The sequence below is a fragment of the Sabethes cyaneus genome, chromosome 3 (assembly GCF_943734655.1).
Source record: "Sabethes cyaneus chromosome 3, idSabCyanKW18_F2, whole genome shotgun sequence".
Classification (NCBI taxonomy): domain Eukaryota; kingdom Metazoa; phylum Arthropoda; class Insecta; order Diptera; family Culicidae; genus Sabethes; species Sabethes cyaneus.
Genome location: NC_071355.1, coordinates 224,898,143 through 225,172,526, shown reverse-complemented (window position 1 = coordinate 225,172,526; position 274,384 = coordinate 224,898,143). Strand labels below are relative to the sequence as shown.

At 39.9% G+C, this 274,384-nt stretch overlaps 2 protein-coding genes across 2 annotated transcripts; one reads left to right on the top strand and one right to left on the bottom strand.

The window, feature by feature from the left end:
• Positions 1-17,323: 17,323 nt before the first annotated feature.
• LOC128742639 (geranylgeranyl transferase type-2 subunit alpha) lies at positions 17,324-19,283 on the bottom strand. Its single transcript, XM_053839060.1, has 4 exons — positions 19,195-19,283; positions 18,897-19,135; positions 18,660-18,838; positions 17,324-18,607 (listed from the first exon to the last, which is right to left on the bottom strand). The coding sequence occupies exons 1-4, from the start codon at positions 19,195-19,197 to the stop codon at positions 17,478-17,480; spliced, it is 1,551 nt and encodes a 516-aa protein (XP_053695035.1). The 5' UTR covers positions 19,198-19,283; the 3' UTR covers positions 17,324-17,477.
• Positions 19,284-129,319: 110,036 nt separating this feature from the next.
• On the top strand, positions 129,320-256,156 carry LOC128740794 (neural-cadherin-like). The gene is given in 15 exon segments (XM_053836360.1): positions 129,320-130,907; positions 199,145-199,156; positions 199,234-199,672; positions 199,755-199,971; positions 206,847-207,632; positions 207,697-207,930; positions 207,995-208,186; positions 212,773-212,963; positions 231,052-231,080; positions 231,083-231,241; positions 232,861-233,027; positions 251,767-251,949; positions 253,697-253,886; positions 255,925-256,013; positions 256,067-256,156. Coding segments are annotated over 15 exon segments (4,566 nt in total).
• Positions 256,157-274,384: the final 18,228 nt, after the last annotated feature.

Here is a 274,384-nt window from a genome sequence, read left to right as displayed (position 1 = left end):
ATGCCATAAATTTACTTGTACATTATCTGACAACAGCGCCAGCGCAAGCAAGTGGCGTTCCCGCGCAGCGCCTGTTGTTTGAGCCTTGGCTCAAGTGAACACTAGAAATGATTGTTTTTTTTTTTGGCGATGAAATGAGGCTTCAGTGTTACGTCTGTTAGTCTGTGGTTACACCATCGGACAGCATCGTGAAGAGTGTTGGGGGCTGCCTCCCAACTGCCTTAATCCAAACCTACAACTGCCCTTACTTGGATGGAATTTGGGAGCGCTTAGTCAAATCGGTTAAGCAATTGGTGGACACACTTAACGCCGGAAAACGGTTGACAGCTAAAATTTTGCACACATGAATGAATAGTCCATAGTCCATTTCATAGGAGGTATTGGAAACAGACGCACTTTACACAAACCATCTATTGCGTAGCGTCTCACCGAACGATGCGCAAATAGTTTCACCCCCACTGCATTCAGCGGAGACTCTGCTGGATGCATACAAACCTTCACAGGAGTTGGTTCAAATGCTCTAAAGACGACGGGCCGTTTGTTATTTACTATACGCATACATACCCATACCCAATCATGCTCGGCTACTGCCCTCCAGGATAAAAACCAGGGCTATTCATGTTTGTTTGTCGTAGTCTACGAACCACATCAACATTAACAATCAAATCTAAGGTGGTTTGAGGCCAGGGGGGATCTATTGCTGTCAAATTCCATAGATGTGTGCGTTACCGCAGATGGTGTTTGGTCCATGACGTTTGTACTGTCATGGACCAAACGACGTGTGATTGATTTCGAGCCAGGGGACTCGCAACTCTATTTTTGTCTGCTGCAGTTGACAGAAAGTCAAACCCAAACACGCAGCGCAATTGTCGTTTGTATTGTTTTGATCCCGATAATGCATTTATCTGATTTTTAGCGTAAATAAAACAAACTAAGAAACTTTTCGGAAGCTACATATGCAGGCAAGAGCAGCAAATCGGTGAGAAAAAAAGTAGCAAAAGCGGCATTGAAAATTATGGTCACCTGCCTGCCCCTTCACATGTGAGTTTCACAATTCCTTACCGATAGATCCCCCCTGTTTGAGGCTTTATAACGCAAAGATAAATAGTAAATGATAAACGATAAAGATGAAAATAAATGATCGGCCCTACTCCTGTAAAGGCTTATATGCATCTAGTAGAGTCTCTTTCGAATGCAGTGAAAGCGCAAAAAATGGTTTAAGTTAAATGCTTCTGTTTCCGCTACCTCCTGTGAAACGTAAATGAATGGCCTTGGCTAGTCACCGACGTGTTTTGCCAACCGCTTTCCATCGTTGAGTGCATCCAACGCTTCCTTAACTGATTTGACTAAGCGCTCCCAAATTCCACCCTTGCTCGCTCCTTTCTAATTGGTCGCATTATCGGGAAAGAATCTATGGGATGACAAACCGCCTAATAAACGTGGAGGCACGATGCTGGTCTAACAAAGCAGGCATCTTATGTTCCGACTCACGGCTGGGCGGTGCTGCTTGATCCTGTAGGATTGTTCCACTAGCTTGTCGAAGTCAGAAGTCTGTTGATAAACATGGGTCAAATCATTAAGAAGTTTATACCCAAGGCTCTACGATGCTGAACCGATGAATAACCATCTAATAAGAAGATCTCGAGGTTTAAAGCAAAAATCATAACTTCGAGTTAAAGAAAAAGTTTGAGATTCTGCTAAGACGTTCAACGTAATAACTTTTAATTAGTTATAATTTCGATCAATATTTCCAAATTTTGTTTTGCTCAAACCAAACTTATTATCTAAAGTATGACACTCTAGATACTCTCTACTCTACTAATTACACTACGAAACGAATGTTGCTTACACAGCAGTATCTAATGGCAGGAAATTGAAAAACTCGAATTAATCGCTCAACCTCGGTACGTCTGCAGCATAATCTGCATGACAAACTTGAACTTTTACGAGAGTCAAAGCAAATTGCTCCTGGCAAAATAGTTGCTGCCTCTGTGAGCGGCCCGTCAATTGTTCAAAACTTTGTTGAATACTTTAACTTTCCTGTATAGCTGTGTCTAAACATCACGAAAGTTCCTACGGAAGCGAGATTGTCAGCCTTGCTACGACGAAAGGAGGACCGAAGCTTCGAAACGGAATGGAGCGTTCATAACGGCCTTGAATAAATTATCCATTCGAACAGTAAACAATCGCGCAATTCAAACGCCGAGGGTGCTTTCTACCACTTTGCCTTCCTATTAGAGTGAAAGCAAACATTTCACTCATTCCTCTAGACGAATGAATTGCAGCACGTTTCGCAAGGAGACAGAGAAAAAACCAATGTGATGCGATGCGATGCGGAGATGCTGTTGCCCGTCCGTCCGTCCTTGTGCTGTCCCCCATCGCCATCCTAGGCTCTAGGTCCAGAGTGTCTGTGTCAGTCTAGCCTAGCCAGCAAGGTCAACCGCACGATCCATCAATCAATTTCCGTTCCACGGCAGCCGATCGTTTGTCTTTGCGATTAGCCGTTACAAAAACCGCAAACCAGCCTGGATTTGATTGTTAATGTGGATGCGGTTCGAAGGTTACAAAAAAGAAACATGAATAGTCCAGGTTTTTATCCTAGACGGTAGTGGCCGGGCGTAAGTGTGGGTATGTGCGCATGCAGTGAATAAAAAAAGCCCATCGGCTTTGGAGCATCAACCGAAAGCTACTGGATGTGCTACATGTGTTTTTCTAGTCTTTTTTTATTTCCTACAGCATCATCATCAACATCAGGACCAGCAGTAGCATCGCCACCATGGCGGAGACAGCAGTCTAGTACAGCATACCGACGGCAACAGCTGACACCGGATGCAGTGTTCTAGCAAGGCTCCTTTAGGGTATTCCGTTTCCCGATGCAACGCTCTGTAGCTCTTCTGGCTGGCAGGACAGACTCTGGAAGAACAGAATGTGAGGACATCACACCACGCACAAACACATGTACACAAGCGGCAAGTGCACATACATACAGGCGCACACACACACGTCCAATGAAGATCCAATGCTTCGAAATTCGCAGCGAACCTTACGTAGAGACATATCTTTTCAATTAATCTGATTTATTCCTCTTCTGCTTCTTTTCTTCTAGTTTAGTAGGGTTCGAAAAGAAGAAGTGAATCCGATTTCCGTTGTTTGTTTCCGCGTAGGTACGAATCATGTTCCGTGTGCACAATGCATTGTCGATTCCTTCTAAACGCTTGTATAGTGGTTGTCTCTTGTGCTGCAGCAGGAAAACGGAATCGGATTAGAGAAGTTTTCTCCTAATTAGGTTTAAGTAACTCCATCAGTTGTACCGGACACTCCAATGCAATACTACTTGCGCTCGACCTGTCTTGTTCATAGACAAAATTAGGATTACCCTGAGTTGAAGGAACATATTGTATTTTTTTTACAGCATACGAGCTCCACGAGTTTTCATTTTCTACTGCAAATCCTCAACTACCCACTGCTAGTGGGCCGCCAGCAATGATGCTCAGTGCATTACTGCATTTCTGAGGCTCACTTGAAATCGGATAAATCATCGCTGCTTGATAAGCCGTGTATGAAGCTGAAATAATACAATTTGTGTCATTTAGAATATGAAATATTGCTCTCGCTAGCAATTGCTGTCAACTGCAGTCAGCAACTCTGCACGGACTCTCGGAGTGCCAGCGGCGGAACGATCGTTCGAAGCAATGCTTGGGATTCCGGCATACATACGGCTTTAAATCGCTGCTTCAAAGTAGGAGCACTTTATTTTGCCTGTTCTTCCCTGGTAGCATAGCAACGCAACGTAGCCTTCGGGTGTCTCGCATTCCCACTTATACCATGCTAAATTTATTGTTGCAGTTTTTTTTCGATAGAATTTCCCAACTCATGCTGGGCGAAGCTGGTAATGAACGTGCATCCGGGGAAAAACTGGAACCCTTCCTGTATGAATAAAGTCCATTTGGCTGAGGAAGCTGGCCCACTAAGCGGCACGAACAACGTGCAACAGACTTGAGTTTTCCGGTATAGTTTATTATTAACACATTCATCTGCGGGGTAGCGACCACTGCCTGGTGAGCGAGCAGCTAGTATAAATGCAAGCAATTTACCAAGCTTGATTGGCGTGTATTTAAGCAGGCGAATGGAAACAACTCACACTGTGTTTTGGGGTGCGTTCACTGAGGGTAAACAAACAAGCCGGAGATCCTTGGTTGTTTGAAATTCATTTAGCACTGCATTTAGGGTGCATATTTTACACAAGTAGGTACCAATATATGTCGGAGGCGTCGACTGCAGCTTCCCCGTTGGTTTTGATGTAACCATGTACTACTCGAGAAGAAAGCACAAGTGCGCGTAGTTTGCACTGATTTGAAAGCTGCATTTGACCATATCGACCACCACATCCTTCTACGTAAAATAAAGACGTGTAGTTTAATGGTATATGAATGAATATATGGTACTACCACCTGCCTTAGCAGAACACCCGTTCATAGCAATGAGCCTATCATGTCAAAAAGAGTTGAACATATTCAACGATTGGTCATGCTTCCCAACTCTTGTATGAAGGGCCAAAAGGGAATTGGTCGATAAGCAACATCACTTACACGTACCGGGGATTTAGAGAATCTCCTTCCAAGGGCTAAGTCACCTGAGTCAATCGTTGAATAAACCGTCTTAATGCAGAATGACTCCAGCAGGTGGGGAGAAGAGCTCGCTCATTATCCACGATGTGTTGTTAATCGGGCCAAGATTAACCCTAGAAAGTTGACTGTTTCACTCTTCCTAGGCCCACCGCTTCAAACAAGTGCTCTGATGGTCCCTCCCTCTTCCCGATTCTAGTTTATTTATGAAATGTGGTATACATGGGTAACAATAGAACAATCTCACCAGCAGTCTTTCGGATGGAATAGAGTTGCGTCCTTTTAGTTTCCATAAATGCTTCTAATAATTAATTTAATTTTTCTTCTGGTATCCAATATCCATGTGCAGTGTTAACACTCGTATTGGCCAAAGTTTTCACTATAAAGCAGTAAATGCTTCATAAGCTAAAACGAAAAAAATAATTAAAATAACTTATATTATGCTTACCAGATCATGTGGCTCCACCGTCTGCCCAAAACCTCGATTATGAGATCAGGCAGCCGGGAACCATACAGTATCGCACCTCCTAGCTTGGCTACTCAATAGAGCATTACCGGGTATGGCCACGTGGAGGCGCTAGGTAGGGGCTTGGGATAGCTAGAGCTATATTGGACGCTCCTCATTTGCCTTCCCCATTTCATACCCATAACGACGTGTAGTTTAATGGTTGCCTAAAACTACATTTGTAAGGTTAGGAACTGAATACCGCACGACCCCGCACCTCCCAGCTTGGCTACTCAATTATACAAATTGAAGTATTTCCAGGTATGGCCACGTGGAGGCGCTAGGTAGGGGCTTGGGATGGCTAGAGCTATGTTGGGCGCTTTTTCCCACTTGCTTTCCTCATTTCATACCCAAGTTCAATTTCATATCTCCTAGTGACAAAAATTCTCGATAGCGTTAGCACCAAAACCCTGAGGACCGGTTATCTGCTATAGCTAATTATTCGATTTTCGGTCATAGCTTATAAGTTTCGGCTTACTCAAATTTGAAAATATTGTTTATTTGTTCATTTGATTGTAAAATTCAACTGACACTGTCAGTTGTCTTGTTGAATATTATTCATAGTCATGCTTATAAAAAACTACTATTAGATATTTTCTGTGCAAACTTATGTGAAGGTTCACCGAACTCAAAGAGGGTTTCGACTGCAGAGAACGTTCGAATGCCGGCAGTTATTGGTTCGTTGCATCCAAAAGTTGTTCGATGAAATCTCGGCTGCAGTAATCCGGTTGATCGGAGAGAGCGTTGCGACGCACGGAAGCTCAAAGCAGATAGAATTGTTGGTGAATCGATTTCGCCATTTGGGATCTTTCCTACACATACAGCTTGCTGGACCTTCCTACGCCGCTCGAGTGTTTGAAGACCCAGAAGACAACAACGTTCGGGATATGGTGGTAGATTTGCTGGATCACGCCTCAGGTAAGTCTCGTAGCGCAAGCCGGACAAAACGTTTTTGCACCCGTTCCATACGCAGAATCCATGCCAGCTGAAAAGACCACCACCCTATGGACGCATTTTCAATCAGTGGACGTACCAGGGAACAGTATACCGCCTTCAGACTGCGAGGATCACTGAAATCACGAGCAATCTTAGCGTTGAAGCCAAGTTTTCGGGAAGCCTTCGATATTGCAGTGGTGCAATGTACATTGAACGTCAGCTTGGCATCAAGCAGTACTCCGAGGTCATTGACTTGGTCGACTCTCGAAATTAGCTGTTCATTTATTTCGTAGTGGAAGAAGATTGGTCAAGCGATGCGATGGAAAGTCATCGCTTGGCACTTCGGGATGCTGATGACCAGCCAGTTTTTCCTGCATCAGTCAGCGAACATATCCAAAAGCCTCAGAAGCCGCATACAATCATCTATAGAAAGAACTGGTAAATACAATTTCAAATATCCGCGTACATTAGCTTGCATCCAACTCCAAGCAGCGTACTATGGGCAAAAACGAGCGAAAAAACGGAGGCAATTAAAATACGGCCTGCAGGCTGTTCAAAGATAAGTCATTTTATGTAAAATTTTCCGGAGAAATGTGTGGTGCCAACCCCTTTCCTGTTTGCCATCGAGAAGTGACCCATTTTGCTCATTTTGCCCTATTTTTAACATTTTTATACACTTATTGGACTATACCAAGCTAGACCTCGTGAAACTAAACCTTAAAAATCTTATAATTTTGTGTAAATAAGTCCGCAAAATCGAATAGGGCTTATCCCATTTAGTTTAGAGCACAATAATTTTGACGTAGGACTACGTCTTTGTTTACTATACTGGGACTGGGTAGCACTTTGTAAAAACGAGAAATAGAAGTGTAACGTTTGAATGAAATATTTCAAACGCTAATAACTACTATACTACTGAACGAAACATAACAGTTAATATGTCGTTGGATAGATAAAATGTCCAGCAATTTTATAGTAATATACTAATAATAATTTTTTATACGCTAAATAGTGAAAATGTGTGTAAAGATTCAAGGTCGAATTTTTCCATACATTTCCCTTGTTATCGCCTAGCTTCACAGGCACGGACGACAATTAGATACACCAAAGGATTTGGATCCAAATGATAACCTTGAGACCACTTTGTAAGCCACACCCCTTTTCCAATCCAATCGGCAACATCGATGGCTATTGACGGCAACACCGGTCCCAAAGACAAGCGGAATCAGAGGGCAATGGCCAACGTGAATCCCACACGATGCACTTAACATTACATTTTGCATTATCCCCATCGCAGACATGCGAAATTGTTCGATAGCTTGCTCAATCAGTGTCGGACAATCATTTAAGCAGCAGCAGCCGATATGGTTTCCCCCACCACCTACACTAGCTTACAAGCAGCAGCGGCAGTGCCAGTGACTATAAAATGGTACTCTTGGTTCGCCGTCTGCTCATTCATCGCACAATCGCACTGACGGACGGTCAGTATTTACCATCGACGGCTATTGGTGGCGAAAGCAACGGCATTTGGCGGCAAACACCAGCGATCGGAGCCAACAACGATAGCAATCGGGAGGTAACGATAGCATTTTTGGCGGCTATTGGAGGCAAATCCAAGGACCTTTGCGGCATCTAATGTCATTTTCAATGACAATTCGAGGCACCGAATGGCATTTTGGCGGTTATATTCGCAAACCAACAGCAAATGGAAGCAAATCGACTGACGGGCAGCAAATTCAGCAGTAGGCCGTTGTGGTCTTAAACAGTTCTTATAAGAACTATAGTAATTGAAGAATGAAAAGATTTTTCTTCACTTTTCTAAATGGTTAACGTTTCAACGTTCCATGGAAAATGCTTGCTCATTCAGCGTCGGATAATCATTCGAGCAGCAGCAGCAATTGATCTGGTTTCCCCCACCACCTCACTAGCTTACAAGCAGCAGCGGTAGTGCCAGTGACTATAAAATGGTACTCTTGGTTCGCCGTCTGCTCATTCATCGCACAATCGCACTGACGGACGGTCAGCATTTACCATCGACAGCTATTGGTGGCGAAACCAACGGCATTTAGCGGCAAGACCGGTTATTGGTGGCAACACCGATTGTTGACTGCACTGAAGAGGTTGATGTTACTTGTAACCAATGGCCCTTTTAAGGGCCGCAAACTAAGTAAATGAAGCATAATCAGAATTTATCTCAAATGTGCAAAATGGTTTTGATTATTATTTGTAACCAACGGCCAGAAACTATTTGAAGGAAGTTGGTTCAAATATCAAACTACGCATAACATATTTATTACAATGATCTGTGGGCTGGCCATTCATTGCTATTTCAACCTTTGTGAAATACAGTAGTGATTTGTTAAAGAATTCGCTATGTCTAAATGGTTGCAGGCGTTATATTTACGTAACCACCGTAAACGTATTCGTGAACAAGTGGCTGGTGTAGTAACTGAACCAAGGATATCCTTAACAGGAGCAGAGCGTACTAGATTATCACGCAAACGAAAGCGTGAGAGTGCTTCTAGTTCGGCAGGTGAAGTTGCAAGTTTGTCGCACGAAGAGGCATCGCCCGCAGATATCAATCCATCGCATACCGTTATAATTCCGTCACATGAAATGACAGGTAAGCATATTTATAGAAAATTATCGCATGCTATTTGAGCTGTTTAGAAAGAAGTTCATAATAAATTTCGTAGCGAAATTACAAAAATACACTACAACTCAGTGCATTGATGGCAACAAATGTTTGTTTATTCGTGAACCTAAAATTGAATCTAAAATTTAAACTAAATTAGTTGTGAAAATCTGGTGAATACTTAAATTACATAGTGGATCGTGAAACAATGTTCAAACTATCTCTGCTCTATTTACTCTATTTACTGCTAAATTGCTAGGGAATAGTAGGGAAGTGAACTGCTTGTATCCTCATGACTCAAGAAATGCACCGATTTTATTGTCCAGTCCCAGATACACCTGGCTGAGCTTCTATCAAGCAATTATTAATAATTGTGTAAGACAGATTATCTAGTTTGACATATTATTTAATGAGTATTATATGACACAGTCCTACGTCACCCTTTCGTACAACCCTTAGGGCTGTATACCTTGTAGTTTTTTTGGTTGAACTCGCGTTAAAATAGGGTAAACCCTATTTGATTCTGCGGACTTTTTTACACAAAAATATCAGGTTTTTAAGGTTTAGTTTCACGAGGTCTAGCTTGATATAGTCCAATAAGTGTGAAAAATGTTAAAAATAGGGGAAAACGAGCAAAATGGGACACTTCCCGATGACAAACAGGTAAGGGGTTGGCACCACGCGATTCTCCAGTAAATTAGACATAAGATCACCTATATTTTAGTAGCCAGTAGGCCGTATCTTAATTGCGTCCGTTTTTTTGCTCGTTTTTGCCCATCGTGCAGTGGGGCTATATCGTTGAAAAACAGCACAAACAGTAGAGGTCCCATGTTGCTGCCTTGGGGCACACCCGACAAATTAATAAACCGGGAAGAGAAACATGAGTTAAGCTGTACACACAGAACTCTGCCGCATAAATTTCAAGTCCGCTGAACCATTCAGTGAAATTCCGAGACGCGCCAAGTCGAGAGAGTTTCTGCAGTAGTATTTTATGGTCCAGGCGTAAATCCGTATTAGTCGGTGGAAATGTGGATGTTTCGTTTAGTTTAGATGAAAATAAATTTAGATTAGAGAAATATCCATGATTATTGTTTATGTCAATATGGCATCAGGCATCATTGGGCTGATTCGGGTTAATCGGTTTAGTACTTTTTAATAGTCATTATATCCGTTACATTACATAAGGATAAAATAAGGATTACATGTATCGAATCCTTATGAGTGATTCCACGGAGTTTCACAAATCGATTTTAATTTATCATTTTTGATTTAGCTGAAACTTTGCATAGCTGTTATGTTTAAGAAAATATGTTTTGACGTAGGACTACGTCTTTGTTTACTATACTGGGACTGGGTAGCACTTTGTAAAAACGGAAAATAGAAGTGTAACGTTTGAATGAAATAATTCAAACGCTAATAGCTACTATACTACTGAACGAAACATAACAGTTAATATGTCGTTGGATAGATAAAATGTCCAGCAATTTTATAGTAACATATTAATAATAATTTTTTATACTCTAAATAGTGAAAATGTGTGTAAAGTTTTAAGGCCGAATTTTCCCATACATTTCCCTTGTGATCGCCTAGCTTCACAGGCACGGACGACAATTAGATACACCAAAGGATTTGGATCCAAATGATAACCTCTGAGACCACTTTGTAAGCCACATCCCTTTTCCAATCCAATTGGCAACATCGATGGCTATTGACGGCAACACCGACCCCGAAGACAAGCGGAATCAGCGGGCAATGGCCAACGTGAATCCCACACGATGCACTTTACGTTACATTTTGCATTATCCCCATCGCAGACATGCGAAATTGTTCGATAGCTTACTCAATCAGTGTCGGACAATCATTTAAGCAGCAGCAGCCGATATGGTTTCCTCCACCACCTACACTAGCTTACAAGTAGCAGCGGCAGTGCCAGTGACTATAAAATGGTACACTTGGTTCGCCGCCTGCTCATTTATCGCACTATCGCACTGACGGACGGTCAGTATTTTATTTATCATCGACGGCTATTGGACACTGAAGGCAAATGGAAACGGACATTTTGGCGGTAATTTTCGCAAACCAACACTGAAGGCAAATGGAAATGGATCGACTGACGGGCAGCAAATTCAGCAGTAGGCCGTTGTGGTCTTAAACAGTTCTTATAAGAACTATAGTAATTGAAGAATGGAAAGATTTTTCTACACTTTCTAAATGATTAACGTTCCATTCGGATAATTATTTGAGCAGCAGCAGCAGCCGATCTGGTTTCTCCCACACCTACACTAGCTTACAAGTAGCAACGGCAGTGCCAGTGACTATAAAATCGCACACTAGGTTCGCCGTCTGCTCATTTACCGCACGATCGCACTGACGGATGGTCAGTATTTTGATAAAACTAATCCATTTCTACTTTACAGTGATTTGGTATTTCCTATCACTCCTGTATTAGCGGGCAACCATCATCCTAGAGTCTAAAGGACCGAATAGCGACATCCATCTATATATTGGCAACAGTAATTATAGTACTGATTTTTAAGAGGTGCTATCAGCTCAAACATAGTTCTTTTCAGGGCCACCAAACAATTTCGAACGGTTTTTTTCAAAACCACCATTGATTCAATGAAGAATTAAATCAGAATATTTCGCTCTTCTTTTACAAATAAACACTCAAACAATGATACTCACAAATACTCAAATATGCATATGCCAGAAATGCAGTTTACATTAGTCTTTGATTTAATTATCAGACATAAAGTTATACTTCATCGATTAAAACATGTTATCAATATAATGAGTATTATATGACACAGTCCTACGTCACCCTTTCGTACAACCCTTAGGGCTGTATACCTTGTAGTTTTTTATCATATTTTTAAGGAACTAGACTGTTTTTTTTATTTTCATAAAAAATAATTTTTTACAGTGTATAACTTTTTCTAAAGATGAGAATTATAATACTTATTAGTTCGAAAACAGACACTGAGGAAGCCTGCAAGCCGCAGGCGAAATACGTATCTGTCAAGAATAAAATATACATATTAGAATTAAATTGGATAAGTTTTCGTTTTATTTAATTTCCAGGTTTTGTATTCTACTAAGTCGCTTCAAAAACTTCAGACCTTTACCATGTTAAAAAATAAAATTTAAAAAAAAATGCACTTTTTTAGATATTTAACGTTTTGCTTTTATTTTATTTTTTCACAAAAAAAAATTCAGCGTATTTTTTTTAGAGAGGCAATTTCATTATCTACAACTTTGCTGAAGACATTATTTCGATCAAATAAACCTTTTTTCCAACATAAAATATTTAATGGATTAGCACCATTTTTGGTTAGGCTCTTTTGAAAAAGCAGTCTAGATTTCCAAAAATACCTGATATGATAAAATGACATATTTTCTTAAACATAACAGCTATGCAAAGTTTCAGTTAAATTAAAAATGACAAACTAAAATCGATTTGTGAAACTCCGTGGAACCACTCTGTAGGGAAGCTACGATTATAACATTGAAAACATGGTGTCCTGTCAAGGATTTAGTTTTAGTTAGAGACCGAAAAAGGCTCCTATAAGACAAAAATTTTAACTTTACAGTCTAAAAACATTGATAATTGAGAAGCTTAGTAAGGTAAATAACCAAAAATAATTTTATACGAAATGTGGAAATGCCATCGATTGCTTTAGGATCTTACTCCAAAAAGCTGATCATCATCGTGAAATATGAATAGATGGTTTTCATTATCTGAAAATATTCTTCGGTTAAAGTTGTCCTTGACCACTAGTGTCTCAGCATACCTCGACAAATGTTTCCATGTTCAGCATATACAATCCTCCGATTGTCATCTCTACGGGATTCTGAGCTCGGTGCAACATTATTATCAATCTTCGTTTATCAGATAGCGCCAATAAATGCCACTTGCAGTTGTAAATAGCGTCGATTGCATGATCGTTCTGTGAAGAAAATTTGATGGTTTAAATATCATCTAACATAATAGCTAGTATTGTACCTTCAATCTGAGAGCTGTGCCAAGCAAACAAAATTCCAACAACTGGAAAAAGGTAGCAAATACAAACAGGACTCTAGCCCAACGCTTAGTCATATAGACCACAAAAAGCGTCAGGCTAAGGCACGACACCGACGTAATGACCTGGATGAAAACCACGAAGAAATAGCATTCATCCAAATCTTCCTCATACCTACGAATTAGTATACAATTAAGATTTATAATACAGTAATGTTCCGATTTTGTCAGCCCCATGCTGAATTTTGGGCTGACAAAATGAGGAAACTGGCAAAATCAGGAAATGTTTTTTCGAAATTTTTTAAGACTTGAGAGCTTGTAATATCGAAGACTTCTACTAAAAATTAAATTTTAGCCCTCCATCGATCAACTGAAAGCTCAACGCAATCTAATCAACCGGGCGCAGCACACTGGTCTAGAATCTTTTTTGGTGCGCATTAGAGTTTTGAGCGGGAAAACTTGGTTTTAGGTTTCAAAGGTTCCATTTTGGAAGAGTTACTTAAAATTCAAAATTAGCTTTTTTTGTAGTTGTATGACTTTTTCATGTTTTACAAAGTTGTACAAATAGTGAACGTAGACAACATTTCTGAAAATAGTATACCTCTATCTTTGCTTGTTTAGGAATTGTAGAACTTTTAATATAAAAATACTCTAATTTTGACCCCAAATGACGCGCAAAAAAGGCATCAATTCATTCAAAAACTCTCCCCAGGGAATCAGAATAGCTTCAAGCAGACTGAAACGTTTTATTAATCATGTTTAAAAGCATAAAAGTTAAATAAAATTTATAGGCAGACAAAATCGGGATAAAAAGCTGATAAAATCGGGGGTAGACAAAATCGGGACAAATTCTTGAATTAAAGCTAACAACGCTAACCTTATAATTTCTCTGTGCATAACACAAATTTCAGTAAATTTTTGCTGCTTCGCTGTCTCGCTTGTATCGACCTGCACCAGCATTTCATCCAGTTCATCTAGGTTATTGATGAACACATCGACAATTCCAAGAATCTGAAGTACGTAAATCATGATTGTCATATCGGCTGCGAGCATTCCTGGTACACCCATAGCTAATAGTACTCCATGACAAACTGTCAATATAACATATCCAGTATCTGAAAACGCATCCACGAAAGGTAATTCCAAAGGAAAGATCAAAGACCTCTCCTGTTTTATGACAAACATATAAAAGGGTGGTGCAAAAAATGCCACCCCTGCTAGACAGTAGATCAGGAGAAAGAATCTAAACACATATAAAATAATCAAAGCACATTTTACCATCGCTAGATTATTGTGCGGATTTTCCGAAGATCGTTGATGCAGTGTTTTAAGGTCAAGATATTTTTCTTTAAAGTACGATGTTTTCACCAGCCCTACGTATAACTTGATTATGCTCTGGAGACCTATACTGCTGATTGAAAGCGAATCCATGACGGCATACCAATCGGTCCAGTGAGTGTACGATGTGTACACTACGGATAGTTGGATCAAACCCGCGATTGCCAGACAGAGATACGTTCGAAAATTCCAGCGAAATTTTTCCATCAGGACATCCACTCCAACAAACTGGAGCAAGGATCGTTGAAAACCGATTATCTCATCAAACACGTCGCTCGACCGCAGCAACTGGAGCTGGCGTTTGTTAAATAGTCGAAAGTGGGCTTCCAGGTATTTCTCCATTCCACCGGTGAATATTACACTATCGTCGTTAGCCAACTAACAAATGAACTCTTTATTTAAAATATGTACCCGATGTATTTAACAAGAACGGTTAGGGCTATAACAAAGTATCACTACTGAATTAAACAATCGATATCAACTATTAAAAATTCATGTATTGTTTCAATTACGAATTCCGGGTAGCAAATAAAAAACTAGCATACTGTATGAAGGTGTGAATTGCGACTTTCTGTTATAATAATTAGCTGCACTGTCTGACTCCGGAACAGGTTTTTTGTTTATAGGGATTATCAAGAAAAGCATTGGTCAGCAAAGCATTTTCGATGTTTTATATCCATAACTATAGTATACCTCCCAAATAACAATTTGAGTTTTATTGCGCGTCTATAAAGGTATTTATGAGTTATGACCAATTTTGGCCATATAAACCATCATAAGTGTGTAATAAAACCGTCAATGTTATTTGAGCGGACGAGACGTGCACCAATTCGTGAATGGTGACCGACTCGACATCCATCCCTTCACAGCCACCCTCGTAGATACCGTTTTACGAGAACGAATGCTACGACGTTTAATTCTGCCACAATCCACTCAAGTATAGTCGCCGGCGATGGATATACACTATACCAACGGAGAATTCCCCGGCGATGGAAGTTCTCCCGACACCGATTTTTGAGCCATTGTAGCTTTTGCAGAATCGTGGACAGTCAAAGACAACGTCAACACATTCCGGACGGTGAGGGGACTCCGCGTGTCCGAAAATCTATTGAGGTACTTTCTGTAACAACCATGGTCTGACTGGAATTGTGTCAGGTGGAAGTTACTTCCTCCATCCTTCGTGTTCCATGTCCTCGTAGTCCGTTTCTATTAGACTGCGCTTCTTATCACGAAAAAATAGGTTTGCTTCTTCATTTTATGTCTTCGGTTCTCTTTTTAACGTTTCAACGAGTCCCTTGCCCTTGATTCGTTCCAGATTGTGTCGTGGGGACTGGAACGAAGATGGCTAACATCGTGCTTTTAGTCTTTGACCTTGAAATGCGGTCACGAGTTTGGTCAATTTCATAGGAACGGAGCCTTTCTCCGAAAACCCGCGCTGAGAATCGCAGCCTAATACGCTGACAGACGAACAACGTCACACGCAGTACCTTGCAAGTCGTAAGGGCCTGCATAGTGTCGTCCTGAAAGTAAAAACCTGAAGTGATTTTCTCTCCTTGTGCCATTTTTCCTTGTTTTGCTGCTTTGTCTGGAGAGCAGCAGAAAACGGGTCTCAGCCGCACTGGTTCACGCTCGCCAAGTTCCGACTTTCGCCTCTCTCCGCTTGTCGATCGTCCTCCAGGTTTCATTCGAAATCCACTCCCTCCGCCCGCTGCGCAATCTACCGAGGGTTTCGTCACTGATCGTAATGAACGCATTCTTAATATCGGTCCATGACTCTTGGACAGTTCCAACAGGTGGCAACTTCAAGGCTCGCGGTATTCAAATTGTACGACAAAGACTCTTTCCACCTCAGGATTCTCCAACCGGTGGGCGTCGTAACAGAACCTGATTTTCTCTTACCGTGGTCACTGGATGCGTGTGACGAGCAAGCGAATCTAAGCGATAACAAGGTGATGGTCAGATGCAATATCGGCGCCACCAAGAAGGCTCCTTCGCCACTTTCAGCTAATGCAGATATAGTCAATTTGGTTTTCTATTCGGCCGTCGCGGGAAACCCACGTGATTTTATGAGCTGGTCTATGGGTTCAGCGCGATCCACCAATACCGTGATGTTATTACAACATAATTACCGTTTTCGCTCCATTCTCCTAGGGCATGGCGCGTCCCATGTCGCGTCCAAGGTCTGCGATGTTTGAGTCAATCTTCACGTTGAAATCACCGAAGCGGATTTGATTTTCCCCATTCGAGATTTTCTCAAGCACTCTCTTCAGCAGGCTGTAGAGACTCTCTCTCTCTCACTCTCTTTCTCTCGAGTACGGACCTCGCTCAGCCTCAAGAGTTCGAGCGTCCTTTGCAAGTTCAGCCAGCTTTCACCGCAGGGGGCAATGGTCACTATACTCCGTGTTACGATTCGTGTCCGCATTTTCATACTAAAATTCGTCGACCAGATAATCCAGATCGATTTATTCTTTATTTTCCGTAACATGTTTTGTTTTCAGGTACAGTAGGTTGTTGGCTTCAACCTATCCCTATCCCGCTGATGAGGTCACCATTGGTGAGAGCTGTTCCCTCTTTCCTGTCAGCGTATGGCAATCAAGTTTATGTACCCTAGCCGGCACCTTTCACGGTCACGGTCAACTCCCTGCTTCCGTTTCTCTATTCATCTGGAACCCACTGCTTTCTGCATGTTTTGGCTTTCAAATCATAAATGATTGGCCAAACATTTGAATTCAAATTCAAATCATGAATCTTAGGCCATTGGTTACCCGGGTTGTACAAGAATCTGGCTGACTTTTTCACTAAATCATTTTATCATGATTTCGATTTCGAGACGATCAGGAAGTGTTTGAAAAATATGTGAAAAAAATTGCTTGTAGTAATTTAGAGTCATTGTGACTCTTTACTATTATCCAAGGCAGAATGAATGAGACGACTTTCACATGAACATAGTTATAAACCGTTACCTTTTGGATTGTAAAAGAACAAACGGATGAGTAATGAATGTCGGTAGTGGATGAGGATGTATATGACGTGTGTCTTTGCTAATTAATGAATGTTTCGGAATGATGTTTCTAGTCGACAGTAGGTGGCAGTTATCAAGAAACACCATCGCTAAAATCTTTTATGGAATGGTTAGATAATCGATTCCTTTATACCGGTATTAAGCAGGTATCTCTTCATGATATAAATTAAAAAACCGAAATTATTTTAAATTTAGGATTGGACGCTCACATACTTTTTTAAAAGACATACTCTAATGTATCGAAGCCAGTAAGGCAGCAAGCTGATTTATTGAATAATAATTGATTATGATGCATCCAACAGTCATTATTTCATCCTTATACTGAAATATTTCTAGCAATCGCAGGCATGCAAAGCTCGGCAAGCACGAATAGACCATCTGAACAGGAATGCATTAAACTAAACGGCAACTGTCACGTCCTTTAGACCACAGCAAAGTTGCTTAACTACTGACTCAGCTTTTTCACCATTCTCAAAACAATTCTCCAGCGAGAGACGCTTGCAGAACACAAAGTGAGCAAATTTACAGAAACTAGACTCCGACAGTTGATTAACCGAAAGATCTATTTCGTCGGCGACCGCCAAATATTGTTCGTAGCACAGTCGTTCCAATTTCAACCCGGAAAGATCTACCTTCCCGTCGGATTCGACCTGATCGAACCATGCTTCCAAACGATGCTCGATGTTCCAACGACTTTTTAGATCGCGGTAGTAACCCTTTCTCATGGGATCAACGGTTTGTAACTTATCAAGATACTCCAATATCTCCGAATGATGTGCGCTCCGATCAATGGCTTTCATAAGCAACGCCGCCGTGAGTAACGTCCATTTACTCTCCGGCTCGTACTCCAATAGCTGCTGGCAAGAATCCAGCTGATTCTTCAAAACATCCAGTACAGCAGCACCAAACTCATGCCCAAATTTAGGCTTGTTAATGCCTAGAATCGAACAAATTGATATCTTTTTTGCTTGCAGAGTAAACGTTTTTCCATTTTCATCGACAAACGAAACTATTGCTGATGGCTGGTCCGATAGTTTGATTTCAAAATTTCGCAAAGTCCACGTTACGCAGTAGTTATCGTCCGTTGCTGGTGTCCAGTCAGAATTTTGATCGATTTCGGTGGTAAAATCAATGGACAGTCGCACATTCTTAAGCTTAAGATTAACCGGCCGCGTAAATGTCACGACTGCTACGCGGTGCTCGGTGTCTAACCGGAATGCAGCCAGATCTAGCTCCGGCTGGGAGTACCCGAGCAGCCAACGCTGGTAGAACCAAGCGCTGCTATCACTCGGATCGGTAAAAGCCGCTGTAAGAACCAGTTCTAGTTCTTCACGTAGCTTCTCTTCACTAATAGGAAGTGAAGGATCCTTAACGTTCGGGTATAAAGCTGGCAATAACTTGCTTCGATAATGCCACGACGAATAGTTGGAAAAGTTCTTCTGGATTTTCTCCGTACAGAAGTCCAGCTCTTTTTGTGGGGGAACATTTGCTTTACCCACCACGTACCGTCGATAATCCCAGCAGTGAACTGAAAAAATATTGTAAGATTGGGGAAAACCAGTTAGATGATTGAAGCTTACAGTTTCTTTCGTCCAATTTAAGATATTTGGTGCATAAATCGACTTCCTTTAGCCAGTTCGGAGACGGTCCATTTTCCAAAATCCAACAGCGATGGTGCCAAGCGCAGTAAGATTTTGGATTCACTTGCAGACACATCTCGGTAAAATTTAAATCTTTGTCAAAAAGTGCTTGATTATCTCTGAAAAGATAAAATAGTATTTATTTCACCATTACCGACTGGTGTTTCAACATCGTACGTATCTTCCAGGGCGAATTTTTGAATGCACCGTCTCCGCAGATTCCACAAAGTGGCAATGTCCGGATTGGCGGCCAGAATCCGTCCCGTCAGTTCCATCATCTCGTCGTCCAGTTCATCGGAAACTTTCTTCAGCAGGATTCGACCCATTCCTGAGCGAAACTTTTGTGCCTTCAGTTCCTGTTCTTTTCGCTTACGTGCAGCCTCCTCGGCGCTGCTACGAACCTTTAGCCGGCCGTGCTAAAATGGAGTAATAACACATCACTATTCTACGACACGTTTGTAATTTACGTTATTACCATTTTTAGATTATTTGTGCTACTTTCACCGTTAGTATTGATTACAGATGTTAGTCATCCAATGAAAAACTATCACCCAATCCTCCTTCAACAGATAAGTTCAAGCAAAAACAAACTGTGCTATAAAAATCTTTAAACGTCATCGCTTCTTGAAATGAATTCTTTTCCAAACAGGCGTAGGCGAATAAGTAAACGAAAACAGAATGAACAGGGTTGGCAGTAATATTTTCTGATACTCGAGAGTATTTTGCATCCCTAGTGCCAAACTTTTGTACAGCAAAGTTTCGTTAATTGGTGGTTCGTTAATTGGGCGGTTCGTTAATTGGGTGTTCGCTAATTGGGCTGTGTGACAACTTGAATGTCAAAATTGTATGGAATTTTTGAGTTTAGAAATTTCTAACAACTGTCAGTCGGCCCAATTAGCGAATCAGCAGGAGTGCAGTCATGGCCCAAATAACGAATTCAGGCTGTATATTAACAATCTTAATGCTTATAAAATGTATATTAATATTGTTGATTCATAGAATCATTAACGTAAAACAGCAATAAAGAAAGCAATATATGCGCATATAACGTAACAATATAATGTATTTAGTCAATTACATTAAAACGATCCGTAAGTGTTGAAAAACGGCTTGTACTTGACTTCTTATTTTGCTATTCTTCGGCTACTATTCGTGTCTTTTTCTACCCTATTGGTAATGCAGGACAAGTAGAAGCAGGGGCTTGCGATGGGTGCCATGTTTTTGTTGCCAACATCCTCAGCACATCTCAACAAGGTTGGCAGCAAATTTACCTGTCAGACGGGCGCTATTTCATGCATTTCCTGCAAATAGCGCCCTTCGTTAAGTCGACTGTCAAACACCGTTCGTTAAGATAAGGATAGCACCCCGCTGAGTAGAAGTAGCTATGATATGAGAGGGAATATCACCAAGATTGGAATATGACTAATTTCAACTCACTCAATCACGTCTGCTATAGTTTAGGGAGCAAAGGTGCAAGGAAACGAGGGGCAAGACACTGTTGAAAATATATTACTTTTCCCTATGGAAATATTTTTCCAACCTTAATATATTGACCTTTCCCACCCATAATATAACCTAAAGCCCTATAAAGTTACATTTATTTATACATTTATAGGGTTTTAATAGGGCCTAATATATTAATATTATGATAATATTATGAAGTGTCTTACCCCTCGCAAGGAAACGAATGAAGTTGCATGACTAACTCCCGATTCGAGCCCCTGTCTAGGTAGGTGGTAATAATGTTCAGCATTTCAAAAATGGTTCTGTTTATCCATAGGTTTATCCGCTGCTCCCCTTGAGATATTCTGCTTGCTTTTTTAGTTTTTAAAATCCCGACCGAATCTTTTTTTATTTTCCATAACAAGCAAACGATATGCCGTCGATACCCAGTAAATCATTTGGTTTGTATATTTCGATTGCAAATGAGATATACGAAATCATATCTGAACGAAAAAATTATATTTCATGCCATATAAGAACATATACAGCCCGGACTCGATTATCCGGGTGTTGATTTTTATTTTCAGCCCGGATAATCGAATCATTATTTTTGGAACAAATTTTTTTTGGTATGTCAAGTTTTTTGACTTTTAGGTATCATGAATGTTTTATTTATTATCGATCTATCTTCCCAAAAGTCAGAAAATTCCTTTCTTACGATTTTTCCCACTGATGATTATTTTTGTACAAAATTATTTTTTGTGTGTTATGATTTTCAATATTTAGGTGTTATAAATGATTTTTTTTTATATTGATCAATCTCCCCTAAAGCCATAAGATACCTTTTTTGCAATATTTTTTTATTAATGATTACGATAATGATGATGATGATGAGCATGATAATGATGATGATTTTTAAGTAAAAATATTAATTTCATTAACCCAGGATTAATTTTTTGTTTTGTTCGCCGATAAAAGGGATATAAGAAAGGATTTTTGTAGCTTTAGGGAGGTGAATCAATACTTGTCAAGTAAGAATCATCATGTAGCATCAAAACTATAACATTAAGGTTTAAAATAAATCATCGAAAAAAAATATTTTTTTTTTCACCCGAATAATCGAGTCTATAAACCCGGATAATCGAATCCCCGGATAATCGAATCCCCGGTTAATCGAATCCCCGGATAATCGAGTCCGGCCTGTATCTACCAAAGTGAAAGCGATATACGTGCGAAAATTTTGACAACTATTTGTAATTCTTTTTTGCGTAGTTTTTATAACACGCAACTAAATACTCCTGAATATATAATTAAGATATAATTTAATATTGCAATCGTCTTTACTGCTTTATAATTCACAGTCATGAATTGTATATGAAGACACGCACGGCTGCAAAACAACTTATTGTACACTTCGGTTTGACATACTCTAATCATTATACAATTCCAATGTGAAATTGACATGATAACTATTTAATGTGAACTTTCTATTACGATTTTGTGCTATCTGGGTACTTTTTCGATACGTCGATATTGTAGACAAAAGACATTTCGATTAAGCCTTAAACAAACACTAATAATGTTTATTGAATGCTTGTGGCGTAGCATTTTAATAGCCCGTTATTTCGCCTTTTTGGCATTATGTGAGTTCTACAGAAGTATATAAAGAAAAATAAGCTTTTAATCATAGTTCTGTATGCTTATACAATGTTGTAAAAGGACTAGTGTTTAGTGCTTACTGGTTACTTGGGTATGGGTGATAGCACGCCAAGACTAGGAGATCATAAGAGGTCAAATGGAGTCCCAAAAGAAACTCTAAAAGAGGTTAAAAATTAACCAAAAAAGCCAGCCAATAAACATCTTTGTTGAATAGTAGCTTGCTCAACCATTGTACAGCTAATTACCGAGTAACAAGCGCCTGATAAGCTGTTATTCCACAAAAAATGAGACCAAAAGAAGATCTAACGGTAACCAAAAAGGCAAAAAAGGCTCTCGTAAAAAGGCTAAAGAAGGTCTAAAATTAAAAAAGAAGAAAACTTATCCAATTTAATTCTACTATGTATATTTTATTCATGACAGATACGTATTTTGCTTACGAGTTGCAGGCTTCCTCAGTGTCTTTTTGAACCTGTCTGTGCTCGTCTGTGTTCGAAAACAGACACTGAGGAAGCCTGCAAGTCGCAGGCGAAATACGTATCTGTCGTGAATAAAATATACATAGTAGAATTAAATTGGATAAGTTTTCTACTTTTTTAATTTTAGGTTTCGTATTCTATTAAGACGCTCCAAAAACTTTAGGCTATATAATGGCCAACAATAGATAAAAACGAGGCCTAAGGTCGAAAATAGTTCAATGGAGGCAAAAAAATGGAGGCGAAAATAGTTCAATGGAGGCAATGACCAAAAACGAACATGAAGTGGATATGAAAACAAAAAGACAAAACAGGTCAAAAAAGGAAACCAAAAAGAGAGGCAAATTAGAAACCGAAAAAACTACAAGGTATACAGCCCCAAGGGTTGTACGAAAGGGTGACGTAGGACTATATCAGATCATTAGATCAAATACTAATGTAAACTGCATTTCTGGCACATGTATGTTTATAAGAATCTGTGAGTGTCATTATGCAAGCGAATGTTTAAAAGTGAAGAGCGAAATATTCAGATTCAATTCTTCATTGAATGCAATGGTGTCTTTGAAAATCCGTGAACGGGGGTTAATAAGTACAACGCCTGCAACCATTAAGATTTAAAAATTCCTTTTAAAAATCACTTGTGTGCATCATAAAGATTGAAATAGTAATGAATAACCAGCCCACAGATTACTGTATTAAATATGATTATACTTAGCTTGATCTATTTCAAAAATCTTACTTTAACCTTTAAAAGCGCCTTTGCTTACAAATAACATTAAAGCCAAAGCACGTTCATCGCAAATATGACGTGCCATTCGAATGTCTTACTCTTTTGTCATGAATGGCAACAGGCACGTAAGTTAGCGGCGTCGATCGCTCCGAGAAGGTTTTACTAGTTTATGTCGTAAACCAATTTCAGACGATCTCCAAAACACGTCTCGTCGCCTCAAAATCGTTCACAGAATGAATCTTCCGTTCTATTTCCTGCTTCTTCGCAAACCTAAACATATTTGCGGTTAACGCAACACTGCTTTACCTTTCAAACGCACCTGCACGCTTTTGAATTTTTAATCGTTTGAGATAAAATCGCAACCTATTTGTGTTCTCTTGAACTACTTTACCCTTTTGAACGCAGATACACGCTTTCGAATTTTATATCTGCGTTTCGTTTACACCGTTATTATTGTGCTTTGCAGCTGTAGCTGGATTAATCCAGATTATTTTCTCTAATGCCAATGTATATGACAAAACAAAACAGCAACATTGCAGTTGTCAGTCTTTCTCTTTCTTACTCACAGCATTCGCATTATCGCACTTTTTGTGCCAGTCGCACTTTTAGACTGCGGTGTCCAGTAAGGTGCAAAATGCGGGATATTTATATCAATAATCGATAGCGTGTAGCTATTTATCACCGAAAGTGTATTCAAGCTTATTTACAGTGTAGCTATATTTTGCTGTTACAGGGTTCCACGAAAATGCGCTTTGGATGATTTCGACTTAGCTGTCAAATCTTATTTTATATACTATATCTCATTTATATACTACAGTTTACTTTCACAGCTTACCGCTTGTTGCATAGCAGAAAATTTGGCATATACGCAAAAATTTCTGTTTTATTTGTATGAGGTTCCTTATCCTCCTACCACAGGGATGTGGGGTCTCAAACCATCATGAAATAAATTCATGCCTCCAAAAGCACCCACATGTTAAATTTGGTTCCATTTGCTTAATTAGTTCTCGAGTTATGAGCAAATTTGTATATTATTTGTATGGGAGGCCCCTCCTAAAGAGAGGAGGGGTCACAATTAACCATAGAAAAAATTCTTGCCTTCTGAAACCCCCACATGCCAAATTTGATTCCATTTGCTTGATTAATTCTCGAGTTTTGAGGAAATTTGTGTTTCATTTCTATATAGAAGCCCCCCTCTTACGCTCACCATAAAATTGCTCTCTCACCCCTTCCATAAAATTGCTGATCATTATATCTATCCAACGACATATAAATTGTTTAATTTCGTTCAGTAGTTCAGTAGATATTAGCATTTGAAAATTTTCATTCAAACGTTACACTTCTATTTTCGTTTTCACAAAGTGCTACCCAGTCCCAGTATAGTGAACAAAGACGTAGTCCTACGCCAAAATAATGGTAATGAAAATATCTGATTTTTAAAACAAAAATTACGAAAATTATGCAGACATTATGTGAACATTATCAAATATCTGAAAATGGACAACAACCTACTTGTTTGCAGCAGGAATATCCGAACAAAATTTAATCTATAAAGCTGGCATCGCTGCAATTTATGCCACACGCACACAACGATAACGCGGCACCCCTGCACTCTGCACAGTTTCATGCTGCCTCCCCCTCGCAAGCGCACTTCTAGTGTATCGTCTATCGTGCCATTTATGCTGCAGCAGCGTTTGTTTTGTTGTTCTCTCAAGCGTTCTTTCTCTCTCTTTTACATTTTCATCCCAGCAACGACGTCCGCTGCGCTGCTGCTGCGAGTGATTCCCGTGCCCGTCCCGGTCAGACTCCGGTATTCGTTGTGCCGGCGCAAAGAGATTGCGTGTTGTGCACGTTTCCGTCAGCAGGGCGCGCACCGGCTGGCCCCTCTCTGTGATCGACCGTCCCGGCACGGCGACGGCGACAGCGAAGGCAGTCTTATTCGAACGTTTGTCGGGCAGAGTTCGTACCGGTTTTACTACATTCTGTTGCGAGGCGAGCGTTAGATCTGTTTTAGTGTGGATCAGTAGAAGGAGTACGCGCGCGCGCATAGTTTTTCATCCCGTGTGTGATCGTCGTCGTAGTCGCGTCGCCGGCTTGTCGTTTCGATTGACGAAGGAATACCAAACAACTTGCAGCGAAGAACTGTCGAGACGCCGGCCCACGAAACGTGTGATCGCTCCGTGTTTTGTAAATAAGTTTTGAAAACTTAGATGGTTTTTTGATTGTGATTCGAAACTTATGTGGCTGAGCAAATTTCCTCACAGAAAATTTGAATAAAACAGAATAAAATCTCCGAAAGAAGAATAAATCGTGTGGCATATCTACATTATATGCAAGAAGGGTTCAATTGGATAATCGTTTCAGCGTCGTGTGTGGTGTAGTGGATACAGAATCGTGATCGAGAATCACTTACAGTGCACAGTGTTCTTTCACCGAAGCATTTTGGCGGTATCAGTAAGTGCAGTCCTATAAGAAAAATCGAATGTTTGAATGTTTGTGAATTGCAAATGTGATTGCTTTCGCGTGATAACAAACCGGTCCGTGTTTACAGTGCAAAAGAAAAGCCAAAAGTTCAAGAGCCAGGTTTGCAAAGCCGTAGAACAAAATCACCGTTTCTGGTGAAGTGCAAAACAGCAATAAGAAAGGTTTAGTGTATAAAAAAAACAACAACAACGGTCGACCTTTGACTGGGAGTGTTGAAATCTGAGCTCTAAAGTGTACATAAGAGTTTCTCGAGATTTTCCACTCCAGTGACGATCGTCGGCAGATTTTTGTCCAGCAGAAGCTGTGTGTTATAAATACATCTTGTTTACCGGCGTGTTTCGGAGCGTGATCCAAAGGAGGAGAAGAGCATATTTCAAAGACGGTAAGAAAAGCGGATGATCGTTTGGTTGGCCAATGCAAATGGCATACGAAAATAACACGTGCGCGCACGCTTCGGAAGCATAAACGGGGGGAAACTGGGGAAAAGTTGACTATATGCTGGATTTTGGTAATTTCATTCTGTTCTATCACTGTCGAGTTTTTCAGTTCATCATTTCTGGTTCACATGGATGTAAAAAAAATGAAAAATCAAATGTGGACTTTCGAAAATCGAAATGATCTGTTAACTGATCAATAGTTTCCAATGTATTATTCCTTATTCCTCAGACAGCGATGACAATCAGACACACCTTACCTTCCCATTTCGACAATCCCTATTGAAATAAAAAAGTGAAAGACTTTCTCCGCCAGAACGGATATTTTTTTTTCGTTTCTTGTGAATATAACTGGTTGCGAAATATAATGATGTGTTTAAAAAGAGCACTTAACAATACATTATGCTTAATAACTTTGCACACGATTTTTGTATTGCTTTCAAATGTTCCGCAAAGTTATTCAGTATGTTAAAATACACATTTTCGATGAAGACTGTTTCTCACTAAGATGCATATTTAATGAATTATGTAATATTTTATCAAAAAGTACCACATTTTTCAATTATTTTGTTCCGAGTATGATTTAAAGTCATCTTGACGGATTTTTTTTTGCAGGCAAAGTAGTTCTTATGAAAGTTGTTGGTTTGTCAGATGTTTTTTTCCTTTCCTGTAGAGCCATATCACAACTACGTCCATTGATAAGGACTATTGTTCTATGACCCATATTTGATTTGGTGCTAGTCAAACATCCTGTCACAATTAAGGTGTGAAGAACAATGGTTGACATAGCATACGATCCCAGTTAGGCTCGACTCGTTTTATAAAGCTTAGTACCCTGCCAGGATCGCTTTGCCAAATTTCGTTGGGCTCTAATAAACCCTTTCCAAATATTGACATTCTTTGATTTATTGATGCTCCACAGTAGCAGAGTATATTCAGCAGTTTACATTTCAAATTAGCAAAAACGACATTGAGCAGTGTCATTTTTCCCAATTTTATTAAGGTGATATCTGCTCGGGCAGTGACCATTTAACAGACCAGTAATTACCCGAAGGTCTTTTTTACTAAGATTTAATAAGATCCGGGCTTTTGCTGCACTTGGTCTTATGAATCTTTTTGCCTGTCTGGATTTATCTGTGTAATTCTACCATGGACGTTTCCCATGTTCTTATTTCGGTCCTTAGAGCACACTCCGGGACTTCACAAAATGATTCCGGACCAATAAAATTTGATGCAGAACCTTCTCTACTGTCGGCTTTTTCGTTTCGTTCAATACCACAATGGCCGGACACTCATTATAAAGTTAATCCGTTCCTACTGGCCAATTTTCTAAGAGAAAGAATGCATTCCCACACTAGCTTCGATTTACATGTAAAAGCTTTGTCAGAAGTTGCCCGGAATTAAATTTTTTTTTGAACACAGTAATGTTCCGATTTTGTCTACCCCCGATTTTGTCAGCTTTTTTCCCGATTTTATCAGCTTTTCATCCCGATTTTGTCACCCTAAAAATTTTGTTTAACTTTTGTGCTTATAAACATGATTTATAAAACTTTTTAGCCTGCTTGAAACTATTCTGATTGTCTGGAGAGAGTTTTTGAATAAAATGATGCCTACTTGCGAGTAATTCGGGGTCAAAATTAAGGTATTTTTATAGTAAAAGTTCTATACTTCCTAAACAAGCAAAGATAGAGGTATACTATGTTCAGCAATCTTGTGTATTTTCACTATTTGTGCAACTTTGTGAAATAGCAAAAAGTTATACAAACACTACAAAAACAGCTAAAATAGAAAAACTGATTTTAACGATTTTTCATTAATGAGAACTAGGATTTTTCTATCTTTGCTGAAGAGATAGAAGGTTACAGTCTTCAGCCAAATTTCTTGTAATAATATGCTGTAAAACTTTGCAGAACACATCAATGTGCTATATTGAAACTGAAGAAATAAAAATAAAAATAATTTTTTTTTGCACTTTTTGGATTTTTTAAAATTTGAATTCCACTGGACGATAGAACTTTTAATTTTAAGAAAGTCTTCCAAAGGTTCCCAGAAACCTAAAACCAAGTTTTCTCGCTCAAAGCTAATGCGCACCGAAAAAGGTTCTGGACCAGTGTGCTGTGCCCGGTTGATTGAGCTTTCGGTTGACAAATTGACGGTTAAAATTTAATTTTTAGTAGTAGTCTTTGATATTGCAAGGTTTTAAATCTTGAATTTTGAAAAAAATTTCGAAAAAAATTTTCCCAATTCTGTCAGTTTCCCCATGTTGTCAGCCCAAAATTCAACATGGGGCTGACAAAATCGGAACATTACTGTATTGAAAACTTTTACTCTAAAATATTAAATAACTCATTAAATATGCGTCCTAGCGACAAGCAGTCCTTGGAAAAAATATGTATTTTAACATACTGAATAACTTTGCAGAACATTTGACAGCAATAAAAAATTGTGAGCAAAGTTATTGAGCATTCTCTTTTTAAACACATTATTATATTTCGCAACCAGTAAGACAAAGATAGTTATACTATATTCAGGAAAAGTTTTTTTTTTCGAAATTAGGCCATTGCAAATTATTTTTAAAGTTTTTGTAAATACGGAGGGAATGAGGAATGAATAAAATGAGGGAACGAGTTGAGTAGCACGAAACAAAAAAATGGAAATTCGAACAATGGAATTTCCGAAAATCGTTCATAAAATTTTGCTCTCGTTTTTGACATTTTTTCGTAGATTTTTGCATGGAATAGTAAAATATATATTAAAAACACGAAAAGATTTGGTTTTCACGTTTAAACTTTAAGTAAAAATGCTTTAAATACATATATTTTTTGCTCGATTGAAAAAATCTCTTTGTTTTTATTCGACCCCCCCCCCTCTTCAGTGGTCACACACCGGAAGGACAAAAACTGTATAAAATATAAATTAACTGTGTTGTACATAAATCGTAAATATCGGATGACCTTTGTCACAATCTCGAGTTTTGCCAGTTTCTGAGGAGCCCCCAAATACTAAATTTGGTTCCATTTGCTTGATCAGTTCTCGAGTTGTGGGGAACTTTGTATTTTATTTGTATGGGAGACAACCCTCCCCCCCCCCGTTTTAAAGTGGGAGTCCTATTACACTATAGAAAAAATTCTTGCCTTTAAAATTCCTCACATGCCAAATTTGGTTCCATTTGCATCAGTTCTCGAGTTATGAGTATATTTGTATTTCCTTTATATGGAAGCCCCTCTCCTCTCCAAGGGAGGAGGGGTCATAATTCACCATAGAAAAAAATCCTGCCTCCTAAAACCCCTACATGCCAAATTTGGTTCCAGTTGCTTGATTACTTCTCGAGTTATGCAGAAATAATTTGTGTTTCATTTGTATGGGTGCCTCCTCTTAGTGTGGGGAGGGTCTCTAACCATCATAAGAACCTTCCCCAGCCCCAAAAACCACTACATGCAAATTTTCACGTCGATCGGTTCAGTAGTTTTCGATTCTATAAGGAACATACGAACAGACAGACAGATAGAAATTCATATTTATTGGTATAGATTGGCCTTATTTAAAAACAAAAGTTTGTATCACCCTAATATGTAGATTCACGGTCACCCTAATAGTGCAGAAAGATGCACTGTATTTTACTAATAAACTTAATATTTTTTTGAAACGATGATTCTACAATTGATGAAGGGACGGTAAGGGAAAGTAATGAAGAAGGATTTTTTCGGGAACGAAGGGGAAGGGTGGAAAGGAAGGGGGGGGGGTAATAGGTAGCTATGCTTAACAAGTTGTCGTTGTGACTCCTATCTTTTGTCCAATGCTGGAAGGTGCATGGGTCGAACCAAGCTGTAATCATGAATCAACGAATTTGAACATTGATGTCCGCTGAAAGTGCACATCAGTATTATAATGTTGTACACGTACACGTACAAATTTCAGGTTGTCGACGATTATTAATTTCGGAGACATCGATTTTGCACAAGGATCGTTAATGAACAAAACGAATAACAAAGATCCCAAGATACTGCCTTGATGTACATGTGACTGAATTTGAAATAGTCGTGTCAGCCACCTTGGAAATTCAATCTTCTTCAACTTTACAACCGCAAGAATGTGTGGAACCTTGACAAGAATTTGGCAAAATCAAACCAAGTTTTACATGAAATTTGATTTTAGAGCAGCTTAAGCAAATAAAAAAGCATTTCACCTGAACGATCCGTACCCGGTCCTCCCGTAGTCCTAAACGATGGCACTCGACGATGGGGACGCCTTCTGGACTATAGCGAGCGGCATGATAATCCCAATAGCGCGCGGAGCGGAGTTTATTTTTAATTCAGCAATAAGTTCTGTGCTTCTGATGGTATGGTTTTCGACCGACCGTATGATGAAGTATAGTGCATTCCATATGCGCTTGCTCTGTGGAGCATTTTGCTGCTGCTGCTGCTGCTACTCCTGCCCGTCGCGCAATTTCCAGTCTAGTGTGGAACATTAATTTTAAACGCGCGGAGCTAGTTCTGGAAACGATTGAACTTTGGTCGAACGAACGGACGGACCGATGCTGCTTGGTTAAATTATGACCCATTAGTCTCTCAATACTACGGTCGGTGGCGGCTAATAGTTCGGAAACTGCACATCATCGTTCGGGGGAAAAATCTGTCGCACTAGCATACATATGCTTCATCGCTAACAGTAAACAGATTTGAAGTTTATTTTTTCTGTGCATGACTAGTGACATGTCATTCACTATGTTTTTAGCAGCTTGCTTTCAGGGTACTAATCTTTATGTTCTGTTTTCTTTTATTATTCATAATTGCTCCCCAACTATTTTAGTGATTCCAACTGTTCCCCCCATAAGATTCCACTTTCGTTGGAAAAAAAATGCAGTCAACATTTCCCAAAGGTCTCCACAGGATTCCTGACGTTTCTCATTGACATCCCACCGAGCGAATGAAGATGTTTCAGTACAACCAGCACAGTCCATCCATAGTCACAGTCATTCGTTCCAACAACGAGAGGTCAGGAAGGAAAATATTTCACCTTTCGCTTGATAATTGGTACTTGACGTCGTTGTGGTCAGAAACTGAGATCACAACACCACCGGGTGGAAGGTAAAACAAAAGTGGAATAAGGCGTTGGATATTTTTGTTTTGTTTTATTTTACGCACCACACCCGCGATCCAACCCAGCAGATGTTTTCTTTCCCTTTTTGGCTTCCACCTACAATCTTTTGATCCGGCGCGGCGCCTGGAAATAGAACCGATCTCGAGGTTTAAAGCCGCAGTGCACAGCCGACCGGTAGTAATTAGAAAGTCAATGAACTGTGAGAACGCCCTTTTTGCATCGAAAAGAGATGATAGAAAGATGAGTCAGGTTCAGGCCAGACAAGTGTTCAGTTGACCGAACACGAGAGGGCGCTCCAATCGGAATCCCATCCGTCGGTCACCACAGGTAGAAACCGGTGGCTTGATTAATGATGGTACTCTGTTGGTCGATGGGTGGTTATGCTTTTAATTGCATTGCAGTAAATTAAATTTAAAGATTTTCAGTTTTTTCCTTGATTCAATTTTAGGTCAGTATGGCTCGGAGAAATTCACACAGATACAACAGTGGGAACGAGTGGAAAATATCTTTTTTCGTCTACTGTCGTGTTGTCGTTGTGATTTAATTTAACAAAAGTGAATTATGATTCAAGCTTTTTTTTAAACAAGTCTGTCTCATCAACTGCTATTGCTGCTGTTACTGTTTGTCTCATATTGACGAGAATGCAAGCAAACTGGGGTAACAAATTGAATCATAGGGCCCAGATTGCTACCACATGTTCTATTTTAAACTGGCTGAGCGATATTGTTGTTCAACCGGCAATTACTTTTTTTTGTTTCTTTATGCTTGCTAATCGTCTGTTCTTTATATACTTTCTGACTTCCCAAATAGTTTGTTATTTCACATTACTATGCAGCAAATTTTTAATGCTTTTGGTTATAAGAGACCCACTGATTCGAACTATCGTGAAAGTTTTTAACTCTGATGTTATGTGACTCATTTCTAGAACGATTTCTAAGATCAGAAACTCATTTATTGCAAAATTAAAATGAATCAACAGATTGACTAAAGTATTGTCCTTCGCTTACTATTACTTATAGCTATCAGGAAATTTACGAATTCCTTCTAGAAAACATGTTTCGTCTCTTAAGGCTATTCAAATTTCGAGCAAATTATCGATCTTTTTTATAGAAGTGAACCTGTGACAGCTGCTAACTAGTGCTGCATTCTTCGAAATAACCAGTAAGGCCATTACAAACATTTTATACAGTTTTTGTCCTTCCGGTGTTGAGTAACTGAAGGGGGTGGAGGGGGCGAAAAAAAAACAAAGAGATTTTTTTATTCTACCAAAAAAAATGCGTTTAAAGCATTTTACTTAAAGTTTAAATGTGAAAACCTGTGAATCTATTCTTATTTTTCATATACCTAGACGTTATTATTTTTTTTTTTTGCAGAAACCTACGAAAATAAAGACACGAAATGAAAGAATTTTTTTTGCCGATTTTCAGAAATTCCATTGTTCGAATTTCCATTTCTGGTTTTGTGTTAGAAACGTCAACTCCACTCGTACACTTATTTTCACTTATTTTTCGAGTTTTTGAGGCTGCAGAGTTTACAGGCAATTGATTTTGTAAAAAAATTTAACGTATATGTACAAATTTTTTTTTGCTCCTTGGTTTTTCGAGCAAATTTCCAAGGGGGGGGGGGGGGTGTGACAGCAACTTTAAAAATAATTTGCTATGGCCTAATCAGAAGCAGCAATTCCCGGAGATACGGTGGCCGGGTACGGTAAAACATCCTATTGTTTTTCAGTATTTTCAACTATTTTCTTACGATTTTTGCGACATGAGGCCGAGCATTGTCATGCAGCGGAATAATTTTATCGCGTCTTTTTTATTTTTATCTGACAGTTTCTGTCGTTACTCACTAAAGTGAACCTGTTCGGATCGCCCGTAATTAAACCGCCAAGTATTAGCCGCTTATAATACAGAATACCTGTTTGATCCAGCCAAATATATTAGGGCCACCCAATTGGTATAATGCTGTCTGGCATGACGATATTCCAAATTTCGTCATGCCAAGCCATTGCCGTCAAGCCATATGCCAAATGACTTTATTCCATACAGCGCACAGTGGGACCATTTTGGAAAAAGACGGTCAAAAGTCTTTTCTCGCTTTTCCTGACGTTTTCGAGCGAGACACCTAGTCTTAGGAGAAGTTTCATAAAAAAGTATTCTGCATCTAATGACGTTTTCATATAATTATATATTAAGGGGATAACAAATTTGAAAAAATTAATTTTTTATAGAAACTAGATAGCATGGTTATGTGTTCCGCAAAGTTGTAGAACTTTGAATTTCATTAAACTTTGCCGAAGATACTATGTATCTGCATCATATGGTTTGCAAGATATAATTGACTTTCTGTCGTGACCCCCCTGAAATCAGTTTTTTAAACTTCTTGTACACAAAACCTCATCTAACTGGTTCGACATGTTCTACAAACTTCTGGATACTATCAAAATACGTAACTTTCTAGAAGGTGTATATATCATATGTTGCTTTATTTGCTCTAAAAATGGATTTGAAGCATAAATTTTACCGTTTTTACAACTAATTTTTTCCGTAAATAGGCAGCTACTGGCAGCTAAAGTTAGCATCGCTTGAACCGCCATAGAATGTAGTATAAGTGTGCCAAAAAATTTTGGCCTGGTCTGGCCGGGCATTTTGGTTATTTCAATGATGAATTACATACATATATGCTGGTTTTAGTAAGTTATCAGGGTTTTTTATTCGTACATATTCATAATAATTTCACAGGACCTCGCCCACGTTTGTTTCGCTATCTGTTGCAGAATTATTTTCGTTCTGGGATTTTTGTAAAAGTTTGTATGCTGCTGGTAACAACCGCAATGATTTTTTTTACTGTTGGTCTTCTTAAAGTTGAAATCAATGGATCCGACGTCATGCTGTCGAACCTGTTAGATGAGGTTTTGTGTACAGGAAGTTTAAAAAACTGATTTTAGGAGGGTCACGACAGAAAGTCAATTATATCTCGCAAACCATATGATGCAGATACTTAGTATCTACGGCAAAGTTTAATGAAATTTAAAGTTCTACAACTTTGCCGAACACATGACCATGCTATCTAGTTTCTATAAAAAAATATTTTTTTCAAATTTGTTATCCCTTTAATATCCAATTATATGAAAATGTCATTAGATACAGAATACTTTTTTATGAAACTTCTCCTAAGACACTCGAAAACGTCAGGAAAAGCGAGAAAAAACTTTTGACCGCCTTTTTCCAGAATGGTCCCACTGTGCAGCGTAGCCCTTCGTCATCGAACTTTTTTTTCGATGTTCAGATCGAGGCTGGTCTTCATTTTGATATGTATAGTTTTTGCATCATTTTTTTGTAAAGTGAAGAAATTTTTGGTATGAAGAATGATAAACTGGATGAAACTGGGAAAATTTCGATATGAGGTTAAACATATAGTTGTCGTTCAACTCCAACCCATACTCTCTCGGTTGGTACCCAAGTGTTTTTACAATTAAACTACAGCCGCACCCTTATGAGATAGTCTCATGTGTAAAATCATATTTTTGTAATTTTTGACTCATTTCTACCTATTTTCGTACTTGCAATGAGAAATCGATAAAAATCATTACTTAAAAAGTATGTCTCCCAGTCATAAAGAAATCATAAAATAAACCAATTCAGGGATTATAGCTCTAAAAAACACACGTCAAAGTGTTTAAAATCTCTTATTGCTTGCATACTTGCGGACTAAAGACGATTTAAAAATTGCTTTGAATAAAAATCAGCAGTTTTTATGTACTACATCAAAGCTCTTCTGTTTTCTTCGAAAAATAGATCATCAACTGGTTTCCTTGTTTTTTCATATTTAAGATAATCGATTCAGTATAAGTGATGTTTTCTTTCTTCTCAATACCCTTTTTTGCAAGATCTTAATTTCATTCAAGATTTGACTGAACCAAGCAAAGCATTTTGCTGTCCGGTACTGGGTGACGGGAATCACTGAGTACAATTTATATTTTTTAACGAGTTGAATAACTTTGTGGAAAAATGAGCTATGGAGCTTGGAAAATATTTAATGAAAGATATTTTGTACATGAAAAACGAAATTTTATGCGACCGAATAATACTGTAATGCTGATCCAAAAATTAGCCTAAACATAACAGTTCGATCGGCAGTAGATAAAAACAAACAAATCTCTGTTTTCATTAATGATTCTAACCTATAAAATCACACATGTTAATTTTTTGTTCTCTTTATTGATTTTATCATATTAGCTACTACCCAACTAGCATTATCATATGTATAAAAAAGGTAAAAATCAGCATTATGTACAGATATACATGCTAAATAAATCGTATTTCATGCGCAAAATTGGCATATCCGTACTATTTTGGAGGCGATATACGTGATTACGAATAATTTTGAGCGTTACGACTATATAAGTATTTATATACGATAATATCTGATTAAGCGCGAGTCGCTCCGTACAACTCTACGATTTTGTGCTGAAAATCGTATTATGTCAGTCATTATCATTATATACGACAAAAATTAACTTGATCCCACTTTATCCAGCTTTAGTTACGATTTCGAGTTTGTTAGGAGATATTTACGATAGTTTTCGTACATGGATATACGAGTTGGTGTTAGCTGGATAAGGTGCACCATTTGAACTATGAAAGGCAGAAGTGTCCGGTATTGGGAGCTGTCCGGCGCTGGAGGACTTCCCCTTATGTTCTACCATCATAACTCCGGAACGCTTGAACAGTTCTTCAACAAACTTGTCATACATGTTGCTTCATATAAGAAAATCAGTATAGGGAGGTTGACAAAAAAAGGTGGGGGGTAAATAACAGCGGGAACAGTCCAAATAAGTTAAATGGGCTGCGTGACTCTTACAGTTAAACCGATAGCAGTTGTACAAGTGGCTGGGAAATAAGAGTGTTGGTCACCACTAAATAGGAAGGTCGACATAAGGAAAAAAGGCTTTGTTTCTCTCATCATAGGAATTTTCTAAGCTAACACAGATGTATGAATGGTTGTGAGACTGAGCAGGCGAAGCTGACCGTAAGGGGGAAGCTAACAAGAAGAGGAGGTACATAACTAAATATCTAAATATATAACTAAAGGATCTAAATAAGGGGTTTAATTTCTTGCATTATGGGCAGTTCTGCAAGCAGCTGGGAGACGAAAGGTCCTTAATAAGAATCGGGCACTTAGATATCATCATTTCTTTTTGACATTTTTATCATTTGTTGTTGTTCTTGTTTCATTTTTTATCGTTTTTATGTCCTTTTTGTATATTTTCTGTATTATGTTTGCATCATTTTTGTTTTATTTTTTGTCATTTTTATTAATTAAGTAGCTGATTCGACAAACTTCGTATTGCCACAAATTAAACTGTGTTGTACATAAATCGTGAATCTCGGATGACCTTTGTCACAATCTCGAGTTTTGCAAGTTTCTGGGGAGTTCATGGGTGTTTTAACATACAAATTTTCCTCACAGTAAAGTAGAAAACAACTCCCCCCATTATTTAACTTGATAAAATAAAGCGGACAGCATTTAAGTATTCGCCATCATTACAAACCATTTCGCCGAATACCACTTTGCGAAACACCAATTCTCGGTTGACCATAACGCGGAATATAGAGTTTCGCAGAATACTATTTCGCGAAAAACCTTACGCGGGATGTACCATTTCACGGAAAATCTTTTCGTAGAAAGTACCATTTCGCAGGGGTGACCCAACTGAAGGAAAGTAATAGAGGTCAGTAGATCTAGGAAAATAAATAAACCTAGATAGAGGTGATCTCTACGGGGGGCTGCCCCCTCCCCCCCGCAGTAGCCGGCAACACTCGCGGCCCGTGACCGCCTCGCACTGAATTATCTAATGTTACTATTGATAGTTTTTGGTGGTCTAGTTATTGATTAATGTTTTATGAAAGAGTCAAAAATTTCTCGAGTTCGATTAGTTTTTGAGTTACGCAAAAATTTCTGTTTTATTTGTATGAGAGTCCTTAGCCTCCTACCACAGGGGTGAGGGGTCTCAAATCATCATAAAATAAATAAATTCATGCCTCCAGAAACCCCTACATGCCAAAATTGGTGCCATTAGCTTGATTAGTTCTCGAGTTATGAAGAAATTTGTATTTCATTTGTATGGGAGCCCCCCCTCCTAAAGAGGGGAGGGGTCTCAATTTACCATAGAAAAAAATCTTGCCTTCTGAAACCCCTACATTGCAAATTTGGTTCCATTTGCTTGATTAGTTCTCAAGTTATGAGGAAATTTGTATTTAATTTGTATAGGAGCCCGAGCAAGGATTGACAACAAAAGTATACCAAAATTATTACATATTCTGCTGTTGATATTAAATAGAAAACATGTTTTGTTACCAACTCAAAATGGCACTTATGATGTATCAGACTTTGCTATCATTTTGCTTTCATTTTTATTGAAAGAAAATGTGTTGGTAGATTCTATATATGATGTAAATAAACCCTAAATATTTAAATCAATCTATTCTCACTTAAATTTTTTTCTAGTAAAATGGTTGTTTCAAATTATATGATGATAGCAAAATGATGATGATATGATAGTAAAATGATAACTAATTCTGTTTTCCTATTAATATTGTGTAACAGCAAGATTAGCATTCCGTTTGATATTTTTGATAGCAAAAGTAGTATTCAATTTAATTTCACGGCGTGGAATTTTTGCAATCAATTTTGATATTTTAACCGCTAAGTCGACCAAAATGAAATCACACCGAGTATTCAAAATCCGTTACATCAAGATATCAAATTTTATTTTCAATTTGCTCTAAGACCCTGCTCGGGAGCCCCCCTTCTTAACCCGTCTGAGGTCTACATCATTTTTAGCACCGCAAAATTCAGAAAAATGGTCGTAACTTTTTCATCTTCCAATATTTTTTCACCAAATTTGGGGGATTTCCCGAAAATCTTTTCTATTTTCATAATATCTATAGATAATGGCCATATGTCTTATGGCCCCGGAGTTATTCCGGAGTTCCTTGGGGGACCGCGACATGGTTTTTTAGATAAAGCTGCCATATATTTTAAATTTGTTTGAAATCTGTTGATTTTTGTAAATATATCATCGACTGTGGACATATAAGTTACTTTGCCGCAGTTATGAGCCATGGCGCGCACGATCCGGATCCGAGCGGATACTATGAATCCGGAACCGGTTCCCATAAAGGGACATTTTAGCATCAGTAAAGTATGTCGTGTCGCATATCAAAAAACATCAGCATTCGACAAAATAGCGATTGGCGATTAGCTCATGTCTCTCAGAGGCCATATGACCGATTCCGGCTCCGGGGAGAATTTCTTTTCTGATTCAAGCACGGAACGGATTTCGAAGGAACCTGTACGGGACTTGGAATCGACCATATGGCCTCTGATAGACATGAGATGATCGCTAATACATGCAAATTTTCACGCCGATCGGTTCAGCAGTTTTCGATTCTATAAAGAACATAGGGACAGACAGACAGAAATCCATTTTTATAGGTATAAATATATGTATAGATAGATTTATATCATTTGTCAGTCATCATTTGTTATCAGTGCTAATATGTTGGTGTTATACACCTTTTTAGTGCCGTTTCTGTGTCTTTACGTAGAATTTTCATTGCTGTAAAATGTTTAGATTTTCAGCTAAAATAATCTTCCATGCATATTTTTCGCCATTTTTGATCATTTTTCATTTTTATATCAGTATTTTGTCATTTATGTGCTTTCTTAGGTTTCTTTCTTTTTTAAAATTCTGGATCCCTTTGGTACATTTTGTGCGATAATTTAGAGAAATGTTCAAAACAAAACGCAAGACGGATGAAAAACTGAAATTGAAAAAAAATAAAGGAAGTTAAAAAGAATTTTATTAATTAATTAAAAACTAAAATTAAAAACAGGAAGAGAAATGAAAAAGGAAAATATTACAGCGAAACGAAGGCAATTAATAGAAAAAGAAAAATACAAGAAATAAGGAAAAATCGAAGAACATGTAAAGGAAATGAAAGCAAATTTAAAAGAAACCGTGAAGATCATGAAAAGAACTTGAAAGGAAAATGAAACAAATGGAGAACGGTAATAAAAACATAATAAATTAAAGAATTTAAGAAAAAACTGAGGGTAAAGTAGAATTATAGCAATAATGAAAGTAAACGAATAGAATACAGAAGAAAATGTAATGAAAACAAGAGCAAAACATGAAAAGAAAATAAGTAAGATTTCGTTTTCGGTATGGTTCGATTTTGGTACGGGAAAAAAATATTCGTTCTTAGCGATACATAATATAATTCATTTCTAAAAACACAATAAAACGTCAATCATTTTTGTCACACATGTTCTAAATAACAATGAAAGGCTCACGATTTTATTATTCTTGATTTTGGCAACATAAATGACACGTCTTTATTGTCAAATTCGCCTATCGTATCGTAAAACGAAACGAATGAAAAGTTCAATGGAATTCAAATTTTTGTTAAAGTTATTTCTGGTAAATAATTTTAAGTTGCATTTTGCACATTTGATTCTGATATGCTTTTTACCACTTTGAGTAGAAAATGTGTTTTTCTTTATGATATATATTAATGTCTATTTTATTGCTCATTTCTGCAAAAAAAAAGTTTCATATCATTGGCTTAAAGGTTCCCAGTTAGCTTCGGGGTACGATGCTGGCCTAACATGCCAGTCGTCGTATGTTCGACTGGGTCTCGCCTGGGAGCTGATGCTATAAAATCAGTAGAATCATTGTGCTAGCCCCGTAATTGTCCTGTACTCTAATAGCCGGTTATGCAATCTGTCGATAAAGAAGAGTCAAGTTCTGAACAGGACGTTTATACCCCTGGCTTTGCTTTTTTGCATTGGTTTAAAGCAGTACTTCAGTACTTTATAAGATTCTAAAAGAGCCTTCGGGGAATAAATTGATAATATTTTGGTTTTGTGATTGGCCAAGAAGTCAACCTATGAAATAATGCATCGTCCACAAATGATTGTGGACTAAATTGAACCGTAAACAGAAAATGGAGCGCGTGCCCAAGTGTGAGATCTTAGAACGCATCAATTGGGCCAATTGATTGAAAATTAACACTACCTATATTAAAGCACCCAATTTCTGAACTTCGTCTTCTAGAGTGTATAATCATCACCAAAAGTTGGATTTCACATAAAAAATTCTAGCGATGACTCTAACGATGTTTCGTCAAGCCTGAATAATTTACAATCATACTGTCTCCAGGATCCAGTTGGGTCGCTGGCGCTGATCGTTAGCATACGACGGCACTAGCAAAGATGTAAGATATTAACATAAAATCGAACAATCGATTATGGAAATTGGAATCGGAATCTGATACCGTAGTATAACGCTCTGTATAAACTGTGTAGTGAGCTATCGAGTGCCTGCCACCACGAACTGCGAAGTATTTTGTAGAGATACATACTGGGCAGCTGCGAGTGAAGTGGTTCGGTGGGGCAGCAGAAGAGGGCCTGCCCCACCGGGAGAATATATGTACATGCCGAATCTTCTTTCCACTCGTGGAGCTACTGAAATGATCAATATTCCATGGACCAGCAACGATGATGTTTGGCATCTGGCGGCTATTCGTTTCATTTTTCAACGTTCTTGTGCTCTACGGAAGTTGGATTCCAGCCAGGAGAGAAAGCATGTAGAAAAATTACACCGGATCGAAAGCTTCAGCGCAGTTTGCACTCATCTATATCTTCCGACAATGTGGTTTTACTTGAATGGTTCGGAATGTTACATGCCTAATAGTTTGAAGGTTGTTATTATCGTTATTATTCTGCAGTTCGACTTTACAGAGTTGTTGAATATTAAATAAGTTTTTCAATTTACAAGCACCCAGTTTCCGAGTATGTTATCGCTTCTGCCATTGGAGCCTTTCAGTCTGATAAACCTTTTATAGATATCCGAACATTTTTCGGTTTGAGCAAGAAGTGTAGGTAATCATTCCATTAATCATTTTCAGGATATTTTCGTTTTCTGTTGTGAAACTAGCAAAATGTGGAAAAACCTAGAAACCTTGCGCATTTAACCAACTGAGATATTTTTTCCCCGAAAATCATACTTTGGCCGGTCGAAACCCAACCGGAATGCGGAATCAGTAAGTAAACGAGGAGGGTGCGAGCAGAAAAAAATTGCACGCGCGCGACCATACTTCAACGTAGCTACGTGATGTTGTTGTCTTGAATGACCACTTATCCCGACTCGTCAGTCGTACCACCGTCGTCCCGTGCGTCGTACTGGGACTGGATGCAAAAAAAAAATTGTTACGTTCTCGTGTATCACAAAACGGGATCGTAACCCCGTAGGTACGTGATACTCCGCAGCGGTGGCTTGAACGGTTTCGGCTGAATGTATGATGGTGAATCGCCATTGAGACTGGAAACAGTAAGGGATTTTGCTCCCTTCTCGGCGAAGATAGCAAACCGAAAAAAGCTATCAGGAAAATCGATTGCGCTGATGGAATAACAGGCGAAAAAGCGGTGCAACTTTGGTATCGGCCAAGTTGAGTGGAACAAGGGAGGGTAGCGATATTTGTTGGGCTATGTGGAAAAGAACTTGTATCTAGCAGAACTGCAGGCAGAGGCCCCTAGGTACGTGCTGAAAGGAGAAAGTTTCCGGGAGAATGCGGAAACGTTTCTAAAATATTTACTCTAATGGATATTACAACACTTCACGTTGGTCAAACACGGGAGAGGAGCGACTGGTAACGTTATAGAGAATAGGATTTTTCATGCTTTTCATTGCCAAAAAACTTAGTCATCGATTCAAACGTCAGTGGATGCACGATTTGTTCGTTGCACGAAAATCCACTAGGGATCCATTGTGTCATGATTAATCTTGTTGTATTTTTCCGTTTTAGTACACACACTGTACCGATTTTTGCACTATTTTTTTAATCTTATGGCGATTTGCAATCAGTTTTTTGCAAGTTTTCCATGTTTATTTGAAAGTGGGAGTAGATGAAACAAAAAGAATCAGTGTTGTATCACGTGTGATACCAACTCCAGTGCAATGGGAACTTGGAAGGGGGCACTTTCAAGTTTCTGAGCAGCTGTGTATCCATGTTAGGAGCAGCACAGAACGTAGTTTGAGCTTCATGCTTGAGGCAGCCACTAATTGTCCTCGCTGCAGAGTCCAAGTACTCTAAACACTGATGCGCACGATGGTCTTCTGGTGAAACAAGGTGTTGGTGTCACAGGCCCTACCAACCGCTACCTTAAAAAATTAATAAACAAAGATCAAACAACAAATAAATTTAGACTGCAACAGTCGAAATAGACCAACGTGACAAAAAAAGTATGGATTGAATTCTCGGGTTCTAGAATCGACTAGAACTAAACGACTTCGATTTCGTGGTAATGGACAATGAAACCAACATCAATACAGACTTTAAACAGCTTCCTGGGCATGCATTTGATACATTTTCAACCATATCAAACTGTTAAAGTTCACTATCAAGTATCCGATACTGTCTGGAGTGAAGTCTGCTGATTTTCACGAAGAAGCACGGTTGTTCCGTGCTGTTTTGGCTGGATTTAGCACCGAATCTGACGGCAGAAAAAATTAATGAAAACCCAGCAGTTCAATGAAAGTTCGCAGTTCACACACACACACACCGATATCAGAGAGAGAAAGAGAGAGAGAGAGAGAGAGAGAGAGAGAGAGAGAGAGAGAGAGAGAGAGAGAGAGAGAGAGAGAGAGAGAGAACGCCGAACGGTAGAGTCTGTAGAAAGAGTGATACACTGGGGTGATACGTGGGGGGACGTAAAAAGAGAGGACATTAATTCAAATTTTGGACGTTGAAAGAGAGGATCAAATTTTGGACATAAAAAGAGAGGACGTTAATATAAATTTAAGATATAAAAATGAAGACGCTAATTCAAATTTTTCTCGTAAAAAGAGAGGACTTAATTAAAAATTCGAACGTTAATTCAAATTTGTGACGTTAAAAGAAAGGTCACTAATTCAAATTTTGGGCGAAAAAAGAGAGGACGTTAATTAAAATTCAGATGTAAAAAGGGGGACCCTAATTCAAATTTTTGCCGTAAAAAGAGAGGTCTTTAATTCGAAATTCGAACGTTAATTCAAATTTTTGACGTTAAAAAAATGTCATTAATTCAAATTTTTGGCGTAAAAAGGGAGGACTTTATTTCAAATTTCGGACTTTAATTCAAATTTCATGTGTAAAATTCAAATTTTTGACATTAAAAGAGAGGTTTAATTTAAACTTTGACGTACAAAGCGAGGACGTTAACTCAAATTTCGAACGTAAAATGAGAGGACCCCAAATTAACTTTTGAAGTACAAAGAGAGGTCTTTCATTCAAATTTCGGACGTAAAAAGAAAGGGCTTTAATTTAAACTTTGATTTATTTTTGACGTAAAAGAGTGGATGTAGGGGAGTGTCGTCGTGGTTGGGCCACGTTTTAGAATTCGCCCATAACTTTCGTTTCAAAAGGAATTTGGGAAATCGAAATACATCGTTGCAAAGGTCTAAGAATAAGGTATATTTCCGGAAAGTTTTGAACTGCTTGCTTGAAAAATAAAAAAGTTATAGGCATTTACGTGAAGACAAAAAATGCTATCATACTCGGGTCATGTTGTACAGGTTAGGCCACCGCGGAAAATCTACGTCATACGTATTGAAATTCTATATAGAGACATGAAAAGAATGAATTCCGTGAACTACGGCTCATATAGGTACAAATACCCTATTTTAATTGCATTTTTGCGAAATTTTGGCGATCTTGGAAAATCAATATTGTTACAATCGCCTTTTCAGAAGTGTACAACTACGATGAAATAAACAACAAAAATCTAGGTGTTTATCGTTTTAATTTTGCTTTATTTCATCACATATTACGTGACTGACATTCTCTAGCGATTGTTGCGCTTCTGCGCTTAAAATTGTGGTGGCTCAACCATGAATACTCAAGTGGCCCGATCTTTACAAATAGCGCTATTCTAGTATTTCACCTTGGCCTTCCCAAACACCTTATTGGAGGGGATTTTTCTATAGTCTTCGTGTGCAGCACAACAAACTTCATACATCTTCAAAGTTTATCTCGATAATTGCATTTCATGAATCATTTCTTGAAGAAAAGTTCATTGCGTTTGGAAAACTTTTCTTGTAAGATTTAATCACTGAATTCAGTACGGGTGTTTTGAATACATGATTGAAACTCACAATATTGTCAAAAGTTAGCTATCACAGTAAGAAGTTTAACAATGGTTGTATCATAGATATCATGAGTTACTAAAACTGTAAAATCGTGATGGCCCGACCATAACAGTGGCCCGACGATAACGACAATACCCTACAAAAAATCGCGTAAAATGTATGAACGTAAAAAAGATTCCAGCGTACTGAAAGAGCGCGGGTGAAAGAGAGCTGAAAAAATAATGAAGGAAAAAAGGATAAAAAAGACAATAAGGGACAATATAGCGATATCACAGAGATGGAAGAAAGGCAGGAGAAAAAGGAGGAAAGAGACTTTAAAAAGAAGACCATAAAGAAAACTACAAAGAAAAGAAAAACTTTGTAAAAAGGCTTTATAAATTAGACTATAAAAGGAAAACTATAGTAAAAAAAAGACTATCGAAAGAAAGTTACAAAAAGAGGTCTGTAAAAAGGAGTCTATTAAAAGAAGACTTTAAAAAAGACTTCAAAACTGGGGTAAAAAAGAAGATTTTTAATTTTCTGGACTGAAAAAACTATAAAAGGAAGGTTATATAAAAGAGTATAAAAGAAGACCTTAAAAAGACACTAGAAAACATCACAACGAAAAGAAGACGAGACTATAAAATTATAAAAGGTAGACTATAATGAGAGAGGACTACAATAGCAACAAGATTTTAAAAAGAAAAGTATAAAAAGTAGAGTATAAAAACGAGTAGGGGACTAAAGAAAAATCTAAATCGCCTACTTAGCTTTGAGGTACGATGCTGGTCTAACAAGCCAGTCGTCGCATGTTCGAATCTCAGCTAGACGGTGCTTGCTTGATAGAGTCAGTAGGATCGTTACACTGGCCCCGTAATTTTCTTGTACTCTAAACAGCCGGCTGCGAAGTCTGTCGATAAAGAAGGGTAATGTCTAATGACGGTTTAAGCCCACGACTTTGCTTTTTTTAAATGTTGCATTTCAATTATACCGGATGCAATTGTAACTATTGATATTTGGCTGGGCAGCCTTCAGTAAAATTGATCAAGACTGAGGTTTGATGTTTTGCCGACGTTTCGACACTTTGTTGGTGTCTTTTTCATGATATTACCCCTTCAAAAAGAAAATATTAAATCTCAGTCTTGATCGTTTTCTCTGAAGACTGCCCTGCCAAATATTAATAGACGATTCTAAAAAAAACTATAAAAATTATTCTGTAAAAAGACTGAAAGTGAAAACTAGAAAAAATACTACAAATACTATAAAACTATGAAAAGAGGACTATCAGAAGTTGATAATAAGAAAAGACTGTAAAAAGAAGACTTTCAAGAAGAACACATGAAGTGGGCAATAGAAAGACAATAGTTGAAAGATAATAGGAATATTTTATAAAGTAGATCAGTAAAGAGGTTCTAGAAAGAGGGCCTGTAGAAAAATTTTCTGAAAAAGAGATGATAGAGTAAGACAAAAAAGAGAAAAAGATAACTTCAAATCGTGAATATAGGCGAATTGCCATTATTTAGGTAGCATCAAATGTCAAACCAACATCCTTTCCTCTTCCACAAAACTGAGTATCAGAATAGATCGGTGTCAAAATTGTCACAAAACATAAGTCGCCTTGAAAAGATTCGTAGTGCTTTTTTTTCTATTGCTGGTCAATCATGGAGCTAACCCTCTCACGAGTCGCTTTTAGACCATCGGAGCCACATACGGAATTCGTTATGAACAGACAATATGAGAAATGTGCTCAAAACAAATTTCTTGACATTGCGTTGATAGATTTCTTGACGACTATGCGTTCAAGAGTTATCGTTGTTCATAAACAAGAATTCGGGGAAATCGCCAAAAAAATATTTTGGGAATTTTATTCAGTTTTACCTTTGAAGAAAAGCGACATCTAGAACAAAATGATTGACCTCAACATTTTTCTGTGAGTAACTTACATGCAAATAAAGCAATTTGTAATTTTGTAATTATAATCTGATTTGAAAAAGAAAAATACCTGAGAGCATGAAAACCTAAAACAGAATTCTAAGAAGCTACCTGGCAATTTAACTACGAAACAACTCAGCTCCAATATAAGATTAGGTTCAGCTAAATACAGCGAAACATCAGCGATCATCATGGGGCCACGAAATGATAGAGGCTAGCATTCGGTGGATTCGCTGTTAGACGTGGAATAGGTACCAAAAATGTATCTTCTGCGACAGCGCGACGTCTATTTGTCGGGACACATCGAATAGTAAACGTGTTTTTGGAACTTTTTCGTTCTCTGCAAGAGAACTCTGCAACATACAAAACGTCAATGCTCAGACCAGGGTATTTATTTCTGCTTTATACTGCCAAGAACACCCCACTTCGGTGGGCTGTGGGAGGCCACTGTAAAAGCGAACATAAGTCACCTCTCATAATTCGCACAAATGCTAATGACTATTCGGTCAAGCCGAAGCTCACTTACTTCAGGCCGTAAACATAATTTAGTAACAATTCAAGTGATGCGAACGTTTTCACGCTGATTTCTTCTTAGACGCTTCCTACTGGACTGTCCTCTAACTGATACGAAGATACCCTCAAATCGTCTACAGTTCAAGAATACTCTCGTCATGTTTGGTTACATTGACCTGCCGAATATCTTCACCGATTTAAAACAGCCAACAATCAGCAAATATCACAGCAACGTTCCACTTGTTCGAAGTACCAACAAGAGGGCAATGTTGGACCATCCAATCTTCTCATAAATTAAGCATCTAGGTTCCACCAAAACTTTCACGGCCGCATCGTTTTCCGCAACAGTCGCCGTTCTTTGACGGATACCTTGAGGATCAGCACTACCGTTGACAGAGGCTAATCGAAGCAGATGGATGTTTTATCCTTTGGCTTTTAGGATGTTTTTCAAGAAATACGAGAGTAAATAACCACCCAGTAAGCTTTGAGGTACGATGTTGGTCTAACAAGCCAGTCGTCGTATGTTCGAATCTTGGCAAGGCAGTGCTGTTAGATAGAGTCAGTAGGATGTAACTGCCCTGTACTCTTACAGCCGGCCTCGATAGTCTGTCGATAAAGAAGGGTCAAGTCTTAGAAAAACGTCCCCCAAGGCTTTGCTTTTTGAGAGTAAATTTAGAAGTCCGAGTAAACAAGAAAATACGTTCCACATGATCGGTAGTAGAACTATGATTTTAGTGCAAATGTAAGAAAGCTAGATTTTTACCAGCCAATTATACATTATAAGCCGCATGATGAATTATCATGATTCTTAATTTTAATTTCTGAACTTTATACGACTAAAACTTCATACTATTTCACAACTTTGTCATACCATTATGTACGATTGTACTGCAATATTGGTTTCAAGTATTTTTCCTTAACTAGTCCAGGTTCGTTGACATGCCATCATGTTAGAAACTTTTTCAATCATCATTCACACCAGCAGCAGTCACGTTCGTCCGACGACTCGAACTTTATCTCCGGAAGCTAAAACCAGGCATACGCATACCGGTCCGGAAGTTCTAGTACGTTTTCCACTCATTCTCCTGCACTGACACCCATGCTGGGAAAAAAGATGATTTGCGTTGGCTATTCGAAACTTCCTAGACGTTTAATTTATTGCTAACGCTGAGATGGACAATTTAGGAATGCTTTCCTGGTTTTTAATGGGAGGCTGATTTACCAATATTTGTCTGCTGGCTGTCAATTATTTAGAGATCTTGCAAGCAACTTGTGAAGCAGTCCGTAGACGCTACTGAAGTATATAAAACAATGACTATGCAAAAGTCGAGCTATTTTACGGCGCTAATATTCTTTGTGTTTCCTTTTGGGCATACCACCACGATTAGGTCGGCCGAGTTGATGATGGCAGCTGTCCACGTTCGGCCCGTAGGACAGAGTTCTGGAGCTCATTAATCAATCTTTGAGCACCGCACAAAGAAAAAAAAATAGAACCAAAAATGGAAAACATACACCGCGAAGGGCGGTGACCAGCAGCCAGACAGACAGATTTGCCATCATATTACATTAGGCGAATATCGTTGCGGTCGGTGTCGGTATGGAAAACGGCAAGCCATCTTCTTCAGTAATAATGGCCGGCTGTTTTGTTCAGCGCTCGCTGATTATGAGAAGCAGCATTAATCTTGTTTACCTAATTAGATTACCTTCATCCGTTGATGGGCAGTTTAGATGAAGGATGTTACCGAACAGAAATTTTTTATTGATGTTGGTGTTTTTGTGCTTTTCTCCTGTACCCGTAAAAGCTTTTATTGTTTTATAAGACTATTTATGTGTCGTTCCTAGTAACTTCCAAACCTCCTTTTAAATGGACTATAAATCAAACGAACCAAATGCTTGCGTCACCGTAATTCAGTGCCATTAATGTCGGTTTATAATAGCATTTCCTTTCCACATCCACCCGGCATAAAATAACTCTTTCAAATAAGAAAAATGAAAATAAAATTGTGATTTATTTTGAAACTTGTTATATACCACCCACTAACACTAACCGCACCAACTACCAACAACCAGTGACGTACAACCATACCCTACAAAAGTTGAAAAACAATTACGCTTTCAGTAACTCCAACGTTCAAGAAAACGGAAAGGACATCATTCGTCATTAGTGAAATAATTTCGAACCTTTCCGCGGTAAACTCCGTACAGTTGAAACAAATTCCGGAGTGATTCGCGATAAGGGCGCAACTAACAAAGTGTGAACAATGAGAAATATCACTGTGATAATTTGCCAGTACATTTTCAAAACTTAATTTAAATAAAAGTTACAAAAATCAAGTTTAAAGACATAAATTGGTGTAAAATAAATCAATCTTATAATTTCACAACAATACTGCATAAAATTTGTGCATTCAAGCTCAAAATCTAAGTTTTATAGTTGAACCCCTTGGAATGAGCCTCAAAGCATTTTGACAATGAGATTCGCCCAGCCCTGTTTCGCCTTGTTTTGATTTTTTTATTTAATTTCGCCTGTTTACAATGCGCCTGTGTTTTGAAAACAACGCAGTTTAGCTCTTTACTATCGCCTGTTTACAAAACAATTTGCAAATAAGCCTGTCACTTCATAACAATGCGAGGGGCTAAACTGCAAACTGTCTTTTGTTTTGGTTAAACATTTCTATCGCCCATTACTAAAAACTTGTTTTAAATCATTCTAACGATTAAAACAGAAGAAAGGATTCTTGCCAAGGATATTATCAGTCTTTTTAAGGCTGATGGTGTGATAAAACGATTTGTTTACAATTTGTAGTTGAGCCCCAATCGCGAATCACTCCGGAAATGTCACATTCAGCAAAAACTAGCTGCGCTTCTCCGTCCATTATGAGTCGCCGACTATTAGAGCTGGCAGCCAGGTAGGTACCTAGACGTTGACTTGCAGGGGGCTGATATGACGTCACATTTTCGTTGCTCACATGAAAAAGGCGGCAAACGCATAGTGAATTCACAAAACCAATTTAATTAACCATTTTCACAGTTTTATGTATTTCGCATCAATTGCCTGCCTGGCATTAGCTATGTGATGCTAAAACCTTGGCTAAAATCAAACTAAAACTAACAAAATTTAACAATTTACACATCCGACTCGGTTGTCAGCTTGAGCCCATGTATGAAGCTGTCAGCTTGGGCCCGCTCTATGTTGGCTACGTTTTTTTTGTATAGGTTGGTATTGGAAGTGTCATTCCCGTGTTGACTTGCGTTTCACTTTTGCTGACACGGTTGCATTATGCTGGCCTTCATTCCGACCGGAAAGAGTAAATTTTCTGTTTCAATTAGTGCTTGTGAAAATTTAATTTCGCACGATGGAAAAATTCAGTCAGAAAGAGGAAAAAAAGAGTGCGCGCTGTTCAGTGAAATTTTTCTTTCGTTGTTAGGTATTTACCTGTAAATAGTTTCCATCGGTGTAAATTACACTGCCATAATATATAATCCGAAACAAAGGTTCGGTTTTGTCTTCACCGGTTCGTCACTTGTACGAATGTAAATATGCAAAAAACACTAAATTTTATCATACATAATTTAAAGGCAATTTTCTCGTTTAGACCGGATGCATCCGAAGCGAATCGGTTAGCCTTTGCGTGTTGTGAGTTATCGCTAATGTCTTCGGAAATAGTTTTCGATAATTTATCTCGCATTTTACCGAGCTCAGGTGTGTGAATCCTCACCGAACCGAACCCCGATCGATGATACACCTCGCTTTGCGGCTCTGTATCGGTATTATCTGCAGCATCCTGTGCAGCACCGGTACTGTTCTATATAGAATTAATGGTAATACTGCCGTCATTGTGCTCTTCACTGCCATCGGGCGGAGGTACTCGCGCTTTGAACACCCGCGAATATCAGTCACATCTCTAGGCCACGGCATGCACCACTGGAGCGTCCCGTCGTCGTTGCATGCACGGTACACGTTGTTTTGCATTCCATATCCTCGCGTACCCTTGCGAAGCGATTCCGAACGGCGGCGCTGCGGTAGGTTACTGCCGGTCTGATGACCGCAGCTCCCTCCGGTTGGTTCCGTTCCTGCCCACCAAAGCAGCTCACTCACTGTGTCAGACAGTCATTGAACCCATAAAACTGTACCAGCTGTATGTGTGTCCATGTCCACGCCAGGATTGTGCAATGTAACCGAAGGAGATGCCATCGGCATGGCATTTCGTTGTTGGTTTGGCTGGCTGACAAACATTGGTTGGTCGACAGGATTGGAAAAATGACTAACACAATAGCAACAAAAACGGCACAAGGACAATTTGTGCTGGAGCTGCTAGTGGGGCCGGGTCAGTGATGGTTAAATGTGACAAAATTACACGGAGTGGAGAAAAATATGTCAGCCCGCTTGTCGGCTTAGACAAATTCAGAGGCGTAGATATTAGATTTCGATTTCTAATTGAGATAAATATTGCAAGAATCAATTCGAATCAAGAAGTCTAGAGGTTACGTGCTGTTTTAACTGCTTACAGGTGTCAAAGTTGCATTCTTATCAATTATAGATCAACTATAATTATAGATTCTACTACACTTTCTTTTCCAATTAAAGCTCCAATTTAGGCTTACAGAAAAATCAAGCATGATTTATTATAAACATCTCGGCTGTACGCTTTGTCCAAAGAATACATTTATGGAACTTTCATGCATATAGTTTGGACTTTTGGACATAGATATTACATTACATTCTGAATAAAAGAAACCTCATTTATGTAGATGGAAAATCTTATTTTTAGGCCAAGTATGTGTGACCCGTGTAGTAACTGGATTATCGTCCTTTTGAAAAATCTGGATGAAGTTAGGTGTTCCCAAAAATTACCGAAAAGCGATACAATAAATTATTAAGCTAATAATTTTTGATACTTTCTTGCCGATTTTCTCCGTCAAACCTAAGTTTCGTTTTGATTTCCACGGTAATTTCGAAGTCTAAATTTGTTATTATTGAATAGTCGTCAGATCATTGATTTTATTTGATTCTTAAATTGATTGACCATTAGCCGATAGAATTGTGTGTTATAAACTACCCAGGTAACCAATAAGCAGCAAATCAGCCGCTTATTAGCATATTTGACATTATATACTGCACGTTACTGTTTATTCGCTTTTTGACTACTTAACTGTATTAAATCGGCATCCGAAATTCTACTCAAATTCTTCTTGTCGGTAATCGGTACCTAGGACAGGACGTGACATATTGTGTCGCAAAAGAGCCAATTTGCTGTCAAAAAAGAGCCAGCTTTCTGATTGGCTGATCTGATGCGTGCAACCGTAGAAACAAAAATTCACAGGGGAAGCATAAAAGTGTTGCTAGAAACCACAGCAAACAATGAAACCATCCACGTTTCTAGGTTTTTAAGAGTTTGTTTATCGTGGCGTGTTGACATAAAACAAACCAAATTAAAGTGGAAGTGTTATTCGGCCAGATTGGATCTATTTTTGTGTAATTAGTGATCAACTACGATAAGTGGCTTCTATCATAAACTGCAGCTTCATTCTTGGAAACACTTTTCGTTGCCGTAGTAAATTTTGAAAGGAAATCATCAAACCAAAATGAAGAAGAATAAGAAGTCACGTGTCACGCCCTGTCCTAGATCAGTACAGTAAAGTAGCTGTATATTTTACCACAATAGTTTTTAAGTAAAATTTAAGGTGACTTAAATCGAAGACTACAGAACTCAAGACTAGGCAATCAGTTAAATCTCGACGGACAGCGTTAGTACGCCCTCTACGGATGACGGTGGTAGCTTTTAGGTTGTATATGTGCCTCACTCTAGCATCACAACCACACTGACATCATTGCATGACATCATACATCAAACCGCTGGAAAGCCGATCAACGGCGAATAAACAGCCTAACTACCATAGTCCAGTAGTTATCTAAGAGCGTGCGTTAAGCACAATAGCCCCTCCCTGAAGTAATACCGATAAGGTGGTTCCAGGGGGATTGAGGCTGGAGACCCGAGTAGGGTTTTAGTGGGTCTGGATCCTCACGCCCCAGTAGGGGGGTCGGGATACCAAATAAACCCCACTCCCTGAGTTGTCTTCTCAGGTGTCTGATAGCAGATTTCCCTACTCGTTAAAAAAAAATGACTTCATACATCAACATCACACGTATACATTTTTTCAGATGGTTTGAATCACTAACACTTATAAGGGATTACCTACGAATGGCCGAAACACAAATGGCCGAATCACGAATGGCCGAAATAACAAATGGCATAATATATCTAACGACCGAATCACGAATGGCCGAATCACAAACGGTTGAAACACGATTGGTCGAACGTCATATTCGGCCATGAGCCTGCAAAAACGTTGGGTATATGCTGTCCTTACTCGCTGCTGGTCGTTCGGACTTAACTTATTCCTACTAGTCAGTAAACCTAGGAAAATGCATGCACCTAAATAGAAGTGGCCGGCGCTTCCGACGGTGGGTCACCGGCTTATGGCCGTCTCGCTCTAGGAAACATTTGCTACTGACTCGATAATAGGTCTCGCATAATGAACGTAAATCATTTGCGCTTAGGGGAAGAAACAGCTATCTACATCAAAATACAAAATAAAAAATAAGGTGCAGAATATGTCTTGTTTTTCTGAAACTAAGGTGCAGAATTTTACAAAAAAGCTTTTTTCCTTCACCTATCAATGACGAGGACCATCACCAAACTGCGAGGGGAAATTTTAAAGGTTTTTCTAGGAGACGGTTCAAATTCGCGGAGAGAAATAGATGAAAAAATTTATTCAAAATGTGTAACGTCTCACAAAATGAGCAATAAAAATTTTGTTGACGCAGTTGCGCTTTTATTAAGTACTAAACAAAGGTGTTCTAGAAGTATGTTGTTTTTTTATAGTAAATAGTTAAACAACACAACCTTGGTTTTTTTGTTTGATCAAAGTTATTTGTTAACTGTTTGCCATTTCATGGTTTTTTGAACAGTTATTTAGGTATTCCGGGAAAATTCGGCTTTTCGTGATTCGGTCTTTCGCGATTCTGCTTTTCGTGATTCGGCCTTCTATGACTATTGTTGGAATTCGGCCATTTGGATTTCGGCCATTCGTGATTCGGCCATTTGTTTTTCGGTCATTTGTTTTTCGGCCATTCGGTACCAGCCCCTTATAAGCAGTAGTAACTCCCTTGAGATAAAAGATGGCGTTAGTAGTATCGTTCTTTGATGTGTATCTGCGAACCTTCTACTATACCTATGGGGGGGCTTCGTAGCCGCAAGGTTATCGAGTCTGCTTTGATAAGCGAGTGGTCGTGGGTTCGAATCTTAGTAGAATCAAGCCATTCGATGTCAAGTGACTTTAGCATGGGTTTATTCTCAGGTCCCTCGACCCGTCTGTCTATCTGCCCCGCCTCTCTCTCTCTCTCTCTCTCTCTCTCTCTCTCTCTCTCTCTCTCTCTCTCTCTCTCTCTCTGCTTGGCCAGCATGTTCGACAATACATAAAAGTCCAGGGGATTAAGATCCGGGGAGCTGGGAGGCCACAAAATCTTATTCATAAAATCAGTCAAATTCTCCCGACACCACGCTTGGACGATATTCGCCGTGTGGACCGGTGTGACGTCCTGTTGAAAGACGTATTGATATTTCTCGTAGAGGCCACGAAGTGCCGGGCCACAACCTTCTCCTGAACCTCGGTCTTATGGTCTGTCTCGGTCATCAAGTCGACACCTTGCGCGTCGGTTAGCCTATATATAAGGCTAAAGCTAACACCAATACCAATACCCAGAATGCACATGATGCGCACTTACACAACGACGAAAAGTTGTATTCGAACTTATTGAACACCCTGTAGTTTTCACGATCAACTTCATAGAACCGCCAATAAAACTATGAGTTCCACTATAAACTTCTGATAATGGCCATAAAACTGCCTTTCGACCTAGTAGCCCGCTCTTCAGAGTGCTTTTATAACCTCTTCAAGAGTCAGGTTATAAGCACAAAAAGTCTTATCACGCCCTGCTGGAACCAGCAATAAAACCGAATATAATATTCACTGCTCGACGGCAACTGCCCCTGCTGTTCGACAAAGCTATAAAGCATAGTCAACTGGGAAATATGTTACCGTGAGCAGACGCGAATGGCGAAAGTTTTACTCTTAGATCATCCTGCTCAATTCGTAAAACAATAAATCAAAAGAATAAATAATAAATATTCAGCCCTTTCCGTAGTTGTGCAGCATACGCGCATTGAATTTTTTCGTACATATCGGATGCTAACACCAATGCGCCATCGGAATTTTGTAATGTTTTTTTTTTGTTTTGGTTATAGTCACTTTAACAACTTGGGTCATTCGAGACTTCTGCCGGGTTGGGACTGAAAAAAGCTAGAATACGTCAACATAGCAAAGCCTTGGATATAAACGCTTTTAAGACTTGATCCTTCTCTATCGACAGACTTCGCTGCCAATTATTAGAGTACAACACAATTACAAGGCTAATGCAACGATCTTACTGGCTCTAGCAGCACCGCTCAGCCTAGATTCAAACATACGACGACTAGCCAGTTAGACCAGAATCGTACTTCGAAGCTAATTGGACTGATCAGAATACGGCAATTTGGCTTAGCAAATACTTTTGGGTTAACGCAAGTGTTCTTCTTAATACAGTGGTATACCGATTATATCTACACCTGTTTTAATCTACACCCGATTTTAGGTACCCCCGATGTTCATTTAAATTATTTTAGTGCAATTTATTTTTACCCAAATTTGTCTACTTTCCAAATATATCCAAATCCAATATCCAATATCCAAATATACCGAAAAACCTATTTGGAGACAGTGTTTCCATTTCAATAGCACTATAAAACCTATTGTTTTATGGCGCCTTGACAAGCAACTACGATAAGGTTGTTTTGTGTTTTACCCGCCTTTGCATTGCTACAGCTTCGCTTATATAGTTTTATAAGGGATGTGGCACAGCCAACTAATTTTGTCGCCGTAATATAGGTAACCGCAATAAACTTACTTTATTATTAGTTTTATTATAGTTTTATGACTATTTCATCAATCCTCTCCCTACTTTGACGCCCTTAGTTATGAATCAGTTGAGTAATAAGCATAAGTAGCTAATAAGTAGATAATAAGTTGATATAACTGAAAGTATCGTAAGTGTGTTACTTGTGCGATACTTCTAGTTATAACAACTTATTACTAGCTGAAATTAGTCATATAACAGTCAGCTTAACTGTTCTATAACAAAAGTGCTAGTAGGGAATGATTATATGTACCTTCTCTACCCGAGTCATCATGAATGGACAGAAACTAGTGATAAACGCCAGGTAACGTAAAATCTGTTCTCCAACTACTGCAGTGGAAGTAATTCACGTTGAAACGAGGCGCTGCTGACACGAGGTCTTCAAACATTGGAACTGTTGCAATTAATTGGCAGAAAATGGCTGAAATCGATATTATGAACAATATACGGTTGCTAATATCACAGACAAACAGACATAACTGTTGGAAGAAAAATCAACAAAAATTATCGTAGCTCACATTTTGCTTGAACACTAGCACCATCTACGATCGACATTCCCAAATATCAAATAGCAACAGGAGTATCCCTTGAACGAGCAAGTAGTGATGTCCGATTACTTCTCGATTAATCGAACTGATCGATTATCCGCTAAAATAATCGATTAATTTTTAATCCATTGCTTTATGTTCCGATTATTAGATAATCGATTAACTGACCGATCGATTATGCCGGATTATTTAAAATTTTATTGTCTGACAATTTCTAACAAATTTAATTATTACCAGCAGGCGCTCACCTTCTAAATTAGCCACACGCAATCAGCCAGTTCGTTGGTTTCGTGGTACGATGCCGATCTATGAAACCAGTAGTCGTATGTTCAAATCTCAGCTAGGCAGTGCTCCTAGATAGTCAGTAGGATTATTGCAATAGCCCCGTAACTGTCTTGTACTCTGATAGCTGGCTGTGAAGTCTGTCGATAAAGATGGGTCAAATCTTAGAAAGGATGTTTAACCCCAAGACTTTACTTTTAATCATCCAGTTTGCACGCAGTAGGCCGGTTTAAATACCACGCTGAAACCTAAAAACCAAAATAAACTTAATCTAGATATAAACCGTGCCACCGTCAAAAGATAATTCAAAATTTTTAGAAAACTGGGTAATACCCTTCGTCTTTTTCTATACAAAAACCAAAAATTGCGGTCTTCTCGATTTCTATGTAACTAGCCTAAGTCTGACTGCACATTCCAAGACACCCGTGGACTGGACAGTACTACGGGACGCAAAGCTATTTTTTGGTATCGGGGACGTAAAGGTTATAACTAATCGATTATTTCGATTAATCGATTATGCAGCGCCGATTAATCGATGTCGATTACTGGCCGCCTAAAAAGTAATCGATTATTAACTAATATCGATTAACTGAAAAAATCGGACATCACTACGAGCAAGTATTTATATGGGGTATTCCGTTTCTTTCGTTAAAAAGCGCCAATTTGACCAAAACGGAGACATTCCCAACTAAGCCCAAATTTGAAATGACGATTCAATTGGTGCGAAGTATGGACAACGAGTGTTATGTCTGTTTGTCTGTGCTAATATTTTGCGCAAAATTTTTCAACGTTGGTCACACTATATAGTTGAGTAAACTAGGGGAGTAAATGGAACTTTTCTTCAGCGCCAAAAAAAAAAAATTGCATTTTGGATCTAAACTTCGGAATTCGATAAATAATATAAATTTGATTGTTTTTTTTCTGCATTGCAATAATAGACAAACACATGCAAGTGGTGAAATAGAATGTAATGCCATTAACTACCTTCACAAAAATAATATGTTTATTGTAATAAAAATTACTCGACATCCTTCTATATTTTCCGATTTTTATTAGTGATATATTTTCACTTGTAAAAAATAAACTGCGCATTTCCCAAAAAGTCAATGTAAATTTAAATATTCTATTTAAGTTAAAAAGAATAAAGCTTCCAGAGAGCAAAAAATATACCTGCTGTTCACATTTCTAGCATCATTTAATATGATATGCGTCAGCAGCAAATTTCTCAGAAACAATGTTTCTGACAATTTTCCCACGGAAACCATATCTACCTACACAGCATTTCCTCTGAACTTTTACTCCAGCGCCACTTCTATACCGTCGTCGGTAGGTACCGAAAATAGCCCAAGCAATGTAATTCAGTTCAGCTCCACAAGCTTCATAACGGTCCGAAAGTTGTTAGTTGAATTGCCATCGCCAGTCATGTCGGAAAATAGGCCGGTGACCTTTTCCGCTAGAACGGGAAAATACCTACAGCCCACTGAGCAGCAGCAGCAGCTAGCCGGACCGAAGTCGTCTGTCTGCTGCATTCTAGCCTAATTGCGCGACAGTGTCAACAATCTCAGACCTCTGCACCCGATGGTGCTGATGGTCTGCAGTCTGTCAAGCGATAGGATTGATAGCGAAAGGTTACAGACCGTACAGCACCGACCGAAAATCAACACGTACGACCAAACGAACCGTTACCACCACCGGCCGACACCATCGCGCGCCGCTATCGTTACGTTTTTCTCTTCGATCCGATCCTGATGAAGAGCGATACAATTTTCGGCGGCTGTCAACAGACGGCGGTGGTAGGAGATTTACACCCCATTTCGGTGGGTGGCTGTCACTTGGAAAATAGGGTGACTCGCATACGGTCGGTTCCGATCAGGACAAATTTTTGCCATATCACAACTACATAGGTGCTAATTCTTGAAAACAACTTATCGCATAGCATTGCAGGCCAGTTGTTATTGCAGTGTTGGTGTTTACAACTTTTCCATCCCACATGGGGTTGGCCTGGGCGAGGGTGAAACGCAGGATGGTCGTCGTCTGCTGCTCTTACTATACTATGCTAGCTGGCTAGCACGCAACCACAAACACAAACGTGTCGTTTCAAACGCGAGAGGATACAGACAGAATTACAGAATGTCAGAATTTTTCGAACTGAAAAGTGTACCTATAGCTTTGTGGGGTGCCGCCGCACCGCTACCGGTACCAACACTATCGTGCACGGGACCGTTCTGAGTGAGTACGGTACAGATGCGGAGAGGGTTTTCCATGCTCAGCAAACGTCTGGACGGCCGACGGCCGTTTGGTGGTGAAAAGCTGGCTCTCCTGATTTATCTTTCCGTGGCGTACAACTTGTGTAGTGTATTTTCCAGAGCAGATTTTAGGAAAATTTTCCTCGGTTGTTGGAAGCGAAGCGGTACTTGCGGCAAAATAATATGACAGGCAAAAAATTGCTAATTTTTGAACTGTCGCAAGCGTTAATGCGATAGCAACTCAAATCGCTAACAACAGTTAGTATTATTGTTTACCAAACGAATAACTTCTGGCAACACTGGTATCGTTCTACAACAACAGACTGGCACTTGGCACTTGGCTAGCAGCATGTGCTCGTAGGGGAGGATTTTATTGATTTTACGTACCTACAGTGTGGAACGCTTTTCCTTTGAACGGAGGAAAACATAGCATCCATATGGGCCAGCGAGAGCGAGCGGAAGCGAGCCTGTATTGGTGCGACACACGATCCTTGCCGTGCAAGTGTCAGGCTAGCAGGCCAGCCAACCAGCCAGCCAGCCATCCAGTGGGCCGTAAGTGAGCGAACATCCGTGAGAGCAACGACGGTGGCAGGCAAAAAGTTTTTTTTTTGTATTAGCTGGATGTGTGCTGAAAATTGCGGTCGCAGGATTTGCTGTTTGTTGGACATTTTCCGGATTTTCAGGCGAAATCCGGGTCGAACTTTGTTAAATCGTAGTGCAATCGTTGCGGGAGTGATATTCGGGTACGGTTTGAGTGTTTTTCGGATTGGTGCGTGAATTGTAAACTGTTTAAGCAGTGAATTTAATGTAGCGACGAATCAGGTGCAGGACAACTAGGCGTAAATAGAAAAAAAATCTGCAGTTTTGTTGGAATTGGGTGCAGCCCAGGCCTAGCCAGCAAATTTTGGACTCCAATGGAATACTATTCATCGACATAAAGAAGTAAGCTGATAATGGACGAGTTCTAAATTAGGATTTAGGATATCTGGAGGTACGAGTTTATCGAGTGGGTCGTCTTAATGATTAGGAGAAAATGGGTGCAGCTCCTCCCCATTTCAATTATGGTTGGTATCTGCTTGATGAACGCAGGAAAAATGTCCTCTTCTCAAGTGAAGTCGATTAGGACCGTAGTATTTTTTGGACCTTCCACTAGACTTCGCAAAATTCAGCGGAAATGGCAACGATTTCTGCAAATTTTCCGACGGGCAGGAGAAAACAAACATGGCCGCCATTCGGCAAGTTCTCATGCACCGAAAATTCCGATAATGTCTGCTAAGGCTGGCACAAGAACGAACAGCAGCAGCAAAGGGACGAAACGGGAGAGCTACGTGGGGGGCCTGCTGGAGTGGAGATGATGATGGTGGTGGTAGTATGTAGTGCTGGTGGAGCTACTACGAATGTTTCTGGAAGGAAAAGAGCGCACGTCTAGCGAGGATTCTGTTCGTACTCGACACTGACGTCGTTTTCTTTACGGTTAACAGGCAAGAGAACATCGCGTTTTTGCCATTTTGCTCCACACCATTTTTCTTTGGCCCCAGTCGACTAGTACCAGCTACCAGTGATAGGAAAATGCTCCATGGTTTGGAAAAGGAAAAAAAAACTTTGCCCTCCAGGTCGGAGTGCGTTTGCTACAGCCTAAATTCCAGGAAGTATGCCGTTCTTTATGAGTTCGCATCAATCAAGACGGCTTGTTATGTGCCGTAACCTGCTCCTTGTTGGCAAGTTGTATGCATGGTGAATTGCATTGTATCCTTCCCATGCCCAAGCGGGCATGGTCTTATCGCGTGCTCGATGATTTGGATATTGCAGCATACCCGTGCATGTCAGCGGGAGTTTAGTGGAATACTTCCTTAATGAACGCAGACCTGCATCCTCTTTGAACCCTTTTCGATTTCATTTGTTGTGCACTGGTGCCGACAGGATTAAAAAAAACCAGAACTCCTATGCTATGTAACGTATGCTCTCGCTGGTGAAGGAGCTGCGTTATTATTTGCCTTTTCGCACATCGCATGGCAAAATTTATTGGAGGGTTCCACGCTCTAATTAGAGAACCGTATAAAAATTGCACTGCAATGCATACAGTTCGCATGCAATATGAGCGTATAGGGGGAATCGGAAATGCATTCGGGGATACGAGTTGTAGTACATTTCGGTTTTTTTAATTGTCCCAAATGTGTTTGCTTGTTGAGTAATTCGCTTGATAAAAGTCAAGGTAACATTTAATCGTCACTGCGACCACCATTTTAATATCAATTCAATTTTGCAATTTTTTTTTGAAAATCCATTTATGACAGCTATTATGTTTTGTGGTGCAATTTTACTTCTTAATTTTTGAGTGTTTAGTTGTAGAGTATAGCAAAACAAATCAGTGTAAAAATACGGTTATCTTATATAACGCCTTTAAAAGTAAAGCAAAGAAATAAAAAAGTATAGCAACGAGCAAGGCCACCACTTTCATGGCTAATGAAAATCCAACTCTGATCCCAGGACCGCAATCATTTTCCACATTCCATCCGTGGCATGTCGCCACCAGGTTAGGTATCCCTTTCCAACGCAACGGGTTGACCGGAACGTCACATCATCGTTATCATTGGACAACTAGATCCAATATGTCCCCACTTAAGTTCACAATCCGGAAAATGGGCACGAGCGATGCTCGATCGGTGGTGCTACATTAGCATGCAATAACGTAATTTCGACGATTACCAAACCGCAATACGTAGCGACCGTCAGGAAAAAATATAACTAAATTTGGCTCGGTTAACGAATTTTGGTTTTTGCCCAACAATACTATCACACCCCATATCGCATCGGATCGCATGGACTTCCGCGCTCTGGTTAGACTGCTGAAAATATGGTGGTTCGGTGCACCACCACCACCGGGTTAAAACATATTGGTGCGCTCCATTTTCGGCGGGGGTCCGTCGACGCCGCTTTCCGGTTGAAAGGAAACAGTTAAAGGTGGGTCGGCTTTTGGGTGGCGGCGACGGCTGGAGGAGGTGTCGCAGTCGAACGAACGAAAGCAAACGCGTCGTCATGAATATTTGATGCCAGACGGCACCAGTATCCTGGTGCGCACCCGGGGAGGACTCTCAATCAGAGCACCCGAAGCTCCGGCTTGGCCTGGCCTGGCTGTTGGGCTGTTTGGCAGTCTCACCCGAACGACGAAATAGGGTTATCACAGCTGGGCGAAACGTGTTGTGATTTAAATAGCGGAATGTACGCTGCGGCGATCAACTGAATGGAAGGATCGAAACAAAAAGCGTTTGAATTAACGAACCGTTCGGTACATAATGAATGCGATTCATTTTTGGACGGGTTGATACGGGTTTGGAGTGGGTTCAGTGGGTGATGGAAATCAGCCCAGTAGAGTTCGGTTGCTCTGATAAAATGGCCTTCGAGGGACAATCAGAATGAAATCGAATGTTTTTACTTTCGTGCTTACCACATTCATATATTAGCTATAATTATATTCTGGGTTCAATTTTATTTTAATTGCATTGCATTATTTTGATAATTTTGTTATTGGCCAAGACTGTTGACCTAATAGCTTACCATAGTACTGCTCACGTGGTGTAAATAATTTGACAATTTTTTGGTAAAGATACTTACCCTACTGGCACAGTTGTTATAAACTAGTTGTGGTAACCGATTAATGACTAATTACAGTCATAGATAGGTTGCAGCAACCAGAAGTGCCAAGAGTGTGCTACTTGGGTAATAATTGTTTCAAATTTACATTTAGTTGGCCAAATTATTTTATTTTATCTAACCTTCATTGGTCGGTATGGCGTAAATGTGGAAAAGCGCAGCTGGCGTGGTATCCACAAGACCTTTCTTAAATGTGTACAAAAACCCTATCATCGTTTATTGTTCATTAGGAACAGTTTTTCGGGGGTAAATTGATCACGCTTTTCAGCAAATGTTTAACGGATATCATTTTTAGTTTTTTTTCATTCTCAATTATTTTTTAAATTAGTACGGATTCAAAGGTCAAAAACTGTAATGGAAATCTCTATTGATGTATTTTGTTAAGTAGCAAAGCAAAGCCATGGCTATAAACGTTCCTCAGAACTTGACCCTTCTTTATCGACAGACTTCGCAGCCGGTTATTAGAGTATAGGAAAATTACGGGGCTAGTGCAAAGATCCTATTAACTCTATAGCGGCACCGCCAAGTGGAGATTCGAACATACGACGACTGGCTTGTTAGGCCAGCATCGTACCGCGGAGCTCGCTGGGCGGGCATGTTGTTAAGCATTGGTTTGAAAATGTTTTATTAGACACTTTCAAAACATTCCTTTGAGGTGACATTAATCAATTTATAAACCTGTAATTTTTTTGTCTAACATGCATAGAAATTAACTAGTTTGAAATGAAAATAATTCGTGTTAATGTGACGTGAATCTGCAGCATAGTTCTCGGCCGCAGCACTCTAAAGGGTGCAAAGAAATCGATACACATCTGATTCATAACAGTTCCGGAGAACCGTACTCAGAAGTAATCAATTTTAAGATAATCATAGGTTATGATGCTCTTCGTCGTTGATCTAATATTTTTATACCCATTATACGGCAGCAATATATCTAGTAAGAAGGTAAATTATCGCAGCGCAAATCGGATGCTGACTGAATGCTTTCTGGTATATAAATCTGATACTGCCTGATACGAGCGACATACAGCGCTGGCAATCTGCAGTTTTGAGTGAACTAACAAACCCAATTTACTGAAAATAAATCCAATGACTGACAACAGTCGTTAAAAGCCTAAATGAGCTCTAAATGATATAATTTTTTTCAATCTAGAACTAGCTGACCCGACAAACTTCGTATTACCAAAAATGAAACTGTGCTGTACATAAATCTTGGGGGATACCCCGGCGCTTCCGACGGCAGATCACTGACAACACTCACAGCCTGCGGCCGTCTCGCCCTGAATCATCTAGTGTTACTATAGGTAGTTTCTGGTGGTCTTGTTATTGACTAATGTTTTATGAAAGAGTCTAAAATTTCTCGATTTCGATTAGTTTTTGAGTTACGCAAAAATTTCTGTTTTATTTGTATGATAGTTCACCCCCACTACCACATGGGTGAGGGGTCTCAAACCATCATAAAATAAATTCATGCCTCTAAAATCTCCTACATGCCAAATTTGGTTCCATTTGCTTGGTTAGTTCTCGAGTTATGAGGAAATTTGTATTTCATTTGTATGGAAGCCGCCCCTCTTAAAAGGGGTAGGGGTCATAATTCCCTTCCTAAAGAGGTTAAAGGTCTCAATTCACTGTAGAAAAAAATCCTGCCTCCAAAACCATCCACCCACCCACAATTTAATTAGCTTTGCTCGATTAGTTCTCTAGTTATGCAGAAATTTGTGTTTCATTTGTATGGGAGCCCCCTTCTTAGTGAGAGAGGGAACTCTTACAATCATAAGAACCTTCTCCGGCCCCAAAAACCTCTACACGCCGAGCGGTTCAGTAGTTTTTGATTCTATAAGGAACATACGGACAGACAGACGGACAGAAATTCATTTTTACAGGTATAGATCACTCCCAAAATTTTTACCTGATCGACCCGGCTGAGTTTAGTTCAGGAAATATTGTAATCAAACTGACTTGCATTTTTCGAACTATGATAACTGATCACGCAACATTTTTTTCACGTTTAACTGCCGTCTACCTCGATCAAGGATCAATGCAGCATCATTTACGAATTCTGAAGACAACAATGGGCCCAGGTTACTACCCTGCGGTACAACTGACGTTTAAGACTTATCTAATTGAACGAACATCACAGTTTATCTGTCAAAGCACTAAGTTTGGCTGTTAAAGCAGGCGTGCAGGTGGCTTCCACACTCTGTAGATAATCTCAATTCTCAGCGCTTTACTACAAGCACAGTGGAGGCAACGTACGACAGCTGCTCGTCAAGGGACATCAAGATCGTCATCGGGGATATGAACGCCCAGGTCGGTAGAGAAGCAATGTATATACGGGTTCGGTGGTAGGACCCAATAGCCTGCACATGTATAAACTTCGCAGCTTCCCGAGGTCTGGTGATCCGAAGTACCATTTTCCCGCGCAAGGATATCCACAAAGCCACCTGGAGATCACCTGACCAACGTGCAATGAAACAAATTGACCACGTTCTCATAGAGGGCCGGTTTTTCTCTAATATCACGAACGTACGTTCCCGACGGGGTGCGGATATTGATTCTGACCATTACCTAATAGCAGTACATGTGCGCTGTCCACCGTATACCGGACACGTCGCAGCCGCCCTTTTCGGCTGAACATGAGCCGCTATTTCCAATGCCATCTTGAAGGTGGCAGTCATTCCAGTAACCTTCCCGAAGACCGCAACTTTCTAGATAGTCAGTAGCGCAAGTTAGAGCCTGTATAAACAAATCACATAGACACTAGCGCCACGTAATGAGTCGGTTCTGCGCTATTTTTCATGCCATCTTGAAGGTGGCAGTCATTTGAGCAACCTTCCCGAAGACCGCAACTTTCTAGGTAGTCAGCAGCGCAAGATATAGCTTGTATTAGAGTATTACATATACGCTAGCGCTACGTAGTAAGACAATTCCGCAATACAATAATCCAAAGAAAACCCGGTGATGTACTGAACAACTCTGTCGAAGACACCAACCTTCTATACGGTCAGGATCACGTGTTATTCCATGTTGGAACCAATTAAGTCAATTCCTATATGCTACGTAGACTCCAATAGGGACGTTCGACCGCATTAATGGAATCACTCGAGATCGTTCTTATTGGAAACGTTCTTATTCAAAACCGCGTTATTCGGGGGACTGCTGTATTGCCACTAGAGAGAACCTGGCCAAATACCGACGAGCTAGGAACCAGTTGACCACCATCCTGAGGAGGAAAAAGCTCCAAAAGGAGGACAGAGATCGTGAAGAATTAGAACAACTATTCCGAGCTAATGACACGCGCAAGTTTTATGAGAAGGTGAACCAAACTCGGAAGGGCTACACATCGAAACCTGACATTTGTAGGGACGTGGGAGGGAATCTAATTACAAACGAGTGCGAGGTGGTCGACAGATGGAAGCAGTTCTTCGAAGAACACCTCAATGGCGAAGTCGCAGAAGGAGGCGGAACGATAATTAACCTAGGAGCGCCCATGGAAGATAGTAATGTCCTAGCACCCGATCTCCAAGAAGTCAAACGACAAATCGGGCTGCTGCAATAAAGCCGCTCGGAAGAACCGCCTACCGGTAGAGCTTTATAAACATGGCGGAGAAACGCTAGCAAAGGTTCTACACTGGGTTATTTCGAGGACTTAGGAGGAGGAAAAGCTACCGGAGGAATGGATGGAAGGAGTGGTCTGTCCCATCTACAAAAAGGGTGATCGGCTAGACTGCTGCAACTATCGCGGTATTACGCTGGTAAACGCCGCCTACAAGATACTCTCCCAGATCCTGTTACGCCGGTTGACACCGATAGCACAAGATTTCGTAGAAAATTATCAGGCGGGTTTCATGGGGGCTCGCGCAACTACGGGCCAAATTTTTTACTATCCGACAGATCTTGCAGAAATGTCGGGAGTACAACGTGCCCACGCATCACATCTTTATTGATTTCAAAGCAGCATACGATACAGTCGATCGAGACAAGCTATGGCAGATAATGCACGAATACGGTTTTCCGGACAAACTGACGCGACTGATCAGAGCTACTCTGAATCGAGTGATGCGTTTCGTACGTATCTCTGGGACTCTATCGAGTCCCTTCGAGACGCGGCGAGGATTGAGACAAGGTGACGGTTTACCTTGCATGCAGTTCAACATCGCTCTTGAAGGGGTGATCCGACGAGCGGGCATCGAAACAAGAGGCATGTTTTTTACCAAGAGTAGCAAACTTCTAGGCTTTGCAGATGACTTCGATATCATAGCCAGGAACTTTGCGACGGCGGAGGCAATATACGCCAGACTGAAAGCGGAGTCTAGGAGAATTGGGCTAAAAGTAAATGTGTCGAAGACCAAATACTTCAAAGGAAGAGGCTCAAAGGAAACAAACGCGCGTCTCCCACGGTAACCGTTGACGGCGATGAACTAGAAGTGGTAGAGGAGTTCGTGTATTTGGGATCGCTGGTGACCGTGGACAACAGCCAGCGGCGCATCCAAGCGGGAAATCGGGCCTACTTTGCCCTTCGTTAAACGCTACGATCAGGAAGCACACGCCGCCGCACGAAGCTAACAATATACAAAACCCTTATTAGACCGGTAGTTCTTTATGGACTTGAAGCCGTGGCGCTGTTCACGGAGGACATACGCGCCCTTGCCGTGTTCGAGCGGAAAGTGCTGCGAACGATATTTGGCGGAGTACAAACTGAAAGCGGAGAGTGGCGGAGGCGTCACGAATCACGAGCTACAGGCACTGCTTGGGGAGACCCATCGTACATCTAGCAAAAGTTAGCGGGCTACGGTGGGCCGGACACGTCGTAAGGATGCCGGACGACAGTGCGACGGAAATAGTCCTGTTCAACAACCCCACCGGCACCAGGAACAGGGGAGCCCAACGTGCACGATGGCTCGATTAGGTCGAAAGCGATTTGAGACTTCTGAGACTACTAGGAAATTGGCGACGAGTGGCCCATGACCGAGTTGAATGCAGACGAGTGCTTGATACAGCACGAGCCACCCCGGCTGTATGCTGCTGAAGAAGAAGTTGGGTCCTTATTTTGGGCATCATCGGATTTATCATTTGTCGGTACGTATGCGTTGATTAGACTGTAGTTGAAGAATTTGCGCTTAATTCTCAACACACTTATACGGTAATCCACGGACCTCCACCGGTTAACTCGTTGCTTTTGTTTTCCCTGCACTATGAAACCGACTCCATGATCTACCTTTCTACTACTACTGTAGTAGATGTGGTACTTGAAAGAAGTGCCTGTAATAAGGTCTAATCCGCCGATCTCCCTTCCCCTAGAATTTGGCTATCGTACTTCCTGAAAAGCTGGGATCTCCACTTGGAAGCGATTTTGTTCTCGGGCAAGCAGGCCATCTCGTGCCGGTTCATGGAGAGTTCTAACATTCCAAGTACCAATTTTCCAATCATTATCCATTAATCGTTTCCTTGTTCTTTGCCGTGTCGCCTATGGCGATTAATCCGTTCCGTATTTCCAATTTCGTTTTTCGTGGTAAATGAGGGTTTCAGTACACTATCTTACCGGGTCGCGATACCTAAATCCCGCTGATGAGTTTGCCACCTTAGGAGTAACTTGCAGGATACAGCGTTTCATATTCAACCGCTTGCTCCGAGACAGACGCTGTTTGAGATTCGGCAAGTCACCGTATTTAGATGCTTTAAACATTTAAGCGGCTGATTTTAGTATCGGAAGTCACGGATCACCTGTGCTACCATGGGACAGAGAGGGTTAAATAACTCTGCATTAATGTACCAAAATTAATTATCGTGTGCCAGTCTGTATGTCGTCTGTGCCTAAGAAATTTTGGAAATCTTATCTTATTTCATCTTTGAATGGTGATTTTAAAAAATATTCGATGAAGAATTCACGAAAATCATGAAATCATGAATTCAAAAACATACTTGTACATTCTAATTGCAATTATTTTTGTTGTGTGTATTTTATAGTTACTGAAATTAGTTGTGACTTTTGGTTTAATTCACATGTTTGGTTTATGTCAACACTTTTTCATAATTTGTTTTTGTTTTCCAGCGATACCTGAAACTACAAAAACAATATTATTTAAAGTTCATATTAAACGATGGGTTACGTATAGGGAACGGGGACAGTTTCTTCGGCCTACTCCTATATTTTATGCCTACCCCATGTTCTTCAAATTCTAGAAGAAAAACTTTCAATAGGGTAAGGAACGAGTTAAGCGGTGTCACCTATTTTAATCAGTTGAACATAAATGAGCCGAAAATGCACTTTTTTATTCATATTTTCAAAATCTTTTGATAGGATCATCTTCACAAATCACTTAACCATACATTTGATTCACACAAACACAATTTATTGGGTTTCCGACAAGAAATATGATGAATTAAAAATTGTTGTCCAAAAACGTACATTTTTCAGCTGCTGAAGGCAATCGCCACCTCGCTACTAACGAATCCATCACATTTTTCAGCACTGATTACAACCACTCTAAAAGTCAAGCACTCAATTGTCACATACCATATTATTCACTCTCTTTTTACCTTTGTTATACTATAACAAAGGTTTAAAAATTGGTCGAAAAACACGAAATTGATCCGAGGCCCGGAGGGCCAAGTCACATATACCAATCGATAGGGTTCGACGATTTGAGCAATGTCTGTGTGTGTGTGTGTGTGTGTGTGTGTATGTATGTAATGATTTTTTCTATCGCCTGTTTCTCAGAGATGGCTGAACCGAACGGTTCGCTATTACTTTTGTTTGAAAGGTGTTATTGTCTAGTTGATCACTATTGAGTTGTTTCGTGATACGACATTTCGTTTAAAAGTTATAAGCAAAAATGTGAAAAATACGTGACACTGGTTTCTTCGGAAATACATGACCGATGTCAACGATCTTAGTATCAAATGAAAGCCCTTATTAAAGCTAAATTTTTCAGGAATTTGCAATTGAATACAAACAAGTAGTTTAAAAGTTATGCTTAAAAAACCTGTTTTGACAAGGTAATAATTATCGCCTGTTTCTTAGAGATGGCCAAACCGATTTATAAGCTATTAGTCTCATTTGAAAGATAATATATCCTAATAGATCACTATTGAATGGTTTTTTGATTGGACGTTTAATTCGAAAGTTATGAGCAACCGTATACACCACACCAAAGTTAACAATAATTTATAATGATTTTAACCTACATAATTTACCTAATTTCAATTATTTTAATATCAAACGAGAGGTTTTGACACCACGAATATATATGCAAAATTTCATAAGAATTGGTTTTACCGGTTAAAAGATATTAACCCTCGAACACTCGCGCCAACTTTTGTAATACAGTTACTCGCGCGCACAATAGCCCCAAACCAAAGAAAACGTGTGCACTAGAGTTTTGACTGGGAAAACTTGGTTTTAGGTTCATCGAACCTTTGGAAGAGTTTCTTGAAATTGAAAGCTCTATCGTCTGGTGGAATTTAAATTTTGGTTAATCCCCTTAAAAATGAAATATAAAAAATATTTTTCTTCAGTGTCAATATAACACATTGATGTGTTCTGCAAAGTTATAGAGCATATTATTACAAGAAATTTTAGTAAAGATAGTACCCTTCTATCTCTGCAGAGAAGATAGAAATATCTTATTTATTGTATATGAATTTGTAAAACCAGTTTTTCTATTTTTCCTCTTTTTGTAATTGTTGTATGACTTTTTCATGTACTACAAATTTGTATAAATAGTAAAAATACACAACTTTGCTGAAAATAGTATACCTGTATGTTTGCTTGTTTAGGAACCGTAGAACTTTGATTATAAAGAATACCCTAATTTTGACTCCGAATCACTCGACTACCAGCAGACGGATACATTTTAAACATTTTACATTTGCTGATAGTTTTGCTGCATAAATTTTCCCAACAATTTAAATTATTAATGCATTGAATAATTATGATATTTTGCTCACAATAAGTTTGTTGAAGATTATACGTTAGTTAAACAACGATTTGTAACTTTATAACAATATGTCGTTGAAAAACCTACACGTGTTGTATAAAATACAACAGCTTGAGTTAGTAAAAATTGATGAAAATTATTCAAGAAAACTCTATTCATGTGATTTAAATAGAATGGCATTACAGGAAACTATGCATAGTTCAAAAACCTATGAACTAATAACTCAGATTAATAACAACTTACTTATCCTTACTCATCAATTTCATGAAAAAAGGATGTATCAAAATTTAAAAGTGTTCCTATTTTGTTCAAATATTGTTAACTTAATCAATTTTCAAAAATTGTTCTATTGAATTATGTTCCGAAGATGTGTCGATTTCTATCTCAAATAGCAAGTAAGACCGTATAACAAAGGTTCCTTTCACCACTGGGTGGATTAAATCGGGTTTTTTCTATTATCTAAGGCTTTGTCACTAGCCGAAAGTTTTATTATTTTCTAACAAAACTGAAAACAAATTCTGAATTGACGGAACCTGTTCACCAGTAGCAGCAGCTGCAGCACAACTGATGAACTATCGTGTTGCCAAGACACTGTTTCGGTTCTGGAAATAAGAATTTTTAGTTTGAAATTAACTGAAACCTCCTATGGTGAAAACGTGGTTCAATACTTTCAAGAGAAATGTATGTTCATAATTAATTTTTCTCTATTAAAAACAACACAAAAGACAGCTTTTTCAATAATTTTCGAAGATTTTCTCAATGTTATTTCAATTCAATTTTTCTGTTTCAATGTTATTTGCTTTGATAACACTGTTCTGAGTCGGATCGTTTGTACTGCTATATGTTTACCTCTTTTGTTCTCCCACCATCCTTATGAACAGCTAGTGAGACGTCAAACTCGCAGTTTCCCATAAGAACACCAGAGAATAAAAGAGACGACGAATACCGTGTGCCGAACGGTGCGGTGAGTGTATGCCCCGATAAACAATTTAGACAGATGGCATTTTACGCATCTATGCCGATACGTTATGCCGATTACGCATCAGATGCCGATTAGTAGGTCGCGGATAGGAACGCGAACTTACTGAATAGGGGGAAAAGTTCGAGGGATTTTTTAAGGGTACGTAAAAAAATTCAGATTTCAGGATTGCTTAAAAAAGCACCTTGCGGGTGAAAATGGGTTCGGTCTGTTCAAAATTAGTTCCGCCGCTCCAACTTTCAAAGCGAAAAATCAAAAGTTTAGCTCAACAATAGTGTCTTCCAATGGTAACAGCTTGAAGAACTAAAGATAGCAAGAAGATTGGTATGCTGATATCCCCCACTTAGTCAACCCATCGCTTGTAATAAGGTAAAACAATCAGTGACCCGCTTAGACTGCTTGAAACTAGTTCTTTACCCTATTTCTTTTCAAAAGATTTTACTTTGCCTGCATATTCAATCCATTACATTGCGAAAGATTGGTTCTTTTACTTAGTGGACCAAAAAACCAGAATGTGCCAAATATTTAGCAGTTTACACAAAATACCATCCCATGCCCTAGTTTTGAAATAAAAAGAATTGTAATAATTTCCACACTAGTTTTCCACAAAGCCGGAATAGTTTTTCCTTGAATGATTCCGAATCTGCTTGCAGCTTCCCGAGTCAAAAGGTTACATGACCGGTGGACGGTGTATAACACCGTCCGTGATTTATGGCCTTAGCAAACTGAAACATGGAATGTACCCAGTGGCGTAGATAGCTCTACCCTACAATGGCGGAACCTCCACGATTTCATGGCTTGCAGACTGAACTGAGTTCAGTGATAATCTTTTTCAGAGAAATACACCCCGGAATATATTTCCCCCCGCTATCTACGCCACAGAATGCACCGGAAAAGATGGAAAATGGAACGAACTGAACCGCTCGACATCCGGACAAGAAAAAAAAACGAATTGCACGACATGCACGACTGATAGGAAAGATGAAAGGTCAACCAGCAGTAATGCATTTGAAGTACACCAGCCAAACCCTCGGATGAACGGAACATGAACTTTTACCTCATTTTGTCACTCACTGCGCAGATTGGGACGAACAACGGCAGGACGCGACGGAAAATGTACGTCTGACTGGAGGTACGGACCGGTGAATGTATTCCGTAGCCGCTGCTCGAGCCACTCCTGTGGAACTTGGCACTGGCAAATAATGCACCTCGTTTATTTTGGCTTCATCAAGACTGGCTTCCTTTTCGTTCCTGCAAATCCGGGGCAAGTCGCAAACTAGGTGAATGGGATGGTCGCTGCAGAGATAGAAGGTGAGCAGTTTACGGAGCGGAGCGGTGGTACAACATTTTCCGGATAACGCTTGCTTTGTGCAACCACGCGCGGTCCGTCTAAGCCATGAAAGGTGTCAGGTTGATTTTCCGCCTTTCTTTTCGACTCTCATCTAGCGAGTTGAGCGAGCGGTACATGGCAGTAAAACTCACTCCCCGGAGTTGTTTGTTTTAATTTAAATGAAATTAAACTGCACTTATTTTATTTTCAAGCTCGATGCACAGTGAGTGTCGGAGAACCCTTGCAGCTATGCTCTGCGAGCTAAAAATTATGACCAACGATCCTCCCACCGTACCACCACCGGTGTGTCGGATACAGAACTTGAACCTGATCGTCTTGTAACAGCAGGTCGTGGCATCGTCGCCGGCAGCGACCTAGTATTGAAGTAATTTCACGTATTTGCCCTTTCCCCATCAGCATCATCATTGCATTGGCATCGGTGCACCAAACTAAAAACCGCTCGATAGCACGAAAGTCGTGTTTCAATTCTTGCTCACCTTTGGGTTCCGCCCGAGCAGCACCGGTCGCGTTCCCATTCCAAGCAAAACGAGAAATACACTCACAAGACGTATAAGACGGTTTTTGCATCGGCACAGGTAGATTGCTCTTCCCTGGGTTATATTTGAGGCTGGGAATGCACTTAAATTCCACTTAAAATTGTTTATACCTCTACCGCTGTTCTTGCGGGCACACTGTTTGTACACACCGCGCGCAAGTTCGGGTTTAAGACAAAAGTCTTTTGCTTCGAGGGAAACCTGAGCTGGAACGTGATCTGGGAAAAACTAGGCCGGGTGTGTGTGTGGGGGAGGGGTGGGGGTAGTTAGCGATCTACTCGTTTGCTGGGTTGTAATGCGAGATGCCACTAAACCGCAATGGTATACTTACGGTCGACGGTTCGGTTCGGCTCGAAATGCCAATTGATTCAGTGAAATTAGAGATAAACCGTATTTGGCTTCGAGGGTTTGAGCAGCTTTTGACATTTAGCGTGGATGGATGTTTGGCGAGCACATCGTGTTGTTTGCATACAGTTATGGTAAGGGCATAGACCGACCGTTGTGCAGCAGCAGCAGCTATTTTCAGGTTTGATGGTTCTTTGTGAGGATGGTTGCATCACGTGTGATTGGATTTAATTGAGCCATTTAAAACATTCCTGGTTTGGTCGTTTCTAACGGCCTGCGAGAGATTTACTGGTAAATTTTTCATCACTGTAATATTCAATAATAAATATTGGTTATGATTTTAATGAACTTTCGTGCCCATAAATTTTCGAATTCATAAAAATTATACCTCTTAAAATACCTCTTAAAAATTGCATTACAATATTTCCATAAGCTAATCACTCTTGTAGTTATTTTAGAAATTGTATCTCTGTTGGGAATGCTTGGGAAAGGTTTGAATAAAAAAACTGGATTTAGTTTTTGAAAGATATGTTCTAATCGAGCATCTGAATACTGCTTGAATTGGTAAATGACATTTCCATACATTTAGATATTAAGGGGATAACACATTTGAAAAAAATAACTTTTTATAGAAACTAGATAGCATGTTCATATGTTCAAAAAAGTTGTAGAACATTGAATTTCACTAAACTTTGCCGAGGATACTAAGTATCTGTATCATATGGTTTGCGAGATATAATTGACTTTCTGTCGTGACCCCCTTAACCCTGTAACGGGTAAGACCGTCTGTAGACGGCCTTCGCTTTTGGAGCTCCAGAGCCACATACGAGATTTGTCTTGAATTGACAATATGAGACATATGTTCAGAACAGATTTCTTGACATTCTGATATTAATATCACAACATTCTGACCATGCGTTCAAAAGTTATCATCTTTCAAAAACAAGAATTCCGAAAAATTCGGAAAAAAATTATGATGCCAATATTCCCTTTTTCACGTTTGAAGAAAGAGGACATCTAGAACAAAATGTTCGATCTCAATTTTTTCCTATGAGTAATTTACATGCTTTTTTTCAATTTTGTGATATATTTGAACTGAAAAAATATTTGGGTAGAGCGTTAGGCATGAAAAACTAAAAAGAGAACATGGACTATTTCATACCTAGTGGTCCTCCAGATAAATATTTTTCCATGAAAATCAACACTCAAGCTTCTTTTGAGTGTACTTTTATGCTGAAGTAATTATTTGCGCGATCGCATCGTTTTTACGATGTTGCCCGTTAGAGGGTTAACCTTCCTAGTGCATTGCACAGCGGTCCAAACAGCGAAATACGTGAAGTTTTTCGCATACAGTGTCTTTAGGAACATTTCTTGGTATAATAAGCCCCTTCTTAAGAGAGAAATCTTTGGGTGATTAATTCCCTTAAAAGTGAGATACGAAATTTATTTTCTCGTATATTCGAGAAACAGGTTTGGTACTTACGGCAAAGTTGTAGTAAATATCAATACAAACAACTTTGTTGCAGACACCATACTTGTATCTCTTCATGGAAATTATCAGCTTTCAGCGACATCTAGCAAATAAAGTTACATATTATGCATTAAGGTCGAAAACGACCCAAGTTTTGAAATTGCTCTCATTCATCCATTTTAAATCCGAATTTCGTTTTCTTTACCTCATTTGAAAAGTATGGCCAAAAACGGGCACCCAAGGTATGTTAGGGAATATTTGTTGATTAATGGCCACTTCTGCGTCGGTTCCGGAACACCGGTATTCGGGCTGATTAATTACCCTGCAATCCAAAAATGTTCCCAAAAACCGGGTACCGGATAGTCCGGAACTGATGGTGAAATAGTCATTTGGCTCCAAAATGTTTCCATTGTAGCTCTTGTAACTGTCTTATTTAATCAAGGCGTTGTGATTTGATGTGCCGCAAGATGAATTATTTCAAAAATTCAAAAATGTCCCCCGGAATCAGGCGCTGGATGTTCCGGAACCGATGGTAAAGTGGTAAAGGGACTAGGAGCTGAGATTGACTAACTAAATATCTTTATTTTGTTAAAACGACCAGTTTTATAAAATTGCATAATTTCGATGGCGCGTTGATTTTATCCACCTATCATACCAATATGCATGATAAAATTTTATGCGCATGTGCTGCAAACCAATGTAAGCTGCTAAGATTTATTAATCATATTATGTTATATTTTATTACGATCGCTGGCAGTAAAACTTTAACTTTTCTGCTCAAGGACATATTTTCAAGTTAACAAAGTTGGCGGACGGATTTAGCTTTTCACCAGAGCAAACTGAGACACGATTTCGTCAAGTAACTCGGCTAAGTAGACCGCTAAAAGCTGACTTGTCCATTGACGGGTCAATTTGATTTATTTGTACCGTGTATTGTGGCACTATGTTGTGCCTTGTGCGTTCTCCTTGTAGTCGATACTCGACAATGACTAAATCGAGTCGAGTTGTTCGACATAGTCATGTCTAATAGGGGCTATAATCATTCAAAACTAAATGAATAGCAAATCGCATATGAAATGTATATGGAAAATTGATGGCTAAATTTGGAAAAATTATGAAAAATGAGAAGTAAATATTCATACATTTTATTCACGGTAGCTTAGCTTCTCAAGCACAGACGACACAGATATACGCTGTTTTTCTACTGCGCTAACAACAACGTGAGTAGCAGCAAAGCTTGCTCTCCACGCCTCTAGGTTTGGCTCCCGGGAAGTAACAAAAGCTCACGGTCAGTTTATTCATTTGACGCTTGCTCTGACGAACAGCGACAGCGACAGCGAGAGCGACAGCGACAGCGACAGCGACAGCGACAGCGACAGCGAGAGCGACAGCGACAGCGACAGCGACAGCGACAGCGACAGCGACAGCGACAGCGACAGCGACAGCGACAGCGACAGCGACAGCGACAGCGACAGCGACAGCGACAGCGACAGCGACAGCGACAGCGACAGCGACAGCGACAGCGACAGCGACAGCGACAGCGACAGCGACAGCGACAGCGACAGCGACAGCGACAGCGACAGCGACAGCGACAGCGACAGCGACAGCGACAGCGACAGCGACAGCGACAGCGACAGCGACAGCGACAGCGACAGCGACAGCGACAGCGACAGCGACAGCGACAGCGACAGCGACAGCGACAGCGACAGCGACAGCGACAGCGACAGCGACAGCGACAGCGACAGCGACAGCGACAGCGACAGCGACAGCGACAGCGACAGCGACAGCGACAGCGACAGCGACAGCGACAGCGACAGCGACAGCCACAGCGACAGCGACAGCGACAGCGACAGCGACAGCGACAGCGACAGCGACAGCGACAGCGACAGCGACAGCGACAGCGACAGCGACAGCGACAGCGACAGCGACAGCGACAGCGAGTTTCAGAGTCTTCATTACAAATTATTAATTCAATATCAATCGACAGTTGTTGGTTGAATCACATTTTTGCCGTTCATTCGATCCCACCACCATCCCGTGATGTTTTGGCCAGATTTGGCAAGCTGTCATTACAGCAAAGTCGTTCAAGAATGGTATGGTCCAGTTCGTTCCGAAAGACCTTAACCAACCCAATTGCCCCCAGTTCCGCCCTATTGAGAAATACTGGGCAATCACGAAGAGGAGACTCAAGGCAAAGAGAAAAGTTGTCAAAGACATCAATCAGATGAAGACCTGGTGGACTAAGATAGCCAAAACGATGAACGAAGAAAGTGTGCGCCGCCTAATGAGCCATATTAAAGGAAAAGTTCGAGACTTCCTTCGAAACCGTGACGAATAATTTTATCCGTATTTGTTCTTAAAAGTATGAAGAAAATTCTACATTTGTGCAAGAAAAGATCTTGAATTCAATAATAAATAACTGAAATACACGCAAGCTTCAGGGTAGAGGGAATTATCGTACTCGTATCAGTGTGGGATCTATGGTACATTTGTGTAGGAATGGACACAGCATTTACCAGTGCTGTGGCAATACACTGCTGAGCTGGCTATAGCTTTTATCGTGATGGATGACATGCGGCGCGTGATTGGGTGGCGACCATTCGACAGTCGTATGTGCAACTTGAGGACTTAAGGACACAATGCAGTCGATAATCGTCTATCATCTCGGTGATAGAAGCAAGAAAAGCAATCATACAAAAATAATTACCATCGGCGGGTGGAGCATATGTGTGTGCGTACGAATGGTTAGATTGGATGGACCGGAAACTAGATGTAAGACAACCTAATATAGGGTGTCGTGTGGTGATAGTTTAATTGTCAAAACACTCGGGAGCCGAGAGAGTGTGGGTTAGAGTCCCACTTACCCATTGAACTACCCAATATATGTTTAGCCTAGCGAAGTTTCGCAGTTTCATCCAGTCTACTATTCTTCCCACCAAACGCTCCTCCACTTTAATAAAATAAAAATGGTATATTTTTGTTATCTTTATTTTAAGTTTTACAACTTTTCTTTAGACATCACTATTGAGAAATCAATAGTTTTCGAGATACGATTTTTCAAACATAATACGCATGATAATAAATGTACCCGTTTTAAAAAATAGTTGAATCAAAATGATGCCAAAATCTGTGGAAGGTGCATATAACCTCCTCTCAAACACGCTGGTAAAGCTTCATCCAAATGAGGTTGGAATTGGTTGGATCATGAAGATTGGAATTTTATCATTTACCTATTTAACGTGGAACTGCTCTGCTGTGTGTTATAGACGTACTATTTCGAACCAAAGCTAATACCACTCGGTTGTTAGAGCTAACGGGTTATGCGTCTTAATCCGTCAATTGTCAAGTAACACACTTTTGTAGGAATTTGAACACTCTGAAATTTGCAAAAGAGTAAAGTGCTGTTGTTAACGATGCACATACTGCCGCTACTCGCATATCAGTCTCATTTATTTACGAAACTCCATAGAAAATGGGACTGTTATGCGAGTAGGGGCAGTATTTAATAGTTGTGTAAATATTCGGATTATGATAGACATGATTGCCGTATTTAGCTCGATAAAAAGACTTATGAACAAGAAACTAGAAGAGTAAATAAATTTAACTATTTCATGGGATAGAGCTAGAGCTCTCTCAATTCACGCCACAGTATCTACAGTCTAGGTACTCATAACACATGCACGTAAAACCAAATAGAATTTAGTGTTTTTATTACCACTATCCTAAGCGGATTAAAGTTGAAAATAATTAGTGGTGGATCAGAAAACGACAGTGATGAGCTCAGCTTTTCTCGCTGCACTCCGTTCGAGTTCGTCTCGTTTACAATCTAGCCGCACCAGGCAGGACAAAAACCTCATTATTATTCATGCATATATCACGAGCACTAATTTGTATGTCAACCCTGTTACCTTGCAACAGGCACATACACACTAACACACACACTCTGGGGAATCATCCTGACAGCGACCTGAACGACCTCACGTCACTTGTTCTTCGTTGCGCATTATGAAGATTTATCGTTGCAACCAATTACGGGATCCAATGGAATCCACCCACCCAACCAACCAACCAACCAACCAACCAACAACAGCCACCCGAAAGAGCAACCTCGGGCGAACAACCACCGGACGAGCCCAACAGTTTGGCCCTGCGAGTGTCTGCTACAAAGGAGATTATTTATTGGTGCACCGTTCCAGCAACCATTACACAACACACGACCGTACATAATTGATTCTGGCCGATTCTTTGCCGCAGCCGTCAGCGAGAAATAGAGGGAACGAAGCGCAAATTTCCCACGATTCCGTGCGAGAATGAATCCAACCGCTCGGACAGCATCGCGCGTATGATCTGCGGTTTGGCTTAACTATGAAAATCAGTTAATCTCGACCGGCAGAGGAGGATAACTGTTCGCCGGTTATGCATTTTGTAACAGCAATTTGCTTGCCCTTTTCAATTCTGTTAGGTTAAATCGAATTGAGAGGAATCCCTTTCAAAAGGATGATCCGTTGCTGGACTTAATGTTTTCAAGTAGCACAGTTAGCAACTCGTTATCGTTATATCACACCATCTAGAACGTACTTGTTAAAGTTTTTTTTCTGAGAATAGTTTGAACACTGATTTTTGCATATGAATCGTAATATTCTGTTTCAAATAGCGAAAGATTATTCCGCCATCCATCAAACAGGCATTATCCACGCATTTTTCGGAAACGATCTACGTACCTGCGTTACTGTATGAAATCGATATCCACACCTGGATTGAAAGGCGGACGAGCAGGGCAAAAAATTGGAGGTTTGTCAGCAATCGGCTGGAGCTCATGTTCACCCAGCTGGAAGCCTCATCAACACTGCCGTTGCTTCTCTTTGTATTCGTAAACATCAAATTGATGCCGATATTAAACTTCAATCGCAAAATACTGCAGCATCATCATCAGGCTCAGGCTCGGGCTCGGACTGGTTAGTTAGTGGCCATCATGACGAGGGATTATCATTGCTCCTCGTCTCGTCATCTGCTCGGCTGACCGAAGAAAAAATTTGATTGAAATCCGGAGCCCCCAATGTTTGTAGAAACAATATTGTTCGAGCACGTCTAATTCGACAATGGATCACACCCAAAATAGGAGATCTGGATCAGTCTTTCTTTGGCCCATTGAAGCAATTAGTGCCAGCAAACAGATTGCCGGCTTTGTTGTGGTTGCGAGGGCTTACTTCAAAGAATGTTTACGCGAATATGGAAGTTTTTGGAGAACACTCGTGACGCAAGCTTTACGATTTCAACAGCGTAGACCGCGCGCGTGAGTTGCTCTGACACGAACTAAACCAGAGTCTGTCCAATTACACCATTCCTGGAATCTCACTTGAGAAATAAAGACAACACCGACGTTGATGGTAGGTCCAAATATTCGTGACCAACTTATCCACCAATCCAACAAGCTTGCCGCTAATGCAATTTAGGTTCCATTCCATCGTATATCTTTTTCGTTGATTGTTACTTTCGTCGTTCACATGACACACAAGATTAACCTCAACTCGGAAGCTTAAGTTACTCCGAGGTGAAGGTACAACGGAGTCTTCGCGGAACTGGGATGTGGTTTTACCGACCAACAACAAACTGCATCCCATCCAGAGCCACAACGCTTGTCTTCCCATCAATCGTGATTTAGCCATCCGTTCCGACAAAGACACCAGCCATCAGCCAGCCGGGAATGTATTCGGTCATCCATCGTTCAAGTGCGCTTGCCGACCTGTCGCACAGCTCAATCACTCAGGCGGAACGGTGAAATTGTATGCGACAAGGGAAGAAAACTGTGTCTCACCTGTCTGGGGCGCCGCAAAGGAAAGCAAGCGACACTTTGTCTGCCTGCGCTCTGTTGGGGCCAACGAGAAACCTGGTTGGTTGGTGTCGGTCGGTTGATAGAGACCGGTCGATGTGATGAGAATGGTAAATTGTCAGGTGGTTTATGCTTTGCTTTTGCAGGTACACAGTATCAGCTAGACGTTATGATATTCCGTGTACACACTATGTAGAGCGAAAACCCAGCGAATGTGATGCTCTTTTAGCCGGAGGAATGGCGAAGGCGAAAGATGATGGATTGGCTTCCTCTCCGGGAGCCCGGTGCCGGAGATGAATGAAGAAAAATGACATGCGGTTGTCGTTCAGCTAATCGGAAAATGTGTTATACTTCGGTGGGAAGCAAGTTCCTGATAAGGTTTGGAAGCGCACCGGTCTATCCGTACCTGCAACAAATTGGGGCCAATCGAGTAGAAAAAAGGTGCATAACCTTTGAGTGTCATTAATCAATTGATAAGGTATTAAGCTGAATGTTGACAGTAGATTCGAACTATCCGTATTGCGAACATGAATATTTACTAAACTGATCACATTATTTGTTACTTCAAAAGTGATTAGTTTTAAATGAATTCGATATTTTTAATCTTCCTAATATTATTTGTACAATTTTAATACGTTTTAATCACGTTTGTGACTTATGACATTTTATATCAGAACGAAGTTACGTAAGCAAAATAAACCCGTAATAACTAACCACAGACACACATGACCATGACACAGATTTTAAGATCACAAATCTTTAAGTGAATCAATCCAGTGATCCACCGCTTAACTTGGCTTTTCTAAAATTTAAATAACCTTGCGTGAAGCGTACGTCGGTCCGTGCGTGTTCTGTCCTATCTGCTTCCTTATTCTTGAATTGCAATCGTTAAGGCACGAAATTCAGTTCACGGTAGCCAGTCCGTTTATTCATGTGTCGTCTGTGTTTGGGTATTCCTTGGACACCGTGTACTCTCCGCGAGATCTCGCTCCACCTGGTCTAACCATCTTGCTCGCTGCGCTCCTGATTGTCTTGTTGCTACCGGATTTGAGGCAAACACCATCTTTGCATGGTAGTTGTCCGACATTCTTGCATGTACTTTGTTTTAGACGTATTTACCTTTAACCCAATCTTTTCTGCTTCGCGCTTCGTGTACTGTTCCGCCACCGCCACAGATGTTCTGCCGAAATCCACCATTGATGAGCTTCTTAGGGAAGCTGTTCTCGTGCATGATTTTCTACAGCTTTTCCGGTCAATGGTATCATATGCGGCTTTGAAATCAACGAATAAATGGTGCGTGGGAACTGTATCTCTGTATTCACGGTCCTTTTGGAGGATCTGCCGTAGTGTAAATATTTTATCTGTCGTAGACCGACGTGCGACGAAGCCGGCTTGATAAATTCCCACAAATCTGCTCGCAATTGATGATAGTCGGCGGAAAATGATTTGGAACAGCATTTTATAGGCGGCATTGAGAACGGTAATCGCTCGATAGTTCTCGCAGTCCAACTTGTCGCCCTTTTTATAGATCGAGAAGATAACCCCATCTTTCCACTTCTCCGGTGACTGCTCCGTATCTGAAATTCTAACAATTAGTCGGGGCCTACAAATGGCCAGCTTTTCTGGTCCCATTTTAATAAACTCCGCTCCGATACGATCTTTCCCAGCTGACTTGTTGTTCTTTAGCTGCATGATGGCCTTCTTAACTTCGCTTATCGTTGGGGATGTACCTCTTTCCGTTTTCTCCATGATAGAAATCGCTTTCCCCGCCGTCATGGATGGTTCTCCACCTGGGCGCCATTCAGGTGTTCGTCGAAGTGCTGCTTCCACCTATCGATCACCTCACGATTGTCCGTCAGAATACTGCCATTCTTATCCCGACACATTTCGGTTCGCGGCACAAAGCCTTTGCGGGATCCGTTCAGTTTCTGATAGAACTTTCGCGTTTCCTGAGAACGATGCAGCCGCTCCCCAGCTAGCATGTTCAAAAGTACATAAAAGATAAAAATCAGTATTACGTACAGATATACATGCTAATAAATCGTATTTGATACGCAAAATTACTCAAAATACGAAAAAGAAGAAAAATAGATGGCTGAAATAATAAAATTTTGTCTTCTTTTTCTTTTTTCTCTGACTGTGTTTTGTTTACGAAACTGAAAAGCTATAAAAGTCTTTGCCAAGGTACTACCAACAAAATAAAAAAAAGTTTGTTCTAATACGTTGCGTAGTTTCTGAGAAAAAGGTACATAAAGTTTCAAAATCATGGTTTTTCAGGAGCGGCGTTTTATTCCGCCGAGGTTGTTCCACACCGCACAGGAATGCTTATGTGTATGATCGTTTTTCGGCCACTTCCCGTGGTCGGATCATTACAAATTTAGTATCAAAATAAGCGGAAAAGACTCCAATATCAAAATCTGAAATAAAAAAAAAAATGATTTTTTCAAACTTTTTAGTCGTTCATGTCCCCTTAAGTTCGTAAGGCTTAAATTCGTATAACTTTGTAAGGAAAGGTCCTAGAGATTTGCAATCTTTTACTAAAACGTGTATTTTGAGTCCTTCAATAATCGCCTAGAACCATATAGTCCTGTAAAATGCAACCAACATAAGCTAAGCATGAAATACTAAATTTTTAAAGAATTTCTAAGAAAAATGCTCTATAGCTCTGCATTCGATAGGAATAGAAATGTCATTTCTTTAGCAAAATTGTTTACCTTTATATTTTCCATAACTTTGCCGAAGAAACCATGTGTCTATCTACTAACTCATAAAAATTGACGTGTATCGAGCCTTTCGCGAATGCGAAACACATAAAACGTATGCTTGCTGTACCCTCATTTGGGTGGTTGGGGACAAGCGGAACCCATACAGGTTTAAAATACTCTACTTAAGCTTCAAGATGAAGCGCTGATTTCATAAATCCGCTTGCCCCATTTTACCCCATGGGCTCGTAAAGCTATGGAAATTTAAAGCTTGAATATGCGATATCTCAGCAAGTAAGAGTCCAAGCGATTTGCGGTCTTCTGCAAAAAAGTGTATTTTGAGAGCTTCGATAATTGCCTAGAACATTGTATTCTTGTAAAATGCAACTGAGAAAAGCTAAGTAGGAAAAACCAAATTTTTAAAGAAGTATTAAAGAATATGCCCTATAGTTCAGCACTCGATAAAGATAGAAGTTTTATTGCTTCAGCAAAGTTGCTTGTATTTACAATATTTACAACTTTGCCGAAGAAACTATGTCTATATTTCCTAACACAAAAAAGTTTTTTTTTTATTTTCACTAAGTGATGATTAACTTTTGACAGTTAGATTAAGGGGGATATTCATACGAACAACAGTGCTGACGACCACAAAAGATAAAATGAAAGCAAAAGACACTAGAAAAAAAGTTTCGCTTTTCGCCCTTTTGTGCACTTTAGGGTCTATTTTATACCTACAGGTGCACAAGGCACGCATTGTTCCAGCATCGTACCTTGAAGCTGTCTGCGCTATCAGACATTTCCAACCAACACTAAATGCTTTTTTAACCCTTAAATGCGCACACTGAAAAAAATCATTTAAAAAAACTTACTTATCTAAAGGCGATAAACATAATTTACTTTGGGGATGTGTGTTGTTGGGGAACAACATAGTGAAATGTTTTAAAGCAACATTGCGCATTTAAGGGTTAAATGCTTTTTAAAACAATGAATAAATCACGAGACTTTCCCGGGTGACGTTGGCAACAGCACTGATAGTTTCTGTCGCACTAATAGCGTAGGCAACAGTGTATCTTCTCGGTAAAAATAATACCGGCGCAGAGAAATGTGCGATACGATTGAGAAATAATAGTATCGAGAGAATAGCAACAACATTAGGTATTTGACTAGGCTGCTATAACGGGTGCCGGTAGTTTAGTCAGTAAAACAGTCGAGTACAAATCGTACAAGATCGTGGGTGCGAACCGCACCTGGCATTGCACAACCCGATATATTTTTTGGTCGATAACGAAATTTTCCAGTTTACTCAATTAATAATTCTACACATCAGGCTTTTCTCCCTTCACAAAAAATGAGTGGTTTTTGCATGGACGAAGGAATTAACGCAAGAATCTTGTCTGTCTGCCTGTACAGCTATTTAGGGTAAAGTGGTGCAGAATGCACCGCTTAAGCAAAACATCATTTAGCAGAGCAACGGTGTGTTTGTTCCACGTATTGCAACTTCTAAAAGACTTTGGGATCTTTTTTACACTATCTCCTGGTGAAATTTCCTAACAAAAACCAGTATTTTTGTTATTTTTGACGATTTTTAGCAAGAGTCAAAATCATTATGTGGGGCAAAACACCAAAATCCGTGGTCAAAACACACCAAGTTTGCCCAACCAGGCGTTAAACGCAACCAGCAGCTTTACATATAATCACGTGTTGTATAAACTCCTGAAACTAGGCTTGAAAAATGGTGGAAGCGTTTGTTATAGCGTTCGTTTGCTGGGATGGGATGGATGCAACAATGGGTTCATATCTCAACATAATTGGCAATAAAATTTATTCATTTATTTTTCTCCAACTGATTTGTGATGAAATATTGTAAGTTAAAAATGTACAATTAGGTTTAAGGCAAATTCTAAGTCCTATACAATACATAATATTGCCATATTTTTAATAAATAATCTGAAACAAAAGATGTACTGCAAATTAAAAATATTTTATAACTGTTCGATCCCACTGTGGTTCATTCTACCCCTGTTTTGCATTTTGAAGTTTTTTTGCAATTTATGTTAAAAACATGCCTAGTTAACACCGTTTTTGTGAAGAATCATCGAGTATGACAGTATATCAATTAGATAGACTGTATTTATCATAAAATTTGCATACCGACTAGTGGTAAAAGCTTAAGAGAAAACCGTGATTTCTTACATGTGGAATGAGATCGCGGGTAATCGCTTGGTTTTATTGGATGTGGCTATGTTTGATGCTTTTACATGCTACACAATTATGAATTACCTTGTTTTACACCAAATTAAAATGTGTATTCATAATTTTACAAAATGGTTTTCGCGTTTTTAAACAATTAATAGCATGGACCATTCTACCCCCACGGTGCGTTCTGGACAGTCTTCCCCTACAACAATGCAATGGTAGGCATAGCTAGAAAATAGTCTCTCCCTTATTGCAACTAGTAAACCGAGTGGGTTTTTTTTATGTTTTGATAAAAATTATGTTTCCAACAGACGAATGAAATTGTAGAAGAAAGTAACAAAATAAATACGTTGATAGTTCTTCAGGGCATGACAAGACGTGAAGGGAAGACAAGCGGCTTGAGTTAAACTGAACCTGTCTTTACTGTTTTTACTAGTTTTTTTAGCACTCTTGTTTTTACAATATTTTTGTATTGTTTAAATACCAAAGTTATTTTAAACTTGCAGTGGTATCAAGACTTTTTCGTTAATTCCTTGACAACAACAAAGAAAAGATACAAAAAAAGATACGATTGATTAGTTTCAACCAATAAAATATGATCTTCTTTCTGCGCAAGACGCGCATTTGAGCCTCACAGCAAATAAACACAAGATTTTAATTATGGTTGGCATGTATCATATCATTATTGAATGTAAATCATTCCACCAATGTTTAGAAGGGTGTTAATGTTTTCAAAAACCACCTCGATGATTAATGCTTAGTCCCCATTCGAGACCCAGAGCGTCTCGGCCATAAAAGTTATAATTGATTTTCCTGGAAAATCCATACATCAAACCTATTATTATTATCAACTTGTTTTTGCCGCCCGATGTTCACAGTTTTACTCATCCTTATGGGCAGCATATAATCGTTGTTAGCTAAGCGGCGGTCGGGCTGCGGTTTCCTGTGATATGCAGCTGAAAACCCGAACCTAATTACGTAATTAGATGTTAAATAATTAAATATCTCAACTATTCACCACCTCCTATATAGGAGCGAGCTGAGTACCTACTGGTCAGCCCAAGTCAGTTGGTAATTGCATATATTTACAATAATTTTCCGCCACTAGCATAGGCAGTGTGCTATTTGTACAAAGCTTCCCACTGGTGTTTTCCAATTTCCGATACTTTTACTGGGTTTACTAAGGGGGGGGGGGCGTCTGTGCAGCTCTGCACATGTTCATTATGTAGTACTCTCTGTATTGAGGTCCTCAGAAAGGGGTAAAATGTAACATTGTTATAAATATAAATAAGCAGTTATTTTATTTTACAGTATTACTGAAATCTCGTGGTCAGAAATACTGAAAATAAAAGTAAAATAAATTAAGAATTTGATAAAACCTTTAAAAACGTGCCTTTATGCTGCCAGTTTGTAATTGCTTCATTTTGTCCGCAATACGCTTTCTCCCAGTTTTTTTTCCTTTGACGTGTTTCTGACTGGTTGAGCCTGAGTCTTTCCATTTCAGACTTTGGAGACAACGGGAAACCACTTCCGACCGAGATGTGTTGTAGTAAAACCACTTACCTACGCTACGTACTGATCTGCTTCTCGACGTCGGTCGGTCGGCAGTCGGCGATGTCTGTCAGTGCTCAGTGCTATCGTACGGAAGCCTCTTCCGGAGTGAGTAACTTATCATTGATGTATCGCCAGCGTAGTGTCGTCGTTCCGATGAAAATAATATAATGAGAAGCAAATGATGTGTGTGAGTGTGTGAGAGAGTGAAATGAAATCACTTTTTCTCTCTCACTCTCGTTCACCCACACCAATGTTGTTCACCACGTGTATGCAATGTTCATTAATGTTGGGGGGCTCTCAAGATGTTTATTTTTTGAATCCTTTTCATTCCCATCTAGTCCTCACCCTGTGTTTGTTTGCGTTCGTTTCTTGGCTTTTCCAGAGAATTTAACTGATTACCTCGTCTCTAATGTGTTGGTTTCCAATTGGTAGAGTTTTACACGGCTGAGAGCATGCGCTCTTATCAACGCCAATAATGGTAATGGTTTGCGAAGATATGTTGGAATGTGTGGGTGTTTTGTGATGATTATGCAGGCAGCAGCGAATGAGGCTATCGAAAGGATGAGATGCTGTGAAGTTGTTCGAGGAAAATGCCTTGCCTGTGGGTGGCATACGAGGAAGGCCGTATTGGATTGGCGCACGTATGGTGATTAAAGATGATAGGACGAATATATTTGTAGTCTGGTTTGGAATTTTTTCCTCCTCCAAATTTGGGGTTATACCTAGATCAGAAGGGACGGTAAGAACGGTAGGTTTAAGTGAGGTGATTCATGCGAAAAACGGCATCGTAAGGGTATTTAATAAACTTTGCCAGACCGGTGGGTGGATTGGGGTGTTCGAACGTTTATTTTGGCAAGGGTCAAAGTTTTGCAGACGGGAAAGAGGATTCTTGGATGAATTTTTATATCGAATTTTGTACGAAAAGTTGCTTACTGATAATATAATACGTTTTGTGTTTTTATTTTGCTTTCGTTTCAGGTAAGGCCATAAGATTGAAGAGTTTATACTGACACATAATACGATAACTATTAAATTACGATGATTTTTATAGTTGTTGACACAATTCCAATCGTAAGTAAATAATTTGTCTAATGAAAAAATCAGTTTATCTAATCTACCATAGCTAATGTCCCGCAGATCTTCAGATTTTGTAACTAATTGCAGAAAAAGTTTATTTTACTTTTAAACAGGTCAAACCTAATTAAGAGATTAACAAATTTCTACACCAGTATAATTGAATATTGCTTTCAAATATAAGTAAATGAATAGGCAAACAACACATCCGCCAGTAGGTAAATAGTTTGCTTTTTGGGTAATATCAACCTGCCAGTTTTTTCTTAATTGACACTAACAGTGTGCACCCACATTAAAGGCAACAATTGAGTTATGCTGCCCGACTAAATTAGGTTGAGCTGATTGCCGTGTCCGGAGGGGACAACAGCTGGATTTGTGCTCGTGTGTATATACACAAGCATCTAATTTAATTTTCCGCTCGCAACCCCTGGCTTGAACATCCCATTACGAGGGAGGCGACAGGGCCGGACGGGATAGGGACAGTCCCGCACTAGTCCATCACGCACGCTAGCGGCTAGCGCCGAAGCAATCCGAACACCTCCCTCCGTTTGCGGTATGCGACCTCGGCATTCGGCTGCATTGACAGAAATGCCGAAAATTTAATTTTCACTCTTCAAGTCAGGCGCTAAATTTAGCTCTCCGCTTTTTCGGGGTTTTGGCAGTGTTCGGTTGACTCATCGAAAATCAAATTTCCACTTTGGTGCGTCCCGCTCTTGGCTCGGGAGATGACAATGTGACATGACCGTAACCTTGAGGCGTTAACCGCTACATTCGTTGGGTTGTAGTGTAGTAGCAGCTGAGCGCAGACACCCTTCATCCCGCATCCATCCGGTGAGTACGAGGACAGGCAGGAGTCAATGAACCTTTTCCCCTTTACGATCATCCAGCGGTGTCGTACTGCGAGTTTTTCAGGCAGACGACGGAATTGGCTAACTTCTGCGAGTTTTCTCCTAATTTGTGAGGGGAGAAATGTTTCGAAAGTGTTTGCCCTTTTTTGATTGAAACTCTTCCAGGGTGACTGTTGCGCCGCACTTATGCTTTTCACTGGCAGGAGCCGGATTGCAGTTTACCACACAAGAAGTTGTGCACCTTTCTGCGGTGGGGACGATTGATACTGGTGGCGAATCGTCGGTGGACTCAGTAAGGCGTACAGAAAGTGTTTTGATGAGGGTTGAATCCTATAGTATATTTAGGGGTGGAAAATTTAGTTGTTTGTTGCTAAGCCTAGAACTGAGTTTTTCAAATCCGTTGAGTCCTTGTGGATGAACTGTATTATCTGATAATTCAACATGGGTATTACTTTGTATCATCGTATCGTATGGCCTTAAGAAAAGCTTTTAAAATGAAATGGAGCAGGTGCGAACAATCATTAATTGAGTTGAAATAAAATGTTCTGCTGGAAAAACTGCTTATTGCAAATTCATCCATATGGTTTTTCCAACCAACAAGAGTTAGAATCAGTTTGCAGGCGTTGTTGAAGCAATGAAGTAAATTTGCTCTTAACGAAATAATTCTAAAATTTGGGTTTGAACATCTTGATCAATTCTATTAAAATTAGAATTGAAATCAGCCATTACTTGTGCAAAGAGTAACTGATTTGAGAGAATTTTCTCAAGGTTTATTCGAAACCCTAAATGATTTCACAAAATACAAAATAAAACAGCAAAAATGCAGCGCAAACAGTAAACATAGAGCAAAAATCCAGAAAATATAGAGCAGAATTTAAACGGAAATGCAAGCAAAATACAGCTTTTTGCTGAATAAGGATAATGCATCAAAAATGCAGCGAAAGTTAGGTTAAAATCTGCAAAACACTGCTAACGTACAGTAAAAATATGACAATTATACAGCAAAAATACACCACAAACACAACAAAAAAGGAAAAAAATGTAACAAAAACGTATCAAAACTACAGAAAGAATTTGTTGGAAATAAAACAAAAATGCAACAAAAAGACAAAAAACACAGTAAAATTATGACAAACATACAAAAAAAAACAACGAAAATTCAACAATAACAAAATAGGAATTCAACAAAAAGGCGCCACAAAACCAGCAAAATACAGAGAGAATAGAACAGTGCAAAATGAACAAAAATAAAACAAAAACGTAACAAACAGGCAGCAAAAATACAACAAAAACACATTAAACACATAACAAAAATTCAACAACAACAAAATACAATAAAAATCTAACACAATTGCAACTAAACACAATAAGAATACCGTGAAAATAGAACATCGAAAAATCAACAAAAGTAAAACATAAATGTAACAGAAGTTTAACAAAAATGCAATGAAAATGCAGCATAAATACATCCAAAATATAACAACATACAAGAAAAATACCTCACAAATATGTACAACAAAATTGTTGTGCGTATACGACATGAATACAACAAAATTCAGCAAAAATTCAACAAAAATACAATAAAAAGTCTGCCCAGTTATATTAAAATTTCGACAGTGCGATGCTTCTTGAGTTAACAGGATCGTTGCACAAATCCCGTAATTGTCCCGTATGCAAATACCCGGCTGCGAAGTCTGTGTCGATAAAGAAGGGTCGAGGAAGGGAAAAATATGATAAAAATACAACAGAAATTTAACAAAAATACAACGATAATGCAACAAAAATATAATAAAAATACAGCAACAAAAATATAGCAAAAATACGGTAAAATGCAACAAAAAGTCAACAACAATACAACAAATATGCGAGAAAATTACAATAACTTGCAATAAAAAACAATAAAATCGTAGCAAATAAGGCAAATATGCAACAAAAATGCCACAAATAAGCAACAAAGAAACAACGAAAAGGCAACCAAAATATAGCGAAAATAAAAAACCACTATACGCAAAAAAGATCTCATAAAAACACGTTAAAATGCAATAAAAATTCAGGAAAAATACAACAATAAAGTAACAAAAATGCAATATACTACTTAAACAAAAGTACAACAAAAACGCAAAAAATCAACAAAAATGCAATGAGATCAGTCCCGGCGTAGTGGTTAGCATTCACGCTTCTAACGCCGAGGACCCGGATTCAAACCCTAACCCCGCAGAAGTCACGAATGACATAAGCTAGTAAGGTGACAACAATCGTTACAAAAAAACAAAACTGCAACAAAATACTCATAATACAACAAAACTACAATTAAAATTCATCAAAAATACAGCAAAGATATAACAAAAATGTAACAAAATACAACAAATAACAAGAGGACACCAAAAATAAAACAAAAATGGATGAAATTCAGCAAAAACTGCAAGGTATACAGCCCTAATGGTTGTACGAAAGGGTGACGTAGGACTATATCATATCATCAGATCAAAGACTAATGTAAACTGCATTTCTGGCATATGTATGTTTATAGGAATATGTGAGTGGCATTGTTTAAGTGAATGTTTAAAAGAGAATAGCGAAATATTCAGATTCAATTTTTCATTGAATGCAATGGTGGCTTTGAAAATACGCGAACGGGGTTTCATAAGTACAACGCCTGCAACCTTTCAGACACAGAGATTTCTTTTAAAAATCACTTGTGTGCATCATAAAGGTTGAAATGGTAATGATCACTGGTCACCACAGATTATTGTATTGAATATGATTATGCATAGCTTGATATGTTTCAATAACCTTACTTTAACTCGCATGTAGCCTTTAAAAGAGCCATTGGTTACAAATAACATTAAAGCCAAAGCACGTTCATCGCAATATGATGTGCCATTCGAATGTTCTTCGCTTTTGACATGAATGGCAACAAGCACGTAAGTTAGCGGCGTCGATTCACTGTCTTTTGCTCCGAGATTTTACTAGTTTACTTTCACAGCTTACCGCTTGTTACATAGCAGAAAATATGGCACATACGCAAAAATTTCTGTTTTATTTGTATGCGAGTCCTTATCCTCCTACCACAGGGGTGAGGGGTCTCAAACCATCATAAAATAAATAAATTCATGCCTCCAAAAACCCCCACATGCCAAATTTGGTACCATTTTCTTGATTAGTTCTCGAATTATGAAGAAATTTGTATTTCATTTGTATGGGATCTCCCCTTTTTAAAGAAAGCAAAGGTCCTAATTCACCATAGAAAAAAAACCTGCCTCCAAAAACACCCACATGCCAAATTTTGGTTCCAGTTGCTTAATTAGTCCTCGAGTTATGAGGAAATTTATGTTTCAGTTGTATAGGAGCCCCCCCCCCCCCCTTTTAGAAGAAGCAGTCTCAGTACACCATAGAAAAACATCTTTCTCCCAAAATCCCCCGCATGCCAATTTTGGTTTCATTTGCTTGATTAGTTCTCGAGTTTTAAGGAAATTTGTGTTTCATTTGTATAGGAGCCCCCCCCCTCTTACGCTCTCCTTAAAATTGCTCTTTCACCACCCTGTAAAATTGCTGGTCACTTTATCTATCCAACGACATATAAATTGTTCAGTATCGCTCAGTAGTTTAGTAGTTATTAGCATTTGAAATCTTTCATTCAAACGTTACACTTCTAATTTCATTTTCACAAAGTGTTACCCAGTCCAGTATTGTAAACAAAGACGTAGTCCTACGTCAAAAAAAAACAACTAAAATACCGAAAAATACTATAAAAATACTATAAAAACGTAATAAAATTTTTACAAAAATGAACCAGAAATATAACAAAAATTAACCAGAAATATAGCAAAATGCAACATGATTATATCACTGACATCATCAATGATATCATTGATGATGGCCGAATTAAGTAGGCAGGCACGTAAACTATAAATGAAAGTCTCTATATCAATTTCACCGAAAAGCATCAATTTAAATAAAAAATAATGTGTAAAAATTGCTAAAATAGACCAAAACATTAATTATATGAAAACTGTGAACCTTGCTACAGATAACTGGTTGTTTTATTTAGTTAATGTCCACACCTGCTTTTATGAATGTTTCTTGTAGTATTTTTTCTTAGCTTTCCAATGGTGGTCTTAAAATGAAAATCGGTTGTGGGGGCTCACAGCGTACACGGCGATTTTTTGATAAAATCCAATATAGCGACCAAATCCAAGATGACCACCAAAAAATGTTTTACTCCATTTGAAAGCCCAATTATTCTTCTTAACCTTCCTAATGCATTAGAAAAAAGTTACATATTATGCAAGTTACATCCGCAGTCGGATGGAGAGGTTTTTAAAAAAGGGTTAAGTTTGAAATGACCGAACTTTATTCTTTAGAGTCGAAATTATAACTGAGTTAGTTTCTAGAATCTAACACTCTTATATCTAGGGGTTAGTTTCATGTTATTTTCCTCCTGCTTAGCGTACGGCATGGGATCTATCGTCGTTGGCGTGCAGGTGTGAAATGCATCCTGTTGCGTCGGTCCGGGAATTGTTTAATCTAGTTCGGGCGGCATTGCAGCTTGATGTCGTCGGCATGGTCAAATGTTGTCGGCGCGGTTGAACATCATCGGCTTGGGTGGTCCTGCTCTAGATCATCTATGTTGGTATTGTCTCATCCGGTGATGCCGGTCGAGAAGGGTGTTAACTCTTCCCCGCTTAAGTTGCTTTGTCCTCGAAGCAATTGGCTGTGTTGACGATCATTCGGCTGAAGCGCATTTCGTGTGACCTGGATGTTGACCTTAGTTTTCCGTTTTCTGTAGAAATAAAGAAGAACTTTTCCAAGAATTGGCAATAAGATTACCATAGAGATGCTAATCGGTCCTGTTGTTCCAAATGTCCAGCTTCTTGAGGTTAGATCCACCATTTCTAATCGTTTCCTCTGGTCCAGAGTTATGTTTTGGAGATATTCGATTGGCAAAGTGTCAATCAGGTCCATTTCATTCGCTAGTATACCTGTTGTAGGAAGATAAGAGCGCGTTTTGATTATGATTTCGTCGTTTATGTACCGTTGGCCATTAACTTGTAGGGCACATTGTTGGAAATTGATCAAATATGATCCATTAAGAGCTTGAATATTGTCGCTGCAGTTTGATAGTACTTCTGCTACTGCGTTATTGATGAGAATTGTTCCGTCGTCGACCCTTTTGATAATTCCTTGGCTTGAATAAATTTTTTCGTACGTACAATTGGCTCTTTTTCCGTTTACTAGTCGATGGATACATTCTGTTGCTTGACTTATCTGGTTGTCCTTACATATGTAAAGGTTGTCTCGTTTTTCGCAGGGTTGGTTAAGCTCGTAAACGTCTGGCAAATTGAGTAAAAAGTGATTTTGTCTGGATCTAATTCTTTTACCATTTTTAATGAGTGGTTCGACGTAGGTATATTCATAGTTTGGTTGGGTAATTTGTGACACTTTTAAGATATATTAAGATATACGCAATATGCGTAGAATTCGTCATTACTTGTGCAGTAGATCGTGACAATAGTTCGTCGATGGATGATATATGCGCGTCTCGAGAATTTAAGAAGTCTACCATAGATTGGAAATCTTGTGTGGTAAATAATTTGCTGTTTGGAATCCCGTGTTTGGCTGTTGCAATTGATTCTTCAATTACGTTCATTTATTCCTGTAGAGCTTCGATGTTAAAAAACACGATTAGAAGATTGATTAGCATTGTGTGATTGTATAGTCTTTCTTTTTCGATTTTTATCATGCTGTTGATGATTGTAGAGATGTTGTTTAACCGCTTTGCGATGGCTTTGTTTACAATTATTTGTTGGTTATTTACAGCGACGATTTGGTTCAGTGATTTTTCGATTAAGCGTAAATCTTCTGCATCCGGATTTCCTCCAATCAGTTTCCAAGTAGTTCCGATTTGATCCCAACGTTTCGAACGTCTAGTTGTTAGTGGTCTTATTTTAATAAATGTGTCATTAAGTTTTTGTTTTCTTATTTCAATTAAATTATAGAGTGGTTTATAAATTTCTTGCTTTATGTCAATGTTATCAATGGTTTCGATCGTTTTCTTGATCTCTACAAGGTCTATCGGATATATGATTCTTATATATCCCTTTTGTATTTGGGCTTTTCCTAACGGAATGATAGCTAGTGGATTGTCGTTCAGGTTGTGAACGTGAAATGTGGCATAAATACCAGTGATTAGGCATAATCTGTAACGTAAGAAGTATATTGTTATTTTGGTTTGACAGGTTTCTTTAAAATTTATTTGTGAACTTCTTGCTTCTGTCGTTTATCGTGTGAACAATATTACATTAGGTACCTTTACTGATTAGACAAGCAATCTATTATAATTATTCTAACGAGATTGTCTCGTTTCTGTTTTGAAAAGATAGAGTGTAGTGAATTGTCTATGTTGTGGCCTGCAAAATTATTCATATTCTGTGCTAGGATGAACGGATATTGATGTTTTTTACGTTGGATTTATGTAATTTGGCGTTGTTTTCATTTCTGAATGTGACCTCATTGCTGCTTTGAACAAAATGTTTTCTAAATTTGTTTTTATGTTTCGGTCTTATAATTTTATCTTTAACATAAACTTGCTGTCCTACTTGCAAAGTTGGTGGTGGTTGCCGGTTTTTATTGAATACATTGTTTTGATCTAGTTGTTTCTGTTTCAGCCTAAGTAATACTTCATCGTACGTTTTTTTGCGTATAGTTTCTAGTTCGTTTGGGTCGATCTGGTTGTTAGAATTATTGGTTTTGCCGAATACTATTTCCTTTGGAGTTTTTGATGTTGCTGAGTGTATGGAGTTATTATATTTATCTACGGAAATTTGAATAAGACTTTTAGGACAGAGATTAGGAGATAAAGCTTTTTGGATCCGAAATAATTCGATTATGGTTGAATGAAACCTTTCTACGGGTCCATTTACTTCCGATTTATTACTAGGTGTGAGATAGACTGTTATTTTTAAGTCTAGCAATTTTCCACGGATATCTGCGGTTTGGAGACCTTTCTCGTTGTCCATTACTAATGATTCAGGTACAACGTGAGAGGTAACGGTTTCCCACAGGGCTTTTTCTAAGTGAGTAGAATGTCTTGATTTAATCGGAATCATTCTGCCATATTTGCTGAATTTGTCTAAACTTGACATGAAATATTGATTTTGTATTTGAAATATATCGATATGGACTATTTGGAATGGGTAGTTTGGTATAGGTGTGTTTTGGATGGGTATGACTAATGGCTTTCTATCGTATTTCGCTTCATTGCATATATCGCAAGTTTTAATGAATTCTCGAATATTTTGCGTAAGCTTTGGGAAGTAAAACTCCCGCAAAATTTGCTCTTTGTTTTCGTTAATACCGCGGTGAGCTCTCAGATGTGTTTCGCGAATAACTTTTTCCTGCTCTTCCGGGTCAGTGATATCTTTTAAAATGTTTTGGGTGAATCGGATTTTTAATAGGCCAGCTCTGCTGAAAAATTGTTTATAGACCTCTTGAAGTTTTCCTAAGATTTCTTCTGAGGTGTGCAAACCGTTTAATTTTGTTGGGTCGAAAAATTCTTTGAGGATAGTTGTTAGGATTTCGTCAGACAGGTTGGTTCTTTTGACTATTGTGCGGCGCATACCAGGGAAAGGATGGGTAATAATGGTGTCAGGATGGTCTGATACTTTTTCTATAATAACTTGATTTTTGAAAGCGTTAAGTGGGGCTTCTGTGGACAGGATATAATTTGTGTCGTCATCTTCTGCTGAGTGTTGAGTTGGGGTAAGTGAGTAAATTTGGATTCGACTTAGGGCGTCGGCTACCACATTAGCTTTTCCAGGTTTATAATGGATTTCGTAGTCGTGCTCTTCTAAGAATGATTTCCATCGCTTCATTTTAGCGTTTGTGTTTTTCGGGGAAAGGCTAAATGTGAGCGGTTGATGGTCGGTTAGTATTATGAATTTTTGGCCATACAAATAGTTTCGAAAAATTTTTAGGGACCAGATTATTGCGAGAAATTCTTTTTCAGATGCTGAAAATGACTCTTCTGATTTGTTCAGTGTTCTTGATGCAAAATGTATTGGGCGATCTTTTCCGATTTCTCCTTGACTTAATACAGCTCCAATTGCAAAGTCGGAGGCGTCTGTTGTTAGTAAGAGTGGTTTGGAAAAGTCTGGGTAGATTAATGTATCACTACTCGTTAAGATTTTCTTCATCTGATTAAAACATTCTCTTTCGCTATCCTTGAGTTGAATTTTTTTCTTGGATTGGATGTTTCCGTCCCCTCTTAGGAGTTTTGTCAAGGGTTTAGCAATTTTCGCGAAATCCTTTACAAATCTTCGATAATATCCCATCAATCCGAGAAAACCACGTAGTTCTTTAATATTAGATGGTTCTGGAAATTTTTCTATAGCTTCAATTTTTTTGGGGTTTGGTTTAATACCATCCTTGGTTACAATGTAGCCAAGAAAGTCTATTGATTGATGTAGAAATTCGGACTTATCCAACTGCACTTTGAGGTTTGCTTCTGAAAGTGTTTGGAAAATTATTTTTAGATTTTCTAAGTGTTCTTCTAGCGTTTTCCCAAATACGACAACATCGTCCATGTATACGTAGCATCGTTTGCCGATGTGTTGACGTAGTACGTCGTCCATAGCCCTTTGAAATACAGCGGGAGCATTTCTCAGCCCAAATGGCATTCTAAGGAATTCATATTTGCCATGGTTAACTGAGAATGCTGTTTTCTCGATGTCTTTTTTATTCATTTCTACTTGATGGAAACCTGAAGCTAAATCTAGTGTTGTAAAATATTTATTGCCACCAAGTTGATCTAAAATGTTTGAAATTTCCGGCATGGGATACCGATCCGAAATCGTTTTCTGGTTTAGTTTTCTGTAATCTATTACTAATCTAAATTTTTTTGTGCCAGATGCATCTGCTTTTTTCGGAACAATCCAGACAGGAGAGTTCCAGGCGGATCTAGATGGTCTAATAATGCCATCTTCTAGTAGTTTCGAAATTTGTTTATCTACTTCTTCTTTATAAGCGGCAGGGTAAGGGTATGTTTTTTGGTATATGGGTATATCATCTGTGGTGCGAATGTCGCATTTTACATTGGTGGTGCATGTTAATTTACTATCGGGGTCGTGAAAAGTAGTTTGAAATTTCTCGAGCACCGGAAGTAAAGATTCTTTCTGCTTTGGGGACATATGAGAGGTTCTTACTTTTTGTTCGACATTAAAAATTTGATTTATCGATTTTCTGTGTGCAGGTTGCGGTGAATAAAACGAGATCGGGATGGGGAATATCTTCTGTTCGTCTGTCAGAACACACAATGTACTTGAATTGCTGATCAGGTTGAAACGTTTGCCGAATAGTATTTCAGTGCCAATGATTCCGTCGAAATGTGGGTGAAAATCGAACATTAAGAACTCAAAGTCTTGATTTATTAGTGGATAGAAAGGATTTAAATATAGTTTAGCATTGATTATGTTACTGCCAGTTACACCTTTTACTGTTCTATCGGTGATTTTATAAATTTGTTTTCCTGAACTAAGAGCCCATTTTTCTGAAATGATATTGATATTAGCACCGGTGTCTAATAGTAATTTCATTTCACCCTTTGATGTCGGAACCGTGATGTATGGAAGTTTGTTTGATTTCATTTCCATTTGCTTATCCAATCGGTTTTTTCTAAAAAATTTATTTCCTCTGATTCATCGTCAACTTCTGAATTTTGATAATCTGTGTCTGTTCCTTCAGAGGATAAATCGTAGTTATTAAGGTTTTCTTCAACGAGTTTTTCGTACTCTTCGGTTTGTTGTTCAATGTCGAGTACATTAGCGAATCGTTTTGGTGGCGGGTTGTGCGCTTGCATAGAATCGGAAGCTTGCCTTGTTATTTTATTTGCGGGTCTGTTGCCATAGTTTATTTGCCTTGATCGTATTGAGTTATCGATTTCCATTGGTTCGGGGTTTGCTTGTCGTTGAAAGAATGTCCGGTTTGGCGCGAAGACATTTCTTGGAGGGGGATTGAACGGTTGTTGGAAATTTCTAGGAATTGAGTTTTGAAATTGGTTTACTCTATGCATTGGATTTGGGGCATAATTGTTTCTGGGTGGTAGGTTTTGAAAGTTGTGTCGCGGAGGGTGATTCGGAGTATTAGTATATGTTTTTGGTGGAAGAGTTGGTTTCTGAGGCAGGTTGCCTCTGGGTGCTGGGATAGGTGCATTTTGAATACCGCTGAAGGGGGCATTTCTTGCACTGACGTTTAAATAGTCTACGCAATAGTGATAAGCTTGTGCCAGGTTATTAGGTTTATAATTTTTGCAGAAGAGTGATAATGGTTCGCCTAGGCCTCTAATGAAACGGTCTAGCGATATTTTATTATATAATTTAATTAGTGCGGTTTCGTTTCCCCGCCATTCGTCATCCATTGTGATGGCAGAGCTTATCAAAGTTACCATCTCTCGGATGCGACTATAATATGTTTCGATCGATTCTGCTCGACCTCTACTCATGTCCTTTAATTGATTATCGAGCGTTATCAAATCTCTCTTGTCCGCGTAGTACAAACGAAGTACTTCTTTAATGTTCTCCCATTGGGTTGGGGTATTGTTGGTGATCAAGACGTCGTTGGCTTCGTCCTTAATTTTTCTTCTTATTGTTTTTAGTACCAAATGATATTCAAAACTATCTCGAAAATCATTAAATAGTTCTAAACAATCCTCTACATCGAGTATCCAATTGGACAGCGCTCGGGCGTCCCCGTTAAATTCAGGGAGATCCCGTACAATGCTGGGTATCTTACCTCTGTCTAGGAAACTTACGTCGCCTATTTCGAACCTTCCGTCGTTATTGAGCGGCACTGGTTCTGGTTGAGGTTCCATTTCTAGATTCAAATTTTCTAACAATTCAATTAATCCCTCAATTTTTGTGTGTTGAATAGTGGGGAGAAAAAAAAAAAATTTTATCTGTGTTAGAGGTTACTATGCACCTTTTTCGTTAACTTGGTACTGAAAGTACACTTTCTTAAGCAGATTTCTTGTTTGATTTAGTAGCCTTATGATTAGGAGTAATTTTTTATTTAAGGCGATGAATTAATTTTTTATAAAGTTTATGTTAGTACACTCGCGCACTGATGTGATATTTCAGTGATCTGGTTACGATTCCACCCAGGTGGTTCGGCCTCGTCACTCTGAATAAGTAAGGTTTATTGTGTTCGGAACTAACGGCAGGCGGTTCCGTTTTGGATTTGGATTTTTTTTTTATATTATTATTATTTCACTTCACTTCTTAATTCTATTTGTTAGGTTTTGGTAGTACTTACGGGAGCAGAATTAAATACTTCTGTCGGGGCATCGATTAGACTCCAGAAAACCCTGAGCGGAACGATGAGATTGGATGCTGTCGTCGGAGGCAGCCGATAAACTCCGTTAGCCGTGATTGATGGAGCGACGTATCGTCTTATCGTCGGGGGCAGCCGATTAAATTCCAAAAGCCTCTTTCCAGGGTAGCGGGTTGTCTCCTTGTGATTGTGGTGCAATCCTTCGCCGTGCTTGTACACGCAAATCGGCCGATTGACGGTCGATGGCTCTTGGTCCGGTAGTACAAGTTCCAGTGGAGGCTAGGTTGGCTTGAAACTTTCGAAGTTTTTTATACACTTACCACACTTCACTACAAGAGGTCCCGGCTTCGGGCGCCAGTTACATCCGCAGTCGGATGGAGAGGTTTTTAAAAAAGGGTTAAGTTTGAAATGACCGAACTTTATTCTTTAGAGTCGAAATTATAACTGAGTTAGTTTCTAGAATCTAACACTCTTATATCTAGGGGTTAGTTTCATGTTATTTTCCTCCTGCTTAGCGTACGGCATGGGATCTATCGTCGTTGGCGTGCAGGTGTGAAATGCATCCTGTTGCGTCGGTCCGGGAATTGTTTAATCTAGTTCGGGCGGCATTGCAGCTTGATGTCGTCGGCATGGTCAAATGTTGTCGGCGCGGTTGAACATCATCGGCTTGGGTGGTCCTGCTCTAGATCATCTATGTTGGTATTGTCTCATCCGGTGATGCCGGTCGAGAAGGGTGTTAACTTGCATTAAGGGTCGAAAACGACCCAAGTTTTGAAATTGCTCTCATTCATCCATTTTCAATCCGAATTTCGTTTTCTTTACCTCGTTTGAAAGCTATGGCCAAAAACTAGCACCCAAGGTATGTTGGGGAATATTTGTTGACTGATGGCCACTTCTGCGTCGGTTCCGGAACACCCACTACCAGGTCCCGGGGAACATTTTTATATTTTGAGATAATTCATAATTGCGGCACATCAAATCACATTGGCTTGATAAAATAAGACTAGTGGAAGTACAATGGGGACATTTTGGACCCGAATGGCCACTTCCCCATCGGTTACGGAGCATTCGGTACCCGGTTTTTGAGGACAATTTTAAATTTTAGGATGATTTATCTTGCGACACGTCCAATTACATCAGCTTGATAACGTATGACTATTGAAAGTATAATAAAGACATTTTGAAGGCAAATGGCTACATCAGCATTGGTCCCGGAACATCCGGTACCCGGGTTTTGGGGCCATTTTTGTGTTTTAGGATAACCCATCTTGCGACACATCAAATCACATCGGCTTGATTAAATAAGACTGATGAAAATAAAATAAGGTCATTTAGAAGCCAAATGGTCATTTTACCATCGGTTCCGGAACATCGGGTACACGGTTTATGAGAACATTTTTGGATAGGATAATTCATCATGCGCCACATCAAATCACATTGGCTTGATGAAATAACACTAATGATGGAAGTACAATGGAAAAATTTTGGATCCAAAATTACCATTTCACCATCGGTTCCGGACTATCCGGTATCCGGGTTTTGGGGACATTTTTGGATTACAGGGTAATTCATCTGCCCCGAGTTACCCCGTTTTACTTATTACTTTTATTACTTTTATTACTTATTACTTTACTTACTTACATTTTACGGTTCATTATAAATACCGGGTACCGGATTATATGCGACTGACGCCCCATTATACTTCCATTGTTGTTATTTTATCAACGCGATGTGATTTGAGGTGCCGCATGGTGAATTATCTCAAAAGCCAAAAATGTCCCCCGAAACTGGTACCGGATGACCCAGTACCGATGGTAAAGTGGCCATTTGGCTTCTAAATGACATTGTTTTACTTCCATCAGTCTTATTTTATCAAGCCGATGTGATTTGATATGTCGCATTATGAGTTATCCTAAAATACAAAAATGACCCCAAAAACCGGGTACCGGATGTTCCAGGACCGATGCTGATGTGACCATTTGCCTTCAACATGTGTTTATTATACTTTCAATAGTCTTATGTTATCAATGTGACGAAATTTGACGTGCCGCAATAGAAATCATCCTAAAATTTATAAATGGCCTAAAAAACCAGGTACCGGATGTTCCGTAACCGATGGGGAAGTGGCCATTCGGGTCCAAAATGTCCCCATTGTACTTCCACTAGTCTTATTTTATCAAGCCAATGCGATTTGATGTGCCGCAAAATGAATTATCTCAAAATATAAAAATGTTCCCCGGGACCTGGTAGTGGGTGTTCCGGAACCGACGCAGAAGTGGCCATCAGTCAACAAACATTCCCCAAGATACCTTGGGTGCTAGTTTTTGGCCATATCTTTCAAACGAGGTAAAGAAAACGAAATTCGGATTGAAAATGGATGAATGAGAGCAATTTCAAAACTTGGGTCTTTTTCGACCCTTAATGCATAATATGTAACTTTTTTTGCTGTGGCTCTTCTAGATGTCGCTGAAAGCTGAAACTCCCCCACAATGCTAATTTTTCAAAGTTAGGAAAAGTCAGAAAATTTCAAGTCTCTAGCTCTTACCGTTACTGAGTATCAAGCTTTGTAAGTATGCCGATGGGTCGAAAACGACCCCAATGCACTAGGAAGGTTAACAGAACTGTGCCATTTGTTAGTTATTTCTTTGCAAATTTAGAAAATATCACATGATGTAGATCTCACGGTTTGCTAAGAATTTCACACGTTTTAAACTGTCAGGAACGAGAGGTCGACTGTTGTGAGGTATTAAAAATGTAATTCTCATTTTTTAACCATTTTCAACCAATCAATTGTGAAACTTCTAATATTTGAAGACCTTGTGTCAGTTACTCATATCAAAAATATGGGTGCACGACGTTGGACGTTAGGACGTTAGACATACGGACTTTACGCATACGAACATTAAGCATACGGGCGTTAGGTTTAATTATTAGGACGATTAGGATATTAGACATAATTTTCTAAACTTTGCTTTATTATGATTGCGCATTTAAACCAATCATCGCTCTGTCACAATACAATGAGAATATGGGTCACCCATTTAGCATAAAGTTTGGCATAAAAGCATGATATGATCACATCTGTCAAGATTTATTCATTTTGCTAGGACTACCGACTCTTGTTAGTTTTCCCTAGTTCCCGTACTGGGAAGCTGTACGTCGACCGTCGACCGTAGTTGCAAACTAACATTGGTTGCAGGCAAGTTGGTACAAAACATGCCTAACCCTCTAACGGGTAAGACCGTCTGTAGACGGCCTTCGCTTTTGAAGTTTCAGAACCACATACGAAATTTTTTTGAATTGACAATATGAGAAATATGTTCAGAACAGATTTCCTGACATGTTAAAACTAATATCACAACATTCTGACCATGCGTTCAAAAGTTATCATCTTTTAAAAACAAGAATTCCAAAAAATTCCGAAAAAAATTATGGTACGAAAATCCCCTATTTTACGTTTGAAGAAAAAGGACATCTAGAACAAAACGTTCAATCTCAAACTTTTCCTATGAGTAATTTACATGCTTTTTTTCAATTCTGTAAGATATTTGAACTGAAAAAATATTTGGGTAGAGCGTTAGGCATAAAAAACTAAAAAGAGAAATTGGACTATTTCATACCTAGCGGTCCTCCAGATAAATATTTTCCCATGAAAATCAACACTCGAGCTTCTTTTGAGTGTACTTTCATGATAAAGTAATCATTTGCTCGATCGCATCATTTTTACGATGTTGCCCGTTAGAGGGCTAATGTCCATTACGCGTACCATATATTATGCCTTGCGCACATTATTCCTACCGTCTGTTATGCCTACCGTCCATTATGCCTAACACCATGTATGCCTATCGTTCGTATGCCTAATGTGGTACACTCAAAAAATACAACAAAAATGCCGAACCACAAGGAGCGCAACGTGAAATTTTTACCGCTAAAAGATTCGGAATTGACCAGCAGGAAAAAAAATTATTAGAAAAATTCTTATTACTCGAAACTTAGAATTTTCGACTTTTCCTCGAAGTTTTCCGCTACCGTGAAAAATTTTGTGAAAAACTCATCCCTGGTAATATGTTTCCTGTATAACTAAGGGAATTTGTTTACATTTTTATTTAAAGATCTGATCTGATGCTTGTGATGCTTCGTGAGAAAGTAGGTAATGTTTACGAAAATAATTATTTTCGATCTTAAATCAGGAATGAAACTCCATCGTGAAATACCACTCGCTAAATGACTAGAAATTAACGAAGCAGAAAAAAAAATCCAAACAATTTTTATAATCTTTTTGGAAGACCGTAACGTAACCGGATAGCAAAGCAACGCGTAGGTGCTAACGGGTGGCAACTAAAATTTTGGAATTTTTTCCTCAAACTGTCAAAAAAGACAAAGATACATGAAGAAGATTTGATTTACCGAAATTAAAGATACATAATCCATTGTTGAAAAAAAAATTAGTGTACATTTGAAAACGGTCCGTAATCGGCTGTTCGGTGAAGCTTTCGTTTGACGTCGAAACAGGAGTGTAATGACAACTTTGCGAATGCATCTCTTGATTCTACCAATCATCTATTGCAAACAGTCGCGGCTCTCCAGTTATTTTTGTACACCAAGGAACTCAAAATCCCGAAGAAATCTTCGATTGGGCGCACTGAGACAGATTTTTCGGGTCGTGGTTTTTGGGTAAAAATGGGATCGAATGGGTACTCAGGAACGATTGTGTTTTTTTTCGGTGTGATGCGATGATGCTCTATCCGACCAAAACACATATTGTCCATCTTCATGATATTTTTGTAGAAACGGGATCAACATTTTCTACAAACATTCGTCTGGTGCATCTAAATTGATAGCCAAATTAGAGGGCTTATTGTTGAAGAAACGAGAAAGAGAACCATGTCCTTCTACGTCCATAATTTTGGCTGGTCTTCCACTACCTTGCTTGCGAATAGTTGTTGGGATATCTTAGGATATGGTAAACAGTCGAAGCCGCAACATATTTGCTTTTTAAATGTTTCTGTTGCATTTTGTAGAAGTGTACAATGCGCTCCCGACATGTTTCTTGTTTCGACGCCATTTTAGCAAAACTGGGCAAGCATAAACAAAACAAAAAATATTAACAAAAAGTAGAGAGAGAGAGCTAACACATACATACTCTCATTTCTCTCTGAGCTCGTTTGTTATTGAGCATAAGGGCTGCGAAAAAATTCCAAAATTTTAGTTGCCACCCGTTAACATTCCGTTTTCGAAATTTGACCTTCTATTTTTATTCGACAGACTTTACAGCCAGCACATTTACGGGTCAAGTGCTACGATCCTATTGACTTTTACAGATTCTTCCAGTCGAGATTTGAACCTGCAACGACTGGTTTGTGACACTATGCGTCGTACCTCGAAGTTATCTTGGAGGAGGTCATGGAAACTTGATATTGGACCATATAACAGACGACTGGTGCTGTGGTGTAACAGAAACACACTTGACCGGCTCTCGAGAGTTGCAGGTTTAAGCTTCATTTAGGACATCAATATCTTTCATGACCTGTATATCAAATGTTTCAATTTATTTACTATTTCATTTTTAATTTTTCCCAGTGTTGTTAATCATACCGAAACATGAAGATTTGGCAACAATATTTTTATGTAAAAAATATGGAAAACACACTAGTGTTGGAATATTTTATATAAATATACACTTAGGTATATGATAGATGGTGAAGATAAAATATACACTTAGTCGGGGAAAATTGAAAATTATTTTTGTAAGTTTTTGTCATTTCTTCTGAATTGTGGTTAGTTTACTATTTTCTCCCCTTATTTATTTTGCACGACAAAGTAAAATTTCTGTACAACATATTAGTCTGACAACAAAAATTAGACACAATACTCAATATTTTATAAATCTTTCTATCCTAACAAAAGAAGTGCAATTTTGCTAACCCTTGGCACATGCCATCGTTAGAGTGCAAGTAATTCTCCCCTAGCTTGGATCAAAATGAAAAAAAGTATAATAAAGTCTATTGTCCTTTTGTACCTCGCTGTACAAACGAACGCACACACATTCACATAAACGGAAACACTTCCTATGCGTGCATCCATTCAAACAAACGGACGAAGCGAAAAATTCCTTCTTGAAAGCAATTTGTAGTGTTCACAGCACTTCCCCTCGCAAGGGTAGAGGGAAAAACCATTCACTGCATCTGCCACCGACCCGACCGACCGGCGCGGCGGCAGCATATCGATCGAGCCAAAGATGAAATGCGTTAGGTTTTTTTTGCTCCTCTACCCCTGAGACAGGCCATAGGATGAGCTTCATTTTTGTCACCATTATTGCCAACGCAACCAATTTTTTCCTCTGCACCTTACCGACAGACAATTGTTGTTTTCCTCTTTCCGTGCCGATTCGATTTGCTTTTCAATTGGATGCGTTCAATGTCGATTTGGTATTTACGAGTGACTGCCCGTTTTTCGGTATTGTCGAGGACCATGCTCAGGTGGGAAGGCCTATCCTGCACGCTACAGTAGTACCTATCGGTTTAAATACAACGCATTATGCATTTTCGGTACGGCTGGAACAAACTGTTCGTCGCCTGTCGGAATCAAATCTAATCGAATCCCGCAATCCGCAAACGCTAGTCAAATTCAGCCGCAGCTGTCAAGGGAGTCATATATTTTAAGCCGAATTACGATAGAGTGCACGAGAAGAATTGCCCTGTCAGAAGGATGTTTTATGGTGCGTTTGAACTTGAATCGAGATTCTAATAAAGTGATAATACTGCGCACTCCGGTCGGAGCCAGACGTGTGTGTAAGAGGACATTTTTCGTTCATACTCCAACTGCGACGCAAACTGCGTCGCGAACTGGATCACAATAGATACGTTAACCGTACCGAGTTGCGAGCACCAAGCACAGGAATCAAAGGAACGATGATAATCACGATGATAAACCGTTCGGCTTTTATCTGCACCCCAGGACTCCCGAGTTGTTATACCCGAGATACTTTCTGGCATGGCCCGGTCGGACCAATAAAGCACGCTCGAACGAATTTTGAGTGGAAAGCAGTACGGAGAGCTTAATTGCATTTTCGCCAGCTTTTCGGATTCGGTCGCCGACCAGATCACGTTTGTTGGGGTGGTTGCCTGTTGTTGTGGTGGTCGTCGTCGTCGTCGTCGTCGTCCATGTGCAGGATTTATGAATTTCAATGCCCCGCCGCCGCTGTCTGCACTGGCAGCATTGCTGCTGGACGAGACAAATAATCAAGGATTTTGAATTAAATAAAAGTACACTTTTATGGACGCGTGTGTAAACCGGAGGTATACGCGTTTGTATGTTTGTTTCCTGGGAAATTTGCACACAAACCAGCAGCGTGAAATGTTTGCTGATTTGCCAGTCAAACCGGAAGCTTGGTAATAGCGCGGGTGCTGGTAGCCCTTCGTTGATAGGGGCTAGTTTTGGGCTTTGAATATAAAGTTACAAAATAGTCATGCATATGCAAATAGCTCACATGAGGTTGAAAGCCTCGGTGTCAGGTTGGCAGCAAGATAATATGCTGCTGCTGCTGCTGCTGTTCGAGTATTCCGTGTTCAGGCACGTTTTCACCGCATTTGAATGTGTAAATTTTCCTCCTAGGGGTGAACTTCCTCTCTTGACCTGCCCTAAGCATCGTCTAGGCAGCATGGGGTTGAGTATGGAAATAATGAAAACTGCTGACTAACTGACTGTTTCAGTAATAAAACGGGGCGTTGGTGCGTTTTTTCGCCCGGATTTACAACATCTGTTACTGTTGGTTACGGCAGTTTTATGTGGTGTTGCTCAAAAATATCGTTTAGTTTTACATTTGTTACCGTTATTTTATCCAAAAAATTACACTTGTCAATTCATTTCAAGTTATTTGTAATAACAATATGGCTGAATAAACGGGATTAAAAAATAATTGATCTGTCTGGTATTACCTATTACTCTTATAATAGGATAGGGATGAAACGTCATGTTTTTCGCTTTATTTCAATGCGCCAACATAAATTTAATGGGGCCAGTTTACACTGACGGTCATTATTAGGATTCCTGCTGATGAAAGCATATTCATCTCAGGCTTGTACCGTCGGTAAATCCAGAACACATAACCGCATGCAATCAGCAATGAAATCATCACCTACTAAAGCGCCAAATGCCAAACTTCAGATTGCGCTGGTTTATGACTCCCCGAAGAATAAAGATAGGAAGCACATAAACTTTATGACCCTTCCCCTCTTTCCAGGAGGTCCGAAGAAAGCGAATTCTCACGGTATCCAAATTACTCGCGGTACCCATTCTGGGCACTTATTTCTGACGGTAAACATACACTCGGTATAATTCACAGAAGTGAAGACCACTTTTTTTCCTTCTTCATGATCATTTCCAACGAATCTACCCCCCGTTCCTCACGTACTCTTCTTCGTGCGACGTTCATCCGTCCGTCCGACCGTTCATTATGTTACGAAGGGTATGTATGTATGTACATAGGAAACGACGCGCTGTCATTGAACAAACGGTCTGGAAACCCGTTCTGCTCCAAACTGCTAAATTATGCAATTGAAGCTAAATTGAATTTGACCTTTGTCTCGACAAACCAACTGCCGCAGACCAACTCTCGCTCTGGTGTCATCATTGCACTGTGATCCCGATAATCTTACTTAATCGTCGGAATCATCACCAAACAGATCCGCAGCATATTCGCACCGAACCGGCAGATGCTTCCCGTCCATCATTGTTGCTGCTGGCAAAACATTAAGTGAAACAACTTGGAAACAGCAGTATCAACTTTAAGTTGCTCTAATACTGCTACTTTGATTATAAACTACTTCTTATCCGCTTATCATAATCCTTCCAGCAGAATGCAGTGCAAGCAATTAGCAACCCCCACATGGGCGCCGCAGGAAGCCGCAGAATTCCGGATCATTAGCGAGTGAACTGAAGCTTGATTGATTCCATTACCTACTTCTTCGCTCACTCCGGGCTAGTTTATTCGTTCCGTTCCACCCCGTAAAATTAATGCTGCGCTGTTCACTTCAAAGTAAACAACTAAACAGTGTAGGTAGGCTCGCAGGGCCCTGCCAGGCCCGGCTCGGCCGCATTGAACCGACAAAAATCGATACTCATTCAAAGTTCAATTGGAATCAGACAAAGTCACTGTGTGATGTCCCCAATTGTGGCAGTTCGTCGTCGTCATCATCATGACGACGATGAAGCCCCGAGCATGATGATTAAAAGTCGATGGGTGGTACTCACCATCGACGATGGACGGCCGGCCGGTCACAGAAGAAGCCGCTCTATCACGACTAGTAAACGACCTAACCCGGACCGGACTACGGTTTACCGAGAACCGTAACCGTCGTCTGTACGGGGAGGTACATTCGATTGGATAAACTTGCGCTTATGCATTGCAGCTGTTCCGTGTGCTCTGTCGTTCCGATATCGACCAGCTGGAGGATAATTCGAGAGGGCGAAGGTTGCTTAGGCAATACTGCCCATCTTCCTTCCAGAAGGCACGAGCGTCGTCTAACGAGCTCTCTGACTCTGGCTGTAACGAAAGGCGGGTTCTGTCCGTCGCACAGTGGGACCATTCTGGAAAAAGGCGGTCAAAAGTATTTTCTTGACGTTTTCGAGCTTAGGTGTCTTCGGGTAAATTCCTTAAAAAAGTATTCTGCATCTGTTGACATTTTTATACAATTAGATATTAACGGAATAACACATTTGAAAAAAATAACTTTTTATAGGAACTAGATAGCATGTTCATGTGTTGAACAAAATTGTAGATCTTTGAATTTCGTTAAACTTTGCCGAAGATATCAAGTATCTGCATCATATGGTTTGCGAGATATAATTGACTTTCTGTCGTAACCCCCTTAAAACGAGTTTATTAAACTTTTTGTACACCAAACCTCATCTAACAGGTTTGACATGTTGCGCAAACTTTTTGATACTATCAAAATACGTAACTTTCTAGAAGGTGTAAATATCGCATGTTGCTTTATTTGCTTTAAAAATTGATTTGAAGCACCTACTGGCAGCTAAAGTTAGCATCGCTTGAACCGCCATAGGATATAGTATTAGCTGCCAGTAGGCCTATTTACGGAAAAAAATACTTGTAAAAACGGTAAAATTGATGCTTCATATCAATTTTTAAAGCAAATAAAGCAACATACGATATTTACACCTTCTAAAAAGTTACGTATTTTGATAGTATCTAAAAGTTTACGGAACATGTCAAACCTGTTAGATGAGGTTTTGTGTACAAAAAGTTTAATAAACTGATTTTAAGGGGATCACGACAGAAAGTTAATTATATCTTGCAAACCATATGATACAGATATCTAGTATCTTCGGAAAAGTTTAATGAAATCCAAAGCTATACAACTTTGTTGAACACATGAACACACTATCTAGTTCCTATAAAAAGTTATTTTTTTCCTAATGTGTTGTCCCCTTAATATCTAACTGTATGAAAATGTCAACGATGCAGAATACTTTTTTAAGGAACTTCTCCGAAGACACATGAGCTCAAAAACATCAGGAAAAGCGAGAAAATACTTTTGACCGCCTTTTTCCCGAATGGTCGCACTGTGCGTCGAGTCTGCGATAATCCATAAATTACAGGGCTCCGGCCGTCGAATCGTCGTCTCGTTTTCGCATTCCATGTTGTGACGGGACCTCTCCGCAAATGTGTCTCGTTAAAAATGACGAATGTTGACCATCGATTTGTGATCGGCTTGACCGGTTGGTGGCTGCCATGGCAGAGTCAGGAGGGTACTGTGGATCAGAAGTTAACACTGTTATGATTTGGCTGGCTGTACTGTGCAGTAAATCCAATGCGGTAATGAATCAGTTTCGTTCCGATGAATCAAATTTAAGCCTTTCCTGGAACGATTTAATATGGTTCGCGTCGCTGCCTTATGCCGAGCTAGCTTTAATTGAGTCCTTGCTCATCGTTATTACTGATATGACTCATGGGCAGAAATGTTTAAGGCATGGAATCATAAATCTGCCAGATGTTGCTAATTTTCCTCGCAATCATTGCTCATCGCCAACTCATCAGCGATTCAAATTTCACTTATCCTATTCGATGCAAATGCTGGTGCGAAAAATTTGAATTGATTATGCTCGCAAATACTCACTCGGTATCTCCGGCTTGGTCTCACACTCATTGTTCATCGCTGTCAACAAGCTGAGAAAGAATTTCGCGATCAAATGTAAACAAGCACATGTTTTTGCAAAACGGCAAAAAATTAATTGCTGGATCAAAAATAAAGCGTTATTCGAGTCACATATGATAAATATCTATGAAATCGTAAACCTGTATTTGCGTCACCAGACACAAACAGTAACTTCCAGCGGGGGCGGCACATGGACATACCAAATGGTTTCAAAATCTAGTTTCAATGGAATGCAGACCTATTACAATACCATAATATCAAGGAGCTGGCAACCCTATCCTTGCTCTATGTATTTGACAGTAGCCAACATCTACTGCCGGCGTGGGTATTATTTGCAAAAATCCGGCTAAGATTTGAAAATAACATCCATCATAAGCCAGCATACCGGTTTTGCAAAGTGAAACGAACAGAACGTATAGCGATGTCATGCTGTCTCATTTACGCAAATGGTTAGATCACAGACAACAGACATAACTCTTGGAAGAAAAATCAACAAAAATTATCGTACCTCACATTTAGCCTGAACACTAGCACTATCTATGATCGACATTCTGATCAATATCAAATAGCAACAGGAGTATTCCTCGAAATAGTAAGTATTTTTTATGGGGAATTCCCTTTCTTTTGTCAAAAAGCGCCACTTTGACCAAAACGGAGACATTGCCAACTAAGCCCAAACTTGAAATGACAGTGTAATCGGTACGAAGAATGGTAAACGAGTGTTATGTCTGTTTGTCTGTGGTTAGATGTTGACTGCATAAACATGGCTGCCTAGCAGTACCATGTATAATATGGTATTATGTGCTCCAAGACAATTAATAGTTGGAGCCTTAAAAATCTTTCCTCCTAATCTTTTCCCCTTTGCTTTAATTACCAGTTGCAATTCATCGCAAATCTTCTCCAAACGGTGCTTGAAAGCACCCGCAATTAATCCTAGTTTCTCTAACATGTAACCCCTTGTATAGAAGTTGAGTGCATTCAAATCAGGCGAAGAGGCAGGCCACTCTTTCGAAGAAACAAAATTCGGAAAATTTTCCTCACATCAAGCCTGTGTAGCTTTCGCCTGATGAGACGGTGCAGAATCTTGGTGGAAGCAGTATGGTGCATTCGTGTTGTGTTGTTTGACGAAGGGAAGCAAATGGTTCTTCAAAACATTAGCGATGCAATATTTAGTGTTGCTTTTAACACCAGATTTTATGAACAGCAGTAGAACCTTTAAAATTTTGGAGAAACAACTCCATACCATTACCCTGGAAACAATCTGGAATTTTTGAACAGCCAGTTTGTCTCGAAGAATGTCAGAAAGATGTGCTGCATATATTCGATCATTTTGTTGGTTGCGGTGATCCTGATAGCAGGAACATTTTTTCGTCCGAAAGCAGAATTTCACAATTAGCGTGCCGCTTGAACAGCTGCCCACCGCTGTTCCGCACTGTTGTTGTGCATCCGTTGTTTTTTATTTAGAATTCGAAGATCATCGAATTCACTCTCTAACTAGTTTAAAGTGCGTTTACAACCAGGTTTGGGGAGTATTTTTCAAGCACCGGCTTCCTTGTATCGCTTGATGGTACAAAAAATAAATCTTTCATGCGGTCGAAAGTTTTTCAAAAACAGACTTATTAGTTCCCTTTTTGCGTCTACGACTCTTAAACGAATGAAAATACAAAACAAACTTGCAAGCTGTGTTGACATTTAAGTACACTCTAAACAAAAAATGTGCACACTCATCTGTGATTAACCCACTTTGAATTAAACACGTCTAAAAATATTGACACTTAGGCCATTGGAAATTGTTTTTGAAGTTTGTGTCACCTCCGTTTAAAATTGACTTTTAAAATCGGTGGGCGAAAAAAAATTGTTGGACACTAGCAAAAGTTTTTTGAATGAAATCATTTTTCTGTGCACTCTATAGCCTAAAAATCACGACAACTAAATGTTAACGCTTTTAGCATGAAACCGAAGCGAAAGTTCAACAAATAGGGTATGTTGCTGCTTCGGCGTAATTGCCTATTCCCGTCCTATGCAACACAAATTATTAAAAAAATATGAACATTTTTATGACACACAATGCAAAACTAGTTATTCTCTAATATTTTAGTATGTTGTCTATCATACGCAATCAATCAAAGTGATGCATTTTATCATTAAAAAAGTCCTACCAGCCAAATTTTCTACGTTTTTTCGTGCGACGAAGAAGAAAATTTCGACTAATTGTTTTAATTTCCGCAGTTCATAAATGAAAATAAATCATGCAAGGCATTGTCGTTATTCTACAGCCAGGAAAAGTTGCCTGACCTGCAGAAATTTTGCAGAATAACATTTGTCATGCCGTCCTACACAAATACAGGCGCGTTAGCTTCGTAAACAATGTTGTGATTTTTAGTTCGGACGATGAAAAATTTTGATGGACGGATTTTAAAACGGTACGACGAATTTAAGAAATAAAGTTAGTTGCGTAATTTCAATAATATGCTTTAACAATCGCTTTTCTGTGATTTCAAAGTTCACGGATCGGAAGGTAAGTGTGTTTTAGTCGAATCAGCAGCAGAACTTTTGGAGTATTCATTAAATCCATCCAACAAATGCTGAAAATTAGAAAGGCTTTACTTACTACGACGGGAATTAGAAATAAACCCTATAATGATCATAATGCGATAATTTTGTTTTCGATTTTGTTCTTTTCTTTTCTTTTGATAGCTTTTCGTACGAAAAATAATAAAGTGTTTAAGAAATGCAAGAATTGATTTGGTTTTCACGATTGAAATTTAAACGAAAATGCTTAAAACGCTTAATCTTTTTTTTTATTAAATCTCATTTTTTTGCACCCCCACCCGCGCCTTTCAGTTATCCAACATCGGCAGGACAAATCTACACCTATCAAAATGAATTTCTATCTGTCTGTCCGTATGTTCCTTATAGACTCGGAAACTACTGAACCGATCGGCGTGAAAATTTGCATGAAGGGGTTCTTAGGGCCGGGGAAGGTTCTTATGACGGTTAGAGAACCCCATTCCCCATAAGAGGGGAGGGGGGCCCATTCCCCATAAGAGGGGAATGGGGAGAACTCCGGAATAACTCCGGGACCATAAGACATATTGAAAAAATATTGAAAGATAAAAAGTTACGACCATTTTAGTGAATTTTGCGGTGGTAAAAATAATGTGGGCCTTACGAGGGGTTAATTTGTGGCAATACGAAGTTTGTCGGGTCAGCTAGTACTTAAAATATTTATAATGGCCTTATTAGTAGTCATCCTGTAAAAATTTTGGTAACCAAAACTTGATGAATCTATTTCATTTAAAGTAGTTGGTTGCTATAAACGTTTAAAATTTTTGTTTTATCATCGTTACGGTTTGCCTAGGAATACAACTAGAGAGCACTATAATCAGTTCTTCGGGGCTGCCATGGTAAACCCGTTTTCACATGGAGGTAAATTTGGTTAAAGAATTGCTCCTAGAAAATGATGGTAATCTAAAAAAAAAGGGAAGATATTTGTCTGAGCAAAAAAAAAATGCAAAAAAAAACTAATTTCTGGTTATCGTGTAAATGGATTTTTTGCCTAACAACATATTTGAGAGTAAATACCTTGTAGGCGGCATTCAATACCGTAATCACGCCATTCATAGGGTCACTCAGCGTGTCACCTTGTCGATGTATGATCACAAAACCCGTTCCATTTATACCTCCGATAAATGCTTCTGCTTTCAAACCTTGGCACTTACCCAGTGAAGTGTTCTAACCAGTGCTTCATCGTCGTATTGTAGTAGTTCGTTCGTCAATTGGTCTACACCGGTGACTTTCAATCTTTCGATCTGCTCAAGCTACTGAAGTGCGGAGGCCGGGAAACCTGTCTCAACCTCTTGTATTGGTGGGGACGCGTCTTAGCTATAGAGAGTACATAGAGGATAGTCGCTCGAAAGCGCGGTTGTTTACCTGGTCTGATCTTGGTAACTCATACTCACTTCAATTAGTACTTCTGGTAAAGATATACTGGTGGCACGCTTTATTTATCTGTTTTCCAGCGAAATCATCCTACGAGTCTCGTAGCCGAAGGAGTAGGTACAAATTCCTCGTTGAACGTTGAACTTCTGAAGATATTCAACCGTATCTTCTTCGATGGCCTTAGTTTTAGCGTAATGGACACACACACACACACACACACACACACACACACACACACACACACACACACACACACACACACACACACACACACACACACACACACACACACACACACACACACACACACACACACACACACACACACACACACACACACACACACACACACACACACGCACACACACATACACACACACACACACACACGCACACGCACACGCACACGCACACACACACACACACACCCACACACACACACACACACACACACACACACACACACACACACACACACACACACACACACACACATACACACACACACACACCCACACACACACACACACACCCACACACACACACACACACCCACACACACACACACACACACACACACACACACACACACACACACACACACACACACACACACACACACACACACACACACACACACACACACACACACACACACACACACACACACACACACACACACACACACACACACACACACACACACACACACACACACACACACACACACACACACACACACACACACACACACACACACACACACACACACACACACACACGCCTAGGAAAGACCGAATGTTACTTCCGACGATCAATCCCAAGCAGCAATGTAAGTTTAATTGTACTCTTATGGCGGTTTTCATGACCAATTTTGGTCTTAAATGCCATCATAAGGGTGTAATAAAACCGAAATTGTTACTTGGGATGTTACCCCCGTTTTACGGTACCAAAATAAGCAACAAAGTCTGTAGAATCGTAATCTGAAATAGAAAATAATGATTTTTTCAAATTCTTCAGTCGAGCTTATCCTCCTGAAGAATTAGGTACATGAGCTTTATTTGAAGTTTTTTTTTTACAATATTCGATACAATTGTTTGCCCCACAAAACTTTCAGCAGTAGCTAGCGATAAATGACGCTTTAGCATTAGCAGGAATCCGCAATCCGATACTGCAGTCGATCACTATGTTAATTCCTATTATTCTATTAAGTATTTTAATACCACCAGACTGCCGGTCCCCATTGGTTATTATCAATTCCATCGATAAATCACTTGTTGATGGCTTCTGTTGCTACTGCCGCCTTAAGCCTCAAACAGCCCGGCACATTGAGACTTCGATTTCGTACAGTCCTTTGGGGGATGCTTCTTCCTATCCTAAGCAAGTACACCACTCAGTCTGTCTGAGCCATTCCTAGTCGAGTAATTAAATCACCATCAGTAAAGTCATATTTCAGGATTAATAAAAAGTAGCAGCTGTCAGATGAGTCGGACATTTTCCCTTCCCTTCGCCGGCGATGGCTTGTCATCATCCTCGGCTATTTAAACAGTCATTTATCACACCCAAAGCTAGTGGGCAGAAGACTAAGCTTACGCACCCAAAAGCAGTTCAAATTCATGTGTAATTGGAAGGTAATTTAATGACACAGAGAGAATTTTTCCGCTTCGACAGTTTTTGCCTTCACTTTTGTATGGGTACGATGCCGTATGTATGCCTTCCGAAGAGGGTGTCTCGCCAGCTAGTAGCAGTATTGTTTGGTCATTAAACAGAAAGGTGAAATTAGCTGTTGTTGAATTATCGGAAATGAAATATGAGCCGGCAAATTAGTGTCAGACGCTTTAAAATTGATATTCATTCATTAGGTAGGGGTGTTGTTCAATTTTCGTTTTACAGTGTTAGTGCCACATAATTTGATCACAATTTTTACGAACCAAAAAATTCTACTCAGTAAAAAAGCTACACTAAATAATTACCCAAAGTGCTAAATTAAAATGCATGCGATAACTTTCCGTTTGAAGTGCCGCATAAACAGTTGTGTTAAATGCACAATATCCATTAGCTTGGTGCATTCCGACTAAACCGGGGAATAATTAGATAATTAAAACTACTGGAATGCTTTTTATTTTAAAACAACCTCCAGTCGGGCAGAGCGGATTAACTGGCCGGGAAAAAGTTGCTGCGATGCATCAAAATCAGAGCACTTCATTTCGTCTGACCAACCCATCATCATCATCACAACATAACAGTCGAATCGAAACAATGCTGGCTGAGCTTCAAAGCGAATCAAAATAGAAAATAAAATAAAAATAAAACGAAATGCAATGAGCCTCTATTGCCCTTCCATGCCCCGGTGATCCCGTGCTTCGTTTCTTCTGCGGCGACACATCACACCGTAACCGCAAGAATCGAATCAACACACCTCATTCCATGAACGATACGATGGCCATGGAGTGGAGACCCGCAATTCATCGTCATCCGCTGGCACTATTATTTGGTGTGGTTGACTCATTTTTCAAAACCTTTTGATTCAACCCAACTGACATTTGTCGGACCCTATTGCTCCGTTTTGTGGCTTTTTCGATTCTTTTCCCGTTTCGAATGTTGTTGGTTCAGCTTTCAGCGTTCGTTGGCAGGATTTTTTTTTGTTTCGTTTTATTTTGTGTGACCGCGCGGTTGTTCGATTCGTGGAAGGCTTTTATGTCGGTTCGCTAAGGCCAAACGGTTCCCAGTGAAATTGCGCTGCATTGAGTTAATGCTTATGTTTGTGATGGTAGCGTTAATGGTTAGAACGGAAGAAAGAACTTCTCCTGCCGTTGGCGTACCATTATTTTTACGAAGGTGTAAACGACGATCGATAACATCTTGGACGGCATGAATCATCCGGCCACGCTAACCAGCCATCAATCGCCTCCAGGTTGACGCTTATGGCACGCGTTCCCAGTCGGGCTCGTAGGGGTCCTTTTCTAACTCTTACTCATTTCTTGCTGAGCATCGTAAAAGTTACCGCATGCCGTGCGCCGGTTGGCACATTCATCGTCGAGCTTGTTTACTTTGTGAAATTCGAGGAGACTCATATTGTACTGCGCAACCAGCTGGCTGATAGGGTGATTAAAAGATAATGGTCCCGGAAATGAAAATCACAAAACAAGCACAAAAGTTTTAATAAAGATGCTCAGTCACCACACATTTAATTTTTTAACGAAACCAGAACTACTGAAATTCGTCCAGAAATGCACAAAAGAGTACAAGAAAAAGTATAAGAAAAAAAAATAACACAAGAGCCTAAAATAGGTTGAAGAATGTGGGAAAAGTCCAAAAATATGTTTAAGAAGCATAAAAAAAGTCAGTCATAAAGGTACGAAAAGCACAGATAATACTAAATTAAATACATACAATGTAAAATAGGAAAATGTAAAAAAAAGTTCATGTCCATAAAAGACAAATAATCCAAAAAGAAATTTAAAAAACTAGTTATTACATTTTTTTGGATTTTTATGAATTTTCAAAAAATTTCCAGTGAAAGGAAAAGATATAAAAGTCTAAAAAGAATTGGAAAAATGCTTAGGCACAAGTCAGAGTCCCAAAGCTATCCACAAATGTCGAAAAATTCTAAATAAATGGTTTAAAAGTCTTAAAAAAGTCCTAAAAAATTCAAACAAAACTCAAATAAATTCAGAAAATGCCACTAAAACATGATAAAAATCATTTCACAGAGTCAAATCAATACTTTGCTGTCCAATATGTCCGCAACACAAACAAGAATAAAATTAAATGTCTCTAAAACCACGTTCAGTGGGTCCTCATTCCGTTGATTACATTATGCATACTTTCGAAATTTTCAAAGAGCAGTCCTGGCTTGGTCAAGTTATAATCTTCTTGGCGCAGCCCACAAAATTTGATGAAGCGCAATCGTAGACTCATCAAACCACCACCCGCCGGCTGAGGCACTAACAAATTATTTCTCCCCCGCTGAGATGCTGTTCAGTGCTGGCTGCAAAGCCCATTATTGCGTACTTGTTTGCGTACCCATCCATCCCCACTGCGCGTGTGTGTGAGAACCAATTTTCCGGTTGTCTCGAGAATTAATTGTTGTCAATCAACCGACGGCCAATACACCGCTGCTGCTGCTGCTTAGCCTGTTCGTGTTTTCAGGCGCTTGATTTATGATTTTTTATGGGAAATGTGTCACGCCCGCTGCGGGACCGTGTTATTGCTATGAAGGAAATCATTCACACCTCGTCGGTAATCCATACCGCCCTATTCATTAGCCATTCAAATGATCTTGCCAGACAAATCACTAATCAATCAGTGTTAGCTTCAAATAGAAGACCACTAACTACGTTTGAAGGATGAGCCCACCACCATCGAACGTCGGAGGGAACGTAATAAAAATGATTACAAACGGAATGATTTGATCAACCGTTCGTCCATCCGACCATCATGTGGTGTATCCCGGATTCGAGCGGAATAGCGTGAAACAGAGAACACCGAAAAAAGCGTTTGTCTTGGGTCGGATAGGATCTGATGTTTAACACCTCTTCAGCATGCAGTGATGATCTGCTCCGTCTTCTTCTCAGCGATTATACCTCTCATGTTTCGGTTCGGATCGATTCCTGGGCGGGATGGGCAATGTTGTGATAGCTTTTGGGATAAACTAGCTACGCCTCTTGTAAGCTCGGGGCTTATGAAATTTGAATTCTAGATTCAAAGCGGGAATCCGACGAACTGGTTATGTTATGGTAAATTCTGGTTTCGAGTGGGTTATACAACAATAGGACAAAAATTTTTACATCTTTTGAGTTACGTAGTGTAATCATTGAATTCAGCTCTGCGGTGGGTCGTCGGCCTGCTGTTATGTTCAACCAGCAAAAATATTCGAAGAAAAATTAATCCATTACCTAAGTAAATCATTTGCAAAACCACATTCGTGGTATTTTAATTAGAGCGTGAATGCCATCTGAAACCGGTTCTGGCAATGTTTGTTACGACATAGCTGTATGTGTTTGTGTCATTTTCACAATTGTCAACCAGGCAACAAAAGTGAAACCGGGCAAGTTACATCTTCATTTCCTGAAGCCACTGAAACAAGACTCATCTCTGTCACAACACAACGTGTAATTGGATCCATCCTGCAATCGGCTAGCACCATTTTCAAACCCCTTTCCCTCAAGCACCGTTCCTGCCCCGGAATTCAACCAATTTGTCATCGAAGTTATGACGGGAGGTGCTTGTTTTCAGTGAATCATCTTGAAAAGATATCACTTTCCCGTGGTACACCGGGGTGATATTTAAGAAATTTGAATCGCGCCGCTTTGCTGCCAGCTAGACGAACTACAGTTACCCCATGATGGAACGATAAAGAATGTTCGCTACATTTTGTTTAGTTTTCGTTTTAAAACGCCGGTAAACCGAACCGGCTGGGTTCCACGAAAAAATGTTTAATTGAATCTGAAACTCGCGGTTTTCGAAACTCGCGGCTTTTATTTGCTTCTAAAGTTTCCTTTGATGACTAACCTACCGCGCGAATGTAGTGGCCTCTGGCGCTGATTCGATTATTTTATTGCTACGATCCATTCTCACAGTTGTACTGTAAACTCTTCTACTCTAGGACAAAAATTAAACAAGTGTCAATACATGACGGTTGCCCTTTTAGCAGAGTAGTTTTAGCCAAACTAAATGTTTTATTGAAATCAGACTGTTCCTATTGATTGTACTTTTTCTGTGATTTGAGACGAAAATGTCCACACCAGCAGACAAATTATGGGTTTTTAAGTAATGTGTAAAACGGTACAATACGGCTTATGCGACCAAAGATATGGAAAAGTACGTAACCACTACAAATAAATTAATGACCAATGACCACGCACAACGCTGTTGTTATGTCTTATTAGAATCTGTGCACTGGGAAAAACGAAACTTCTTACTTCTTTCCTAATGTTTATATTTACTGGTTACTGACAGATGTATTTTTTGCTACCAACGTGTTCGAAATAGACAGTAGTAAGATCTACAAACTTAAGTTCAACGTTCAACCCTGTTATTTCTGATAATAGAGTTTGCTTCACTTCTTTCATAACATTTAGACGGGAAAAGCAAAGCATACAGTCTAATATAATAAATTCGAAATTAACCCCGTTGCGTGTCCCAGATCCGCAAGCACAATCGTCTACGAAGAAAAGTTTATTTCTGAATCATTCGCGACGAGCGAGGCCCGATACAAATGACGCCAAATGCACATGTGACAAACGCTGGCCGTTCAAATGTCAAGAAGTTGCATTAGTTTTGCGCTATCGTGCATTTTATGACTTGTTTTCGCGTTTCGACCGCCGCACGAACAAACAGACAGGACTGATTGAAGAAAATCCGTCCAAAAACATCATCAATCCTATTTTACCTATTAGATCGACCTTAAAATTCTCTCCAGCGCCTCTACGGTTCAAAGGTATAAGTACCGTAAAACGGGGTAACACTGATCAGTTCAGGAAAGTTGGAAGAAGTTGTTTATTTCACTTATTAATGCGAATGGTCCATTTGTTGAATGTTACCCGTTTTACGATACTAGCGAGCCACATGCCCTGGCGGGTGTTGTGGGTTCGAATCCGGTTATAATCTCCGATTATAGCCTGGTTCGACCCATGCACCTTGGAGCATTGGACAAAAGGTAGGAGTCACAACGACAACTTGTTAACCCCTCCCCCGCTCAGTTTTCCATTCTTTCCCCTCCATTCAAAAATTCTTCATTACTTTCCCCTACCGTCCCTTCATCAATTGTTGAACCACCGTTTCAAAAAATATTCATAAAATTCTGCCATGCAAACTATTGCGATTTACAGCTTCCGAGTAATTGATAACATGCTCAAACTCGTACTTGATTGGAAGAACTCTCCGGCTGCAGCTCGGTTCGTGTGTCTCTTCTATGTTCCCGAGTCCTACAGAGAAGCAACCTGAGCCCATTTTTGTGCACATTGTTCTTCAGCGACGAGGCAATCTAGTTGGGTGTTAGATTCAAGCTCGTTTATACCGATAGCCTCAAACTGCATGTTGTTTACTCGATTGAGGATTACCATTATGAAGGCTGTACTAAATATTTTTGTAGGCTGGTAGCTATCGCATTAAACTCATTATCAGCGTTTCAAAGTGTGAGGTGATGAGGTTCCACCACTCTTTGAAATCAATTCTATATGATTATTTGGATCTACGAAACCCAAAGTTTTTACTTCAATCTTCACTGCTCTTTGATCATTCCTAAAGCAAATCGAAATTAAATACACGTAGGGTATGTTGCTGCTTCGTCGTAATTGCCTATTCCCATTCTATCCAACACAAATTATTAAAAATATCAGCATTTTTAAGACACACAATGTAAAACTAGTTATTCCCTAATATTTTTGTTAGTTGTGTATCATATGCGATCAATCAAAGTGAGCTCAGATCTATTTAAATTCTTTTTATCATTAAAGAAGTTCAAACAACTAAATTTCTACGTTTTTTCGTGCGACGAAGAAGAAAATGTCGACTAATCGTTTTATTTTTCGTCATTCATAAATGAAAATAACTCACGCAAGGCATTGACGTTATTCTACAGTCAGGAAAACTTGCCTGACCTGCAGAAATTTTGCAGAATAACATTTGTCATGCCGTCCAACACACATCTATGCGCGTTAGCTTCGTAAACATTGTTGTGATTTTTAGTTCGGACGATGAAAAATTTTGATGGACGGATTTTAAAACGGTACGACGAATTTAAGAAATAAAGTCAGTTGCGTAATTTCAATAACATGCTTTAATAATCGCTTTTTAGTGATTTCAAAGTTCACGGATCGGAAGGTAAGTGTGTTTTAGTCAAATCAGCACAAGAACTTTTGGAGTATTCACTAAATCCATCCAACAAATGATGAAAATTAGACTGGCTGCACTTACAACGACGGGAATTAGAAATAAACCCAATGTTGAATTTAAAACAATATGTTTGTTTGCTAAAATTACTCGGCGTTGCACAGTGGTCCAAAAGGGTGAAAAGTGGAACTTTTTTTCTACCGTCTTTTGCATTCATTTTAACAATATAAAGACTATGAATTTTTTGTTCGTAGGAATACCCCGCATAATCTGAAACTGTCGAAAGTTACTCATGGCTTACAAAAAAATAAAAAAATAACTTTTTTGTGTTGGCAAATACAGAAATAATTTCTTCGGAAAAGTTGTAGAAACTATAAACGCAAACGAATTTGCTGAGGAAATCAGATTTCTGTCTCTGTCGGTTGCAGATACAAAGCATTTTCTTTGCTTATGCTTCTCTATCGCTTATATAAGCCTAATTTTCACTTAACTTCACGAACCTATTGGATACAATAGGGCAAGTGGAGAGTGCTTCACCTTGAAGCTTAGGTCATGTACTACAAACTTGCATAATTGTCTAGAAAAATGTGTTTTAAGAAGCAACCAACAAAAGTTAAGTATGAAAAACTCATTTTTAAAAAACTTTCTAAAAAAATACCCTATAGGTCTGCATCCGATAGAGATAGAAATGTCTTTTTTAGCAAAGTTGTTTGCCTTATATTTTCAACAACTTTGCCGAAGAAACCATGTTTCTATCTACCATTACAAAAAAGTGGACGTGTATTGAGCAAACACCGAACACAAAACACATAAAACATATGCTTACCGTAATCTCAAATGGGTGGGTGGGGACAGGCGGCATGTAATTTTGAGTACCTAAACTAAGCTTCAAGGCGAAGTACTGATTTGATATATCCACTTGCTCCATTTTAGCCTATAGACTTGTGAAGCTAAGAAAAAATAAAGCGTGAATATGCGATAACTTAGCAAGTAAATGTCCTAAAGATTTGCAGTCTTCTGCTGAAACGTGTGTTTTGAGTGCTTCCATAATTGCTTAGAACAATGTGTTCTTGTAAAGTGCAACCAACAAAAGTTAAGTTTGAAAAAGTACTTTCTAGGGACATACTCGATAATTCTACACCGGATAGATATTAAAATGTTATTTCTTCAGAAAATATGCTTGTTCTACATTTTCCATAACTTTGCTGAAGAAACCATATATTTAACTATTAACGCAAAAAAGTATTTTTTATTTATTTTTATCATAGTGTAAGCCATGACTAACTTTTGACCCTTTCAGATTAGATGAAGGGGTGTGGGAAGGGGTATTTATTCGAACAAAAGTGCTGAAGACCCGAAATGCTATGAGCGTTGGTGAACTGCTGGATAATACCTAACATTTTTAACATAACAAAGAAATTTGATTCCGATGCCATGAATGAAATCATAAAATCATGAAATGTAAATTCATGTCAAATCATGACTGAACTGTCATATCAGACAGCACAAGATCATAAATAATAGTTCATGATTTTGCGTTGTGTTGTACTGCAAGAAGCTCGTGATATCATGATTTTTATTCATGGTGTATTTTCATAAATCATGAGATAGAAACCGGGAATCATGAGTCATTTTGCTCGTTTTGGAGATCAAATTTCTACCCGTGCAAGGCTCATTTTACCAGAGCGGAGGAGCGACAAACGACAAGTTTTGTAGTGATGGGGAGAATGCAAGCCTGATGGACATGAGGATAAAAGGCCGTTTCTCCAACTACACCATTAGAAATATGGTAGGTCTGCAGAACCGACGACGAGAAGGAATCGGCCAATACGCAACGGGAGATAACGTACGACAGATGTTCGCCTCGGGCATCAAGATCGTCATCGGGGATATGAACGTCTAGATCGGCATGGAAGTGATGTATAGACCGCTGTTCGGGCCTATAACCTGAACCCCGACATGAACGATAACGGCCAGCGATGCATCAACTTTGCAGCTTCCCGAGGCCTGGTGATCAGAAACCCTTTCTTCCCAGCAAAGATATCGACAAAGCCATCTGGAGATCTTCTGATCTTCGAACACTCAGCCGAATTGATCATATTCACGGAGTGCGGCTATTGACTCGGATCATTACCTAGTAGCAGAAGCAGTACACGTGCGCTCAAAACTATCAACGGTTTGTACCTCGCGACAGAATCGCCCTCCTCGGTTAAGCACTCGGCAATTTTACAGCTCGTGAGATGCCGAGAGCTACGCGCGTACTGGATGAAGCTCTACATTTATTTACCTACCTATCTACCTTTAATGAGTTCCTAAGGAAGAAAAAGCACCAGATGGAGGACAGAGATCCTGAACAGCTAAAGCAACTATTCCGCGCTAATGAATTTAGCATGTTTTATGAGAAGATCAACCAATCTCGTAAAAAATTCACAGCGAAACCTGATTTGTGTAGGGAGGAGGGAACTTGGTCGCAAAGGAGTGGTGGTCGACTGGTGGAAGCAGTTCTTCGATGGGTATCTAAAAGGCGATATAACAGAATGAGAGAGAGCGGAAGGAGTGCCTACGAACGATAACAGTGTGTCGGTTACTTATCTTGAAGAGATTCGGAGAGAATTGGTTAGCTGAAGAATAATAATTGAGCCGCCAGAAAGGATCGACTCCCGGTAGAACTCTACACAAATGGGAAAAAATTATAGATAGATTTCTGGTGTCTGGTTCTGGTATAGGTGTGCTTTATTCCGACTATAAAAAGGGCAATCGGCTCGATGGCTGCAATTATTATTATTATTATTTGTTTATTGTATTCATCTAACATACTGTCTTAATGAATAAAAATATCACAATTTTCAAACAGCAAAAACGTCAGATTTAGTTATTCTACGCGAGAAAGTGCTGGAACTTTCACCAAACTCGAACAACTCTTCAACAGAGGCGAAAGCACGTATCATCGATGATATAGGTTCATTGTATCCAAACGCTGTGCGATGAAATCTTGGTTGAAGTAACGTAGCATTCCTAAGGGGCCGCGATGGAATTCTGAGATCAAGTAGCGATAGCAATCGTGGACAGTCGACCTCGTTGTTTAGAAGCTTGACAACAAAAGTTGCCTGTTGAATTTTCCGGCGTCTGGTCAAAGTGTCAAGGTTGATTAGTTTGCAGCGATCGCGATAATTAGCGTGGCATTACGCTGATCAACGCCGCCTACGAAGTGCTCTCCCAGCTTTCGTTACCTCATCTATCCCCAATAGCAAGAGAATACGTAATGGCAGTATCAGACGGTTTTATGTCAAATCTTCACTCTTCGACAAATCCTCCAGAAATGTCGGGAGCAGAATATGTCCACGCATCATATTTTCGTGGATTTCAGGACAGCATACGATGCAATTGAGCGCGAACAGCCTTGGCAGATAATACACGAGAACAGTTTTCCGGATAATCTTAGGCGTCTGATCAAAGTTACCTTGGAGTAAGTGTCGTGCTACTTGCGTGTTACGGGAACGCTCTCTAGAGCTTTTATATCGCACAGAGGATAACGGCAGGGAATGGACTGTCCTGTACGTTATCGAACGTGGGATTCGGCGAGCAAGCATCGAAACAAATGGAACGATTTTCGGTGAAAGTGGTAGCTCCTAGCCTTAGCAGATGACCTTGATGTCATTACTAGAAACCGGCGCGGCGGTGGCAATCTACGCCTGATTAAAAACGAAGGTTGGAAGGATTGGGTTACAAATCAATACGTCAAAAACCAAATTTATGGTAGAAGGAAGCTCCATAGAAAACAACGTTTGCCTTCCACAGACAATAACTATTGACGGTGTTGAACTGAAACTGGTTGATGAGCTCATATGTTTGGGATCTCTGGTCACCGCCGACAATAATACGATTCAAAAGACCCAACGACGCATTAAATCTGGAAATTGAGCCTACTTTTCTCTCCGCAAGACGCTTCGATCAAGGGGCATACACCGCCGCAGAAAGCTAACGATGTACAAACTCTACGGACTTGAAACAGTAACTTTGCTTACGGAAGACATACGTGCACTTTCCGTATTTGAACGAAAGATGTTGTGGACTATTTTTAACGGAGTACAAACGGAAAGCGGAGAGTGACGGAGGCATACGAATCACAAGCTGCTGGCACTGCCTGGAAAGATTCCCATTGTACACCTGGCGAAAGTTGGAAGACTACGGTGGGCCGGCCACATCGCAAAAATGCCGGACGACTGTGCAGTGAAACCCGTTCTCTTCAAGAACCCCAGGAATAGAGGGGTCCAACGTGCTAGATTGCTCGACCAGGTTGAAACCGACTTGCGTGTGGCGACGAGTAGCCGAGCAGCGAGCACAGTCGGCTCTATGCTGCTACACGAAGAAAAAAAAACTCACAATCCTATCAAGATGAGTGAGACCTGTTAAGACGATATGCATGTTAGACAAGTATCGTACTTCGAGGCCAACTAGAAGAGCTGGTTAGTCTATATATTTGCCTAGTTTCTCATTATTATTAACAAGAACTGAAACTGCTTTATTGCTCCCATTTTCTTTGTTTATCAGTCGATGATCTGACGTTACCAATAGTATTCTATTCAAGAGAAATTCATCCTAAAGGGTCAAACAGAATTTGACAGTAAACCCATGAGAAAATTGTCAGAATAACGGTGACGGACGCGTTGACGCAGCATTCTGTTTAGAGCTATTGTCCATCAAATTGTTAAACGATAAATATAATAAAACCTTAGAATAAAAAATATCAAAATTCCTAATGTATCAGTTTTACTAAAACATCCAATCAAAGTGAAATTTCTTTTCAAACCTATTCGATACTCCATACTCCGCTTCTTCAATTAAAACGATTAAGGTATTGAATCAATCGTATAGAATTTTACGAGTTCAACCGGGGTCAGAATACGTAAGCGGTCGACGAAACATTACCGTTAATTTAACTCTCCCAATTTCCGGTACCTTCCGCGTAAGCCCGGTCAATGCTATCCGGTCGGTCCGGCCCGGTGTACATTTCGATTACATCTTCGATTTCGAATTGACGGCTGGGCTGGCTTAGCTGCGATGGGTGCTTGCTACCGACCGGGGATGGACGCTATAGGAAAGGAGAAAAAAAAACGAAAGAAAAACATCCCAATGCCAATGCCCAGTTAGGCATGGAGTTTAATTCTGTTGAGTCAGAGTTTGCGTTTAATTTTTGTTCTCCTATTCGTTTCATAATTTTATTCTCATCTTGAGATGAGAAAGCACAGCAAAAAAAAAAAACAGAGACGAGAAAGGAAAAATTCAATTTCATACCGGCCGGCCGGCGGTTTTTGACCTGCTGCTATTCTTGGCGGTTGTTTACATCCGTGCGGATGTGGAAAGGTTCACAATTTCAACAACTTTCATTTGTTTTAAATCCAAGCTCTAACGAGCTTGGGACAGTGACAACTTGTCTGCGAGAGACGATCACTCATCTGTGGTTTCCTTTATGGTCGTCCACCTGATACAGGCGATCAATCAAACGCAGTTTTATCCGTTGTTTATGCATTGCGATTCAAGGTCTGCCAGTGAAACCTAAGTACTAACACAATTCTTTTCTGTTTGTGTTTATTTACAGGTGATTTCATCTCCGCCAGCAGCGTGATCAGAACAAGATGCCTCAGCGGATCGTTAGTAGTGCGTATTTAGCCAGCAAGAAAATAATCGATTCTCCCTAGTGCGTGTGCGATGAGGTGCGTTAAGTGAATGAAGCGTTAGAATCCAATCGTGCAAAGTGCGTACGGGTTTAGTGAGTTATCAAGTGAAAGTGCGTTCCACAGAAGACGTCAGCAAAATGTGGAACCTCGGAGCTACCGCCGACGTTGCCGTGCGGGGCCCGAGTAGTTGTCTGAACAGGGGCAGTAATCACCGGTCCCCGGGATGCCGTCCCGCACCAGCAGCAGTGAAACGTAGTCATCGATCTAAATTACTCAGTGTTTCAATGTTAGCCATCGTAGTAGTGTTAGTGTTAAATCTCAATGTTGTCATAGTATCGTGTAAGCACCATCGCCATCACAGCGCCAACAGCGAAGAGTTCAAGTTCGATTCAACGAACAGCTTTATTAGCTTAGTCCTGCCTCACGACACATATCCGGGCTACAGCATTCAGAAGTTTACCGCCAACTTCACCAGTCCAAATTCGCCGTTTTCATCGATTTCGTCCTATTCGTCGAAGCCGCTCAACTACCGGCTGCTCGAGACGGACTACTCCAAGTACTTCACCGTACTTGACGATGGTATGGTGATGACCACCTCCGATCTCTCCCCGCTAGTCAATCGACCGGTCAAACTGGTCGTCCTGGAGGAGACCCCCAATTCCACTGCCACACACCAGCTTCAGCTGTACATTATGAACCGCAAGGATATGCTGCATTTTCCCAGTGCACTCGGTGAAACCGTCGGTGAAGTGAGTGAAAACAAAAACCCCGGAACGCGAGTTCGTGAACTTCCGCTTCTGCAGGCAAACTCCGCGCGCGGTGCCAAATCGGTTATTTATTCGATCGTGAACGGTAACAACGGGCATGAGTTTGCACTGGAAGACAGCAGCAATGGGGAGATCAAGAACACGGTCCGCATTGACGATACGAGAAAGCACGGTGTTTGGCTGGTGACGAACAAACCACTGGATCGCGAAACCAAAGACGAATACACAATCGTGATAGAAGCCACCGACCTGAAGAGAATCAACAGAGCTGAAGTGAAACTAAAGGTCAAGGTCTTGGACGTTAATGATAATTCTCCGGTGTTTACAAAACCGGACTATCGTTTCATGGTAACTGGGGTCAAAACAACAAACGCCTATGGCAATGAAACTATCACCTGGGAGCGATTCACCAGTGTCGGTAAGGTCGAAGCTAAGGACGCTGATGGCGATAAAGTGGCCTATCGTCTGTTGAATCCCAGCAATACGGTGGTCATTGTGCCCCAAACCGGTGAACTGCTGTTAGCCGGTGAACCGGATTTTTCTGAGCTGTTCATAGATGTGGAAGCCCACGATATCCGTACACCCAGTGTTAAAAGTGAAAAACCTGCTCGCGTTCTGATAGAATTCGTAGCTCCAGACCCAATCCCAGTGGTCGTCCAGCACCTGAATCACGAATATCAGCACTCGCATCGGCGTGACAAGCGTCGAGTAACACGGGCCGTTCGGCCAACCAAACGTATCGAGTTTACCGAAGCCGATGGCGATACGGAAGGCCGTAACGTGTTCCAGCTGGAGAAGGAAACCGACCGGGAAACGTTCAAGATACGGGACGAAAACCCGTGGGTGACGGTTGAAACCAACGGAGCCGTGCGTGTCAAAAAGAAGTGGGACTACGAGGAACTAGGACCGGAGAAAACGATCGACTTCTGGGTTATCATCACCAACCAGGGACATAACGGTGAGTACGGCCGAAAATTTTGCATCTACATCTTTTCACTTTGGTTTCATTGAGAAAATCGTGAGGAAAGGATATTATTTTTTTTAAGGGAGGGAGGGTCATCCGTTTCCTTTTTTGTCTTACTTGGAGTCTTTCTTAACGTGGGCCGCCGGGTTGCTACTGGCGAAGGCGCTTGCAGCGCTCATGAATAAACATTTTCCCGGTCTTATCACACTGACGACACTTCACTAGCAACCGATGAAGAGACAAAGCGCAAAACTGCGCTATTTTAAATCCTCCGGCGATAATCCATTTTGAGCCAACAGGAGGAAAGCTTTATCATTTCGGAATTTATTCGAAATGTCACTTTGAATCGAGCCAACAACTCAAGGATTACGCGTCCAAGAGAGAGAGAGACAGTGGCTTTGATGTTTTTCGTTTTTCCTTTTGGACGAGCTTGGAGACACCCCGAGCGGGTAAAACAATGGAAAATGATATGCTAAAATATTGATCTTCGCTCAGCCCACTCCACCCCACCAACCACCTGGGCCAGAAGCCAGGGAAAAAATGCTCTTTCCCGCGACATTGTCGGCGGATTGAATACTAATAGGATGAACAGTGTTCGCTGGCGGTCGTCCCGTGACATTGGTTTTTTCGGTCTTTGAAATGGGAAGCGAAATCCAAAATAACACGACAGTTTTTTTTGTGTAAGTATGTATGGCAGTTTGTCGGAATGTTTGTTTGTTGTTTTTCGTTTCTCCTTTGGTTTACTTGCCGACACCTCTGCCGGCACGATAAGGTAATAAATTTATTAATTTTAATATGGCGATTACAATTAAAACCAGAAACAGCCACGATGGGACGTTTACGACCATGAGCCTAATTGGTTTTCCTGTTTATTGAGGCTTGTGTGTGAAAATAGGTGGTTTTGCTGTGTTCACGCCGAATGAAACGGTGAAAGTGGAGGCAGTGGTAATGTTCAATAAATTTGAATTTAAATTGGTAGCTTGGTGATTCGGGATTAGCCTTAACGGTGGAGTAAATCAAAGGTGGAGAAGGCGGCAACGAATTTAATCTAACCCTGTGACCTATCATTATCAAATGTCGGTGGCTTTCCTGAATTCTAAATTCTCTACCTAGAACTGATGGTGGGCGAAGAGATAAATTTTGCTTTTATTTTTCTGACGTCTTGGAAAAAATTAAACCCCTTTGCCTCCTACATCTAACACAGGTTAATCCCTTTGCCTCCTACATCTAACACAGGTTTACAAACTTATCTACTAAATCTTCTAAAATAGTAGAAAAATCACCAGTTCCATCGCGTGCAAATTATTCAAACTTCTGCTGCCATTATTCACGGCTATCATATATCCACTGGGAACGACATTTATGGCACACGCCCCTGTGGTTAGGTACCTCCGCTGCGATGAAGGTAGCAATCGCAACCGGTCGTCGGTACTCGCAGTGGAATGTCATTTGCGTTTGAAACATCGCACCGCCGGGTCCCCCCGAACCGCCAAAATTCCTACCGGATTACTGTTGTGTGCACACGGTCGCGTGTGGCCCACTTCCGGTGGCCGTTTATTGCCCTGGTGGAACTATGTTTTACATATAATGTGACGACTGGTGGCTGTGCGGTCCTGGCGTGGAAATCTATTGGCGAAAAATGAGAAAAAATCGTCATAAAACATTGGATTTATGATCGTGGTTTTATTTATTTTTTGTCCCATTCCTGGGAGCACATTTTGCCCCATTTATTCTGGGAATTTTGGTCCGGTTAAATCGGGAACGCCTGGCGGTCGTTTTTGTCTTTCAAAGGATTGTGTGATTACTCACATAAGATGTATTACTGGTATTTAAATTATCATCATGGGAAAAACACCAGCGGAATGCTAAGTAAACTGGAAAATGTATAATTTAAATATAATAACAGTTTCGATTGTTTCTGAGACTGCAAAAACCGATTATTCAAACTAAATGTTCAGTTAAAAAATTGTTAAAATAATCTGGTAGATTAAATTAATTAACAATTTTAATTATAAGTGTCGCTAGCAACTTTTTCCAAGTGCTTTACTTAATTCTCTTGTGTACAGTTTCCTGCATGAGTGCTTGAGATTATCATGAAACAATAAAAAATATGTTCCACTTAATTATGGCACTGAATGTAGTGGGTAAACAGTTTTAACGAAGGCACACAAAGGTTTAAGTTGGATGCAATCGTTTAATGGGCCGAAAATAGCCTTCTGTGCCCTACTCCGCAGAAGAATACCCTTAAGGGGACATGACCGACTAAAAATTTTGAAAAAATCATTATTTTTCATTCCAGATTTTGATTCTGCAGTCTTTTCCGCTTATTACCGTGTCAAAAATTAGACCTGTCCAAATCGAACTGGTACTATTTCGGGCCCTATTCCGTAAGTCGCGTCGAGCAACTCGACTTGATTCAGTCACTGTGAAGTGTTAGTGCGGGAGGAACCGCCAGCATAGCGGCTTGATGAATAGCCAAAACAAAGCAAGCCCAGATGTCACTTACTGACAGTTGAGTCACTAACTTTTTAGTGGTTGTTTCAATCGTGTTATTTGGCAAAATCATGTCACGTGTGACTTACATAGTACCAACAGTGGACTAGACGAGTGAAGTGACACTCTATGTGACTTTTAGAATAGGACCCTGTGTATCGTTTCAATCGATAGGACGTATGGCTTTTGACCTGCACAGTTTGTTCTCCAGTGTGTGTGTTATTCAGTTTTCGTTTTGCCCTATTCTGTGCAAGAGAGGCTGCTGTTTTTACTTATCTTAGCAACAACGATTTTATCTTTCTTTCAGTCTTTGACACCGGACTACGTCTTATCGCAGGGTGTCATTCAATAATTTAGATTCTAGTTACCATCACGAAAATATGAAAGGTTTTGAACGCCAATAGCTCTGCCAATTATAAATGCATTTTGATAGTTTGAATACCGATCGATTCATAATACATGTGGCCATTATGTGGCTTTTATTTGAATTTTCTCCCTCAGTTAATGAATAGTGAAAATTTTAAAGGTAATATTTTCTCATACTTTTACATTTGTATCTCATCTCATACATTTACTGTGATTTTGATTACTATTCTTTTTTTAAAAAAAGTAACAGTCTACTTTTGCCAATAGGTCAAAGATTCCTTACGATGATTAAATTTAGACCAATTTGATGTCTGTGCTTGGGACAAGTACTGCCCAGTTAGTTTCGAGGTACGATGTTGGTCTAACAAGCCAGTCGTGGTATGCTCGAATCTCATCTGGCCAGTGCCGCTAGAATCAGTAGGATCGGTGCATTAGCCCCGTAATTGTCTTGAACTTTAAAAACCAGCTGCGAAGTCTGTCGATAAAGAAGGGTCAAGTCTTTGAAGACTTTCACAACCCAATGCTTTGCATTTTTTGCTTGGAAAGAACGCCAGAAAATATGACAGAATCTCCTTGTCCCAACCGGTCGAAGATTTTTCTACGTACGACGATTGAATGTAGACCAATTTGAAATCTGTGTTAGGGAAGAGCGCCAGGAAAAGTGACCAAAGTTTCTTGCGCCGAAAATCCTTTACGACGATTAAACCTAGATCAATTTGATGTCTGTGTTAGGGTAGTGCGCTACAGCTGTACCGTGGACCCCCGTTCGTTTGACCATTTTTAATCTGAACACTTTTTAATTTGAACCCCGTTGGTTTGCACGACGTGCAAATTAAAAATGGTTCAAACGTCATTCTCAACATGACATCATTTGTTTATGCAGACAATGCACATAAACACGATTTGTTTGTACTGACCTAGCTTGTTTAATCGGTTTCACATGTCGTTTTCCTAACGATTAAGCCAGTAAGTAACTCGAAACGTACGGACAAACTGGCACTTAAGTTGATATTTATTTTCGCCGATAACCGCCGATCACAAGAAGCAAACAATTTGAATTGCGGCGATCAACTCAATGTAACTAACGATTAAGATAGAAATCCGATCAGAAAATGCAATATTCGCACTTGCAACTGCCAACTAAAACAAACCACCAAAACAATAACAAAGAGCAGGCCGGCCAGCTCACACAGGTTTCAGCATATTTCGGGTTACCAGTTGTTCAAATTAAAAAGTAACCCCGTTAGTTTGCATGAGGAATCGTTCAAACGAACGGGGGTCCACTGTACTGTTCGATTGAATATGACTTTATTTATATGTGCACCTGCTTATCATGTGTGTACATGTGTTGAATTTCATTGCTAGAGTAGTGAAAAGAGAATGTATTGTGTTGCGACAAGGATGCGCTATTGAGAAAAAAGGTTCTAATTGGTAAAATGTCAACAATGTGGGACATATGATTTTGACCAATCTAGCATCGTACCAATTAGCTCAACTAATTTGGTATGAAAACTATGTTCTAACCTTAACTGCTAGAGCTCATTTCGTTTGACTGAATTGTACGACGCGTTAAAAATCAACAAACAGATCAGTCATTTCTCGTGACTATAACTCAAATTCTGTAGCGTTTTGTTAAGATCAAAATGCACTTCGATATTCAGTCATTGTTGTTCTATCAGTTGGTTTGAATAAACATAGTTTCAACGTAATTCCTGAATACTGTTCACACTACCGCATAATGGGCTGAAAATACCTTCCCGTGCCTTACTCCCGAAACTTGATTAACGACTGACGCAAGGTAAACATCTTATCCGTAGTGGAGCGACCCTCACCAAAACTAGCTGTCTCAGTCTATATAACGAAATGGTCTGGTCAGGTTATATAAGAATAGAATAATATATTTTCGTTACTCTTACACACGACGAAATACTGGTCAGAGTCAATATTTGGTACCCGAAAAGACCGTAAATCGATTACTTCCGAAAAGTGTCAACAGTTAGAGTTTCCATTTGGATGCATCCAGGTGCTCACGGGAACTTTTCTTAGGTACACTTTAGTCTGTCGTAGAGCTCGTCTTGAACATCGGTTGTCGGTCGGTCGGAATATCGGCGTATATCGTGTCTTAATGATATGCTACTGAATTTGAGTTATAGTCGCGAGAAATGATGAAGTCGCTGCGGCTTAATTGGGCCCATTTTCTAAAGTGGTGTCTGTGTTTTTTAAATCCGACCGGCCGAAATAGCCTGCACAGGGATTAAATGCGCTTCAAAAACAGATCAAAAGGGAGACCGAACGATAACGTGTCGCTATTGCCTACATTCCGGGCTCATTGAAGATAATTAGTTTTGCAGTGACAACAGCTTGCTGCTGGTGCTAGTGTATCATTGAATCGTTCATATACATTAGCGTCAGAAGCAAGTGATTGTCACTCAAATACTAGCTATGTCAACACGATAGAAGCTTTTCAGGCGTTTCATGCCTCACATATTGACAGTAGTGTAAATAACGCACCATATGCTGGAATTAAAAACAAAACGCTGCTAATGGTTAGTGAATGAAAATTGATTTATATTTTCATATTTTTTGTGTTCTTCCGCGATAAAAAGAAGTAGAATTGTTCTGTTATACGATATTCACAGCTGTTTAATTTCTATAATAAGTAAACGTGTGTGTTTTCGAAACCATCATCAAGAGCGGATATGCATAAGCGATTGCTGCTGGTTTTTTCAGCCTGGTTACGTGCTAGTGGAAAAACAGTGGTTTTGATGTTTATGGAATAAAATTTAGCAAATTACTTACATTTTTATGAGAATAGTTTAACACCTTAAAGCCTATGAGTGCTACATTCGTTTCAGTATTGTTATATAGCGGCAAAGTTTTTATTTGGGAAAGTGTAGCCAAAAAAGGTAATGTATGTCGAAATTGGTAGCGTGCTGGGAATACGCTCCCGTACCCTAAATCAATTTTCATTCACTAGCAATCTTGCTCTTAATTTCAGCATACGGTGCTTTATTTACTCTTGGCAGTAGTGTGATGCATATGCCCCTCAAGCTCTTCTATCGTGTTAACATAGCTAGTATTTGAGTGACAACCACTTGCTTCTGGTGATAATGTATATGTACGATTCAATGATACGCTTGCGCCAGCAGCAAGCTGTTGTCGCTGCAACACTAGTTATCTTCAATGAGCCGGTATCTAGGCAATACCGACACGTTATGCATCGGTCTCTCTTTTGATCTGTTTTTGAAAAGTATCTAATCCCTGTGCTGGCTATTTCGGCCGGTCGGATTTAAAAAACACAGACACCACTATAGAAAATGGGCCCAATTTAGCCGCAGCGACTTAATTTCTCGCGACTATAACTCAAACTCAGTAGCGTTTAATGAAGATCAAAATACACGCCGATATTCAGTAAATATTCTTCTATCAACTGGTATAAAAATCTTGTCTCGAATGAATATAGTTTCAACATAATTCCTGAATATTGTTTAGGCTACCGCTTAATGGGCTGAAAATACCCTCCCGTAACCTATTAAACGCTATATTATATATTTTATATTTAGTCATTGGGAGTATCTTTTTGCCAATAAAGGTTAAGCGATACTCCGGACCCTTGGGAATGGCATTTACACCAGAAGCGAGACTGCAATAGACGCTCTCTAAAAATAGATTAGAAGCACAAACCACCAACAATGTTAGTTTAAATAATATGCGGATAATATTTGGAAATAAAGTCGTGTGGTTCAATGATTTGCCTTAAACAGTGCCTACAGCTGTAACTTCAGGAGTCTCCATGACTGTCGCAGTGGCTTTTTTGAACCCAGTGCCAAAAAAAACTTCCAGGAGCCGAAAACCACAAGACGCCGCACTTCCTATCTTATCTACTCAATTACAAATAGGAGTATTTCCAGATATGGCCACGTGGAGGCACCAGGTAGGAGATTGGGAACGACAGAGGCATGTTAGGCGCTTTTCCAAGTTGTTTTTCCCAGTTCATACTCTTAGTCATGACTAACTATGATAAAAAAAATTAACTTTTTAGTTATAGAAGATAGAGACATCATTTACTTTATCTTTAGAAAATATAAAGGCATGCAACTTTACTAAAAGAATGGCATTGCTATCTCTAGCGGGTGCAAAGTTATAGAGCATTTTCTTTGGATGTTCCTTAAACTTTAGTTTTTCATTCATAACTTTTGTTGGTTGCATTTTATAAAAATATATTGTTCAAGGCCATCACCAAACCACTCAAAACACTCGTTTTTGCAGTGGACCGTACATCTCTGGGACATTTCCTGGCAAAGTTATCGGATATTTAACCATTTTTATTTCTTAACTTCACCAACCTATAGGCACACTATAGGGTTGAATGGGGTAAGAAGAGAAATTATTTTTCACTTTGAAGCTTAGGTCAAGTAGTACAAACTTGTATAGTTGCCGCTTTTCCCCGCCATCCCATATTAGAGTACGGCAAGCGTATATTTATGTTCTTTACAAGCGCCGTAAGCATAATGCACACACATTGTTAAACCTCTCGTTTGTGTTAGAAGATAGAGGCATGGTTTCTTCAAATTTTATTGAATATGAATTGAACTTGCCAGCACAGACAAACAGACATAATACTTGGAAGAAAAATCAACAAAAATTATCGTACCACACATTTTGCCTGAACATTAGTGCCATCTATGAACGACATTCACGAATATCAAAGAGCAACAGGAGTATTTCTCGAACTAGCAAGTATTTTTATTGGGGGACATCCCCTTCTTCCATTAAAAAGCGGCACTTTGACCGAAACGGAGACCTTTCCAACTAAGCCCAAATTTGAAATAACGGTTTAATCGGTGCGAAGAATGGAAAACGAGTGTTATGTCTGATTTGTCTGTGTTGAAGTGTTGGTTAATTTAATCGCAATTTGGGCTCAATAAATCCTGTTTTATTTAGCTAAAATTTGGCATTTGAGAATTTTTCGATGAACACTCCTCACCTAAATGAACATGTACCTATATTCGCGTTATGTACCTATACATTTTAGGAATTTATGCCCATCACTTGGTAGCGAATGCTCAAAGTCACATGTCATATTTCAGCTCCAGTGTTAAGATCTACCACTGAAAGATTAATTTCGTCCAGAGGTAGAGCCATGCGGGAAAACAGGGGAACCGTCGTCGTTGGTTGTCGTAATTTATGTGACGATGGAGACGCGTAAATTTTATCTCAATTGGAATAAGCACCACACTGACACTTCCCAGCAGCAGCCATATATTTAACGGACAAGTATGCCGCCTGAGAAAAAGGGTCCAATCAGCCGACGAAAGTGCCAGTGCCAAAACTGATTACCATCGACGTAATTGAAGAAGACTGTTAACCTCGTCGAATATATATGTAGAACATAGGGGCATGCAGGATGAGAAAGCAGAAATTTTTGCGTCTGTTTCGGAGAAATCGCTACATCGGCTGCAGTCTCACATTGAACGGTTCCGTTGAAGACTAAGGAATAATTCAACTGAACCACAAGTCGCAATGCCAACTGACAACTCACGCAAGAAGCCATTCTTGGCATTGTCCGTTTCGAAAAGCTACTTAGTGCATTATGGCATCGTCAGCCGCAATCCTTCTGCGGCGTCTAGGCAGCAGCTGGTTGCGTGAGTACAACTAATTCTTCATCTGCATAGTTCGTGGGTTCGTAGCATAAATATTTAAATTGAAAATAATGAAAATTTATTATTCCCAACCCTGCCGCTTCTAAATCCTTCCTCCGCCGTCGATTGGGTGTTTGTTCCTGAGTAGCGCGCACACGCTATGCTCCATCGTTAATTGAGATGCATTATCTGGAATCACCAGCAGCGAAACTATCGCCCATAATTGTTCGAACGTTTAAGTGACCCTTGTTGCTATGCAGATACCCGGCCACTCCTACGCCATCCAAACTACGGCGTGTTCGGTTGGATGTATCGTAAATGCTTTGGTAATGGTTTAACAAAACAGTCGGTGATGCTGCTGCTGCTACAGCATAAAATGACACACCATTATTGAAAATCGGGTATTTTCCGGCAGAAATCCTCCAGTCCATTAATAGCACAACTAGCTAATAGCATCCATTAGTGAAAACCACTGCACTTCGCCAAGTGGTTCAGCAGAGTGGCGGCGAAGCGTTCGTTATGGGAAATATTTCGTTTTCATAATCAGAGTGATGTTTTCAGCTATCCTAAGTAGCCTTCAGAACCACAAACAGTCTCTTTGGGAACACGACTTTGAACGTAAAACTTTACCTTGCTCCAGCAGCCTACGGCTGGAAACCACAGCTACCTTGAATGTATTATTACTTCCGAACTTTGCAGCTAACTCTACCTGCTCAAACAACTTGGTTTTTAGCTTAGTTAAATCTCTAGCTGCAGCGTATGTATATATTGCACAGCTGTGCTGATGTGCAGATCACTTTCAGTGGCAAGCACATGACTCGAACAGTACACTACGGTAAATTAGGACATATCAGACATACATATCTCAACCCTCTTCTCCCGAAACCACGATATGGTTATGGTAATATGTTATTTTATAGTCCACCTGCATGGGTTCTGCGTGCAGTGCATGCAAGCACGGTTGCTATAGAGATTACTCTCAAGTTACTTTCGTCTAAGCGGAAAAGTGCCATTCGGTTCCCGCCGCCTGAAACAGTCAGTGGTGCCTTAGCGCAAGACTCAGACTAAACCCGGGAACAACTCGGGAAGTGGAAAACTTTTGCCACCAGTAGCCCGGCACTCTATCGTGATTGTACTAATTTTGGAACATTTGCCTGCGGACAACGACAACGACGACGACGACGATGACGGTCGATGTATACTGTAAGGACAACCGAAAGACCGTATAATTGCTGTGCAAAGTTTGGTTTTCTCCAGAATTTCTTAGCAACCAGAAATCATCACAGATTCAAATCAGATGTGCTGTTCATCAGATATGCTGTTCTGAGAAAATGGTTGGTATTTATTCCTTCAAACTAATAATTAGCTGAGACTCTTGTTTGTTGAAGCTCAGAAGAGAAGATTTGAAATTCTAATAAAGTTGGTTCTAGTTATTTCAGGCATATCGTTGTGCCTTTTCTACTACGTGCGAAATGTGTCAAAAATGGTGTTAAAATTTTCCCTACTAGTGGAGATAAAAATTTGCTGAGGATCTTCGTAGATATACCAATTAATATTAAATACTGCGGTATCCATAACTATAATAATAGCTTATAATCTGAAATTTATATGAAATTTTAGTAAAAAAATGCGAATGATAATTGCAAAAAAAGCACAGGATAAAATGTTTAAAATCGAAACATTTTGTACTGCTATTTGTTTGTATTCGCTCGAACAGTTTTCCCGACAGCAGCAAGGCATAAATATACAACACATTCAACGACTCAATCATTCACAGCTTCAAGCAGCTGGATGCAACATGGTTGCACTTCCGAATAGATGACGCGTAAGGGGGAACGATCTTTGTAACGAAATCCAACTTGATTCTGTCATGGTCGCTGAAGACTTCTGTGTGTTTGTTTTGGTTCAAAACACATAGGCATGGATCTGTTTGTTTTTTTTTAAGCATTTGAAGAAACAATCATCGACCCAAATTAATATTCATTACTGACTTGTGTAGGCTATGTGTAGAGCTACATCTTCTTAAATGTGTTTGATATTGAAATTGTTCATTACATCATTAATTTGCACAAAAATTGTTTGCATGTATATTATATCTGAAATAAAAGCATTCAGATAATGGGAAATAATTATAAATTTTAATTAATGTTCATCATCGACCTTCGTCAATAGTGCCACTGTTTGTTATTTCTGCATTTCTTGCTATAGCGCTTCAATATGATTCACCAGTCTGTTGTTTGTATTGAAAAAACTCACTGCATCACGTTGTAAATTAAGCACTATTTGCCCTGGTGTTTTGTTGTATATCATCTCAACAATTGGTTCATTGAGATCAATCGAGGGAAGAAAAGCATTAAGATCGTATTGGAAGTGAAAGTTTTAAAATTGCATATGACTATTTCATCATTGAAAATCCGGTAGGGAATTTCTTATTAGTTGTTTCAGGAATTTCACTGATTCTGTTACTACCAGATATTCCTATAGCCAGTGCTTTGTTTTTATTATGCTTAGCCGATGAGTAAAACAATGTTGCAAATCGAGCGACACGACAAACGATAAACAACCGCCGTTGTTGTGTGCAAACATTCTGCTACCTACACACTCGCGAACGCACAGCCTCGTATCGCCCAAATAAGAGTGTGCGTGCAAGAAAATTAGACCACACAAATATGAGTTTCGCTACACTGGAGTAAAACTTTCAACACGACGAAAGCGTTGGTTCAGCGATCTCATTGAACAAGCATGCCAACACATTCAGTATCAATGAAGGAGGTAAACTGCTCAGTTAGCTTCGAGATACGATAGTGGTCTAACAAACCAGTCGTCGTATGTTCGAATCTCGGCTCGACGGTGCTGCTGGATAGAGTCTGTAGGATTTTTGCACTAGCCCCGTAGCTGTCCTGTACTCTAACAGCCGGCTTTGAAGTCTGTCGATAAAGAAGGGTCAAGTCTTAGAAAGATGTTAAGCCCAAGGCTTTGCTTTTTCTTTTTTTATTGAAGGAGTTAAAAACAGAATGTGAAACAACTTCTACTCGATATGAAAATAGAGTGCGGTTGTCATATTTGCGTGCATCATTCGCATTTTCTCATTTGATGGTTCAGCTATGCCATTGAACAACATGCTACCACATATTGCTTGTGGTGTGAAGGGTCATTTAGTTATTAATAAGGAACTAAAGTTTGTAGCTCCGTAACTACGAAAGATTCAGCAAAACTTTATTCAGAAAAATTGTAGATAATAACTAGTTCTACAAATGTCCCATATATAACTTTGCCAAATTTTACTCGCCTGTGACGGTACTGTCAAATGAATGTGAATTGAATCAAAGTGATCGGGCCATCCCTGGTTCATCCTTCTTCTCCATACACCGCCAAAGATGATCCTGACCACACGACGTCCAAAAACGGCGGTGCTTTCAAGTTCCCGTCGAGTATTGTCTACGTTTTGCGCCCGTAGAAGTCTACCGGTCTTATTAGCCTTTCGTTACTCGCGCCAGCCACGAGTCATAGGCATGCTAAAATAGCACAGAATTTTACTCGAATACTATTGCCACTTAAAGAAAAATTTATGGAAATTTTACCACCAATTAATAGATCTTGATCTACTGATCAAGCTTGCTGAAAACAGTAAGTTTCTTTATTGCCAGAATCCAAAGATATAACGAGATAAAGTTAACGTTCCACAGTCGGTGTACAAAATACAACAGCGCGAGCAACCGGTTAACGTTTGTTAACGTCTAACGTGGGTTAAAGTTTAGTACATGATGCGTTTAGTACTGGGGTTAAGCTTACCCAAGCAACACAGGTTGTTATAGAATAGTATAACATTACATACATCAGCACTTCTCTATTACCAGAAAAGCGCAAAAAATTGAAGTCTAATGAAACAACAATTCAAAGAAGTATGGATCAGGTTATTTCATACCATTTTAAAACGTTATTATAGCATAAGCTACAACTTGTTCTTCCAGTAGTTTAAATTTAGTAATGGAGACATAATGAAAACTTCGTGTTGACATGTTGACAAAAACAAATATTATTCATTTGATATGAACTGTCAAATAAATTCATGTTATCACAAAACATCTCAAAGCCTTAATAATAACGACACATGTTTTCAAAGTACGTTTATAGTACTCTTAAACGTCTACCTTCAATGAAGATTATTTTCTAACTTGTTTTGTGTGTTACTTGGGTAACCAACCTTAGAGTCTTGTGTAGTTCGTAGTAAGTACAGCTTCCGGCAAGAATACGCCTGCGTTTTTCTATGCTACAGTTGTTATCCGACGTCATCAACGACCCGAGATATACAAATTCGATTCGTCAACCACCTCTAACTCTTCCCGTTGACTGCCGTATTATTGCCTGTGCGAGCTAGGTTTCTCCTGCTAACAGGTATTTAATTTTAGACGTATTCACCACTAATCCACGCTTCACTGCTTTACGTTTCAATTACTAGCAGGTATACTGCTTAGCAACCTCTTGGGACGCACGTTTCATAACGTACGATGTTGAAAAGAAGACAAGAAATACCATCGCCTTGTCGAAGTCCCCTGCATGTTTCAAACGGGCTTGATAACGCGCCCGAAATCCTCACATAGCACCGAACACCATCCATCGTGACCTTAAATAGTCTTGTCAGCTTCCCAGGAAATTCGCTGTCGTCCATAATTTTTCATAACTATTCACGGTCGACAGTATCGTGGGTGGCCTTGAAATAAACGAATGGGTGGTGCGTAGGGATAGCATTCACGGCACTTTTGGTGGATCTGTCGCAGCTCGCAGCACAAAGATTGACCGGTTGTCGATCATTCGTCTACAAAACCGACGCAATGACTTCCCACGAATCTATTTGTCAGCGGCGATATACGGCGAAAGATGATCTTAGAAAGCACTTTATTGGTGGCGTTGAGAATGGTGATCGCTCGATAGTTCTCACATTCCAACTTGTCCTCCTATTTTTATATTGGACATATTGCTCTCTCCTTCCACTACTCCAGTAGCTGTTCTGTTTCCCAGGTCCTGACTTTCAGCCGGTGCAGACAGGTAGTCGATCTATCCGAGCCCATCTTGACAAGCTTCGCAGCGATATGCGATACCGTCTTTGCTAGCTGCCTTGTTGTTCAGGGGTTGCTTGATGGCTTCAATCACTTCACCTATTGTGGGGGTCGGCTACAGTACAGAAACTATAAATTACAGAGGCGCCGAGACACCCAAAAACCGCTAAATTTTGAACGAAAACGGAGAGCTACCTTTACTTGTGATGGTGCTGCTCCCACCTTTCGATAGCCGCACGTTCATCCGACAAGATCCCTCCGTTTTTACCCCGACATGTTCCGGCTCGTGGCCCAAAGCCTTTGCAGGATACGTTCAGTTTCCTGTAGAATTCGTGAGTTTCCTGAGAACGAGCTGTTCCATGTCCTCGCCCTCCATTTCCTCCAGCCAAAGATTCTTATTATCACGGGAAAAGTGCGTTTGCTGTCTTCGTTTCCATCTATATCCTTCCGCATTATGACAGATTCTCTGCTGCAGGAACAATACCCACGCGGTATTGTTCTCGTCTTACATCCTCTGCTGTTTCTTGTTGAACCAGCCGTTAGATCGACGCCTTTCAGTGAACCCAAAGGCACCTTCCGCTGCGCTGTTGATGGCTGCTTTAACGTCACGACAAGTTCTAACGTCGATGATATCCGAGAAGTGCGTTCCATCAATCAAAACGTGGTCATTTTGCGAGTCCGCCTGTTGTGGTGATCTCCAGGCGTATCACCGATATGAGAGGCTGTGCCGGAAGTAGGTACTTCGTATGGCCAAATTTTTGGAGACGGCAAACTCAATGTGTCGATGGCCGTTTTCGTTCATAAGCGGGTGTGCGCTGATCTTACCAATAACCGGTCTGAGCTCCTTCTCCTGACCAATCTGAGCGCTGAGGTCTTCGATGACGACTTTAACGTAATGTTTCGGACAGTTGTCGTATTCACGCTGCGTGCAAAAAGCGTCCTTAACGTCCTCATTGTGGCATCCTGGTATTTATACATCTTCGCGCTTAAACAGGCGTCGGTTGGTGTTAGACGGTGAACCGCAGGACATCACACTCGTCGCTTCCTAGGTGTGGGCTATACACGTTGATAATGCTAATGTTTAAGAAACGGCCCCTAATCCTCAAGTTGCACATTCGGCTGTCGATAGGCCAACTGCCAATCACGCGTTTAGCATGTTTTGTGTTTTGTGGCTTCGCTGACTATTCAGATGAAGGAATATTATTCAATTTTTCGCATCCATTTTGACAAATTATTTTTTTCTTTTTTTTGTTTGATTATAGTCACCTTAACAGCTTGGGTCATTCGTGACTTTCTGCGTGTTTGGGATTCGAACCCGGGTCCTCGGCGTGAGTGGCGTAAATGTTAACCACTACACCGGGATTGACCCCTTTTGACAAATTAGTTGTTTAGGCTAAAATATTCTTTCTTAAGAGTATGATATCGTTTTCAAATATATACAGTTTTAAGAGAGTTTAATGGCAGCATTGCACTATGGGCAAAAACGAGCGACAAAATAGGGAAAAATGAGCAAAATGGGGCACTTCCCGATGGCAAACAGAAAAGGGGTGGGCACAACGAGATTCTCTGGAAAATTTACATAAGATCACTTATATTTTATCAGCCTGCAGACCGTTTCATAATTACGTCTGTTTTTTCGCTCGTTTTTCTCATAGTGCATTGTTAGGATAAATCCTTCCTGCAGAAGTATGTCATAAAACTTTGTCAAAACTATTGTCAAGTTTTAAGGAAGCTCTAAATTTGTCGTTTTTAAACGGGAATCAAGTACCCTTTAAAACCATTTGTAAGGTGAATTGCACTTGTTGATATTGCAGTTTTATGGGAGTTTCTTCACATCTTGACGTTAATAGAGTAAGGAGGGGTAAAAGTGCGATGAGGATAAAAGTGCGATTCAATGATTTCCGAGTAAATTTTCTACATTGGCATGGATGGGTGACTACTTTGACAGCTTGAATCTAACGTAAACTTTGGTTGCTTACGAAGCATAGTTGCTGAGTTATGTGCAAATGTTATTTTAGGGCGGTTTTGATGTAATTTTTCGTTATACGGTAAATACGATATTAACAGGAGGATATTACTTGTTGAAAATTTGTAGCAGCGTTTACATCACTCAGATATCTGTTTTGAAAATACGGCGAAAATAATTTACAAAATATATTTCGCTTTTCCGTAATTCTATCTAACCCCGTCAAGCGCCTAGCGGGGTAAAAGTTCGATTCACGGACGGGGCAAAAGTACGATTCATGGACGAGGCAAAAATGTATAGCTAATTATATACAGCTTTAGGCACTATATTACAGATACTCGAAATGAAAGATCTGCAGAAAACTGTGTGCTCTACAGATGTTGGCCGAAGAAAAACGATGTGTTTCCGCTGATGAAACAAAAAACAAAGGTTTGGAAAAGTTTCGAGCTAACGAAGGCTGCAATACACCAGCGCAAAATAGAAAAGGTGCAAATTGAGAATATTCCTTACCAAAACATAACGAATTGAAGATAACATGGTTTTGTTAGCTACTGCTGGGCTAATTTCATGGATTCTAGCTTCGAACTTTTGCCCCGCGGTATTCGAACTTTTGCCCCGCTGGTGGGGTAAAAGTGCGAATCTGCACTTGATCAGAAGAAAGAAGAATTTATTTTGCAAAACACTATTACAGCAGATGATTTATAGTTGAATGTGAAGACATTGAGTTACTGCATCATTATAAAATATATTATGTTGTTGTCCTTCTTTATATCTCACGAAAATTGATGACAACTTCAAACATCGCACTTATGCCCCTCCTTACTCTATATGACAAATTTACTTGAGAAAAACCACTTTTCAACCTGACAGACTCTGCAATTCTGCAATCTGATACAATTACTATAAGAAATAAATAAAATCAATTTGCAATGGGATTGTTATTTGGGATCAAGCTGAACCAAGTTTTCAATCAATCATCTTTGAAATTACAGCACTCTTGATGCTTTCTTCACTGTCTTAACGGATGGCAACTAAAATTTTAGCATTTTTTCGAAGCCCCTATGCACAACAACAAACAAGCTCAGAGAGAAATGACAGTGTGCATGTGTTAGTTCTCTCTATCCTCTTTCTACCAGTATTTTTGTTTAGTTTATGCTTGTCAAGTTTTGTTCAAGATGGCGGCAAAACAAGAAGCATTTCGCGAGCGCGTTGTACACTTCTACGAATTGCACAAAGATCTCGGCGAAAAGCTTACGGTACAACATTTTAAAAGCGAAAATGTTGCGGCTTCGATTATTTACCATAATCTCAGATTCCCAGTAACTACTCGCAAGCAGGGTAGTGGAAGACCAGCCTAAATTATGGACGCAGAAGGACTTCGTTCTTTTTCTCGTGCCTTCAACAGCAAGGATTGCATGAGCCAACGGGATGCCCCAAAAAACTCCTACTGATCCCACCAGTATATCTGCAAAACATTGAAAAGAGTCGGAATAAAATGCCGAAAAAAGATAAAAGCCCCGGAATACACTGATAAACAGATTTCGAGGCAGAAATCCCAATGTCACTGGTTGATAAAAAATTATTCCGGAAAATGCTTCGTTTTGGACGACGAAACTCTTTCGAAGACGTACATTTTCGAAAATGATCGTCACTATGAATTCTATGAATTCTATGAATAGTTCTACTGCATCTATGATTTCTATTCTATGAATAGTTATACTGCATCTCTACATAAAATATTGGTTTGAATATTAGTTGGCACAGAAAGAGATGCTGTACATTGCCATTCCTGAGTAGTGTTCGACATCGGAACGAAAATTGAAGTCCGGGTTCCGGTCCGGTCCGGTAAAAATCGGCACGAACTTTGTTATTACGACTTTATTCCGGTCCGATTTGGCTCTGTTCCGGTTCCGGAACCAGAACAGAGCCAAATCGGACCGGATTATTAGTCTTTATAGTCGGAATAACAAAGTTCGTGCCGATTTTTAACCGGACCGCACCGGAACCCGGACTTCAATTTTCGTTCCGATGTCGAACACTATTCCTGAGAGAGATATTTCTAAGTCATGGTTCAAGCCCTCTAGTTTGACTATCAATTAGCATGTGCACCAAAACGAATGTTTGAAGAAAATTTTAATTCACAATAATCAGTCCCTCTCTGATTTTTGGTATGAAAAGAACGGTTGCAGCATAGATATGCTAAAATTTAAGATATGCTAAAATAATTTTCCATCCAATTATAAAATTTTATCAGTCAATAACTTTACGCCACTTCCTCCGTGAAACGGCCAATATTTCTTGATATAAAAACACTGGAAGCGGAACACCATATGCATTGGCATCATAAAAGAATCACAACCAATCACCATTAACCGAATCGCCTCATAATGAATTAAACAAACCCTATCAATAATCAATAAGAACCGATCGCATCCCGTGTGTGTGTCGTGTGGTGAGCACCACCGTTCGGTCGGTCGGTAGGTATGCATCAACGTGTTGGCGGTGTGTTCGTTGAGAAAATAAACAGCTTTTCCCTTCCCACACGGATGGTGCGATGCAACGCGACGCGCGGTCCCGAGCCCAATCCATTTATCGATTTATGCTCGACACCAGTCGACGGATGCTGCATTGCATTGTATGTTGTTGCTGTTCGCGCCCAAGCAAGCATCATTATGCTCCCGTTTGCTCGGTTGGGTGTTTGTTTTATGTTGCTTTTCCATCCGTTGTCCACTGCGTGCAGGGTGGATGGCACTAAGTTGAGCACTTTGGGAACCTCGTTCCAGTGTAGAGTTGTAATCTAACATATTTTGACCAACATTGGTTCGGTGACTCAACCCGTCTGCACCAGACGGAACCGTTTAGTTTAATTCTATCGTAATTCAAACGAAGGGATTCACCGTCTAACGGGGGGAAAAGGAAGAAGCTAGCTCGTTTTTGTTCATACCTTATTAAAACGAATCCTCCTTCTTCTATAGACTAGCCGTGCTGTACCTACGGTACGTTCATAATTCAGCCAACATATGGTGCACTCGTGCTCTCGAAACAAAATTCATTTTTGTTTGTTGCTGCAACCAACAAGCACAGGGAAATCTTTTTGCTCCTTGCTTTCTTGCTGTTGCACGATGCAAAGCATAGCATAGGTACCGACTCGATTTTCGTTCGAATCCCAACGAGTCTACCCGCCTCCGAATGAATTTGAGGCTTGCAGCGTATGGTAGAGTGAAGTTGAAAACATAAAAAACTACAAGGTATACAGCCCTAAGGGTTGTACGAATGGGTGACGTAGGACTATATCAGATCATCAGATCAAAGCCTAATGTAAACTGCATTTCTGGCATATGTATGTAAGAATCTGTGAGTGCCATTGTTTAAGTGAATGTTTAAAAGAGAATAGCGAAATATCCAGATTCAATTCTTCATTGAATGCAATGCCCAAGTAACACACAAAACAAGTTGGAAAATAATCTTCAGGGAAAGTAGTCGTTTAAGAGTACTATAAACGTAATTTGAAAACATGTGTCGTTGTTATTAAGGTTTTGAGATGTTTTGTAATAACATGAATTTATTTGACAGCTCATATCAAATGAATAATGTTTGTTTTTGTCAACATGTCAACAGAAAGTTTTTATTATATCTCCATTACTAAATTTCAACTACTGGAAGAACAAGTTGTTGCTTATGCTATAATAACGTTTTAAAATGGTATGAAATAACCTGATACATACTTCTTTCAACAGTTGTTTCATTAGACTTCAATTTTTTGCGCTTTTCTGGTAATAGAGAAGTTCTGATGTATGTAATGTTATACTATTCTAAAACAAGCTGTGTTGCTTGGGTGAATGGTGGCTTTGAAAATACGCGGACGGGGTTTCATAAGTACAACGCCTGCAACCATTCAGACACAGAGATTTCTTTTAAAAATCACTTGTGTGCATCATAAAGGTTGAAATGGTAATGATCACTGATCACCACGGATTATTGTATTGAATATGATTATGCGTAGCTTGATATGTTTCAATAATCTTACTTTAACTCGCATGTGGCCTTTAAAAGAGCCATTGGTTACAAATAATATTAAAGCCAAAGCACGTTCATCGCAAATATGCCATTGGAATTTACTTCGCTTTTGACATGAATGGCAACAGGCACGTAAGTTAGCGGCGTCGATTCACTGTCTCTTGCTCCAAGCATGTTTTACTAGTTTGCTTTCACAGCTTACCGCTTATTACATAGCAGAAAATATGGCACATACGCAAAAAATTTCTGTTTTATTTGTATGAGAGTCCTTATCTTGCTACGACAGGGGTGAGGGGTCTCAAACCATAATAAAATAAATAAATTCAAAATAAATTCATGCCTCCAAAAACTCACACATGCCAAATTTGGTACCATTTTCTTGTTAGTTGTGTAGTTGTGTAGTGTAGTCTTGTGTAGTGTAGTTGTGTAGTTCTCGAATTATGAAGAAATTTGTATTTTATTTGTATGGGATTTCCCCTTCTTAAAGAAAGCAAAGGTCCTAATTCACCATGGAAAAAACTCTTGCCTCCAAAAACAACCACATACCAAATTTTGGTTCCATTTTCTTAATTAGTCCTCGAGTTATGAGGAAATTTATGTTTCATTTGTATGGGAGCCCCCCCCCCCCTTTTAGAAGAAGCAGTCTCAGTACACCCTAGAAAAACATCTCCCAAAACCCCCACATGCCAATTTTGGTTCCATTTGCTTGATTAGTTCTCGAGTTATGGGGAAATTTGTATTTCATTTGTATGGGAGCCTCCCCTCTTAGAAGGGGAAGGAGTCTCAGTACACCGTAGAAAAACATATTTCCTCCAAAAACCCCCACATGCCAATTTTGAGTCCTTTTGCTTGATTAGTTCTCAAGTTATGTGGAAATTTGTTCATTATTTATATGGGAGCCCCCCCCTCCTCTCCCAAAAAAGGTCTCAATTGACCATAAAAAAAAATTCTTGCCTTCTAAAGCCCCCATAAGCCAAATTTGATTCAATTTGCTTGATTAGTTCTAGTTATGAGCAAATTCGTATTTCATTTATATGGGAGCCCCCCTCCCCCCACTTAGTAGGGGAAGGGATCTCAGTACACTATAGAAAAACATCTTTCCACCAAAAACCCCACCATTCCAAATTTGGTTCGATTTGCTTGATTAGTTCTGGAGTTTTGAGGAAATTTGTGTTTCATTTGTATAGGAGCCCCCCCCCTCTTACGCCCTCCTTAAAATTGCTCTCTTACCACCCTATAAAATTGCTGGTCATTTTATCTATCCAACGACATAAAAATTGTTCAGTTTCGCTCAGTAGTTTAGTAGTTATTAGCATTTGAAATCTTTCATTCAAACGTTACACTTCGTTACATTTCATTTTCACAAAGTGCTACCCAGTCGCAGTATAGTAAACAAAGACGTAGTCCTACGTCAAAAAGCGATGGAAAAGGGCAAATCACTGTTTCGACAGTGCGCACAAGTCGGCATGTGTGCGTCGCACATGTGTGCCGTATTGTTTGGGTTTGTTTTTTTTTTGCGCGAAACCTTTTTCCACAAGGGGCCTTCCTAAGTAAGAAGGACAATAAGCGTTCTTGTTGAAGGGAAGTGTGGGTTTGTGTGTTTTATTCCTCCGAACAAAAAGAAGGAAGTTCTTCAGTTTCGATAATCGAAACCGGAACGACGCGAGACACACCGGTGAGGAGTTTAACGGATATATTTGGAATAATCTGTTATCAAGATTTTTATTTTAAATTGAATCCGTTTTTATTTTTCAATTCAACCAAACAAGGCACGTGTACAAACGAGCTCCAATTTCCGTAAATTCAATTTCGGGACGCAATTTGTTTTGGGCAAAAGTGCGAAAAGTGAGCGGTTTCGACATTGTATAATTGTCGTCATTTGAAAGCAGCAGCCAAGAGAAGTTTTCAACCTACAGCTTGTTATGATAAAGTTATTACTCTGAATGGGTTTTCGTTTCACTTTTCCATACGTTCCCTCCTTCCCCCGCCCCGGGGCGGTGCTCTTCAGAGGGAAACTGTGTGGCTTGGTTCATTAATTTTAATGAGAATGTTCTGTATGTCAGTAGCGTCACCTCTCACAGTTACCCTTTCACGTGGCTTCCGTCGTGTATCAAACTGTATATCCTTAGAATCATGTCTTGTGCAAACATTCACTTGAACAAGGTTGAAGTGTTCTTCGTCAATACGAATCAGGTCTTATGTAAGCCACTCTATGAACTTCCAACAGTTTCCACAGTTAGCTCTTACTAGCTAGTGCGTAATATTCATCAACATATTCTCGACTCTTGGCGTAACATCAATTGCAATAAAGGTGAAAACACAAGCTGGTTTTCAGCGGTATTTGAAAATGTGCAAAGCGGGCAATGATTATCAATTTGCGTTCTCAATTCGATGTTTATGTTTTCGGTTGAATTATAAATTGGGTATTTATTATCGGCAATCGTAATGCAATCGATTCACAACTGCCTGAGCGAACAAAAACAATTTGCTTGTTCGGATATAATTCAATCAACACACGGCTGGGTGAGTCCTGTTTTGTCCTGGGCAGTTCGGTATGTCATGCAAAAAAAACAACAACATTATTTCAATACGTACTACCTTTGTTGACACATACACATGTGCCTTCCAGCTATCGTTTTCACAGGCCCTATCGCAACTATGAATATTTAATCGTTTAATGGAACACTTTACGAGGTGTTAGCTGTAATGCTCCGACCTCCCTCTGTTACACTTCACGGGGTGCAACTGCAAAGTACACAGCTGATCGTAAAATATCCATGTTTTCAAAGTTAATAACAATTATATTTTTCATTTCGGAAACTGTTTTTTACTGCCGCGGCAAAATGACCACCGCATGAGCTTTAATTGGCGGATAAGCCGACCGACCGATGCAGGCGATACTGCGCTGGCATCTACAGCATCAGCATATAAATATGCCTAGTGCCGGCTCTAGGTTTAATGAGCTGAAGCTATGGGCGCTTGCTTGTGCCGTCCGGGTGGTGGATCATAAAATTTTAATTGAAATGATATCATCCATTTACACGATAATGACGGCGACGACTAGGCGACTAGAGAGGACAGGCCAGTTTTCGAATAACCGGCCGTAATGTATGGTCTGAAACTGCATTAGTTGCCACCATTTATGGATAGCGGAGACGGTTTAGATAAGTTGGAGCACCGAAATCCAATGCATGCCCATGTGCATGTTTCACAGATTAGTCAGCTACGTTCGGGTACGAAGGGTTTTGCTTGAAAATGTTCGACTGTGGGAATTTGACCAATCAACAGTTTTTTTAAATGTACTGAAACAAAGTGTAGCCTTCAGCGGTTTACAAATGCCAAGCACCTGTTGGGTTGGCGTTCACCAGCACCAACACTTTTTATGTTGTAAAACATATGAACAGCTATTTAATCCAATTTATTTTCTTTTTTCTATCACAATATGTTGGTTGTTTGACTTATTTTTGCCAGACGGTACTTTACCCTTATGTGACAAATCATAATGCTTAATGATATTCTGAAATTTTTTTGTGCATTTGACAGCTAAATGCGTTTGACCCTAATTTTTGCGGAGTTCTTTTTTTGCGGCCTCTATTAGGGCCCGCATTTCCATAAAAGAGTCAACGTTATGCAGCGCAATTCATTCAGAAGTATGCCGTTTTATGTTCGCGTTCATTCCGGAAATGCGAATTTAAATTGTCTGACTGCAAGCATAATGACATACATCTGTGTGTGTGTGTGTATGTATGGCACATTGCTGTTCACTGAATCGTGCTAAGGTTCTCGGGAGCAATTCGAGCATGATTCCGAAGAGACAGTTTGCAGTTAACTTTTCAAGATTATGATGAATTAATTAGCTCAACATTACAATTTACTGTTATAAAAATGAAGTTTTATTAAATCTTTTCGTTATATAATTTTCCTACTAGTTTTGTTTATGCGCAACGCTCTTTTCTACAAAATCCTTCTATAGTTTGCTTTGAATTTAAATAGAATTTTTTTTTGATTGACATCACAGACGCAGCGCCATCAAAGGTTTTCCGCTGGAAAATCCTCTGCAGGCATAAATTCGATAAATTTGATTGCCCCAGGGGAAAACACAAGAATCTCGACGGATAAGATGGCTTGCAAGTCGTCTCCCTTATTCGGTTTGCCGCCCAGACAAATTCAATTTGTATTTTTTTCCTCTTTTTACTATATCAATCAACTTTTCCCTCCAGTGTGTTTCATAACTGCCTAAATAAGCAGAGTTCCAATCGCAGACGGGAACTGAAGGAAGAAAAAAAATGGCGACTGACATGAGGAGGCTCGCTCCATTCGGCACTGCGCGCTGCCGGAAGTGCAAAACCGATTTCCTTTGCGTGTATGTACTTGCCTGTGTCTGTATGTTCTTCCGGGACAGAGGATAAAACGTAATTCACTGAATAAGCTATAAATTGAGTTGGAAACGATCCGGAACGAAAATCGAAAATGTGTGTGTGTATTTCATAACGGGAAAGTGGAACCCTTTTTTGGGCTAATTTCATACATTTTTTCCTTTCAGCAATCTAATAATTTTGCCAATGAATGTGACGTATAAAATTTAATTTCACAATTTTTGCTAATATAGCAAAAACGAAAAATTAGAATTTTTCGTTGAAACTATTTTATGCTTTGACCTGATCTGCCAAGACTCCCCTGCATCTCTTAATAGAAACCTATGTCATATAGTTTCAACCACTTGCGATGCAGCAATTTCTGCAACAATAAATTATATCCTTAGCTATTGTATACCCCGAACAGCACCGAAACTAACAGCAACTAAGTTCGAGCAACTATTCGTTTCGCTGCAGTCCCGTTGGAACGAATTAAGTTGGAATTAGTTTATTTTCATTTGTGCTGTCTGCTACCAGATTAGTAGCAAACTGTAATGAAATACTATAGTTTTCAACTTCTTAGTGATCTCTTACTGGTTATCTTTCAGACTGCAAAAGAAAAAAAAAAACACATTTTTCTCAATCAATCTGTTGGAAGTTTTTCATCCGACCTAGACGACCAGCGAGGCATGCAATCGCAAGAAATGGAAAACTTTTTTATCCTTTTATTATTGCTTGATTATTTTAGCGCAGAACTCAAACTAGAAGCGAGTTCACATTTCTCACATTTGGCGACTGCTGTATGTAGTTTTGCTCAGTTATGTTTTCGAATGATACCTTTTTAATTTATTGGTTATGACATACATATAACGTTTTCTTAAAGCCTGGCCTAAAGTAAATTTGGACGCATAGAATAATCTATAACTCGGGACTGGAATAATCTATAACTCGGGATTGCAGTTTCAGTGTTACATTACTGCATTTATCTGGTTCTGATAAAATCTCGAACTTTTTTCTTAATGGAACTCATCATACCCTGCAGTACTACGATAAGCACCTCAACGGCGATTTAGCAGATGGAGACGCAACGGAAGTTAACCTAGGAGTGCCTACAAACGACAACAGCGTGCTGGCTCCCGATCTCAAAGAAATCCATCGAGAACTTCGTCAGCTGAACAATAATAAAGCCGCCGGAAAGGACCGACTCTCGGCAGAACTCTACAAAAATGTCCAAAACCCGCTAGCAATGACACTTTATTGAATAATTTCAAGGATTTGGACTACCGGAGGAGTGAATGGAAGGTGTAGTCTGTCCCATCTACAAACAGGGCGATCAGCTAGATTGCTGTAATTATCGCGGCATCACGTTGGTCAAAGCCGCCTACAGGTGGTAGATGCTCTCCCAGATTTTTGTTGCGTCGTCTATCCCCAATAGCAAGACAATTCGTAGGGCAGAATCGGAGGGGAGGGTGCAACGTGCCCACACATCATATTTTCGTGGATTTCAGAGCAGTATACGATACAGTTGAAATAATGAAGATAATGCAGGAGTACGGTTTTCCGGACAAACTGACGCGGCTGATCAAAGCTACCCTGGAGCGAGTGATGTGTTACGTGCGCGTTTCGGGGACACTGTCGAGTCCTTTCGAATCGAACAAAGGGCCCAGCTAGCACCAACTCGTATATCAATGTACAAAAACTATCGTAAATATCTCCTAACAAACTCGAAATCGTAACTAAAGCGGGATAAAGTAGGATCAAGTTGATTTTTTGTCGTATATAATGACATTCCGGACTGACATACATACGATTTTCAGCACAAAATCGTAGAGTAGTACGGAGCGACTCGCGCTTAATCGGATATTATCGTATATAAATACTTATATAGTCGTAACGCTCAAAATTATTCGTAATCACGTATAGTAATACAGTAATGACCCGATTTTGTCACCCCCATGATGAATTTAGGGGTGACAAAAACGGGACAGTGACAAAACCGGGTATTTTTTCAATTTTTTTTTTTTGGCAGATAACTTAGAACGAACTATATATATTTCATTCTGATCACTTTTAGGACATTTCGCACTTCCTTCTACCTCTCTGTGGATATTTGTCACCTTTTCACAGCACAGGTCCCAAAGAAATGAAAACACGCGTTTTTAATTGCGCCGAAATGGTTGATTATACTGATTAACTATTTTCAGAGAAATTTCACAGCGTAAAAAGCTCTTTCTTGAGGCACGAACGATTCTTTGATTAACCCCCCTGAAAGTAAGATAGAAAGTTTATTTTTCAAGCAGTAAGAGATAGAACAAAACAATGTTCTACAAAATTTTTGAGAAGATTATTATAAAGAACTTTGCCAAAGAAAGTAACCGTCTAGCTATTATAGTTGTGGAGATAAGAAACAACTTTTGTGGAAACTCCACGATAATCAACTTGTTGAACACAGTTCTTTTCACAGTGTTTTAACACATTTGATATGTTTGAAAATGGTTTTTAAGCTAAACTTTTGATAAATCAAAAGCGTGACAAAATCGGGGGTGACAAAATCGGGGAGTGACAAAATCGGGTTACCACTGTAGTACGGATATGCCAATTTTGCGCATGAAATATGAATTATTTAGCATGTATATCTGTACGTAATGCTAATTTGTACCTTTTTTATACATATGAAAATGCTAGCTGGGGGTTGCGTCGCTCAGAGGAATGGACTGTCCTGTACATTATTCAATATCGGTATTGAAGGTGTGATCCATCGAGCTAGCATCGAAACGTGAAGAACGATCATCAGCAAGAGTAGCCAACTCCTAGCCTTCGCAGATGACCTCGACATCATTACTAGAAACCTTGGGGTGGCGGAAACAATCTGCGCCAGACTAAAAGCGGAGGCTAGGAGGATAGGGTTACAAATCAATGCGTCGAAAATTAAATATATGGTAGGAAGAGGCTACAGAGAAAGCAACGTTTGCCTCCCACGGACAGTGACTATTGACGGCGATGAACTGGAAGTGGTTGATGAGTTCGTATATTTGGGATCTCTGGTCACCGCCGACAATAACGAGTAAGGAGATCCAACAACGCATTCAGTCAAGCCTTCTTTTCCCTCCGCAAGACGCATCGATCAGGGAGCATTCGCCACCGCACAATACTGACGATGTACAAAATGCTAATCAGACCGGTAGTCCTCTACGGACTGGAAACAGCTTACGAAAGACACACGTACATTTGCCGTATTGGAACGCAATCGCCAAGGTCGCTGTTTGACAATTGCCAAAAAGAATTCAATAGGTCGAAACTCTGCACAATTTGGAGGGTTCATCTCTTTTGGCTCCAAATCGGCATCATTAGCTGCATTAGCACCACTTTAGAGTACTGACAGCTAGCTAAATCAGGCCAAAAAATAATCACTTTTAGGTTTACGAATGAACGGCAAAATCCGTTTCCTCAAGCATTCTTCCATGTATAAACTTGATGTCATTGTTGAGGATGTTATACTTATACCACCCGGATAGAAATGCATAACGAATATTAATGTAAAAACATTACGGTTACTATGAATTTTACTGTTTACAACACTTTATGCTGTAACTTCACTTTTCGTATTAATGTAAAAACTTCACGATTACAATGAATTTTATTGTTTACTACACTTTATGCTGTAACTTCACTGTACCGTTCTTGGAAAATTTTTCATATAATTCGGCAACAATGCAAATTGTTTAGAAGCAGGAAATAATCTCTATCTAAGGTCCAATCCTTGGCAGGTTGAGTTATTTGTAGACACAAATTGTGTCTCTTCCTCCGTCTACTGTAGAAACCGCCGATCGAGAAGTTTAATCTAATTCGTTTTACTGACGGGACGACGACATTATGCAGGCGCTTGCGACTTACTTGTTCGTCTGTCAACATATTAGCCGCGATTCTTAACGCGGGTGTTCGGGGAAAGGCTCCGTTCCTATGAAACAGACCAACCTCGTTGTTTCTACGTCTTGACATCGAATGAGGTGTCAGGCATATAATTAAGTTTTTATAACGGTAGATTTTACAATTGAAAGGGAACGATAGAAGACAGTCATAAAACAAAGAGTCGATAGGATATAACAGATTGAGATAAGGCGTGAATGGGAAAGAGCGGAATTTGTTTATGTAGGTGTACTGACCTCTAATACTTTCCTAATATGAGCGATGAATGCGGCTCGAAAATCATAATAATTCGAAGCCTATCAAATTCATTATATCTTCAAAAACATGAAATACCGTAATTAATCAGCCGGTTTTATTTTGTCCTAATAATCCGAAAGCCTACAATTTTTTTTTCAGAACTCACCTTAAATTTCATTGTAACTTCGTTGTAAAACAGTGTAAAACTTATAGTGAATGTACCACAAATTTTACTGTTTTTGATTTTTATTTGTATGGGAAAAATCCGAAAAATTTAGTGTTACATCACTTAATCACCCCCTTATTCGCTGTAAAATTGGCGGTTTCCATTAAAATTTACTGTGAAAACAGAGATATTCATGGTAACTTCAGTGTAACTTTTACAAAGATTTTCACTGTTTCAATGGGTTTTTTCGAAGTTTTTCAATGTTTGTAACAGTGAAATTTAATGTTTTTTCGCTATACATTTTTATTCGGGCAGCCTGGTACATCGCCATGCGCAGTTGCAATATAAAATGTCTGACTGCGAAGTTGCTTGAAACCCATTTTCACGTAGGTTTCGCCGTCAATTAAAACACATTCGTTGAATTTCGTCTAAACGGTACAAACGGATTACCTACGAATGGCCGAAACACAAAATACCGAATCAGGAAAGGCCGAATCATAAATGGCCAAATCATGAATGAATGTGAATGATTAGCGGTGCGCTGCGCTGCGAGTGGAACAAAACGCAATAAAAGGAATTTTTTTTGACGTAGGACTACGTCTTACGGCAAGTTTTGAGATAGGGTGTCATTCCAAAAAATCGAAAAATGCGAGCGACGTTTTCCGATCGATTTTCAATATTCTTACACCAATCGATCGGAAAATCTTCTAAGAATTGACCCAAATGAAGAAAAGTATGGATTCTTAATGTTGAACTATTGAAAAATTGAAAATAATGAACCTATGTTTTACCAGAATTCTTGCTTCGTGATTGGTTGTTGGAAATGACGTCATCAAAGTCATCGTCATTCAGTCAATTTTCAATAGATTTCCAAGATATTTACATCAATTGATCGGAAAAGCGATTTGGAAAATATTGAAAATACAGAAAACTATCGATTTTCAATGCGCGTCATTGAAAAATTGAATTATTTTCATGTTTTTTGCCTTCCCTCGTCAGTGCTTCCCTAGCACGGATGACAGAAATATATACGATATAAGCTATGGGTTAAGCTTCGTTATGATTGTATTTAATTTACGCCCTATAGAATCCGATCGAAAATTATTGAGCTTCAGCTGTTGCTGCTAATAAATCAACGAAGACATGCAAATTCACCAAGCGGGACGCCAACAAACCGAAGAATCCATCTACTCATCCGCCAGTGAACGATATGGTTTTGACTGCTATGCCTTTTACTGCGCATCGTCACTCGTCAGCGGCTTTCGTTGGCGACACATCGACAAGCAGCTAGCTTGCGACACATCGGACAGGCAGTTTTCGAGTCACATCCATGGCATAATTTTAAAAGTTGTATTTGAAACATTCTCTTACGGTGCACATCGTCGTCGGTTGATCGTGTTCATCGGCTGCTGAAGAAAAGAAAGTATGCTGAGCGTGTGTTAGAGCTGGAGCACTCGTTTCGCTGCCGTGAAGGAATATCTGGCTGCTGAAGTTCTGGAATTGGCAGGAAATATGCTTCTCGCGACAATGAAACGATCAGAATTATCGTCACTTGCAGCTGGCCATCCGCAACAACGAAGAGTTGAACAAATTGCTGTCCCGTGACCACTGCTCAGAGAAATGTCTTTCCGAACATCCAAGCTGTTTTGTTGCTGCCCAAGAAGATGGAAAAGAAGGCTTCAATTTCCAACATATCACGTCGACGAAATGTTCTTTTAAGGACAAAACATAATGTTCATGAAGATTTGAGGAATTCTCGCTCACTGATTTCAATTATATTTAATTTAGACTGATTTTAATTGTTCGCTTCTTATCAAATAATTTAACCGATCACCTCTCGTGTTTCTGTTCGCTTGTTGCTGCTGGTTAAGTTGGCCGTCTCGGAAGGTAAGAAGCAGCCAACAAATATACCAGCTCAATGTATTCGGTCAAGCGTCAAAATGCATAAAACCATGGGTTTAATAAAATAAAAGTTTTAGTAACATCTTTTGCATCTTCATATAAGAATTTGTTCGTTCTTCAAAGAACGGTTTTCGATAATTGATGAAACCTAGGAAACTTGGAACTTAGGGCTTTTCACTCGGTTTTCTTTAGTAACACAAATTTATCCATCACCAATGCTACAATAATAATACGTAGCGTAATTTTTCTTTGGCAGCAAAAGGCGAACGGCTCACTGGTAACTTTGCTCTTTTGTTAAGACAAATTGAAATGCTCTATTTTATTAAACGTAGATGATAGAATGAAGGACCATGAAAAATAGGTGTGGCCGATTCTTGTCGCTTGCTCTGGTACATAACACGTGGTAAGCCGGCGAACAGCATTATTCAAAGGCTAGCTGAGCTACTGCCAACATCGTTTGCCAGGGCAAACGAAAGTCACGCTCGACTCGTGCACGTTTGCAGTTCGCGGTCGGTCGTGTTCATCGGCGTGTGTAGGAGCTGGAGTACTCAGTTCGCTGCCGTGATGGAATATCTGGCTTCTGAAGTTCTGGAATTGGCATGAAATATGCTGCTCGCGACAACAACACGACCAGAGGCATCCCATGTCACTTGCAGGTGGCCACTTGAAGTGGTATTTCATCGTGATTCAGGACCATACACGAACGGCTTTGTTGATTGCATAGTTGCTGAGGCTTTCCGGTTGGTCCTTTGCAATAAGCCGTGCCTGGTTAGCGGTTATCGGTACTCCAATTTACCGAACAGAGAATTACGTTAAGTGCGTGAGTGCAAGTTTATTGCAAGCAGGAGTTATGATAATCAAACAATCGGTCCTTTTAAGGGCCACACAACGATTGAAGAGTTTATTATATTTTCTTGCCCAGTTAATGCCATAACTACAGTCAACGAGGGAAAAGTTGAATTTTTCACCATTGCGGACGACCAACCAATGACGGTAATAAGTTTTCTACAGTAGGTGGAGGAAGAGGCACCATTTGTGTCTAAAAATAGACCAACCCATGCCGCTATGGTTAATAAGGGGGGTTGTGCAGACTTCTTTTGTTCAGCGCCGCTGTGGTTCAAAGGTACACGGGTACCAGTGAGCGACACGCCCTGGTAAGTGTTGTGGGTTCGAATCCGGTTATAATCTCATGGGTTGGTTTGACCCATGCACCTTCCAGCATTGGACAAAAGATAGGAATCACAACGACAACTTGTTAAGGTTCAAACACGGGTCATCATAAAAGTTTGTTGCTATTATTTTTTCTTTCAAAAGAATCAGTACTCTTTTGTTGTATTTGTGAAAGCTGGTAATAGTATATGTGAGGTTTGCACAACCAAATTTCAGGTTTGAAAATGACGCGCGACCAGAATACACCCTACACCCAAAAAAATCGTCACGTCCAGTTTACGTGAAAACATAGGTAATTCTCATCTACCGCACTTTGCATGTAAAATTCACGTGAATTCAACCGCTTAGTTGGTTTCGAGGTACAATGATGTCCTAACAAGCCAGTCGTCGTATTTTCGAATCTCAGCTAGGCGAAAAGCTTCTGGCTTAAACGTCTTTTCTAAGATTTGACCCTTATTTATCGACGGACTTTACAGCCAGGTATTAAAGTACACGACAGTTACGGGGCTAGTGCAACAATCCTACTGACTCTATAAAGCTCTCGAGATTCGAAAATACGACGACTGTCGATAAAAAAGGGTTACGTCTTAGAAGGACGGTTAAGCCCAAGACTTTGCTTTTTTCACTTGAATTATTGGTGACTTGCACTCATACTAACCGGTATACGTGCGATCCCGGTAAATTTTATCAACTTTCCTCACATCGCTTTCGTAAAGCTTATTCCATAATTTCTTTACAATCATCATCCCTACCGGTTATCGGACATCAATTAAATTCCCGGATCCGCTTGCTTGAGGCGTTTATTTACCTCTCGTAGTAAAGCTTTAGCCTTAGCTTTCCGCCTACGTTATACCGCATCGTCAAAATTTCAAAAACGTCAGTTGAAAATGCTTCAACAGACTCATACAAAAGCATCGCAACATTGAAACGAGAACGATGGTAACTCGTACCATTTTTATGAAGACGTTTGCTATTGAAAGTACCATGAAAAAGCTAATTAGATTTACTATGATTCTTGAATAAGCAATATGTTCTCAGACAATTTTACAACCTTTCATGGTAATGTCTAGAAATTTTTACAACAAATCTATTATTTTTGTTATACATTGAAATAACGCCGAAAGTAACGTATGATAAATTTGACTAAACAACGCTAGGGCTAAACAGAAATCTCTTTAGCCAATATTTACCGGTGCGTTCTTTCATTTTTACGTTCTAATATAGTATACCCTACCATGAAATTTCTTTCTGTGTAGCTTACTCTTGCGAGAAAGCCCTGAGAGAGAGTTGCGAAGATGGTCCTCTTTTTCTCATGCTTTGGCTGTTCTTGGTTTCATTTTCGGGTTGACAAATCAAACCTGTGCGTGAAATCCTCATTGTGCATGTAAACTGTGCGTTTTAGAATGATATATTTTGGTGCTAGTTGGTCCACATTCACATTTTACAGAAAAGCCAATTTCCAGTGGAAAAAAACAAGACTAAATCAATTTTAAATGTGTGTTTTTCAAAAATCACCAACTGTGAGTTATCAATACTTTTCCATTTTTGACCAACGATAACGGCTGGCTGCATTTGACAGATCGTACTGGCTGCGCGAGTCTCTCTCAGGGAAAAACCAATCCAGCATAGGAGCCAAGTTTATGGCTTTTGTACATCCACATTTATTTTGGATCAAAAAATAACGGTTTAATGACGGTGTTTTACATGGGGTTTTAAACCAATTTTGATTTTTTGATTTTTCAGTAGTAAAATATTAGATTGTAATTAGTTAAATGGAGAGTAATTCGAAAAAAACAGCTATTTGATAAAAACTGTCACAAAAGTATTGGCTCTAAAGCTGGCATCGCTGGTCTAATGATAATTCCGCTCAAGTAGTAGTAGAAAGAGTACAACGTATTCGTGTATATGTAAACAACACAATCGCGGTGCACAGCAAGCTTTTTAATTTACACTACTGTTTTTCATTGAGAGGATTATTGGAAGATACAAGATATTTTTCAACAAAAGTGGGGTATATTTTCTGTATAAACTGTTTCTTTTTTCAGAAACAAGTTGTAGAAATTACGGTAGGGCTATTCAAAATCGGGAAGAAAAAGTGCTTTAGTGGTGTGTGCATTGTATGCGTATGTACACACTCAGCGGTAATCATGATCATTATGAAAATTAATTGCCTGTGTTTGAACCTTAAGCATAGCTACCTATTACCCCCCCCCCCTTCCTTTCCACCCTTCCCCTTCATTCCCGAAAAAAATCCTTCATTACTTTCCCTTACCGTCCCTTCGTCAATTGTAGAATCATCGTTTCAAAAAAAAAAATATTAATATATGCCTGACCGCATTTCAAGGTCATGACTAAAGTCACGAGTTTGGTCAATGAGTTTTTTCTGGTCACGGGCGACATTTTCTGCGACTAGTGATGTCTGAACTTTTCAATTATTCGATTACCGATTAATCTGTGAGCGTTGTCTGCACTAATCGATTAATTCAACTATTTGTGTTGGTAGTATTCGATTAAAATTTTTTCGAATATTCCGCATGTTATTCCATCTGCGAATAAAATGCGGAGCGTTGTGATATGGTCTACACATGATCGGCCAGCACGGAATCCAGCCTGCTACCGCCGGAGAGTAGCGTCGATCTTCTCCGGGATGTGGTTGAGGATAACCTTACAGAGTAATACAGAGCAACGCGATGCCAAGCCAGTTACCGCATTCAGTTAGGTCTCCTTTTTTAGGGACCCTAACATCCATTCCACCGGAAAAGTTGCGGTTTCCCATATATTGCTGAAAAGCTGATGAATCATCTGGGATGAAAAAGATGGGTTAGTTTTGAGCATCTCGGCTGAGTTACAGTCTATCCCTCTATTGGATTTCATAGTCTTGATGGCTGCTACAATTTCATCCAACGATGACGCCTCCGAGTTGACGCGATTAATTCGACGAACTGTAAGCGTCATACGCTGCTGGTTTTGTTGGCCACTGACATTTGAAAATTAGAAGAGTTGTTCAAAATGTTCAGTCCATCGCTTAAGCTATTTTGTACGCTCAGTCAGTAGCTGACCTGCTCTGTCCTTTAGCGGCATCTTTGTATTCATCCTGGCACCACTAAGGCGGCGAGAAATATCGTACAACAAACGGATATCACCATTGGCGGCGGCGGTTTTCCCTTATTCGGCTAGGAAGTTAGTCTAGGCTCTCTTGTCCCGCCTGCAAGCTCGTTTAACAGCCTTCTCCAGTTCGGCGTTGCGTTGACGGGCAGCTGTCTTAGCCGATCTGGTCCGCGCTCGCGCAATGCCGGCTTTCGCCTCTCTCGACTCGTCGATCTTTTTCCAAGTTTCATCCGAGATCCACTCCCTCCGCCCGCTGCGTGCTTTGCCGTGGGTTTCATCACTGATCGTGATGAAGGCGTTCTTCATCCATTGCCGGTCCATTGCTCTTCGACGGTTCCACCAGGTGGCAACTCCGAGGCTCAGGATTCAAGTTGTTTGACAAAGGCCCTTTTCACCTCAGGGTTCTTCAATCGACGGATGTCGTAGCGGCACCCAACTTTCTCCTCCCGTCGTTGGACACGTGCGACGCGCACACGTATTTCAGGTCGGATGCGATATCAGCGCTGCGTTTGTTGCGTACATCAAGAAGGCGCCTTCGCTATTTTTGGCTGGTGCAGATGATGCAGAACCCACGTGATTTTACGTACTGGTCTATGGGGGAAGAGCGATCCACCAATGACCATGTGGTTATTTCCACAGGATTCTGTAAACACTCCCGAAGAGAAGCTTTGCAAATTCTGTCGTTAACGCTGCCGAATTACATTGCTTGCTGGCGGTAGTGCATTCCCTAAAGGGAGTTCCGCTCGTACCGTCCTCAATTTTGCAGCAGAGACTGTTGCGCCAATGTTGATCGGACAACATGTTAACTGCGTGTTTGCCAAACATGTAGTTAAGCATGGCTCTGCTTAGCGATCTGGCTAGCCGACTTTTGGTTAAACTTCAACAGCATTTCATAAGTCATTCCAAAAACGTTGCGACGGCTTATCTTCAATGCTTGTGTTGGAAATCCGTCATTCTAATTCTGAAGGTATCGCAAAATTCTCTCAGTCGCAGTGCGGACAGTATCTTGGAAGTCCGCAGTCCGGATCCGTAGTAAGCAAGGAAACGGAGCCTTAGTTGTGGCTACGCTGAAAGTCTCCACCATTGTCCTATATGTGACCTTATTAGGGGAACTTTCGTTTCTGATATTCGGCGATGCCATATCAGTTGATCATTCCCTGGTGGTGAGTTCAGGATCAGAGATTAAGGCTTCTTCTCACTTCCTAGCACCCATTTATTCCACCATTTTCTCTCTCAACCTCTTGTGCATCTGTTTTCGTTCCGGATATTCCCATAATAGAGATTGGTGCCAATATTAAACATCGATCCAGAATAGCTCAGTTATTGGCGCTCAAAATCTAGCCACGTTTCGTGACGCATATTTAACTTTTATGGTCTGATATCATAAAAATATAGACTGAAAACCATCATAAAAGTATAGAAACATATTTAACATATGATGGTTACAGTAATCGACTATGATAGCCTAACCTGTTTAACACCATTTCCCTCTATTGGACACCACATGGATCTGAATATTGAAAACAACCATTGACTGTATTATAATATACATTCACCACTGTCAGTCGTTATAACTACTGCAGAGTTATGGCATAAAGTCCTCCATAGTTGTTTTGATGGTCTGTTTTCTACTACTTACTGCTACTACGCTAGTTATAATAATACTCTACGCACTCAAGTACCCTAGAACTGCTGTTGCTACAAGAGTCCCGTTGTGAAACTCAGCTCACCTTGTTGTCTCTTGCTACCTTTCATACCAGGAACGGCAAAGTATCGAATTTTACCGCCACCCGGGCTGATTTATCGATTTATTCACTTGAGAAAGTTTGTGTTCTATTCCAACATGGTTGCAAATGCAACACAGCAACGGTGTACACTGCTTCGTCGGACTGGCCCGGGCTGAGCTAAGAGTCATTTTGTCGAAGAAAAATATGTTTATGTTTATGCAGTAAGCCCCTACTTGACGTTTTTGCATCATTGCATTGTGCTCGGTGCAATCTTAAGTCGGCAGGCCGGCAGGTCCCATCTTGCTGCTACTGCGAGCTGCATCGACAGCTTTAGGAAGCGACGAAAACACTCACTACACTGCACTGCACTGGTCTGTTTGCTTTGTTTATGTAGCAAGTTTACATGCAATTTCATGCAAAATTAATTCCCGGTGCCTTAGAAGTGCGGCTAGCCGTACATTCCCACCGGATTCGATTCGAGTGTTCTACAAGTTAAATTTATATTTCAGCTTCGAGCACGGTATAAGAAAAATTAAACTATCAACAGCTTTGATAGTTTTTTCCCGGACAATCCAATTGTTCTGCTTCTATTGGAACCTCAAGTCAGCTTCATTCGAGAATTATTCGGGGCATGTAAACACTGAAGCAAAGTGATATTTATGTGATTCAAGGGGGCAACTTTGTACAGAACGTTTAGACTTAGTTCTGTAGCAAAATACAAGCATTGAATATGGAGAGCTACAACGATTGTTCGTTGTAAATTTATGTTGCAGAGGTGAATTAGCTCAACGAAAACTATTTAGTCGTCGTCGTCGTCGTCGAGGGAAATCATGGGAATTCAATAAAACTATAAAAGTACCCTAATAGACAAAATCCACCGGACCGAAGCACTCTCTACTTCGAAATGTCATTGCTCCTTCTGGGAACATCCGTTCCACAATTATGGCCCAAGTATATTCTAAGGAAAGAGAGAGAGAAACACTCAGTAATTAATCCACTACGCAAAGGGAAACTTGCAGAAATAAATCTCCATTCGCAATTTCCGCTCGTCGCAGCTGCAACGTAACGTCTGCGTCTGTTACGGAACAGAACCGTAGCGCTCGCTTTTGATTCTGCTCGGGCAACCTTGATTTCCAGAGCTCGGGAGCAGCAACGACAGGACTTTTGCTGTGGTGGCTTTGGTTGTCAAGAACCGAACGGGCGGGCGGCATAGGTACCTGCAGTAATCTGGCTCGACTCCCTGCCGAGTGGGTCTACTCAGGAGGGAATTGAAAATGTGTGCATCTTTCGAGATAAAATAATTGCTTGAATTGCATCTAAGTGGAAAGCGGATATAGATTCCTTCGTTTCCATGGGTTCCATCCCGGTGGGTTACCTATGGGTTTTGTTTCTGCTATTCGAGAGCATATTGTAACTACCGCATATGTGCCCTTTGTCATTGGAAGCAGTACAATTGTTGGAGCAAACTTTCATGCGTAATAGTTGAAGAATTCCTAGAGAAATAATCCTGTAGTAGCAAAGGCTACATTCATAAATTGTAGACAAGTTGGTAGTGTATAATATAACCAGCAGACAAAATCTATGGATTTAACTACCATTGTGGTCAACTTATGGTTACAGGCCTCTACACCTGCGTTCTTCAGGGCGGACGTGACGAGAACAAATATTTTTTCCTTCTCAGTTTGCGAACGGAAACTAGCAACAGAATAATCGTGTCTAGTTGAAATAAGTTAAATCCGGCGTAACATTATTCACGTTACGCTCTTCTGGTGTCTGCTGCTGTCGACGGTCCATCACCTACTCTAACGATGAAAGGAGGAGAATCTCCTTTCAATTGCGTGTGCATGCACACGGGGGTATGTGTGAAAATGTTTGTTTCCCACTATGCCTCGGGAAACTGGCAAACAAGCTGAGCTGAGCACTTGCCAGTAGGTAGGTAGGTAGGTACGCTTTGTGAAGCTTGCCGTAAGTTTCGCCATCGTCGTCGTTATGATTTTGCCAGTTGGTGGAAAACCGAAACAAGAGAAAAAATCTAATATAAATACATTCTGACAACCTACTAGGAAAACTCTTCAATTTTTCCGCACGTATGCTACAGGGACTTATTACAAAACAACAGCGCTTTCAGCTACCGACGCTTTCAGCTAACCTGGTCTGACGAAGTTGGGATAAAGCGCGGGTTCTACAAGTTTTTCCCTACCAGGGAATGAATTCACTACCGCAGCTATGCTTCATTTAACATGACTCGGTGATTTATGTTAATCTGAATCTAAGAGAAACGCTAGTGATAGTGGTTGTTTCGACTCATAAAACATTCCGCTCACGTCTCGTCATGACGAAGTCATGGTGTTCCATGTTATCAAAGGAACTACTGTTTATGATGTATCCTGAAAAGCTGTTAGGACTGCTCGACTGCACTTCTGGAAGGCAAAGAGTTACAAGAGATTATTTCATCATTTTAATAACTGAAAAATAAAACTACGAATGCGAATTCGACTGCTGCATACTTGTCCTAGGTATTGCAGTAATGCAGTTCACCTTTTCAACTTTTTTCATCTCACAGCTCACAGCAGTAGTGGTTGACAGTCAGTAGTGGTTACCCCGCGTGAAGCTTTTCACAAACGAGAACAACAAACATCTGTCGTCTGTACCTAGGCCACTAGTGCCACTGTGCGCTGTGATGTTCGGAAGTAACAACTTCCCAAGCCGTCGTCGTCGTCGTCGTCGGTTTTGTGAAGAGCGCTACAGCTCAGGCAGCAAACAAACAACCTCCAGGCGAAGCTTTTCTTTTTTCCCCACATTCTACGATCCGACCAACGCAACCGACCGCCCGACCGGACGCTCACCATCATTTCGTATAGTGAATATGTTCTACCGGTTATTACAGAAAATGAAAAGTTGCTAACAGCTTCAAGCAGTTTTTCCGGCTTTGTTGTTGGGTTCCGATTATTTCCCTTTGTTCGGATGAAGCCTGCAAGAAAAGGTGAACTAAGAAAAAGGAAAAAAAGAACAGAATGCATGCACTAATTTTAAATCCTGGTGAACAGACACCATGAAACTGCCGTTTGCTACAAGAGTAAGAAACCCAAATTATTTTATAAACTTTCCTTATCTTGAATCTGGTCAAGGATCAGATCAAACTGTCGGTAGCTCTGTGTGAAGTCAACGTTAATTGCTTCAGTTTAGAAAAAATCTTTTCCGGTCAGAAAGTTTCGATGAGTTTCGGTTCGTATAAACTAATTTAAAGCTACGTTGTGAATTTCTGTAAAACTAAAGTAAAAGTTTTCTTTGAGCTTTCTTACAACTAATAGGTAATCAGTTTTGATATGTTTTTATTTTTTATAGGAGCTCTATATAAAATATGAATGTAAAATGCTGCCACTATCTGTGTTATTACTAAATACTAGCAAACTCATCACTTTTTCTTTTTCAATTACAGGTAATCTATGAACCATGCTTTTTAAAAGGACGGTCGTTTTAGTGAGTAGCTTTTTATTGATTTTTTGCTGGATATGCACAGAATAACATACCAATCGGCGTTTGAAACTATTATATTATCGACCGGAGTTTTAAGGATAAGTACTTAAGTGTGCAAAGTTGCTTCTTCTTATGAACTCTTTACACACACAAAGTTTAATTGAATTCTGAGAGGGTGCTGCCAACCACATAGACGAGTTGACGTGAAATCCGTCATATAAATGTAAAAATACTCACTTCGTCGTCCGTGCCTGGAGAGCAAGGCTATCACATGGAAAATGCATAGGAAAATTTTAACTTGAAAGTTTGTGTTGATTTTAACTATATAACGAATGGAAAAAAGAGAGCTATAAAATTGCTGCATCTTTTATGGATCAAATGGTATACGAACCATCAAAATCCCTTCTAAATTGGAAGAGCTGTTAGCGTTCAAAATCTGTCATTTTTTCGTGACGCTGGCTTCAATCCAAATTTTGAATTGACACCCTGCGGTAAGACGTAGTTCTCCGTCAAAAGTCAGTGAAAATGTTGGTCAAAAAGTTAATCAATAAGCGTAAGCCAAAAAGCCAAAAAACTAATCAAAAAGTTAGTCAACAATCTGTCAAAAATCTGCTTAAAGTCAATCAAGGTGTCAGTTAAAAAGTCAGTCAAAATGTTGATCAAAAACTACAAGGTGTACAGCCCTAAAGGTTGTACGAAAGGGTGACCTAGGACTATATCAGATCATTAGATCAAAGGCTAATATAAACTGTATTTCTGGAATATGTATGTTTATAAGAATCTGTGAGTGCCATTAAGAGAAAAAATGAAAGATTCAGATTCAATTCTTCATTGAATGCAATGGCGGCTTTGAAAATACGTGGACGGGGGTTCATAAGCACAATGCCTACAACCGTTGAGATAAAGAGATTTCTTTTAAAAATCACTTGTGTGCATCATAAAGGTTGAAATAGTAATGAATGACCAGCCCGCAGAATATTGTATTAAATATGATTATGCGTAGCTTGACATGTTTCAATAATCTTACTTTAACCCTCTTGTGGCCATTGGTTACAAATAACATTAAAGCCAAAGCACGTTCATCTCAAATATGATGTGCCATTCGAATGTCCTTCTCTTTTGACATGAATGGCAAAAGGCACGTAAGTTAGCGGCGTCGATTCACTGTCTTTTGCTCCGACTTTACTAGTTTACTTTCATATTTTACCGCTTGTTACATAGCAAAAAATATGGCAAAAAATTCTGTTTTATTTGTATGGGAGTCCTTATCCTCCTACCACAGGGGTGAGGGGTCTCAAACCACCGTAAAATAAATTCATGCCTCCAAAACCCCCACATGCCAAATTTGGTTCCATTTGCTTGATTAGTTCTCGAGTTATGAGGAAATTTGCATTTCATTTATATGGAAGCCCTCCCCCTCCTAAACAAGGGAGGGGTCATAAATCATCATAGAAAAAATTCTTGCCTTCTAAAACCTCCACATGCCAAATTTGGTGGCATTTGCTTGATTAGTTCTAAAGTTATGAGGAAATTTGTATTTCATTTGTTTGGGAGCCCCCCCTCATATAGAGGGGAGGGGTCATAATCTACGATAGAAAAAATTCGTGCCTTCTGGCACTCCCGCATGCCAAATGTGGTTCTATTTGCTTGATTAGTTCTCGAGTTTCGAGAAAATTTTTGTTTCATTTGTATAGGAGCCCCCCCCCCTCTTACGCCATCCTTAAAATTACTTTGAAAAGGGAAAAGTCCCAGTATAGTAAACAAAGATGTAGTCCTACGTCAAAAGTCAGTCAAAAAGTTAGTTGGAAAGTTAGCTGAAAAGTTAATAAACAGTTTGTCAAACAGTCAGTCAATAATTTACGTAAAACCTCAAACAAAGAATTAACAAAAAACAGTCAAAAACTCAACCTAAAAGATAACCATAAAGTCAATCAATAAGTCGGTTGAAAAATCAACCAAAATATCAACCAAAAAATCTGCTAAAAAGTCCATCAAAAAGCCAATCAAAAATCAGTTCAAAAATCAGTCAAAATTTCAGTCAAAAAACTGTTAAAAAGTCAGGTAAAAAGTATTTCCAAAAGTTTACCAAAAATCAATCAAAAAGCCAGTCAAAAAGTCAACTAAAAAGTTTGTCAATAGGGAATCAAGAAACCAGCAGGAAAGTCAGTCAACAAGTCAATCGAAAAGTCAGTTAAAAAGCCAGTCAAAAAGTCAGAAAACAGAAAACAGAAAACAGAAAACAGAAAACAGAAAACAGAAAACAGAAAACAGAAAACAGAAAACAGAAAACAGAAAACAGAAAACAGAAAACAGAAAACAGAAAACAGAAAACAGAAAACAGAAAACAGAAAACAGAAAACAGAAAACAGAAAACAGAAAACAGACAACAGACAACAGACAACAGACAACAGACAACAGACAACAGACAACAGACAACAGACAACAGACAACAGACAACAGACAACAGACAACAGACAACAGACAACAGACAACAGACAACAGACAACAGACAACAGACAACAGACAACAGACAACAGACAACAGACAACAGACAACAGACAACAGACAACAGACAACAGACAACAGACAACAGACAACAGACAACAGACAACAGACAACAGACAACAGACAACAGACAACAGACAACAGACAACAGACAACAGACAACAGACAACAGACAACAGACAACAGACAACAGACAACAGACAACAGACAACAGACAACAGACAACAGACAACAGACAACAGACAACAGACAACAGACAACAGACAACAGACAACAGACAACAGACAACAGACAACAGACAACAGACAACAGACAACAGACAACAGACAACAGACAACAGACAACAGACAACAGACAACAGACAACAGACAACAGACAACAGACAACAGACAACAGACAACAGACAACAGACAACAGACAACAGACAACAGACAACAGACAACAGACAACAGACAACAGACAACAGACAACAGACAACAGACAACAGACAACAGACAACAGACAACAGACAACAGACAACAGACAACAGACAACAGACAACAGACAACAGACAACAGACAACAGACAACAGACAACAGACAACAGACAACAGACAACAGACAACAGACAACAGACAACAGACAACAGACAACAGACAACAGACAACAGACAACAGACAACAGACAACAGACAACAGACAACAGACAACAGACAACAGACAACAGACAACAGACAACAGACAACAGACAACAGACAACAGACAACAGACAACAGACAACAGACAACAGACAACAGACAACAGACAACAGACAACAGACAACAGACAACAGACAACAGACAACAGAAAACAGAAAACAGAAAACAGAAAACAGAAAACAGAAAACAGAAAACAGAAAACAGAAAACAGAAAACAGAAAACAGAAAACAGAAAACAGAAAACAGAAAACAGAAAACAGAAAACAGAAAGCAGAAAACAGAAAACAGAAAACAGAAAACAGAAAACAGAAAACAGAAAACAGAAAACGGAAAACGGAAAACGGAAAACGGAAAACAGAAAACAGAAAACAGAAAACAGGAAACAGGAAACGGAAAACAGAAAGACGAAAGCAGAAAACAGAAAGTCGAAAGCAGAAAACAGAGAGCACAAAGTAGAAAGCAGAAAACAGAAAACAGAAATCACAAAGCAGAGAGCAGAAAACAGAAAGCCGAAAGTTGAAAACAGAAAGCAGAAAGCACAAAGCGTAAAGCAGAAAACAGAAAGTAGAAAGCACATAGCAGAAAGCAGACAACAGTAAGTAAAAAACAGACAGCAGGTAGCAGAACACAGAAAGCAGAAGGCAGAAAACAGAAAGAAGAAATCAGACAGCAAAATTAAAAATCGAAGATCAGAAAACAGAAACCATAAATCGGCAATCAGAAATCAGAAATCAGAATTCGAAAAACTGAAATTCGGAATTCCGAAGACAAGAGTCGAAAACCATTCCAATCGATTCCAAAATCAAAAATCAAATTCGAATTACAGTTATGTTCCGTTTTTGTCAGCCCCATGTTGAATATTAGGCTGACAAATCGGGAAAAATTTTTTTTTTAAATTCAAGACTTAAGACTTCTACTAAAAATTATATTTTAACCCTCAATTGGTCAACCGAAAGCTCAATGAACCGGGCACAGCACACTGGTCCAGAACCTTTTTTGGTGCGCATTAGCTTCGGGCGGGAAAACTTGGTTTTTGCTTTATCGAAGCTTTGGAAGAGTTTCTTAAAATTAAAGATTCTATCGTCCAGCGGAATTCAAATTTTGATTAATCTCCCTAAAAGTGCAATAAACAATTTATTTTTCTTCAGTTTCAATATTACACATTGATGTGTTCTGCAAAGTTTTACAGCATATAGTTACAACATATTTTACTGAGAACAGTAACCTTCTATTTCTTCACCAAAAATAGAAAAATCCTATTTCTCATAAATGAAAAATCGTTAAAATCAGTTTTTCTATTTTAGCTATTTTTGTAGTTGTTGTATGACTTTTTCATGTTTTACAAAGTTGTACAAATAGTAAAAATACACAACATTACTGAATATAGTTTACCTCTATCTTTGCTTGTTTAGGAAATATAGAACTTTAGCAATAAAAATACCCTAATTTTGACCTCGAATTACGCAAGAAGGCATCATTTTATTCCAAAACTCTCCTCAGAGAATCAGAATACTTTCAAGCAGGCTGAAAAGAATTATAAATCTTGTTTAAAAGCAGAAAAGTTAAACAAAATTTATGGGCTGACAAAATCGGGATAAAAAGCTGATAAAATCGGGGGTAGACAAAATCGGGAACTGACAAATTCGGAATATTACTGTATGAGTGAAATTAAAAAAAAAAACGTAACAAAAATAAAAAACCAATATTTAAATACAAAAAGACAATATTTAAATAAAAAAAAATCTGTACGCAAACGTTTTTTACTGGTGAATCTATACCTATAAAGCAGGATTTCTGTCTGTCTGTCTGTCTGTCTGTCTGTCTGTCTGTCTGTCTGTCTGTCTGTCTGTCTGTCTGTCTGTCTGTCTGTCTGTCTGTCTGTCTGTCTGTCTGTCTGTCTGTCTGTCTGTCTGTCTGTCTGTCTGTCTGTCTGTCTGTCTGTCTGTCTGTCTGTCTGTCTGTCTGTCTGTCTGTCTGTCTGTCTGTCTGTCTGTCTGTCTGTCTGTCTGTCTGTCTGTCTGTCTGTCTGTCTGTCTGTCTGTCTGTCTGTCTGTCTGTCTGTCTGTCTGTCTGTCTGTCTGTCTGTCTGTCTGTCTGTCTGTCTGTCTGTCTGTCTGTCTGTCTGTCTGTCTGTCTGTCTGTCTGTCTGTCTGTCTGTCTGTCTGTCTGTCTGTCTGTCTGTCTGTCTGTCTGTCTGTCTGTCTGTCTGTCTGTCTGTCTGTCTGTCTGTCTGTCTGTCTGTCTGTCTGTCTGTCTGTCTGTCTGTCTGTCTGTCTGTCTGTCTGTCTGTCTGTCTGTCTGTCTGTCTGTCTGTCTGTCTGTCTGTCTGTCTGTCTGTCTGTCTGTCTGTCTGTCTGTCTGTCTGTCTGTCTGTCTGTCTGTCTGTCTGTCTGTCTGTCTGTCTGTCTGTCTGTCTGTCTGTCTGTCTGTCTGTCTGTCTGTCTGTCTGTCTGTCTGTCTGTCTGTCTGTCTGTCTGTCTGTCTGTCTGTCTGTCTGTCTGTCTGGTCTGTCTGTCTGTCTGTCTGTCTGTCTGTCTGTCTGTCTGTCTGTCTGTCTGTCTGTCTGTCTGTCTGTCTGTCTGTCTGTCTGTCTGTCTGTCTGTCTGTCTGTCTGTCTGTCTGTCTGTCTGTCTGTCTGTCTGTCTGTCTGTCTGTCTGTCTGTCTGTCTGTCTGTCTGTCTGTCTGTCTGTCTGTCTGTCTGTCTGTCTGTCTGTCTGTCTGTCTGTCTGTCTGTCTGTCTGTCTGTCTGTCTGTCTGTCTGTCTGTCTGTCTGTCTGTCTGTCTGTCTGTCTGTCTGTCTGTCTGTCTGTCTGTCTGTCTGTCTGTCTGTCTGTCTGTCTGTCTGTCTGTCTGTCTGTCTGTCTGTCTGTCTGTCTGTCTGTCTGTCTGTCTGTCTGTCTGTCTGTCTGTCTGTCTGTCTGTCTGTCTGTCTGTCTGTCTGTCTGTCTGTCTGTCTGTCTGTCTGTCTGTCTGTCTGTCTGTCTGTCTGTCTGTCTGTCTGTCTGTCTGTCTGTCTGTCTGTCTGTCTGTCTGTCTGTCTGTCTGTCTGTCTGTCTGTCTGTCTGTCTGTCTGTCTGTCTGTCTGTCTGTCTGTCTGTCTGTCTGTCTGTCTGTCTGTCTGTCTGTCTGTCTGTCTGTCTGTCTGTCTGTCTGTCTGTCTGTCTGTCTGTCTGTCTGTCTGTCTGTCTGTCTGTCTGTCTGTCTGTCTGTCTGTCTGTCTGTCTGTCTGTCTGTCTGTCTGTCTGTCTGTCTGTCTGTCTGTCTGTCTGTCTGTCTGTCTGTCTGTCTGTCTGTCTGTCTGTCTGTCTGTCTGTCTGTCTGTCTGTCTGTCTGTCTGTCTGTCTGTCTGTCTGTCTGTCTGTCTGTCTGTCTGTCTGTCTGTCTGTCTGTCTGTCTGTCTGTCTGTCTGTCTGTCTGTCTGTCTGTCTGTCTGTCTGTCTGTCTGTCTGTCTGTCTGTCTGTCTGTCTGTCTGTCTGTCTGTCTGTCTGTCTGTCTGTCTGTCTGTCTGTCTGTCTGTCTGTCTGTCTGTCTGTCTGTCTGTCTGTCTGTCTGTCTGTCTGTCTGTCTGTCTGTCTGTCTGTCTGTCTGTCTGTCTGTCTGTCTGTCTGTCTGTCTGTCTGTCTGTCTGTCTGTCTGTCTGTCTGTCTGTCTGTCTGTCTGTCTGTCTGTCTGTCTGTCTGTCTGTCTGTCTGTCTGTCTGTCTGTCTGTCTGTCTGTCTGTCTGTCTGTCTGTCTGTCTGTCTGTCTGTCTGTCTGTCTGTCTGTCTGTCTGTCTGTCTGTCTGTCTGTCTGTCTGTCTGTCTGTCTGTCTGTCTGTCTGTCTGTCTGTCTGTCTGTCTGTCTGTCTGTCTGTCTGTCTGTCTGTCTGTCTGTCTGTCTGTCTGTCTGTCTGTCTGTCTGTCTGTCTGTCTGTCTGTCTGTCTGTCTGTCTGTCTGTCTGTCTGTCTGTCTGTCTGTCTGTCTGTCTGTCTGTCTGTCTGTCTGTCTGTCTGTCTGTCTGTCTGTCTGTCTGTCTGTCTGTCTGTCTGTCTGTCTGTCTGTCTGTCTGTCTGTCTGTCTGTCTGTCTGTCTGTCTGTCTGTCTGTCTGTCTGTCTGTCTGTCTGTCTGTCTGTCTGTCTGTCTGTCTGTCTGTCTGTCTGTCTGTCTGTCTGTCTGTCTGTCTGTCTGTCTGTCTGTCTGTCTGTCTGTCTGTCTGTCTGTCTGTCTGTCTGTCTGTCTGTCTGTCTGTCTGTCTGTCTGTCTGTCTGTCTGTCTGTCTGTCTGTCTGTCTGTCTGTCTGTCTGTCTGTCTGTCTGTCTGTCTGTCTGTCTGTCTGTCTGTCTGTCTGTCTGTCTGTCTGTCTGTCTGTCTGTCTGTCTGTCTGTCTGTCTGTCTGTCTGTCTGTCTGTCTGTCTGTCTGTCTGTCTGTCTGTCTGTCTGTCTGTCTGTCTGTCTGTCTGTCTGTCTGTCTGTCTGTCTGTCTGTCTGTCTGTCTGTCTGTCTGTCTGTCTGTCTGTCTGTCTGTCTGTCTGTCTGTCTGTCTGTCTGTCTGTCTGTCTGTCTGTCTGTCTGTCTGTCTGTCTGTCTGTCTGTCTGTCTGTCTGTCTGTCTGTCTGTCTGTCTGTCTGTCTGTCTGTCTGTCTGTCTGTCTGTCTGTCTGTCTGTCTGTCTGTCTGTCTGTCTGTCTGTCTGTCTGTCTGTCTGTCTGTCTGTCTGTCTGTCTGTCTGTCTGTCTGTCTGTCTGTCTGTCTGTCTGTCTGTCTGTCTGTCTGTCTGTCTGTCTGTCTGTCTGTCTGTCTGTCTGTCTGTCTGTCTGTCTGTCTGTCTGTCTGTCTGTCTGTCTGTCTGTCTGTCTGTCTGTCTGTCTGTCTGTCTGTCTGTCTGTCTGTCTGTCTGTCTGTCTGTCTGTCTGTCTGTCTGTCTGTCTGTCTGTCTGTCTGTCTGTCTGTCTGTCTGTCTGTCTGTCTGTCTGTCTGTCTGTCTGTCTGTCTGTCTGTCTGTCTGTCTGTCTGTCTGTCTGTCTGTCTGTCTGTCTGTCTGTCTGTCTGTCTGTCTGTCTGTCTGTCTGTCTGTCTGTCTGTCTGTCTGTCTGTCTGTCTGTCTGTCTGTCTGTCTGTCTGTCTGTCTGTCTGTCTGTCTGTCTGTCTGTCTGTCTGTCTGTCTGTCTGTCTGTCTGTCTGTCTGTCTGTCTGTCTGTCTGTCTGTCTGTCTGTCTGTCTGTCTGTCTGTCTGTCTGTCTGTCTGTCTGTCTGTCTGTCTGTCTGTCTGTCTGTCTGTCTGTCTGTCTGTCTGTCTGTCTGTCTGTCTGTCTGTCTGTCTGTCTGTCTGTCTGTCTGTCTGTCTGTCTGTCTGTCTGTCTGTCTGTCTGTCTGTCTGTCTGTCTGTCTGTCTGTCTGTCTGTCTGTCTGTCTGTCTGTCTGTCTGTCTGTCTGTCTGTCTGTCTGTCTGTCTGTCTGTCTGTCTGTCTGTCTGTCTGTCTGTCTGTCTGTCTGTCTGTCTGTCTGTCTGTCTGTCTGTCTGTCTGTCTGTCTGTCTGTCTGTCTGTCTGTCTGTCTGTCTGTCTGTCTGTCTGTCTGTCTGTCTGTCTGTCTGTCTGTCTGTCTGTCTGTCTGTCTGTCTGTCTGTCTGTCTGTCTGTCTGTCTGTCTGTCTGTCTGTCTGTCTGTCTGTCTGTCTGTCTGTCTGTCTGTCTGTCTGTCTGTCTGTCTGTCTGTCTGTCTGTCTGTCTGTCTGTCTGTCTGTCTGTCTGTCTGTCTGTCTGTCCGTATGTTCCTTATAGAATCGAAAACTACTGAACCAATCGGCATGAAAATATGCATGTAGAGGTTTTCTGGGGCCAGGAAAGGTTTTAGTGATGGTTAGAAACCCCTCCCCCCACTAAGAGGGGGGGCTCCCATACAAATGAAACACAAATTTCTGCATAACTCGACAACTAATCAAGCAAATAGAACAAAATTTGGCATGTGGGTGTTTTCGGTGACAAGAATTTATTCTATGGTAAATTGAGACCCCTCCCCTCTTTATAAGGGGAATTATAACTCCTCTCCCCTTTAAGAGGGGGGGGGGGGCTTCCATACAAATTTCCTCATAACTCGAGAACTAATCAAGCAAATGGAACCAAATTTGGCATGTGAAGGTTTTCGAGGGCAAGAATATTTTCTATAGTAAATTAGGACCCCTACCCACTTTAAGAGGGGGGGCTCCTGTACCAAAGAAACACAATTTTCCTCATAACTCGAGAAGTAATTAAGCAAATGGAACCAAATTTGGCATGTGGGGTTTTTGGAGACAAACATTTTTTCTATGATGAATTGGGACCCCTCCCCGTTTTAGGAGGGGGGATCCTATACACATGAAATACAAATTTCCTCATAACTGAAGAACTAATCAAGCAAATGGAACCAAATTTGGCATGTGAAAGTTTTCTAGGGCATGAATATTTTCTATGGTGAATTAGAACCCCTCCCCACTTTAAGAGGGGGGGCTCCTATACCAATGAAATTCAAATTTCCTCATAACTCGAGAACTAATCAAGCAAATAGAACCAAATTTGGCATGTGGAGGTTTCTGGAGGCAAAAATATTTTCTATGGTGAATTAGGACCCCTCCCAACTTTAAGAGGGGGTGCTTCTACACAAATGAAATACAAATTTCCTCATAATTCGAGAGCTAATTAAGCAAATGGAACCATATTTGGCATGTGGGTGTTTTTGGAGGCAACCATTTTTTCTATGATGAATTAGGACCCCTTACCTTTTTAAGAGGGGGGGCTCTCATACAAACGAAATACAAATTTCCTCATAGCTCTAGAACTAATCAAGCAAATGGAACCAAATTTATCATGTGGGTGTTTTTGTAGGCAAGAATATTTTCTATGGATTTCCCCACTTTAAGAGGGGGGGGGGGCTCCTATACAAATGAAAAATAAATTTCCTCATAACTCGAGAACTAATCAAGCAAATGGAACCGAATTTGACATGTAAGTGGTTTTGGACGAGTGGTTTTGGACGCAAGATTTTTTTCTATGGTGAATTGAGACCCCCCTCTTCTTTAGAAAGCGAGTTATGGCCCATCTCCCCTTTAAGAGGGAGGGCTTCCATACAAATGAAATGCAAATTTCCTCTTATCTCGAGAACTAATCAATCAAATGGAACCAAATTTGGCATGTGGGAGATTTTGGAGTCTTGAATTTATTTTACGATAGTTAGAGACCTCTCACCCCTGTGGTAGGGGGATATGGACTCTCATGCAAATAAAACAGAAATTTTTGCGAAACTCAAAAACTAATCGAACTCGAGAAATTCGAGACTCTTCCATACAACATTAGTCAATACAAGACCACAAAAACTATCTATAGCGCCGCCCACTGGGGGGCTTGCAAAACTCGAGATTGTGACAAAGATCATCCGAGATTCATGATTTATGTACAACACAGGTTAATTTGTGGCAATACGAAGTTTGTCGGGTCAGCTAGTAGAATATAAAATGTTTAAATTCAAAACTAAATAAAAATAAAACAAAAACCAAATGATTAAAAACTGTAGTAGAAAAAAAGCTATCTGAGATCAAAACCACAAATTGAATTGAAAATCGAAAATTGAATTCATTGATTAAAAAATCGAGCAAAAATCATGTGCTAAGAAATCAAGAAAAGAGTTCAAGATGAAATATCAAATTTGTCAAAATCTACAACAAGTTATCAAAATTTTAATGTTAATCGATTGTATGCTAAGAAATCAAGAAAAGAGTTCAAGATGAAATATCAAATTTGTCAAAATCTACAACAAGTTATCAAAATTTTAATGTTAATCGATTGTAGTTTAATGTTAAGTTAGGTTAAAATGCGTTATCCATAACTTCGACGATTAAAGAAACAAATGTTGACTTAACCAACCCAATTAGGTTGATGCACAATGAAATTGTTTGTTGGTTTCATTAAAATTTGGAACAAATTTTAACCGAATTAATCCCTGTTTGCTCAAATAAGTCCCTGTTTGCTCAAATAAGTTTGATGACTACAATGTTAATACACTGTATCATAAGTAGTAGGAATAGTCGCTGTTGGTTGCCTCAACTTACTCCACAGAATTCTTCGAATCTTTCAATTTAATTGCTTTAGCACAATAAGAGCGCTACTCTGTCTGTTTAACCCGCTTATATTGAATGTGGAGCAATAAATTTTCGCAAAAGACATTATTAATTTTATATACAGTCTCGATTGAATTCATGCACGTACATATGCGACAAGTGTCTCCGGCAGGCGCTATCTCGACAACACCAGTAAATGATCCTTATTCCTGAAAGGGATGTCAAGTATTCAATTCCGTAAATATACTGCACGACTGTATGTAGTGCTCATTGCGTGGGAGTGTTGGCTAGACTTTGTAACACATGATAATCGCTTTGTGTTCGCTTCATAAAGGATAACTTTCGTTTTAAATGGGGGAGCACAGGAGTAACGCACGCTTGGAAAAACAGTGCGGATGTAGACGGCGACCCTCGCTTTCCTTCTTCTGCATGATATACCTACCGAAGATAACTTTGCGTCGGAGAGCAGATTTTCTGCGCCCCATACAATTACAAACACTTCTCGGTTAAGTGGTTGAATTGCAAAAAAAGAAATCCTCGCTTGAAATCTACAATCTCTCCGTGGAAAGTACGTCAAATATGATAGCACTCATTTTTTTGTGTGTACAATTCACCGTACTTCTGTGATGTATTAGCACACTAACCAACGGCCCCTTTAAAAACAAAGTTTATAATCCTCCAGCTAACCACCACCGAAGAAAGCGTGATTTCCCCACAGGGGAAAACTGAAAACTTTTTATCTTCCTTTTCGTAAGACCAGGACTCACCGAAAAACAAACAGCCCAACAACGGCAGAAAGAATAAAACTGGTACAAAACAAGCGAAAAGTCAGCCTCTGAGTGTGCACAAAACAAAATGTGCGGAAGCGGCAGAAAAATAATCTAACACACGGGGCTCAAGGATAAAAGTGTCTGGAATCGATTTTCCCTTCTTTCTGCGTTTCTGCTCGGGCACGTCCTGACTGGCAAGCTCGTCCACACGGTAAGAATCCACCGGAGCACCGGAGGGATGAGTTTGGCTCCGAGCGACCGGGCGAATTGCACTTGAAAGATTATCCTGCTGTACTTGGGGGAAAGGTTTGCGACAGACAGAGTTGCAGCCGGGTCGGCACGACGCGGTGACGGGATTTTAATAGCAATTTTCCAAACGAACGACAGGAACGAAGGAAGGAACTTTTTGTTGACCAGAGGAAACGAAATATTCGCAAAACGACAGAAAATAATTAATTTTAGCCTGTTGCCATCCCGCTCTATTTGCGGTGAATACATAGTAGGTATTGCCTAGCGTTGGATAGGGCCAGAAAGATCCAAACGGCCGAACCCAGCGGGAGATTAATTGAGGTAATGCGAACTGAATTGGTAATGAAAAAATAAAACCTTCCACCACCTCCGCCCGTTTTAGGGCTCTGAGGGATCCTTGTCGCATCCGGTGGAAATGGTTTTTGACGAGTATGTGGGTGATCCTTTTGAAAGATTGCTTGTTGATTAAATTGGATTTTGCGAACTCGTTGTCGCCTAACCGATAGATGGTAGACTTCTTTTGTAATGTGATGAATTTTGGCGACACAAAATTGTTTTAGGAAACCGATTATATGCTAGTGTTTTCTAAAAATATTCTGTCTCCTATTGAAATGAAAACTTGTTAGGAAACCTGTAAAACACAGTGACCGAGCAAAATTTTCCATTTTCCTCTTTTCTTTCGACAGAATTAGCAAACATTTTCTACGAAGTGGAAACATCAAACGCTCACGTGTGCTTCAGACATGTGTCCAAATATGTTAAACTTTATACAGGCACTGGATCATGTGCGAAAAAAATCCTTTCATGCTTAACTTTGCCTTTTCCCATTCAAAAAGCCCATCCTCAGCACAAACACAACCTGCAGGAAAGCCGCGTTCAACGAGCTTCAAAGTGCGCCGAGTTCGGGACACGATTTGTTCTACGATGACACGCAAGCAATTAAATGCTAATCGCCGCTACGGCGTAGTCCATTTCTAGGAGAAGCCGGAGGAGGCCACAGGCGCGGCGACGGTGGGTGGGAGTGTTTTGGTTGGATGGCTGTATGGCTGCTGTCTGCATGCGACAGCTGGCTCACAATGGAGGTGAAAAAAAAGTGATGCATGTCCGTACTCAAACTCAGTCAGGCGAATCGTAGATATGAGGGGGATACCGCCGTCTGGCGATGACATCGGCTGGCGGAGGTGGTGACGCAAGGGACGGAACATAAAATTTGATTGGCCGGTTTTTGCTTCCGCCGTACCGACCGCCGGCTGATGAAGGATGAGTGGCAATTTTCCACTTGAATTCGCAAGGCGTTTAGCAGGGAAAAAACATAAGTCTGGTAACGCCTTATGATGATTAATTAAATATCAATTCTATTGTCTGTGAACATGTGTTGATCTGTACGATAAGACAGAATTCTAGAATGGGCTTTCAAGTATGTACAAACTGCAGCAAATAGGATGACCTCAACATTGTTAGTGGCTGCTGCTTGACAAAGTCCTAGCAGAAGATGCGCATAAATTTTCTTCAGGACCTCGTTAGTTGGCGAATCAGCAGCAACCACTACTTTTCACATCTTAAATCTATTGTTCGCTAGGAAAGCAGAGGCTCCAGTGTGGGCAAAGAATGGTTAGACGAGTAGCCGAACGAAGAAGCTGAACTATTTTTCTTTCTGTCGTTGCTTGTTTGCATGCAAATGCGCGATTTTCTTCTTGCGGAGTCGCCTTAGAATATATTCTGTGCAGATTTCTTTAGCATTATATTTTCCACTTTTGGTTATTACAACTGAAAATCTCTTATTGACTGGATGTCAAAGTGGAAATTGTAATTTGTTGCTTTCATGCTTTTTGTCACTCCTATAACACTTGCGAAAAGGAATACAAAAGTTGAAAACAATTTAATAGCCAAGCTTGGCTGACAAAATAAAAGAGTACCTACATAATCAATTTAAATAAACTTCAAATATTGAATGAAACAATAAAAATCAACTCGAACTGAACTGAAACTGAACTGAAACTGAACTGAAACTGAACTGAAACTGAACTGAAACTGAACTGAAACTGAACTGAAACTGAACTGAAACTGAACTGAAACTGAACTGAAACTGAACTGAAACTGAACTGAAACTGAACTGAAACTGAACTGAAACTGAACTGAAACTGAACTGAAACTGAACTGAAACTGAACTGAAACTGAACTGAAACTGAACTGAAATTGAATTGAAACTGAAGTGAAGCTGTCAATAATAAACCCATAGTTTTCTCAAAAATCAAAAGTTGTGTTGTAGACACGACCGCATGGTTGAAGTGAATTTGAACATGGCCTTGGGCTTGGTCTTGAACTTGACCTTGGCTTTAGATCTGAACTTGGTCTTAGGTTTGGATCTGAACTTGGCCTTGGACTTGGTTTGAACTTGGTCTCGGGATTGGATCCAAACTCGGACTTGGACTTTAATTTGAACTTGGTCTCGGGTTTGGATCCAAACTTGGACTTGGGCTTGGATCAGAACTTGGCCTTGGATTTAGCTCTGAACTTGGCCGTGGGCTTTGATCTGAGCATAGACTTGGGTTTGGATCTGAACTTGGCTTTGGGCTTTGATCTGAATTTGGTCTTTGGTTTGGGTATGAACTAGTTCTTGAGCCTGGGCTTTTCTTGGGCTAGGGCTAGGGCTAGGGCTAGGGCTAGGGCTAGGGCTAGGGCTAGGGCTTTAAGCTCACCTAACCTTTAAACTCATGCCTTTTGTTTCTTTGAGTTGGACCCGAGGAATAGACATGAGCTTTATAATATAAAATACCACTGCAATACAAGCATTACAACCGAAAGTATCTAAACAATTGCATGCAATGATAAAGCAACAAATTAAACACCAAAATTTTTTTTCGGATCAGACAGTCGCTAATTCTTCCTCCTTCTGAAATTGCTGGATCACGTCACATGCATCACGTCTCATAAAGCAAAAGATAGGGTTGGTCGCTCACTTTTTTAAAACTGTGTACTTTCAGGACATCAAATTGGACCAGGTTTGTCGCAGTCCTAAGCAATCTTGTTAATACGAGAGGACTTTATCACTTTTTCTGGCGTACTTCCCAAGCACAGATATCAAATTAGTATAAGTCTGGACGTCGTAAAGAATATGCGCTCTGTTGGGAAGAGAGTGTTTTGTAACTTTTTTTCTAAAACTAGAGTAATCGAAATCACAGAAAACAGATGATGTATTTAACTGTCGTCCCTGCCTGTGAAGCAAGGCTATCACAAAGAAAATGTATGGGGATATATGATCTTGAAACTTTTCGGTAATTTTCACTAATTAGTGATTGAAAAAGAATGTTATAATAGAAATCACATAATTGCTATATCTTTTATGAATCGATCGGTATCTTAACCATGAAAATCTATTCATAATTCACAGAGTCATTAGTATTCAAAATCTTTCATATTTTCGTGACGCTCGCATTTTTCGATTTTTTTGAATGACTCCCAAACCTTGCCGTAAGACGTAGTCCTACGTCAAAAAAGTTTACTTCTACTCAACAGTGCATAAAACGCGAATCTATTTTAATTATAGCTTCCACCTTTGCTGCGATCGATAATTTGATAATAAGAGCAACCACAGCTTGGGAAAATTCTAAAAAGTATAAGTTTATCTCACTAAACGATAAAACAACAAACAGCCATTTTCCTGGAACAGCACAGCAGTAATTTAGATTATCTCTCCAACCTGTATTTATAGTCGACGATCATAAATATCTACCTATCGGAAGACGTGAACGTCAGTTTATACGATCATTTGCGTCCAGTGCAGTGGTAGACACACTCAAACAAAAAAGAAAAGCCACAAAAAGAAAGTGATCCTTATCGCAACAATTAATTTATCTGTACACTTAAATTACGTCGAAGTATGTCATAACTTGAAAGCTTATGCTACGCGATGTTCGTTTTTTGCTACTGTTCCATTTACAACAATGGTGGGAAAAACAGGCGTGTATAAAAAACAGCGAGAAAAAGCGACCGCCTGGACGGAGGGGTACTACCTACTGTTGCGACCTGCTTCTGCCACTCATCAGCTACACAGTGTAAACCGAGGCAAAAACATTAATGAAATTAGATCTATTGCTGCAGATAGCCACAATGTTCTGTGCTGGAGGGACATCCAGCAGGGGCAGGAACGTCAACGGGGTGGATGGCTACGCGCGGGAACAGGTGAAATTTCAGCTTGAAAGCGTCAGCTCAGTGAAATTCTGTGGAGTGGGTGTTATTATGAATCGTTTTGGACACGTCGCAAGAGTTTCGACCTGCCAGAGGCAGACGTGAAAAGGCAAATAAACTCTTTCGGAAGCTGCTGCCCCGGAAAGCGATTGACTTATTTAATTTTCAGCAATAAAGCTCAGTTTTCAACCTTATTGCCTGTGGTAAAGGTGCAAATACCACTCTGTTCGTGTGAAAAATCGAATGACCAGTGGTGAGTGGTCAATATTATGTTCGCCCGCTGGCTTTACTCAGGGCCATGGCATGGCATGTGACTCACAGGGGATGGGTGCTTGGGAAAATTTCACCTTCCTAGAAAGGTATGTCAATGGAACCGAATAGTACACAGGAGAAGTTAGGTCATGCGACAAATTCTAACGGAGCATTCCGGTTATTAGAAGAATTGTTCGAAATTAAAAATAATCGGCACGTTTTCTCTTGTTCGACAGTCACAACATAATTTCGTTTCCGCACACGTTTGAAGTAATGTTCTACCTTACCAGTTACCACACAAAGTATTAGTATTGCCTTGAAAACGAACGCCAAGTTTTTCCTTAGAACGACAGAATTCGCATCATGAACTTTTATTCCGGGTTAAACTTTTCTCATTAAGTCATGCAGTCAATGGGCGGCAGCACTTCTAGTCTTGCCTTGCACTTCCAGCGGGGAACTATATTGCCATATTCAGCTATAAATGTGCACCGCGGTGTGGCAGTGTAAACATGGTCACGAATGAATTTATTTTCATTTGCAGCTTTCACTGGGAAAGCTTTACACTTTATTTCTTGTTACGATCGAAGTAGGTACTAGCGCCCCTGTTTTCACACTTAGAACGACTTTTGTTAATGAGTTCTGTCCGATTTATCTGCGCAAGGAGTGCCACTGTGCGGCCCACTGACTGCCTGTACACGGGCAGCTAAAAGCGGGAGCAATTATCACGCTACACATTTTACCGTTGCGAACTCCCAGATATACACCGCCGCACTTCACGACACCCGAAAGGTTGAAGGAAAGAATTTATCTACCCATCGTTTACTTGCTTTTCCCTTTTTTATACCTGCCCGGAAGGGTGGGTGCTCTGTTCTTTTTATATTTTGATACAATTTGTTCATTTTGTGTGCGCTGTTTAACTTTGCTCCGGATTGTTTTGAGAAGTTAGTTAATGTGCGATGTGCGGAAAACACGGTGCAACGTGCGAAGAATTTCGCGAAATTAACTGCGGACCAGAAGATTTACAAATAGTTTGTTTTTCTTGGGATCCAATTTTAAGAGAATGATGTTGGCATAATGATTGCATAATACAGTGATAAAATAATGAAAATGTCTTCTGTAACTTGAAGATTTTAACGGTTTTGTTGAAAACCGAATCAAATTAAACAGTAAATCATTGGATCCTTTAGGCCATTACAAATATTTTTTAAAGTTTTTGTCCGTCCGATGCTAGACAACTGGAGGGGGGGGGGGGCTGAAAAAAACAAAGAGACTTTCTTAATCACGCAAAAAAATAAGATTATTAAGAATTTTTGCTTGAAGTTTAATGGTGAAACCCGAATTTATTATTGCTTTTGATATATACGTTGCTACTTTCTATGCAAAACTGTTCCAAAATAAAGTCAAAATCGAATAAAAAATGTTTTGCCGGGTTTCGGAAGCTACATTATTTATACAGGTATACCTCGATAGTACGTACCCTTGTTAGTACGTACCCTCGATAGTACGTACCCTCCATAATACGTACATTTTGCCTTGATATTACGTATCCTCGATAGTACGTACATTTTGCCTTGATAGTACGTACACTTTTCAGCAACACTTTATTTGTTTCATTCCAAGTTTCAGAAAGGGCAAAATCATTGATTTAAAAAAGTTAAAAAATTCAATATAATCAATACCACTAAAATATATATTTATTCAATAGTGTATGCAAACTTGCAAATTTCATGCAATATTAAGCATAATACAACAATGTTTCAAAGCCACAATGTTAGATTCGATAGTACGTACAATTCGGTAATACGTACGCTAAATGAAGCGGAGGTGTACGTACTATCGAGGTATACCTGTACTTCCATTTTTGTTTCGTGCTAGAAGCGTTAACACTGTACACTCTTTTTTCGAGTTTTTTAGGCTGTTAATATTTAAAAAAGTGTTTGTCCCTCCGGTGTTGGGCCACTGAAGAGGGAACCCCCCCCCCGGGTTTAACAAAAACCAAAAGATTTTTTTAATCGAGAAAAAAATTTGTAGGCATTTTTACTTAAAGTTTAAACGTGAAAACCAAATCTATTCTTGCTTTTAATAAATACGTTGATATTTTTCATGCAAAAATCTACGAACAAAAACATAAAAACGAAAGAAAAATTTTTTGGCCGAGTTTCGGAAATTCCACTTTTGAACTTCCATTTCTATTTCGTGCTAGAAGCGGTAACTCAACTCGTACACTTATTTTTCGAGTTTTTCAGGCTGTAGAGCCCACAGACAATTGATTTTATAAAAAAAAAAACTTAACTCATTCCTACAAATTATTTTTTTGCCCCCCGATTTTTCAAGCCAATTTCCAAGGCGGGGGGGTGACAAAAACTTTGAAAATGATTTGTAATGGCCTAATTGATTTTACACAAAAAAAATTTACTCAAGTTTAACAATTTTTTTTGCCCCCCGATTTTTAGAGCCAATTTTGAAGGGCGGGGGGACAAAAACTTTGAAAATAATTTGCAATGGCCTTACTAACATTTATAATATTGATATGTACAATTGTACGTTCATCGATTTTCAATATGTTCATCATGGAATTCGATAATAATTCATACTAATACTGAACTGCTTTTTGAATCTTAACCTGAGTCCCGTTTTCAACTATCACTCAATTTTTTCAGTGGTAATGAATTCTTGACTTCTGATTCTTGACTTTTGACTTTTGATGCTTAACATTTGCCGCTTGACACATGACACTTGGCACTTGACACGTAATACTTAACACTTGACACTTTACGTTTCACACTTGACGCTTGACACTAGACACATGACACGTGATACTTGACATTTGACACTTTACCTTTGACACTTGACACATGACACTCGACACTTGACACTTGAAACTCGACACTCGACTCTTGCCACCTGACACTTGACACGTGACACTTGACATTTTACACTTGACACTTGACATATAACACTCGACACTCGACACTTGGCACTTAACACCTGACACTAGACACTTGACAGGTGACGCTTGACATTTGACACTCGACACTTGACAGTTGACATTTGACACTCGGCACATAACACTCGACACTTGACACTTGAAACTCGACACTCGACACTCGCCACCTGACACTCGACACTCGACACTTGACACTAGACACTTGACACGTGACATTGACATTTAACATTTGACATTTGACACATAACACTCGACACTTGACACTTGACATTTGACATTTGACATTTGACACTTGACACTTTTTTTGCGTCTATGCCTATGGCACTCTACGCTCTATGCTAGGCACACTAATGATGATGTGACACAGTGTGGGACTCTAACCCATTAAAAACCTCACGGGCATCTGACCTTAACCCCCCCGGAACTACCGTTAAGTATTACTTCGGGGGGAGGCTGTGTCTGTACACTGCTCCGTGCACCTGTCACATGAACCGATCCCGAGTTGGCGACCGTCATAATGTCCACTCCTTCTCAGCCACCCCCTCAGGGTTCTGCCATCCGTGATGCTACTCATGCTCCTTCGCCGTCCACTTTCCTTTTTCCTTTCACCTGTCGAGACGTGTACCGATGTAGCGATGGCGACCATCTTAACTTTCGTCCCTTCACGACCACCCTCGCAGGATTTCTTCCTATTGCACGCGTTTGTAGTTGCTCGAATAATCCCCGGCGATGGATTTATTCTACTCCGTCAGAGATTTCCCCGACGATGGAAAATCTCCCGAGACCGATACGCGAATCTTTCTCAGCTGCTTGCACTGTGTCCATCTCGCCGATGCCGGATCGCTGCTCGTTTCTCCATTCACGTTGCAGCTCCGACAGAATTTGCGTCACTGCTACGCTAACGGCATTCCAAGTGGCCTCTTCTCGAAACATTTCGGTGACGATATTTTCCGCGTAAAGAGTGGGCATCTCTCTTCGCGCTGCCTCGAATCTTGGACAGTCGAACACTACATGTTCTGGCGTTTCATCCACGTTTCTACACTCCGGACAGAGGGGTGACCTTGCATGTCCGAATCGATATAGGTACTGTCTAAAGCAGCCGTGACCAGACAGAAACTGCGTCAGGTAAAAGTTGACTTCTCCATGCTTTCTTTTTACCCACGTCGAGAGATTCGGTATTAGTCTGTGGGTCCATCTACCGTTCACGGCCGTGTCCCACTGTGACTGCCACTTGACCATTGACTCCACTCGCACTTATGCCTCTGGTTTCCTTCCGCCTGTAGCACTCGCTGTCCTGCTCCAGGATTACGTCGATGGGAATAATCCCGGCGATAACGCATACTGCCTCCAACGAGATAGTCGTGTATGCACTTGCGACCCGCATTGCCATCAGTCTGAACGTACCGTTTAACTTCGTTCGATTCCGTTTAGTCTTTAATGCTGCAATCCAAGCTGGAGAGTATGACATGATCTCCGACGGTAATTTGAGCCCGCTGCACTGCTTTACGGGCAAGGAACTAGTAGTAGGGTAGTAGTAGGGCTAGTAGGGTAAGGAACGAGTTAAGCAGTGTTACCTATTTTAATCAGTTGAACATAAATGATCCGAAAATGCACTTTTTTATTCATATTTTCAAAATCTTTTGATAGGATCATCTTCACAAATCACTTAACCATACATTTGATTCACACAAACACAATTTACTGGGTTTCCGACAAGAAATATGATGAATTAAAAATTGTTGTCCAAAAACGTACATTTTTCAGCTGCTCTTCAGCAATCGCCACCTCGCTACTAACGAATTCATCAAATTTTCAGCACTGATTACAACCACTCTGAAAGTCAAGCACTCAATTGTCACATACCATATTATTCAGTCTCTTTTTACCTTTGTTATACTATAACAAAGGTTTAAAAATTGGTCGAAAAACACGAAATCGATCCGAGGCCCGGAGGGCCGAGCCACATATACCAGTCGACAGGGTTCGACGAACTGAGCAATGTCTGTGTGTGTGTGTGTATGTGTGTGTGTGTGTATGTGCGCGACGCAATTCTTCTATCGCCTGTTTCTCGGAGATGGCTGAACCGATTTGTTCGCTATTACTTTTGTTTGAAAGGTATTATTGCCTAGTATATCACTATTGATCACTATTCGAGGTCCGACATTTCGTTTAAAAGTTATAAGTAAAAACGTGAAAATTACGTGACACGATTTTCTCCGGAACCAAGTGACCGATTTCAACGATCTTGGTATCGAATGAAAGCTCTTGTTAACGCTAAATTTTTCGGGTAAATTTTATTGAAAACAAACAAGAAGTTTAAAAGTTATCCTAAAAAAACCTGTTTTGACAAGGTAATAATTATCGCCTGTTTCTTAGAGATGGCTAAACCGACTTAGGCGCTATTAGTCTCATTTGAAAGGTAACATAGCCTAATAGATCACTATTGATTTGTTTTTTGATTGGACGTTCAATTTGAAAGTTACGAGCAATTGAATACAACACATTAAAATTTATAATAATTTATAACCATTTCATCTAAGATGATTTATCTAGTTTGAATTATTTTGACATCAAATTAGAGATTTTAATGCTGCAAATATATCTGCAAAATTTCAGTAGAATTGGTTTTGCCGATCAAAAGATATTAACCCTCCAACACTCGCGCCAACTTTTGTAATACGGGTTATTCGCGCGCACAATGGCCCAAAGCCAAAAAGATATGCGCACTAGAGTTTTGACTGGGAAAACTTGGTTTTAGGTTTATGAAACCTTTGGAAGAATTTCTTGAAATTGAAAGTTCTATCTTCTGGTGCAATTTAAATTTTGATTAATCCCCCTAAAAGTGGAATAAAAATATTATTTTTCTTCAGTTTCAATATAACACATTGATGTATTCTGCAAAGTTTTAGAGTATATTATTACAAGAAATTTTGCTGAAGACAGTAACCCCCTATCTCTTCAGCGAAGCTAGAAAAATATTATTTATTATATATGAATTAGTGAAATCAGTTTTTTATTTTGGCTCTTTTCGTAATTGTTGTATGACTTTTTCATGTATTACAAAGTTGCACAAATAGTAAAAATACACAACTTTGCTGAATATAGTATACCTTTATGTTTGCTTGTTTAGGAACTGTAGAACTTTGATTATAAAAAATACCCTAATTTTGACCCCGAATTACTCGACTACCAACAGACGGATACATTTTAAACATTTTACATTATTGCTGATTGTTTTGATGCATACAGACATCATTTTTCCATATGAAGAAACGAGAGAAAATTCCAGGCCAATTCCGGTACAACTCATATGCAGATTGCTTCATTTCTGTGATGTCAGTTTATGCTGATCAATTTTCCCAACAATTTAAAGTATTAATGCATTGAATAATTATGACATTTTGCTCATAACAAGTTTATTGAAGAATATACGTTAGTTACACAACGATTTGTAACTTTATAACAATATGGCGTACAAAAACCTACACGTGTTATACAAAATACAGCAGCGTGAGTAACCGAAGGTTAATAAAAATTGATGAAATTTATTCTAGAAAACTTTATTGGTGTGAATCAAATAGGCATTACAGGAAATTATGCATAGTTCAAAAATCTATAAACTAGACCTTTACTACGCAATGTATATGTTAAAGAATAATATTTGCTCTTACAACCTACTTTTACTTGCACTTACTTTACTTGCATTAACAACTTACTTATCCTTATTCAGCAATTTCATGAAAAAAGGATCTATCAAAATTTATAAGTGGTCATATTTTGTTCAAATTTTGTAAACGTATTCAATTTTCAAACATTTTATGTAAACCAACGCATTACGCAACGTTAACCAATAGATGGATTATACTCCGCAGACGTGTCGGTTTCTATCTCAAATAGCAAGTCAGACCGTATAACAAAGGTTCCTTTCACCACTAGGTGGATTAAATCGGGTTTTTTCTATTATCTAAGGCTTTGTCACTAGCCAAAAGTTTTATTATTTTCTAACAAAACTGAAAACAAATTCTGAATTGACGGAACCTGTTCACCACTAGCAGCACAACTGATGAACTATCGTGTTGCCAAGACACTGTTTCGGTTCTGGAAATAAGAATTTTAAGTTTGAAATTAACTGAAACCTCCTATGGTGAAAACGTGGTTCAATACTTTCAAGAGAAATGTATGTTCATAATTAATTTTTCTTTATTAAAAACAACACAAAAGACAGCTTTTTCAATAATTTTCGAAGATTTTCTCAGTGATTTATTAAAGCAACGATGTGTTTCAATGTTATTTGCTTTGACAACACTGTTCTAAGCGGATCGTTTGTACTGCTATATGTTTACCTCTTTTGTTCTCCCACCATCCTTATGAACAGCGAGTGAGACGTCAAACTCGCAGTTTCCCATAAGAAAACCAGAGAATAAAAGAGACGACGAATACCGTTTGCCGAACGGTGCGGTGAGTGTATGCCCCGATAAACAATTTAGACAGATGGCATTTTACGCATCTATGCCGATACGCTATGCCGATTACGCATCAGATGCCGATTAGTAGGTCGCGGATAGGAACGCGAACTTACTGAATAGGGGGAAAAGTTCGAGGGATTTTTTAACGGGACGTAAAAAAATTCAGATTTCAGGATCGCTTAAAATAGCACCTTGCGGGTGAAAATGGGTTCGGTCTGTTCAAAATTAGTTCCGCCGCTCCAACTTTTAAAGCGAAAAATCAAAAGTTTAGCTCAACAATAGTGTCTTCCAATGGTAACAGCTGGAAGAACTAAAGATAGCAAGAAGATTGGTATGCTGATATCCCCCACTTAGTCAACCCATCGCTTGTAATAAGGTAAAACAATCAGTGACCCGCTTAGACTGCTTAAAACTAGTTCTTTACCCTACTTCCGTCTTGTGGTGAGCCAGCTGGAGTTTTACTCCCTGCATCCAATGTGCTATCATGTCTATGATTTCAGTGGCCAGCATTTCCACCTCTTCCAACGATTCACCTGTGACCGTTAGTACAACGTCGTCTGCAAAGCCGACAATCTCGACACCTTTAGGTAGCTTTAATGTCAACACATCGTTGTACATTGCATTCCAAAGCGTTGGACCGAGGATGGAACCTTGAGGGACGCCCGCCGTGATCCTGATGGACTTTCGTCCAACTGATGTGTCGTACACTAGCACTCGATTCTGAAAGTAGCTCCTCAGAATTCTGCACAAGTAGTCGGGGACCCTCATTCTGTGCTGCGCTACGGCGATTGCTTCCCAGCTAACACTGTTGAAAGCGTTCTTAAGGTCTATGGTTATCACGGCGCAGTATCGACCACCCCGCCGTTTCTGCATTAACGACTTCTCGGCCCTCTCGATTACTGTCCGGATAGCATCCACCGTGGACTTTCCTTTTCGGAAACCAAATTGCTTGATTGACAATCCGTGCTCGCTCTCCGTGTATCTCGTCAATCTGCTGAGAATTACCCTTTCCAGGAGTTTTCCTAAAGAGATCCAGCAGGCATATAGGCCTATACGAAGCAGGATCGCCCGGTGGTTTACTTGCTTTAGGTAGCAGCACCAGCTTCTGCGCCTTCCATCTGTCTGGGAAGTGGCTTTCATCAAGGCATTTCTGCATGACCGACCTAAACGTGTCCGGAAACGCCAAGATCACCGTTTTCAAAGCAATGTTGGAGATTCCATCCATTCCGGGTGCTTTTCTCGTCTTCAATCCCTTTGCATTTATCACCAGTTCCTCATTGGTGATTATTCTTTCTGCGGCGTTGCTATCCTCTTGCTCATGATAGGGTGTCGGGGGCCATGTCGTTGGGGCATGCTGCGGAAAGAGTCCCTCGATGATCATCTTCAGCTTGTTTGGACATGTTTCAGCGGGCATCGAGGGACCTTTCAGCGTCACCCCATGGGTTGGCATCGGCGTCTTGGCACAGCTCCTTGAAACAGTTAGATTTGCACCGCTTGATCTTCTGTTTCAGCGTAGCCCTAGCCACTCTGTAGACTTCTCTACGTTCCTCTCTTTCCGTCTCAAATCTTGCTCGCTGTGCGCGTCTCTTGGGCTGAGACATCTAGCTCTAAGTTCGCTTAGTGCCTCATTCCACCAGTACGCTGGTTGTCGTTTGTTCCTGGGTTCCAATTTTCTTGGCATGGTTGTGTCACATGCTCTCACTAACCTTTCCGTCAGCTCATCTACGTCCCGGACTGAAGGGCCACTCTCTGGCCTCGCAAAGCTTCGACAAAAAGAGCGCTGTCGAATTGCTTCGTTTTCCACTTACGCTCGTGGATTTTATGCCTCTCTGGTGGCACAGTGTTTCGCTGGCCAATGTAGTACCGGATCGCCTGATGGTCACTGTCAGTGTAACTCTCGCAAACTCTCCAGACACTTGACACTTAACACTTAACACTCGACACTTGACACTTGACACTTAACACTTGACACTCGACACTCGACACTCGACACTCGACACATGATATTTGACATTTGACACTTGACTTTACTTTTGCGTGCTCTCGTGAAATTTTCGTTACAGAAACGTATATCGTTGACTACAAAAATATTTAGAAAATTTTTCGTCTAATTTTTCTACGTAGAACATAGTTTTTATTTGAGGGGTTTTTCATTGCCGTGGCAAATTTAGGGAAAAACTTTTTGCTGATAATATTTTTTTCTAGATTGCTGAGAGAGTTTCCTTGGAATTTAATGAAAAAAATTTGTTCTGCAATTGTAGATCCAAGAAATGTGAAGTGAAAAGGAGAAATGTCGGCAGATCTCCCAGCTTGGGTGAAGAGGAACGTTATACAAACTTAATAAGCGTTGCTTTGATGATCTTCCTTTACCTAATTTTCTGCTTTTTTCCCTTGACGCCGTATCCTACTCTGTTTGGATTTAATAAACACCTTTGACATAATTACTTTCTACTACCGTTCTCTTCGTTTGTTGGTAAAGACTTCCGTTTTAAAGTATGAAGAAATATGAATTTTTGAAATAAACAATAATTCAAGATAATCGAAAAATTTCATCGGCAGATTCTGTTCCTGCGTTGTTCTTTTTTATACATAGTTTTTGCAAGTACATAAGTCCACAAAAAATGCCAACATTTAAAAAACTTTAAAATTTTGATTTTGTACTATAATTTTGAAAAAAAATGAGCTATCAGCAAAATTAACTATGACGCTTTTACGTGGATTAATTATATCTTATCAGTATCATCACTGTCAGCCGCAAAGATTACAGTTATCTGTGAAATACATCACCATCAAACCTCACAGGTGAATGTCCTGATACCGATACCAGCAACAATCAACAAGTTACTTTTTTCATTAAATATTCATCATACACACCGAAGATACAAACGACGTTCGAAAAACACCTTCCTCAGTCCGGTTCGGAGTACCAGCCTACACTGCACGAACAGGGACAGATTTCAGCCGACCGCAAGACTCCACAATTGTGGCTTGCGATAATTGATTTCAGGACAGGTCTGTGCAAATTTGTCACAGTAGTGCTCTCCAGTCACAACGTCATTCCGTGCTCGTTCGACAAGATGACAGTTGATTAACACAGTTTCACTGTGAGTGCTGCCAACCCACGACCCGATTGCATTGCATCGGTTTGCAAATTGACTTGATAATGAGAATGCACTGCCTGCCCCGAGGACCAGAAGTGGCGGCAGGCTTGGTGTGCCGGAAGGGTTGTCATCTTGAAGTCCTCCTACTGAGGCTGTTGTCGACTGTTCGGCACCGGGCGGTTTTGGGCGGTTGTTCGGTGGGTGATTAGTCTCCGGTCTCGGATTACTAAGGAACACCGAGCGCCCGTCTTGCCCATCTGTCGTCGTCGTCGTCATTGCCATGCCGCATCGTTGTCCAGAAAGCTTAATTGAAAGTCAATTGGATGACAATTTACGTCCGTCCTGACAGCGTGGTCTTAGCACCAGGAGAAGATAAACGCATAATTGATTAGCAAGGTATTTCCTGGCTTGCCTTTTGATGAGTTCTATGACAATAGAGTGGATTATCTTGACAATCAAATTACTCTTAGTTCTAGGAAATTTCGTCCATGGAATCTGATTGAAATAAATAAAATCACAATTTACTGTAGCAGTTGAGGCACAAATTTTGATATAAGCAATATCAGAAAGAAGATTTTGAAAATTAAATCTAGCTGAGTTTCATCAAACGAATTGCATTTTCTTTCGTACAGCTAATAGGATCCGACAAGCTTGAACAGATTCGAGGTAATTTAGTTTCGTCCGGTTAGACGCAATTTCGAGCGAAACAAGCGAATGCTTTTTAACTGGTGTCAGGCAAAAAAAAACACACCATTTAGTTAGTACTGAGGTAGCTCTTAAATGTGTTCATAAAGAACAGCCAGCCGCGCATTAAGTAGAGAATCACAATGACCAGGTCAGGTCTGGCTTGCAGATAAAAACAATGCTGAAATAAGTCTGTCGATGGAACAGCAAAAAATGCCGGTTATGAAAACAAGCAAAAAGGAATATTTTGCATTGGAAGCGCAGAAAAACAAAAGTATGTCACTTCGAAGATTAAACTGGTGAAGATGATTTATTGTTTCAAATGAAATTTACGAAAAAGTTAATCTGAAAAATGAAAGCTTCACACCCAATTCAAAAGTTTATCTGAAGAATTGCAACCAGCTTTCTGGTGATTTAAATGAACTAATTTTCGAATAATTTAACAATCCAACACTAGACTGTTACGATAATTTTGGTAAATTCGCTGAAAAAGTTCTCCTTGAAGCTCGAATCGAAAGCACCAGTACCATTTTTGATTGATGTTTACTCCTACGACAAAGTCCTCGTTGCAAAGTTTACATACCACCGCAAGCTATCGTAGTCGCTCGGAAAATAATTTATGTTTCTTTTTTCTTTCAACTTCTCTTTTCACGCACCGTTCACTGCATCACCGGGGAAACACTACTGGTCGGAAAATGCATCGTTCATCCTACAGCTGGTTTGAAATGTAAGTGAACTTCTGCCACTGTTTGCCATCAATCTCAACTCAACACGCTAATTTGCCTTGTTTGCCTTTGCCCACAGATACCGACAATCAGCGGGTGATCATTCACGTCAAGGACGTCAACGATGAGCCCCCGTACTTCATCAATCGCCCCCTGCCGATGCAAGCGGTAGTGCAGCTGAATGCTCCCCCAAATACGCCGGTGTTCACCCTGCAGGCAAGGGATCCCGACACGGATCATAACATTCACTATTTCATCGTTCGAGATCGAACCGGTGGCCGGTTCGAAGTTGATGAACGGTCCGGTGTGGTGCGTACGCGTGGCACCGATCTGTTTCAACTGGACATGGAATACGTGCTGTACGTGAAAGCCGAAGATCAGAACGGCAAAGTGGACGACCGGCGCTTCCAAAGTACCCCGGAGGAACGGCTTTCGATCGTAGGTGGCAAACGAGCACCGCAGTTTTACATGCCGAGCTACGAGGCTGAGATCCCGGAGAATCAGAAGAAGGACTCGGAGTAAGTTGCTTGGAGTACCTACAATTTTTTTTGGATTGTTTTGAAATAAAGACCCACATAACTAATGGCTGCCTTCTTTTAGCATCATCTCGGTAAAAGCGAAATCGTTTGCCGACCGGGAGATTCGTTATACGTTGAAAGCTCAAGGTCAGGGCGCTGGAACGTTCAATATCGGGCCTACATCCGGTATTGTAAAGCTGGCGAAGGAATTAGATTTTGAAGACTTGAGGCAGCCGCACGTTTATTCGCTGGTGGTAACGGCAACAGAAGATTCCGGAGGGTTTTCAACATCGGTGGAGGTAAGTTCGATTTCTTTGACAAATAATCGATATTGTTTTTGTAGCTGAACTGAAACTGAAACTGAACTGAAACTGAACTGAAACTGAACTGAAACTGAACTGAAACTGAACTGAAACTGAACTGAAACTGAACTGAAACTGAACTGAAACTGAACTGAAACTGAACTGAAACTGAACTGAAACTGAACTGAAACTGAACTGAAACTGAACTGAAACTGAACTGAAACTGAACTGAAACTGAACTGAAACTGAACTGAAACTGAACTGAACTGAAACTGAACTGAAACTGAACTGAAACTGAACTGAAACTGAACTGAAACTGAACTGAAACTGAAGTGAAACTGAACTGAAACTGAACTGAAACTGAACTGAAACTGAACTGAAACTGAACTGAAACTGAACTGAAACTGAACTGAAACTGAACTGAAACTGAACTGAAACTGAACTGAAACTGAACTGAAACTGAACTGAAACTGAACTGAAACTTAACTGAAACTTAACTGAAACTGAACTGAAACTGAACTGAAACTGAACTGAAACTGAACTGAAACTGAACTGAAACTGAACTGAAACTGAACTAAAACTGAACTAAACCTGAACTGAAACTGAACTGAAACTGAACTGAAACTGAACTGAAACTGAACGGAAATAACAATTTTGAAATGATAAGCAACAATGCGATTTTACTTGAACTGACGATTCCTTATGACCGATTGTTCAGCTTCAAATGGTGTCCTCCGCATTCTCTGTCCTTCGCCAAGGTGACGTCGATTAGGACCATGCGCGCTGGTAACTCTCGTCCTCTCCAGGCGAAACGCTGTTCAACCTTCCTATAAAAAATGCACCATTTGCTGCTTGGATCGGAAATTTTTGGTATAACCCGCGTGGCACTTAATTCTAAAAAACTTAATAATATGGCCAGTGTGCATTGATCTATTTTGCCAACTTGCCGCTGGCGTAGTTGACGCGGTTATTAAAGTTTAGTCGGTTATGAACCCACTAACCTGTGATTCTGGTGTGCTCTAACGATAATCTTAGTCCTATGAACCGCCTTATGGTGAACTATCTGTAATTTGAATTCAGCTTCCGAAATATCTGACTCGGTCGCTAACATTTCTATCAGTTCTACTGTCTCACAATCCCTAGCAGCATACTTGCGATACCTTTTGTTATATCAACTTATTAATGACTCATATTAGTCTTATAACAGTCAACTCAACTGGAATATCATCTGCGTAACCTACGATTTATGCCCTTCTGGGTAAAATCAGTTTTAATACATCATTGTAGATCCCGCTTCAGACCGTTACACTCAATATAGTACCTGATAGGACTCCTGCTGTAGTCTTTATCGATATCTGGCCCTTGGTTGTTTTATAGAGCAAAAATCGATTCTCGAAGTAGCTTCTAAAAACCTTCACAGACTTATCAGGAAGCATTCAGGAATCCTTCTAAGGCCCGATATAGTGACGGCCTCCCCGTTCTGGCACTGTAGAATACCTAGATCTCTCATTCTGAAAACCGAGCTACCTAGCCTCTCTAAACATTCCGTCAATTTATTGAGAATAGTCCTCTACAGCAGTTTCCCTATCGCATTCATACCGAACACGTCTCCATTGCCACTTTCAAGCTCGCGTTTGAGATTTCGTCCGATCCAAGTGCTAGCTTCAGTTTTAGTTTTTTGCAGCTACTAGTACCTCTTTGGCTAGTCCCAAGTAACATTCAATTGGTTCTTTGTGCAACCTTACCGGTTCGGCCAATCACGGAGCGTAACTACGGGCAGTCTCCCGAAGTTAAGTCTAAGCTAACCTCTAGCACCTACCTCGTTTGTACTCTAGGAAACCAGATTGGCAGTTCCTCACCGCAAATAGCTCCACAATAATCTTCAAATTTTCGGGACACATTTCAGTAGCGCTTCAGCAACACTAAGTGTTCATTACTTACTTATCTAATTGGCTTGCCGCCTTGAGACAAAGCCTGGTGAACAGAGTTTCTCCTATTTACGAGGTTGTAGGCTACCGCTATCCAATTCCTCTTACTCGTAAACCTCGTACTCTCTGCCAGATCTCGTTCCACCGGTCTAAACATTTTACTCGCTGCGTCCCTGATCGTCTTGTACCTACCGGATTTAAGGCGAACACCATCTTTGCAGGGTAGTAGTCCGACATTCTTAAAACATGTCCTGTCCATCGTAACCATCCAGTTATAGCCACCTTTTGAATACCGGCGAAGACCCCACTATTAACAAGCCTGACATCTCTATTATTAAACCTACAACAGTCATGCGTCACCGTCAGTTTTTTTCGGGTTTCGGGTCTGAAAACCCGAGATCCGACCATCCCTACAAAATGTTTCTTTTTTTTATGATCCTGGAAATCTGCTGAGCACCTTAGAAGAAACGATACTATCAGATACCTGAGAAGACAACTCAGGGTGTGAGGTTAGGTATCCCGACCCCCCAGGTATCCCGACCCTACTGGAGTCTCCAGCCTCAATCCTCCCGGGCACCACCTTATCGGTATTACTTCGGAGAGGGGCTATTGTGCTTAACGCATCCTCTTAGATAACTACTGGACTATGGTTATTCGCCGATGATCGTCTTCCCAGCGGTTTTGTAGCTCAAGTACAATCTGGGTAGCAGCCGCATTGACCGCTACCCAGACGTCCGAGCTGGAACACATCCTTTGGACTAAGTTATCCGGAGTAGTGTCCTGTCCGTTCATTGCCATCATGTTGCTTCTAGCGCCCGCGAAACAAGGGCATATGAAGAAAGCATGTTCTGCAGTTTCCTCAACATTTACGCATTCGGGACACACGGGGGACTCCGCTTGCCCAAACTTGTGCAGATACTGTCTTAAACAACCATGCCTGACAGAATTTGTGTCAGGTGGAAGTTTACTTCGCCGTTGCGCCTGTTGACCCATCCGGATAGTTCCGGAATATGTCTCCCTACTAAGGATAAGGATCCCTACTAAGTGTGCATTAGCCAATACAACAATACTTCCACGTTTTGGTTTTGGTATTGCTTTAGTGTTCTTATAAGGTCCTGGCCACTCTAAATGCGTCGTCTCTTTAAACGTGTCTTCTAACGCTGAGAGAATCAGCACGAAACACAGGGAGTTTCGTTCGACCTAGCTCGGGGATGCTTTTTCTTCGACTTCCGTATCCAACTTGCCCAGAGCGTAATAGGTTATTCTCGTTCTCGCGAGTGATCTCCGTCCAACAAGCTTCTGAGTTTTGTTGGCTTCTTCTTAATCTTCTGTTAAGAACTCGTCTCCACTCCACTCGATCCGCGGGTTTATGTCGTCAATTTCTTGAATGTAACGACACTCGCGAGTTAGCTTCCACATCAGGTCGAGCTATCTAGCAGGTTTGACCCTTCTATTTCTTACGCTAGAGGCTAGGTGATCCTTGAAGAGTATAGATTTCACCATACTGTCGTCTGGCATGCTCGCGACGTAGCCAGCCCAGTGACAGTGACTGTCGTACGAAGGATATCCCTCCAAAAAGTATCTGCATTTCATAGTTCATGCGCATGCACCGCTCACCGATTTCCGTTTACACTCCCCTTTTTTCCATGTGTGGACCCGTCACTGCGACCAGTATAGTTGATCTATTGTGATATCGCCTGGATGTTTGCTGTATGACCTGCACTGCATTTCTTTTTGCTATAATCGCTAACGAATGAGCGATATGCTTATTAAATTTTATGCGTGCGTGTGTATTGGGTTTTACCCTTCCTTCAAAGCTTGATCTACTTTACCAACTCATTCCTCGCTCCCAGTACTATCCCATATTATAGCCGTCCCTGGCGAGGACTCATTCGTACCTCTAACCAGTACACTTAACTATAGGAGGGACATTTGCATGAGGGTAAATGAGGGGCCTGAGAATAACTCCATGCTAAAATCACTTAACAAGGAATGGCTTGATTCTACTAAGATTCGAACCCACGACCACTCGCTTGTCAAAGCAGACTTGATAACCTTGCGGCTACGGACCCCCCCCCCCTCTACACTCCCCTAAAGAAACAACCGGCCATAAGGTTGGTCTTAAAGGGTGGGGGGGGTTGGAAAACTGTAGAGGACTACCGATATCATTCTCGTTCTCTACAGCGTTGGCCTCGTGCGGTGGCGTATACTCCATGACCGGAACCCTACTAGCACGGTTGTTACAAAGTAGTTGTGGTAACCGAATTATAACTAATTTCAGTCGTAATTCGGTTGCTTCAACTAAATGGACCTAATGTGTGCCACTTGGAAATGTCTTGTGGATGACAAAGTAGGTCCGATTTCTAATTTCAATGCAACGTTGCATCCCCTTTCTCGTGTTGTTGTCAGCGATGATCCCAAAAATATGAACTCATCAACCATTACAAGTTTATCGTCACTATTCACGGGAGACAATTATTGTCCTATCTGGAGTTTTTACTGCGCATGAAATTGGTTTTAGACGCATAGATTCTCAATCCACTTCTAGCCCTCATTTTTAATCTGGCGTATATAACCTACGTCGGAAAAAAGTTTATGTAATAACGTAGAAATGGTCCATGATGCCTAGGAGCTGTTTACTCTGGCTGAAAATCTTGCTTTTTTTAATGCTCGCTCACCGGGACACACCCTTGATAGCGATATTAAACACCGTATAACTCAGTCACTTGCCACAAACCTCGGCGTCCTTTGCAGGGACTCGAGAGTGGACCCAATACGCACCATATTACCCGTTCGAGAGTGGCTTCAATCAACCACGTTGTCCAGAAATCTAAACTCGAGCATTATCTGGTATAGCTCTTCTTGTTCGACTACAGCGTATACTTTCCTGAACTATACTTACGACAACAAGATTTTCAGGGTGATCACCTTGCTGGCAAGGTTTCAGCGGAATGCCGCTGTTAAACCCATCTCCATTTTCGTCTACCGCATGCAGCGTCACTTCGGGCTTATCGTCTTTTTTCTGGTTTTAGATACGGTGATCAAAACAATTGAGGCAGAATTAGTATTCGGTAGAGTGCTAGTTTTGTGCGAGTTAAGAAGCTTCGGGACTTTAGCTGGCTACGTAATTTGTTAAAAGACCCATTCGTAGTTACAACCCCAAGCAACAATGTGAGTTTTATTGTACTCTTATGGTGGTCATCAAGACTAATTTTGGTTTTAAATGCCATCGTAAGAGTGTAATAAACCCCAAAATGTTACTTGGGATTGATCGCGTGGCATCACGGCTCATGCCATTATTACATGTTCCGAACGTACCGAGGTATGCAAACTCCTCGACTGCTATGAATCGTTTCCCAAGCTCCACCTCAGTACTAACACCTTTTGGACTTCTCTCACGCTTTGTAAGCTACCATGAAACCCCGCTAATGGTACTTTTTTGATCTGAACCCCGGTAATTTGGATGCGTTTACATAAAAAAAGTAATCAAATAATCAAAATAATAAATAAGCGTTGCTAGAATCAGCTTAATCAGCTTCGTTGAAACAGCGCGTTCAAACATAACCCAAGGAACATTTTTGCTGTATGGCAGCCTATCAAACGCTTGTTCCAGTGGTTTTAGCTATACAATAGTTGAATAAACCACTCTTAGACAAAAACGTGGGTTTGGGTATCTGTATCAGATGTATCTATGGACTACTTCGTTGCCGGCCAATATCATTTCCATCTTTTTATGGCCACTGTTGCAGGGTTTCTGACCGACCACGGAGCTACTGTTTCCAGGTTATTTCTCCATTTCCCATGCATTTTTTGAGATATTCGTCTAGCAGCGTAGTCGTCTTCATTGCAAATGCTCTTCTTTCAACAAATTTCGTCCCTTATGCTGTCCAGGTTCAGCTTGCCTTGACAAATAGTCGGCATTCGAGACCAAATGCTTAGGCGTTTCTTCTGCATTTCCTAATTCCTGGACAAATAGACGCCGCTGCTTGTCCGAACTGGAATAGCTATTAACAGAATAACCGTGATCCAATAAAAACTGCGTCAAGTGGAAGATTGCCAGAGCCGGTATGACCATAGATGGTTATTTACCATCCTCGACACTGGCGCAGTCATGCTTCCATTTGACCAACGACTCCTCTCTTATCAAGTACGAGTTCTCCTGGTATTTCTTCGTCTGTAGCACCCATTATCTTCCACCGCCACTGCGATGATACCGGTGGCAGACAGTCTTGCGTTAAAACATACTGCATTCGATGAAATTCTTCTGTACCCACCAGCGAGTGACTCTTACGGAATGAACCATTTAATTCGTAGCGCTTAAACCCACGCTGGGCCTTTATATTCCAGTATCGACAATTACACCATGACCTAAAGCGCTTCTTGCTACTATTAAGTCCCTAGTACTTTACGTGATTCTAGTTGCTCGAACACACGCTTTGAAGCACTGGGTACCACTGCTCTAGGACCTGTATTCTATGCGGGGTTACTCCCTGATGGCTTCCCAGCTGGCACTGCTTTATGCATCGATCATGGTCGTGTTCACCCTTCAAGTATATGGTCATCTTGATTCTCTCGAAGTGTTGTTCGTTTCTATCCAGTAGATATGTCCCTCGGAGTCCGTCGGAGGCACCGGTAACAAATACCACCAGCTTTAGAATCTTCCAGCTGACCTTCTTTCAGGCAATTGTACAACTCTGTCTTGAACATGTCCGGGGCGCTAGAATTACCGCTTGCACGGTCGCGTGTGTTAGTCTGTATTGGTGTTCAATCGAAGCCATCCCCAATTAAGAATGGGGCTTAAACGTTCAGCGATTTTTTTTGTTCTGGTGGGAGCTAACTCCTACAAAACCCTATTTCTTTCTTATCATCAAGATTCACTACATAACTAACGTATATAGAATTCATCAAAAAATAAATAATACTTAATACACTCATCCTTTTCAGCTCACAATCCGCGTAACCGATGTGAACGATAACGCTCCGAAGTTCGAACTGCCCGACTATCAGGCGCATAACGTGGACGAGGATATTCCTCTCGGAACCAGCATCCTCAAGGTGAAGGCAATGGATGCAGATTCGGGAGCGAATGCGGAAATCGAGTATCTCGTATCCGACGACCACTTTGCCGTTGACTCCAACGGTATTATCGTGAACAACAAACAGCTGGATGCGGATAACAACAATGCCTACTACGAGTTTGTAGTGACCGCAAAGGATAAGGGTGAACCGGCCAAAACCGGAACGGCTACCGTGCGTGTGTACACCAAGAACAAGAACGACGAGGAGCCTAAATTTTCGCAACAAGTGTACACTCCTAACGTGGACGAGAATGCAGGACCGAATACTCTCGTAACCACCGTCGTGGCGTCCGACAAGGACGGAGATAATGTGCGATTTGGTTTCGTTGGCGGTGGAACCAGTAGTGGTCAGTTTGTGATCGAAGAGATTACCGGCGTTATTCGGTTGCACAGCAAAGGGATTTCGCTCGATCGCGACAAGTATGAGCTGAATGTAACAGCTATGGATGATGGATCGTGCTGCATTAATGGCGATGCAACGATCCACACATCTACAGCTGTTGTCGTGGTGTTCATAACGGACGTGAACGATAACAAGCCGGTATTCAAGGACTGCGGCACGTACTATCCGAAGGTGGAGGAAGGCGCCCCGAACGGTAGTCCGGTGATTAAGGTTCAGGCGACCGATGAGGATAAGGGTGTCAATGGGCAGGTAAGTTGATTTTGTGAGTGTGTTGACGGATGATGGATTAATGTCTGTTTTTGTTCTGTGCTAGGTGAAATACTCAATTGTTCAGCAACCGAATCAAAAAGGCACCAAATTTACGGTCGACGAAGAAACGGGAGAGGTTTCCACCAATAAAGTATTCGATCGTGAGGGTGACGATGGAAAGTTTGTTTCCGTTACGGTGAAGGCTACCGATCAAGGTGAACCTAGTCTGGAAGGTGTCTGCTCCTTTACGGTTGAAATTACCGATGTAAACGATAATCCTCCACTGTTTGATCGACAGGTTAGACTGTTACCGTGAAAGGGGAAAGGCAGAAAATATTAATGATTGAATTTGAATATTTTAGAAATACGTGGAAAATGTCAAACAAGACGCCAGCATCGGTACAAATATTTTGCGTGTGTCGGCCTCCGATGAGGACGCTGACAACAATGGAGCCATCGTGTACACACTGAGTGCACCGCACAGTCCGAATGACCTGGAGTACTTTGAAATTCAGCCCGAGTCCGGCTGGATCGTACTGAAGAAGCCGCTAGACGTAAGTTTTTGTGTGTCCTTTATTTTGATTTGCTTACTTATTCTGACTTACTCACTTAGTATAATTTTTATCTACCTTTCAAAGATCAGAATTTGTTACAAATTTTAATTTTAGAATAACAATTTATTACTTACTATTAAAAGAAGAGAACAAATTGCATTTAAGGGTAACGAAATGTACTTCGAGGATTAAGTTAATATGGCTGCCGCAGACATAATATTGAAGCAAAGTTTGACAGTCGAAAAGATGCGATGTCAGAGGAGTTATTTGCAGACGACCCAAGCATCATGATTTCTTTGTTTCTGTTTTCAGTTCGGTTTCTAATTTGAAGATTGGTTTTGAATAACTCTGCACCATTTTTGTAAATGTATTTATGATTTTCCAAAACTTTTATTTACCGTTGTATGCCGTAGTGATATGAACTATAAATACCAATAAGCTCACCGACACACCGCTTGGGGGATTGTTTTGTTTTGTGTTGTGAATGAGTTACGGTTATCATAACGTTATGGGACATGCGCGTTACGCTCTTACAATGAGCAACAGGTGCGACTGAGTGGTCCACCTGGTGGCGGACACAAGCAACTCTATTCAGCACAGACACAAAACAGTCCTTCACGGTGTGTGGCACATTTACAGCTAAACTTACAACACGGAAGTCCATCCTCCAGGAAGAACACAGATGGTTGACGATAGAAAAAACGCTTTTTCTTCCTTTTTCAGCACAAATTATATATTATCAGTTGCTAAATCTTGTGTTAGGTTCACAGTACGCAAAACGTTGCGCGAAACACATCATCCCACACTGCACCTGTGTGTGTGTGTAGACCGTCAACCGTCCGCTGGAGACGCCTCCTTCCCCTGGGGGCTCGTGTGGAACCCGTTGCATCTTCCGTATCCGGCCGTATCTAACAAAGCACTGATTTTTTTGCCGCACTGTATTTCGCACTTTTGACCGACACAATCTCTGCACCAGTGAAAGTATTGTCTAATTTCTATTTTTAGTGCACCACGTGTGTGTGTGTTTGCAGCTGCTTTCGTTTGATTGGTTGGTAATATTGTTTCAAGCGCACAATTAATGATTATATTCTCGCAATCTGATAATTACATACATTATTATAGTTCATGTTTAGAGTCTCGTTTTCCAAAAAAAAGACATATAGTGTAAATTGCATCCTGCAATGCTGTGGGTGAACCTCTCTATTTCTTCGGCACAAAGTTTGTGGTTATTTAATAGTTTCAGTTTTACGGGTTTTTTGCTGGGAAAATCGAAGCAAATCGTACTCGGTTTTGTTTTTCAAACGACTGTATTAATGAAACTTGCATGAAACGCGGTAGTGCGGGTTTCGATTTTCTCACACACCTGTTTTTGGGCGTTCCAAAATAATGAATTTTTGACGTTTTGGTGCAGGCGCCATATTTTTACATATATAAACAAAGAAAAACCAAAAACATTTTTGATGTCATTTTTGCCAGCATTACCAGATGTATTTTTTAGGTTTCACTGCAAAAAGTAATACTAATGTCGATTAATTCAGTGTGTCTTCACGTGGGGAAGAACTTTTTAGGGGAGTACCAGAGGCAACCGCTAATTTTGGCCTGTCAGCAGATTTTTCCAGCGATGATCGATATAGACGTGTTATTTTCTGGTAGTCATTTTCTTACGTAGAATGTTTTATGTTTTCAAGCAATACGAAATAACAAGTGACATTTTCGCGACATGTTGTAATGGGGCGTGCGACAACTGCAACAAGAAAAAAAAAGAAAAGGTTTTTGTAAATAACCTGACGAACATAAGATTTTTTGAGCTTCGTCGAAGAAAAAAAAAACAATAAGTCAATTAGGAAACTGGCGGCATTTTTGTGTGAGAAACTGTTTTTTGATTTTAGATTATCAATTTTTGTACCTTTTGGCTTTCAGTTGGTAATTGTTCTGTTTGAACTCACATTCCCTATCCCCCCGAATTCCTTCGAAATCCTGAAAATGTAATAAAAGATACAAAAAATGAGAATAACACACTTGCAAGAAAAGCAAAACTACTTTAGTGGCATTTTATAAGTTTCTCCTATTTGAATACGAATTTTCGGTTGGAATGCGTTCCTGTACTTTCCTTGCATGCCCGCAAAAAAAGTCGCGTATTTTGGGTTTGCTTGTCATGAGGCGAAAGAAAAATTGAACTGAAATTGAACTTCGGTTTCAATACTTCTTTCCTTCTCCATCTTCATAGAACGGGGAGCTATTCGATATAGGATTAAGTTTTATATGATTTTAATTTTCTATATATTTTAGTTCTAGATTATGATGCACCTACTTCAGTTGGTTTGTTGGTTTAATTGCTTTTCTTCTCTGTTGTTTTCTTGGTAAAACAATCGTTTGTCGACCATAATCGCCCGTGACTTTGTATAAAAACAATCACAAAGGGATGCTACCCTGTAAGTAGCGCTACTTGAAGTCTCAGCAATTGACCAATAAATAGCTCCAATTAGAAAAAATCAAACGCCCTAATTCTAAGTGTTTATCGCTATCTGTTTGAATACAGAACTAATTCTAAATTTTGTGTTTCTTAGCGATTCATTCGTTACTAAGTCCTAAAAAATTTCATCTGTGGTAGCCAGTCGTCAAAATTTGTACTAATAATTAGTCATCAGTTTCAGAGTCTAATCCTTTATTTTTACTAGATTTATTAGTTTTGAACCAATAGGTTTTAGTTCCCCCTTATCCCGTAGCTGCTAGAGCTGATTATTCGAATTTTAGCTGACATCTCAACATTCGACAACATACTGCCAACACTGCACACATGCAAGCGCACCAATCTTCGAGTGTCTCTAACACTAAAATGCATCTTGTACATCTCTTGTATAAATGCTATAAAACGAATTGGCTTTCTCGAGGTGGCACCTCTAGCGGCCGCTAGTGGAAGCTGTTTTCGAAATTCTGCCTTTTTCTCAGAACACGCCCACATCTACATCATATTCAGCCGATATAATACAAAACATTCTTCCTGTCCTCACGAAACAAACTCTTTTATCATTCGTTACCTGTTTTGTGTTTCGCAGCTTCCGTTTCAGTATGTGAATAATAGTATTTGTCAGAATATTGTGCTTAGTTGTTTGTCAATTATATAAGTAATATTTTTACGAACTGATTTTCATCTACTGGCAATCGATTTAATTTACTTTCATTTCTTTCTTTTTCTTCTATGATTTTATGTTTGATTGAATCGATCGATTTGAACCGCCAAAAAAAACTGAAAATTCGATGAACCTCTCAAAAACGATTATTGTTTGTTCGTTAAAACCTGAACTGCATAAAATAAATTAACGGAAAATTTAAAAAAAAAACATGTTCTGAAAATTCGGACTGAACCGCATTGCTATCCAGCGTGAGCGATACCGTTTGAAGGTGTACGCCTCCGACCGGGGCGATCCGCCCTCCACCGCCGACGTCGACGTCGAGCTCGATGTGGTCGATCGTAACAATAAGCCGCCGATCTGGGATCGCAATATCTATGGCCCCATTCACATTAAAGAAAATGTCACTGTCGGTACGGTAGTCACATCGATCAAAGCAAGGTTGGTATATTTGCTTATTCCGACGATAGCGTAACGTAGGTAACACACCACCAGGGGGAAGGTGTCTTCGCTAACGAACCGAGCAACCAGTAGAAAAATGGGCCACCTTGTGTGCTTCATCGTTCGAAAGGGGGTGGCTGGATTGCGTAACATTATGTGGGTGGGGCTCTCGGTTTATCCAAGCGTTTGTCCCTCGCAATGAACGATGAAGTCACAACGGTCCTTCGTAGGCTAATAAATACTAACCTAAGAATTCACGCCTCGTGGAACATTTCTTCAACTCGATTTTTGACGGAGAAGTTTTCCACGTGCTGAATCGATATTTGCTATTGATATTTCTATATCCTTAGTTTGTTTTAATATTGTATCTAGTATAACCTTATTGCAACTAACAGACATTTTCCTAACCCATCGTAAGCTAAGTACCAGATTCAATTACGCTGCTCTCCAGACTGCTGCTATTTTCCTCCTGCGACACAAATCGTCAAGACCATTAAACTGCTGCCGAGGGCTACCGGTCAACCGACTTTTTTTTTGCTGATTCCGTCGAATTTTGCCGGCTTTTCCGAGAATGTTCAATTCTTCGTTCGTTATTAAATATTTTTTCCATCGAAAAAAAAATGAATAAGAGTTCCATCTCAGTAATTGAAAATCCTATATTAGTGTGATTATCGACTGTTTGTTTTTTGCTCTATTTTTCTCACCCGCTCACCCGCACCAACACGAACCGCCTGCGCCTCGACGATGACCGACGACGGCGGCATCAACATTTCCCCCCCGCACAACAACGTGAACGCAATTTTTGTGACGTGTTCGACCGATTTTTGTAACCGGGGACTAACCGACGTGACACGTATCGTAATTAACGGGTCCTCGCGTTTTCTCGCCGTCAACCTTTTTCCTTTAATCTCGATTCTCAACATACGCAACATCACACGCATTCGCTCACACTCAAACCCACCCAATCGGACACATACCCACACGAAAAAAAAATTAAAACCCGAATAAAAACAGCGCGAAACATACAAACTGGAAGCAATGGCCCAGGACAAAGGATACCCGCCACTGTCACGTACGGTCGAGGTGCAGATTGACGTCGTCGATCGGGCAAACAACCCACCGGTGTGGGACAACACAGTTTATGGTCCGATTTACGTGAAGGAAAATATGCCGGTCGGCGGAAAAGTCGTTTCCATTAAAGCCAGGTCGGTGCCCACACCACGTACCACTACTCTTAGCTAGTGCGTCCCTATTTGATTGAGCCTGCAGTCGCGCAGCATTGATTTCTCTCTCTCGTATATACTGTTTGTACTATGTTACTGTTTTCGTTTTCACACACTCGCTGCTTTGGTTTGCCTCTGTTGTTTGTCATTGGATTATTTCATTTCACTGCGTTTGACTTGTGCTACCGAATGTTCCGCGATGATTATTTATGTTCTGTTATTTTTTCTCTAGCGAAGTGATTGGTAGTTTTGCTGGTCGTCCAGTTTAGATGCAGTTGCTCCTCTAGCGAGTGAGCTGACAATCACTCAAATTTTTTGCTCTGCCGTTTCTGAACATCCTTTTAAAGTTTTCACTTTAAACACTTTAAAAACTCTCCCGGAAATATTTATCCCGTACCACCACTACCACAACATCTAGAGCTAGACAGTTAGCTAACCAACATCTCGCTGGTTGGCAGCAGCTCCAATTAGCCATAGTTTTCAGTGCTTTTTTTTTATTATTCCAACCATTTTCACTCTGTTTTCCGCACATACAGAACGGCAGATCCGGGCCGGGCAGTCGTCACGACTGGCTGGTGGAGGGTTTAATTCACAAGATTTTTCATCTCGTAAAAGTACAATCTATTGTCCTGGTGCTCAGGTGGAAAATGGATGAGTTTCCTGCTAATAAACCTCAATATCGCTAATGGAGCTTAAAGTTGCAAACGATGTGATAGTAACAGCAATTTTTCCACCTGGTTGAATGTAATTTTTCCCGTCCCGTGTCTTCACGAGTTACTGGCTACTGCTGCAACAGATTGATCTCATGTTGGGAGCAAAGTTCTGCCTTAAATTTCATCCTTTCAATAGCCTGTGAATAAAATCCATCGTGGATGTTACTCCTGCTGTGTAGCAGCAAGTGCAGATGCGAGTCCTGTCGCCGTCATGATTCTTGTTACTCGCTTTCACCTTCGTTTTTGCCTTATAAAGAAAAAAAACTCCGACTGCACCGAATCTCGCGCACCTCCAAGCTCATCAGTTTATGAACGATTTTCAACCTCCTTTACCGCAAATTACGCCGCAGCAGGCAGAAGCCAACGTCACACGCGCGCACCGTGCGGCGCGCTAATGGAAATCGCTAACCCGTGCTTCACGTAGGACCACTTTCCCGCGGACAAAACGCGGATATTTCTTGCGTTTTGTTGTTGCAGCACACCCAGAGGGTAACAAGAACGCCACTACTGTCCGGGTGAGAGAGAAAAGTTTTATCATAAATAACAAATTTCCGGATGCTTTTTTTCCCCTGCCTGTTTCGAATGTTTTCCCTCTGTTCGGGAAAGCATTCATTCGAGAGGCTTCATGGTAGGCGACACAGTTTGGAACACCACTTTTGTTCCCGGGGAAAGTAGAAGCTGAGCGCAAAGAAGCAAAGAGATAAGTGCCGGTTATTGCTGGGGAGCAAATAATGGAAAACAGGGACTTGCGGAAGCGTGGTTTACACTTTTCGGGTTGGAGCTGTGGATGACAAGTTTTTTTTTCTTTCTACTAGCTAGCGGTGCGCTAAAGGATATTGTAATCCGTACCGCAAATGCATGTTTAATGTATTGAAAGTTGGACAAAAGTTTAAAGATACTGGATTATACATATTTCCGATGGGAATCCGGTGTTGAGTGTCCGTAAGGACCTGTTGAAGCATCACTTTAGAAGGTGAAGATGGTCACTTTCTCCAAAAATTCAACAGTAACATTTACTTAGGATGATACTTTTTTGCAATTGAAGCAGTTTTCAAATATTAGCATTTGAATATTTATTTAGTGGAAAAATTTGAAATTTCTAATACTGCCGTGAGACAGGTAGTATTATGGAGAAACAACTGCTTAAAGTACCTTATAAACAACTAATATCAATTTTACTGGCTAGTTTTATACTCACTATTTGTTGCTTAAAACTACCCATGTTTAAAACTGTTTTTATCTTTCATCCTTGCCAGAGCTGACTTTGCTTCTACGAAAGTGAATAAGGCGCAAACAGAAGGCGCACTAGTGCCGAAACTTTCGCGACAGTAAGTCGCCTTTTATTTGGTCATTAACTGAAACACTTCATGCAAAACTTTTCGCAAGTCGCTTACTTTTGGCGTGCAAGCAGGCAGCTTCTTGCAAGTTTTTATGAAGTTTCAATTGATATAACTTAAACAGGGCTTTTACTCGTAATGCCAGTTAAACCGGTGCGGACCGAACGATTTGAATAAGATATTGCCAGTTGTCTCTAAATGATCAGTCATGTAGAACTATAGGGTTATAGGGGCTTATAGGAAGGCAATGATGTACAATCAAAATTTAAAAGTGAAAAAGTGGTCAGATTTTGAACGCCTTGACTGACATCTTCCTCAGAAAACTTGCATACGAATTATTGAATCAGAATACGTTAAACAGTAACACCATTTGCAAAACGAATCGTTATTTATATAGAAAAAGTAGACAACGAATTCGACAGAATGTCATTCACTGATTACGTTACTGGTACGAACAAACAAATGTACCCCAGAACCAGTCGATACTTATATATGTTTCCATTAAACAAATTGAACTTTGCATGAATCTGCTTGATATAAGCGATCTTTCGCTTGTAAGCAAGTGATCGCTTGCTCACAAGTTGATCCACGGTCAAAGAATGACACATCTGATTTTAACATCGACGAACCGATATGACATTCCTTATATTTTTCTTAGAAATCTGGTGTCCAAAAATTTTAACCAAAACAGGGTATGGGAACGTGCTTCCAGCATGCTTTTAATTATTGGACAAACTCTGTTTTCGAGTTGCACGACCCTGAAGAACTAATTTTTCACGCCGAAACGAACAAAGAGTCACAGAACAGAGTTGGAAATCCGAACGATTCGGCGATCAAAACTGGTAACAGAATCTTTTTTGTTTTTAGTTTTCTTTGGGAAAGTTTTCGCACAGAAGCGAGAAACAGCAATATACCGTATGGTCACCATCTACCGCTCATTTAAAAACGATTCTAAGTTAGTTTGTCCATAATAAATTTAAATTGAGGTCCATCGAAACGCAATTTGCGACATAAGCTAGAGAAAACAATTGTGTTTACAAGAAAAAATCACTTGACTTCTAAATATTTAATAATAGTGACTTCGTTTTAAAACAGTAATGCACTCTCACGACCCCTTTTACCGCTCACCTCAAATACGATGATCCATTCACCGCCCATATGGGTGCCATGCCATTTACCGCTCATGTTTTTTTGTTGCCAAATAAATAAAACCCGCGTTTTGACCCATATTTTGGGTTTGGCATCTATAGCAGAATAAAACGCTAATGTAAATACTATAGACATGTTTCACGTTATTTAGAAGAATATGTAGTTTCTAAATAACCAAAGCAATGTTCGCTTGAGCTAAAAATTAATTTAGTCAATTGCACTCGGTCTTAATAAACACGCGATTAAAATGGCATTTTTCGCTCCTCACTATGAAGATTATTTATTTTGAAAATGAGCTTTTATAAATATAGTGGAAATTTATGTTTTATTCGTATCATTAAACATACAAAATTATTGTTTGTCTATAGTTTTTACAACAATGAGCCATTTTAAAAAGATATAAGGATTTTTTGTTTGAAATGAGCGGTGAATGGAGCTGAGTGGTGAATGGCGACCAGTGTTACCAGGTCGATTGCCCATTTTCCCGCTGCCCAGAGGTCGATTTCCCGCTGAAATCCCGCTGTTTAGAGTCAATTTCCCGCTAGAAATCCCGCTGAATCAAAAGTCATATTATTCTTTCGTTTCTGGTACAGAATAAAGAAAATATTCATTTCAGTAAGGCTTGCATTTAAATTAAAATGATCTACTGAAATTGAGAAATTGCAATTGAACATTATGCAAATTTACTGCACTCATGTTGATGAAGTTTTTGGCTTCAGGAAACAGAAAAAGAAATATCTTGTTATCCCTCATATAATGACAGTTTACTACGAAATTTCGCAAGACTTATAAGATTAAAGAGTCTAAGAACACAGGCGAAAATTTCGAAAGAAGCTTTTAGCACAAATTCTTTTTCTGTGTCTAGCTATGATAAAAATCATGCAAAATTTCAGCAACGCTGGCAAATGGTTATGGTTTTTGGTGACAAAAGAAGATATGTTTCAATCTTCATAAGCACCCAGAAATCAAAAATATCTGTAAAGCGCATCGGCTCTTTGTTCTCGCTTATATTTTGTTTTAGCATCGATTTGTTTTGGTTTTGTTATCATACAAATATTGTGGTATATACCAAACTATGGGCCCTATTCTGTAAGTCACGCCGAGTGTAACGGTTAGCAAATGACGCTTGAGCTAGCTTTGTTTTGGTCGTGCATTGAGCCGCTATATTGCCCGTTCTTCTTGCACTCTACACTCGACAGTGACTGAGTCGAGCCGAGTTGCTCGACGTGACTTGCAGAATACGGCTCTATGATGTATATAGATACATAAGTGTTGTTTTGTTTCCAATTCATGAATAAGTTGAATTTACCATCGGCAACGAATTAGTATGTGGAAAAATTAGGAATACGAAAAACGGATTGGTTTGGTGGTCTTCTTATTCAGTAAATTCTAATGAGTATTTGTCAGAACTCATCCCATTCTAGGCAAAAACCACGGAGTTTTCTAATCCACAGAATATGCTGAACAATCTGCCAATGCATGAGCAGACATCAGAATCTCAATAAACGAAGTGTTTTGCTATCAACCTCTCTTTCAGCACTCTTTTTGCCTACCAAATATCGCTAAATCGAGATCCCGCTAAAATCCCGCTGAGTTGTTTAAGAAAACCGCTAGATTCCCGCTAGCCGCTGTTTGGTTATTAAGTTCCGCTGTCCGACTTGAAATCCCGCTAAATCTAGCGGGAAAACCGCTGATCTGGCAACGCTGATGGCGACCTTATGGTAATCAGAACGCTCGCTGCCTATCGCATAGCAGCTTTCACATGCTTTCGTTTGCATTCGTATGTGTTCGTGTGTTTTCGTGGAAAAAAGTGACTCGCTTCCGCCACGTTCGGTAGTAGGGGAACAAGGGGCAAGACGACCACCCGGGGCAAATGTGCCACTCTTCAGTTTTCCATTAAAACGAAGAAGAATTTTAATATGGTTATTTTTTATGGTTTCTAAAGCGTCTTACAATATACCATAAGAAAATTCATCGATAAAAAATATAAACTCAGAGATTAAAATGATTTTGAAATTCTACTGTTTGAAAATTGCACAAAATGATAATGACAATGCCGAAAACAAGCATACTGAAATCTTATTTATCTTTATGTGTATTATTTTTGGTCTAACACATTAACTAGACCTAATTCCTATAGATAGAAGTGAAAATTTAACATTTCTCTACTTGTGGTCATTTTCCCCACCATAGTGGCACTTTTGCCCCGTACCTAATAATAACGAGCGAAAAAACATCTGGAACGAAAACGTTAATTTTTTTTGTATATTGATATTATTTTGATATTGAACTCACTAAACTGTTTAGATTATACCCTCATCTAAGTTTTGGGCCTTTTCAGGTTGAATTCAATTGGTTCTTTTTGCTCGTAATTGATTGAAAACAGTTAAGGTGTCCTTTATGCACCGGGTCCCCCTACATATCTGTAGAAAGTAGCGAGTACGTGTTTGGATTTCTACTTCCATTTCTACTTCCGTGACTTAGTGATAGTTTTCTCCTCCGAAATTCCTCCAAAGTAAAAACAAATCGAAGAACCAGCGCCGTACCCTACTTTGAACAGTAACACCATCTGCACAACTAATTACATTTATCATGAAAAAGTAGAGAACAGGTTTGATAGAATGTTATTTGCAAATGACGTGACTGACACGCAAAAAACACACTATAAGCACAGGTGAATGGATGAAAAGGAGTCTCAGTACACCATAGAAAAAATTCTTGCCTCTAAAATCCCCCACATGCCAAATTTGGTTCCATTTGGTTGATTAGTTTCCGAGTTATGAGGAAATTTGTATTTCATTTGTATAGGAGCTCCCCCTTTTAAACTGGGGAGGAGTCCTAATTTACCATAGAAAAAATTCTTGGCTCCAAAATCCCCCACATGCGAAGTTCGGTTCCATTTGCTTGATTACTTCTCGAGTTATGAGGAAATTTTAATTTTATTTGTATGGGAGCCCCGCCTCTTAGTGAGAGAGGGGTCGCTAACCATCGTAAGAACCGTTCCCGGCCCCAAAAAACCCTACATGCAAATTTTCACGTCGATTGGTTAAGTAGTTTTCGAATCTGTAAGGAACATATGAACAGACAGACAGAAATCCATTTTTATATACCAGATTCTTTCAGATATTCAGAAGGTTCTAGTGGATCTCATAGCGGATTTATGAAATTGGTCATAGAAACCACTAGAGGGACTTAAAAAATTTAAATTGCTGCTTGAGCATGACCTTCTTTTCGAATTTATCAGCAAACACAAACTTTTACTTACCCGACATATAGCTCACGCCCAGTTGTGATGTAAAATTTTTGACCGGGGAGTTTCTTGACATCCATTTTAACGTAGGTTTTATCGTCCATCAAAATAAATCCGTTGATTTTCATCAAATCTTGCTCATAGAAACAAAACAAATTCCTACAAATGCCTAGCACGCTTCTTAGCTACCAAATACTGCTTGAAGTGCCGATACGGTTGTTTACTGGCACTGTAGGACCTATGGCCTTCTCGAATGTAAATATTCCGCGTGGTTTGATGGCCATAACCCGGATGCCAGGGGTTGCACTTAAACATACTTTAATATCTTCATATTCAGCTCCCGGCCTCCATTGCCGCCTTTCTTGATAGTTCGTGGCTGTCTTTCCACATCTAGGTTCTCTTTATAACCCTTTAGAACATTACACACTGTTGTTTTTAACATTTTTAGTATTTTGGCCAACTTTGATCTTGACCACTCTGGATTTTCCAGGTGTTTATGCAAGATTTTTTCACGTCATTTGAGTTCCATTCCGTACTGGATGGTTCTGGTTCCGTACTGGTCAAATGGTACCAGTTCCTACCAGCTACCTACAAGGGACGTGCTGGTGACGCACGAATGGCGTCCAAATTTACTTTTTGCCAAGCTTTAATTAATCTGTTTTTCATCAAAAACAGTGCGGACATTAGTAATTGGGTAAAAAATGCGTAATTTTTCAAGAGTGGTGTCTTCGGGGAAGTTAAATAATAAAATATAGCGCATCTATTTGCACTCAAACTTTTATTTTTACAAATATTAAATAAAAAAAAAAATTTTTCGAAAAGGTTGCAGAACATGCTTTCGAGCGTTCTAAAAGTTATTCAGTATGCTAAAATACACATTTTCTCTGAAGACTATTTGTCGCTAAAATGCATAATTATAAAGTTATAAAATATATTAAAAAATGAATTCGCCCTATTCAATTTTTTTTTCAATTTCGGGAAACTTTGCTTAACCCAGACAGCCATTACGTGGAAGTACTATATTTTGTCTATATAAAAATATTCCTATCAGGAGATCTCCAAAGAAATCTCAGAAAAAATCAATTGAAAAATTTGTTACTTTTTGTGAAAATTTTTCATAACTCATTAAATATGAATCTTAGTGAAAAAATATCTTCACAGAAAATGAGTACTTTAGCATACTGAATAACTTTGTGGAACATTTGAAAGCAATAAAAAAAATCGTCTGCAAAGTTATCGAGAATAATTGATGTTACTATATTCAGCAAAGTTGCTTATTTTAGTATGTTCTGCAACTTTTTGGAGAATTTTTTTTTGAAATTTAAAAAAAAAACAAAAGTTTTTATCACCCTAAAGGTGAATTCGCGGTCACCCTAATAGTGCAAAAAGATGCGCTATTTTTTATTATTAATCTTCTCAGAAGACACCACCCTTGCAAAATTACACATTTTTTACCCAATTGCTAATGTCCGCTTTTTTTCGAAACCGGATTACTGAGCAGTGTCTTCGTAAGCCTTTTTTGGCTCTCGATAAGCTCCAGCCACCACTTTCTTCAGGAGGTTGGAAACGTCAAAATTTTGCAGACCAAACATAAACACAAAGTGGCGGCAGGTCTGGAGCAACTGGTTCGACTACAAAACGAAAATGATAGCTGAAAATAGTTAAATTATAGGTAGGAGGCTGTCTTTAACTGCCTTCTGTTTAGTTTCAGTTATATTTACCACCATCAGCACCATATCCTGCCCATTGGTACTAAAATTTTGATTTTGGTACCTATAGTAACCAACCTATTATTGTCCCCATCTGCAGTTGTACAAAGTAAGTGTCTAAAATATGAGTTGGTTACTTTACCATGGAAATTGCACCCACAAACAATCTGATTGATTTTCTCTTCACTCTGTATTGTTAATTTGTATACTCATTTGTTTTGTACATTTCAAATACAAATCAACAGCGCGAATTATTCAAATCGACTGAAGTGCGAAGTAATTTAATTTGGAATTGGGTAGAACACGTTATTATTAAGCATTCATTCCTAACAAGACCCGTTGTTGAAAAATACATACATAGAAATAATCCGATGAGCTAATCCAAATCTCCATTATAATATTCTACAAATTCACATGATATGATATGATATGATTCACAACCTCCTCGTTTTGTTCTTCCTTTGATGCGGTTCAACTTCCCAAGATTAGTGTCTTACAAGTTATATCAATAGTAAATGCTTCGAATGATTCCAAATCCCAAAGCTCTCGCTTTCAATGAATAATTTCCGCTTGATTAGAAATACCTACCATTATGCAGAGGTAAACCTTTTTGGCTTGACTTTACTTTCACATGCCATCCGTCAAACCACCAACAACAAAAAAGACAATACCCCAGAAAAAAAATCTGCTTCCAACCACCTGCCGGAGCTTTGAAGCCACCACTCTGCTTCTGCTGGTAGAGGAAAAGACCATTAGCAAAAGGAAGAATGCTTTCGGCAGCAGCTCTTTGACCCTGACCGTCAGCTTTTTCCACCCATTCGGGGCTTGCCCGGGTTGGTTCGCCTGACTGACAGACAGCCAGACTGAAAGTCGGATAACGAAGGCGGAAACAAATTCGTTCGTATCTCGTTTCCGGTACATCCGTATTACTCCCGGCCTGGAACGGGTCGGCCCTAAACATTCGGAAAATAAATTTCCTATGAATTAAAGATATCCTCGTGCTTCGGTGAATGGAGAATGACTTCTGCCGAACATCCTGAACAGCGGTGGTAGTCCTTCAAAAGCTTTATTGCACGGTGGTTTCCGTCTCTCACCCTAGGTGGACAGAATTTTTTGTTCGGCAACTTTTGATGTATGGTTTTATGATTACGATCTTGCACTTCTGGTGGGAGAATTTTGATGTCCTCCAAAAAGGAACAAAAAATCACTTTTCCAAGCGAGGGGACACCGAGTGTCTTAAACGATTTGTTCCCATTCCAAACACGTCGTAATTCATATCTGTGCTTGTTGTTTAATAACGGGCGCTAAATTGCGCAATCAACGGTGGAATATGACTTCACACACATGCACATACACTAGTGCCTAGGCTAGGCAAAAGACTCATATCACATCAGGTCAAAAAACGACTGCCATTTGGGAGCCACATAAATGACGATACAAGAAACCGCAAATGACAGGTCGGTGATCTACGACCTTGTTATAAACAAGTTAGAAGCAGGATATGACTGCCTATTCGGGTGCTTCTGGGAGGAACTCGATTAAACATTTACGTTGCGGAACGCAACCTACCGTCAGCCGTCCCCTTTTCCCACACTTGTGTCATTCGTTTCGAATTATAACGACCCGATACAAGTGCGAAAAATTTTATTGTTTCCGCTCGTTCTGTGACGTAAAATTATTACGATACATCAAGCTCGTTGCTGAAGTTCGCACATTTTCCTTTGTACGCCTTCCGCCAATACGAGGATGTGAGGAGCTCAACTCAGTCATCACACACAATGGAGGGCGTGTTGCTTCACTGGGTTTCCTCCACCCGACATCCCGGAGGGATGATGTTTGCTGTATTCATCACTTCTCCCTTTTTGAGACGGCCGGCGTGGTGTTTGATTTCATGCAACAAACTAAAACGCGAGCACTGACTGTGACTGGAGTGTTTCTTAACTGCTGCTGAGTGCTGATATCCCGAGGAGAACCGGTTGATTACGAACGAACGGGATAGGGAAAATGGAGTGTCAAATCGTTTCCTTTGTTTGCTCCCGCTACTGATGAGGACATGAATGGAAGACGCCATATTGTAATTTTGAATCCAATTCTCGAACTCATTGTTGGTCTTTTCCCGGGAATCGTTGAAATATTGTTGTTCGCACACAGTAAAAGCATTTGGAGTTTTGTAGGACTTCACCGTTTTGATAAAACAACCATGTGTGGCGTGGAAAGCTGTATGGTATGCCGAGATGTTTGATTTTTACATACCTGTGTGAACGTATTTTGTCCTCGGATTGATTTTACTGAAAGTTCATTGAATAACAAGGAGTCTAAACGCGTAGAAATACATTACAATAAAATCCTGCAGGATTTCCCGAAAGCAATTATAAAGCGTGCTTTCATCGTGCGAATAAATGCCTGAACCGAAAGTATAATAAAGCAACTCACTCGCAGTTTTGGGGAAAAGATTTCCAAGAAGGAAACAATAATAATTCTGATATTGGATCGAATAATCTAATAACAGTAAATATCTCCCGGTCTCAAAAAGGGAATATAGGTCAGAAAACACCAGTCGATTCGAGAAATGCCGAAATCGGATTGAAGTTTTATATTACCTTTTTTTGCTTGATTATACGGCAGTTTGTCCAAAGTAAATATTGACACATGCTTAGGAAGCAGCCCACATCATCTAGCAGTATTCATTCAAGAAAGAATGATTTTGGTACTTCGAAGATGTGGGAGCCACTTCACGGTGACACAGTACTGGTGAAGAAAGTTTAACATATTTCGGGTTTCACGCAAGTGAGGAAAAGGCAAAACGATGAGAACTTGTCTGGAAGCATGAAAACTGACATTTCACATCTATTATGCTGAGTCAAATAATTGATAGTGTCTAAAATAAGCTTTTCTTTAGTATTCTTTTTGTAATTTAATGAACATATTGGCACAGACAATCAGAAATGACTTATAGAAGAATCCCCTTAAATATAGTTAGATGCAATGCCCTAATTTATGCATAATTTAAAAAACAATAGGATGTAACTAGAGCATCGCGTGTACAGTAAACTGCCTTTTCACTGCTAGCGCATCAGCTGTTTGTTGTTATCAAAACATATAGCCGTAACATTTGGCTGATCAGGTTGAAAATGCGGCTCAATTTCAATAGCGGGCAAAATGTTTTTGACTAGTTGTGTCGTTTGTAGAGTTCATATAAAAACTTGGAGAATATCGACAGTGCCAATGAGTCTAGGAACGAGTTTTGGCTACTCTTTCATTGGGCATTCTAGCCACGTGCCCAGCCCATTGCAGCCAACCACATTGTACTATCTTCCGTATATCAGCAGAATTGTATACTTGAGATAGCTCATGGTACATGCGTCTGCGTCACACTCCGTTTGCCATTTTGCCTCCAAGTATCCCCAAGTATCAAGTATCACAGAATGCTACACTCAAAACCCTCAAGCACTTGTCGATCAGCCTGCTTTAGCTTTCATGGTTCATAGCCGTAAAGGGCTACCGAGAGAATTAGTATTCTGTAGAGCGTCAGTTTTGCGTAAATTTGCAAACTACGGCACTTCAGCTGGCTACCCGCATCACAGATCTTATTGCGGTTGCTTGTATTGCCACAAGAAAACAAGTTGGCTATGTAACATCCCAGCCAGCACCAACTCGTATATCAATGTACGAAAATTATCGTAAATATCTCTTAACAAATTCGGATTCGTAAATAAAGCGTAATAAAGCGCGCCCAAGTTGATATTCTATCGTTTATAATGCTAGTAGCTGACAATCGTACGTTTTTCAGCACAAAGTTGTATAGCTGTATGTAGCTAGAAGCGCTTAATCGGATCTTATCGTATTGAAATGCCTATATAAGTGTATCGCTCAAAATTATTACTCAGTGCGTATATCGTCTCCAAAGTGGTACGAATAAGCGGTTTTTGTGCGTCGAATACGATTTTGTTGGATACATATCAGTACGTAACTCTTATTTGCAATCTAATTATACATATGAAAATGCTGACTGGGATCTCTAATAAAACAATACTGAGTATTCCCCCGAGAACGCGTACCAATACATTGGCGTATCAATACAAAATTGTCCTTATGGAGGCTGTTTGTCAAACTGCAATAGAACCTCAAGGCTGTAATATTTATATGCACACAAAGCCGAATAACTCATAGTTTTATAATGCTTCTGAAATGGTAATATCCGGATCCGGAGCGGATTTATCGCAGTTGTTGCTAGCGTTGCTAGCGTTGCTAGATTTATCAACGAAAAATATCAGGCCATATTGATATTCTGGCAATTAAAAACCATCAAACAACAATCTTGGTCATTTCCTCAAAATAAAGTGCGAGTTGCACAGATGAAGTTATTTTCGATGTGCTCGCGTATTATAGAATATAGCTAGAGCCATATTATGGGAAATTGAGCTTGACGAATCGAACTTATTTATTTTCTTTATACAAAAAGTTTTTATAACTCAGCATTGATTCGATGGCGCATTAATTTCACGTGCTTTTTATTCAAACATGCACGATGAAATTTGAAGCGCATTATGAGAAGACGGCCATAAAACAAAATTTATCCAGCTTTTTACGAACCATAATGGCGGACGTGTTCGCAACATTTGAACAGAATTTTTGACATTTCTCTAATACGTCGCACGTTTTCGTTCCGTGCGTTCACGGTAAAAATAAAGGAATGTACGGAAAGAAAACGTGCAATATATTAGGGAATTCCTCTCCACTGTACTCGCTTTTATGCTACTCGTCGCCAATTCGTTGATCGTCTCGACACACGCATGTGGGCTTCAACCGAGTCGAGCCATCTAGCACGTTGGGTCCTTCTATTTCTGGTGCCGGTGGGGTTCTTGAAGAGAACGGATTCCACTTCACAGTGACATGACTGGCCCACCATAATCTCCCAACTTTCGGCAGGTGTACGATGGGAATTTCTCCAAGTAGTGTCTGTAACTCGTGGTTCATACGACTACGCCACTCTTTGCTATCCGTTTGTACTCCGTCGAAAATTCGCAATACCTTTCGTTCAAATACGGCAAGTGCACGTATCTCAAGTAACAATTCTAAGTTTTATTACGTTTATCTAGTGGTGTTTATGACCAATTTCATAAAACCGCTAATAAAACTATGAGCTCCACCAGAACTTCCTGGTGATCTCTATAAAACTGCCTTTCAATCAAGCGGCCCGCTCTACAGAAGGGTTTTATAACCTCTTTAAGAATTAGGTTATAAGCTTAAGAAGTCTTGTCACGCTCTGCAGAAAGCAGCAATAAAACCGATCATCGTTGCTTGACCACTACAATCTAATGAAGCTTCTCGCTACAAAGCTATAAAGCATGCAGTTTGCTCTGGTGAAAAGCTAAATCAGTCAATCAGCTTAAACCACACCCGTGAGCAGAAAAATTAAAGTTTTACTGTCAGATCGATCTGATTATATGCCGACCATAATAAAATATCCGAAAGAATAATTAATAAATATTTAGCAGTTTTCATAGTTGTGTAACATATGCGCATTAAATATTATCATGCATATTTTTATAATAGGTAGATAAAAAACGCGACATAGAAATTTTACATTTTTTGATAACTAGTTGTTTTAACAAAATGAATATATAATCTCAATTTCCTGCAAAATCACTTTTGTGGCTTCCTGTGACATGAAAACCGATTGATAATAACTTTCTTTCTGCTACACACTTTGCTATGATGAATTTTTGTTTGTGAGCTAAAAATGATACTCGAATATGGCAATGTGGCCTTGCATAAAAAATGATTTCGGTGTTGAACTCTAAGATTTTTCAGAATAGCAGCAATGAAACTGATTGTTCTGGGAATTACCGTTTTAATATCCCTATAAACAGATTTATTGCGGTTTGACAAGCAGCCGTAATCAGATCAATTTCGATTGGTGCACCATATTGTATTGCAACGCTCCACGTATGGTAAATTTATAAAAAAAAAACCAGCTGATTGCCCAATCTCATTCGGGGCCCCTGTGTCACTCAGACATTTGTAAATCTGTTTTTGTAACGAAAACTCTCATAATATAAGAAACCAAACCCTTTTTTTCATTTGAATATGTCTACTCCCTTCATCAGTTCCTATTACGTTGCCCCCAACCACTTGTAAATCTGTCTTCTTCGATACAACACGACACCCTATTCCCCCTTTCAGAAATAAAACAACTTTTATAATTGCTATTGTTCCAAATGCAAGAGAAACGCACCCCTTTACCCATTTGAACCTTTCTCTCCCCTTGTAAGAGACCGTCTCCCTCTTTTGTCAATCCCACGGTGCTGATTCTTTTATGCCAAAAAACATGTGTCTAACAAACGAGGTTTGCTGAAAAACAGTCCAGAAGTTCCGGAGCTATGGTGGAACATACATTCATACTCACGTTCCTCGCCCCCGTACACGTCGATTCTTTCCCAGTCAGCTCTCCCTTCTGTCACGTAGCTAATTATGCATCGGTTTGCTCAATGAAAATCGCTATAATGGAAACGAAACAAAGGTTTATTTACCATATACTCCTCCTCGGTGGAACCCCCCTCTTTTCTCAAAGTCAGTTGCAACGACTGCAATCGGTTTAAATGCAAGAGAAATGCAACCCCTTTTACTTATTTAGATCTCTCCCTTCTTGTTGAGAATTCGCCGCTTTTGTCAACTTCCCAGTGCTGATGCCCTAATGTCAAGGAGCATGTGTGCGAAGTTTGATGAAGAATTTTCCAGGCATTTCGGAGTTATGGCCTCCCCCCTGCTATGAACTCTCTTTTCTCCCCACTTTTGTCAACCCCCTACGTTCTGATGTCCTTATACCAAGGAACATGTGTGCTACATTTGATGAAGAACCGTCCAGGTATTTCGGAGTCATGGCCTCCCACCTGTTATAATCCCCCTCCTCTTCTTGTCAACCCTTCAGTGCTGATTCCCTTATGTCAAAGAACATGTATGTCAAGGTTGGTGAAGAACCTTCCAGACATTTCGGAGTTACCCAGCTAGCATTTTCACATGTATAAAAAAGGTAAAAATCAGCATTACGTACAGATATACATGCTAAATAAATCGTATGTAATGCCCAAAATTGGCATATCCGCACTATTTGGAGGCGATATACGTGATTACGTATAATTTTGAGCGTTACGACTATATAAGTATTTATATACGATAATATGCGATTAAGCGCGAGTCGTTCCGTACTACTCTATGATTTTGTGCTGAAAATCGTATGTATGTCAGTCATTATCATTATATACGACGGAAAATCAACTTGATCCCACTTTTTCCAGCTTCAGTTACGATTTCGAGTTTGTTAGGAGATATTTACGATAGTTTTCGTACATTGATATACGAGTTGGTGCTAGCTGGGTATAGCCTCCTCCCCTGTTACGAACATTCCCCCTCTTATCAACCACCCGATGCTGATTCCCTTATATCAAGAAATCCCAAATAACAATTCCAAGTTTTATTTCGTTCGTATAGTGGTTTCCATAACCAATTTCATAAAACCGCTAATAAAACTGTGAACTCCACCACAACTTTATGATGACCGCTTTAAAACTGCTTTCTGACCAAGTGGCCCACTTCACAGAATGTTTTCATAACCTCTATAAGAATTAGGTTATAAGCTCAAGTAGTTGTATCATGCGCTGCTGAAAGCAGCATTAAAACCAATTTTTCTTTCGCTGCTTGACAGCCACCGCCATAATTTAATGAAGCTTTTCGCTTTTGGCTCTGATTAAAAGCTACATCAGTTCGCCGGCTTTGTCAACTTGAAAATACATTCGTGAGCAGAAAAGTTTAAGTTCTACTGTCAGATCTCCCTGATCGATTTGGTTAATAGCGACCTTAAAAAAATATCCCATAGAATAAATAATGAATTTTGAGCAGTCTTTGTACGTTTGCAGTGCAGTGTGCAGTGCGCATTATATTTTATCGTGCATATTGATATGATAGGTGGATAAAATCAACATCAACGCGCCACTGAAATTTAATTTTAAAAGCTCTATAAAACGAACAAATTTCTTGCGGTTTGCCAAGCAACCGCGATAAGATTAATTTTTATTGGTGCGCCATTTTGTATTGTTACGCCACACTTATACAGTGGCCCCCCGTTCGTTTGAACGATTGCCCATGCAAACTAACGGGGGTTAGTTTTTATTTTGAACAACTGGTAACCCTAAATATGCTAAAACTTGTATGAACTGGTCGCCCTGCTCTTTGTTGTTGCTTTGGTTTGATTTAGTTTGCGGTTGCAAGCAGCGAATATTTCATTCTCCGATCGGATTTCTATCATAATCGTTGGGAAAACGGAACGTAAAACAGGTCAAACACGCTAGATCAGCACAAACAAATCGTGTTTATGTGCATTTGTAATTTGCACGTCGTGCAAACCAGTGGGGTTCAAATTAAAAAGTGTTCAAATTAAAAACAGTCAAACGAACGGGGGTCCACGGTAGTAAGTTTATAAAAGACGTGGTGCAGCCAACAACTTTCAACGTGGAAATATAAGTAACCACAATAAATTTGCTTTAATAACAGTTTTATTATGGTTTTCTAGCTAGCTATCAGTGTGTTTGGACTCGTATCCTCTTGGTATTGTGCAATGTCACAATAAAACCAGAGGTAATACTTAATACCGAAATAAAATCATTATAAAATTTAAGTAAAACCAAGTGGCTTTAGAATTGTTACTTAGGATATGTGTGCCAAGTTTGGTGGAGATCGGTCAAGGCGTTCTGGAGTTATGGTGGAACATACATACAATCATACAAACATTAAACATTGTTTTATTAACAGTTTTATTGTGGTTTTATTGCAAGCTATAAGTAGATTTTGACTTAATCATCTTGGTACTGTGTAATACCGTGTTAAAACCAGAAGTTTCAACGATTTATAAAATTCAAATAAAATCAAACGGCTTTCGAAATGCGTATCTCTCAGAATAAAATAAATATTAGAATTTAACCGGAAAATGTTTCCAATTTCTTATTGATAAACACCCACCAGCGAGGACCGAAAGCCGTTGTAACCAAAGTAGGGATCATCGCATACCGTTGATCATTAGTAAACATTAATCGGAAATGAAAATTCCCCCTCCCAAGCCTTGCCTCAATGAGAACGGCTCGCTGTCGGCTGTTACAACGTGCATTTTTAAGCTCCACAGGGAATCCACTCCCGCACCTTAACCTGTCGCTCTGCTTGTTTGAAGTTGATCGGTTTTTATTTTCATTTTGCATTCCGGTAGCCAAGTTGAACATGTGTCCACACATTAGTTTTGTCAGAGTGAAAACCAAACTCGATACCGGAAAATCGCGTATCGAATGGTAAATATAGCTTGGAATTTTTAACTCGAGTTTGGTTTTAATTATTTTTCATTTCAATTTTTTTTTCTGGGATCATCCTCGCACCGATTTTAAACGCATAAACTACTGAATAGTTACCGAAACTAAACACTAATCCATGGTGCGAAAAACAAAACAGGATTTTGATTTTTGAGGTGACATTTACCCCAGAGAGGTTTCGTGTGTGCATTTTTTGCTTTTAGTCCGTTGTTCATTATTTCGATAAAACTCGATGTGATTATTTTTGCTTTTTGATTCCAAGAGGATGATCCCAGCTTAAAGCGCAAAGAACAAGAAGCAATCTCCGGGAGAGATGGAAAATCTACCGATAGTCGATAAATATTTTTTTTACAGCTGCCGGCGCAGATTGGCAGCTGCCGTAGATTTCCCATCCGCTATCAATCGTATCCGTAATCGCACCGGGGACGGTGGCTCAGTACCATAATACTAATATATGTTTTCTCTGTTTTCCTCCCCACTCACCGGTTTTTCCGCATCACGTGTCATATGTGGAATTTCCAATATTTCACATGAAATCCATCCGAAATTAAATAAACAGCTCCGGCATCGAAGGAAACCCGACCGTGTTCTACCGGTTGATGCCGGGGTCGACGGCGCAAACCAACAAGCTACATACGTTCTACCTGCAGCAGCGTCCTGACAATGGCGATACGTGGGCGGACATAAAAGTCAACCATCCGCTCGATTTCGAAACGATAAAGGAGTACAACCTGACCGTGCGAGTCGAGGTAAGTCTACCCGCCAGTACACATACATAGTTTGTTTATTTTTCCTTCATTTCCACAGCGTTGAATGACCCCCCGTCCCCTGTCCCTGTACTTCAAGTACAATTGAATTGCAATCTTAGCATCGTTTGGAGCTACCGTTTATTATCTTCTTCAGTTGTGTTTTTGTGTGAAGATATTTTCATTGCCTTGTTTATTTATGAGAGCATACCGGGCCTTTTTGCTATCACTCGTATGCGAGCATTGACTGGCACAGATTGCATTTTTATGGTTCGTTTCAAAGAATCCGAAATAATGTCTTGATTTTCTTTTTTTTTCAACAACAATTGCCGTCGATTTGATACAATTTATTTTATTTTATTTTGTTTGGTTGTAAGCTCAGCACGCAGTGCTGAGAATTAAACAGGTGAATAATTTAAAAATAATTTATTGTCTGCCAGAATTGATCTGGTCTGATTTGCTTTTTTTCCGGGCTGAACATCGGAAAAGAAAAGATTGTTTGGACCGACCAAATTCAACCCTAAACGGCCTTTTTTGCAACTTTTCAAATTAATTTATTTCATTGGCCTTTTTTGTGTCTATTAATGATTAATAACCTTCCTCCTGAATCACCGTACGACGACGACGACGACGGTGTCGGTCTGTGTCTTCGATCGGTATAGCTAGCGGTAAGAAAAGTTGTACAATCCCGCCTGAATTTGGTCACGCTTTATTAGCGCTCGCAGCCTTTCACCGAACGGATACCGATCGCGCCAGCCAGCCAGCGAAATTTATGCCACCCATTAGCCGAAACTTTATCCTTGACTTTCCACGAAGGCGCCGCTCGCTCGCTGCTACGACCAACCGCGCGATTTTTCCCTGCTTCGTTTGAAGCTGGGAATAAGAATAGGGAAAAATTCATCGTAAACAAATTTTATGCTACATCAATCTTCAACGAATGGACCTATTGTTTGCTTCGGTGAATCGGCGGGGAGCCTTTTTGTTTTTCATGTCTTGATTTTTTTTGAGATCAAGATTGAAAAGAGCAGACAGCTTCAGGCTGGATGCGGGTTGGGTTTCACTGAAGTAAATCGTTTAAAACTCTATCAGCCGAACAGTAATCTAGCTTGACTTACTTTGGGATTTGAACTCGAAATCTGGTCTAGGTTCGAACTCAAACGGCTGGGCAGCTTTTCTAGATGGTAAATAACCGCAATCAATATTTAAAGCCAGTCACCATTGCTTTTAAACGAACTGTAAATGAAATATTACCGGTGATTAGTAAATTTTAATGGCTAAACTTAAGCGATTAATACCAAGCGAGCGTTTGAACGAATTGACTTAATGATTGGAACTGTTTTAGTAGGTGCTTAAAATAAGTGTTCATAAACAATCGTTCAATGAACCCACCCTAATTGTAGGCATAAATTCAATTCCCATACCGCGGTAACAATTTTAAATACGCTTTTTTAAACTTTGAAGTATGACAATGAGAATACTGAATTTTTCACGAATTTGTAAATCCCAGCACAACCTAAATCTAAGAAATGTACACAAATCGCCACGAGAATTGTCATTGATTCCTCGAAGCCTCGACAGTCAAACTTTTAGGCGTTGAATAAATTACCATTTCCTCCCCTCAGCCAGCGTCTCTAAAGTGGTACTGTTCAAATGTAGGACACAATCCATGGTCGGCCTGAAAGAGAGCGTAAGAAACGGGGAAAACCAGCGCCCTCATTTTTCCGCTGTTCCAACCAACCAGCCAGCGCTAGCGGCCTGCCCGCAGGACCAGAAAAGTAAAGATAAATCGGTACGAAATCATAGGTAAACTTTTTCGGAATGCGAATGGCGGCAAATGAAAAAACCGGATTCTTCGAGTTAAGAAGTGGAAAAAGCTTCAACCGACCGGACAGAAGAACTCTCGCTCGGCTCGGCCTGCTGGTAGTTTTCTACTTATTTTCCATTCGCGCCAGCCGAGCGGCAATTTCCGCTTTGCTAAGTACCACCTCCCCGTCCCAGCGGCCAGCGTCATATCGACCGTCATCGAAGATAGAGCGGGTTGACTTTTCCATCTTCATCTGGTTCCAACTGGTTGGGAGAACAGCGTTCAATTGCATAGTTCCTAAAAATTTGCCTTCTCACGTTTGCAGGCAAACTCAAACTTTTCGAAACGATAGTTCCATTCGTTTCCGGCGGGGAAAAGGAAAAAATCATAACCCGAGGCCGGCTCCTCCGCCGTAAAAACGAGCTCGTACTTCGATAAGAAAGTGTTTAATTCACGACAAGTGCCGCCTGGCTTCGAGGTAAACTTGAACCGAAGCAGAAGCTGCGCTTTCCGCTGTGGCATTTGAGTGCTGAGCGGAGTATCGCTATGATTGGATAAACTTTTAATTGGGACATCCAACTTGTTTGAAATTGTAACGATTGCCATTGTCGAAAGTCTACGTAAAGAAGAAAAAAATCGAATGCCAGTTGACTTTTAGCCGCTTATGAAACACTCCAATAGGGGCTCTGAAGCTAAATTTGACAAATTTGATGGTTTATTAATCCTTTTCGGTGAATAGCGGCAAATTGTTATAACCCCCCGCAGGTTATAATCTATAATAGCTAAAAAAGTTAATAAAATTTGCTGAAAATATTTTATTAGTTCAATTGCCGGACTGGAAATTTTACAACATTAAAACAAACTTGAATTTAAGTAAAATTTCATTTGAAATATCATGTTTGTTCCAAAAAGTAAACTAAGATTTTCGATCGATTAAATTAGAAGTGAGCATTGCACCCCACTGTGCATTTTATATAAAACTGCGGAAGGCCGCTGAAAGTTTTCCAATCTCTTTTCCATTACCTCGATGTTTCCAGAAACGAATTTGCACTAAGCGGACAAAACAAATATTCTATTATAGCTCGAATAGTTTGCTCTATAGACATCGATGCCCGTCGTTTGCATAGATGCATCATAGAAACGTCCGATTGATTTTTTTTCTTTCACAAAAGATTGAAATCTCCATCCTCTTTTCACTGATGCTGCTGCTGCTGCAGTGATTCGTAAGTGATACTCTGGAAAACTTTACTCTCCAATCAATGGATGCCATTTAATTTTCGTACTGGCTGGATCGGACGGGCAACATAATTGATTAGTCTCGGAAAGTGTGCTTTCGTTTTCTTTCCGATTGAAATGGTTTTATTCTGCGCCCATCATCGAAGCTCGCTCCGTCCGTGTGCACACACCGCTCGGTCGGCTTACGATATAGGAGTTTGCTCAACGTTTTTCGCTGCGGCAAGGGGAAAATATTTTCCTATCGTTAGCCTTTAAAAGCTGTCTGTTCAAGCGAAATTTTCACACTGAATGCAGTTTTATTATGAATCGTGATTTCCGTCTGATGGTTGGTTGGTTGATTCGAAGTAAAAAAAATAAAACAAGGTTTGAGCTTTCTAGGCAGAACTGCATCCTTGTTCTGAAGCAGCGGCAGTAAACGCGATGGAGTTTTAATCCTCTCAATAATGGATATTTGAAAATGAGGTCGGCTGGCCCCAGCCAGCGTATTGAACCGGTATCCGGTTTAGATTAGAAGGAGTTCACTATACTTCAATGTGCAACAATGAAGCGGTAAAATAATAAACAGCATAAGGAACAAACAAAATAAACGAAATTAACCAAATAGTCTAAATGAATAAGCTAGTAAAAAAAGAACGCATTGGGGGAAAGGGTGTTAATACGCAATAAACTTGACAGAAAAGCAAAAAAATACGACTCTTATATTATTACTAGTTGAGCACGAATCTTACGATCCGGAAAATATAAATGTCTGTTAAGAAAACTGCGGATAAATTCCTTTTGCCAGTGTTTGCGAAGATGTTTAATCTTTGTGTTAGTTCTTTGAGCTTTATATTAAATTTATTTGCACCAAAGCATGCGAAGATCTTATGATTACAATATTAATATAGCCCTAAGATGTTGTACATAAAAGCCTGAAACTGAGACAAATACTTTTTATGCTCGCATTGGGTTTTATTTAACTGAGTAACTGAACGAATTGATTCAAATTAGCGGCACGTTAATATCGCGACAAGCAATCGAGTCGAGTAGTCGAGTCAAACAGTTGAGTCGAGCAGTCAAATTGAGCACTCTAATTTTCATCATTTCTTAGTCTCTCTCTCTCCTTCTCTCTCTCTCTCACTCACTCACTCTCACTCACTCACTCACTCTCTCTCTCTCTCGCTCTCTCTCTCTCACTCACTCACTCACTCACTCACTCACTCACTCACTCACTCACTCACTCACTCACTCACTCACTCACTCACTCACTCACTCACTCACTCACTCACTCACTCACTCACTCACTCACTCACTCACTCACTCACTCACTCACTCACTCACTCACTCACTCACTCACTCACTCACTCACTCACTCACTCACTCACTCACTCACTCACTCACTCACTCACTCACTCACACACTCACTCACTCACTCTACTACTCACTCTGTTTCTCGCTCTATCTCTTTTGGTGTCCCTTTATCTCTCCGTCTCTTTCGGTCTCTCTGTCCTCCGATTTTCACGGAGACGTTAATACATAAAAACGCAAGCTGGCTTAACGTTTAGCTAGCTAAAAACGCCAGCAAGCGATGCGTTTAAAGTAAATTAAATGCAGTCGCAGTCACAAATACAGTAATGTTCCGATTTTGTCAGCGTCCGATTTTGTCTGCCCCCGATTTCATCAGCTTTTTATCCCGATTTTGTAAGCCTATAAATTTTGTTTATCTTTTGTGCTTTTAAACATGATTTATAATACTGAGGAGCGTTTTTGAAAGCAAAATGATGCTTACTTACGAGTAATTCGGGGTCAAAATTAAGATAATTTTATAGTAAAAGTTCTATATTTCCTAAACAAGCATAGATAGAGGTATACTATATTAGGCAATGTTGTGTATTTTTACTATTTGTACAACTTTGTAAAACCTGAAAAAGTCATACAACAACTACAAAACAGCTAAAATAGAAAAACTGATTTTAACGATTTTTCATTTATGAGAAACTAGCTGACCCGATAAACTTCGTATTGCCACAAATTAACCTGTGTTGTACATAAATCATGAATCTCGGATGATCTTTGTCACAATCTCGAGTATCTAATTTCATCTGTATAGGACCCAAGTAACACACAAAACAAGTTAGAAAATAATCTTCATGGAAATCAGTCGTTTAAGAGTACTATAAACGTACTTTGAAAACATGTGTCGTTGTTATTAAGGTTTTGAGATGTTTTATGATAACATGAATTTATTTGACAGCTCACATCAAATGAATAATGTTTGTTTTTATCAACATGTCAAAACGAAGTTTTTATTATGTCTCCATTACTAAATTTAAACTACTGGAAGAACAAGTTGTAGCTTATGCTATAATAACGTTTTAAAATGGTATGAAATAACCTGATACATACTTCTTTCAATTTTTGTTTCGTTAGACTGCAATTTTTTGCGCTTTTTTGGTAAAAGAGAAGTTCTGATGTATGTAATGTTATACTATTCTATAACAAGCTGTGTTGCTTGGGGAGCCCCCCTCCTAAAGTGGGGAGGGGTCCTAATTCATCATAGGAAAAATTTTTGTCTCCAAAAACACACACGTGCCAAATTTGGTTCCATTTGCTTGATTAGTTCTCGAGCTATGAGGAAATTTGCATTTCGTTTGTATAAGAGCCCCCCTCTTAAAGTGGGGAGGGGTCCTAATTAACCATATAAAATATTCCTGCCCTCGAAAACTTTCACATGCCAAATTTGGTTCTATTTGCTTGATTAGTTCTCGAGTTATGAGGAAATTTGTATTTCATTTGTATAGGAGCCCCCCTTCTAAAGTGGGAAGAGGTCCCAATTCATCATAGAAAAAAAATTTGTCTCTCATTTGCTTGATTAGTTCTCGAGTTATGAGGAAATTTGTATATCTTTGGTACAGGAGTCCCCGCTCTTAAAGTGGGGAGGGGTCCTAATTCACTATAGAAAATATTCCTGCCTTCGAAAACCTTCACATACCAAATTTGGTTCCATTTGCTTGATTAGTTGTCGAGGTATGAGGAAATTTGTATTTCATTTGTATGGCAGCCCCCCCTCTTAAAGGGAATAGGTGTCATAATTCCCCTTTTAAAGAGGGGAGGGGTCCCAATTTACCATAGAATAAATTCTTGTCATCAAAAACACCCACATGCCAAATTTTGTTCTATTTGCTTGATTAATTCTCGAGTTATGCAGAAATTTGTGTTTCATTTGTATGGGAGCCCCCCGCTCTTAGTGGAGGAAGGGGTCTCTAACCATCACTAAAACCTCTCCTGGCCCCAAAAACCTCTACATGCAAATTTTCACGCCGATTGGTTCAGTAGTTTTCGATTCTATAAGGAACATCCCGACAGACAGAAATCCATTTTTTATATATAAGATAAAATTTTTCTATCTTTGCTGAAGAGATAGAAGGTTACTGTGTTCAGCCAAATTTGTCGTAATAATATGCTGTAAAACTTTGCAGAAGACATCAATGTGTTATATTGAAACTGAAGAAAAATAAATTGTTTATTGCACTTTCAGGGAGATTAATGAAAATTTGAATTCCGCTGGACGATAGAACTTTTAATTTAAGGAAACTCTTCCGAAGGTTCGATAAACCTAAAACCAAGTTTTCCGCCCAAAGCTAATGCGTACCAAAAAAGGTTTTGGACCAGTGTGCTGTGCCCGGTTCATTGAGCTTTCGATTGACCAATTGAGGGTTAAAATTAAATTTTTAGTAAAAGTCTTCGATATTGCAAGGTTTTAAGTCTTGAATTTTGAAAAAAAAATCAGAAATTCATTTTCCCGATTTTGTCAGTTTCCCCATTTTGTCAGCCTAAAATTCAACATGGGGCTGATAAAATCGGAACATCACTGTAGTATTGAATTTTTATAGTGACAATCAGTATTGTTGATCATGTTTACATTTGTTCAACATTATAAATCGTCTAACGGTTGATGAAAACAGTACAAGTGTAAGTATGCAAAGCGTTGCAAAGTCCAAGTATGAGTGTGCAAAAATGTTCACTTGCCGAAATTTTTCGCGCAGGAGTCTAATATGATGCAAAAAGCGTAATACCTTTCAACTAACATATACGATCAACGAGTTAAAATTATGACAGTTAGAATATCATCAATTAGCTTACGTCCTCTGCACATTAATACTTGGTCGGTGTTAAATAAGACCGGACCAAGTCGCAAAATTTAAAAAATAGGTTAATGACAGAAAACGATTAAGAATTTCCTAAGCTACATTTTACTCTAATCAGATTATAAAAATCTTGCAAAAAGTCAGAGATATGGAATGATTTCGAATGATTGATAGCTTTAAACTACACAGCAGCAGCATACTTTGAACGCGTATTTCTCGAAATCAGTGTTTTGTCATTTGGTTCGGTCTGACTTAACACCGACCACTTCTTTTTGACACTCTGTTTATCAGTAATTTCACCCGTCTTGACAGCAATACATTCGAGAGCATGTAAACAATTACATGGAACTAATTGTAAAGCAACAAATTAAATGCCGAAAACCTATTTTCAGATCAGACAGTTGCTATTTCTGCCTCACTTTGAAAATTGCTGCATCACGTTACATGCTTGAATATTACATCAACTCCTTTTTCATATAAAAGATATTAGTTTTGAATAAATTCTTGCTGAATGTGGATACAATCAGGAAAGATGGGGTTGGCCGCTCTTTTTTTATAGCTTTTTATTTCCAGGACATCAAATTGGACTATGTTTATCGCGAAATCGCGAATCTCGTTAAGATGCGGAAACATCACTTTTTCTGGCGCACTTCCATAACACAGACATCAGACATCCCTTATTCTGTATTTCGAACGGGTCTTATTTCGTTCGACTTGTTTCGAACGAGTTGTTTTGCCCATTTGATTTTGCTGGCGGATTGAAGAATACCATCTAGTTTCGTTCGAAAAGCCCATCCGTTCGAAATACAGAATAGAGGTGCAAATTGATCTAGATTTATAGCGGTCTTAAGACATTTTATTAGGAAGAGAGGACTCTATTACTGTTTCTGGTGTACTTTCTAAGCACAAATATCAAATTAGTATCAGTTTGAACGTCGTAAAGAATCTTCGACCTGTTGAGTGAGCGGGCTTTGTCACTTTTTTTTAAATAGATTAATCGAAATGACAGTAAACAATAGAAGTATTTACTGTCGTCCCTGCCTGTATAACACGAGGAAAACGTAAAGGGACTTTTGACCTTGAAACTTTTCGTTAATTTTCACTCATACGTGATTGGAAAAGAAAATTAAAATAGAAACCACATAATTTGCATCTATTAGGAGTCGAACGGGCTCTAAACCATGAAAATCCATTCACAATTGGCAGAGCTTTAGCGGTTAAAATCTTTCATATTTTCGTGACGCTCGCATTCTTTAATTTTTTGGATTGACACCCTATCTCTAACCATGCCGTAAGACGTAGTCCTACGTCAAAAAACAAATACACATTAAGTTTTACAACGAAAGAGGGCAAATTGTAGAGAAAAACAAGAGTGCAGTTATTTAGACTAAACAGAATAAATCAAAACCGAACAAAAACAAAAAACAGAGCAAGCGAATTGAACAGAAATACCAAAATAAGCTGAGTAACTAGATTTATATTGACTGAAGTTTTTGGATTCGAAAACAGACACTGAGGAAGCCTGCAAGTCGTAGGCGAAATACGTAACTGTCAAGAATAAAATATATATAGTAGAATTAAATTGGATAAGTTTTCTTTTTATTTAATTTCTAGATTTATATTGCTTAAGGAATGAAAAAGGGTAAGAAGAAAATAAATAAAATAAGTAGTTCTTTCGACAGAGGTAGTCGTCCCAATAGACGGGGGAAATGGTAGAAGAAAGTAATGAAATCAAAGGCGTTTATAGTATCCAAATAGAGTGGGATAAGGCGTGATAGGGAAAGAGCAGAAAAATTAAGAGGCTAAAGCAAGGGAACCCGCGGATTGAACCAAGCTATAATGGGAGCCAATCATAACCGGATACGAATTCAACTTTTGCCCCATCCGGTTCTACTTGAGCCAATAGGTTTCTATCGGACGTAGTTCAGGACAGTTCGGTGGGTTCATAACCTTGAGCGCAATATGCACTGAGTTTGTTGACCCAATATCAATCGTTCTTTGAACCTTCTTTGAGATGGTTGAATTACAGATCTTATCGCTTGATTCGTAAGATATGAGCTGTAGAAGTAGGTGATTGTTTTAAAAAGTTAAGCTAGCTTTTCGGTTACGCAACAATCAGAAGTGTTGTCTTGAAATTAGAATTAAGTTGTCACCTTAAGAATTGTTAAAAATTATTTTCGTTTATTAGTTTATCCGTTTGTAACATGTACAATAATTCATGAAGTTCTGAGACCCTTCTTCCCACTTTGTACGATAATTTTTAACAATCCACAGTTATTAGCCATTTAATATTTTTTTAAACGTGTACACTTTATACAGTCCTTGTGCAAGATACCCATGTTCCCGGTTTCTTTTCATTGAAAACGATTACGTTTATCATGATAAAAATAAAAATAACGTTTTCAGTAAGCTTGAGCTTGCCAAAATCCATGCCATTCATTTTCCTATTCCAAGCTCGAATGTTAAATCTAGCCAAATTTATACCAACCATACCAACCGAATGAATATATTAGCTCATCCTCTAAAGTATTTTCGATATGATAGAGCATTCAGCAGCATCGCTTCCAGTGCAGCAAAATAAATAGTCCAACACTAACACCAGGTTCTAACTTATCAATGGGAACAAGGTCCTGCTCCATACGCTGGCCACAACCGCGTATCCCCCTTCGTCCGTTTATACCCACGTTGAAGACAGCAGCAGATCTGTTCGATTAGAAACGGAAATAACCAAACCGTCCTGCCATCTGCCGTCACGTAAATTTCCCATCCCTTCCGGGATGAAATAGCTACCGGTGGCCAACACGGGCACAGGTACCCTTCGTCATTTAGACGCACGGTCATCAGGAACCGAGTGGCAGCGATTCACCGGTTTCCCTGCGCTCGCTCGAGTTCCGCAGTTGCAAAGTGCCGACAGGATTATGGGGAGCCTTTTGTCGAAGTGCATCGTGCTCGGTATTAATTTATGAAAATGTAATTTATATGCAAATTTTATTTCTCTTCCTTAGCGAAGACTAACTGTGCATGCTGTCTATATACCTGTGTGTATGTGTGTGTGTGTGTGCTTGCAAGTGGTTTGGGGATACGTCATTGCCCTATCAGTTCTCACGTTTCCGCAACCGGCGCAGCGATGCTGATTGCAGACAAAGCACCCGGTATTTCCCGGGATTTATTATTAGGTTGCATTAGAGACGATTTTGCCAGTTAGAAAAGGACACGGCGGCACTCGTGCAGTGATTGTTAGGTTGCATCGCGCACTGAAGCTGCCTGTCAGCAGCGGCGCATGGCTGGAGATAATAAATTTCATAGAAAAGAAATACTCCACACCGCAGTGGCTGCGGCATTACCGACCAAGCTGCAGATGAAGTTAGAAATTCTTTTATTTTCCAAACCACAGCTGAGTTATCGTGTGTTTCGATGAGTGGTTATTTCCCAAAACGAGCAGAGCGCAAATTCCAATTTAGTCTGTTGCTCCAGTCACGTGTTGAATGATTTCCACCGTTCCGGGGAACAACAAGTTTTCGTCGTTACCCTTTCTGGATGCTGAAAGCCACAAATATTTATTGCTGAGTATGCCACCACCGTTGTAAACCCGAAAGGACACCACTCATCCTGAGACTTTCCTATCATCATTGTCAGGAAACGTTTCTGCTGAAACAGGCGAAACGAGTTTGTTGATCACGAATCGTCACGTTTGCAGCCGCAAATGAAATAATATTTTTCTGCAAAATTCGTTTTTCCTGTAGCTTGTAATCATTATAAAAGTCCCTTTATGCTGTCGTTCATAGGTGGAGTAGCACACACATATTCGTATGGGTGCGACAAAAGGAAACATCCAATTATAACAGATCGCCGAACATGTTTCCAAGAAATACAACGGCAAGCCATTCGTTCATTAACTGGTGGTTCTGGATTTACTCTTGCTGCTGTGAACCGACTAAGAGCTGTGAATTGCTGGTAATAAGTAACTCCACCCTCCTCGTCAAAGACCCGTGTATTTTGAATTGTGGGACCTTCGTCAGTTTACGTTGTCTTGAGAATGCTGTGTTGACGTTTTCTCCATCGAGTTCACACTTCTGTTGCTAGTAATGATAATCCTTCGACTAGAAAGGCTGTTCAGACTGTTCTTCAGGCTGTTGTTAAGGCAGTGTGTTTCTACATATTTGGTTTTTGACCTTTCTAACACAATCTAGAAATGTGCCCGCACATAACATACACAGCACCGAATCCCATCGTCACCAACGAGAAAATCTGTAACGTACCTGATGCCCAACAAGAAACGCAAAACCACAACCCTGGGAAAGAGCAAACAACTTTTTGCCAAGCCGAGAATGGAGGCTTTTTACGCTTGGTGCCTGTCGGTTCAGTAATAATTTGCTGTCGTCGTCGCGTCTCCTCGTCGTTTCAAATGCAGCTCGAAAATGGAGTTTAGTGTTCTACTGTGTTGGTTGCCGCATGACGACGACGACGACGAACGACGGAACGAGATGTATGGAAGCCGTCAAAACGCACGTGACGTGGTTCGGTCTGGGCTTTTGTGAAATATACTCTCCGATGCTTTCATACGCGTGAAATATGGAGTACGACGGTCGGTGGATCTTTCCCCATTAGAAAACGTCGTTCAAATGGAAATGAATGTCTCTGCGAGATGGGCTAGGCTGCCGTTGGCAGCTCTAACGGCGCTGAAAAGGATGTGTTCATAGTTTCAATTGTAGTTTTCGGTGAAATGAGACTGCCGGTCAATTAGTAATCCTTTGAAGAATAAACAAATCCAATTTAACTGAGTGATGAAACATACTTTTCGTTGTACGATTTTTTCATTTGGAAATTTGTCAACTATGATTGTCACCCTACTCAGAGGAAATCCAATTTGGCATTTCAAATGTTTATAAGCATCTAAAGACTGCAGTCGATATGCAGTCGAATAGATGTTCCATCTATTTTTTTTTGGACCGTCAGTAAGCCACTGGGTTCAAAAGTCCAATACGATAGTCTTAGAGATTGTCTGTTGTAACTGGCCCCGACTGCTGTACACAGTTTCCGAATTGCTCAAACTCATTGGAAAGCTTAAAATGGTTATATATTTATGTATTTACCAACAGGCATATTGTTGTCCTAATGATAATTAGTCTAACGAAGAATGCTTAAAAAGTTTTGACAAATAGTCCTACGATTAAGGTAAAAGTCAAACCTAGGCTAAAAGGCTGACACTTGGCTAAAAATTCGTTGTAGCCCGACGATGGTCCCGTTTGCTGCATAATTTGCCCTTCGAAACGGTATTTGGAGGAACATTCTGCTACGACGAAGTCGTGGTTGAGCTCGTAGACTAATATGGTTGAGAAGCCATGGACATTCGGCCCTGATGGAATTGAGTTGTAAGGCTACGCCTCAATCACTAAATGATTGATAAAACCAATGACCATCTAGCGATTGAGTTTCCTACTTTCTTCTTCTTTTTATACCAGCATAGACCCGGTGTGGTTCTTGCCATATCAATAATTCTTCTCTACCGTACTCCACCATTATGAGCTACTCGTCGGCAATTCGTTGAGCGTCTCGACGATCGCAATCTTCAACCTCGTTGACCAATCTAGCGCGTTGGACACCTCTATTCCTAGTGTCAGTGGGTTTCTTGAAGAGAAAGGATTTCACTACACTGTCGTCCAGCATCCTTGCGACGTGGCCGGCCCGTTGTAGTCTCCCAACATTCGCCAGATGTCACCAACTCGTGGTTCATATGCCTACGCTACTCTCCGCTATCCATTTGTACTCAAAAATAGGCCTTCTTTCAAAAACGGCAAATGCACGCAATAAAAGCAAAGCCTTGGACTTAAACATTTAAGACTTGACCCTTCTTTATCGACAGACTTCGCAACCGGTTGTTAGAAGAATACAGGACAATTACAATTATGGGGCTAGTACAAGGGTCCCACTGACTCTATCTAGCAAGCACTGCCTAGCCGAGATTCGAACATACGACGACTGGGTATAAACAGCATTGTACCTCGAAGCTAAGTGGACGGTCGTTGAGTCTACTTACTCGTATCATTGCCGGTGGTGACCAGAGATCCCAAATATCTGAATTTCTCAACCACTTTCTATTCATCGCCCTTAATAATCACTGTCCATGTATTCTCTGGAGCCTCTTCCTACCATGCATTTAGGTTTCGACGCATTGATTGTAACCCAATCCTCCTAGCCGCGAGAGTACCCCCGAAACGCGCACGCCTCACAATACTCGCTCCAGGGTAGTTTTGATCAGCCGCGCCAGTTTGTCCGGAAAACCGCTCTCGCTCGTTATCTGCCATAGCTGTTCGCGCTCGACGGTATCGTATGCTGCCATGAAATCCACAAAAATGTGAGGCGTGGCCACCTTGTACTTCCGACATTTCTGGAGGATTTGTCGAAGAGCGCGACTTTGGTTCGCAGTAGCCCGGGCCCCCATAAAACCCACGCAATACTGCCCAGTTAAATTTCTTGTACCTAGCTTCGCTGGCGCTTTTGCGACCTCATTGAAGGGCGAGCGCTTCCTGCTCCATCCGTGTCCTCGAGAGTCGGAGCACCTAGCTCTACAGAGAAAAATAGAACTTCAGCCAATGGACATGCGTGGTTCTTGGCAACTCGCACTGAATGCCTAACTGAGGAGGGGACTTTGTCGCAAGGTCTATAGTTTTGAGCGTAAATGTACTACTATTAGGTAATGAACCGAGTCGGTATTCGTACCCCGTTGGGAGCGTATTTTGGTGACGTTCGAGTAAAACCAGCCGTTGATGAAAATAGCGTCGATTTGATTCAATGTTCGTTGATCAGGTGATTTCTAGGTAGCTTCAAAAATATCTTTGCGGAGAAAGAAAGCGCTTCTTTCACCAGGTCTCAGGAAGTGTGTGTGTTTGTGTCGGTGTAAAGGTTATGGGCCCGATTACCGGTCTATACCTCGGTTCCCTGTCGATCTTCATATCCTCGATAACGGTCTTGATGTCTCGTGTCGAACAGCTATTATACGTTGGTTTCAGCTGTGCATAGAACGCTTCCTTCTTGTCGGCAGATCTACCTTCGTGTGGACAGTATGCTTATAACAGTGGGGTTGACAAAAACGTTTTATCCTCAACATACACATCGCCTTCCAGCCGATCACGCAATCCTGCATTCTACCCATTACTACAAAGTCCGTAGCCAGCTCGTTGGGCGCTTCACCGCACCGTTCTGGAAAAATTGGGTCTTGCCGCCACTGATCCCTCACATCTTCTTGCCCTTGCGAGGGATCTCCTGTAGTGGCACAATGCCGAACTTTCGCGTTTCTAGCTGTTCCAGCAGCACGCTGTTGTCACCCACGAAACTCAGCGATCTGCAGTTCGAGGTACCAAGCATCCATTCCTTGTGCTTATTTCGTCACGGTCGTTACCTTGTTAGAGCCACACTATCGAGCCTCGTGATTCGGCTGCCATCTTAGCTGTAGTGCCGAGATAACACATTTCTTAATTTAGTCGCCCGTCCGGATCGAAAGCTGTCATAAGACACTTCTCCCAAGTAACAATTTGGGTTTTATGACACTTTTATGATGGTATTTAAGACCAAAATTGGTCTTGAAGACGACCATAAGAGTACAATAAAACTCAGATTGTTGCTTGGGCTGGAATAAATAACCGCGTACTTGGTTGATAAATTATCAAGCCATTAAGAGCAGCCCTTGGCATGGACACAAAAACTCCAGGGCGACAAGGCTATTTCTCATTGGTACATTCGGCATTCCCAAGAGTAGCTCCTTCTCTGTCGATATACCATCTTAGAACGGGGTTGATTACCCGATTTCCACTAAGGTTGGTATTCCGGCTGGTAACTGGCTTAGAGGTTAAGGACCACTCTATGGGGTCTATTTTATACTTGCAGGTATGAGAAGCGCCGATGGAAATTTGGTTGTTTATAATATCTGCCTTATAAATATTTCTTGGTTGGTCCGCACTTTATACAAAGAAGGCAAACAGCAACTTCTCTTTCGCAAGTTATCATTTCTCACCAATACACATTTGTCCGAGGTTGAAATCAGACCAAGCTTCATACGGGTGTGTGATGTTAGGCAGACGGCCATAATGAACGATAGACATAATGGACATTGGGCATAAAGGACGGTGGGTAAAATAGATGTTAAACATAATTTACAAAACTTCGCTTTCTTATGAATACGCACTTTAGTCAATCATCGCTCCATCACAATGCAATGAAAACCGGGGCCGCCTATTTAAAATAAACTAATTTAGCGTAATACTGTTTAGTATAACGTCGTTTGCCATAAAAACACGGGATGTATCCTACGCTTATGCTTATGGATCAGAAGGGGATGGCGTCGGAAGTGCTGGCCACTGCGGTGGTTAGCCCCCCCGCAGAAATCACATCTGGCTCAGTATGTTCGCTTTCCTAGGTCTACCGACTCTAGTTAATTTTCCCAAGCCATCGCAGATTGACTCACCAGGCTGGTACCGAATGACCGAATAATAAATAACCGAAATTCAAATGGCCGAATTCAACAACTGTCACAGAAGACCGAAATTATGTTTGGCCGACTCATGATTGGTCGAACCCTCGATTAGCTGAATCTCGCCGAAAACTATTTGTTCGAATAATATTGATAAAAATAATGTTTTTAAGGTTGAGCTGGTTGAGCTATTATCAAAATAATTAAAAGATATTTTCGTGCATTTTAGCAAAACATCATATAAAAAAAGCATTCCGGACAATTCTAGCACCTTAGTCTCAGAAAAACAGGACACACAGTCTGCACCTTAGTTTTTATTTTAGTAATCATTTATGTAGCACAATCAGTAGAGTATAGATGATTGATACTACTTTCTTTCTCATCATTGCAAATGAGGTACGCTCCTTATAATGAGCGAGACCAATTTCCTAGATGATTCTGGGCGAAACGAGTATTTGCCGGCAACCCGCCGTCGGAAGCGCCGGCCATTGCAAGGGGGCAGTCTCGTCGCAGAGCTCCCGTCTATACAGGTGCTTGCATTTTCCTAGTTTTACTAAGTTATCCCATAGTTGAGTTCGAACGAGCGGCAGTGAGTAAGAACAGTATCTATATACCCAATATTTGACATTCAGCCATGTGTGTTTCGGCCATTTGTGATTTGGCCATTAGATCTACGATGCCATTTATTATGTCGTCCATATGAGTTTCGGCCATACCATACTTTGTGCCTTCCGCACATTATACCTATCGTTCATTATGCCTAACGTCCATTATGCCTAACGTCCCTATGCTTGTCGTCCGTATGCCTTTTGGGGCTCGCTTAATACTAACATAAGGTACTCCGGGGCAAGTGGGAATACGAGGTAAGTGGGAACGGAGCTCATAACTCTCTTCAACCTCATTTTCTCTAACCGAACTTTTCTAGAAATGAAAGATACAACTCCAACGCATGTATTAAAATTATAGATTATTTATAACAGGCATTCCAAACACCAAAACTGGACTTTAAATTTGAGCGTTATTTTAAATTTGCGTTGTAAGTTTGACGCACCATTCTATAAATGATATTTTGGCCACAGGCTTTACGTAAAAGTACATGTTTTTTTGACAGTATATAAACATAATGAGTGTATTAACAAATTACACCCGAAAACTAGTTTTTAATTTAACAAACGACATTAAAAAAAAAATGGGTTGAAATAAGGTCGGCACTTCAAGGCACCCGGGGCAAGTGGGACCTTTTAAAAATAAAGTGTTTCAGCACAAAACTTCCAGTCTTAATACATATTTTAGATGTACTACCGAACATTTTCAGTTCAATTACATAATATTTATATCAGTAAAGCTTTAAAATAAAACCGAAAATGACTAAACCAAGGAGCTCCAAAACAGAACCCCATTAGCACAACTTATGAGGGAACAAACAGTTTGGTCACATTTTGGTTACACCTAAACGATTTTAATTGAATTTGGTAAGGCAAATTTGATATAATTAAGCAAATCTGCAACAGGAATTGAAACAATCAAGTGTTATGGTAATTATAGCGTAACTTTCTCTTATGAGTAGCTCTACCGAAATGGGCATGGTAGAACAAACAGATCATAATCGTATTTTCGAGTTATCAAACAATGGTTAATCCTAAATTACGTCTTGCAAGAATTGTATACAGCGACATATTCAACTATATCTCATTACAATAATGCATTACAGCGTAATTGCTCACGATCTATGTTTTATATAAATTATGAAGTCGCTCGTTGTGATCTGATTTTGTTACGCTATTTTTGGTTGAACCATTCGTACAAATATTATCTTCGATTGCTTCTTGCAATGCTTTAGCATTGCTGTATATTAACTTACACAATTTTGTGTTATTTTATGCTTTTTAATCAAATTTGAATATAGGTCCCACTTGCCCCGGTAAATGGGGCAAGTAGGACCTATAGCCATAATTTTGAAAATTCTTCTCCAGATTCATTTCATGTAAATTGATAGGCCCTTTTCGTAATTAATCCTTCGAAGTGATACCACTGAAGAGTTTCTGTGCTGAAAGAATTTTGAAATAATCATGGGTATAGATGACACAGTGGAATAAACCCAAACTATGCATTTTTAGGTCCCACTTGCCCCGGGGTACCTTACTTCTAACCTCTGGTCCGATGGTAGGTCATCTTTATGATAAAATCTCTCAAAACCATAAAAGTTATGGTCGACTACAGTAAGTTTGATGGTATGGTTATCTTCTGTGACAATAAATTTTAATTGTTTTATTGTATTTTGTATCCTCCTGTTACAATAATTCTTATCTTCGAGTTATGATTATTTTTTTCGGGTTCCTTCGGCTTCACGAGATGATATTTGAAAACGGAGTTGGTGGTCAGAGTATTCATACGGTATGGGGGGATGGCACACTAAGAATAAAGCTTGGTTTATAGTACGAAAAGGAACATTTCCTTCACAAATTCTTTTGTCGTTTTCCACCATGAAGTAAATTGGTTAAATCAGTCCTAAATGTATCGGACACACAGTGGGATTTCGAATATGGCATGGTTCAATTTGGGCACGGTTCGACTTTGGCATGCCTCGATTTTGGCAACAAAAGTATCCGTTTTTGCCAACACAAAATATTTCACTTCCAAAAATATGCTTAAATATCTCTCAGTTTCCGCAAACATGCTTTAAACAACGAAAACAATGCACTCAGTGTGTTCATGAAAAAAAATTGCGGTTATACAATGTTTCGAACAATAATATTTTTACAGGCGTAGGACTACGTCTTACTGCAGGCTGCCAAAAACTTATTTGCACCGGACGAATAGCTCTTTGCGGACCTGCAATCGTTGATTAATAATATTTAGTCAATTTCTGACTAATTTACATTCAAATTTTCATATCAAAAAAGGGTCTCGATTTTGGCACGGTTTCTATTTTGGCAACATAGGCGACACGCGTTTGTTGCCAAATTCGAAATCCTACTGTATTTTAAGTTATCGTTATCGTACGAATTAGGCCATTGCAAATTATTTTGAAAGTTTTTGTCAGCCCGCTCTTGGAAATTTGCTTGAAAAATCGAGAGATAAAAAAATAATTTGTGGGATATACGTTAAATTTTCCTGTGGGCTCTACAGCCTAAGGGTTTACTAACCCGTCATAGTGTTCGTAAAGCGTTCTCATAGACACACGTTTGACTATACCATCGGTCACTAACACTTGTGTAACATGTGAAGGCGATACATAGGCTAAGATAGTCTAGTCTAGTATCGCCTAGTTAGTCTATGTTATACAAAGACTATGATAGTCCGCCAGTAGGTAGTGCTGATGGTATACTTTTTACTTATGTATGAGGAAACCATACACTGGCATATCTAGTTTTTTTTGTTAGATTATAGTCACTTTAACTAGGAATGCTAACCACTACTCCGGGCCGCGACTGGCCCCAGACATATCTAGTTCCTTCAATAATTCAAAATAATAAGCAGGTCAAAATTGCACAAATATACTTTACTTACCTTCAAATTTGGGTTAGCTTTTAGTCACAAATTTCGTTCAAAAATTTCTTTTTTCGGTTTGCAGTCGACGTTCCCCTTCGTTATCCCTTCATCTTCAGGATAGACCGTATTATAATATACGTTTAAAACTATTTCCGCGTTCTGTCCTTAAGATGAAGGGATACCCTTCGAAACGTCCACTGTAAAACGAAAATAATAATTTTTGAACGCAATCCGTGATCAATAGCCAATCCAAATTTGGAACAAAAACAGGTGGTCGTTTTTCATTATCAGTTTCTCTTACGTACAATCTTCGCAGCCTGATCTCGTCGATAACGAAGTCAGACAATAACCGTGCGTCAAATGCGTTTTAATGCGAAATGTGCTACGAATATGTTTTCGTATGAAATACGAACCATTCGTAGTAACAATATGTGCGGTAGAAAATAAGCCTGCCTATGGTTTGAAATTTTTCAACAGCTATGAATATAGTTTTCGAATATTTTTTCTAACAAAATACGAAATGATATTCTTAGTGCAAGGTCTTGGGTAGAAAATTTATAGATTTTTGAATAGAAATAAGTATAAATTCGATTATCTGAACCAAAGCACGTAGAAATTGGAATTGTGACCGGATTTGGGTGCCAAGAAATTCTATTTCTAACAGAATGAAACAGGTCATCAAAGTAGTAGAAGAAAGTACAATTATTTCTACTGATAGTTAACTCTCTGAATACTCTTTGAACTGTTTTTTGCTAATGGTATGCTTTAACTAAGCATCTTCCTAAAAATTTATATCATCATGATTTGCAAAGATGACTTTACAATATGCCAAACAACAACAACAAACGTTTTATTTGAACAATTTTTTAAATTTTTTTTCAGCTGTTTTACAATAAACTTTTAGGAAATGCATTTTTCAATACCAAGTAAAACTTTGCTCTGTCATTATTGGTGACACCTTTACGGGTTTTCACAGCATTCACAAAAAAACTATATTCTAACAATATGTCAAACGCAGTTCGTTCATCTTCCCAGATCGAACAGGAACACGTTCTCTGCAGCAGAGAATACAGCTTCGAAAGCTTCGAAATCAACAATTCAAAACATACATTATTGCTTGGCGGCAAAAATCAAACGTAAAATTCATTCGATCGGGCTTCCCTCCACTGACCGTGACGTACGTGTCCTGTGCGGAAGCAATTAGCATTCGGCTTCAAACATCCACAGCCGGCAATCATGCGGTAGCTCCAAAATTATTGCAGTTATATCCTCTTTTGGAAGACATGAGAGTCGACTAATGTCGGCAATGATGTGCTTTCCCGTTTTTCATCCAGACTGATTGTTCGCTATTTTCTCTTTCTCTGTCTCTTTCATTTTTCCCGTCGCACATGCAACATCGCAGAACAACGGCGCCCAGCAGCTGGCATCGGAAGCGACTGTTTACATACAATTAGAGGATGTAAACGACGAAATTCCTCTGTTTACCGAACGTGAACAGGAAACGGTCCTGGAAGGGGAACCGATCGGCACTAAGGTTACGCAGGTGAACGCCATCGACAAGGACGGAACATTCCCCAACAACCAGGTGAGTGATAATGATGACGATATGTTACCACCCCACACGGAATATGTGTGTTGCTGTTCGTAAAGAAAAATGGACCTTGCTCTCCCCGTTGCGTCGCCACGACGTGTAATATTGAAGTTTAAATTGGCAATAAATTCAAAACTGCCGCATGCTGTCATCTGTTTTGACAAATTGTGGCCATATTTATTTGATTGGGGTCGTTTAAAACACTGAACTGATTTGATTGAATTACAGAACCGAACAATGCAATGGTTTGAAATGGGTGCGAGTGCTCGGTGGATTTTTGTTTTAGGAAGCGACCACATTTTACTGTTTAATTTAATTCAATCACGTCTTTCTATTGTTTCCGGTTTGGGGTGCCCTCAATACCGGTGGATCATCGAATTAAATTGGGTTGCTCCCCATTGCATCGACAAAAGCGCTGTAGCATTTGCTTTTCCTTTCTCCACATCCTAAAATGGTAGTCTAGTAAAGCTCTCATCGATTCGCTCCGCCCGACTTTTGCGTCATTGAAGAAGCGCTATCGCAAATAACTTCAAGTTGATTATTTAATTTTTTTTCACTGCCATTCTGGCAAAATTCGACGCGAAAGCGACTCTTCACCTTGCCAGGTGTAGAAATGAGATAACCACCCCGTTCGATTCGCTGTCTGGCGCACTTTATTGCACTTTGAGTGGGTGCTCAAACTCAAAAAACTGACGGTTGTCTGCCGAATCGGTGAAACACTTGAAACAATTGAATTCAAGATTGGAGATAAAATGGCAGCAGATGAAATTAAAATTTTAGATTAAAGAATAGATTGAGATCTGCTAACATGCAGGGAAAGGAAGGAGCGAAGGGGCACAAAGAAGTCATTGCGGTTGAAGTTTAGTGCACATTTTAAACTTGTGCTTTGTTAAATGGTTGTTCGGTGGCCAGTTTGTGGTATTGGCTTCGAGAAAATGTACAAGGCAAAAGAAAGTTCCGATTGTACATTGAACAATTTTATTCGATTCTCCAAAATTTATGGCGTTTAATTTTTTTTAGTTTTTCTCGATTGAATCAAAACCAGGAAAAAGTTTCGTTCGAACTGGGAAAAGCCGTATCAAATTTTAATTTTTCCATGCACATATATTTTTATTTGACATTGCTAATTTAATAATTCATAATACTTCAGCCAATGCTAACCTTTATTGTCCAAAAAGTTTGCTCTTTTCAGCATTTCCTTTCACCTGGCAACACCGTCACAGCCGGGTTGCTTTTTTGTCCGGATGCAACGCCGTAATTCGGCCCACTAACGTTCGGTTGAAGTTACCTTTCGAAGTTATGGAACTTGTTTTAATGACTTATTTTCAATTCCGTTTTGCAAACTTTTGCACTCAAACGGGTGATCGTTCGGTGCCACCAGACAGAGTCTTCCACGTAGCTACGAGCTTAGCCTGGAACTGAGTGAGAAGCGGATGGCAGTATAAATTTGCATTTCCGTTAGCAATTAAAGTTTAATTGCGACTTTCCAAGTAGTACCTGAGCCAACACTGCTGAAACCGGCGAGGAAAAAACTTCTTCCGGCTGGCAACGTTCGAACAATGTTGGCACAATTACAAAAAATCGGAGAAGAGTACTTTAAATCTAATTGGTAGTGAATTAGAACCTGCACAGGATGGCAAATGAATTGCGACTAAATTACTTTCGTTCCGCCGGGCAGAGCAAGATCGATCAGCTTAGAAAGCCAATTACTTCAATTGCCGGTTTTGTTCACATTTTGCAGGTCTATTACTACATCGTGGATTCACCGCGCAACGAAGGGAAGGATTTCTTCGAAATTAATCTTCAGAGCGGTGAGATTTTCACCAAGGTTGTGTTCGATCGAGAAAAGCAAGGAGCCTACGCGCTGGAGGTGGAAGCCCGTGATGGAGCCCCGTCGGCGCGACCCAATAGCAACCAGCAGCCCAATTCAGGTAAGTGAAATTTTGAACAAAACCTTTCCGTTGCGTTCCTGGTCAGAACGAAAATGGAAATCATTGCCTCCCAAGACAGCCAAGAGAGGTCAGCTAATTGATGGCACTTTGGTATGGAAATTTCTACTCGAGAGGAAAGATATTTCCGTACTTGGGAAAAACCTTCCTGGTCTTGAGTTAAGTCAAACAAAGATTTTTCCCTTGTCCTTTTAATATTCATCGCTCGATGTAAATTAATATTTTTACGATCGTTCACACTGAGGCTTTCCCTTTTGGGAAGTCTACCCGTTCAGGCGCCATTGTAGGTCAGACTGAACAGGAGCTGCAAGCTCCTTGCAAGAGCTTGCCCATGGATGAAAATTTCAGCCGCTTCGCAGGTAATTGAAACAGTTACTTTCTGCATTACGGTGTCAAGAAGCACAGAGTCATTGAAGCAGTATCTTTCTTAACATTGGCTGTTTATACAGATGATACCTTAATGCATACCCGTGTAGTTGTAAATTCAAACTGGAAATTTTCCCTGAGGTCCACTTTATCCGCTCAAAAGAAACAATGAGACCGTCCGATAGGCTAATAAAGGACAATTGCTATTCTCATCACCATCATCATCATTATCGTCATCATCGCCATTTGCACCCGTCGTTTTCCAGCCCCAACGAACTTTTATGATAACTCAGCTCTCAGCTTGTGCACAAAAAGCGCACTTTAATTACCGTACTATATTGCGTTGATTATCACAACGAACGAACTGAACCATGTTCTGCGTGGGGGGGGGGGAGGTGGAGGGGCTTGTTTTTTCCCCTGAGCGACCATTCATTATGAGTGAGTAGGGGAAGACTGTCCAGAACGCACCGTGGGGGTAGAATGGCCCATGCTATTAATTGCTTAAAAACGCGGAAACTATTTGGTAAAATTATGAATGCGCATTTTATTTTGGTGTAAAACACGCTAATTCATAATTATGTAGCATGTAAAAGCATCAAACATAGCCACATCCAATAAAATCAAGCGATTATCCGCGAACTCATTCCACATGTAAGAAATCACGGTTTTCTCTTAAGCTTTTACCACTAGTCGGTATGCAAATTTCATAATACATACAGTCTATCTAATTGATATACTGTCATACTCGATGATTCATCACAAAAACGGCATTAACTATGCATATTTTTCACATATATTGCAAAAAACTTCAAAATACAAAACAGGGGCAAAATGCATCACAGCGGGATCGAACAGTTATAAAATATTTTTAATTTGCAGTACATCTTTCGTTTCGGATTATTCATTAAAAATGTAGCAATATTATGTATTGTATAGGACTTAGAATTTGCCTTAAACCTAATTGTACATTGTTTAACTTACAATATTTCATCACACATCAGTTGGAGAAAATTAGATGATTAAATTTTATTGCCAATTATGTTGAGATATGAACCCATTATGTCCCAGCAAACAAGCGTTTGCAACAAACGCTATAACGAACGCTTTCGCCATTTCGGCAGCCTAGTTTTAGGAGTTTATTTAACACGTGATTGAATGGTAAATTTTTTGGTTGCGTTTAACGCCTAGCTGGGCAAACTAGGTGCGTTTTGTCCACGGGCTTTGGCGTTCTGCCTCACATAATGATTTTGACTCTTGCCAAAAATCGTCAAAAATAACAAAAAATACTGGTTTTTGTTAGGAAACTTCACCAGGAGTAAGTGTAAAAAAGATCCCAAAGTCTTCTAGAAGTTGAAAAACGTGGAACAAACACGCCGTTGCTCTGCAAATTGATGTTTTGCTTAAGCGGTGCATTCTGCACCACCTTACCCTACTGCCGGAAGAAGCGTATACGCGAGAGCGTACGCGGCACAGCCGAACGACGAGCGAAGCAAGTAAAACAAAAGAATTAATTTCGAACCACCCCAATCCTGGTCTCCTTACGAATTTACCCCGGCCCGTGGCCGTGTAACACGACTGAACCCTTCGGAGAAAAACCACGTTCGTAGCAAGTGAAATGAACTTTATTCAATTTGTTGCCGTTAATTAATTGTAGCATCGCAACCGAAAATGTTACTGGTTGCTGGATGCTCCGTCGATGCGATGGCCAGGAGGTTCCGGAAAAGGTGCTCGGTTACGAACGGAGTAAACTTCCGATCTGCTTCGATTCAAACGTAATTTTGTTCATCGACTTACAGAGGACCAGTAAGGCGACGCGAGCGCGTGCGGTCAATTTTTCCCCGATGGGTCGTTTTGCTTTCGGTTCCAAGCTGACGTTGTGGATGTAATCTTTTTCATTATCGGTATAAATTTGAACGAGTAAATTTAATGAAACAGAATTGATCCTTCGACGTTGCTTGTTATAGAGAATGGGCTTTAAATGTCTATATGGGCCGTTGTTTGTGGTTGGTGATAGTACCGAACAATTTTCAATTTTTTTTTGTTCCCCGATTTTATATTTTTGTTCCGTTCCACTTGAACATATTTTGTCCTGTTTTCCTAGCTGCAACTTTCAAAGCACAAACATTTTTAGGTCATGTACGGATTTGTCGTCCGTAATTGGAAAATTAAGACACCGCACCGGCACGGTGCGTCCAAAGAAGATTCCAACTAAATTTTCATAAACATGAAGAAACTAATTTGCTCTTCATCAAAGGCACATTTGTCTGCAGCTGCGCAGACAATAATCTTAGTGATGCTAGTGCTAGTAAAACACCTAGGCAAAGACATTTGGCAACTTAAAAGAACTAGTTTTATTAATTTTAAGTCGATGCGTACAAGATTTTCCGATTGATTATGATTTTCGTAAAACGTAGTCCCACGGCAACATTAAAATTTGTTTAACAAAAAAAAAAATATTTTGAAAAATTTCCATGCAAAGCATACTTTCTCCAAAACCAAAGCGGCACAAAAAAATATTACGAAAAATCTGTATGCATAATACAGAAACCAACGCGAAAATTTCGTAAAAAATAAATAAATGACGTAAATAAACTAAAGAAAAGTAAATAAATCTATACCTATAAAAATGGATTTCTGTCTGTCTGTCTATCCGTATGTTCCTTATAGAATCGAAAACTACTGAACTGATCGGCATGAAAATTTGCATGCAGGGGTTTTTGGGGCTAGGGAAGGTTCTCTCGGTGGCAAAAGACCCCTCTCCACACTAAGAGGGACTCCCATACAAATCTATGCCTACAAAAATGGATTTCTGTCTGCTCTATGTTCCTTATAGAATCGAAAAGTACTGAACCGATTGGCGGATTGGGGCCAGGGAAGGTTCTTATAATGGTTAGAGACCCCTCCCCCACTAAGAGGGGGGGCTCCCATGCAAATGAAACACAAATTTCTGCATAACTCGAGAACTAATCAAGCAAATGAAACAAAATTTGACATGTAGGTGTTTTTGGAGACAAGATTTTTTTCTATGGTGAATTGAAACCTCTCTCCACTTTAGGAGGGGGGGGGGCTTCTACACAAATGAAATACAAATTTCCTAATAACTCGAGAACCAATCAAGCAAATGAAACCAAATTTAGCATGTGGGTGTTTTTGCAGGCAATTTTTTTACTATAGTGAATTGAGACCCCTCCCCTCTTTAAGAGGGGAATAATGACCCCTCTCCCGAGATTCACGATTTATGTACAACACAGTTTAATTTGTGGTAATACGAAGTTTGTCGGGTCAGCTAGTATGATATAAAGTTAAAAAATTATCCGAAAATCGTACAAAATTTCAAATAATAACATAAAAATAACACCAAATTGGTAGAAAAGGAACGAAAACTGTCCTTAAAAACAGCTGTCAATAACCGGACATACTTAACAAAAAATGGTATAAATGACAAACAGATATGAAAAGAATACACGTTAGTTGTCTGTAGGCTCTGAACCTAAAGAACTCGTAAAATGAACATGCGGAATGTTAAGCACGAAACAGAAGCGGAAGTTCTAACAATGTCTTCCGATTTTCTCTCTCTTGGTATGTTTTTGCCATGAAAAATCACACCGTCTATATGAAAAGCAAACATAGGTACGGTTTTCCCGATTAAACTTAAGCATAAACTCAAAAAACGCTTACTTTTTTTGATGTAGGACTACGTCTTACGGCAAGTTTTGAGATAGGGTGTCATTTTAAAAAATCGAAAAATGCGAGCGTCACGAAAAATGAAAGATTTTGAGCACTAATAGCTCAGCGGTTTTCCGACCGATTTGCAGTATTCTTACACCAATCGATCGGAAAATCTAAGAATTGACCCAAATGAAGAAAAGTATGGATTCTTGATGTTGAACTATTGAAAAATTGAAAATAATGAACCTATGTTTTACCAGAATTCTTGCTTCGTGATTGGTTAGAAGATTCCTTGCGATGATCTAAACCTATACCAATTTGATATCTGTGCTTGGGAAGTAAGCCAAAACAAGTGACAAAGCTTCCTCATTTCAACAAGATTTCTGAACACCGCGGTTAAACCTAGACCATTTTGATGTCCTTGCTTGGGAAGTACGCCAGAAAGAGTGACAAAGCCCCCTCGTGCCAACAGATTTCTTACGAACGCGATTAAACCTAGTCCAATTTGACGTCTGTGTTAGGGAAGTGTGCCAGAAAAAATGACAAGTTCGTTGTCCCAACAGATCGCAAATCCTTTACTGCGAGACGATTAAACCTCGGCGAATTTGATATGTGTGTTGGAAAAATGTACAACAGCTGTAATGTTCGGTTATAATACGACTCTGTATAAATACGCATGCTTGCCGTTTCATTAGAAGTGTAGTGAAAAGATGTGCTGTTGATAAAATAGGATTGAATTGGTAAAATTCCTTCAACGTGGGGAACTATGGGTAATAAAAACAATCTTTAATTTCAGTAAGGTAGCAGGAAAGTAATAGTTTGTGTTCTTGATTTTGTTAAATTGTTTTCAAATGCACAATCTTTTGAGAATTGAACGTATGCAATATTACTACTTTGGTTAATGTTACATAGGACGCATGTAGCATGTATATATGTTGCATATAGCATATATACATGAAGAATCGAATGATTACAAGCATGAATACATGCTACTATCACTACAAAGAGACTTACGTAGTCCTGCGTCACCTATATATGCGGTCGTGTCTTGTACACAACCCCTCTGATTTTTCGTTTGTTTAAAAAATTTCACGTTTTTTTCACGGGCCTATCGAGGCCCAACATCAGAAGGGCAAAACCTTTACGAAATACTAGTTGAGCCTGAATCTTACGATCCGGAAAATATAAATGTCTGTTCAGAATTCCGAAAACTGCGGATACATTCCATTGGCCAGTGTTTGCGAAGATGCTTAATCTTTGTATTAGTTCTTTGAGTTCTTATATTTCACAATGTAGCTCTAAGATGTTGTACATAAAAAAGTCATAGCCGGAAACTGAAACAAATAGTTTTTATGGTCGTATTGGATTTTATTTAACTGGATAAAAACTTCTGGCTGTTTGCAACATTTATGTAGTCTGATTAGCATTAGAGTAAAATGCTTAGAAAATTCTTGATCGTTTGCTATCATTACCTCATTTTTTAAAATTTTGCGGCTTGGTCCGGTCTGATTTAACACCGACCATATGATAGCGCGACAAGCAATCGAGTTGAGCAGGCGAGTCGAGCAGTCGAATCAAGCAATCGAGTCAGGCAGCTAGCTGGGTCGTGCAGTTGAGTTGAACAGTCAAGTTGAGCAGTCAAATCAAGCAGTTGAGTCGAGTAGTCCAGTCGAGCAGTTGAGTCGAGTAGACCAGTCGAGCAGTTGAATCAAACAGAAGTCAAGCAGTTGAATTGAGCAGTCAAATCGAGCAGTCTAGTCAAGCAGTTAAATCAAGCTGTTCAGTCAAGCAGTGCAGCCGAGTAGTTGAGTCGAGCAGTCGAGTTGGACAGTTGAACCGAGCAGTTGAGTTGAGCAGTTTAATCGGGAAGTCTAGTCGAGTAGTTGAGTCGAGCAGACTAGTCGAGCAGTCAGGTCAAGCGGTTCAGTCGAGCAGTTAAGTCGAACAGTTGAGTCGAGCAGTTCAGTCGAGTAGTTCAGTCGGACAGTTAAGCCGAGCAGTTAAGTCGAGCTGTCGAATAAAACAGTTAAGTCAAGCAGTTGAGTCGGCCAGTCGGGTTGAGTGGCTATGTCGAGCACTCGAGCTGTTAAATCAAGCTGTCAGTTGAGTCGAGCAATCAAATCGAGTAGTCTGGTCGAGCAATTGAATCAAGCAATCGGGTTGAGCAGTTGAGTCGAGTAGTCCAGTCGAGTAGTGAAATTAAGTAGTTGAATCGAGCAGTTGAATCGAGCGTCGAATCGAAAAGTTGAGTCGAGCAGTCTAGTCGAGCAGATAAATCATGCTGTCCAGTCAAGCAGTCTAGTAGGGCAGTTAAATCGAACAGTCCAGTCGAGCAGATCATTCGTGCAGTTAAGTCGATCAGTCGGGTCGAGTAGTAAGTCAAGCAAATGTGTCAAGCAGACGAGTCGAATCGAGTGGTTAAGTCGAGTAGTCCACTCGAGCAGTTAAATCGAGCTGTTCAGTCAAGCAGTCAAGTCGATCTGTCCAATCAAGCAGTTCTGCAGTTGAGTCGAGCGGTCGAATCGTACAGTTCAGTCGATCAGTTCAGTTAAGCAGTCCAGTCGACCAATCAAATCCAGCAGTCTAATCGACCAGTTCAGTCGAGCAGTCTGGTCAACCAGTTGAGCAATCGAGCAATCCAGCAGTCGACCACTGAGGTGACTGAGATGACTGAGAAAACAACCCATTGCTACGAAAGCATGACGTCCTGTCAGGGACCTGTTTTTAGTTACCGATAAGCCTCTTACGACGTCCTGTCAGAGGCCTGGTTTTCGGTACGCCTCTTATATAAATAGATTTGTAAAGGCCTTATGAAAAAACTGACATTAAAAATAAAACAAAAATCACAAATTCTAAGTTGCAGAAATGATATAAAAATAATGGTAGAAGGAAGGCTTGTGATCTACAAATCTGTGAAACTACAAATACAAAAAGTAACAAATATGATACAAAAGTGATGAAAAATATACAACTGGCAACTAAAGTTTTGGAATTTTTTCTCAAGCTGCCAAAAAAGAAAACAACAATATTTGAAGAAGATCTGATTTACTGAAATTAGGGATACATTGTCAATTGTTGAAAAAAAATTAGTGAACATTTGAAAACGATCCGAGCATGCGACTTTTCATCATCTTCTTCTTGTTTTCATCTGTTACTCTCTGCCATTCGACATCAAATCAGCTGTTAGGCTGTCTTTCACGCGACGTGCCTACCACCTCTCTCGAAGCTGTTTCGATGGCACTATGGATGTTACTTCGCAGGCCATTTATAATAATAATACCAATGGGCATAAAAAATAATACGAAGGAGATATAAAAATACAAACCAACATGAAAATGATACCAAATAACACGAAAACTATACAAAAGTGACATAAATCACAAAAATGATTTGAAAATAGTACAAAAATGTCATCCATATGACCAAAAATTGCATAAAAATTCCAAAAATAACTCAATAATAATACAAAAATTTCATCAAAATACTTTTTTTGGAACTGAAAACTGAAAATGAAGCTGAAAAGCAACTTAAAATAAAATAAAAATAATTCAATAACAACTGAAAAATTACATAAAATAGGGAAATCAAAAATTACAAAATAAAACCGAAGTATACACAAATATGAAAACAAAAATATACAAAAAATATGCAAAAATTATAAAAAGATGACCAAAAATGCTTTCAAAGCGGCACAACTAATGACACGAAAGAGGCACAAACATCATATTAAAATCAAAGTTGAAATGGCACAGAAATAAAACAAAAAAGCTACAAATTATTAACAAATAATACAAACAATAACATGAAAACGACACCAAATAAAAGAAAAAGAACAAATATTGTTGTTTAAACTTAACTTACTGGCACAACCATGGCACCATCAAAATTACGCAAAATTACAAATTCCAGCCACAAAAATGACAAAAAACAACAGAAATTATAGTATCAGGCTTTGGCAGTATAGTTATAGTATAGTAAGCCTTGGCAAATTATTATAATGGGTGACAACTAAAATTTTGGAATTTTTTTCTCAAGCTGTCAAAAAAAGACAATGATACATGAAGAAGGTCTGATTTACCGAAATTAAAGATACATTATCCATTTTAAAAAAAAAAAATTAGTGTACATTTGGAAACGGTCCGTAATCGGCTGTTCGGCGAAGCTTTCGTTTGTCGTCGAAACAAGAGCGTTGTACGGCCGTCATATCAACTTTGCGCGAATGCATCTCTTGATTCTACCAATCAACTGTTTGCAATTCGTGGCTCTCCAGTTATTTTTGTTCTCCAAAGAACTCAAAATCTCGAAGAAATCTTCGATTGGGCGCACTGGGACAGATTTTTCGGGTCGTGGGATAAAAAAAATAAAAATGGGATCAAATGGGTATTCATGAACGATTGAGTTTTTTTTGGCGTAATGCGATGATACTCTAACCGGCCAACACACGTATTGTCCATCTGTATGATATTTTTTATAGAAACGGGATCAAAATTTTCTTCAAACATTCATCTGGTGCATCTTAATTAATAGCCAAACTAGAGAGCTTGTTTAACAAATAAATTTTTTTTGTGCAACGTAAGAGCACCACAATCACTAGACACAATCGCGGACAAAACACTTCTAACTAACTTCTAAGAGTTCGAAGTGTCTTGTCCGCGATTGTGCCTAGTGAGAGGGCTTGTTGTTGAAGAAACGAAAAAGATAACGATGTCCTTCTGCGTCTATAATTTTGGGCGGTCTTCACTACTTTGCTTGCGAATAGTTGTTGGGCATCTTAGGATATAGTAAACAGTCGAAGCCGCAACATATTCGCTTTTTAATCGTTGTACCGTATACTTTTTCCAGAGATTTCGGTGGAAGTTCGTAGAAGAGTACAACGCGCTCGCGGAATGCTTCTCGTTTTGACGCCATTTTAAGCAAGACTTGACCAGCATAAACAAAACAAAAAATACTGATAGAAAAAGGAGAGAAAGAGCTAACACATACATAATCTCATTTCTCCCTGAGCTCGTTTGTTGTTGAGTACAGGGACTTCGAAAAAATTCCAAAATTTTAGTTGTCACCCGTTAAAATAAATTGTCTGTGGACTCTACAGCCTAAAAAATAACTGAAGAAATCGACAAAAAAATTTCTGTCGTTTTTTACGTAGAATTTTGTATAAAAAACCTTCCTCCCATGGACCCCTCCCCCCTCAGGAAGGGAGAGCTCCCATGCAAATGAAACACAAATTTCAGCATAGCTCAAGAACTAATCAAGCAAATGGAACCAAATTTTGCGTGGGGTTTTTTTTAGAGGCATGTATTTTTTCTATGGTGAATTGAGAATCAAGGGGGGGGGGCTTTCATACAAATGAAACACAAATTTCTGCATAGCTCGAGAACTAATCAAGCAAACGAAACCAAATTTGGCACATGAGGAGCGGATAGGGGTCACAATTCACCATTGAAAAAATTCCTGCCTCCTAAACCCCCCCCCCCACGCCAAATTTGGTACCATTTGGTTCGAGTTATGAGGAAATTCGTATTTCATTTGTACAGGAGCCTCCCCTCCTAAATAGGAGAGGGGCCCTAATTCACCATAGTAAAAATTCATGCCTCCAGAAAACCCCACATGCCAAATTTGGTTCCATTTTCTTGATTTCCTCTTGTGATATGAGGAAATTTGTATTTTATTTATAAAGGCCTCCTCTTAAAGGAGGGAGGGCTCATAGTTCACCATAGACAAAATTTCTGCCTGCTAAAACCCCCACATGTCAAATTTTCTTCCATTTGTTTGATTACTTCTCGAGTTATGTAAAAATTTGTGTTCCATTTGTATGGAAGCCCCCTTCTTTGTGGGGGGAGGGGTCTCTAACCATCATATAAGAACCCTCCCCGGCCCCAAAAACCCCTGCATGCAAATTTCTACGCAGATCGGTACAGTAGTTTTTGATTCTATAAGGAACATACCGACAAACAGACCGAAATTCATTTTTTTAGGTATAGATAACAGTTTGTTAATTTTAAATCACAGCCGTAGCCAGTGGAATAAAAAAAAACCGAGTTTGTCAGAAAACTTATTGTTGTGTTTAAAAGTTTTAAAGTTGCTTGAGAACAAATGTTTATCATTAACTCATTTCGGTCGGATACGCGCCCCGACGGGAAGTAGGACGAACATTCTTTGCATATGCACTCCGTATCTGTAGTGCAATTCAGAGAAGAGTTAGTTGAGTGTGTGTACATTCTGTTGCTGATAGATACATATGTGTAGCCCAAAGTTATATGCATGTGAATAAGAGGATTATTCTCCGGCAGGAAAGCGAAAGGTACAAAATGAAGGAACTTTGGCACTGGTTACGGATTCAACTGTACGTATATGTATGCACATATGTCCGTTCGTTTGACGTGGTGCTTGGGGCATTTCCAATTCATCTGAAAACTTTACTATCAACGAAACAAAAAGTTCAACTGCAGTACTAACGTATTTTGTAAGTTACATATTCAATCGAATTCACATTTCGACGGTGTAGTTGTTTAGAACTGGTACCGTTCTGAGTCAAACTTAAAATAGTCTCAAACTTCGAACATGCTCGTTAGTATCACTAATATGATAAAATATTATGCTTATTGTATACCACCCTATTCGTTAGAATGACATCTATCCGATGGTATACAATAAGCATAATATTTTATCATATTAGCGATACTAATGATCACTTTATCCTAAGTGTTCGAAGTTTGAGACTGGTCTAAGTTTGAATCGGAACGGTATCTATTCTTGAAAAAAAAATTAACCTTGATAAATGGTATGAATTCAAAATCATCCTGTATACGACAGCCGGATGTATAAAAAACACAGGAACGATGAACGGATGCGTTCAGCTACCCTACTGAAGCACACAGCGACAATATCTCCCAAAGGGGCAGCGTGCAAAGGATGTTTTCAAATGCAAAGAAGCTACGACATTTTTCTTATAGGGTAGGTAGCTATGTTGCTGACACGTCTGCGATTTGGATGCAAACCCTTAATTAGCCGACATTGTGCGACTTCATCCGGTCGCTTTGCTTCCATCCGTCAGGTGCGTCCAACGCAACGCAACGGAACGACGGGAGATCGTGCTTGTGTCTCAGGAAAGATTCACTGAGCTTTCAGGGAGAAATATTTGTTTTTAATATAAATGTAAATTTATTTTCCATCCGCATTTCCTGGCTGGCGGCGGCGACGGCGGCGGCTTCATGCTTGCTGGCAAGTGAACTCGACTCGACGCACTTGCACCAAGGGCGAAACGGGCTTCATTTTACCCTTCCTGCCGATTACCTGCCAATGCAGTGCTGTGCGATCAAGATTGGACGCGAAACGCAATCAATGGGAAGCTTGAACGTCTGAGACTGTGTCTGGTTGGCTGGCTGGCTGGGCTCTGGCTTCCGTCCGTTTCTACCTCAAGATGCAAGCTCCGTACACGGGAAGTTCATAAATACTGTGGAAGTGGAACTTTCCGGGAAAGCAGCTGCTATATACCTGTTCACCTGTTGGTTTTATTTTTATCCAATCACTTTTCTTTGAGTGAAAAATGTCCTTAGTGATGTAAAGTTATGAAGAGTGAAATTTCTCACGTGCTTTTACCTCAAATAAATATGTAGAAAAGAGTTAAAATCGAAAATGTGATAAATTATTTTCTTTTTAACGCCCTCAGTTTACATTTCCCCCCTGAATTTTTCCCCCCTAGACGTTCAAAGCTAAAGAAGCTTTAGGAAAGAAGCGTTTTTCTGGAATTAAGCTAAAAGTTCCTTCAACAAACTGGTGTTCATAAATGGTTTACAAAAGTCTCGCCTTTAAGGCGGTTTTTATCGCATGGCGTCCGGGAGCAGTTACACCCGGCAAACACTTGCACACACTCCAAAGAAAGATTGAAAGTGCTCAACCGAAGGACGATGTTATGGGAATAACCCAACTTAACTTTGCTCTGTGGTGCTGGTGGCACTGATAACAATAATGACCAACTTTGAAATAACCCGTAGGCTTTATGGATTGGATGAATTTGAATTTATGTAATTTCCCGCAGATTGAAATACGGTAAATTGAAGATTGACTTTCTCTAGTGCGACTTCAACTTTCTGGGGGGTAAGCAGTGAAAACTTACTTCACTTGTTTGACTCTGTTGGCTCTATGTTGGCTTTCACACACAATTTGTACACTTTTTTGCAGAAAACTTAATATTCTTTCGTCATTTTACATGTATAATATAAGCATAAAAATATAAATCTAAAATTACAGTAACTACGCTGCTTTGCTTTCTCAGGAATTCAAACAACCACCTTTCTGAGCTCAACTTAAAACAACTTATACACTACCTTGTTTAAAATTCCTTAAATTCAATAGATTTTAAATTCAAATTTTAACTTTTGGAAAGAAGCCTGCCCTACTCCAAAACCGCATTTATTTTGTACAATGCATTTTTTTTCTATTTCCACTTTTGAAGTGGTACTTTCGAAGGATTTACAGTTCACCACTTTCTCTCGAAGCACAACGAAACAGAATGTTTTCCATTAGCAGTGCATCTTAAGCTGTTCTGGCCGCCAGTCTAGAAGGACACCCAGTCTTAGTAGCATCGAACGCCTCAGGGTGGGGAGGGTAAGATGAGAGCACCGTTTGAAGCGATGCTGCCAACATGCTGGATTGGGGCTCTTTGCTATGAAAGTTTTGGATTATATAAGGGATCAGAGCAACCGGCCGGCCGGTCGGTTACGGGGCCTGCTGGAAGCTGCCTCCTGTATGCAAAAGCATACTGAATGGAGGTGAAAGTTTAGCTTTTGAAGGATTTGTGTTATTTTTTCCCCCCGGTGCCGGCCGACCTGCCTCGGAGGCTGCGTTCCTCACGATGTTGTCGAAATTTTTCGAGCATCGGATAAAGAGCGATGACGCCCAAAAGTGGGTGCTTATTTTGAAAGTTATGAACCTTATCTGCTGGTGCCCTCAGATGGCATGGGCTGCTGCTGCAAACCTCAATCACAGATGGATGCTTTCTGGTGGTAACATTGCTCTGCAACAGAGTTGTGGTTGTTTTTCTTGTCGTGTCTTTGCAATGGTAACCCAAGTCTAGCATACTGATGCTGGCATGATATTGGAGACAGTCTTAGAGTGAAATAGATAGTTTCAGTTTGAGATAGTATAACGTTTGATAACATTCTGGTGAGGTTCATGACGCAGAGCCGTTATTCGATACATAATCTTTAATGTTTTTAAAGTTCACAATTTGATGAAGTCTTTAGAAGAGAGAATGTATTTCAATTTTTTAGGACATTCGATACTCTGATTATCTAAACAGATAGAAAGTGCTACTGTCCATGAGCACTTTCTGTACTCCACACTTCATTTTCTTGCTCAGAAGAAATACATTGCGAAAATAATCCTCCGTACATGGCAGCGCTAAAAACGTTTCTATCTAAAAAGGTTCAAAACTCTTCATGACTTAAACATATTTCATTTCTGAAACAAGCACTTTAAGTAGTCTTATATTTTTGAGTACGTTTTGAAAAGCCGTCGATAAAAAAACAAAGGGAAAATCGTTTGAAATTAGTTCTTGTGATCCCCTCTATAATATAAAGTGTTGAAGCATACTACAGAAAACATTTCATAAATATCCTCATTCCCAATGACAACCAATATTTTTCGAAAAGGAGAAGTTATAGATTTCCAGCTGGTTAAGCCGAAAATTGCAATACTTTATAACAAGACACTCAAATTGAATCAATTTAAACACGCTATTGTCGTGAAAAGCGTGTCTTCGCAAAAAACACTCGTAAAAAATGCAACCATTGCCCAAGCAAGTAGGTGGTAGACAGCAGACCAGCAGCACAGCAGCAAGAAGAGGACGAAATAGCAATCCCCTTCTGAACCTTGGCTCGCTTTCAACCTTTCGAGAGCAGGCAGCACCACTCACCAAGGTACCAAGGTAACCGGAACAGAGGATTTTCCTTTTTAGTTCCTTCCAACCGGTTCTTTTTTTTTGCGCTGTCTTTATATTACCCCAAATCCGAAAGGCTTGTCTTCTGAACAACGCCCCCAAGAGCACACGGCTTAACGGGCCCCGTGGGACCGAATGGCAAAGATTGAAACCCGTGAGCGGATAAAGCGGATTCTGAATGGGCCTACGACTAGCTGCTGGTCGGCGATGAATTTATGGTAAAAAATAAGCAGCTGTTACTATGAAGATGCTTTGTATTATGGTGCGTTTATGTGCTGTACGGTTTACGTAAAGTCTTATGGAAGATTTAGTTGGGAGAATAAAAATGACAAAATGGCACCGGTAATTGTTAGAAGCTTTGGCTGCTTTTCGTCAGCGCAGTGCTGCAACAAAATATTACATCCTTTCAAAAGTACAAAAGCTAGCCATAATGATACAGTGTAGCTTATCAGCTGGTATTCCCCAGTACAATCCTTTTCGTTCTTTGGTTCCTTGAACTTGTTTTTTTGGACTTGAGCATTGTAGCAATTTAATTTGCGTAAAATACAGGTCCAGTCATCATCATTTCAACTAAATGCGGGAAGATGGAGAAATCATGCTGGCTTTATAAAGAATAAAGTTCTTTGTACGCATTCGAGAAAACCACAAACGAAACCGGAACTGTATCGGAAAACCATTGTCATTGTTTTCTGTCGCCTGTTTACTGTTCCTGATGAAGTAACAACAAATAAATTGAATGTATTGGTTGTGGTCCAAACTTGCAGTCGCACACAAAGTATGCAGAATTTGACTGCTGGTCAGCAGAAAGGAACAAAATTGTACATTGAATAATATGTTGACAATTTGAAAATTTAATTAAGTAGGATTAAATAAACTCGATAGCTGTTGACATAATGTTTAAAATGCATAATTTTTACTGCATTGGCCATCATTAATAGAACCCATTCATTATTTCGAGTGAAAATCTTTCACTATCAATTAATTATTTACCCTTTAACGGGTTAGGCAGGTATTTTGGCTTCAATGTTGCAACATTTTTACTTTTGATGGAAAAGGACACCTTGAGCAAGAAGATTTGATTGCAAAATATAAATGGGACGTAAAAAACGAAAAAACTTATAATCTATGTTAGGTACCTGGGGGTCGTCCAGGTCATTTTTGCAGGAAAATCCAAAGTTGAGCTCCTTTTGAGAGTGTTTTCATGAAAATTAGTCACTAGCTTGATCGCATCGTTTTTCGATGTTGCCTGTTAGAGGGTTAAACATTCGTATGAATCCAAAGCGAACGAACACCACATAACGCTACCTAATTACCTACCAAGTGAGCCATCACCAAGCGCATATATTCGATGAAAATCCAGCACCGGCATGCAGAATTAAACTTTACGTCGAATACCAAGGACTATAAATGGAATATTTGCTCCCCTCAATGCATTAAGTTGCACAGCAACCGAACAACAAAAATCGGTCAACAACTCGTACGTAGGAACGTAGCAACGAGCAAACAAACCATCGACTGTGACACATTATTACGTGCCGGAAACGCCATTGTCCTGCTTGTTGCTGCTGCCGCTGCTGCTGCCGCTGCTGCTGCTACTGCCTGCCTGCCGGCTGGCCGACCGACTTTCGACGGCGAACGGAATGAGTTTTGACAATCCGTAGTGCGAACGGGCGAGCGTCAGGACGAGAAACAAAAAAAATCATCACTGGCCGGCAAGCTGACCGAGCTGAACTGGAACCGTACGGCAACCAACCGGCCGGTGCGCGGCGGCCGGCCTGGTAGAGTGATATAAACTATGGTCCAGCTGCTAGCGAGGCACAGAGGGAACGGTAAGCAAAACAGTATGTTCGTTAGAATGAATCAAGAATGGTGATTTTTATTTGAAAAGTCGACGAATGAAAATACGATGCGAGCTCGAATGTGTGGATACATGCAGAAAACTTGCAGTATTCATTAAACATTTGTTTGCAACTTTTCGACATTTTAAGACCGGAACCTCTCTAAAATATAGATTGTAGCTGCAGCGCGTTTGCTAGACTATAGCGGTCATTGTATGTAGCATCAAACTTTTCCGGTTAACTTTTTTTATTTAATTTTTCCGAGCACGCTTTTTTACCGGCAAATTGTTGAATAAATTTACTTTGCATAATTTAACCAAACTGTACAAATGCTGTAAAATGCGGAATTGTAGACCTAAATTTTTGCACAATCTCCATGCGTGACAAGACTAAAATTAGCCTTTTTGGGTGTGGAAAAATTTGGGTTCGCCATAGAGCTGTTCGAGTTCATGGTTTATCCTCCTCGTCGGAGCATAGAGGCTCCATTCTCCTGTACGACACCGAAGATCGTTCTGAGCAATCGCCTTTCGAAAGCTCCGAGCGCTCGCAGGTCTTCAGTATTGGTCATGTTTCATGCCCGTGGATAATAACCGGTCCAAAAAAGCGTCTTGTACAGGGTGCACTTTATACGGGGGCTTAGACTGCTCGACCGCAACGCAATTGCTTGTGAAGCCCATAGTAAGCACGACTTTCGTTGATAATTCGTTGATAATAGATTGATCCAGTTTTGATGAGCTTTCTGGGGAAGCTTTTCTCATCCATGATTTTCCATTGCTTCTTTCGGTCGATGGTATCATATGCGGTTTCGGAGTAAACGAACAAATATGGTGTGTGGGAATTAGGGCCAGCGTTATAACGCCCTGTGCAGTTTAAGCAGCGAGGTTTTTTGTATGACACTAGGGCATTGGATTGTAATCTTGTGCCAAAATTCGGTGCTATATGGTTAATAAAATCAATTAATTTGAGATTTGGGTTCTAGAAAAGAAACGACACTTTTGACAAAGTTAGGCCTAGATAACGCTAGAGCCCCGTAGTTGCACAGCAAATGCGCCGAACTTTCAAGTTCAGAGTTACAAAAGTAGCAGGTTTCGGTGTCATCCGATATTCTTTAAATGAAAAGAGCGGGACAATGTGCAGTTAGGACTCCCGTAATCGAACGTAGTTCACTACAAGTTAAGTTGAGTAGTTTTATAGCTACTGTAGAATTTAGATAAATAAATTGTATAACTGTTTAGTACTGTATAACTGTATAACTGTATAACTGTACTGTAAATTGTATAACTGTACAACTCTGTATTTGATTCCAACGGGATGCTTGCTTAACAGCATAGTCTAGGCCCAGTTAGGTTTTTTATCGAGAATTATTGCGTGGAGTTAACAACTGTTTCTATGTGGTTTTTATAAAGTCCGTTATAAGTATCATAACACGATGGTGTTTAGAGCTCCTAGAAAGAACCTTAACAGTACTGCGTCAAACTTTACTCTGATAATAAGTTCTACGTCGACGGCCTAAGCAATAAACGGCTCAAAACCAAGCTGCATTATCTTGTGAATGAGAGCGACGGTCACCAGTATTCAAAGCAAGGGGGAGAAAACTCCTTGTGTACATCCTTTGATCACTAAAATCGTGACTGACGTATCTCCCAATGACGCTGTAATTTCTTTACTCGGAAGTATTGCTTGAATGTAGCTCATTATAGTGTGTTCAATTCCGTTTTGAAAGAAATCGTTAATGATTGAAATGAAGGATGTGTAATCGAAGGCTCCTTCAATATCAAGAAAAACACAAAATACCGCCTTCTGATATTTGAGTGGTTTCTCAATTAACGTCACTTTTGGCATTTTGGAAAGTATGTGAATTTTTATGCAACGGAGGGAAAAATCACAGATAGCTTTATCTGCAGCGAGTTTTTAATCGCTGCAGATAAAGCTATCTGTGATTTTTTCCATCATTGTCAGACTTATTAGTCTGAAAGCCTTAGGCATGGTTTTCTTTTTTTTATCTGCCTGAAGTACGAAAACCACCTCTATTTTCCGCCAACTTTCCGGAATATATCCCAAGGCGCAACTGATTCGAAACAGGTTGATGAGCTCGGACATTAGGTCATATGAATAAAAAAAAATTCATTACTTCTCCCATAAGTTTTACCTAGAAAAAACAAAGCAAACTCTTTAATTCATACGACCTATTATAACGTCGTCCATTTTCTGTAAAAAATAGGTAAAATACCATCTGGACTTGGAGATTTCATTGGTTCAAAAGAGCTAAGTGCCTATTTGATTGAAGCCTCCGTAAAAAATTGGCGTGCAAGCTGAGCCGAGTCGTTTGACACATTAGGCCGTATGAATAAAAGAGTTAGAGCAAATGCTCCCATGCGATTTAAAGAGAAAAGCAAAGTAAACTGTTTTATTCATACGGCCTATTATGTAATGACCCATTCCAAAGCAGCGAGGCCTAATTTCATCGATTTTTTCTTAACACTTTACACTCTGAAAATCGAGATGTGGAAATCATGCAAATATTTCTGAACAGTCAATTTTGTTGTATGCAGCCAGAGATTGTCCGCTAGAATATTTTTAACTTTTTTCTCTAATCATCACCATGCGTGAGGCTCCCCTGAAGCGCGAGGCTTCTCTGAAGAGCGAGGCTCTGTGCGACCGCACGTGTTTGCCGGCTCAGGTGGGAATTGTGTAATCGAGGCCCTTTTGCAACTGTTCTTCAACGAAGCCGGTTTGATCCATTTCCACAAATCTTTTCGCAATTGGTGATAGACGGCGGAAAATGATTTGGGATAGCACTTTAAAGGCGGCATTGAAACCCGTGATCGAACCTGAATTACGACAAATTCAGATTTACTTTACTTTAAATTGAACTTAGAATTGGACTTGAAACTGGATTAAAAATTGAAGTTCAAATATGACTTTAAATTGGACATGAAATTGGACATGAAATTAGACATAAAATTGGGCTTGAAGTTGGATTTGGCATATTAATTGAAATGGTAATTATGTTAGTCCTGAAATTAGATATTAATATGGACTTGAATTTGAACTAATTTGTACTTGATTTACTTTATTTTTACAGGTACAGGTATAGGCCTTAAAGTAGTCCTTAAAATTGGACTTGAAATTGTACTTGCCGTTGGACATGTAATTAGACTTGGCATTGGACATGCACATGGTTGAAAATGTGCTTGAATTTGTGATTTTCGAGTTCGAATTCGACTTGAAATGAGATATGGAATAGATATGAGATAGGTTCAACCTAAAATTGAAATAATTGAAATAGGACTGGACAAGAAATGGGACTTGAAATGGAACATGCACTCAGACATGAAATAAGGCCTAAAACTGGACTTGCAATGGAACATTGTAGGTCCCTTTTCCGTCACCTATTATGTTTGTTGTGAACGCCATAATTTCATTTCACTACACAGTCGTCCGGCATCCTTGCGACGAGGTCGGCCTACCGTAATCTCCCAACTTTCCAATTCATCACACTTGACATTAGTGTCGCAGATAGTAATCAAGGAATGTTTGAAATTGGACTTAAAATGTAACTTATATTGGACTTTAAAATGTCCAAGTTTATTGGACTTCAAATTGTGAATTTATCATTGGAATTAGACTTGAAAAGTGACTTAAAGTGACTTAAGAATAGATCGAAAGCGATTCTGGAACTACGTTAAGGACCGACACGCAATGAAAGATACACCTTAAAAGATACGCTACAAAGGACTAGATGCCAAACAAAAATTTACTGCGAATCCGCGAATATGTTTCCGTCTTTCTTTCAAAGTGTGTCTGGTAATAATTCACCACCTTTATCTAAAACGTACCTGAGCAGTATTCCGCGTTATGAGGCGAACATTCTCCGTATAAATTTCCCTGCACATGATATTCTACTGAAGTTGCATCCATCGATGGATCAAAAGGTTCCGATTGCATTCAAGCACGCCGATTTATAAATCTGGTTTTGCCTCGTTGGATACAAAGAACTATCGTGAGATCTCCATCCTTAGCAGGTCCTTGAAAATATGGTGCACAATTCGCTCTACCACTCTGTCAAATCCATAATTTCTGCAGATCAACACGGTTACATGAAAAGGCTGTAGACCACTACAAATTTGCTAAGCTTTGCTATATCGACTCTTGTGGATAAAGTCGAACAATAAATTGATTTTCCCAAGGCTTTTGACAAAGTTTCACACACTCTAGCGATTGACACGTTTAGAAGAAGGGCTCTTCGTGAATGGCTGACACAATTAGTTCTGTCGTATTTGACGAGGCGTAGCTCAACGGTGAGAGTTGACGGGGCATGTTCTACTCCGTTGCAGATTTCGTCCGGGGTTCCTCAAGGCAGTGTCTTGGTCAGTGTACCCACACATAGATCTCGTACCCATATCTCCTATAAAAACTGTAAAATTGCTTTGGCTAATTTAGTTCAAAAACAGACACTGAGGAAGCCTGCAAGTCGTAGGCGAAATAAGTTTTCCACTTTCGCCGTGTAAACGATGGCAATCTCTCCAAGTAGTGTTCGCAACTCGTGGTTCATATGCCTCCACTCTCCGCTTTCCGTTTGTACTCCGTCAAAACTAGTCCGGAACATCTTTCGTTCAAATACGGCCAAATACGTTCAAATAAGTCTTTCGTTCAAAGTTGTTGTC

Bases quoted from the DNA above. Each gene is read 5' to 3' on its own strand.
- LOC128742639 (XM_053839060.1), bottom strand. The intron at 18,839-18,896 runs GTACGATGTTGA...TTATCTTTTCAG, and splicing joins AAATTCGCCCTGGAAGATAC to AGATAATCAAGCACTTTTTG. The intron at 18,608-18,659 runs GTAAGCTTCAAT...ATATTTTTTCAG, and splicing joins TAAATTGGACGAAAGAAACT to TTCACTGCTGGGATTATCGA.